This window comes from Pteronotus mesoamericanus, unplaced genomic scaffold (genome assembly GCF_021234165.1).
Source record: "Pteronotus mesoamericanus isolate MK-2021 breed Mesoamerican mustached bat unplaced genomic scaffold, CSHL_Meso_final contig_347, whole genome shotgun sequence".
Taxonomy (NCBI): domain Eukaryota; kingdom Metazoa; phylum Chordata; class Mammalia; order Chiroptera; family Mormoopidae; genus Pteronotus; species Pteronotus mesoamericanus.
In genome coordinates, this window is record NW_026555137.1 from 16,464,037 (window position 1) to 16,709,164 (window position 245,128).

General features: G+C 53.3%; 1 protein-coding gene across 1 annotated transcript; it reads left to right on the plus strand.

Annotated features, from left to right (window-relative positions):
* Positions 1 to 71,239: 71,239 nt before the first annotated feature.
* On the plus strand, positions 71,240 to 229,794 carry GALNT2 (polypeptide N-acetylgalactosaminyltransferase 2). Its single transcript, XM_054576727.1, has 16 exons — positions 71,240 to 71,449; positions 162,798 to 162,891; positions 182,787 to 182,940; positions 204,809 to 204,907; positions 205,158 to 205,225; positions 205,448 to 205,513; positions 208,519 to 208,640; positions 210,639 to 210,726; positions 214,015 to 214,102; positions 215,106 to 215,209; positions 216,017 to 216,143; positions 221,115 to 221,207; positions 221,519 to 221,602; positions 223,317 to 223,443; positions 225,192 to 225,311; positions 229,282 to 229,794. The coding sequence occupies exons 1-16, from the start codon at positions 71,324 to 71,326 to the stop codon at positions 229,435 to 229,437; spliced, it is 1,716 nt and encodes a 571-aa protein (XP_054432702.1). The 5' UTR covers positions 71,240 to 71,323; the 3' UTR covers positions 229,438 to 229,794.
* The last annotated feature ends 15,334 nt before the right edge of the window (positions 229,795 to 245,128 follow it).

The following is a 245,128-nucleotide window of genomic DNA, read 5'->3' on the forward strand; positions in this document are numbered from 1 at the left end:
TGACATATGTCTTCGAACCCATAAACGTGATTTATGTTTGTATGCATGTTTTCTTTAAATTCTTCTAATAATGTTTTATCATTATTTGAGAGGTCTTTCACAATTTTTGTTAGGTTTACCCTTAAGGATTTGATTTTTTTGATGATTTTATGGATGGTATTAATTTTAAATTTCTTTTCTTATTGTTAATAGCATAAAGAAATAGATTGACTTTTGATTAACATTTTATCCAGAGACCTTGCTAAATTCACTTGTTAATTCTAGTAGTTTATTTGTAGATTCTTTTCGATTTACTCTGAACACAGTCATTTCATCAGCAAATAATGACAGTTTCATTTCTTTCCATCTATCTTATTCCTTATATTTCTTTTTCTTTCTTTACTTCACTAGCTAGGAACTCTGATAAATGTTCAGTTAAAATGATAATAGTAAGCATCCTTGTCTCATTTTTTCATTTCTGCAGAGAAGGTTTTAACATTTCACCATCAAATATGATAACTTTTTAGGTTTTTTGTGGTGAGTTGTCTTTAGTAGATAAAACATTTCTTCCCCTACCACCAACTGACTGAGGTGTTTTTTTTTAAATTGTAAGCATGTGCTGAATATTATCACATGCTTTCTCTACTTCTAACAAAAATAATTGCATGACGCTTTTTCTCCTTTATAGTTATATATAGCTCTGTGTTACTGAGTAGAAAATGGCCCCAAATCTTTGCATTTTAAAACAAGAGACATTTATTATCTCACAGACAGAAATTTCTGAGGGCCTGGAATCTGAGAGTGGCTTAGCTGGGTCGTTTGGGCTCAGGGTTTCCCACAAGGTCGAAGTCAAGCTGTTGGCCAGGCTTCAGTCCTCACGAGACCCATCTGGGGCCGGAGTGTCTGCCTCCACGTTCACCCACATCATGCCTGCAGGTCTCAGTCATGATGTGACCTGGAGGCCACAGCGACCTTCCCCAAGGCTATTCAAACACGGTCACTTGTTTCCCTCAGACCGAGAGATGAGAGCAAGGGCGGGGGGTGGTGAGGGAAACCCAAGACGGAAGCCCCAGATTGTAATAACCCAATATTGGAAGTGACTTACCATTACTTCCGCCATATGCTGTTGTTCCTGCAGACTAGGAATTTGTCCAGTGTTACTTTTAAAATGTAAACCAAAGAACAGTGACAACAACTAGGAAATAAAGTAAAGGTACAGGCAGATGACCCTGGCCCCCTTCCCTATCTTGCTGCCTTTGGGAGAAGAGCTTTGGCTGACCCACACGAGCATTCTCATTTGCTTGGCAAACAGCTCTAGTCTCCTCGAGAGGAGAGAAGTGACTCATGTCACAACAGCCTGATGAAAATAACCTTTAAAGTGCTATTAAAACGTCTATGATGCTGTATGTATATACTTAATTCTGGTTTACCAGTCTTCTGGCAAACCAACTTACAATAAAATAAAATCTAAATCTAAAGTCTACATTTTAAATGACCAAGGACCTCCTTTTGGAACTTTTGGCAAGTTCATACCTATTCTTAGGAACATTTTGTACTATAACCCTGTTAGCTCAGCATCCTTCTCAATCTTTACTTCAATGCCAGTATGTATTAAGCAGTCTATCGATGTCATGAGCGCATAGTTCTGGCCAGCAAAATCTGTGTAGAATTATTCTGGGGGATATTTTAGGATAGTTAGTATGTTTCTGCCAATAGCAAACTTTTGCAGCTGATCTGGTCTCTTCTTCTTCCTTCCTGGGACACAGATGTGATGCCTAAGGCATCACCAGCCCTCTTGTCACCATGAGGAAAAGGGCTAAGATAGCTCAAGAGAATCCAGTCCTGGAATCCCTGATGACTGTGCATGCAGTACCTACCTACTGCTTGACGTTGTTTAGCAAAATCAACCTGTATTTGCTTAAGCCACTGGAAGTGAGGCTTTCTGTTGCTTACATCAAAAAACATTGCGAAATAATACAATGAAATATCTCTTTAACTTTGGCTTTGAATTTTGGAAGCTGCCAAGTTATCTGGATATCTGAAGTGCCTAATATAAGTGATGAATATACGTGATGCTAAGGTTTAGAATTGTGTAGATGATCAAAATTGCCTTTAAAAAAAGTTCTGCCCTGGCTGGTGTGGCTCAATGGATTGAGCGCCAGACTGCGAACCAAAGAGTTGCTGGTTTGGTTCCCAGTGCAGGGCACATGCCTGGGTTGCAGGCCTCGCTGCTGGTAGGTAGCATGCAAGATGCAACCACACAATGATGTTCCTCTCCCTCTCTTTCTCCCTCCCTTCCCCTCTCTAAAAATAAATAAATAAAATCTAAGGAAAAAAAAGAAAGAAAGTTCTAAAAGGGGCAACCTGCAAGCACTTCCAGCAATATCAATAATGTTAGAATTCATTTTAAGGTGACTACTTTGAAAAGTAACCGTCAATTTGATGACACATTTTGATATATATTCTTAAAAGATCAGTGGCATTTCTTTATTGTCATGTCTCATTTCTCTTTTGGGCTCCAACATGACCCTGAATTCTTCTGTCCACACTAAGTAAGTGCTTGCTGATTGACTACCCACATGCATGCATGCCTTATCCTAGGCTAGCTTTTTTTTTGTACTAAGCTCTTTCTGCCTCTGCATGCCCTAAGCATCCATGTGTACGCTGGATTATAAACTTTAAGGGGACATGGGTCATTTGATTGCATAGCAGCTCGTTCTTTAGTGCATCATGAAAGATTGTGTTATGATTTCTGTATCGACAATGATGTTAATGAGGATGATGACATGCTGATGGAATGTCCTAGGGCAAGATCTTGGGTTAAATGATCCCCCTTCTCTCTACTTCAAAGAGCTTCCTGGTATGTATGTAGAACAGGGGTCTGGCCAGACTAACCTCCACAGTCTACCATTCTATGAAATGCAGCAAGGACAGAGTAGACATCAGATTGGCTGGCTCCCACCCAACACAGAAATGGATCACAGGTGCTCCTCTGCCCAGGGTGCTGGGAACTCCCACCTGGCCAGAGTCTCCCATAGCTGTAGGCTCCAGGCTGGTTTTGGAGGACAAAGGCAATGGCACTGGAGCGCCCAGGTCTGAGGAGCTGGCAGCCCCATTGTCGGAGAACAAAGTGCTGCGGGGAGCTGACGAGCTCTTCTGAGCGTAGTGCTTGGGACCTGAACTGCATGTCAGTCCAGGAAGCTCATTCCCCTTCTCAGGAATTTCTTCCTTGTCATCACTGATGATCACTGTGGTGCCCCTGTATGCTAGGTGGCACTAGTGTTCCTGGCCCCCAGGAAGTAAGATGTCACATGAGGAAAGGTAACAAGCCAATAGGGCTACATGCTCTCAGAGGTGGGGAAGCTCTGTGTGAGCTTGGAAAGACTTCAAGAGCTGGTGGGTCTCATGCTGAATAGATGGAAGCTGGGAGCTACAGGAAGACGAGGTTGGAGAGGTGATGAAAGTCTGGTTGTGCTGGACTTTGAATCCAGGTCAAGTTTGGGCTTTTTTTTACGGGTTCTAGGAAGCCACTGCAGGTGTGTGTATGTGTGTGGGTGTGTGTATGTGTGTGTGCGTGCGTGCACACATGTGTGTGTGTGTGTGTGTGTGTGTGTGTGTTCGTTCTGGTGACATCCTTAGGGCACAGGGGCTGACTGCAATTTAAAAACTACCATTCCCATCTTTTGTTTTTTTCTTCATCTTTTAAAATTCAAAGCACTTCGCAAGGACATCCGGGACATAGTAAATGCACAATAACGTCAATTAATTGAATGGATGGACTTCATTTCTTTTGTTACTTAAGTTTGGTGGGAGATAAAACAGCATTTGTAACTTGAAATAATCGAGATGGCTGCATGAATTAGTGGGTGAGTTTTACATTTATATCTATTGACTTTGGAATTTATTGAAGCTGGCCAAAGGGTCATTTCTTCAGTTGGCTGTAAAGATGGAGTTCATGTTCTCACAACCAATAGGCCTGTTTGATCCAATCTAAGGAGCCAGAGCAGAGAGACGGTGGGGGTCGGGGAAAGGACAGCGGCAGACGTTGAGTTGGAATGCCCTGCTTCAGTGAGGGGGAGTCAGGCCTGGTCTCTGTCGTAGGGCGGGCTGGATGGCATCAGCCCAGGAGCTAGAAAACAGAGCAGAGGGGAAATCCAGGAAGGAGAAAGAGAGTCAAACTTGAGTCAAAGCTAATGAAGTGTTTGCCGTTTGAGACGGCTCTAGGCATGAGGTCACAGGATAGTCACTGGTACCCAGGGTACAAAGATGGAGGGCGGGCGGGTTGGGAGACAGAGCCAGGAGCTGCTGGGCAGATGGGAGGTGTTCTCCATGGGGCAGCACCTGGTAGCCAGGAGAGCCTGAGCAAGGGCCGACCAGAAGGGAGAGCTCAGGGTGGGCTTGGAAACCCAGGCAGGCTGCCAGAGACTAGAAGACAACCGAACGTCCACTGACAGGAGGAAGCATGGATAAAGTGTGGTTATACAACACAGCGACCAAAGGACCAACTGCAGCTGTCAAAACATGGTGGAGCCCCACAGACGTTATACTGAGCAAAAGAATGAGAACACATTGCCCTGAGGCTCGCGCACTAGGTTGGAGCATTGTCCTGTGCAACAGAAGCCGTAGGTTTGATACCCGGTTGGAGCACGTACAGGAAGCAGCCAATTGAGGTTTCTCTCTCTCTGTCTGTCTCTCCCCCCTCCCCCCCCCCGCTTCCCTCGCTTTCTTGAAAACCAATAAAAATATCCTCAGATGAGGAAGGAAGGAAGGAAGGAAGGAAGGAAGGAAGGAAGGAAGGAAGGAAGGAAGAAAAGAAAAAAGAAAAGAAAAGAAAGAAGACAGAGAATCTGTATATCGATGTAATTCCATTACTCAAGAACAGGCCAAACAGGACTATACCTTTTAGGTTTTAAATACACAGGTGGTAACACTATAAAGAAAGAATAGAACGGTAAACTACTCCTGGAGGAGGGGATGCTGTGGCGGTAACAGTCCGTTTCTTCACCTGGCTGGTGTTACCAGAGTGTGTGCTTTATATTTAGTATTTAAATTGTTCACATGTGTTTTGTGCACTTGTCTTTTTTCTATGTTCTATTTGGTAACTTTCTTTAAAGTGAACAAAAGAAATCGTACAAGTTAAAATTTTACAAGCTGTTCTCTTAAGAAAAAGGCTCCAGACATTGCTTTGTTTGCCAGCTGTAAAAGACAGTTTGGCAAGCTCCCCATAAACAAAACCTGCGGGCTTCTTGGCACATTTTTTCAATCCGCACACACACCAGGAGCTGCCAGGGATGGGCTGGGCGCTGGGCTAGCCACCGGAGGTCATGGGTGTCCCTCACTCCTAAAGCATCCTGTGAGACAAGGAAAGTTCCGTGATACGCGGTGCTTCCCTCTGCTAGAATTTCTGGAAGCTCAGAATGGGTTTGCCCTTTTGGTAGCTTTCCTTGTGGTCAATTTTTGGATGTAATTATAATTTTCTCCCCAACCCCGCCTTTTGCTTTGTTATACGAGCTAAGTCTTTCCTCCCTTAGTTTTGCAGGTTCTGCTACATTTTCCTGGAAGCCGCTTCAGGTCCTTTCGGGGGTAGTCAGAGAAAATGAGTCAACGACAGAAGCGGGGGCTCCTCTCCTGCTCATCCTGGCCCGCCCTCCCCACCCCTGCCCCCCTTGTCCTTTGTGCCCTTCTCCATAAATCCGCGCCAGGGAGGCACGGATTTATTTGAGTAATTTTGGGCATACTCGTCCCTTCATACTTGTCACATTTTCCAATTCCTCCGAGCCAGGAACTGGGCAGGTGAGCAGGGCTGTTTGTTCTTATCATCCCTGGCCAGCGGAGTCATCCGGTCCATAAACGTGAGCAGTGGGGCCAGGGCAAGAGGCGCGTTAATCCTGGCTTTGCCGACTGAACGCCTGCGTTTCCCCAGCGACAGCGGCTGGAGAGGGGCCTCCCGGCGGAAATGCACTGAACCGATCGGAAACGCCAGGTCAGCTCTCAGAACACACTTGGCTTTGCTAGAAGACACCATGGGGGGACGCGTGTGTCGGCGGAGGGGGCTGCCAGGCGACTCTCGCTGGGGAGCAGGTACTTGAAATGCTACCCCAGTTGCAGGGCCCAGGGCGCCCGCGCTGTGAGGCTCGGTCGAGGCTCGTCAGCTCCGCAGGGCAGTAGCACGGGGGCACTGGCGACGGGGCAGGGCTGCTGGTGGGCGGAGGCTCTCTAGTTCCCTGATGTGATAAGGCCGCAGAGACAGCCGTGGAATGTGGCCGTGCCAAGGAGCCCGCTCCCTTTGCGACTCCTCCACCGGCTGCTGGGCCACATCCACGGCGTTGTTGGGGGAGAGAAAAATGTGCAGGGAGCTGAAAATAAGGTGCCATAGTTGTGTTCAGGGCCATTTTCCGAGCAACCAAGATAAGACCGGGCTGCTCTGGGGAAGTGGGCCATGCGCTCCATGCCACGTGGCCGGACATGCCTAAGGGGGAAAAAATGCCCTTAGAACAGCGGAAGTCCTGAAAATGTGCGAGTTCAGCGACAATGTGTGCACCTTCAATGAAAACAAAACCCTCTTGGCACACACATTCGCATGTATACGAGCATGTATGCACACATGCATACACACATGCTCACACACACAACCCTTTGCTTAAATGGATATGAACACAAAAGTCAGAGAGAAAGAGAGGAGACAAAGCAAAGACCTTTTCAAGAAAACCTTGTCTTTAGCACAGACACCCGGACAGGGTTGCATCCAAAGCTGATGTGTCTTCTGTAAGGAACAGAATTGCGCTACAGAGGATGGTAAAATCATGACCGGTCTTGGAAGAGGCTGGGTCAAGTCTGGTCCCAGTGGTCCTTGAGATTTAGTGTCGCTAGGTTGGTATTAAAGGTACCTCCAATCAGAATGGGTCTGGAGCGTCACTACAAGAAGTCCCTACGCAGGTGTGATTTTCCCACCACTTCTCCTTGGGCAGCCTCAGGTCTCTGTCCTCCCCAGACATGACCTCATGTGCCAGCACCTTTGTTCAAGGGGTGCCACAGCTTGGCGACTCTTTGTCACAGCCCCTGTGTCTACCTGGGATGAGCACTTTGCCCTCAGCGCCTGTTTCCTCTCTCCAAATCTTATCTCTGTCTCTCTCAGTTCCTTCTCTCTCTTCCTGCTCCAGCATCTGAAAACTAAGGAGCTGAGATTTCATTTGTTACGCAGTCAAAAATATCGACTTGTATGAAAAGACCCCATAGTGAAAGTTGTGCTTTGTAAAGCTGACCAGCGCTTGGAGGGAGATTTTCAGATGCCACTGAGCGTGTACTGCGGCAAAAGTGTTCCCTTGTGTCACCCCCCCGACGTGCAACTGCCCTCTGTGCTGCCGGTGGTGAGGTGGCCGGGCTAGGTCACATCCAGAGGGAAAATCAAAGGGAGGGCTTGGGAGAGGCTTTCCAGGGTCACAGGAGAAGCATTTCCTAAGCACTGGCTGCACAGAGAGTGATGGCTGTCGCCTGAAAGAGGCGACGATCCTGTGACTTCTCAGAATCTCTAATTTGCAAATGCAGGCTGAGCATCTCTAAGAGCGGGGGCATAAGATGCAGCCATCCCAAACTTAATCGGACTCGGGGACTTTATCTGTTTCACGGAGCCCTGGTTGAGATGCAGCCCCATGGAATGCAAATTCAGACAGCACTTCCACAAATGTATTTGGAAAATGTATGAGGATTTAAATGTGCTGACTTTTACTTTGGGCGGGGGAGTGTGCAGTAGACAGAGAGGAAGGTGTGGGTTCTTCCAGTGATTGCTTCTCATAACCTCTGCTGCGATAAGCCACCAAGGAATGAATAGGGGACACTGGCTCTTCTTTTAGGCTGTCCAGCATCTGAACCCCCCTCCTGGATTTGGGGGACTCCCCACATAATGAGTCGTGGTGGGGCGCAGAGCCTGCCTGCCCACTAATGAAATTGAACATGTGAGCTCCTTGCTTCCTCAGTTTCCTTTGCAACCAGGGTTGGGCGGGGGGGTGGGCAGTCTTGTTAATCAGATGCAGGTGCTCCTGTCCTCCAAGACGCATATGACATCATTCACATCAAGGCAACAGCCACAACCTGGAAAAGTGTCCACCCGCGGTAGAATAGACAAAGGAATCATAGTGTATTTACAGAGTGGAAGGTGATAAAATAGGAAAAAGAGTTAGCAATGAGTGCACGCAAAGACATGGGTGGGTCTCACAGGTGTGAGGTTGAGTGGAAGAAGGTTGGCTTGGCGCATACTGCGATTCCACGTACTTGAAGCTCAGAAACAGGCAAAACTAATCTATGGGGACAGATGTCAGGATGTTGGTTGCATTGGGGGAGTATTAGCAAGGAGGGGAAATGAGGGAAATTTGGGGGGTTCTGGAAATGTGCAAAATATATGTAGCTATACACTTAATATCTATGCAATTTACTGTTATGTAGGTTACATCTCCTCCAAAATATAAGTAAATAAATAAAAGGATGGAGGGGGGAAAACCTCAACATTTACTGTCTACTGGCATAATAACTATCATTTACAAATATTTATACTCTAGGAATTTTATATCTATGAAATATATGTTGTATAATTTTAAGATATAGAAAATCTCATTTATTGCTCATAATAATCCTGTGGGTAAGGTTCTGAGACTTCATAAGTAGCTTCATGGATGTATAATTGACAAAACAAACGGCATATATTGAACTACTTAGTTAATGCTTCGATCTCTGTAAACACCTCTATAACCATCATGGCAATCAGGTAATGAACACATCTGCCACCCCCAGGTGTCCTTCTGCCACTTCCGCCCCGCCCCCAGGCACCCACTGGTCTACTTTCTTTCACTACGTATTAGTTTGCATTCTCTAAAATGTTACATGATTGGAATCATACTTCATTCCTTTTAATTGCTGAAGAGTAATCAATTGTTTACCATGCCTTTCAGCTGTTAATAGACGTTTGGGCTATTTCCAGTTTGGGGCTATTATAAACCAAGCTATGAAGGACTTTGGACACACATTGTGCATGAAAACCTAGGAGGACAATGGCTGGGTCACTTGATAAGTGTATGCTGAGCCTTTTAAGAAACTGAAACATTCTTTTCTAAACCGGACATTTTTACACTTCCTGGAGCAGGGATGAGACTTCCAGTTCCTGCACATCTTCGCCAACACTGGGTACGGTTCCCCCAGCCATTCCAGCGGGAGAGTCTCCAATCCCACTGTGGTTCTAAGGACTAACCATGTAGAGCGCCTTTGCACTTTACCACACGTATGGTGAAGTGTCTATCAAAATCTTTTGCCCATATTTATAAGGCTTAGGATGTTTGTTTTCTGATTACTGAGCTTTGAGAATTCTTACATTCTAGATACTAGTCCTTTATTATGCATATGTCTTGCAAGTACTTTCTTCCAGTCTATGGTTCATCTTTTTATTCTCTTAGCAGTGTCTATTCGAGAACAGAAGTTTTTAATTTTGAGAAAGTCTAATTTGTTCTTTTATGTATTGTGATGTTGGTATCACAGCTAAAATATCCTTGCCTAACCTGAGGCATCAAAGTTTTTCTCCTTTTATTGTCTTCTACAATTGGTTATTTTGTTAGAGGTTTTACATTTATGTTTATGAAGTGTTTTAGCATTTTGAATTAATTTTTATATATGAAATATGAGCTGAGATTCTTTTTTGCATATAGATATCCATTGTTCTGGCACTATCTGTTGAAAGGACTGAATTGCCATTATATTTTGATCAAGAATCAGTTTACCACATGTGTGATTCTATGTCTGGATTCTCTATTTTGTTTCATTGATTTATTTGTCTATCGATACACCAGCCCCAACTTTGTTCTTTTTGTCAGCATTATTTTGGCTGTATCAGATCCTTGGTATTCCCACATGAATTTTAGAGTTAGCTTGAAATTTAAAAAAAAAAAAGTCTACAAGGATTTTGTTAGGGATTAAACCTATATACCTATTTGGGGAAAATTGACATCTAATAATTCTTTCAACCCATGAACATAGATATATCTCCATTTATTTCTTCTTTAACTTCTCTGAGTGGTATTTTGTAGTTTTCAGGGTACATGTTTTGTACTTTAGTCAGATTTACTTCTAAGCTTTTTTCATTTTTATACTATTGTGTTATTTTTAAATGTCTATTTTCATTGTTGCTAGCATTTAGAAATACAATGGATTTTTGTAAGCTGACTTTCTGTCTTGTGTCCTTGCTAAACTCCCTTATTGGTGCTAGTAGTTCCCTGTCTTTGTTTGATAGATTGTATCAGATTTATGTAGATGATCATGTCATCATCTATGAATAAAAACAATTTTAAGTCTTTCTTTCTGACTGGCATGGCTTTCATTTCTTTTTCTTGATTGATTGCATTGGTTAGAACCCCCTATGCCATGATGGGAAGTGGTGAGATTCTCGTCTTGTCCCTCACCTTAGCGGGAAAGCATTCCATTTCCCACTGTTATGTGAGGTTAACTGCAGAGTTTTCCACTGATGTCTTTTATCAGGTTCAGAACATACCTTCTCTTCCTAGTTTGCTGAGCGTTTTCATTGGGAATGAACGTTGGATTTTGGAAAATGATTTCTACATGTCTTTTGAAATATATATATATATTTTTTTAGTTTGTTAGTATGGTGAATTGCATTCACTGGTTTTCAAATGTTAAACCAACTTTTCATTCCTGGTATAACTCTCACTTGATCATGATGAACATTTCTAGATATTTTGGATTTAATTAACCAAAATTTTCTTGAGAAATTTGCATCTATATTTATGAGATATTTTTCTGTGTTTTCTTTGTCTAGGTTTAGCGTCTGTGCTTAGCATTAGGACTGGCTTCATAAAATGAATGGAGAAAAAATTCCTTCCCTTTTAAATTATAGAGTTGGAATTGTGAAAGAGTAAAATTAGCATTATTTCTTCCTTAAGTGTTCGGTAGGATTCACCAGTGAAGCCATCTTGTCCTGGGGGGATTTTTGTTCTGTTTTGTTTTCTTTAGGGAAAGTTTTAAAATGCAACTTTAATTTCTTTAATAGATACAAGGCTGCTCATAGTATCTATTTCTTCTTCAGTGAACTTTGGTAGTTTGTGTCTTTTAACAAATTTTATCATCTCATCTAAGTTGAATTTACTGGCATACAATTGTTCATAGTTGTACTGGGTTGAATAATGTTCCCCCCAAATTCATGTCCGCTGGAATTTCAGGATGCTCTGTTATTTGGAAAGGGGGTCTTTGCAGAAATAATGAACAAAGATGAGGTCATACTGGCGCAAAATCTGACATAACAGGTGTTCGTAGAAGAAGAGAGGAACTTGGACACATAGACACAGATACACAGGGAAAACGTCATGTGATGACAGAGGCAGAAACTGAAGTGGTCAAACCACAAGCCAAGGACTTCTGGCCACCACGGGAGCTAGGAAAGGGCGAAGGGCAATCATGCCCAGTCTCAGAGGCAAGATGCCCCTGCTGATGCCTTGATTTTGGACTTCCGGCCTCCAGAACTGAGAGGCAATAAGTTTCTGCTGTGTCAGCCCTCCAGTTTTCCGTTCTTTGTTGCAGCGGCCCTAGAAAATGAATGTAATAATAGTCCCTTATTATCCTTTTAATATCTATACAATCTGCTATGCTGTCACCTGCCATATTTCTTGGTAATTTGTTTTCTCTTTCATTTTTACTGATCAATCTGACTTGAAATTTATCAACTTTATTGATTTTTCCCTCAGAGAATCAGCTTTTGATTTTATTGCTTTTTCTCTATTGCATTTTTGTTTCCTAGTTCACTGATTTCCACTGTAATGCATATTGTTTCCTTTATTCTGCCACTCTGTGTTTTGTTTACTCTTTTTTCTATTTTCTTGATGTAAAATCAGAGACCATTAATTTGAGACCTGTCTTCCCTGTTACTGTTTTAGATCAGTGCACTGCAATTCCTTCTCGGTGCTCTTTAGTAGCGTTGTCCACATTTTGATATGTTTTCATTTTTATTCAGTTCAAAATACTTGCTAATTTCCCTATGATTTCTACTTTGACCCCTGAGTTATTTAAAAGTATATCATTTAGTCTCCAAATATTTAGAGATTTCCCACTGACCTCTCAAATATTGACTTATATTTTAATTTCATTCTGGTCAGAGAATACCTTTTGTGTGAAAACCCTTTTACACTTATTGAGACTTGTTTAATGGCCCAGAATATGACCTATCTTAGTAAATGTTCCACATAAGTTTGAAAAAAATGTGGAAATATATATCAGTACTAGTTTTCTCTCTACTTGTTCTTTCAGCAATCAGGAATGAGTCATCAAAATCTTTATCATTGTGAATTTCTCTGTTTCTTCTTGTAGTTCTATCAATCTTTAATTCATACATTTTGAAGCTCTTTTATTAGGTACATATATATTTAGTATTATGTCATCTTGATGAATTGATTCCTCTATCATTATAGAAACAACCTTTTTCTCGCTGGTATTTCCTCTGAAATCTACTTTGTATGATATTAACATAGGTCATCAATTTCCAGCCTTTTTCACCGCATGGCACACAGAAACTAATTACTCAAATTCTGCGGCACATTAAAAAATACAATTTTTGCCCACCTGACAAAGAAATAGGTATACTTTTGACTCCTTCACACTGGCTGGCTATTGTCATTTTTTGTGCATTTGACAAGCTAAGGAAAAAGAGGTCGGAGCCCCTGATTTGGGTGTTGCACGTTTTAGAAACCCTTGCAGCCCAGCCCATGGGCCGCGACCCACCGCTGAAAATCCCTGATGCGGGTAATCTCGCTTTCCTCCAATCGGCGTCGGCACCAATGACTTTCTCCCTTCCTTTTCACTTCATTGCGTATGGAGGCTTGGAGAGAGTTTCTTGGAGGCAGCGTATGGCCGGGGCCGTCTAAGGACCTCTACCTTTTCACTGGGCCGGCAGGGCCATTTCATTCAATGTGTGCCTGCTCTGCATGGTCGGCTTCAAATCTATCATCTTGCTATTTGATTTCTATTTGGCCCATCTGCTGTTTGTTTCTCCTTTTTCTCTTTTCCTACCTTCTTTGGAGTGAATTAAATACGTTTGGTATTCCATTTCAGCTTCCTTATGGCTTATTAACAATTACTCGTAGTTTAGCGATGAGTTTAGAGGTCATTGTATGCACATGTAACGTAACTTCACCTGTGCTATGACTCTTACGGCATATCCTTCCATTCCCCGCGGCCCCGCCCCCCGCTTATACGCTATTGTTGTCTTACATTTTACTTTGTCATATGTTTTAAACTCCATGCTCCACTGCCAGTATTTTTTAAACAATCAGTTATCTTTTAGGGATATTTAAATAACGTTAAAAACTCTGACATAATTACCCAGATAATTACCATTTCCACTGCTGTTTATTCCTTTGCGGCGGTCCATGTTTCCATCTGGTACTATTTCTTTCTGCCAGAATGACTCCTTTCATATATATATATATATTTTGTAGTGCATGTCTTCTGGTGATAAATTTTTTTCAGCTTTTGTATTTCTGAAAAAGCCTTCATTTTGCTTTCATTTTTGAAAGATAGCTTTCCCTGGGTATAGAATTCTAGTTTGATGCTTTCTTTGGGCACTTTAAAGACATTGCTTGCACTTTTCTGATGAGAAATTTGCTATCATCCTTATTGTGCAACTCTGTATGTAACATTTTTTTTTCTGTGACTGTTTCAAGATTTCCTTTTCATTGCTGGTTTTTGGAAATTGATTAGGATGTGCCTTGATGTCATTTTTTCTTATTTTTCTGTAGTTAGGATTTGGCTTGTTTAAAATACACCAAAATTTGATTTGAATTTTTTGAATATATTTTTTATGTCTCTACTTAACTCTTTGAACATATGGAATAGAATGATAACAAGTATTTTAATGTCCTTGTCTGCCATTTACAATTTCTGTGTCACTTCTGAATTAGTTTTGATTGATCATTCTTTTCATTATGGATCATATTTTCCTGCTTCATTGTATATCTGCTAATCTTTTACTAGATGCTAGATATTGTGAATTTTACCTTGCTGGGTGCTGGATAATTTTGCATTTTTAGAAATATTTTTGATCTGCCATCTGGGATGTAGGTAACTAACTTCGAAAATAGCCTAATCCTTTCAGGTCTTGCTTTTAAGATTCAGGCAGGACTGAGCAGTGCTCAATCTATGCCTAGTGTTTCCCCGCTTCTTGGGGGAAGCTGGCACCCTATCCACCATGAGGTTTTCTGGTTTGACTGGTGGGAACAGGCCCTCTTCCCGATGCCAGGGGTGCATGGGCACTCTTACTTCTAATCTTTCAGGTGTTTTTTTCCGGTGCCTCAATTACTCACTTCACACGATCAGCGCTCTATTCTGACCAGAACTCACTGATCAATAAGTACCCTGTTGAATACTTGAGGGAAGCCCCCTGTAGGACTCCAGGGTTATCCTTCATGTGCTCCCTGTCCTCCTTGGCACTGTGTCCCGTAACACTGGCTGCCTTGGTTTCCCCTGCCCTCAACTCCCCTAGGCTCTGTGTGCGTTCTACCTCCATGTGCCACAGCCGGGAAACTTTTTCAAGGCTATGAGCTGGGGCAATTTTTAGGGCTCCCCTCATTTGCTTCCCACCTCTCAGAGATCACTGCCCTTTGTCGCCCGATGGCCAGTGTCTTAAACACCATTGTTTCATGTATTTTGTCTTCCTTTGGGAGGGTAACTATGGTCTCTGTCCCAGCTACAAACAGAAGTCTCTTGTTGACTTTTTACTTGCAATTTATAGAGGAGGAATCTGAAACTTGAGCGGATTAAAGAACTTGCCCATGATAACCCAGCCTGTAACCAGGAAGCCCATGTTCACGTCTGGGGAGCCCAATGCCAGCGCCATGCCTTTAAATCATGGCACGCCAGCGCTTCTGCATTCCACAGACCCTGTGATAGGTGACTTTATCCAGCCTCTGCAGTAACAGTGTTATTCACCTGTGCATTTGACAAGTATTTGTTGAGGGCCTCTTATGGGGCAGGCCCATTGTAGGGGCTAGGGAGGCAGCAGTGAGCAAAGCTGACTCCAGTCCCCTGCCCTCCTAGAGCTAGCCTGTGAGTAGGAAGGAAAAGACAGCACAGAAGGCAAAATGGAAACACGACAGCTTGTGAGACAGCACTGTTCTAAGGCCAAAGTCAAACAGGGAAGAGGTATAGTGTGTGGGCGGGGGTGTTGAGAGGGAGGGACAGTTCAGAAAGAGAGTTCATGGAAAGCCTCGCTACGAAGGTGACATTTACACAAAGAAGATGTCTATCTAGTGAGTGTAAGGTGAAGGAAAGAGGTGTCTGATATGTTATAGTAGAAACAGTAATGGGTACCATTAATGAAACCCTTTCTAAGGTCAAGGCCTGTGACGAGGCATTTGTATGAATTATATTCACACACAAAATGAGGACATCACTTTTTTCTAAGAGGTAAATGTTTATTGGAGTTTTTTAAATTATAAAAAAATGCACACTTGTTATAAAACAAAAAATAAAGCAATACAGAAACATGGGTAAATACAAGGTAAAAGACCTAGTAATTCATCTCTTCATATCTCTTCTCCATCTTCTACCAGAGAGAGCTCTCATTAACAAGTGGCTGAATTCTTCTATGCATGTGTCAACATGTATGTGTAAACACACATGTAAGATGGGCTCATGGTGTACATGTTGTCAAGTAACCTAGCTTTGTTCCCATTTCACAAATATATATATATTTATATTGGCTCTTTTCCCATGTCACAAGTATATATTGTGACATGGGATATATATAAAAATATATATATATTATATTAGCATATATATATGGACAGCTTTCCATGCCAAAGTATCACTACATCTTTTTAAATACTGTATCTCAATGTATTATATTTAATCCTTGTGATGCATATTTATGTTCTTAATGATATTTTGCTATAATTCACAATGCTGCAAGGGACATCCTTGTACACTTTTCTGATTGTACCGGGTATTTTCCATTTGCTCCTCAAGATCTAGGAGGAGAATGGGGCTGGGAAGAGAAACGTATTTGAAATTCTATCTACCACAGACAATAGAGTTCATTATAGGCTGTGTCAATACGTATAATTGGATTGTCTGTACCAATAATTAACTTCATCATAGAAGCAAAAGGTCAATTCAATTACACCAGCAGCGTGCTTTTGTGAGTGAAGTTAGGCATGGCTCCAGGTACACACAGGTGTTGCAACAGCGTCACCAGAATCCCAGAGTAGGAACCAGAGTTCACACCTGAATTTATGTAAAATCAAAAGCATTCTGAGGTAGAAGCACAGGATGTAGATGCCACAGGGGGGTTAGTGTTGATGCATCTCAGGGTGGGGCTGGGGGTTCGGGCTTGAGACGCCAGAGCATCTATCTAGTCACCGTTTGTTCCCAGTCAGTGTTGGTTCACGTGTTTCTTTTTTCACTCACCATCCCTCAGCCTGGGTTTGCCTTTGCCTCTCCCCACAGATGAGGTCCCCTTGCTCTGCTCTGCTCTGCTTTCCTGGAAGCCTGGGGGAGTCCTCATAAGCTCCTCACCTGGGCCAGCACAGGGTTCCTCTCAAACCTTGGTGGCCGAAAGAGTCAGGACTCAGCTGACCCCACAAAACTCAGAGACTCCGCTGAACTTAACTCAGGTCGCCGGCACATCTGGGAACTCTGTCTGAATAGGAAAAACTAGATCCAGAGGCAAACACTCTCTCTGCCCCCCCCCCCCCCCGCCCCGCGCGCACACACACACCCACCCTCCCTTGGGTTTTAGATGATAGGTGAGCTCGCTGCACAGGTGGGAACACCGTTTCCTGCAAGCCGCATCTTCATCCTTACTCTGTGGATCGGAAGGGAACGAGCCCTCGCTGCTCTGAAATCCCAGGGAGGTGCTTGCCTCTGCCCGGACCCCTCGGCCTCCCCCGAGTCGGGAAGGGAGGGGCAGACAAAGCGCATGCTGGTAACGTGCCCCACAGTGGCTGTGGGCTCATCCAGATCCCCCAGGCCTCCTCCAGCTGTGCCCGGCACACAGCAGGCACCCAGAAGATGTTTTCTTATTGAACCAAATGGAAGCACTAAAGAAACCCGCCACCCTGGCTTCCAGGAGCGCTCGGGCGTAACCCCGACCGCCGAGGCAAGCACGTCTTCCGGAGACCGGCGGCTCTCTTTTGTGGGCTCTTCCTTCTTTTGGGATCCTTGGTGGCAGTGATATCTGGGGATGAGGGGTTTGGGGATGGTGGTGGCAGTCACAGCACTTCTGTGACAATAAAGGTACCCGGTGAGGACCCCTGTGCTGCCCACTTGGTCATGCGTTCATTCCCCTGCTTTCCCATGTGACAAAGGTTTTGCCCCCACCCCCTGCACCGTCCGCCCATCTCGTGCGGCCTTTCACTGCTGAACTAACCCAGGGGACGCAGAGCGCCTGTCCGAGGAAGGCCGCGATGATCACGTGTCCGTTCCCCTCTTCTCCTCCTTTTCGCCTCTTCTCCCAGGGGTTCCGCAGAGGAGCGGCCGTGGCCTAACTGCAGCGGCTGATGGGACCCTGGACACACTTCCCCCAATCTGGATGCTAACTGTCATCACCCAGCCGGTGTCCATCACCCGCATCACCTCTCTTCTTTTTCAAAAAATCGTTCTTTTTAAATTTATTGATTTTAGAGGGAGAGACAGGAAAGAAGAAAAAGAGAAAAAAAACAGCCATTTGTTGTTCCGCTTATTTATGCATTCATTGGTTGCTTCTCATATGTACCCTGACAAAGGATTGAACCTGCAACCCTGGCATACCAGGGTGATGCTCTAACCACCCAAGCCACCCTGCCAGGGCTATTCTGTTGTTTTCAAGTACAGAGGCTTTTAGGACTCAGTGGATCAGAGCCATCTATTGTCTGCTCCAAGAGTCTGCTTTCTCTTCCCGCAAAAGGAAAAATAAATTGTTTCTGAGAACTACAAAGTTACTGGAGCCATTCGGATCAGCCTGCTTTTCTGTGAGCTCAGGAGAGTAACTTAATTAATCTGTCAAACAAGATCATTAATTTATCAAAAGCCATAAATTCCACTTGAGACAAGTTATTAGTCAAGAACACCATGGATGTTATTTATCCTTTATGGTCAAATATATGTAGCTTATCAAGCTCTAGTAATAAATCACATTTTTCTCTCTTGCCAAAAGAAAAAAAATCTATTTTAGATACTGTTTAGAGCAGAAAAACTACCTATTGACTTAAAAATACATATAAATAACCTAAGTCCCCAAACTCAGCTGTACTAGGACAAGAAATAAAAAGGAATAAATGGAACTAGGCAGAGACAAAGGAAGTAAAGCTTCAAGGAAAACCCACTAACCAGCTAACAACAAAACAGTGAGTCCCAGACCTGACTGGTATGGCTCAGTTGGTTGGGCATCATCCAGCAAAACCAGCTGGGACACAGGCCAGGGTTGCAGGTTCGGTCCCCGGCCGGAGCGCATGTGAGAGCAACCAATGTTTCTCTCTCACATCGATGTTTCTCTCCCTCTCTTTCTTTTTTCCCTTCCCCTCTCTCTAAAACTAACTAAATAAAATCTTAAAAAAAGGTGAGTTCTAAATGAACATGTAACCAAAGTGGTGCTGGGTCCTCATCAGCCCTGATACCACAGCACAACACTTCCTTTGGCAAGTGAAAGTAAAGAAACGACTATGACTTTCATTTCCTCCTGGAAATAAATGCGTGGTTCACATACACAGCGACTTGAGCCTTGGCAAGAAAGGGAGGATCATAATGACCACAAAGATGCTGGGTGGGGGCCAAGGCCAGACCATTTGTTCTCGTGAGTGTTGGGGGCGCCCTAGTCTATCTCGCGGTTGGTCGGGGGGTGGGGGCCAGGGGAGTTAGCACGCCCTGCTAGCCTGCTCCCTGGGAAGAGTTCATGAGGAGCGCAGCTCCGGCTTCAGCACTTCCCAGCAAGGACTGCTGAGACACAGAAGCATTTTCTCGGCAGCTGGGGGGACCGTGCAGCTGTGGACCCAGTCATTCCTACAGCAGCGACTCAGAGAGGGACTCCAAAGTGGCATGTGATCGCAAACAACTCCCAGATAAAAGGAAACGGTTTGAGATGCGGTTGCATCTATTTCTCATCAACAGTAGAGTAACACAGTGGTCATTTTTCTTTCTCATCTCTTCTTTCCATCGTGTGTCCCTCTCAGACCTGGCCACCCACGCAGCCACCGTCGTTCCAGGCCAACATCTCGACAGGGTCGTATTGTCCTTGTCCTTCTCCTGGGAACAGTAGCTCACGTGGCTACATTCTCTCCTCTTTTCCACCACAGTTGCCAACTAGCCCCAGGGATTTTCTCTGTCGACGCCCTAGAGCCAGTGGACGTGTCTTCTCCTGACCTCCGCACGAAGCCCGTGAGCGCCAAAAGGCCACCTCACCAGCATCCTGGGAGTGAGAACGTTCCCAGGCCATTTCCACTTCAGCTCTCATTTGCTCAGCTACTACAATCCCTTGAAAATCTAACACACCTTTTCTCCAGCGACATCCACGTAGAAGGCAGCATGGAGTCGGGATTAGAAGCCAGGACCCTGGAGCCAGACCACCTGATTCATGTCCTGGCTCTCCACTTGCTGCCTGTATGACCTTGGGCAAATCGCTTAATCTCTCGGTGCCCCATTTTCCTCACCTGTAAAATGGGGGTAATAAGTAATAGCTTATACATAATGCTGTTGTGAAGAATGGTGTGAAACGTGCTTGGAAGAGGGCTGGGAATGTCGTTAGGCATATGTAAGTGTATGATAAATGAAATCAAAGGAAGTTCCACCTTCAAAAATATCTTTAAACATTTTCGGGTGAGATATGGTTACTGTACAGAAGTCAGAAAATGTGTCCAAAGAAGACGAAAGGAATAAAAACAAGACACAATTCCTGAGGCCCTGAAGGCCCTTGGCCAAGGCTCACAATCCCTGAGCCTTGGGACTGACCTTGGGCTTGACCTTGGTGTTGCCAAGTCAGTGCGCTCTGCACAGCCCCCTGTGAACGGCACCAGTGATGGAACCAGCGTGCTAGGGCAGGGGGTCCCGCCCTGGGGCCGAGGTTACTTGGGCGTCCAGGGACGAACAGAAATGACACATGCCAAGCCTCTCCATAGCCTGGGAAATACGTGTCCCATACATGTTCTCATCCGCTGCTTTTTCTCTTAGGGGCAGAGGCCACTGCCGGCGCCTGGGAAAGGAGAGGTGAGCTCCCTCTGAGGGGTCTGCCTCCTGTCCCATTGATCACACACTTCGACTGTGGCTTCTCAGCACCCAGAGGCGACGCCGTGCTGCCACCTGGGAGAGTAAGTACAGAGTCCAGGCAATCTGGGCTGAGGGCCCTGCTGCTGCTACAGCTGGGGATGGGTGGGCAGGTGACAGCAGCAGCTGGTGGGAGAGAATGTGACAGAGGAGGAGGTGCCCACACCGAACCTGCAGGCACTGGGCCAGCGAGATTGTGCCCCTCGCCACCTCAGCCGCCTTTGGGATTAAAAGTGTTGGCGAGCGTCTTTTTATCCTGTCTCTTTTCTGTAGGTAAATAATCTGGGGAAGGCTGGCTGTACTCAAAGAGTGTCACTTGTCCCCAGTCTGCCAAGCAATGTACCCAGAGACTGAACAGCATATTTCAGGGCAATTTCCCCCAAACAAGACCAGGGAGTGAGTTTCTCGAAGGCAGGGGCCATAACTCATTTCTCTGAGTGCCAGCAGCACGTGGAACATGGGAAAGTGACTTGTTGAATGAATGAATGAATGAGCGAGTGATAAATCTATTGAATCCATGCACCTCAGAGACTAAGGAAAAAAAGGCATAAAGCTGTATGTTCTGTGGTGCAAGCCTGTGGGGATGCGTTTCCCTCCGAACTGTCTATGAGGTGTGTTGTTACTGCGGGGGGGGGGGGCGGTCTGAGGGGGAACGAGCGCTCGGACCACCAGAGCCAAGGAGAGAAGAGGCCGAAGGGAGTGTGAGAGACGCGTTGATAAGTAGTCACATAATTCATCTGTGAACTCAAGAGGAATTTAAGACTAAATTATGGTGATTAAAATTATTTACTGAAAACCAGTTCCTTGTATTGATGGATCTACAATATAGTTCTATTGAAAAACTCTTTTATGAGCAAATTTTTCCTAAAAATAAGCTTGGAAACAAAATCGTAAGAGAACTTTAAACTGATTTAAACATTAAAAATAGGACAAGCAGAATAATTATTCTTGGTCCATACTCACACAGTTTAATCAGCTTCCTAACCTTATCTATCTCTAATACGGTGTCCTTTTCACTTTTCTAAAGAGTGTGTTTTTCTTTTCCACGTGGTCTTATTATTTCAGTTTATTTTTTTTCCACAGCATTGTCTGCCATCTTCAAACAAGGCGAGCATTGTAACCGCCCCAGGCACAGGCTCTGCCCTGTGCTTGCGGCCCAGTGGAGGAGAGCTCTCCCTGTCCTCTTCAAAAGGGACTTGTCCTTGGCCCCGGACATCGGGGCGTGGGTGGGCAGGGTGAGAATGCACCCTGCTGGCGCTGAGGGGTCAGAGTTTGCTTCTCTTGGGGCCTGACCCTGGGCACATGACCAGGCTCTGCTGAGCCCCAGTTTTCCATATGTAAACTAAAGCGGTCGTATCAGGTAATTTTTCAGTTATGGTTTAATGAATTCAGAAATTATAGTGATCATTTACCACGTACCTACCATGTTCAAGGCACATGCGTGTTCTCTGTCTCTAATGCATGTACATGAACCTGTACATGTGTGTATACAAACGTGCTGTGCACATGTATGCATACATGCATTCACACATGCACTGTGTGTGCACACACAAGCATGTGTGCATCTACTTGTGTTCATAAGGATATGCACACACACACTGTGCTCCCGTTTCTGGGTCAGCCTGGCCCAGACTCCCTGCCCTGAGTGCCCTTGCACCAGCCACAGTCCCCCTTTCACACCTGGGTCACACCTGGGTGCCCTTCAGAAAGCCCCGTACTCTGCATGGCGCTGTCTCAGGGTTCCAGGCTCGGCCTCGCAGACAGGGCCCTGCACCCCATCCTCTGCAGCTGGCCTCGGACCGTCTTTTTCCTCCCCTTGCCCTTACGACACCTGCACCCCACTCTGCCCAGCTGCACCTAGGTCACTGGCTTTAGTCTCCCTTGGCTTGCTTGACACCTCATGGCCCCAAGCGCCCCTACCTGTGCTGGGGCCAATCCCAGGACCTTCCCTGCTTCCCTCTCATTGCCCAGAAGGGAGAGTGGGCTGTCTCTCTGAGCCTGTTTGGCAGTGGCTTCCCCCGAGAGAGCCTGGCCTTTCCCATCAGCAACTGCCCCCACCCAGAGGATTCCACGGAAACACAGAAATCTAAATTGAAGCCGCACTCTTGCCAGGTAAGTGCAGATTCAAGACAACTTCCTGTACCTGATTAGCAAAGATCAAAAAGCTTGATTACACACTGGGCGGGCAAGGATCTGGGGAACAGCCTCTCATATATAACTGGCAAGATTGTAAACTGGTTATACCTCCAAGGAGAGCGATTTGACAAGATCTGTCAAAATGTTAAAAGCATCTGTCCTTTGTCTCGGCTATCTACAGGTAGCTATTCAGCAGTGGATTCATTTTCTATTGTTTCTGTAACAGATTGCCATAAATGCAGTGTTTAAAATAACACAGATTTATTATGTCACAGTTCTGTAGCTCAGAAAGGCTGAGCTGGTTTCTCTGCTTCAGGGGCCTTGAGGCTGAGATCTAGGGGTTGGCTGCCTGGGCTCTTGCGTCAAGCCTCTGGGGGAGGATCTGTTTCCAGATTCACTCAGGTTGTTGGCACATTTCGGTTCCATGAGATGATAGCCCCGAGGCCCCTGTTTCTTTGCGGGCCATCTGGTTCTCGGCTTTTAGAGGCCATCCGCATTCCCTGGCCCCTTGTCCCCTCCATCGTCAAAGCCAGCAGCAGTGGCTCGTGTCCCTCTCATGAGACTGTTCTCTCTGGCTTCCCCTCATCTCTTCTGCCCCCAACTGGAAAAGCTCATGCGATCAGACTGTACACCCAGAGAATCCAGGATAACATCCCTCTTTGAAAGCCCATGACCTTAATTCTATCTACGAAGTCCCCTGTGCCGTGCAAGGCAACATATTCACAAATTCCAGGGACCAGAGCATGAACCTCTTGGGGGCAGGAAGTCTACCTGTCACAGCTTCATGTGTGCAAAATGGCGCATCTACAAGAACAGTCACTGCAATTGTAACAGGAAAATAATAGGGACCACCTACATGTGACTCAGTAGGCAGCAGTTTATAAATTAGAGTTTATACAATGGGAAAGAAAAAACAAACCTCTGCAGATGTTAACAAAGAATGAGACAGCTCTAAATGAACTGAGATGAGAAGATCACATTCTCATATTTGGTGCAGACGGGAAAAATATAAATGCTACTATCTGTCTAAAGAAAGAAATACTATGTATGTTATATGTGTGTATAATATGCTATATATGTGTATGTGTGTATGTAAATGTATAATGGCCATGGAACTTTTTGGGGGGGAAAACCCTCTTAACAGTGGCAGCGTGGAGAGAGAGGGGTGGGAAGCTGGCGGCCAGGACTGCAGGTTCCGGGGTGAAGGGCGCTGAGCTGGGCCGAGGGTCCCAACTCCACCCCTTGCTATCTGAGTGTGTCTGAGAAGCTAATCTCTCTGGGCCTTAATCTCTTAACTTTTAAACCTTAATCTCTCTGTGCCTCCCCTCCTTCTCTGTAACTAGGACCACATCTCCCTCTAGAGTTGTTGTAAGGATGAAATGAATTAATATACGTGCAGGTTTAGAGTAGAGCCCAGCGCAGAATACATGCCATAGAAGGGTTTGCTATCCTGACCTGTTCAAAACAAATGACCGACCGGCTAGGGTGGGGGGAGGGGCTCCACAGGACTTCTGGGCCCTCCCTGCCGCTGCGCCAGAGCAAGGCCAGAGACAGCAGCGACCCACCTCAGTCACTGTGGGACCGTGGGCCATGGTGGGCCAGCCCAGGCAAGGTGTCTTGGTGTTGGATCTGGTGGCCTGTCCCCACCGCATCAGTGGCAGGAGCGGGCCCAGAGAGTCAGAGACCTCTGCTCTGTTGTTCTTACTGATGAGGGCTTACTTGGGGTGGCAGGGGCTATAATAAGAGTTTTTAGGAGAGGATGTGTCCACTGGGGTCTCTTTTCTGCCTTTCCCCCCGGCACCGCCCTTGAATGAGTCCCCACCTCTGGAGTGTGGGCCAGACCCACTGGCGGTGGAACCTGACCTTGCCTTTGCCTCTTGTTTTGCAGCCGGGAAACGGGAGAACGAACACTCCGAGCAGCTTCGCTGAAAGCGTCTGAGTCATTGGGGTCATGTGCCGTTTTCTGAAGCTCTGAGAAACGGCCCCTGAGAAACACAAGAACCTTTTTAGCAGGAGTTTTAACAGACTGCCAAAAACAGGCTGGGCCATGATTCTTTTAAGGGGAAAATTCAGACATTCCCATGATTAATCAAAAGGGAAATCAGGGAAAAGGAAATAGGGAATTTGTCCTAAATCGTTCACTTGGAGCAGTTGCTTCAACCTTGGCAATCCCTTCTCAGCGCGATTCCTGCCAAAGGGAAAACAGGAAATAATGTGTTGAAAATGTCCTCTCTCTCTCTCTTTCTCCCAGTTTCTTATTTTTTCTTCTAAAGGTCAAACATAGGGGCCAAGCCGTCTTAAGAAATACCTGCCTTCCACTAAGGAACTGAAGTGAAATCACCAAAAATGAGGTCACCGAGTCCTGGGGACCAGCCCAGCCAGGACGCTCACCCCATGGAGAGGTGATCACGGTCTTCGCAGAAGCAAACATCGCCATCACGTTCACGTGATTTCTGCTCCCTTGCTCTCTCTGTCTGCTGACTCCATGTTCCATTTCAGCGCTGCGGTGGATTCTTTATCTGCAGTGGAAGTGGGAGAAAGTGAGGAGAATTCGGCCCTCTGGGGGTAGGGAATGCATGTGGGCCCGGGCTACGGCGCGCTTCTCCGGCTGAGACACGGAGAGTATGGGTCACTTAGTTAAATCCTACTCACACACAGGTAACGTCCCCAGGTATTTGCTGACATGGGGCTTTGTAATGCCGCCAGCGTGGAGCGGGAATCTGCCAGGAGGCGCCGTGACCCAGGTCCCGGGGAGCCACGTCGAGCAGAAGAGACTCTCTGTCCCCGTGTCTGGATCTTAGTTTGTCCGGGGTACACCTGCCTGAGAGAGCCAGGGAAAGGCCCGCGTTTGCCGATCCCTCCTTTCCCAGTTGCGCGCAAAATGGGGCACAAAATAAGACTCGCCCTGGCCTCAGAGAAGCCAGAAGTGAAACCCAGGACCTTGCGTCAAAACCGTCCACCTTCTGGTTTACAGTCACCAAGCTGGAACAACTATGGGCCATTACGCAACGCAATACTATTCAGCCTTAAAAAAGAAGAAAAAGGTTACCCTTTGCGACAGCATGGATGGACCTGGAGAACATTATGCTGAGTGAGGTAAGCTGGTCAGAGAAAGGCAAATACCGTATAATATCACTCGTATGTGGAATCCAAAGAACAGACTGAACCAACAAGCCAAATAGAGACAGACCCATAGATAAAGAGCAGGATGGCAGCTAGGAGGGCGGGTTGAGGTTAGGGGGTGCAGGGATCGAGCAAGAAAGGAAAAGGACTCAGGGACATGGACCACAGTGTGGTGATTGCGGGGGGAGGGGGTGGGTAGAGGTGGAAGGAGTATAGGGGGGTAAATGGTGGTGGAAAAAAATAGAACAAAAAGGAAAAAAGTGCCCAGATTAGCCCTGGCCGGTGTGGCTGAGTTGCTGGAGGATTGTCATGGTCAGGGCTCATGCCTAGGCTGTGGGTTCAGTCCTCAGTCGGGGTGCGTACAAGACGCAACCAATCAACGTTTATCTCTCACATCAATGTTTCTCTCCCTCTCTTCCCCTTTCTCTAAAATCAATAAGCAGTCCTCTGTGAGGATAAAAAAGTGCCCAGCTTGCCCTGGCACCAGCATCATGCAGTGCTCCAAAAGGTTGTGGGTTCGATTCCCGGTCAGGGCACATACCTAAGTTGCAGGTTCACTCCCCGGTCAGAGCATATACAGGAGGCAGCCGATCTCTCTCACATCTCTCTCTCCTCCCCCACTCCCCCCTCCTTTTGTCTGTCTAGAATCAATAGAAGATTAAAAAGAAAAAAGGCTCAGCTTACTCTCATTGAGTTGTCTTAATCTGTCCCAGCACTTGAACAGGTCAGGGGACTCGCCCAACATGCCCACCACTGTTAGGTCAGGTGCACCTGCCAAGCTCCACCAACACAAGAGTCAACAGGACTTTCAAACACACACATGACTTAGGAGCCGTGAGAGAAACTGCTTCCGTTTGCCTAACAAGCAACGGCCAATGCTATTCTTGGTTCCATTTCCAGTTTTCACCTATCACGAGGTAAATCACTGCTGTGTATGCTGGGGTTTTTCAGCTATTTTCCCTAGAAGCTCTGTGCTGTGTGTCAGATGGAAGGCGGCAGCCGACTGAGGCTGGGGGAGCCCCCGGTGGGAGGCAGACGGCTGAAGTCAGGGTGGGCGGACGGCCATGGAGACCCCTGCGCCTCGGCTCGCCGGCCAAAAAAAGGCAGTCCTGGCTGACAGTTATGTCCAGAGAGCAATTTTATCTTTGTTGCCACAGTTCACACATTTCATTTTGACTGTCTAGGGAGATACAGTTTATGAAAAAATATACATACAGGCTTTCCATAGAGTTATTCTGGTCACATTTGTTTTGGAATCAGACTGTGTTCCAATCACTGCTCACACATTGGCTGCCTTGGGGATCCTCAGCACTCCAAGTCCAGGACCTCTTCCGACTCCACAGCTGCCTGCAGGGCAGGTGCTATAAGGGTCACCCTCGAACAGACAGAACAACTAAGGCTTGGGCAGGCACGATGACTTGCTCAGTATCACAGCGTGAGTCAGTGCATGAGCGGGATTTGCTCCAGGTCTGATTCCAGAATGAAAGGAACCAGAATGGGTACTGAACAGTTTCAGTTAGAGACACCCCTGTCTTAGCCGGCTTGCGTGGCCATAACAAAGCACCACACACAGGCGGGGGGTGTGGGGGACGCTTCGACAATAGAAATTTATTTTCTCTCAGTTCTGGAGGCTGGAAGTCCAAGATCAAGGTGTCAGCAGGGTTGGCTTCTCCTGAGGCCTCTCCTTGACATGCAGACAGCTGCCCCCTTGACGTGTCCTCACATGACCTTCCTCTGTGCATGTGCATCTCTGGTGTCTCTCTGGGTGTCCAAATTTCCTCTTCTTAGAAGGACACCAATAGGACCCACTCTAAGGTCTCCTTTTAACTTACTCACTTCTTTAAAGGCCCTGACTCCAAATAGTCACAATCTAAGGCTTTGGAGGTTAGAGTTTCAAAGTATAAATTTTGGGTTCGGGAGAACACAGCTCAGCCCATGATGCCCATTTCTCAAATGAGGAAACTGAGGCACAGATGAGTTAAGTCACCTGGAAAGTCAAGGGTGGGCCCTGAACTTGCAGCTGCACAGACTGGTCCCAGGGTCCCATTGCCAATCTCTTTTCCGCCCTGTTTCCCGGCCTCTCGTGCCGCGTCCCATCTTTCCCTAATATCCTGAGGCCAGAACACCAGACATCAGGAAATGAGGACATGGGGACTTCGGAGACCTGGCAGAGGCTGGCATCAGTGCCCTAAATCCAAGGCGAGAAAAAAAAAAAGGAACATCAGGAAATGAAGTGTCTGATCTAAGGTCTTACAAGAAGGGCTGCAGGAAGAAAAGAGGTTTCCAGAAAGCAAGCCGTCTGGGTCAGATTCCTTCAAGAAGGCCTATGTGCCCAGACCCTGAAACCTAGTCCCGCAAGAGTCCAGGCCTGGACACAGGCAGCTTGGGGTTACATGTGCCTCGGGCAAGCGCCTTAGACACTTGAGCCTCCAGAGTTCCAGGAAGCGTGGCCGTGACGTGAGGTGATGCACGTTTCCGGTCCTTCCCACAACGCCTGCCCACGGGGCTGTCAGCACCTGTCAGCCATCCTGGCTGTGTGCCCACCTCCCAGACCCCTTCCGGTGCGGCGGGAGGAGCCGGGAGAGCAGAGATGCCAGTCTGTGAGCCAGGGTCCGCAGGCTGCGGCCGCGTCCCCGTCTGGATCACAACCTTTCAGGAACAGGAGACTCTACCCCTAACTGCAGCCTCCCCAGGGTCGCAGGAGGGGCCAAATAGGCCCAGAAGCTTAACATCCTGGTTTTCTGTCTCAGGATCTCAGGGGCTAGAGCAAGCCAATGTTCCGCAGGACAGAAGGAGGCAGCCTGAGTCCCAGGAAACCGGTCCCCAAGGACGGTGAGGTATGAGGGGCATCACTGTGCCCTGGACTAGACAGGAAGCGTCCTGGGCTCTGGGCATGGCCAGGTCTTCAGCTAAGTGCGTTGGTGGCCCAGGGTGGGTTTCTAAAATCCCATTCTCAGATGTTGGGGGACTGAATAAGGTCAATGCGGGCAAAGGTCATAAAAGTGACCAAAAGGAGCGCCACAGAATCCAAGATGCTCACAGTCAGGTGCTGGGCATTTTCCAAGACAGCAGCCCCACCCTCAGGGCACCCCACGTACCCCACGGCAGGCTCCAGGGCTCGAAATGACTCGCGCCACTGGAAATACTCAGAAAATTAAATCGCAGTAAACGCAGGGCAGGGCACTGTCTTGAATTCTCTCCTGCAGAAGGTGTGTAGAAATAATGAAACAAGGTAAGATTATTATCATCCCAAACTCTGTCAAATTAACAACTTAGCCAACACTTACTAAGAGGCTACAAGACCATGCTGGTCACTGCAGCGGAGCCTGGGGTAAAGGCGGCCTTCATTCTGTTCACCTGTTCATTCTTTCCTCTATTCACTCAATAAGTATCTATTTAACACCTGTTGTCAAGCACGCCAAGTTCTGAGCATTTGCACACTATGTTGCAAAAATACATGAACGTGATATATGGTTCAAAGATGAGCAAAGTACCAAGGGAGCACAGAGAAGGGAAAGTTCATCTTGACTTAGGAAATCAGAGAAAACTTCCTGGAGGAGGCAGTGTGTAAGCTGGTCTTATGTGACGGCTGGACTTGTGGCGCTGAGAGATGGAGACGAGCCTCATGGATGGAGGCACGTGGGACATAGCAGTGAGTCAGGAGGGCCCTTGCGGCCCCAGGGTTGCTGGGGGCCTGTCGCGGTGTGACAGTAGCTAAGAGCTGCTTCTGCTCAGCGTTGGCCTCACTTCCCCTCCTTGAGTCCCTCTCTCTTTCCCAAGATTCAGCTGTGCCCCAGTTCCCGCCACAAGCTAGAGGTGAAGGGGGGACAGTGAAGCCCTTGCCCTGCGCCCATCACCATTGCTGTCCGCGGGGGGGCCGGGACAGGGTGCCCCCGCCCTGGGCTCTCTGCCGGCCCCGACCGGACCGGCGGCCCCGACCGGACCGGCGGCCCCAGGCGGGCGACAGCACGGAGCCTCAGAGCCCCCGCCTCACAGTGTAAAATCGAAGGAGCTTCGCTTCCCGTTCTGTCCTGACCGTTTGCGGACAGGCGCCCCTTCAGGGCAGACTTCATGTCGGAGGCTGCAAACCCTGTCCTCTGCCCAGGGCAGCAGGTACTGACCTGCTGGGAACAGTTCGCGCCTGACCAGCCTCCAGACTGCTCGTTTCGTCGGTCGCCGCTCCCTGAGCGGCCAGCCCTACGTCCCCCGTTTCCTTGGGGTGGCCTTTGTCCTCCCGTGTGTCCCTGCCGTGATCCATGCCCCTTGTTCTAGTCAGTTATGGCTGCTGGGACGAAGTCCCACACAGTGGGTGACTTAACAGAAATCAATTGTCTCAAAGTTCCAGAGGCTAGAAGTTCAAGGCCAAGGCGTCGGCAGCGTTGGCTTCTCCTGAGGGCAGCGAGAAAGGATCTGCTCCACACCGCTCTCCTAGCTTCTGGGGTTTGCTGGAAAGCTTTGGGGTTCCTTGGCTTCTGGAAGCATCACCCTGACCTCTCCCTTCATGTTCACATGGCGTACCCCCTGTGTGCATGCCTGTGTCCAAATCCCCCCCTTTTAAAAAACATTTTATTGATTGATTTTTAAAGAGAGAGAAAGGAAAGGGGAGAGAAACATCACTCTGTTGTTCCAGTTACTCATGCACCCATCGGCTGATTCTTGTCTGCGCCCTGACCGGATCAAACCCACAACCCTGCCATACTGGGATGACGCGCCTACTGAATGAGCTACCTGGCCCGGGCCCGAATTCCCCTCTTAATAAAGACACCAATCATATTAGTTTAGGGCTGCATCCTCTTCTAGTGTCTCAAGGAATTACATCTGCAACACCCCTGTTTCCCGTTCTGAGGTCGTGGGGGCCAGAACTCCAACACATGAATTTAGGGGCGATGCGATTCAGCCTATCACATCCTCCCTCTCCCCCGTGGAAAACCTTTTCCCACAGCCCTGGCAGCCAGCAGCACAAACGGCCCTGGCGCCACCCGCGCCCCGCCCCCCGGGGCTCCTCCGTCCGCGCTCCGCACTGCAAACGGGGTCAGAACCTCCAGCCCCTGCAGGCAGTGCCTGCAGGATGCACGGCCGCTGTCGGCAGCTGTTGGGCTCATCGGAGCCTCGGGCTTCTGGGGCACAGAAGCCTCTAGGCACCAGGCCCTGCCTACTGTCCTTCCGTGGCCAGCTGCACCCAGACCCAGCGTTGGCCCTTTCTCTGGGGGCTGAGAAGGACCCCGGGACTGTACACAAGGGTCTTCATGCCCAGGATGCTTCTCCCTGAGAGGACTTTCGTCTGTCCTGGTTCAGATGTTCGTCTAACCACTTAAATACCCCCTTGGAATAAACATTAATTATTCTAAGAACACAGGGAGCCTCGGTCAGAGTAAAAGAACAAATATTCTGTTCCTCAAGCTCTCTGCTAATAAAATTGTGTCCCCGTGTGCTTCTAAAATGCCTGCCCTCGCCCTGACCAGTGTGGCTCAGTGGATTGGGTGTCTGTCCCTCAAAGCCAAGCGTCGCTGGTTCAATGCCTGGTCAGGACACCGGCCTGGGTTCAGTTCCTGGGCAAGGTGTGTGCAAGAAGCAACCGATCCATGTTTCTCTCCCTCTCTTCCCCCTGCTTCCCCTCCCTCTAAAAATAAATACATAAAATCGTAAAACATAATAAAAAGACTGCCCTCTTGGCACTCCGCTCTGAGCCCTGGTCCGTGAGGTTTTGGAAGGGCCCATATGGTTCTGGGCAATGAACTTGTCATGAACTTGTGCTGCCAGCAGCTGCCATCGTGGACTCCTGGAGGGCTGTCTGGGGAGACAGGGGGGTGTGATTCCTCCAGCCTCTAGGCCACGCCCACAGGGCCACGCTCAGGAGGCCACCCCAGCCCTGCCATCGATTCTTAAATCAGTTTGCGGAGCTGGCCCCTCCCCCGCCCAAAGGGCGCTCCAGAGGGAGGGGGCCTGGGGTGGCAAAGCCAACACAATGATTTTGCTTGGAGAATATTCTTACTTAGATGACAGGTGATTAAGGAAAGAGTTTAAGCCCCCAAGAACTTTGGTCTAGCTGCTGCAGAGCCCTCCTCAAGTTAGGGGCCGGGTCCCAGGATCCAGGACTTCCCTGAAAGCCCCAAGCCCCAGAGTCACCCCTGTGTCACCCCTGGGTCCTCCTACCTCCCCCAGAGAAGTGGCAGCACTACATGGAGGGGCAGTGTTGAGGGAGCAGGAGAGCAGAAAATGCCCCGTGGCAGCTGTGCATGTCTGTGCGTACGTTTTCACTGTACTTTCCTTTATTTGCGCTTTTTTTTTTTTGTCCCACAAAAGTAATCCATGCTCATGGTAAAAGTTAAATAATTTACAAGGTTGTCAAGTGAAAAGGAAATAAAAGACACCTCTCTCACCCAAATCTTTATGCCCACTCTCTAGAAGTAACTTCCTTTTACCGTTTCCCTTGTTTCTCAGTATTCTATGCACATATAAACACAAATATCTATTTCTAGCCATTTTTGTTTTACCCAACGTGAATGCCAACCCTACCTACTGCTTTTTTAAAAAAGAAAATAAGCTGGCATCTTGCCAAGATTCTTGCACCTCAGCGTGTATCGATCTAGCTCCTTCTCAGCAAGCGGATCATGACCCGTTGTGTGGTTTTGCCACTGAGGACGTGACTGTCCCATCAGTGGACATTCAGCTTGGGTCCAGATCTTGCTATTATAAATAGCAAGGCTGTAAGGACCATTCTGATACATGCGTGTTACTGACATCTTCAAACATATCTATAGAATAAACTCCTTGATATTGTTTCATGAAAACTGCGTTTATTGAAATGTTTGACATTTCAGAGTTTGACAGACACGTGCTCTCCAAACCTGTTCCGTCCATGCTCGTTCCCACGGACAGGGTGCAGGGTTGGGAGCTACTCGGGTTTTCATCGTTGCCAATTTGCTGTGCAAAAACAACAACATCTTGTCGCATCAACTCTGCAGTAGTGAGGATGCACATCCTACCTCGAGCTATTGACCATTTGCAAATTTAAACAAAACTGCCTTTGTCGCTATGTCCACATTTTTAAAAAATTGACTTAGAAGTCCTTTGTGCGCTGGGAGGGTGTTGAGGAGTCCATCCCCAGCGTGAGATTCCTTCGGGCAGGTTTCCCGGGACCCTGCCTATCCCCTGGACCCCGTGGGGAGTGTAGTGAGCACACCTTCTGGGACCCCACCCCACAAGGCCTAGTCCAGCGCATCTGGACGGGGCCCAAATAGCCAAAGGAACTTTTTTTAAAAGCTCCTCAGGGACGCTGATGATCAGATTCCTCAGGATCTGGCCTAAAGGCCACAGAATTTACTCCATTTATTTCCTTTCTTAGCGAGCAGCTTCCCTTCTCCTTAAGACAAGTGGTAGGGGCCTCGGGGTTCCTCGTTCCCCCTTCCATCACTGGGGGCCCTTCCCAGGTGACTTCTCACAAAGGTGAAGGGACTGAAGTCTGGGCTGGATTGAGCACAGCTGACCCTGACTCACACTCGACCTAAAACCCCTCAAAGAGACCGCTGCCCAAGGCCAGGAACGCTGCGGGCGCCCCAGCTCCCAGGGCCGGCACCTCCCGGGCACGCCGCTCCCGAGTGCACCGACCCCTGCCCGCACCCCCTCACTTCCAGAGGAAAAGTAACCCGCTGCTCGCTTGGGGTAGAATTGGGGTGTGGCTCGCCTGTCTTGTTTGATGAGCTGGTTTCCATAAGGCACGAGTCGCTTGCCCTGGCCCTGGGTAGGGAAGGGCTGACTGATTTTCCTTACCTCAGTTGGCACACGCTTCTTCCCATCCTCCCCCCAGAGCCGAGGTCAGCTCTCCGAGGTAAGATCATAGTGCCGTGAGCAAAGCGTGTTTCCCTCAATGAAGCAGGAAACTTTCTTCTTGATCGTGTGTCATCATCATCTGGTTTGACATCCCTCTCCTGAGGGTGTGAGTTGCAAGCATTGGTTTAATTCATCTGTTTGTAACTCCGGGTTGGTTTTCCGATGGAGGCCCTGTCTGGGTGGAAGTTAACTGCCAGCCTCGTCTTTTGTCAAGTCCGAGGGTGGGTGACGGTTCCCAGGCCTCACCTGAGTGGGACAGCGGTGCCCTGCCCCCTCCCGTGGCTCTCTGCGCCTGGCTCCACCCAGCAGGAACTGGACTCGGTGGGGGCTGGTCCCAGAGTACGCAGGAAGTCCGAGGAGAGCAGCTCCCACCCTTGAGGGAGGTTCATGGACATGGTTTATACATTAGACAGGTTCGACTTTGACAAGTTGGGGGTCTCTGTTATCGCGCAATCATTCTGCCTCACGGTCCGAGTAACACCAGGCAAGCGCAGCCTATTTTATGCCAAGCAACAGGAAGGAAATAGATCAAATTTAAGTTCATAAATAAAGCTGATTTATACATCGTAAAATCCACTTTTTGAACACCCTGGCATTAAAACAAATTTACGACTGGCCACAGCCCACAAAATCTGTTTCTTACTTTCCCTCAAAAGGGTTTGATTTAAACACACTTCTTCCCAAGCCTTTCCAAATGCGAAATTCTAATAGCACAACAACTTACCAAGACCCTCTCGGCCCCCTGGGTCCCGGACCAATTAGACTGTTACATTTTCACTAAACCAGGAAGTACTAGGTGAACTACAAACGATCCTGATCCTCGATCCTCAACTTGCCCTGTGGTGACTTTCTCATTTACACTAATCTTCACGAATTGTCCCTTTAGGAGGAGGTCATGGATGGTCGCCCATAGAGTCCTTCTTCTTCTTTTTTTTTTAAGTCACTTCGGATGAGGAAATTAAAAGTTCTGTCTGTACTATAGTGAAGGCAGAGATGGGAATAAAGGTTCTCGCACCCAACCTCCAGGCAGCTCCGGGCAGCTATGGTGCACGACAATCCATTCAGTCAGCTTACCGTAAGGGCCAAGCTTTATTTACCCCTGCCGCCCTTTCCAACGTGCCTTACCCTCTGCCCTGCCCTGCTAAATTTTTCTCCATTGCATCTATCATCCTGTTATACACCGAATGTTTTCCTTACTTATTTATAACCTTCACAAGGGCAGGCTTTTTGATCTATTTTATTCACCACTATCTTACCAGCACCTAAAAACGATTACCGGCACATCAGACATGCTCAATAAATATTTGTTGAGGGAATGAATGTTGAGAATATTGCTCAAGCCCTGCGTTTGGTTTACATTGGATGTCTCTGTCAATTTATTCCTTTGTCGACAAGTTCCCTTCTTCACCAGCCTTTCTTGCTTCCCACTCCTTCCTCTGGGTTCAGTCCCCTTATTCCTGAAATATATACTAATTAATTCTTTATTTTTTTAGATTTTATTAATTTATTTTTAGAGAGAGAGAAAGGGAGGGAGAAAGAGAGAGAGAAAGAAACATCAGTGTGTGGTTGTCCTCTCGAGTGCCCCCTACAGGGTACTTGGCCTGCAACCCAGGCATATACCCTGACTGGGAATTGAACTGGGGACCCTTTGGTTTGCAGGCCAGTGCTCAATCCACTGAGCCACACCAGCCAGGGCCTAATTAATTCTTCCAGTGAGATCTGAGAGTGGAAAATTATTTTAATCCTTGTTTATGTGAGAATACCTTTGTTTCCCCCTGAACCCAGAATAAAATGTATTATTGATGTAGATTCCTAGGATATCAGTCATTTTCTCTTAGTACTTTGAAATAAAATTTCAACTTATTCTGTCTTCTCTTGTTGCTTTTGAGAATTGTACTCCCAGTCTACTAGCATTTACTTTTTATGCCATCTGTCTTATGTTTCCTTAGGCTGTTTTCTAAGATCTTTCTGTTGGGTATTCTGTAGGTTCGCTACGAGTCAACACTTGGATTTACTTTTCTTGATCTTGCTTGGGACTCATTGCACTTCATGAATCTGAAGATGTGAGTCTTAAATCAGTTCTAGAAAATTCTCAGCCATTTTCTTTCCAAAATCAACCTTCCCCCATTCTCTCTTGGAACGCCTATCAGATACTGTTGATTCTCATTATTTGTAGTAGTTATGTTCTATAAAGGTACCGCAAACACTGACCAGCAAATGCTGAATCATTGCTTCTGGTGGAAGTATGAGGTTAGGTTCTTCAAACCTCTGGTCACAACATTTTCATCAACTGATTAATATGTAACTTTTTCTACATGTGTGTGTCTAAGAATACTTACTATAAAGTGTTGTTGACTTATTAGCATTGAAATCGCAACCAGCAGTTCCATATACTGTGTCTGAATGAAGCCGATCTAATACATGCACATTTTCTGTAAGGCACGTTACTGCTTTCTCAAGCTTAGGAACGCTAGACAGTGCTTCACTACATTTAAGGACCATTTTATTTTATTTTATTTTATTTTATTTTATTTATTTTTAATCTTCACCCAAGGACTTGCTCACTGATTCTAGAGGGTGGGGAAGGGGAGGGAAAGAGAGAGAGGGAGGGAAACATCATGTGAGAGAGACACACCCCAACCGGGACCGAACCCACAACCTGGGTGTGTGCCCCGACCTGGAAACAAACCCACTTAAGTTCATGGAATGATGCTCCAACCAGCCGAGCCACACTGGCCAGGGCTGGGGACCATTTTGAACAGTGAAACCAACAACACAAAGAACTTAAGTGTGGAAAACGTACCACTGAGCCGACTGTGAAAAGGACACAGTGGTGTCTGCCGTGTGGAGAGCAACCGGGAAGCAGACAGTCTCCGTGATCAGCCTCAGCGGGGACCCCGCACATAGGGCAACTGAAACTTTTTTCCACACCCTTACATCTCTTCAAATGACTGTGATTTGTGGTTGCAAATAAATTTTGCACGCAGGTATATTAGCAGATACGGAATCCACGAGTAATGAGGATCAAACGTAGGTATTTGGCTTTGCCTCTTGGGAGTCTCCTTACTATCTTGGAAGCTCAATTATGCATTTCAAAAACCAATTGTACTATTTTGATCATTATTTCCAGGTGTTCTATAAGCAGAAAAGTGAGCAGGCTCCCTAGTCCAGCATCTTGCCAAAAAAGAAAGTTCTTGTTGTTGAAGGGAAACAAACTTCGCCACCCAAGATGTGTCTGTCTCTTTGGCCTAAGGATTCTTTTAGGCTGATTATTCTCAGGAAACAAAATTTCCAGGAAGAACTTTTGACCTTCCTTCTAACTGCCTAAAAGAATTTAGATAGAGGACCTGCTCCAGGAAAAAAACTATCATCACAGATAACTACAGTACAATATGAACCAGGTGTGAGGAGCAGGGAGGCCCATTTGATCAAAGTCCTTGCTGCGACCCAGGGTTTCTGAATGGTCCGGCAAACATTTGTTTTCCAAACATTAACTCTCTTCATCTTCCGGTGAATGGCCTCACTTCCCCTTGAAGTTTCAGACCCCTATCTCCTTCTCCTTAGTCCAGAGTGGCATCATTTTGCCTGTCTTTGAAATCTCTCATCTTTGTGCAGATTCCCTGTACGTGGTATTCTTTTTTTTCTCCTGTTAACCTGTCTTACGTCATTTTAATTACTTGATGAGCCAAAAGAACCAAAGGAGGGAAGGGAAAATTTTTTTCTCCCCTGCACCATCACAGTTAAATAATGAACGAAATGAAACACTAGTTTCCAGGTTACAGCCGCTTGGTTTCATGGTACATATTAATGAGCAAGCGAGTGTCTTGCAGGTGGACCCACCAGTAAAGTAACTCCAGGAAGTCTAGTCATTTATCTAGGGACTGCATCCCTTCATTTAATCACGTAAGAATTTCACCAAATGCGGCATCACTGGCCTAATAACTAGGATAAAAAGGATGAGAGGAAATGCTCTGTGTCCTCAGGGTCCGTGCAGCCGAGCTGAGAAGACAAAAGTGAGCACAGTCATTGCAGAGCACAGCCCGTGACCAGCTCCCTCCTGAGGCTGCGGAAAGCTTCGCAGCATTTGAACTTGGTATCGCACGCCTGGCGTTCAGCACAACTTTGTGCCAGGCGCTACACTGGAGACGCGATGTTAATTAAACCAGGCCGGCAGGGGCTCTGCCCGGAAGGTACCCTGGCCTGGGAGGGGACCCGCAGGCATGATACGCTTATGACGTACTGGGGCAGACGTATCTTCAGCTGCCTCGGTTCCAACATCTCCCGGACCTTCGGGGGCCTGACCAGCCCCGTGCCCTGGGGATGCCAGCGCTCTCCTTTGGCTGCCCACCCGTCGTGTGCTGTGACTTATCACCTTCTCTCGTAACTTCCAGACTTGGGTTAGAATGCCACCACGCCGGTTTTAACACCTGGTTTCCAGGTGGTCAGACGGGGCAGCCCAGAGCGCGGAGGAGCTCTGACGGTGGGGGGGGGCGGCAGCAGGCAAGGCCCGGGCCCTCTCCTTCCCGTGGCTGCTCTAAGGCAGCTGCTCCGCGCCGTCCAGTCCGGAGGCTGCGCTGCCGGCCCGGCGGCGCCTCCTGCCGGGCCACCAACTGCCTCTCTTTGAACCACTCGTTGGTGCCCCGCGACCTCTCCCTCTCCCCCTGCCTCCCTCTGTCTCACTCCCGCTGCCTCCAGTCCGCACCCTCCAATGAAACATTCGCTCGAAACCTTTGTCTCCTCCTGCCTAAGGGCCCGCAGCTAGGACGGTAGTTCTAACCTGCACTGGATTCTTGGAAAGAAATAAAAGGAAAGGCCTTCCCCAGGAACCGCCTTCTCCAAGGAGGTGATATTTATAGGCTGAGCCTTGAAGGAGAAGAGGATGAAGCTAAGAGTCGCAAGGGCGTGTTGATCTTTTTTTTTTTTTTTTTTTTGAATTTTCTTTCTTATGTGATATTTTGACTTCCGGGGCCCTGCTGAACTTGGAAGGACTGTCCATCCCAGAGTCAGCCATTCCGAGAGAGAGTGAGCAACTCACGGTGAGAACACCTTCTACATGCCCACCAGCCAATCCAGAGCCCTCACCCCAGCCACCGCCTCGATGGGGTTCTCACACTCTGGGCTGCTGTCCCCGCTCCCTAACCACCCAGGGCAGGGACCAGATACCCAGGGACAGCCCCTACACCCCGGAGCCCTGACGTTACTCAAAGGGGGCTCTGGGAAGAAGGCAGGAGCAGAGGAGCGATGAAGCTGGGCATCCTGACAGGAAGGTTCTAGAGAACCTTAGAAGCTGGCGTGGTGCCAACTCCCTCCTATATCGAGAGCCAGGTGAGGGCCAAAGGGACAGGCTGGAGAGGGGCGGCCCGATGATGAACCACATGTCACCAGGCGTGTGACAGGGAGAAACTGGATCCAAAGCCGAAGAGGGAGCCAGAGCTGAGAGCTTCCCCTCCGACGCTCACGTGCACCAAATGCTTGTGCGATGTGACCGCCCAGGGCTTTCAGCTCAGCGTCAGGGCCGTCGACGTCCGCGCTTTAGTAAAACTTGGTGGTGCCGTTCTGAAACTTGGGGGTTATGAAGACTGAAGATTCGGCTGTGTCCTGTAAGATGTCACCGCTCTGTAGAGACAGGAAGCTCAGATGGGACATAGTCCTGGAGTTTAAAAGCCCGCGTGGGCTGTGGGGCATCAGGATGAGGTGACAGACTCCCTGGGGCCCCCCGTCCTCATCCTGACCCACCAACAAGCATTTCCAACACTGTCCATACCCAACCTGGGGGGCCGGGGTTAGAGACTGTGGGGTGGGGGTGGTTCCGGGGGAAGGACAGGCCAGTGCTTTCAAAATCCCAGAGTGGGGTGTCGCTTGGCACACGCCTGCCTGCCCCTCTAAGAGCGTGCTTCCATTCCCCCTTCTGTCGCTCACCTGCCAGGGGAGGACCACGGCTCCACTCCCAACACCTGCCGTTTACAGTGCGTCAGCTGAGACCCCAGAAGATGAGATGGCTTCCCGTAGTCATAGACCAGCCAATAGGAAAGCAGTGGTAGAGGTCAGGGCTCCTGGCTCCCTGCCAGCCTCTGGTCACCCCTACAACCAGACCAGCTCAACCAATAGGGGCAATCCTGCCCGCTTTTCCTCAGTAGCCTGCGTGGGGGATGAGGAAATCGCAAGGGCTTGGCCGTACCCTTCTTTTTTCCAACCAGAGAATGCGCTGGAAACGAGCGTGTTGAAGCCTCTCAGCCCACATCACCGACTCCCTGGCTGGTGTGTGTTCGCTCACCCAGCTGGGCTGACGGGAGCTGTCCGTCAGGGCCGTTAGTTTTGCCTTGACAATCAAGTGGACCGCTTGTGGTTCTCTCCGCAGACAGACGTATTTTGTTCCTTGGAATCCTCTCCCTCCTAAGGAGCTTCCTAAGTAGTCAGAGGCTTCAGGGAGCTGGGACCAGGACCTCCACCACGTGAAGGACCCCGGGGGTCACAGAGCAGGCCCCAGACTGGAGCCAGCCATGTGCTTCTGTAATTTGACTCCTGGGACTCTAAGCAGGGACTCTAAGCAGGGCCTCTGATCTGGGCCCTCTGCTGTGCAGATGCCTCCTAACCTGCTCTCTGAGCACAGGTGTGTCATGAGGGGAGCATCCACTGAAACAGAGGAAAGACTTATCCATTCTCCTTGCATCTGTCTTCAAGGGCACTGACTCCTCGCTGCAGAATCAAAGCCACATGTTCATTAACGCTCCCTGATCTGCTACAACCTCCCTGGTCTCTGTCTCTCTCCCCGCTTCCTCCTTCTTTCAAAGGCTTCAGGTGTGAACTGCACATTCCCGCCTCAAGGCATTTGATCTTCCGCCTGATACAGATCAAACGCACAATAGACATTTGTGGAGCAAATAATTTTTGTAATGAATGCATGAATCCTGTGATTCTGCCTGCCTTCAAGAGCTCCTTCCTGGCCCTCACAGATTAAATCCTGACGCGCCTCAGGCTTTACCTCCTCTCGGAACTCGCCTGACACCCACAGCCCGAACGTCCCCTTCGGCCCCTCTCCAGCGCAGCCCTGCACGCCACGGGCCTGCCCCTGAGTGTCCTCGTGTTCCTTGTGTTCTGCCAACACGAGGTTTCCAGTGCAAAGCTGTCTGAGGAATTAAACGGTGGTAGACGGGAGCAGAGCAAGGACGATGGGCCAGGTGGGTGACAGAAGGTCACCCGGGCACAAAGCCCCAGGTGCCTAATAACGGACACAACTGGGAAAACAAGGACCTCACCTCCCCTAGTGTATGCCTGGTGACCCCGTGACCTTTCCACATTGCTGGTCATGTGATTCAGAACTGCCCCCCACACACACACTCTTTTCTCCCCTGGCATATTGCTGGTCATGTGGTAGAAGAGGAACAAGGGGGTCTCATGTGACTCCCACACCAGCCCTTGCACGACCGACCGCTCCCTTACCCATTAAGGCCCAGGGATGACATCGAGGCCTCAGCTGTGTTTCAGCTCCAGGCCGAGAAAAGAAGCAAAATCAGACAAGCGAGCCATGGCTGACCTCAGGTCCGGCTACATTGACTAATGACCTGCTGCCCTGGCGCGGACTGGTCAGTGGAGACCACGGCCTTGAAGGGACACACCTGGAAAGCTGAAGAACATTCCTCCCCCTGGAACCGCCCCTAAAATCCCTGCCCTGAGGACAGAGGACACAGGCACTCCCTCCTGGGAGGGCGCCCACCACGGACCCCTGCTGGCCCCCCCTCTCCCCCCACCCAGGTGCGTCTCCCTCGCCTCTCTCTCTCTCTCCCCTTAGCAACGAGAGCCCTCCTTTTGCCTCTTAATTTGTTTCCTGAGCCCATTTCTTCTACCACTGACTTCTACCTCTGTGACCTTCTCAATAAACTTTCTCTTAGAGTTTGAGCCTTAGCTGTGAATGCTTTCCTAGCCGGAACTCAAGTGCTGAAGTTGCTGAGCCAACGTTCAATCGGACCCTGTCAGTCTAACCTCTGGCGCTGTTCTCACCACCAGCAACGATACCACTGCTTTCCATGACTGCTTACTATGTAATCAGTCTTATTTAATAAAAACAACCAACCCTTTGCAGTGCTTTGGAGCTTACCACCTGCTGGCGTGTATGTTACCCCAGATGGTGCCTATGACAACCATGATGGGTAGACACTGGGTGGGTCCCCGTTGGCCAGATAAGAAAATTGAGGCTCCCACAAGGCGTCACAGATGATGAAACAGACCTTCCAGATGCAAAATTTGCTGCCCCTTCCACTGGGCCAGGGCTGACTGTCACATTCAGCCTGTCAGGAACAGATGGTCACCCTGGCCCATTCTCAATGTCCTTGCCAGGGTTTCTCTGGCTTTCCTGGTCTGCCTGAGCCAAGGGTTCCAGGCAGCAAACGCCTTACGTCACCCCCAAACCAGGTCGTCTTCAGCACATTCTTTATCTGCCTCTCCAAGGCTTTGCTTCCAGCAAGGAGTAATTATTAAACACTTTGAAACTATTCATCATTCTGGTAAATGTATTTTTTTCCCTTATTTGTATATTATGCAGAGGGTGCAAATCCTGGATTTCCATATTGCGTTGATTGCTTCACCTGATTAAGTTTTAAATTAGATTAATTTTGCACTAGTCAGATGGAAGGCAGACATAAATTGACTGGTTGATGCATGAATGTGCTTAGAGGTTCAGACTCGATAACAGCTGGGTGAAGGGGAAATGAAATAAAAGCATGTGAAAATGGCATTCATTTATATTGGCTTTAGTGGAGCCGCTCACAAAACAGGGCTCCCAGTCACATTTATCTAGGATCGTCCCGGGCCACGGGGAAGTTGGATCAGCCGGCCTCGGAACCCCTGGGTCTGGGGGCCCAAGTGAGAGCTCTTTCTCTCAGACAAGTCCTCCCGTTTGTTGGTTTAGGACATTTAAATACTGTTGCCCACAGGACTAGTAACACCTTAGGGTATCATCCGTCGGCTCTGTCCTTCCCTGAAAGCACCATGTGTGTGTTCGGGGATAAAACAGAGGAGACACCTGAGCTTTGCACGCACACGCAGTGAGGCACACACCAGCTCTCGGGGGCCCAGCCTGCACCCTGGGAGGTTTAAGAACTAGGCCTCACTTCGGTTAAACGTTTTTTCAGGTCAAGCTTTTCCTTCAGCGTTTTCATTTTATGATGGGGGGAAGGGTGGGGTGTCATCTTGTGGCTACTATTCTTCCAAAAGTAATTTAAAGAACTTGGCTTCCTGGGTTGGAATTGACCTTGAGGAGTGTCTCCGTGGGCCTTGACTTGTGAGTCTCAGCGTGGAGAAAGCCTGCATTTCTAGACGGTTTCAGGGCTGTTCACTCCATTCTGCTTAACTGTCTGTAGTTTCAAAGGGCGTCCAGGCCGAGATGAGGAGAGGGGAGGAAGCCTGGTTCCTCCCCACCGGGCATGTCCTGGGGGGCTGACCACCCTGTTGGCAGGTGGACTGAAGGGAGGACCGTCTCCCAGGAAGTCCCAGGTGCTCCCTGACCTGGGTCTGTAATCCTGGGTCTCAGGGCTCAGGAACCTGTGCCCCAAAAGGGCTTATTTTTTATTTCGCTTCGCATTGCTACCTCTCAGCTGCCCTCACACCTCAGTAATTTAAGGATCTCTTGACTGCGACATTTCCACCAATAGAAGAAATAGGACCCCGTCCTCCGAGGCCACCGCAAGGCTGAGCCCCGTGCCACCCCAGTCACAGCCTACGCTGTGCTCCACATTTTACCCTGAGGAGCGAGCACCGCACGGGAACATTGCCTTCCTTCTCGCTCAGGTATTTTCAGCCCCCCTCCTGTCTGCTCGCTTCCTGCACTGCATCGAGGTGTCCCGTCATCATAGATCACCAGCTGTGCAGGTGTGCCCCGCTGACCCCGCCCCCGCCCCCGCCCCCGCCCCCAGGAGGCACGCGCTTTTTCGTATTGCGAGGAGTCACCAGTAATCGGGGAAACCCTGAAACAACCGCCAAAGGAGCCTTTGGGTTGCTAAGGTTTTCATAAGCCAGGTTCCACCCCACCCCCGTTATTGAGATAAAATTGACATACAACATTGTATTAGTCCAAGGGGTACATCACATGATTTGATATAAATATATAATGTGAAGCGATCACCATAGTACGTTGCGTTAACATCCATCACTTAGTTAAAATAGTTCTTGTGATCAAAACTATTAAGATCTACTCTCTTAGCAACTTTCAAATTACAGTGTTGTTCATGACAGTCATTAAGCCATCGTGCTGTGAAATCATATCCTCAAAACGTATTTCTCTTATAACTTGGAAGGTGTTACTTTTTAACCACCTTCATCTATACCCCTACCCCCTGCCACATACATACAAACATGCACAACCATCAAGCGGTTCTCTGCGTCTTTGTGTCCCGCTTTTTAAAGATTTCATGTATAAGTGAGATTGTATGGTATTTGTCTTTCTCTGCCTGACTTATTTCATTTGTAATGCCCTCAAGTTCCATACAAATTGTTGCCAATGACAAGCTTTCCTTCTTCTTACAGCTAAATAATTCTGTATATACACAACTTTTTTATTCATTCATCTATAGATGGGCATGTGGGTTGTTTCCATGCCTTGGCTAATATAAATAATTACACAATAAACATGGCAATGCAGACATCTTTTCAAGATAAGGATTTTGTTTTCTTCCCACGAGAGGATTTGCTGGATCCCGTGGTAGCTCTGTTTCTAATTTTCGAAGAACCTCCATACTATTATATTTCTCACAGTGGCTTGTACCAATTTAAATTCCCACCAACAGAGCACAAGGGTTCCTTTTTGCCTCCACATTTTCACCAACACTTCTTATTACTTGCCTTTTTGATAGTCGCTACTCGGACAGGTGTGAGGTGGTAGCTCAGTGTGGTTTTGATGTGCATTACCCTGGTGATTAGTGACGGTGAGCATCTTTTCGTGTACCTATCGGTCATTTGTATGTCTTCTTTGGAGGACATGATGCCTAAATGCTCATAGTGGTTTATTAACAGAAGCAGAGTATGGGACAGAATTGTAATACGATCTCATAAACACGTGAATCTGTGTCCATGTCCATTAAAAAAATGAAAAGCTGTAAAACAATGTTAACGGTAATTCTTCACCTATGGAATGACAGGTAATTTTAGTTTTCTTCTTTTTAGGGTCCCTATTTTCCACATTTTCAGAGGCAATATTTATTACTTTTTAAATTTAAAAGTGTGTATTTTTAATAGGTCTTAAAACCTGGGATATGTAGCTTTAATTGGGACATTTTTTGGCCACAGTAATAAACCCACGTGAGGGAAAGCGATTCTGAAGCGCGCATCAGATCAGTATGGCAAGTCATCAGGTGTCTTGTTTTGCTCTTATATTGTTGTTATGCCAGTTGCTTTGTTTTTAGAATAAGGATGCAGTCTTTGAAATAAGTTAGGTCAAATGCAAAGCTGAAATCTTTTTCTCTGCTAAAATTTTTGGGAATTGGGGCTTTCCTCCTGGTCAGCAGGAAGGAGATGAGCATTTCAAATCAGGGACGGGGTGAAGAGACTTCCCACACAGCAAGCCGTCATCAGAGATGGCGAAAGAGGCATTACTTTGCTGCCGTGAAAATGGGAAGAGTCGCTGGCTTCATCTTCCTGCCGGCTTCTCTGTGTCAAGAAATCCTAGCATCACAGCAGGAAAAGCATTAAATTATTAAAGTCTGTGCTTAAGAAGCTGAGGAGAGGTATTTTATGAACACCACTGTGACTATTAAATCCATTTTACTGTGGCCTGAGATTTTCTTTTCTTAAATTCATGGTGACATGCTCCTTTGCCTCACGTAGGGTAGCAGGCGCATTACTTTATGAGGTCGTTTCCGGGTTTCAAAATGCACCCTGGAACCGAAAGGAGAATGAACGGCAAGAAGAGGCTCGCCTGTCTGGAAAATGGTCTCAGTGGGTGGGTTGCCTCACAGTTAGCCTGGTGAACGTGCTCACGGCTAGGAAGGGATGGAGTTGTCATGGTGATTTACGGCGTTGCATGTGGGGAGGCAGGGAGTGTGGGGCGGGGTTCACGGGAAGTAAGTGCTGTCGTATAATGGACAGTGAAGATCTCATCTGTGTCTGCAAAATCCAGACTCAGAGATTAGATCGGAGGGCAGTGACCAAACACTTTGGTTGGAGATGAAATGCTCATCTTCATTTGATTTTTGCTATAATCACATGTTTCTCACGCATCTCTTCCAGTTGTGTGGTCATATGTTGGGTTTTAATTAAGTCGAATTTAAATGTATTTCTTTCAAGGGTTTCTTTATATCCCTTGACATAATTTAACACACCTTGGGGTGCCAAGACAGGATCAGGCCTGGGTGGAAAGGTTTGGAAGTCGCGAGTCAGATGCTGAGAACATGAGCTTGTTCGTGCCCAGCATTTAGTGAGAGAGCAGACAACTGAAGCATTTCGGTAAGACCCGCCTCTAAGGGGAAGGCAAAGAAGGAGAAAGTAGAAAGTAGCCTGGACCCTGAGGAAGAAGATACATATCAAGAACTCACTCCTCGTGGCTAACTGGGCTCAAATATAAAAGCAACTCCTGGCAGCCATTTCTAAACAGGGGCCTCCCATGTAAACTACACTTGATGGAGAAGACCCCACTGAACAGTCTTCCTACCATCCGAGCCAGCCCTTAGAAAGGAGGCTGTAAAATCCTATTTCAACCAATACGACCCAGACCGTTCCCATTCAATCAGAGCTGTGCATCAGCAGTCAGCATCCTCACCAAGCAGAGCAGCTCTATTCTGACCAATCTGGACAGTGCTTTTTGGACCAATCAAACTGTGAATATTTGCAGTCCTCATGTGCATGAGGATGAATCAATCAGAAACCTGGGGCGGGAATCTCTGTCTATATAAGTCAGTTCCCCTCTGGCTTAGGGAGTGTACTTTCTCTTTCCATCCAAGACCCCAGTGTGTGTTTCCTGGCTGGGGCTTTAGTACCGAAGACATTTTGCCAGAGAAGAGTAGACAGAGCAGATCGGGGAAGAGCAGAGGAGGAGAGCCGAGCAGTCTAGCCAGGGACGTGCCTCACCTCACGGCCGCTCACAGCTGTGCTGTTTCCACAGCTGTCTCCTCACTGAGCTGTAACAGCCCTGAGCTCTTCCCACAGCCATGCTGTATTGCACTGAATGAAGTTTCCTTTTTCACCGGGGGATCCCTACAGGCTTTGAACTGGCGTTGAACATCCACCAGGTGACAATAGGAAGGTGAGGACGTAACAAATGGCTGTGGGCACTGAACTGTGATTGGGAGGCAAAGGCGAAAAGGGTGTAAAGCTACCTGCTCTGTGCCTTTGTGTTTTTAGATTAGCTTTATTGAAGTATAATTTTATACCCAATGAGACTCACCAATTTGAAGAGCGCATTTTCACGAAACTAACCGTGTATAACTGCCACCGGAATCATGTTATGGAACAGTTTTATAATTCCAAAATGTTTCTTTGTGCTCTTTTTCTGCCAATCCTTAGTCTCTCTCCGCGCGCCCCCAACAACACTGGTATACTTTCTGTCACTATAGTTTTTGCCTTTTCTAGAATTTCATGTACATGAAATCATACATTATGTCATATTTTGTTTCTGGTTTTCTCCACTCAGCGTGATACATTCATGTTGTGCGTCTCAGCAAGCTGCTCCCGTTCCTCGCTGAGTGGTATTCTCTGGCACAAATATACCAAAAGGGTTGATCCCCTCACCAGCTGATAGACCCTTGATTGTTACCAGTTCGGGGTTATTATGAATAAAGCTGCTAGAAACATAGGAGAACACGTGGACACGTATTTCATTTATCTTAGGCAAACACTGAGTACAAAGATTGCTGGGTATAAGCTTGGTTTATATTTAACTTTTTATAAGAAATTGTCAAACTCTTCATCAAAGTGGCTGTACCATTTTGCATCCCCACCAGGAATGGGAGATAATTCATTCTACCACATCTTTGCCAAAACTTGATATTGACAAGTCAGTTTTTGTAGCCAGAAGTGTTGGGGGCTTGTCTTCCTGGCACTGGAACCCTGGGCTGGAGGGGCTGGTGGGGGCTGGGACCCCTTGCTCTCCAGATATCCCCCTGGATTTTTATGTACCACACATGGGTAAGGGACCAGCCCATTCCACATCTGCCCGCTCCTACCAGTCTGGATGGACGGATGTGCTTTCTTTAATTCTGTGGTTGTCAGACTTCCATTCAACTTGATTTATGATGGTTCTTAGTGATGGTTGTTGTATATTTTAGTTGTGATTTTGATGTGGTTGTGCAAAGAGGCGAGCCATGTCTGCCTACAGCACATTCAAGACTGGAGGTCCTAATGAGGCAACTTTGGAAGTCAGAATCTCCCCTTCTCAGGGGTTTATGCTTATTACTGTTTGTTGCTGTTGCTATTGATTTAGTGGCTTTGCTAAACTAATTCTCGAGTCTGTATTTTTTGTGTGATGCACGGCCTCTGAAGTCTCAGCTCGGTCAGTTTAGTGGTCAGCTCACCAGAAATTTCCTTAAGTGCCTGGGACCAATAAGTTTCCCACTATTTGCTGTTCAGAAGGAAGCCTAGTTCATTGATTTTTGGAGCTGTATACATATATTGTATAAGCGTAGAATACTATAATATTCCCTTTAATCATTGCTTTAGCTGAAATCAACAAATTTTGATTTGTAATATTTTTATTTTTTAATTCAAGTATTTTCTAATTTTTTATGACTTCTTTGACCTAAGGTTATTTGGAAGTATATTATTTATTTTCCAAATATTTCTGTGTTCTTCATTCCTTTGTATTGATCCAGATTTCTGCCTGGTATTATTTTCTTCTCCCTAAAGAACGAACTTTCTCTAATATTTCTTACGGTGCAGCTTTGCTGATAATAAGTAGCTCAGGTTTTGTTTACCTGAAACAAACTGAAAGGTTTTTATTTCTATTTTATTTTTGAAAGCTATTTTTTGCTGGGTATAAAATTCCAGATTTAGCCTTCTGTTTTGTAGGATTTTTCCCCACATTCAGGTAATTTCCTTTCACACATTGGCAGACTAGTATTCGTCTAAAGATATCCAGTGATTTTTCTCTGTGAAGCTCTTTTATTTTTCATTAATTTGTCCACCCCTTGCCTTTGCCCACCCCGATTCTGATCTCTTTCTCCTGAGCTCAGAAGATTGCCAGATTGTTTGGGAACCTCCTCCCTACAATACAGCCTGGAAATTATCTCCAGACACTAAGCCGAAGCAATTGTACGGCTTTTCTTGGTTTTTATTTTTTTTCTCTTCTCTTAGCAATATCACTCATGTACTGCCTGCTATCTGAAGAATATTGTTTCTTATCATTTTGTCCAACATTTTTTATGACATTTTGTTTAAGGTAGGAGAGTATATTTAGTCACTATACACCATCATGGGAAGAAACAGAAGTCTATGATATTCTTTGAAGAAGACTTTTTATTGGGGAGGGGGGATGGGAGAGACAGAGAGAGAGAGAATAAGAGAAACTTAAATGTTAGATCAAATATAGGGACTGTTTTTCTTTAGATTGTAAAAGGTATTTCCTTTTGCAGACATAATAGACTGAGCAAAGGATAAATACAATTATAGCTCAAGTTGGCAATTAAAAGAAAAACCAACTGTTTTTCTATATTCTTGTAATACTCTGACACCAAATGTGCAGAGTTTTTCCCCCTGACATTAGACAATTCTTACACTAACAATCTGGAGTTAGAACAGACCCCACACGTTAAAGGCTCAGTCCTACACATCCCTCCTTCGCTTCAATAATATGCTAACATGGATCACAGAACTCAGAGAAACGCTTATTTGTATTTCACATTTAGAAAAGACAAAACTCAGGCACATACAAATGACCGAGATGCATTGGGCGAGGACTAGAAGTAAAGGTGCACAGAATTTCCACATCACCACCAGGTGCCACGGCCTCCCGACACCTCAGTGAGGTCCGGGACCCTCAGTGAGGGCTTTTACGGAGGCTTCGTCACATAATGGGATTGATTAAAGCATTGGTACTAGCGGTTAACTCAACCTCCAAGCCCTGCCCCCTTCCTCTAACCACATGGTTGGTTGTTCTGGCAAATAGTCCCCTATCCTTTGAGGCATTCCAAAGTAACTTCACTAACAAGCTCCCGTGTGGTTAAAAGTGTTTGTTTGAACACCAAGGGATATACCTTTTCACTTCTATGATTCCACTGCTGAACTGTGATAACACGCAAAGATACTAACAAAAGATGCTCCTATTGCTCTTATCGCATAGGAAGTTACAAGGGTTTTAGATTTCTGGCCGGGAGCCAAAGGACAATGACCAAAATATGTATTTGTTATTATATCACAATGTCACAGCAATGCAGAGTAGAAAGTTTCAAGACGCTCATCCTTGGTGATATTTATTTCCTCTGTGATGTGGGAGGTCCTGTAATACAGTAAAATTGGTAAGATTTAAGACAATGATAAAGGTTTAAAGAGCAGCTGGTAGATGTAAAGGATGCACAGCAGGTGACCAGATGGGCGACCGGTATTGGAAGCCATAAATTTGTAATGATGACGATCAAGGAGAAAGGTAGCTTGGATATCAAGAGTAAACCCTCTCTGGAATGAAACCCTTGACCACGAGACCCCTACTCAATAAACGCAAGGTTCGTATGCAATAAGCACTATTGAAAGTCACTCCTCTGGGCTGCCTCGGTCACTAGACTTCCAGGCAAGATTGACACCCTAGGGCCTATGCACTGTTAGGGGAAGGTGCCACATCGCCTGTCCCATTCCTAGGTCTGGCTGTAAAGCCTTCCCAAGATCCTTGGCTCTTGTTACTCTATTAAAAATAGAGAAGAGTTCATACATGGTCAGACGCTGAGGTCAGAGCCACGCCTTTGACTCGTGAAAGCGCGGCCACTGGCGGGGGACCTGGAGCTATCAAAGAGGCACTGTTTGGGCAGGCCAGCTGGCTTCACCTGGACTGGCCACACACGAGGCCTTTGTCTGGGCCTGGTTTGCCTGGCACTCCTTGCCAGCTACAGATTTTGGATTGGCCTACAATTTGTTTATTACCCAAGTGTCGCCCAAATTTTCTATGACAAGTACGCTGAGGGACCCCAGCCAAATCCCCAATTTTCTTTCACAAGCTAAGGCTTAGCATCCTTCCCGGCTGTGCCTCTTTCAGATTTGCTCGAGTTAATAAAAGGTATCCCTTTCTTTAATACACAGAGTCCTGTGCAGGGGGCTCCTCGCTTTCCAAGTGGAACATAGGTTAGGCTTCTGCCCTCGCAGTGCCCTTGCCCAGTCGCCCTGGGACAGCGCATGACTCACACAACGGCCCGCGGCTGGCATGGTGCCCTTGATCTCCTTGCTTTGACTTCCTATATTTTCTCTTGACATTAACAATTAATAGCGGTTTTACCTGGCAGGCAGGGTCTTGGCCTCCCGATTTGCTCTTTTTTCTTTTTTCACAAGCCAGTACAGTTGTCCTTCCCAGCTGGCCCCAGTCCCACCCAGGTATCTAAAGACACCTGCTGACTCTCTGTTCGGTACTGCTAATCCCTGCTGGGCCATGGAGTCCCGTGCGAGTGTCTGCCGTGCAGGTCGTTTGAGGTGACCGGAGTTCCTTGCAGACACAGAGCCGTGGCTTCTCTACCCACAGCAGGTGACCATGGGCTGGGTCAGTGACCGTGTCCAGCCACATCTTCCACCTTCCTCTGTCCCTGCCGGTCACTCCCATTTCCAAAAGAGCCCGGGCCACATCCTTCAAACCCCACCCTGATCAGCAGGGGCCTGTTCTGACTCCTCCATGGGGATGTTGCCAGTTTCCCCCACTTCCAACCCTGACCCTGGGCCCGCCCTGGGCCTGCCCTGGGCCTGAAGGAGGGACTTCATTGTCAGCGGGGTCAGGGATTGTCCTGACCCCAGCATTTGAGGTCCTCTGTTACTCTCAGCGCGGCTCCTGCAGCGTGGGTAATGTTGGCACACGAAACACGAACGTCCGCGGTCAAACTTCAGAGGGGCTCTCTGAGAACGTTTTGGTAACAGAAAAGTCTAAATCTCCTGGGCAAAGTGAGGCCTGGACATGGGCCAAGCTCTCAAGTTGTGTTCGGTGAAACACTTCCAGGGGCATTTTATGGGTGAAAAAAGAGTTTGGCCAAGTCTATTAGAGAAATCCCGGGTTAGAGGTTAGAAATCCCGGGAACAGATGCCTTTGCTGCAGGACTTCTTGGGGCTTTTCAGATCCGGATGTCCGTCAAGTCCTGCAAGGGGAGTAGAGTAGAGGCACTCCCCAGCCTCGCTGGACTGCAGGGCACCTCGGGATACGAGCACTCCACAGGGCTCTCCTGGGGGAAGCTGGTGTGTGGATCTTCCTTCTTTCCTGTTGTTCCTATCCCAAGGGTTGTGGAGCTGCACTCAAGAGAATCCTGGGAAACGCCCACTGATTACGCCTCTGAATGGAGCCCCTTGGGTCCCAGGACGTGACTGATCTGATCGCTTCCTCAAGTGCAGTTCATTCCCCTCGCTGGCTTAACAACCACTGTTCTCGAAATATGCTAATCATCGCCTTTGAAGTAACTGGCCTGCTCATTTCAAAATGACAGGTTTTCTCTTCTGCCCTTGTACCGAGCTCCCTTTGATTAAAGGTGTCCTTAAAAACAAGTTCTCCCTCAATTCCCGCCCCACCGCACAGCGCAGGGATGCAAGGAAAATAGAAGTTGCTCATCACAGGCCCCCACTTCTACGCCAAACTGCTTACCCAGCTGATCCAAGCACACAGCCCCTTTACACGTCAAAACCAGGCCTCGGCCACTCCCCTGCCCAGCATCACCTAGTCCTTCCTCGGCAGGTTAGGGCACTGCCTCCTGGGATGAAGATGCGCCCTGGTGACTGATCTCTAATGATCAAAGAGGGGGCAAAGCCGTGGCACTGGGATGAGTAGTATTTGGAGAAAGCTGGAGACCTCCGTAACCGAGGCCTGACTGGGGAAAAAAAAGTTGAGGTGGTCCTGATTTCATAGTGCAGTCAGTTCTTGCAGGAGAGAGTGCTCAGACACCTGGAGAAGAAGGAATCGGGACCTTGGCGGGGCTAGCCATTCAGTAGCCACTGTTTGCAGAGCCCGCGTGGCTGGGACAAGGCAGTGGGCAGCCTGTCTACGGGGGAAGGACTTGGGGAGGTGTGAGATGGGGCCCTGACCGCGCATGAGCGTCCAGTGCAGTGGGGAGAATGGTGGCTGCGAGAATAATTTCCAAATGACTTGTGGTCCATGGGCGCATGCGGCACCGATGAGCAGCATAGAGCTCAGAGAGGAAAGAGTGCCCAGGGGGTGGGTCAGCAGAAGGCTTTCTGTATGAGGCCACGTTTGAGCTGAATTTCAGGTTTCATAGGCAGCAAAGGCAGGAGCCACGTATCATGACCCATGTCGTGGCCTCTGCAGCCCCCAGTTTCCCCAACTTTTGTTTATTTATCTTAATCCTCACCTGAGGATATGTTTATTGATTTTAGAAAGAGAGGAAGGAAGAGAGAGAGGGAAAGGAACATTGATGTGCAACAGAAACATCGATCAGCTGCCTTCCATACACGCCCCGACCAGGGATCGAACACGTGACCTAGGTATGTGCCCTGACCGGGAATGGAACCCACAGCCTTTTGGTGCGTGAGACAACGTTCCCACCAACTGAGCCACCCGGCTGGGCCAGCGACCTGATTTTAATGCTGGTATCTACCTCTTGCCCACACAGTCCACGTGCTTTGGGAACCATTTAATTCGCCTTAGGTCAATGGGTACCGTCTACCTCCCAGGCCTTAGCAATGGTCCAAGGGGAGTCCGCTCTAAGTAGGTCCGATCGGGGTGAATTTCTGGAGCCGGGCTTGAGATTCTGGAGCAGAAGTATTCTCTGTCCCTGGAGACCAATGAGAAAAAACATGCACCTTATTTCCGTAAAGGGCACCGACTCCCCGGATAAAGTGTCCTGAGGCCTTGAGCAACCAGCCCTGTGCCCAAGTGCTGTCAAAATAGGATTTAATGCACTAACGATACCTGCCCGCAGGGACTTGTCCCTGTCCCAAAAATCATGCTGCATTGGGACCTCCGCCAGCTCTGGATAGAAATAATGTCACCAACAGGTCCTAGGCCAGGCCTGGGCCTGAGGGAAATACTGCAATTGAGAGGGACTTTCCTCCTCCCACCCATGCGTCATTTGTCTAATTAAATAAACAATGAGAGCTTAACCTTTCAAAATAAATCACAGCCCTCATTGCAAATGACAGACGTCTAGCAGACACAAGGGAGCCACCTAAGCTGGCTGGCTGATTGGAGAGAGAGAAATGGAGTCTTTGATGCCATTGCTGATTCTCTGATGAACTAACCTGGAGCCCCTGCCTTGTCAGTCAACAGAGCCTCATCTCATTAGATTAAAGGAAGTGATAACCTGAGAGAACATTCACAAGCCCCCAGGATGGTTGGGAATTGGCTCTGGACTGGGCTCAAGGGTGCAGCGCTGGGCACTGCTCTGCACAGCTGGTGTGAACCCGGAACTGCTACAGCCATGAACCCCAATGTGGCACCTCCGCCCAGGCCAGCGAAGCGGCCACCCTGCGCCCAGCCTGTTCCTTTAATAGATGGCTTCAGGTAGGGTAAGCAGCTCAGCCGGGGTTGCCAGGGGGCTTTGCTGATTTTAGCTCTGAAAATTTCATATACCCTCTGCGCCAGGTAAACTGGGGCAGCCGGTCACCCTCCTTCCAGATCAAAGCTGATTGGTGGAACGCATGCCACCCAGCAGGAAAATTATGTCCCCCGCTCCCCACGATTTTTTTAAATTTTATTTTTCAATGACTGAGTTCAGTATTATTTTATATTAGTTTCAGGTGCACAGCATAGTGGTTAGGTAATCACATGCTTTACAAAGAGCTTCCCCGCTCCGCGTGGAAAAGGTGGAAGTCACAATGTGGACAACCATCCAAATGTAGGGAGGATGTTTAAACGGCTTTGAGCAACGAAGAATGACAAACGTACAACAAACCACCATCACCAGACTTTCCAGCCCATGCGTCATATTTCTGGCCACTTCTCATTGGGTTTGTAACCAGAGCTTCCTACCTGGTCCAAGGGCTTTTGGCAGCTTCAGTCGGAGAGCCCTCAGTTGGAGGGCTGAATGGGAAGACAGTGCCCTCACGTTATCCACACGGGGATAGGGCGATACGGCTAAGGTTTTTCACAGAATCCTTTTCATAGGATTGCAGATCTAACGCGTTTTAATTTGGGGCGCTGCGGACAAAGGAATGAAAGACAGTTGAAGAGACAGAAAGAGAGAATAATAAAATTCACTGTATTTGTTAAATTAAAAAGTGGATTTAACTGTGTCACCCTGGATAAGAATGAGCTGCACCACCCTTCTGTGGATTTGGTATTTTGACTCTGGTACCAAGGTCCAGGCTCCAAAGCAAGAAACCTAGAAGACCCTAAATATGGTATCTATGTATGAAGTAATGAACAACTGAATGCGTGCCATAGGAGGCGGCAGCTTCACTGATTGTTTAAAAAACTCTCTGTGGCGTTCGGCACCTGGAGCAGTTCTGTTGCTGTTACTTACAGTTGCTGCTGAGAAGCACGTGACAAGGCCCCAGCAGGCCTGGGCGGGCAGCCAGCCCACCACCCTGCAGCGATGCCCCCTGTGAAGCCCTCTTCGGGGGGACTTCTCTGATAGGGCTCCTGTACCCCTCACCACCGCCGACAGCCACAGCTGCAGAGCAAGCCACACGAGAAGGTCACACACCTACCCTCAGCGCAGATGGCCCAATGACATCTTTACAAAAGATTTTGCTCTTGGCAAAATCCTTCCGCACCATTTCAGGTGAGCCCCAGGTGAGTCATAGGAAGCCTGGAGAGGTAGGTAGGTCAAGTATTATGGTACCCAATTTAGAGATGAGTAAACTAAGATTCCAAGAGAATAACTCACTCGCCGTCACCAACAGAGGAGAAAAGATTTGTCGTCCCCGGCTCTTTGTCTTTGATGGGTGAGAGAGGCAAAGCAAGGCAGCAGGACTAGTCTTATTTGCTAAATTTTGATCATCAAAGTCAATGATTTTTAAATGTTTTAATATCCCCAAATAGTTCCCATGTTGGGCAGATCCACTTCATCCTATAGAACATTGGTGTCTGCATTTGGGCAGAACTACTTGATAAATACACACTCTGAGGTATCTTTTCTTTCATTCTGTATAGGAAAAAAAATTAGGTTGCCCAGGTTGCCTGATGCTTTTTTAGCACATGAAAGGAACACAACCAAAACAAGTTATTGTATCAGCCTGCTGAACGCTCTGAGGTCTCGCTCATTTTCCTATTTTCTGCTTCATTATATGCAGTCACAAGCCATGGAACATCACCTGGCCTAAACTGTCCCATCAGCAGAAATTTCACTTCCTTTCCTGTGTGTTTCCGATGCTCTCACTCCTGTAGCCCTTCAGACCCAGGCTCTGCCTCCCTCCTCCCTCGCGAGCTTTCGTCTGATGGGCACAGGGGCTGTGTCTAGCTCTTGGAGCTGCCCTCCCTGACCCCTGGCCCCCCACCTCTGCCTGTGTGTCCTCTCCACCAGCACCCTGAAATGGACCCCCAGCCGTTTCTGTATCCCAAGGTGCTCCCACCCCGTCCCCTCCCCAGGCCTTATAACTGTTTGGAGAGGGGGATGCATTTTGCTCAATCCAGCCGATCTAATGTTTTGCACTCGCGCTTCAGACGTGGACCCTGAGACTGGAGGGGTGGAAAGCTTTAGCGAGAAGAAGGAAGCAGGAGCAGAACTGGGAGGCTCCGAGGGTGGCAGGAAGCTGGCTCTCTGCAGGTCTCAGTTCTAGAGCCCGGTCAGCCGCATTTCCTGTCCTTGCCTCTTTCTGCTGAAGCTGGAGGTTTCTCTTTCTTGTACCCCTAACCGTTGCCACTTACCTTTATTTTTGCCTGACTTTTAATTTGGTGGGAAGGTTTAGCCCCATCTGAACTGCATCTTTCTTCCGATGTTAGATTTGTCATCTCGGAAGGAAATCTGATTTTATCTAATCTTGATTCTGAATTGTGTCCCCTACCCCCTGTGATTTTTTTTAAATTTTATTTTTCAATTTCAGTTTACATTCAATATTGTTTTGTATTAGTTTCAGGTGTGTGGCATAGTGGTTAGACAATCACATACTTCGCAAGACGTTTCCCCTGATACCTCCAGTGCCCACCTGGCACCGTACATGCATAGTCAGCACAATTTTATTGATTCTTCTCCCTGTGCTGCACTCTACATCCCCGTGGCTATTTTGTAACTACCAATTTGTACTAATTAATCCTTCGCCTTTTTCACCCAGTCCCCCATCAGCCTAGCCACCGTCGTAGACACATATTCTCTGTGTCTATGAGTCTGTTTCAATTCTGTTTGTTCATTTATTTTGTTTTTTAGAGTTTACATGGAAGTGAAATCATATGCTATTTGTCTTCCTCTACCTGACTTATTGCACTTAGTGTAATACACTCTAGATCCATCCATGTTGTCATGAATGGTAACAGATACCTCATTGTGGCTTTAATTTGCTTTTTTCTGATGATTCGTGACATTGAGCACTTTTTCATATGTCTATTGGCCATCTGTATGTCCTCTTTGGAGAAGTGTCTGTTGAGGGTCTCTGCCCATTTTTTAATTGGACTGTTTAGTTTTTGGGGTTTTCTTTTTCTTTTTTGGTGTTGAGTTGCAGGAACTCTTTACAAATTTTGGGTCGTAACCCCTTATCAGATTATCAGTGGCAAATACCTTCTTCTACTCAAGAGACTCCTTTCATTTTGTTGATGGTGTTCTTGCTGTGCAAAAGCTTTTTAGTTTGATATGGTTCCATTTGTTTATATTTTCTTTCCTTTCCTTTGCCTGAGGAGATATATCAGAATAAAAATATTATTATAAGCAATGTCAGAGATTTTACTGCCTATGTTTTCTTCTAGGAGTTTTATGGTTTCAAGTCTTATATTCGTCTTTAATCCACTTTGAGTTTATTCTTTGTATGGTGTAAGAAGGTGATCCAGCTTCATTTTTTTGTACATGTTTCTGTTCAATTTTCCCAACACCATTTATAGAAGACTGCTTTTACCTCATTGTTATGTTCTTGCCTCTTTTGTCAAGTATTAATTGATCATATGTGTGTGGCGTTTATTTCTGGACTCTATTCTGTAGATCTATGTGTCTGTTTTTATGCCAGTACCCTGCTGCTTTGATTACTGTGGTCTTGTGGTAAAGTTTGATATCGAGTAATAGGATATCTGTAATTTTTTCCTTTTTTCAAGATTGCTGTGGCTATTCAGGTGTTTTGTGGTTCTATATACATTTTTGGATTATTGTTTCTGGTTCTGTGAAATACACCATTGGTATTTTAATAGGAATTGTATTGAATCTATAGATTGCTTTGGGTAGCATGATATGCACCCCCCCCTCAAATGTATATATTAAAAACCCAATCCCCAGTTTCACAGAATGTGACTGTTTTTGAAGTTAGGACCTTTAAAGACTCAATGAAGTTACAACTGACTGGGTCATTAGCATGGACCCTAACACAATATGGCAGCTGTCCTTTTAAGAGATCAGAGCACAGACTCGCGCGGGGGGAGACCATGTGAGAACACAGGGAGAAGACAGCCCTCTACCAGCCAAGCGGGGAGGCTCAGAAGGAACCAACCCTGTTGATACCTTGATCTTGGACTTCCGGCCTCTAGAACTGGGAGATTAAACTTCTGTTTTTGAAGCCCCCCGCCTGCGGTGTTCTGTTACAGCAGCTCCAGCGGCCTGAATACTACGGACCGCCACACTCCCTGCCCAGGGCTTGCTCACACCGTTTCTCAAGAGGCCGGTGGCTACCCCTTTAAGGAGTCCCTCCCGTGCACTTAAACATACAGAGGAAACATCACTTGCTGAGGTTGCTCCGGCCCCCGCTCACCCCTCTACTTCCTTCCATAGGCAAGGAGCTGGGTGGCTACCACACGCCACTCCCATTCATTTTCTCTCCATTTCTCTTTATCCTCCTTCCTCCGCAGCCTGGAGGCCCAGCGGAGCGCGTACCAATGGCTTCGCCAGGACGATGCCCTTTGCCAGACAGACCTGACACTGCTGAACACAACGGACATTTTCTCAGGGATGGCCTTCCTCCTCTCAGACACCTGGTCACCTCGTCCTGCGGTCCAACTGCCTCGTACAAATTCCTTCACCTGGTACAATGTTAGCATCTTAATCCCCAACTCTCTGATCACCCCGTTTCCTGGTTCCTCTTTGCAGCAAAATTCCAAAGCGTTCATTAAATTCTCTCCCTCCAATCCCCTCCTTCCATTCACTCTCTTTTTATTTGCATGTTGGACTTTCAGCTGTATGTTACTGTATTTAACTTTTAAGTAACCTTAGAAAGCCCAGAGCTCAGTCCTTGCTCAAATCTGTTCTCCATCCTATTTGCTTCCTATTTGTTCTCAGCCATCTCTTGTCTTTATAAACCCTCTCTATGCCCAGGATTCAGTGTCTGTCTCCAGCGCTCACCTCCCTCCCCAGCTCCAAATACGCTACTTGAATTCTTCTCTTTGGTGTCTATGAGACCTCTCCACCTCAGCACATCCGACAACAAACCCCTGGTAATGTCTCAAGAGCCAGCCCTACCTGCTGTCTTCCCTTTTCAGCTGAGGGCAGCTCCGGTCTTTCAGTGGCTCAGGGCAAAATCCTTGGCACCAGCCCGAGTTCCTTCCTCGCTTCCATTCCCCCTGCCCACCGCTCAGGAAATCTCATTGGTTCTACCTTCAAAACACCCTGCGGCTGACCCTTCTCACCCCCTCCACTGCCTCCATCCTGTCTCAGTCCTTCCAGAAGGGCCTTCCAGCTTCCCCGCCTGCCCTGGCAATTAAATGTCAACACAGCAGCCAGTGGAAGTCACTCCTGTCACTCTTCTGCCTGCACACCCCGACCCGCACCGCAGATGTTCTTCGTTTCCCTCTGTGTAGACTGCAAAGTGGTTACGGTAGCCCACGGGACCCTACATCCCCGACTCACTGCCACCTTTGCCTTGTCTCCGACCTCTATCCCCTCACTCTCCTTTTGAACCAGCCACCCTCGCTGCCTTCAGCTCGCCCTGCAGCAGGGCGTGCTCCTGCCTCGAGGCCTGTGCCCGGGCGGCCCTGGCCACAGCCTGGAATGCCCCTCTCCCAGCTCAGTTAGCTCTCTCGCCTCCCTCCAGCCTGGCCTCCAACCTCGTCTTCTCCCCGTGGCTGCTGGACCACCCCTTCGTGCTGCGGCCTGGCCACCCGCCTGTGCACCTCCTTAGCCGCCCCTTCCCTGCTTGCTTGTCCTCTGTCTCGGGCACTCTCTACCTCCCGATGTCCCGCTAATTTTACTTATGTATTCTGCGTGATCTTACCACCAGCCCCCTCCCTGCCCCTTCCTCATCTCATTGTTGTGCTGGAATATAAACCCCAGAGGAGAGGAGCCTGAGTCTGCTTTGTTCCCGGATGTCCCCCAAGTTCCTAGAACAGTGCCTAACACAAAGCACTCACCGAACTCGTGTTAAACAGAGCTGCTCCTTTAAGTCTGCCCGCTGTCCTCCCGTCCCTGGACCCTGACTTTGGGGGTCTTTCCCCACGAGCCTGCTTCCCTTCCTATTGTCCTGGCGGGTGGAGTCCAGCTGCCGCTCTTCACAACGGGCTCTTGTGCACTTCTCTCCCGGGGACCCGCCCGCCCCACGTAGGCTGCTTGGCCACCGTGCAAATGGTCCTCTTTAACCCCAGCGCATCCTGAAATCATCTGTGAAATCCATCTTTTGAAAATGCTGCTTTTATTGTATCAACGCCCCCACGCCGGTTGCCGGTGGGGTCGAGTTTAGCGGCAGTAGTCTGAGAGGCGGGCTCCACTCACGGATACTCTGCATCCAGGGATGTCCTGGCCACCGCCGCCGCTGTTGCTGCCCCTGCCTGTCACCTACCCTCCCGTCCACTCCTCCACCAGAATGCTCACACTTGGGTTTAAACTCTACGCGTTCCACAAAGCCCAGCTCAAACCTTCCCGCACGACCCCTCCCAGGTACCCTGGCCGGCACGGTCTTTTCTCTGAATTCTCACAAACACAGCCGAGGGCAGCTTCTGATTTAAAGCTGGGTCCATACAGCAAGAGATTATGGAGAGTAATCCCTTTTTCATTCGGCAATCCCAAAAAAAGACGTTGGTAGGAACCTGGCTTGCTCTGCATCATATATCCCACATTTTGAATATTCGCTTGACCTCTTAATTGTCCATATCCAGCACTTTACTGCTTCAGTTACTGCCTTTCTGTCTATTCCACATGTGTGCTCTGCCTTTCAAACAAGGCGATAAGTTCCTTGAGGGTAAAGGCTGCTTCACACAGCGATACCTTGATTAGAAATTCTTCAGGAACATGGCTCATTTATTCCAAGTCAACTATGTTCAAAAATAAAAACAAAACATCTTCATAAATCACTCGAAGTAGAGCTGCTTGCTGACAGCTGAGTGTCAGAAATATTCCAATGCAGTCACTGGGCCCACCGTAGGGGGTACTGCAGCCTGGGAGGTCGGCCCTGGGGCCTCGCAGCGTCCTCATCTCCTTCAGCCTCAGCAGCGCCATCTTCAGGCCTCCCGGGCTCCCCTTCAGCACAGATCCCAACTCTGGGGTTTCCAGTCCCGGCTAGAGGAGCCACGTCCCAGAGGGTGCCCTTTGTGTTCACTGACAAAGTGAACCTCGTCCCCTCTGTATTGTGGACACCACACTAGAAAGGAGGAGATTTTTCTGAAAGCAGGGTTTTGCCTCTCTGATCTTCATCAGCATATTCCAGTAATCCTGGACAGAGCTTGGCACAGAGTTAAAATGTGTGTGTGTGTGTGTGTGTGTGTGTGTGTGTGTGACTTATCTCAGTAGGAGTTTTTGCTTTGAACTTTCTATCCTCAATTCTAACAATGAAATGTCCAGGAATTGTCAGTTATTTTCATGGGGAGAAATGTTGTCCTTCCCTAGACTTTTTTTTTTTTTTAAACCTCACCCGAGGACATGTTTATTGATGTTAGAGAGAAAGGAAGGGAGAGAGAGAGAAACAACAATTAGTTGTCTCCTGACTGTGTCCTGACAGGGAACGGAACCCACACCGAGGTGTGTGCCCTGACCAGGGATTGAACCCACAACCTTTCGGTGTATGGGGCAATGCTCCAACCAACTGAGCCACACGGCCATGGCCCTCCTCCCGACACCTTTTAAAGCAAAAGTACTGCTTAAATTACCAGTAGGCTTATTAAACTGACCTGTGGTCTCCCAGAGACTTTCTCATGGCCTGCCAGCCCGCTCCCTGCCCAGTCCTTGGAGGACAACGAGATGTGGCTGGGCCCCTTTCTCAGCGGGGGCTCCCCCGACCCCTCACCCCTGCAGAGGTCAAACTTTCTTACTTTGGCCTTCACATTGACCCAGCTCCTCTCTCACTGACGCTCCCCAGGCCTTCCACACACCATGTCGCATGTCCAGCGCCTTTGGCGCTACTCGAGATCTGATCCTGGAATTTTCTTCCCATAACCTCTCCTTTTGCCATCCTGGGATATCCTGGATTACTTCGCGTCCAGGTTAAGAAGTTTTTGATAAAGGCACGTCTCTTAGGAATGAAACATCTTTGCTAACAGAGGTATAATTTGGGTACTTTTTTTAGTGCCTCCCAAGGAATTAGATCCAGAGCAAAAAAGTTCCATGGAGCTGACTTTAATCATTAGCAGCTCGAGGACAAGAACCTCGAAATGTACACGTTTGTTTCCCTTTCGCTGTTTAGAGAAGTTCTAGGCGTAGCACAGGCCTGTAATAAACACCTGTTGAATATTGATTGACTGACAGCCAGCCAAGCCTGCCGGATGTTTCTGTCTGACTACAATGTCTGGGATTTTTGTTTCAGGAAAATTGGGATTATTTTTACAGCAATTATTCACTAGATTTCTCTCATTTGTTCTTTGTCCTTTCTTTTTCACCCAACTTTTCATTTGAAAAATGTAAACTCTAGACAAAGTTGAAAGAATAGTACAATAGCCCCATTATGCTCGCCACCTGTAGTCAACATTGTTCCACATTTGTTTCCCCATCTAGCAATGAAACTATACATATATGTCTATATATTTATAACTCTATAAATATACCTACTTTTTTGCTAAGTCATTGGAAAGTAAGTTGCAGATATCATGACACGCCACTCCCTAAGGAATTCCCCTTCCAGAATCTCCTAAGAATGAAGACATTTTTCTACATAACTACAACAGCATTTTCACAGCTAAAAATTAATCTAATATCCTTTCATTTATCCTTAAGTTGGACACATCTGCCTTCTGAGACACAGCGACTTTGCTTTCCAAAACTGAACGCCAGTCCGTGGTCCCTGCACATCCACCAGGTTTTACAGGTGTGCCAGAGACCCATGGCTCACAGAACACAGTTGCATTCTCTGGTTCTGGGATGGTAAAAGGTTCTTCAGGCTCTGCAGATGGGTTGTTTCCAGAACAGGCGGAGCAGAGGGAGTGTTATTCTGAGACACTGAGGCCTGCGGGTGGGCACGATAGCTGATAGAGTTCCTAAACCCCGACAGCTAGAGCACATATATGATGATCCCTCTCTCTCTACCTCCCCCCTCCCTCCCTCCCTACCCCTCATTTGTTTCTAATCTCCTCCATGTACTTGCATTTGCAGAATGAAAACACTATACATGAGTCAGCTCTGCTTTTGGCAGTTCTGACTCAGTAGGTCTGGGATGGAACTTGCAGGAAATTACAAAGCTCTCCAGGATTAGAAGTCTGGCAGGGGGCGGGGAATGGAAAATCCCCCATTACACGGTCTGCCTGCCCGACACTTCTCTGCGCATCGCATATACGCATGTGCCTGTGGGTTTTGTGAAATGATTCCAATTATCTTTGGATGTGAGTGGAGTATAAACTATAAATAAATGAGAGACTTCCTCGGAACATCCAGGCACACTTGAACCAATCTCGGGGCTCTGCTGCTGAAGTGGGGGTGAGGAGCGGGAGAGACTGGGCGCGTGGAGTCAGACGCCCTGGGTCTGCCCTTGGCGCTGTCCTTTACTACTTGCCTGGATGGTACTAGGTAACTTAGCCGAACTCTCTGAGCCCTATGCCGTCCTTCAGGATGAGCAGAGCGGTGCCCACCCCATGAGGACTCAGTGAGGCGGTGCCCGCGCAGCACAAGTCTGGTGCAGTTGCGGATATGGGCCCCCTGGCGCCCAGCTCTAGCCGGCGGGCAGCAGGGCAGGTGCATCAGGATGAACGGAGAGGCCTCCTGGGAAGAAGCTTATCTGAAATGAGAGCAGCAACCATGGGCTGGAGGGGAGGGGCGGGGAAGAGGCACTTCTGAGGTTAGGGAAGCACCCGCCAGTCACCAGGCAGGTTCTCTTCCCCGTCCCAAGATGCCGGAAGAGAAGGGGTACAATATGAGAGTAAACAGAAGCTAAACAAACTGGACTTCCCATCATGCACTGCTGGTGGGACTGCAAATTGGAGCAGCCACTATGGACAACAGGATGGAGGGTCCTCAAAAAATTAAAAATAGAACCACCGTATGACCCAGCCGTTCCACTTCTGGGAAAGATGTATGCAACCCCATGTTCACTGCAGCCTTCTTCGCAATAGCCAAGCTACGGAAGCAAGCCAAGAAAATACGGCACATACATGCAATGGGGATATTACTAAGCCATAAAAAAGAATGAAATTTACCATTTGCAGCAACATGGATGGACCTAGAGGAGACTACGCTAAGTAAAATGAATCAGGCAGAGAAAGACAAATACCATATGATTTCACTGATATGTGGAGTTTAAAAAACAAAATTAATGAGCAAAACACCAGAAACACACTCAAAGGTACAGGGAACAAACTGATGGTTGCCACATGGGAGGGGAGTTGGAGGGGACTGGGTGAAAAAGGGGAAGAGATTAAGAAGTACCAACTGGCAGTTCTAAAACTAGTCACAGGGCTATAAAGTACGGCACGGAGCATACGGTCAGTAATACTGCAATGACCGCGCATGGTGCCAGCTGGGTACGAGACCTCCCGGGGTGGGGGGGTCTCTTCATAAAGTACATAAACGTCCCATCACTATGTCGTGCACCTGAAACTCATATGATATTGTATGTCAACTATAATTAAAGATCGTTTTAATTAAAATTAAGATAAAATAAAAAGAACTGGTTCTTTATCATCTCTGAGGAACATGAACAGGTCAAGGGGCCAAGGGGCCCTCAGGACTCCTGACCTTGGACCGTCCTTCCTTGGCCATAAACAAAGGCGTCACTGCTGGGAGCCATGGTGGCCCAGCCTCCGGGGAGCCTTGGGTGACAGGATTTATACAGGTGGGGGGCGGGGACCGGAAGAGCACCTGTCAGCTGACATCGTGCCCCTGCCTGGGGAGAACAGGACTTGGAGGGGCTTGGAGCAATCAGCAAGGAGGCTGTCTTTTCAGGGCTGTTGTGGTGATAGGATTCTTATCCTCAGGCCCAGATGGCCTGTGCCCGTGGTTTCAGCGGGGAAAGAGCCCTACAGAGTGACAGGGACTGATGTGCTCGACAGGGAGAGGCTGGGGTGAGGTCCCGGGCGACTGATCTGAGAGAGAAAGGCAGGAATCGGGGTGGGAGCAGCCCCGGGGGCCTGTTCATCATCCGTAATGGCTCCACTTTCCCGCCACGTGGGGTGAGCCGCTCTGTGCCCACAAACCTCGGAGGCTGTGTGCACGTTTCTGCGCCAGATCTTACTCCCCGCGGGGTGGGTTTGGAGGGCAGGCGGGGAAGGGAGGTCGCTGTGCTGCCATGGTTTTGGACAGAGGCTGATAAGTGTGGGCAGGTTTCGCTGGGCCTGCAAGAGCCTGCAAGCGCCCAAAAGGAGCTCAGTCACTCTGCGTCAGCTCTGGCTTACTACACCGAAGTGTGTAACGTGTTCAAGGCATTGAACTTTTCCAAACACCACACGTCAAGTAATCGGCACCCAGAACAAGGGCCAGAGGTCCCCAGCCTCCCTCAAGTCCCTGGTGGGCTATGGAGTCAGTCCCTGCCCTATTCCTCCAAGTGACCATGTCTGGCCTGCCCTGTGGCCAAATGGATAGTTGTCACTCACCTTCCCGGGCTCTGGTGCTCCCTGAGCTGCCTGAGGCAAGGAATGCAACCGCGCAGTGCCCCATCATGAAACTGGAATAATAAGTAGTAGCATCAGTGAAGATTAGTAAGAATTGTGTAAAAAATATGTGACTAGCCTTCAGAACAGTGACTGGAATATAGTAAGCATGTTATTAACATTTATAGTTTTAGGGCAAATTGAGTACTTCTTTTCAATTCCTAGTTTTGATTTTAATGTTTTAGTTAAATTTATTGAGGCAGCATTGCTTAATACAATGATACAGTTTTGAGTTGAATTATTTGTCAGCGATCATTCAAGTCAGTAATACCTGGGCAGGTTGTGGCAGATGCTGAGCACCTGCATCCACTGGGGACACAAGTTTTGAAGCTGTATCTCTAGGAAGGGTGCTTTTGAAGTTCAGCAGGGGTGACTCACTGCGGATGGAACTGTTACATGTCCAAGTGTCCCCTCCCATTAAAGCCGGCCCACAGCAGGACCTGACAGTATGCTTTAATGTCTTCTTTTTGCCACAGCCTCTCTCTGACTGTACTTCAGTTATTTGGGGGGGATAAAAAGAGTTCTGATGATCCAATTTCAGTGTTTAATATTTTGGTTCTCTTTAAGCCATTATTTTGTTTTTCTTTTCTCTCCTAATTGGGTATTTTTACCCCCATCAATATGTTTTAGCAAAAGGAAAATCAGACACTTAGGTTATGAAAAAGGTTCTGTTGTGTGAAGATTCAGAGTATTATCCACAGTGTATCTGACAACGGTGACAGGGACAGTTACCTTGCAGCCAGCCGCAAAACCTAAGCCATATTCACGCGCTGCTACAAAAACTGTAGCTGTTCGCAAGTAGTCGAGAAAAAAGCCCTACGGGCTTCTGCCGTGAAAACACTGCATTGTAAACGACAGCCACCGTGCTGAACAGAGCCAGGGCCAAGTTTGCCACTCGGCCCATTACCTATAAAAATACAGACCCACGCACATGCGCAAGCAGCCACAAACTTCTGTGGAGGTGGCTTAGGAAAGCACACGAAGGCAGAAGAAACGGAAGGAGGAGTAGCATGCGTGCCAGCTGCCTAGGGAAACGGGGAGGTGGGGTTTGAGGTCGGGGCGGCGCAGCGTTGGCCGGGTGAGTTCGGGTTTCCGTGTCCTTCCTCATCTGCAAAATGAAATCAGTAATCAGGGTCTACCACGCTGCAAGGGAAAGCATGTATTTAAAAAAATTAGAAATATCAAATATACCAAAAAGTTGCAAAAAATAATTCCCATAGTCCTTACCCGGACTCATATTTTGCTACATTTATGTTATGATCCTCTGTCAGTATTTTTTCCGAACTTTTGAGTGTGGTTTGTGTGTCTCATGCCCCTTTAACCTTTGAATTTCATTTCCTGTTTCCTAAGGGCAAGAATCTCGAATGTAAGCATAGTACAGTGACCAAACTCAAAACACCTCACACTGTATTGTGCGTTGCAAAATCAGAAGAAATGACACGGTACCATCGGCTAATCCGCAGCCAGGGCCCAGCGTGTTCGCCGTTCCGCTCACGGGCTCACGGCATCTTTCGCCTCTAGCACAGGGTCACGTATTGCTTGTAGGTACCATGTCTCCTTAAGTCCACTCATCTGGAGCACCTCCTCAGCCTCTCCTTGTCTTTCACGACAGTGACACTCCTGAGGAATACAAAGCAATTGTTTCGCAGAATGGTCCTCATTTTATTTCCCAGTATGTATTCATGATTAGATTCCAGGTATGTGTCCTTGGCCAGAATATTAAAATGGTGATGTTGCATCCTTCCCAGATGGCAGACACGGGCTAGCCATCTGCTCCCCATGAGTGATATTAATTTTGATCACCTGACCAAGGTGCTGTCCGCTTTCTCTACCATACAGTTACTAAGTTCCCTTTGCAACTAAGAGGCATTGTTCTGAAGGATATTTGAAGACCTTATAAATACCTTCTTTCTCATGAAACTCCCCCTACCCTGCCCACACTTCAGTTTCCATGGATGAGTCTCCTGCAGCCGATCTTTACTGTGGCACAGGTTGCCAAGTGGTGATTTTCAACTTCACCCTTAATCTTATGTTCATTAGTTGGCATTCTACTAAAAGGAAGAGCCTACCTCTGCCATTTATTTATCTATGTGTTATCAGCATGGACTCATAGGCTCCTATCTTATTCTGTGTTTTGATACTTGTATGTCATAGATTTAACCAGTGGGGGCCTTTCAGACTAGTTTCTGTGATCTTTTAACATCCCCCCCATTTTATCTCTTCCTAACTTTCTATTACAACAAGATATTCTAGGTTCCACTAGTACCTTATATGCCTAATCATGGAATCTATTATTTCTCCAAGGAAAACTTCTGATAGCGGAGAACGTATTTAGAATCCAAGACCTGGTTGTAAGGTGTGCTCATTGATACCAGGATATCATTGCTCTAGTTTTTCTTTTCTGACCAAATTTGAAAATCTCTGAAGAAGCAAATTAAGCCTGTTTGTAAATTGATATACTGATTGCCTTGGTCTCAACTCTGTCATATTATTTTGTTACAATTAATGCATGTATTATGCTCTACTTATTATGTCTCTATCACTATTCTTTACCATTTAAAATAGTTTTTTTAAGGGTGTAGAATAGGGTTTCCAAACTTCAGAAATTTATATTTTGCTTTGGTGTAGTGTTTATATTTTTATATTATCCTTTATCCCTTCCTTGTTTCTTAACCTTTTAATTTCCGATCTGTCCATTTTCTATAGTTTCCTTTGACTCTCACATATGATCTGTTTAACAATTCTGGTTTCCTTTTTCTCTCCCCTTCTCTTTCAATTGTTTGTAGTTGTACCTGTTCTAAATTCTCAGGAAGTATAATGTGTATGAACTGCTCTTCCACCAATTAAATGTATGAATGCTCTCACTCATTTTGCTGGTTTCTTCACTTACCTCTTGGTTGGGGAAGCTCATTTGCTAGGAAAGAAATGTGACTTTCTCTAAATTTTTGCCCTCTGTTCACATGTTTGTCTATAACTTTGATCCTTGAAGTTTGGTCACAAAAATCCTTGGCTAGTATTTTCTTTTATTTGAGTTTCTTATAAATGCTGTTCTATGGTTGACTTGCTTTGTATGTTGTTACGAAGTCTGATGCCAGCCTGAATTACCACCACAAGCAATTTGATCTTTTTGTCTTTAAAATGTAATACTTTTACTAAAATACATTCTGGAGTTGATTATTCCAAACCGGCTTCCCAAGGTATGTGGAAGTAACTTTAGATATGTAATTTGAATTTTCTCTTATTTATGGATTATTTTATGGGATTATAGTTCCCTCCCCCAGTTTTGTTGAGATGTAATTGACATACAACACTGTGTAAGTTTCAGGTGTATAGCATAATGACTTGACTAACATATACTGTGAAAAGATTACCACGCTATCCATGATCTCATATAGATAATGTTTTTAAAAATGCTTTTTTCCCTTGTGATAATAATCAGGATCTACTCTCTTAACTTTCAAATAGTGTTACATACATCAGTGTTAACTACAGTCATCAAGTTATACATTATGTCTGGGATTATAATCCTGTTTGGTGTTTCTACTTTGGGAACCCCAGTTATATGTATTTTGGCACCTCTTTTCTTTCACTTCAACTACTTTTTAAAAGCGTTTTACTTCTTTTTTCAATTTCTTACTTTATTGTCATTCTTTAGGGTCCTTTACAAATTTATATTTGAATATATTTTCCCTTGGGCACCTTGTAATCATTCTTTGTTTCCAGGATAGTTTTATCTTTATTTTTAAATTTCTTTCTTGAATCTGATAAATTCTTGTTGCATTTCTTCTGAATTTTTGTCTAGTCTTAGTTTCTGAATTTTTGATTCTACTTGAATAGATGTATGTGTGTGTATGTGTTTCTGTGTCCAGACACATGACACTTCGTCCAGTTTGATGGTTTGATATGTGGTGTTACAGTTTTCTTCTGCTTCCTTGTTTTATTGCGGGCGGGGGCGGGGAGCGGTTCATCAGCTGAAATGTTATGGCTCATTTTTCTCTTCATAAGAAATGTGGTTAATTTTCTGTTTTCTTTTTACAATGGCCTTGTATGCACCTAATTGGAGGTCTTTGTTACGAAACATTTTGACACAGGGGTCCTGGTTCAAGAATGTTCTATCCGCATGCTCAGGTGCAGTTTCTCATAGGTAACAGCGGCTGGCGGAGGGAGTCCCTGCGCTCTATTTCTGCAGTATCTTTACGTTTTCCTTCTTCCCGCCTTCTTTCCCTTCTCCGCCTGGCCTCCAAAGCGCATTACCCTTTCTCTAGTTCTCGGACTTTTCCCAGAATCAAGGCTTTCAAGGCTACCACCTCCTGTCCTGTTCTCTTTCAAACCCCTTCTCTTTTCTGAATCAAATACCAGACCTGAGTTTTGAGTTCTTGGTGTTAGACTTTGTCTTTATAGAGGGATTTAAGCCTGGGCTTCACGTAAGTCCTTGGCAACAGTGGGAGGGAGCTCTGGTGGAATTTGATGTCTTCTCTTCAACTTAAGAAGTAACTTAAAGTTCAGTTTACGGCTTTCCCTTGCCTAGGAGCGCTGAAGGCTCCTTTGCTTGCACCTGTGTTTTGTGGAGGATATGAGGAGATTCAGATTCAAGCAGCCATCCTTATCCTCTGGGCCCCGGGAGCTCCTGGAATCACTTTTAAAATATCAAGTGCTAAGTAACATTTTCTTTTTTTTCGTTTCTAGGAACACTGGAAACTTTGCGGTTAGGAGGGCACCGTCAGGGTTAGTAGATTCTGTTACAAGACAGACCTGCCTTCTTGCATCTTTAAAGATGTTGAGTGTGCTAACTCTTCTTTCTTCTTTTAAGCAATTAAAAATATTTTAAAATACATGTTGTTTCCCTCATTTCATGTTTAGTTCAAAAAAGAAAGGAGAGAGAGAGAGAGAGAGAAAGAAAGAAAGAAAGAAAGAAAGAAAGAAAGAAAGAAAGAGAAAGAAAGAAAGAAAGAAACCCCTAAAATAACCCCTGCTATTAAGCGCTGTGTTCATCCCCAGAAAAATGTTCCCTTGAAGACGACCTCTGAGCTTTTACCTCTAGGCCCCCACCTCTGCCTAAATGAATAAATAAAACTGACCCCTGGGGATTAGGGACGTTTAGCTGCAAGATTGGTAAAAAAAAACAAAAAACAAAAAACCACCAACAAAAAAAAACCCTGCAACGAGCAGCAGCGAGGTGGGGTCCAGGAGGGAACTGCAGCAAGACTCAGGATGGTGGGCCAATAAAAGCGACCCTTTTAAGGGTCCGAGGTGGTTTGGAAGAAGAGTCGATAGTGCTTGCAGGGTAGCAAGCACGAAGAAGCAGTGATCAAGTGTCCCCCACGCATGTGCACGTGCGCACGAGCACGGGTGCGCGCGCTCCTCTGGGGTCCAGGCAGCCACCTGTCACTCATGGGGGGCGGAGGGCGCGCGGGAGGACGCAGAGGAGGCGGGGCGGCTGGTGTGCAGCAGCCTTGGAGACGCGCTAATCCCCTCTCCTCCGCCCGCGCCCGGCCGCCGCCGCCCGCTGATTGGTCGCCCTTTGCTCCTTGACCCCCTGGCCGCCTCCGGAGCCGCGGCTTCCTGCTCGGGGACAGCGCGGCGATCCCGGCCCGGGGCGGAGCTTTGCGCCCAGGGCGCGCCGCCCTCGCTGCCTCGCGGAGCGGGAGCGCGCGCCGGAGGAGGAGCCGCGCCGCGCCCTTCCCCTTCCTCCGCTCCGCCCCGGCGCGCCCCGCCCGCCCTCCCGCCCGCCTGCCCGCCTGCCCGCCTGCCCGCCGGCCCCAGGCAGCACTCGCTAGCAGCGGCGCCGCGGCCGGCGGCCGAGTGGGGAGAATGCGGCGGCGCTCACGGATGCTGCTCTGCTTCGCCTTCCTGTGGGTGCTGGGCATCGCCTACTACATGTACTCCGGGGGCGGCTCCGCGCTGGCCGCGGGCGCGAGCGGCGGTGCCGGCAGGAAGGTGAGTGGGCGCCCGCCCGCGGCCCGGCCCCCCGAACCCGGACTCCTTGCCACCCCCGCGCCCTGCCCTCCTGACGCCGACGCAGCCCCGAGCCCCCGCTCGGACGTGGCCGCTGGGCACCGAGAGGGGCTCTCCGCCCCTCCTGCTCTCCTCTGTGCGGACCTCGGCTCGGGCCCCCCGCCCCGGGCCTCCCGCGGAGTCCCCGAGGCAGTGGGCGCACCGGTCCCCTCCGCGCTCGCCGGGCTCGGAAGAGGGTCACTCGGCTCAGCCCCGCTGGGCTGGGGACCGCAGATGCCTTTCTTGTCGTCCCCCTTCCCCCTCCGTGGACGTCCCCTCTGCTCCACGTAATTTGATTTGAGTCTTGTCCGGCCGCCGAAGCCCCATCCCTTGCAGTGGGAAGTTTAGGGGTGCGGGTGTTGTGCGGGTGTTAGGAAACACAAAAGGGGGTGGGGAGGAGGGGAGGGCGAGGCGGCTGCCTTTCCAGCGTGTCGTGTACAGTAGGAGAGAGCAGTCCAAGTTTCTTTTCAGCCCTTTGATACATGCCGCTGCAAATCCTTCCCCCTTCCCCCGCGTCACCCCGCGCGAGGAGGGGGCGCAGTGCTGGACTCTGTCCTTTTCTCTGCCCGTTCCTCTGAGGGCGGGGGGCGCAGCCAGCCCGGTGTTGGATAAAACGGACTCCTCTGGGCGGGAGTAAGCGGAGGCCACCTTGCCCCTGCGCCCCGAGTGAGGCCGGCCACGCCGTGCCCCGACCTTCGCCTCCCGGGCCCCGCGTTCCACTCTGTCCCGCTCGGCCCCGGCCCTCCCGCGCCGCGTGCACCATCCCCACTCCCCCGTTACGGGGGGATCGTCCCTCTTCTAGGAGTGTGTTTTCGACAGGCCCCAAAGGCCGAGTTATTAGGCCGTGGGGACCGCGTAAGGCGCTCGGGACGGCCCGGCGTTTCGGGGGGAAACGGAGCGCCCAGAGGAGCCCGGACGGCGCGGTTCTGCGGCCGTGCGCCTACTGGGGCCGGGAGGGCTCTGGGCTGTGCACGCGCTGCCCGGCGGTGTTTGTGGTGCTGGGTGGTTAATAGGTCTTGAAAGCAGCGTTATCTTTTCCAGAATTCTGTAACCCCCATTACTGTGACGCTCGGTGTCATCGCCAAGCCAGGAAATTCTGAGTTAATGGAGGTGGACCTTGGGTTGGGCTGGAACCACGGAGTGGTAGCCTGAAACAAGCCGAGCTGCGTAACTGTAGATGCACAGACTTTAGCCTTAAAGTCCAACCTGTAAATGTCAGCGTTGAGTTTGGCTGCTTCAGAGGTTTTTTCGCCCTCTCTTTATCCATTCATTCATTCGTTCATTGATTCTTAGCTGAAGGTAATTAGATGGAGGTGGGTGCCTTGTTTGATTCTTGGTGAATTTCATGGGTTTGCTTTATCTCATGAGGCAGAAATGAAAATAGTTTTTCCATGTGCTGAATTGGGCTGGTTTGGTTCTGAGCTGACAGTGTACTCTTAGCCCTGTTTTCTCTATATTCTCTCTCTTTTATAGAGAGGGAAAGGGAGGGAGAAGAACATCAATGTGAGAGAATCATTGCCAGACCTGGACCAAGCCCACAACCCAGGAATGTGCCCGGACTGGGAATCAAACTGGCGACCTTTTGCTTTGTGGGACGACACCCAACCAACTGAGCCACACTGGTCAGGGCTCTCTCCCTCCCTCTTTTTTAATGCAGAGAACTCTTGTACATGTGCACGAAGTCTCCATTTATGCTCGAGAGGTGAAGAGCCAGTGCACCCTGTAGAAGCATGTGTAGCTGCTGCCATAGTGAAAACGAGGGTCATGTGAAACTGGAATTATTTCAAAACTGCTTCCCAGTAAACTGTGCCTTGGCAGGACCACAGAGCCTGGTGTGCTGGTGAGACCTGGCAAAGCTTTCTGCCTTTCCTGCGGAGCCAGGCTTGGTGTTTCTCTTCCCTTGGTTTGCTACGTCCATTAATTAGCACATGTGACCGGACGCAGCGACAGTGTGGCCTTAGCGTTGGCAGAGGCTGGATTCCCCTGGCGGGTGGGCTTCAGCTGGTGGATGGCATTTGAGAGAGTCTTCCAGGTTGACCTCTGCAGTATCCTCCTTAGTTTAAAAAGAATAGTCCAGGAACTTCTTGTGGACGGGCAATAGGAAGGTGCAGAGACCATGTAGAAAAATGTGTGGGAAACAAACGATTATACATGCATCGGTGATTTGGGATTCTATTCTGTATGTCAACCAACCCTAAAATTTAATTCGGGCCCTAGCATAGTTTAGTGATTTGTGGGCCGGGGAGGAGGTGCGTAAATGTGGTAGCTTTTGACATGGCAGGAAGAAGACTTACGAACTTCGTGTGGTGGACGTTGCTATGAAAGCGGACTTTGCTATGAAAGCGGAAGACTTGCCGGGGGTGCTAAATAGAACCTGCTGTCCAGGATTTAATAATGTAGCATGTAGAATCGTGCAGCCTGCCTTCTGAATTATTTCCATGGATTTAGAGACTAGAAAGTCTCTTCAAATTTAGTTCATCCTCACGATAAAAGGAAATATGTGGTATTTTTAGCTTGTAAAGTTTGGACATAAAAAGAGACCGTGGTATGCACGTACAGGCAGAATTTAAATACTAGCTGGAGTGTCGTAGATGTAAGTGGACTTACGTTTCTTTTCTTGTTTCCTGCTCTCAAAGTCAAGGCTCTGATTCCACATTTAGCTGATCTCTCTGCACCCTGACGTTTTTCACAGGGCGCCAGGCTTCAGCATTAGGCTTTTGGGGATTGTCTGTCTAGCATTTTTGCTGCTTCAGCACCCTCGTCCCGGCACATCCTCACTGTGTCCTGCCTGTTAAATAACTCATCTCCATGTGGCAGACCCCAGAAAGCCAGCTCACCTCAGATTGCAGATTCTATAAACCAAAGTTGCTGCAAACCAACCCGGGTTTTGCTGCCCTGCCTGGGACTCAAGGCTGCATAAACTGCTCAGCCACAGGCAGCACACTGTTTAAAATTCCACTGCATTCACGTAGGTATAGATCCCTCCGCTCCCCATATTTTGCTTTTTCCCTGTAAATTGATGATTTGCACTTCAAGGGTGCCTTTCCTTTGAGCATCTGAATGCTTTAAAATTTTAATCATGTTACTTCTCCTCCCCTGGGCCTTGGGAGGTTGGCCGTGGATGGAGCTGCGGAAGAGAGGGATTTCTCACGAAATGAACCTGCCTTTGGGTAAAGCGTGGCAGTTGAGGATGGGAAGGGAGGGCTTTCCAGCCTGGGAAGAGTGATCTCTACTGAAAGCGGCGTGGAGGGTCTCAGACCCCTTCCCGGTGCTGCTCCCCCCGCCTCTGGGAGAGGTCAGGGAGTGCGATAGCGGAGCGCATCCCGCAGGTCCAGGCAGCCCGTTCCCTTTCCAGCAGCCTTGCTCGGTGGGGGCGGGGGACCTGAAGCTATAGGAGGCATTGGGGGTGGGGGACCCTCTTCTGGGGCTGGAGGAGCCTCGCTCGGCTGGAGCATAGGGGAACATGAGGGTATAAAACTGGGGAAGGAGTTTGGGACTAAATTGCAGAGTGCTTCCAGCGCTCAGCTGACTTTTTGGTCTTTGAGTTGGTTGATCGTCGGGAACCAGCAATGTTTTTGGAACCGGGTAAGGGACACTCGAAGGAAGGGGAATGGTACCCACCTGTTTACTGGCGTCGAGTGAGAGTGGTTTTCTCCTCCTTTCTGCTCGGAGGCCTTTTCTGATTTGCTGGTCCCCTCTGATCCTCAGTTTCCTCTTCTTTACTGTGGGGGTAATTGTTTTCACTTTGTGGCAGAGAACTAAATGCCACCCGCAGGCCCTGCCAAATGATAGATACTCAATAAATGGTATGGGGGAAGCGGGAGAAGGAAAAGGAAAAGCATAAATATGCCCTTGAAAATACAGTGAGGCAGGAATCGTGTGTGTCTTCTTGATTTCAGGAAAATTGTTGATGTGCCTCTTTTCTTCAGCCCCTCAGCCATTGTTCCAGGATTTCATTAGTTCTCTCGGGCTTGCCTGGCAACCTTGAATGACATTAGGACTGCGTTTGTGGGATGTGGTCCAGCCACGATGCCAGCTCTTGTACCTGCCGTGGGGTCCAAGTGGGGTTCCCGCCAGTGGGCAGACTGCAGGGCTGTGGTCTGCAGACCCACCTTTCTGCGGTGGGTGTGTGCGCTCCGAGGGCCACTGTGGAGGTGTCCCTAAGTGGAGGCCTCCCGTGGTGATGGGGCTCCACCCACTCCCCACCCAGGCGCTGAGCTCCCCTGTCCTTGCGGCCTTGCAGGGGGGATGGCTGTCATCACTCAAGTGTGCATGGTGTAAGTTTGAACACGAGGCCGCTGCGTGCTTTAAATGGGCGTCAGCAGATCTGGGAGCCTGCCTGTGGGAGAATGGGGGAGGGGGGCGGGGATGGGACCTGTACCACACGCCACCAATAATCAGTTTGGAGTTTCAGGAAAATCCATTTGAGGTGAGAGCTGGAGGTTGAAGTGAGAAGGGCACCAGCAGGGGAAGACCATTGGATACCCAGAGAGTAGCAAACTGGCATTGCAACATAAGCTTTTCTCTAAAGGAAACAAAGTTTCTGCATCCTGGAGTTATGTTGTGGCTTCCTCCCCTGCTCAAACATGATGGAAACAGATTGTGACTGATAAACGTGCAAACACAAGCGTTCCCCTTAACCCTCTAGCAGAAATGAGAAAGAAGCAGCTGTGCCCAGCGTGGAGTGGGGTCGGCTTGCTGGGTCTCTGGTGGATCCTGGGGTGGGCGGGACGTGCCCCGGGAAGTTCAGGTAGCGCCAAGGCTCCAGATCCTCTGGAAGTCTCCCTGCTCCTGGAGGGGGAGGGTGTGTCCTGTTTGGACCAGAGGAAGTGGTCAGAAAAATGTTTGGGGCTGGGGAAGGCACGCACGCAGGCACGCACGCACACACAATTTCTTATGACTGCCATTCAGTTTCTTAGATCTTTTGGGAGAGGGAAGCCAGTCTGAGAAGACGTCGATTTCAAAGGAGACAGTGCAGTGCTGCCTCACTTGTAGCAGATCCAGGGCAGTTGGCTTAGTGGAAAGGGGGTGGCGCGCTGCTGGGGCAAAGACGCAGGAGCCAACCCTGAGGTCCTGGCTGAGGTCCCGGGAAGAGGGCAGGGTCCTCCTGGGAAAGATCCGTGCCGTCTCCTCGCTGGCCCAGCAGAATTCATGGGACAAGAAGCCAGCGGGACCTGGCCACACGCACCCCTCATTTTTCTCCTGTGAACCCTGTTCTTGACGGCATGTTTGCATGGATGGTGCCGAGACATACAGCCGTCGGATGTCCAGTGGAGACACACTCGTACAGCCACCCAGACTGACACTGGGAGGAACTTCCACGCTGGTTGTTAAATAAATGCCGCTCTCTCCTGACACCCCGGGGCCCTGCACCCTCAGCTGCCTGGTCTCCCTTGGGATTCCTTCTCTAGGAGACCTGTCCCCACCTGGGCCTCTCAGACCCTGCCTGGCACCCATGCTCACCGAGTATCGGCCCAGTCACTGCCGGGGGATGGAGGGAGGTATCTCCCAGGCCTCATTTCCACGACCTGAAAGGTCACCTGTCCCCCTGAGGCAGTCTGATGCGGGCGTTGCTCCTGGTGCGCCTTGGTCCACTGTTTAGGTCTTGGATTCTTGCCGCCAGGCTGCCTGACCGGTGAAGTTTCTTCGGGCGGAACTCCGGGCCCTTCCCCAAGGAACCCCCGACCCCGCCAGCAAGTATTGTATTGAATACGTTGGTCCTTGCCCTCCAGCCACCTCTCTTGCCTTCAGAGTAGGGACCTTGCTTTCCTTGTTGGTGTGAGGAGTCGGATCTTGGGCCACGTGTTTGGTGTTTGGCCTGACGGATTAACCCAGGGGCGGAGGTACCAGGAAATCCTGTCCAGCTCCCCTTTCTCCTTTCTGACCACGTGCCCTTTTCTGGGAAATAAAATCCTGCTCCAGGAGCTGACAAGTCCCTCCGCTCCTGCGGCCCCTGCCGCAGGCCGGTGGCTCTCTGCCCTGCCCCCTCCTCGCACAGTGCCTCCCAGGACAGGTATACACTTGGCATTTTTGAATTCAGTCCCAGCCGGTATCGTGGGCCCGGGATATGTGAAATCTTAGATTGGTGTCTTAGCATCGGGGAGTGTACATGGCGGTGATTCATCAGGGTTGGATTTGGAAGGAACCCCAGATGGTCACTAGTCTCGCTCCCGGGCTTGCCCTGCAAGTGCTTTCCTTAGCTTTGGGAGTGACGTGCCTCATGCCCCATGTCACAAGGCCGCTGTGCAGGTGTCAGGTGGTCTGGCCACCCACGGCCCAGCCTGCCATGCTGGGCTGCTTGCCCCGGCGACTGTCCCTTCACCTCTGCCCTCCTGTGGGTCCCTCAGTTCCCTCTTGCTGGCCACCTGTCTTGCCAGTGCTAGTGGCTTCTTGCTAGGGGACCGACTCTTTGGGAGATGGATGGGCCAGGGTGGCTGGGGACAGAGTTGGTGAATTTCCAAAGCCCAAATCAGGACACACATTTTGGCAGGGACAGGGGGCCTTGGCGGCAGTGATGGCTCTTGTTCAGCGTTCTCACCCTCGGCCCAGTAGACGTTCTGAGCTGGGTAACTGTCACGTGGAGCTGCCCCGTGTTGTAGGGTGTTAGCGGCTTCCCCGGCCTCCCCCACTGGGCGCTGCAGTACCCCCACCTCAGCTGGGACAGCGGCGGTGTCCTTGGCGATGCCAAGGACCCACGGGGAGGCAGACTCTCGCCTGATTAAGAACCGCTGCTGGGGCTGGCCAGTGTGGTAACTCAGGTGTCCTTTTTGCTCCCTGCCACTGTTACGGTTAGACCTCTGCGGAGCAGCCCGGCCTCTGTGGGACCTGGGGTGGACCCCCAGGAAGGCGTTTTAACTGAGCGAGCAGGCGATGAGCGCCCATCGCGTGTGCCGGGCCCGGACTAATGCTTCGCAGATATTAACACACGCCCCTTTCGCTGGTGAAGACTGAAGCACAGAGAGGTTCAGCAATTCCCGCAGGTCCCAGAGCCAGGCGTGGGGGGCAGACCCGGGTCTTCCGGGGGCAGACGCCTCCCTGGGCCTCCGGAGGCAGTGGGCCTTGCCTGCAGCTCGCAGGTTCCGCCGGCCAGTGGTATGGATGCGCCTCGCTCTCGAGGCCCGGCTGCCCGTGCCCTCGGGCCTGTGCACAAGTGCCCGTGGGGCCGTGCCCTCGTCCTGGGCGCCATGTGGGTACCTCCCAGGAAGGTACTGGGAGCAGATGGCGCGCACGATGCTCTGATGGGGGTGTCGGTCCGTGTTGCTCTTTCTTTTTCACCGGTTGCTCTGGGAGCTGTTTTCTGGGCTGTGACTCTTCAGGCCCCGCCTGTCCTGAAGACGGCTGTCCTCAGCTGCCCCCTGTCCAGAGCAAAAGGAAACGGGCTCTGGTCCCTCTCACGCCTTCTTCCAAGGAGGCTTTCTTGAGCTGCTCCTGTGTGTCGGGCACTATTGGGGTATGGCGTTTGGGAGACGGCAGTGACAGCAGCAGGCAAATACGCCCGCATTCGTGGAACTTTCCTTCTGGGGGGTGTGGGGAGCGAGACAAAAACGCGGCTGCAGAGTAAATTATAAAGTGTGAGAAAAAGGTGCTAAGTGCCATGGAGAAAAATAGAGCAGCGAAGAAGTTAGGAACTGGCTGGAGGGTTGGGGGGCAGGGTGATGTTGCTGGGCCTGTAGGCCCCCTGGGGAGGGGACACCGGTGTGGGTTGGAGCCAGGCTCCGGCAGGCGGGCTGGCTTTGCTCCAGCACAGCTCCTGGCGTCCGCGCTGTCCGGCCGTTTTGGCGATCTCTACCCTCCGCAGGTTCTTTTGTAAACACCTGAGCCGGTTTTCTTTCCTGACGGTTGTTGCCTTTGGTTTGTCTTCCCATCACATGGGAATCTTGGGTCTTGTCTCGCTGTGCACACCGTGTCCCGGGTGACTTGCGTATTCATCCTCGTGAGCATGGTACGCATCCTCCCAAACAGCCTTCTCCCACCGCGCCTGGGGCTGATTCAGGAGCCTGCAGGTTAATTTGCGCATTGATTTAGTAGAAGGTGCTTGTGGAACAATCTTCGTTAAGTGACTTCTGAGCCGATCTCTCTGATGTGCTAAGTTGGGCCAGAGAAGAATCCCTGTCGGTGGATAGCACGCTGTTAAATCACATCTCCTGTCTGTAGGGTGTTCCACGCCCATTACCACTTAATGAGAACTCCTCCCTGGTCCCCAGGCCCCTGCTCCGCATGGGATTTCCCCCGTGACGTCATCCCGACGAGCTGCTGTGGGTGGTGGGGGTGTTGGTTTCTGCAGGAAACCAGAGGTCAGAAGCCTGCCTGCTACCTCGGCCTCGGGCAGGTTGTTCTTGGCAGCGTGGATAACGCCAGGGCTCTGCGATCTGTACTATTTGTGGAAAATAAACCGGGCATGCGACGCCTCTGCCCACAGCCGCTTGAGGGAGGCGGAGCGGTGGGAAACTGCAGGTCCTCCTGGTTCCCAAGGGACCGCATCCAGCTGCTTTTTGCAGAAGCTGTTGGCATTTATGAGGGTCATTAGAAGCTTTATGGGGTTATGTGCTGTGCCTCCAGCATGTTTCTGGGCAAAACAGCTGGAACATTACATGGAGGCAAAGAAAAGGTGATTTTAAAGACCGTCAGACTCGAGCAGCTGCTGAAGTTTTTCATCTGCGCTCCAGAGGCCAGTCCGGACGGTGAGCTTTTTCCTCAGAAGGGTGCTGCCCAGGGAAGATGACACCCTTCAAACGAAGGGCCTGGCTTAGCCAAATCATCCTGCGAGAGCCTGAGGAGCCGATGCTGATTACAGGCCTGCGTGTTGCGGGTGCCCATGAATTAAGCACTCTGTCAGCAATCAGGTTGGGTGACTTGCGTTGGGGGACTTGTGTGGCTGTCCTGGATGTCGAGCAGGTTGGCCCAGCCTGGGGTGCCTTCTGGTCTCATGGTCTTGGTCCTTCCTTCCTCGGGGGCTCTCCCGGTGACCTAGACGGTGAGCGTCTGCTTTGTGGCCTTCAGAAGGCTGACCCCCTTCGCCTCTCCTTCCACTCCCCACGCTCGCCCTTCCCCATTTCCCTGAGCCACGGAGCTCACCCGCCTGTGTTACTTCCTGTCTCGCTCGGTGATCACTGATTTTTCTTGTGTCTGGAAAATGCCTTTTCTCATCAAATCTGAGATGCTATTATTTGTAAAACCATTATTTTATATGCCACTAGAAAAGAAGAAAACAGTGTTCATTGAACTGTGTCACAATGGTTTCTTTATCAGTTAATGTTTTTATTTTCTCCAAATTTAAAGAACTCTTTTAGACTTAATTAGACATTGATTTTTCCATATATCACGCTTATACAATGATTAAAAGGAAAATATACCTGAAATACACTGGGGTAGGTGTTCCTTTCCTGGATTTTCCCGGAGTCCACTTTTTGACTCAGATATTTGTGCCTGCTTTCCTCAGACGAAGTCTTCCTCTATGCCACCAAGATCTTTGGTGATGCAGCATTTCCTAAAATAAACTAAAATTTAAAAATCGTAAAAGGGCTGGGAGACCTTGGTTCCTGGCTCTTAACATAGCTTGGCAATTACGTAGCGTTAGCCAACTTTTGACTTTTCTGGGAATTTTGCCGAACTCCCTAGTTCACCATCCATTCCTATCCTGCCTGGTTTGGGTGTAGGGATCACAAGTACTTTATTGTTTCCAGGGTTTCTGTCCCGGCCACTGATAGGCATTCTGCAGACTCTGCTGCTCACGCGACACGTCTGTGGTGGGTGCTTCGTGGCCCCAGCCTGGCTCACAGCGTCGTACGGGGTCATCCGCTCTGGGGTGCATCCCAATTTCATGTTAAACTGTGGGAAAAGAAGGACGTGTTAGAACTGAGTGGTGGCGTCTCTTTTCCTCTTGTGTCAAGTTGCTCACCTTTCTGAGGACTCAGCCCTGGGCCTCCTGTCCTGCCTAAGGCCCTCGCTGAAGTGTGCGCATCTGCCTCTGTTCACGCCCAAGCCCCAGCATCCACGGAAGCAGAAGTCCTTCCTGCTTTTTCTCTTCGTGAGACAAGCAGCTAAGGGGCACGGACCCATCAGAAACGATTCTGAGCATTTTCGGTCACTAAGTTACTCTTTTGAGCTCTGAGCTCTGCAGGGGTGAACAAGATGCTCTGTCTTCCGTTAGGGAGCTCACAATTACTGAGCAAACGAACTAGAGGAAGCCTTAAAAAAATCACTAATGGTAAATTGAGTAGGGACTGGACAGTAGATAAAATTTAAGGCACTCTCATTAACTTTATTAGTGGCTATAATGGCACTGGGGTTATGTTTCTTGAAAACCCTTATCCTTTGTAGACACAAACTAAAGTATAAGTCACAGGGAACAAGACTGGCCAGACGTGTTACTGAAGTTGACTAGTGGGTACGTGGGGTTCATCATACTATGTTATTTTTGTGTACTTTTGAAGATTTATTAAAGGAATGAAAAAGGACTTTCTAGATCATGCAGCTTAAATTAGCAAACCAGCTGAAAACTAGTATTTCTCTTTTGAAAAGCAACTCTGCGGCTCTGTGATGGGGTCAGTAGGCCGTTTCTGCTGCCAGTTTCCATTGCGTACGGGGGATTCCCCCTGCGCCACCAAGCCGCGTGTCCTGCACTGCCACCCCGGGCCGACAGCAGCTACCCCGAGACAGCATCAGGGCCCGCAGGTGAAGGGCTCGGTCCCACGGGACTGCCCCTGTGTGAGGGGCCAGTCGCAAGTCCAGGTTGTCCCTGTGCTTCTGACCTTCTGGCCGTCAGCCAGCAGTTCCCAGGACCCCTCCATGACTTAGCTAGAGTGGCGCACAGGACTTAGGAAGAGACGCCGTGGGCAAGGCCCCAAATAAAGAAGCTGCTGTCCTCACAGGGCCGGGTGTGATGGTGTGTAGACGCCCTCTACCCTCCTCCTTTGGAGTTTTTATGGAGGCGTCATTCTGGAGACACGAGTGATTAAGTCATTGGCCATCGATTGGATCGCCAGCTCCTTCCCCTCCCCAGAAATCAGGGCGGGGACTGAAAGTTCCAGCCATCTCTTCATGGCAGGTTCCCCTGGCAACTGGTACACCAACCTTAGGTGCTTTCCAAAAGTCACTTCATCTCCATAAACCCAGCTGTGTTCGAAAGGGGCTTGTTATGAATAACAGGACACCCATTTCACCTTCTTGGCCTGAGGTGATTTCAGGAACTGAGGACAAGAGACCAAAGCCGACAATGGAAGCTCCCATTGCTCTTCTCGCTCAGGAAATTCCAAGTGTTTTGGGAGCTGTGAGCCAGGAGCCGTGGACGATGTCCAAATACACAATTCTTACAAATCACAATGCTGCAGTCAGTAAATATGCACACCAGCACCTACATCTCGTGTAATTTAGGAATACCCAGTGGCGATGGATTTCCAGGGACGCTTCAGAGTCGCCTAAGATCTTGAGTTGTCCCCCACATCACCAGGGAAACATTCTCACACTTGGCACCATTGCTTCCGGAAGAGTTACCTCAATTCTTCAGAGAGGGCTAATGCCGGTGCATGTTTTGGTGGTGGAGCATCAGTGTAGGTGGTGTGCAAGGTCGCTGACACGTATCCGGACTGCTCAGTGGCCAGAGACCCTGTCGCCCACCAGAGCTGCCTGTGGCTGTTCTGTGCTGAGCACCCCGTTCTCACTTGCCAGGCACCGGAGGGCACGAAGCCTGGGTCTGTTCAGTCTTCTGCCAGCGTTGCTTCCACTCCTCCGGGGCAGTTTTGCTAGCTCTGAGAAGCAGTCCATTAGGAGCTGTGGGTGATTTGGGAAGCCAGGTGGGAGACCGTCAAGAAGTATCTATTATTTCTTTTTGTTTCTCCAACAGGCTATGGCTGCTGAAGCCTCACATTTTGCATTGTGTCTGTCAATGAGAGACTTCTGACAGATGTATGGTACCGCATATTTTTTGTGAGATACATAATTCCTGGCACTTCACGTGCCTGTCAGCCTTGTCACTGGATGACTGAAACCCAGAAGAGCCACTGCTGTTGGTCCTTATTTCAGCGCACCTGGGAGATCGGCAGGAACTGGCCACAGTCCCCTGGTTTTCAGTGCACCCCAGGGCTATTCACATGCCCACGGATCGTGCGGGAGCACAGATGGGGCTGGAATTGTAACCTTTCCCCACTTCCTAAGGCCTGGCTTTGCAGCAGGCCCTGGTCTCTGAGCTGCAGACCCCAAGTCATCAGCAAGTTACAAATGGCAGGTTTCCCTGTGGTTGATGCTGGGTGGCAACCTCAGGCCTGGAAGGTGCCTATTACTGGGGCCCGTGATCTGCTCCTTAGCCTTTATTCTTGCAGACTGCTGATGGGAGCTGGGAGGGGCCTCGTCTGGGTTCCTGGGTGGTCTGCGCTCCAGGCCTGAGGCTGGCAGCGTTGGAGGGCACCGCTTGGCCGTAAAGGCCTCACCCGTGGGCACCTGGAGGAGGGTGGGCCTCGCGCAGGACATCCCTGTGCACAGGCTGCTGGGGCGCATGCTCCATCTCTCTGCACTTGGGCTGCCTACGGGCTACACACTGGTTGGCAGGAAGGAATAACGTAGGTCACTAAACATTTACCCCGGAAGATGTGAGTTGGGCCTCTTTTGTTTTCAAAAGGAAAGGAAGGGAGGTAAAGTTTGCCTATGCCTGGGGATAAATCTGACTTGGCAGACGTCATTTCTATAGCAGTGTTTGTACTTCATACATGGTTTTAGTTTAAAGAGCTTTCCTCCCTCCCCAGTGGAGAGCACGTGGTGCTGGTGTTGCCTGCACTGGCCCAGAGGGTATTTCTGAGGCTCTAATAAGTTGAGCTTTTCACTCCAGCTGTGGCGAGCCCTGGGCATCTGTACCAGCGGCCCTGCAGTTGTCTGAAAGGGAAGCGCCCCTCAGTCCTGCAGGGTTTTGGGGCAGGGGGGCAGTGAGGAAGGAGGAAGCCTCTGTGGAGGGCTAGCCTGTGCCCAGGGTCTGAGCTGCCTGTGGAGCTGAGTCTCCAGTCCAGGCCCCATGGAGGGTGCGAGCTGATTTCCAAGCAGAGCTCACTCTGCCCACTGAGCCGCCTAAGTGCTGCTGTTGGGTGGGCGGTGCTGGGGCAACTCCATGGACCCACCCTGGGGCATTTGGAAACGATCTCGCCTGTTCCGGGTTCCGGCCCCGTGGGCCTGCCGGGCAGAGCGTGGGCGCTGGTGCAGGACAGCCCTTGGCAGGGCGCCTGGCTCTGGGGCGGCGGGGTGGTCGGGTGCGTGGCACCGGGGCCTTGGGCCCGTGTTTGCATTCTGGCTTCCCTGGTTAGCTCTGTAAATCCAGGCAAGTGGCTTAACCCCTCTGCGCCCCAGCTTCCTTGTTTACCTACCATCGGTTGTTCAAGGACGAGTAAGTCAGAATGGGGCTTGTACGTAGGTTCGTGCCGACAGCTGGTGTGGACGTGAATGCTGGCGGTGTTGGAGCAGGAGTCCGCGCCCTGAGCTGCGTGGGGGCTCTCCTGCGTGGCCCTGGGCTCCTGTACCTGCTGGGCCCTTCTCGCTCTCTGCGCTTAAGCAGACAACTCAATTCTCCAGAGAGCGGCTCCCCTCGGCCGCCCTGGCCGGGTCCTTCGTCTGGGAAGGAGTGTGAGGACGCAGGGCTCCCGCAGCCCCGGCTCCTTCTGTGGAGAGGAAGGGGGGCCGCAGAGAGGGCGGAGAGCTGGCCAGGGCACAGGGCCGTGCGTGGTGCCAGGCGGACACCTGGTCCAGCCGGGAGAGGAGGCAGGGAGCTGGGGGCCAGAACCCCTCCCTTGCACGTGGTACCAAGGGACTACTTCCCAACTGTACACTCTTCTCTTTCGTAGTTGTCTTTGAAAACTACGCCGGGATGTGGTTTTTAACTATGTGACTATGTAATTAATTTTTAACTTCAATTGACAATTGGCTTTTTCAATATCTTGAGCTGTTATTATCTGAACACAGCATGTTATTTGACAACTTCTCCACAAGGTTTTAATTAGTAAGCATTCTTCCAGGTTCCTTAGTTCAGTTTTCGACTTGCTCTGGAAGCCGTAGGTGAGGGACACGGGGAGGCGGAACTCGTAAGTGTGGCCGCGCCCAGCGCGCCCTGCGAGGGCTGAGCCCCAGCTCTGTCGGCCAGCCTGGTGTTCCCAGCTCTAATTAAGACAGCTCAGCACCAGATTGCAGATGAAATGATAAACTGTGCGACGATTTCAGGAAGACTAAGCCACACGAAAGCCCGGGCGTTTGGTGGCGATCCCTCCGCGCGCCTGGCTGTGACGTCAGACCCGGGCTCGCGCCGGCTGCTTCGCCTCGTTTCTCGGCTGGGCGCCTGCGGGGTGAAGGAGGGGGCGCCGACGCGGGCCAGCCAGGGCCCACTTTGGTTTTCCTGCGCCTGTGCGCACCCTCCTCCCCCGCGGGCGCTGTCTCAGGACGAGGGAGCGCGCTGCGGGCCGGCGCCAGGCCCACCGGGACCAGGCCGTGTGGCTCGCCGCACGGGGTGTGAATCAGGTGCGGTGCCCCCGGTGGGGGAAGCCTTTCTTCCCGCGGGGTCAGCGTCCCTGCCTCTCTTGGGCCTTGCGGAGTCACGATAGTCCTGGGAGGGTCCCCGTTTCTGAGGCGAAGCTGTGGCACCGAGGCCAGAGGTGGCACATTTGGGTCACCTTTGTGAGGTTCAGTGGTTGGTTGGAGTGCAGTGCCAGTCCCAGGGCACCGAGAGAAAAGCGGAACCAGCCGGTGGGTTCCCAGGGCGGGGTTGTGAGCGATGGGGCGGCCGTGTCACAGCTGCCTGGCCTCCGGTCCCACATTGCCTGTCCAGGGCCTCGGCAGCCTCCCCCCGGCCCCCGGGAGACTCCCGGGTGCTCCCCTCGCCCCACAGGGAGCTCCCCTTGTCCCCCCACCCTCGGTGCAGAGCTGGGGGACAGTCTGGCTCTCGCACCTTCCCTATTTTCTGCGGTATCTGTTTATTCCAGGAAGGGAGGGTCGCGGCTGTGAGACGGGGCATTTTCTTCCAGAGGCCTGCACACGCGGAAATAGTGGAGAAAGCCTGGAAACCTAGCCATCCAAGCTGACAGCGGGGAAGCACAGAGCGTGCACATTTGAGTGCGAGATAGGCAGCCGGGGCGGGGGAGCGGGGTTCCCGGACCCTGGAGCGGGGAGCCAGGCTGAGAGACGACCTTAAAACGAGCAGCACATTGAAAGGCTTTAGGGTTTAGAATCCCCGTTTTGAGGCATTGGTCTTTCCGTTCGGGAGGCTGTCTGGCTGGTAAACGGTGCCCAGAGAGCATGGAAGGAGACAGCCAGCTTTTGGCATTTAGTTCCTTCAGGGTGATAACCATGGGGGCACAGTGAGTTTATTCAGTGGCTCTGACTGGCAGAGGACGGCCTGTCCTCTGACCTGCCTGCGGACTGAGGGAAGCAGCGCCTGGGACGAACCAGGAGGGGAACCGGGCTGTGGGCAGGCCTAGCCCCTTCTCCGCCCGCCCCTGGATGTTGGGCCGTGGGCCCCTGGGTGGGTCGGGGGCCGCCCCGCTGGGACCCTGCCAGGCCAGTCGAGGGCAGGGCTCGCGGTCTCCTGTCCCCGCTGTGGGCTGCTGGCAGCGCCTCAGGCGGCCCTAACCTGCTGAGCTCTGATGCAGCCCTTACTCGATTCCAGACGGGGAGCAGCTTCCTGACAGCTCGCCTTCCACCCGCAGACTCATTAGCATCCATGCCGTTCTGGGCCCGCGGGAGGCCAGGAGAGCGGGCACGGGGTGGGGGGGCCCTCAAGTCGGTATCTGAAGTGCTGATGGAGCCCCAGGGGGGCTCAGATAGGCATCAGAAGGGCTGAGGGAGGGCCATTCGGGGGAGAACTGGGGACGGGAAGGACCCAGCCATGCAGATGCAGTGGAGGGCTGCCCGCGCACCAAGGTCACGTGCAGAGGTCCTGGGGCCAGAGTGGACCGGGTGTGCTCGGGCAGCCAGAAGCAAAAAGTGGCCCACGAAGGGAGGTGTGGTCAGTGAGCAGGACACACGTTAGAAGGTCGTCGCGGTTGGTAAGTGTTTAAGGACATGTGTGTGTCGCCGTGTGGCTCAGCCCCAGCTCGTGGTTGGTGCTCTCAATACTGGTGAGTGAGGTGAGGCTCACGCTGGTGGGGTCTCTGTGGTGACAGTGGCCTCGAGCCTGGGCTCAGCGGAGGGTCTGCCCCCGGGGAAACTTGCCACACTGTTAAAACGCATCCCAGCTCCTGCCGTCCCTGTCCCCTGGGCTGTTCTGCTGGGTGACCGAGGCTTGGGCTGGCACGTCGTCTTGCCCTTTCATTGCATTGAGTCTGCAGTCTGTAACAGCTGCGCTCTGCCACAGGTGGGGAGCCACCATCATTTCCAGGTGCACATCTGGCTTTCCCCACGTGCCACGTGAGCGTGGACTTGGAGGAGACGAGAGCGTCCACCCCGTCCTCCGGAAATGCTGCACTGCCGTCGCAGCCGAGCAGGCCCAGCTGTCTGAGCAAGCTGCGCTGTTAAATCATTGCACCTTAATTGGTGGAGGTGCCGCTTCGCCTCGTCTGAGGAGTGGAGGGAGACGTCAGGGATGCCGAGGTACAGGGCAGAGGTAACGAGCAATAGAATTATAAACTGTTTTCAGGCAGCCTCGTCCCTTCTGGGGGCCTTTAGAAAAGAGGTTTTCATTGTTAGCCCTCCTTCCACCAATTCAGCACCCCCGAAGGGTCCTGCATGTGGAAGGTGATCTCCGACAGTCGCCTAGATGAGAGGGGCGTCCAGGCAGCCTGCCTGGTCAGGGGACTCCCTGCGAGACTGGGGGTTAGGCATCAGGGGTTCTTTGACTCATTACGTTCCGGAGTTGGGGGGAGTGACTGCTCTGTCTCGTTATTGTAATGCTCTGTGCCTTCCGCAACCACTTATAAAATAAAACTATGTCAACAGGCCACTGCGTTCCGGTGTAGGGGGTTGGAGGTGCAGGTGATGAGTCTGTGAGATGTTGGGGGCCCCGCTGGCAGTGCCCGGAGCCCCTCGGTGGGCACACAGTGTGTTCACACCTGAGTCCGTGCCCTGAGGTAGTTGCTACAAGGAGCGAGCTCTCCAGCAGCTTCTGTTGGGGCGCCTGAAGCGCCCCGTGCGTGCGGAGGTTGCAGCCCACCCACTGTGTGAAGGGAGGGGTGCAGGGGCCGCCTGCAGGGCGCGGAGCCGCGGGACAGATCTGCCCCCGTCATAGCACGTAGGGAAGTGACGATGCATCTTGTTCCAGGACTTGGTATTCTTAGGGTGCAAGGGAGGAACTGAGGCAGTTACGTCCTCCATTACTTGGCAAGTTTGAAGGTACAAAACCATCGGAGACCCCGGGGGATGGCATCTGGAGTCCTTTGAGCAAGAGCTTAGGAGAGCGGATGACGCTGGTGGTTAGAGAGTCGAGCGGAGCACCACTCTGTGGGCCGGGAGTGGTTAGCCCAGCCTTGAGGAACCAGCGGAGCCCTCTTCCCAGGGCCACCAGCCCATTAGTGGGTGGGGGTAGGTGGGGGTGGGGTGGGAAGTGCCTCAGGCAGGCCGGGGAGGCACGGGCGGGGCGGGGGGGCGGCACATGGGGGAGGCAGCCATGTGGGAGAATTTCCTGCAGCAAGACGTACCCTTTGGAGATCAGAGCTTTCCCTCTTTACATTTTTTTGGAGTGTTCTTATTGGCCAGGGAGGAAAACAGCCCCAAAAGGAGCAGTATTCTTTGTGAGCTAAAGGATTTATTTCCCTTTTCACTCCCGTTCCTCCTCCTCCATTTCACCCAACACAGGACATAAGTTTTGCAGAAATGAAGATTCAGTTGCAGGCTGAATTTCCTGGCTTGGGTCTCTTGCTTGGAACCATGAACAGCTCGATATTAAGAAATGTATTCGGGGTACAGCCCTTCCTACCCAGCTAGCCGTGCGTCTGCCGTGCTGTGGGGGATGCTTCGGGACGCGGGCAGCGCACTGTGCAGAGGGGGCGCGGGTGGTCCCAGTCTCAGCCCTGCTTACTACTGTGTGTCCCCGGACAAGTACCTCTCTAAGTCTCTGTCACGGCCTCAGTAGGTGGAGATCATAACAGGCCTACTCCCTGGAGCTCTGGTACAAGGACTAAAGGAGATATTGCCTGTCAAGCACTTACTGCCCTGTGCTCAGTAAAGTGTGTGTGTGTGTGTGTGTGTGAATGAGTGTGTCCCTAACTCAGCTGGGAAATCATTTCCTGCCTGCCACTACAGACACACACACTTGTGCACGTGTGTGCACACACCTTTCCCTTTCCCTGGCCAGAGAGGCATGTCTAAGTCATTTCATTAGAACTGCAGACTTACTTTGTGGCGGCCAGCCCCCATTTTATCCGTCCCAGACGGAAACGTGTTTCACCTGGGAAAGTGCCTGCAGAGGCGGCTTCCCTCCCGCGGCCGGTCCCGAGGACACGTCTGGCACAGCCCCTTCCCACCTGCGAGCGCTGTCCCGGCCGGAAGGCCCGGCCTGTTGGGGCACGCTTGGTCTCTGTAGTTGTTCCAGAGCTGCCCTCATCTGACAACACTACTAATGACTGAATTCGCAAGTGAAATGCATGCGGGGTGAAGGAATTTGCCTGTTGATGCACTCGAATTACTGCAGGAGGATGATACTTGGAGGCTGCAGCAGCCTCAGACTCGGCTGGCATCTGTCCCCTTTCCATCTCCCGTGTCCTAATTGGTTTTCCTCGCAGCTTTGCTTTTCTCTTCCCTTCACTCCTCATGCCCGCCCACCCCCACCCCCACCCCATCCAAACTGTAGTCCCGTGGTTTTCAGTCAGGCCACTCGTAAGGAGCACGTGGGGAAACTTTAAAATGCAGGTGCCCACGACGTACCCCAGCCCCACTCTAGCAGGCGTGTGCTTCAGAAAAGGCTCCAGGGGACCCTCATGCGGTTGGGTTTGGGAACAGAGGGTCAGGAAGGCATTGTCGAGAGTTGCCATCTTTTTGTAATAACTGCTAAAAATCGTGGCAGAGTTGTAGCATGTATGGCTGCTCTGCTCTGCGCTTTGAGCTTGGCCTGCCTTCTTTTTTGGAAGACTGGGCGCTTGTTTTTACATTCAGGGGTGAACATCGGTGGGCATGTAACAACTGCCACTGAATTACTAAATGATGCTCTCTGTCATGAGAAGTTATTCTGGAAGCTCCAAGAAGCATGCTATTTACTCTGAGAATAATGAACAACAGATTCAAAAATGACAGTTTAGAGCTTAAAGAACAAAGTATTTTTCTTACAGGCTCTGGACTGAATGAATAGAGGGTGTGGACTGGGGTATTCAGTAGTTGAGCAATCACGGGTTTTATTTCTCTATCATTTCAGTCCGGGGTTTGTTTGTTGTTGTTTTGACCGCGTAGGTGAGGATCAGCGACCATGAGAATGTAATTCTCAAAGAACAGTCATTCCTTGCGTGACCTGCTGTGGATCATGCACGAACTGATTGGACGTGTCGGGAGCTTTTTCACGATTAGAGGACGCTGACATTTGCTGTCCAGCTGCCTGTGAGCCACTTACGTTCTGGCGAGAAGTAAACAATGCTGTCTCCTTCCGTCTGACCCGGGACCGCGGGGACGCTGAGCGGCCCACACAGCGGGCGGTGCGTTGCAGGGAGGGGCGCCCTGTGCAGAGGCACAGTGGGGAGGGGAGAGGGGACGGCTCTTCTTAGGGTCCTGGACTGTGTGTGTGTGAGGCACATGTTGGTGGAAACAGTTAAGGGTAAAAAGATTATTTTCTTGAAAAGATGTGATACGTTTCCCGGTGTGTTAATCTCACAGTCACACTTGGAGTTGCAACAAGAGGCCTCTGAGCTGCTTCAGGCCAGGCTTTGAGAGAGGGCATGGCCATGGGTCTAGGGTTTCACGTGGGTTTTATGGGTTTGGAAGTTCAGTTTTATTAGTTCGCCGAGGAAGTGACGGCCAGAGGCGGGGGTCACGTGACACAGAATGGCACGCTGTTGGTGCGCAGGTGCGCAGGCGCGCGGGTGCCTTAAGCGGCGACGAGCACGTACTGTGCGTGCAGGCTCCTGGGCGCAGGCGCACGGGGAACGGAGCTCTGCTGGGAGGGCGGCGCTGGGTTCTGGGAGCTCGTGGCCTCGGTCTGCGGAAGCTGATGGCTCGGCCTCCACCATTCTGGGGCTATTTCTGTGCATAGAATCAATACCCTTTCCCTAGGGTACTGATGGAGATTCATTTTTCAAAAAACCCAACGTGCAATTTATTAAACTATCGTCTCAGACTATGCTCTGTGATCCGTGGGGCTGGGTCTCTGCTCAGCGCCCGTCTGCTGTTCCCCTAGCTCCCTGGCAGGGTGAGCGGGGGGCACGAAGGGCGGGGAAGGGACCAGCAAGCTGGGGGCAGAGGAGGGACTTTTTCCTCGTTCTTGTCCTCCTGTTCCACGAGTGGCCCCCACAAACACTTCTCCACCTCAGCTGCGGCGGAGAAATCCAGCTCGGAGCAGTGGCCGAAAGAGCCTCCTGCCCCCACCCTAGCCGAGCAGCTGCCCCCTCTGAGGCCTGGGCCCGGGTCTGGTCCTCGGGGCTTGTAAGGCTCAGAAACTCGAAGTGTCTCCCCGGGGTCCCGCCGTCGCGGGGAAGGTGGCTGCTTCCTGCCGCGGCTACCCCTGCTTCCTCAGAGTTTTCTTTGTGCCCCTTCAGTTACCTAGGTAACAACTTGATACCCAGCAAACAGTTCTAGTAAAGCGTCTGCGTTCAAAAGCTTGTGTGGTGTCTGAATTCTAACAGCTGGACCCTGACCGATACATCTGGCTTTCTTGTCAACATTCCTTAGGAATCATTCAGCAAAACGATTTCCTAAGACGTGTTGTACTTCATGAGAGCACAGTTTATTTACCTGCGTTCGTTGGATTTTTTTTGCTCGGGTCGTCCCCACGAGCCTTTGCGCAGACACCTCCAAGACTGGAGACGGACCGTCTTCTCGTCCACGCCATCACTAGATCCTCGTCAGCTAGAGCGAGCATTTCCTGGAAAGATTGCCACTGATGCCTAATGTCAGTCATTCTGCTGGGTCTTTTGGGCTTTATTTTTGGAGGGTGACATTTTCCACCCTTATTTTCAAAATCTGTGTTCATTATGCAACAACTCTGAAATTTCCTTCTCCTTCTAGACAGTGAATGCAGTATCTTTAAGCTACGTAAAGCTCTAAAAAGATTGGAAGCAGCTTATAAGAAAACACATGTATATTATGCATAAACATAAGTTCGTTAAAACAAGAGCTTAAAAATCTAGGGCCAAATATTATTTTTGGGGTGGGGGGAGAGTGTAGGGAGAAAAAGGAGAAGAATAAAGAAAACGAAGTGGATGGAGAGCTAAAGGCTGGAGGGAGCTAACGCTGAGCATCTTCCCTGGGCCAGATCCTGGCCAGGTGTTGCCCACCTGTGTGAGGTGAATCCTGCACGTAGCCCTGCACAGTGGGCGTCACTGTCCCTGCTCGTGGAGCGGGAGCCTGAGACCCGAAGAGTGGCCAGCCGGGCCCCGGTGTCCCCACGCTTCTCGCAGGCTCGCTGACGCCAAGGGGAGCACCTGCAGCTGGACGCAGAACTGCATCCTGGTAGCTGAAGCCACCAAGGCGACACGGTGGGTTATGTAGTTCTCATCTGTGAGTAAAGTGAAGCATTTCCTTAGGGAGGACAAAGCTTTTCTAACCTTGTTCTTGATAAGAATAGAAAGGGTCTTAATGCAAAGGTCATTGAACATCGTAAGGGATAATGTCAGTCGGGGGAAAAGAGTATTGAAAACCAAATGGAGAGACGCGCACGTGGTTATTGATTTAGATCCGTACCAGAGCTGCCGCAGGGGCACTGGGTCATCACGGTGGAAAGGCGGTTCTGTGAGAGACGACGGTGCCTCTGTCCTTGGCCAGACCGACAGGTCTGACCTGGTCGGGGTGACACCGAAGAGGCCGTGGCCACGCGCCTCATCCTCATGTCACTTCACTCCGCACAGGCGACGTCAGGTGGCTGCTAAGAGGTTAAGCTTTTGCTAAGTGGGTTGGACTTCACCTGTACTGCTATTGCCACGTGCGCCTGGGCCAGCGGCTTGATCCCTGAGCCTCGGCTGTGCCAGTTACAGCCGAGAAGCACAGCAAAGAAGAGCATTGCTGTTCTTCTGATTGCAGTTCACGCACTTTCCCCCAAACATCTGAAGAGCTCCCGTTACAAGGAGCGTATGTGTAGTAGAACTAAAAATCACCAGAAGAGAAGTAAACAGAGCCAGCCAGTTTGGGGAAGGGAGGTACAGAGCGAGGTGGCTGCGGACTCAGCCAGAGGACTGTTAGGCGCGTCCAGGCATCAAGTCCTTTCATCGTCCCCGCACGTCTGCAAGGGCGCTGGTGAGTTTCCCCTTACAGACCAGGAAACAGGCTGGGACGGGGGACCCTTCCCTGCCTGAGGTGTGCCCGCCACTCCTGTCGCGGTAACAAGGATTAAGTAAAGGGATGTAGGTAGAACTCTCAGCCCAGGGCTTGAGTTGCATGTAGTTCGTGGTCCCTGGGTTTTCATGGTGATGACAAGCCGGCCTTTCTCCTGGGTGTGTTTGGGTTCCCCGATTGTTGCTCCCCACCTTTCGTATAGGCCGAGGTGGAGGGCATGTGATCAGAGAGGCGGCCCCCCAGAGCCGGCCACTTCTCCTGCCTCCGCCAGCAGAGAGCTGGTGCAGGATGCGGCAGGGGCCGCAGGCCCGGGGGTCGGCAGCAGTCCGGTCGGCGGCTTGGGTGTGACCTTCCAGCAGGGGATACAAGCAGTAACCCCGAGGAATGGACCCGCACCGTGCGCTCTTTGCAGCGCTGCATGTATTACCCCGTTTAAGCCTTACAAAACCTATGATGCATTTTTATCCTCAGTTAGGGGTAGAGACTGTCAGGTGCAGAGACGAAGTGAGTGGCCTCGGTGGCAGGCGTGGAAGTGGCGGAGCTGGAGTTGACGCGGCTCCTCCTGGCTTTGCGGCCCGGCCTGCCCTTTGCCGTCCTGCCCTCTCCGTGGGACGAGTTTCAGTGGCTGCTCCTCAGGCCAGGGCTGAAGAGTTCTGGAGTGAAATGGCCCCAGGGGAGACGGGGACTCCAGTGTCCCGTCGTGGCAGAGGGTCTCCAGCGACGTCCCCAGCAGTATCTCCCCCCTGTGTGCTCTGCACGCCACTTCCCCGAACACCGCTGTGTCCGAACCAGGGCAGGTCTGGCGGCCGCGTTGACCAGTGGGCTGCTGTGGTGTGACGCTGGGCTAGCGCGGGGCCAGCGGCCGTGCGGTGGGACCTCCGCGCTGCTCTGCTGGAGAAGCAGGTGTGAGGAGTCGCCCTGGAGGATGAGACGGGGCCAGAGAGGCCGCATGGAGGGGCCGCGGTCAAGGCCTCAGACCGGTGGGGGCCCTGCCCCCTGCCAGGTGCTTGCATCCTCACCCCGCAGACACCGACAGTGTAAGAACCGCCCCCTGCACCCCCCACCCAAAGGTCCTGAGACACCAGTCACTGAAGCCGCTGCATCTGTGCAGGGGTGTGGCGGGCACACCGTGCCAAGGAGCCGCCTGCTCAGCTGTGTGTCGGGAGGTGTTTGCTTTAGTCACTCTCCTCCCCGAGCCAGCCAGCTGCCGCTGGGTCTGATTTCAGTTTTAGGAAGTACAAAGCAGCCTGCCTTTGTGGTGCCTTCTCATCGGGACCTGCCAATTTAGGTTGAGCCGTGCTAGAAAATTCTCTCCTTGAAAAACATTTTAATTACTGAACCAAATGTATTAAATAAGTACTTATCTGTCATAATTATGAGTAAAGAATTCTTTATCAATGCAGCGTCGTCATTTGCTTAAGTGGTTTTAAGTGATATTTGTTAAAATGCATATCTTATACCATATAGGGAATCAGGAGAGAATTAAGAGAAACGCTGCCTGTTTACTGCTGAGGGTGAGAGGGTCCCTGAGGGTCCCACGGCAGTCCCTTCCCACCCCCCTCCGCCCCCTTCCCTCCCCCTCCCTCCTTTCCTCCCTTCCCTCCCTTCCCTCGCTGCTGCTTCTTTCCTTCCCACTAGGACCTTCTCTAGTGTTTCTGCATTTCACCCTCATCTGAAGGGCAAAGTCTTTCTTAATCCGTAATTAATTGAGCTTTCCCCACCTCTGCCCTGTAACCCTTAGCGGCCTGGGGCAGGCTGTGACTGCTGGCCAGGCCGAATCTTAATATCCCTTTGGTTATTTCTCCTCAAGGATTGAATCATTTTGTCCGAATTATATACGATCATAGGATCAAAGAGACTTGAACCCTAGAAGGACATTTTCTTTTGCTTTAATTCGCTCAGAGGTCCTCCAAGTCAGTCTCTGATTTCATGAAGACTTCCCTCCCTTCAGCAACAGATGGTAAATCAGTTCTGCAGAATGAGTAATTTCTGCATTTCTGTCTGAATGGTTTGTTTAGAAGCAAACAAAATGACTCCCTCTTCCTATTAAATCTGTCTTGAGAACATTAGGATCATACTAAGTTCTGTCCAAAGCTACAGCTGGGAAGAGTGGATGGACAGCAAGAGAAAGGGCTTATGGGACACTTCAGCATTTAGACCGAGGATCGTGGGAGACCTCAGTTACATCACACAGCAAACTCATAACCTAATGCCCTAGTATCCAGACTGTTAAAACAGTAGGTACTTTGCTCAGGAGAAACAGTTTTTATCATATAGAGATTACCAGTTTTCAGTGAACTATTATGTATTTTTTTTACCCTGTTTTCTTTTTAAATTTTATTTATTGATTTTAGAGAGGAAGGGAGAAAGAGAAACGTCGATTTGCCATTCTCCTTATTTATATACTCACTGGTTGCTTCTTGTAGGTGCCCTGGCCAGAGATCAAACCCACAGCCCTGGCGAATTGGGGCGATGCTCTAACCAACCGAGTGACCCAGCCAGGACCCTTTTTACGTTACTTTTATTTTCTTGTCTAAAATTGTTTCTAAAGTTTTTAAAAATTGTGGTAAAATATGTATAACATAAAATGTACCATCTGAACTGGCTCAGAGGTATTAAGTACAGTCACATTGTCGTGTGACCGTCACTGCATCCACCCAGAGAACTTGTTCATCTTGTAAAACTGAAATTGTGTCCCCACGGAACACTAACTCCCCATTCCCCTCCCCCCCAGGCCCTGGAAACTACCATTCTACCCTCTGTCTTTAGGGTTTTGACTCATCTAGGGACCTCATATGCGTAGGTCAAAAGAATATTTGTCCTTTTGTGACTGGCTTGTTTCACGTAATAATGTCATCTAGGTCATCCATGTCGTAGCCTGTGCCAGTTTCCTTTTTAAGGCTGCATAATACTCTGTTGTATGTATATAGTACACTTTGTTCATGCATCCATGTGTCGATGGACACTGGGTTGCTTTAACCTTTTAGCTACTGTGAATAAGGCTGTTTCTTGTCTTTTAACATTAAAATGAAACAATTTAATCTATCTTTGACCTGTCAGGAAATTTTGAAAAATGTTCTAGTAGTGGAGAATGATGGTAACGTATGGTAACATTACATATACATTGTAGCATTAATACTTAACTGGTGGAGAATTTAGTGCAACATATGTTTCTGAGTCTTTAGGTTTGGCTATCTCTAAAATAGGCAATAATACTAATTCTCCTTTGGTTTCGTGATTAAAAATGAGTTAACATGTATGAGTGTCCCCTGTAAAGAAGGTGCATATGAATGTTAGTAGTTAATAACCAGAACAGATTTTGAATTCTCTCGTCTATACTCTGGGTGAGGGGACATTCATAGGGAGCTTCGGCACAACTTAGTTCTTCTGGACACTTCAGACTCTTTGCACTCACTCTCTGCAGCCCCGACTGGAACTGCACGGGGTTCTCGGTGGGATGATGAGAACGGCTCCGCGTTCGGTGGCTTCTCTTGCGTCCCTGCGGCAGGCGGTGCTGCGCGCCTGCAGAATCCACCTTCCTGCTGGGAGTGTTCTGCCTCCGCTCGCTCCTCTCCTCCTCGCTCCTCGCTGTCTGTTCTTACAGCTGCGAGGCCTGGATGGTGGGGTGGCGTTCTTTTTAGACTGCGCGCACATGATTTTTTTTTTTCCTTTAAGTTTCAGCGTAGACAGTCTTTATCAGCTGGTGTTACAAGTCCAAAATAGTAGCAGAGGCAGAGGCTGGAGAAGGAGCTGGTGGGGCGGGAGCACTCGGCTGGACGGTGGCCACTGTGGGCCCCCAGCACACCCCTCTGAAGGACGCACTTCCAGGCAGGAAGGTCCCTACATCATGGGGGAGGGGAGCAGTACCCCGCAAGGGGCAGGGCTGTGTCCCACCCAGACCACATGGCTTTTGCCCACCTTGGCAGCTGAAGGTGGGGGTATTAGGGAACTGGGCTAAACCTGTCTCTCTCCAAACCCAGATAGCTGCCTCCCGCCTCCGTTGCCCTTCCCCAGCGGTTGGACCACCAGGCCCTGTGAGTGACCCAGCCCGACGGAACGTGAGCCGTTTCCGTAGCATGCCACGGTTTGGCCGTGGTGTGGGCCGCAGGCCCTGGCGCTGCGGGATCACGTGGGCTGGCCCTCGCCGAAGCCCTCTTTTTAGGCCCCCGAAATCAGTGCGGCGTGATGCGTGTCAAGGCTGCCACTCCAGGCAGCGTGTGGCTTTGCCCTTGTCCATGCCCAGGATGTGTTTGTGGACCATATGCCAGGGACGCGCAAGGTGTGGCATGAGGCATGTGGTTTCGGTCCCAGGCGAACCTGGGAGACTGGCTAGAGGCACAGCCAGGGTGGCCTGTGCACACGCTCATTCGCTGAACCAGCGCGCCACACGCCCGCGTGCGGATGCTCCCCTCACACTGTCGCGCCTGTGGAGATGAGACTCTGGGCCCCAGCAGCGGCCTCTCACCACAGACCCTGAATTTCCTTCTAGAAGAGCGGGCCTTCCTTAGCCTCCGGTGTCACCCCGGATCTATGGGCGTGTCTGCAAAGTCCAAGGACCACCATGTGCCCTGGGCCTGCTGTGGACGCGAAGCATCTTACTGGCCCTGGACCGGATTCGTCTCCTTTCCGGCACGTTCTGTCTGTTTGGCTAATTGCCGCGATGCGCCCAGCCAGGCCGCTGTTCTGCAGTGGCGAGTCCAGGTTCCCGGGCCCCGGGGTGGGTGCGCGGCAGGAGCACTTCCTGTCGCGGGTCTCTGGGGCAGTAAGCGGTTGAATCCATCCTCAGCGGCAGGGGATCCATGAGTCCCCAGCAAGGCCGGGCAGCTCGGGAGCCCGGACTGGAGACGGGGCCCCCTGCGCAGGCTCTGGTGCTCCAGGGAGGCCGCGGGAAGCCGGGGCGGGGGGAGCACGCGCTGCCTTGCTGTGGCCACTCGGAACCCAGCAGCTGCCCTGCCCTCGGGGAGGGGTCACTGCGGGCACTTGAATGAGGTCGTGCCCTTTGTTCCTGGAAGGAGAGAAACCGCAGTCCTTCCTTTGGGCCCGATGCTCCCGTGGCTCTGACCTTGCCCCATCCTGGGCTGGGAGACGCCCGGCTCAAGGGAACTGCATGACCGGGGACGGTGTCGCAGGCGCTGCCCACGTGAATATTTAGTTAATAGCATCTGTTTCCTCCCCGCAGGGCCCGTGAGGCCGATGTGCCCCGGCCTGTGGCAGAGGGTAGGAGTTCTACATACACATGCAGTGTGTTCCGCGAATGATTGAAAGACGAAGGGCCGAGCCCCGGCAGCCGTTTTCACTGCCTGCAGCTCCGGGCAGCATCGCTTTGTGCCTCAGCTTTCGCTGCTGTGCTGGGAGGGGCTGCCCAGTGTTTCTGAAAATTGGTAACAGCCCCAGGAGGTCGGGACGTTACAGACGTGATTCTGAGAGTGGGAAGAGTGAGTGACCTGCTCAGGGTCACGAAGCTGGAAGCCAGAAGTTAGAGAAGTGTGCTTAAAATTCAGGGCTGCCTCGCTCCAGAATCAGAGAGAGGGAGAGGGGGGGAGAGAGAGAGAGAGAATGAATGAGAATGTGCACACACATGATGAGTATACATACACATTTAGAAAGTGGGCACAATATACCTATATATACACATGTTCATACATGCACACACAAAGTCCTGGGGTAAGACACGTTTAGGAAGTGCATGGGGGAAACATACACATGTATGCATGTGTGCATTATGTGTATTTCCCTCCCTCTATACTTCCTAAGTGTGTCCAACACCCGGTGCCTCGTGGCAGTTTTGGCTTTTGCAGTAAATGTTACACAAGCAATTACCCCCAGCCCTTTCCTTCTTTTGAGCGGCTGGGACCCTCTGGGCCTTGTGGTCAGCTCCTGTCAGGTGCTCCCTGGGTCCTGGTCACTTGTGGCCCATCTTCTCCCTCACGTCTCCCCACTCCACAGCGTGTCAGATGCCAGGGTGCGTTCGTTGAGCTGACATTTTGAAGCTTGCAGAGGATATTTCCATTTGACAAGACGTAAAACAGATGCCTTCTTCAGACTACTTAAAACATTCTTGACATGATCCTGATGGTGTTTCAACAAGTTCTCAGGGCCTGGCCAGCCACGCTCGGGGCCAGGAATAAACGCCGAATAAACAGCGGAAGGGCGTTGGGGGCGCTGTCTCGGGCGAGGGGCTGCGGCTTCTGTAATGCTGTCCCTGCTCTGTGTATAATGAGTCACGCTCCTCCTGAGAATTGTCCTCTCTTCTCCTGAAACTCCGCAACAGGGACTCCTCTCCTGGTTCTGCGGGGCGGGCTGGCCTGGGCTAGAGGATCAGGGTCAGAAGTCCCTGGAAGGGATTTAGGGGAGTTTCCTTACCTTCGGCTCTGTGCCCTTGCCAGACACAAACACACAAAGCGGTTGGAGTGAAAATGCTTCCTCCTAAAATGAGCTCTCTCCTCGGTTTCCTGAATACTCGGGCCGGTCGGCACAGACGTCCTCCCCGGTGGCGGCTGCGCTGTGCAAACCTGCAGGGACAGATTGTCCATCAGAGCTGCTAGTTTGAGGTGCTAGTAAGTTTTAAGGGCTTAGGAGGCTCAGACCTTTTTCTTTTGCCTTCGGAGAAGCACTTTTTCCCCCTGAAAAGCAAGCTTGACTCATCCTTTTGAAGTCAGCAAAGGGGACTAGACGGAGCCCTGAGGCAGGTATGTCGTGTCCAGGGTGAGTCTCCAGAACACACCTGGTGCCTGTCCTCACCTGGGCGCCGGGCGCCCGGGTGCGCTCGGATTTCCCTGCCGTCCACGTAGGCGTGGAGCCGCTGCTTGACCACAACTGCAGCTTCAGAGTAAATGCAGTAACTGTGGTCTTAGGAGGGAAGCTGGGACTCCCTGGAAGCATAAGTCAAGTGGGCAGCCTGGCGTAGAACTCTCGCGTCGCCCTCTGACGGAGCTCGCTGCAGCTGCTCCATCTGCGGGGTGCACTTCTAACTGGGGGTCCCCACGCCGGGGCCCATGGAGTGTCAGCGCCTGCCGATGCCGGGTGGGAACCGCGCACTGGTCGGCTGTGAGGCTGCGCAAAGGCTGTAGCACACGCCTCTGCGTCTGGTTGGGACAGCACACACTTAGTGTCACCGCTTGGGACAGCTTGTGCCTTTTTGTTTTCAAATGAGGGAGAACGAACTGAGTCACTCCCAGTTTTTCATGGGCATGGATGGAAATAGGGGTTCCCCGGGGAAATGAGAGTCTCGGGCAGTGAGATGTGGAACCCCTCCCTCGGCACGCCCCCCACGTGGGGCAGCGAGCCCTCACAGTAGCAGGAGGACAGGTGCTGGGGGGCCAGGAGAAGTGACCCTGCCTTCCGTGGGTCACGGGTGCCACGCACAGGCCCTGTGGCCTTCGCGGAGTGGTGGTTAGAACGTGCACTGGACAGAGTTTGCATTTGGGGAAGATTGCGCAGCGTCTGCTTCCGCCTAGACAAGGCTTTCCAGAAAAACCGAGGCGGGGAGCTGTGGTCTTTTACTTTTTAATAATTGTTCCTTAGATTTCCAGGAGTCCAGATCCCCTTAATAGACTTTAATGGCATTTGTGGGATCTCAGTTTGCTCATCGTTGAGACCTTTAGTGCGGCTTTTAGTCTCTTCCTCATGGTTTGTTTTGTGTCCGTGAGCCACTGCTCCGCTGCTGTGTGATGGCATTGGTCCTCTTTGCGCAGGAACTGGTGACAGGGCTGAGCATCGAGATGCTTCCCCCAGCTGCCGACTCTTCGGGACGAGGCCGGCGGCCGCAAGCAGGGCTGCGGGGCTGCAGGGGCCTCAGGGCCAGCAGTTGCCCTGCGCGGTCCGGGGCAGGGGGCGGGGGACGGGCGGCGGGCTCTCTGCACCAGTGAGGCTCTGGGAGGGTGCCCGCTGCTTCCAGGAAAGAGCGTCTCCCAGGAGCTTGTGTGGGGCTCCAAGGGGAGGAGCAGGTGCCGGGGACATCTGTCATCGGGTCAGTGGTAACGATTAAAAAATAAAAGATACCATCAAAAAAGAATCTCAGTTTTGAAATAGAAACCGTTTATAGGTTTGAATTCCAGCTCAGATGGTTACTGGCTTAGCTAAGAAATTCTCATGCTATGCTTTCTCATTTTTAGTGGCGGGGGGATAATGATTCCTACAGCCCACGTTGTGATGAATTAATAATGATCATTTCCATATAGTAAGCTCTCAATAAATCTTAGTAGTGATGATGGTTTAAAAAAAAAAACCAAAACAGAATCACATAACCGTCACGTGGGCACTGCTGCAGTTAACCCCGATTTTGGCCTTGATCGTGGAACAAGTTAGCTGGTTGAGACAAACCCCTTATTAGGTAATGGCTTGTGATTTAGTCCTCCCTTCCTCTAGTCATTTACTCAGTGAGAGTTCTCCTACCCGGCCTTCTGCTGACGTTGGCGCAGCGCCTCCCAGAGCACGCTTTCCTTCTCCAGCGTGCTCCTGTCTCCGGGTGTGGGAGCCCACCCCAAAGAGCCACGTGTGGAGTTTCATTGACTAACTGATTCAGCCGGTGCTTCGTGCGCACCCGCCTGGCTGGGCAGGCACTGTGCTCTGACTCCGAGCACCCCGCAGCTTCATCCCTGTGTGCGGCGGAGGCGTGGGGGTGAGGTCACAGCCCCCGCACCGCCCCCAGGCTCCGGGCTCCGGGCTCCGGCTCCACGGGGCAGCGCTGCAGGCAGAGCCAGGGGCTGGGCTCTGGCTGTATTTGCACAGCGTCTCCCCTGCTTCTTTCCCCAGAGCTTCTTGGAATCACTGTCTGAAGAAGCTGAAATCCTGTCTTCTGGGGGATGGGGGCATAGACGGCTGGGAGTCCCTTTTCTCTGGTGGCGGAATAGGTTATCAGGACTAGCTGGTGGGCCTCAGAGGGCAGCGGCTGTCATTTCAGCCTGGTGATCTGTTTTCTCAGCTTCAGAAATGGGAAGCCTCAAAGCCCCTGCCTTGGAGTCATGAAATAAAGGTGATGTGCTGGGTGGGGAGGGGGGCGGGGGTGGACAGGTGGCGGGAGCTGCTTCGGGCTCGCCGCCCACTGAGGCTCCCCTCTCGTAACAGGCTTCAGAAATTCGGGGATGCGTCATCCGCCAGCCCAGCCGCAGAGCTCCATCCGTGTCCCCTGTTGCCTCACAGTGTAATTGAAGTTTGCTGAGCCGGGAGGAAGGGCCGCGTTCCTGCCCTTTCCCGGGGTCCCAGGAGGTGCTGGCAAGTGCGCCCTGAGCAGCCATTGGCCTGTTGCTGCTGGCCCTCGCCGCTCGCTGAGCTAATAAGGGTCAGAAGGAAGCTGCTGCAGCACTTGGGGCTGTGCCAGGCTGAGTCACAGCTGACTGAGGGAAATGCCACCCAGGACGCTTTCAGTTCCCCCTGGTTCTACATGGAGGTTGGCGACTGCACACGCAGAACACGGGTCAGAGTCAGGGAGAGTGAGGGGGAGAAACTGGACAGAAACGGAAGTGCGGGGGGGCCTGATGGGCGCCCTGTGTTGGGATGCACACGTTTGGTTCTGCTGGGTCGGTTTTCTCCAAAGCTGAGTCCTGTCGCCAGAGGTTAGGGGGACCAGGGGGAGGAGGCAGCCTCTGTGCGGGCAGATCTGCCTGTTAGCTCATCCCGCTTTCCCCTGATCGATCTGGGCGTGTGAGGCATGGAAACATCCTTCACTTTCTTAGCCCAGGGCACGGCCGTGGGATGGGGCATGAGGGCCAGTGGGAGGCAGAACCCTCTGTGACCTGTCCCTTCACAGTGGAGGGTCCCCCGAGGAGCTTTGACAAATGGTTCCCGATCCACTGAATCAGATTCTCCTTGAGGGCGCAGACTGTGGAATTCACATAAGTCCCCGCGGTGCCGGAAGAACAGCCTGTACCGATAGCCGCTGCTCAGTGGGCTCAAAGTGGCCTTGGACGTTGTCCAGTTAGGAACAGACCCTGAGCTCCCGCCTCCGGTTCCTCCAGGGTCCTCATTGCACTGTAAAACGTAGGCTTTCCCCTCATGTTTTAAGGTCTCTGAAGGCGGGCGAGCATCTTGCAGCGGATGGCATTTTCGTGCTTTAAGGGGAACATCGTTCTCCCTGCGAGGAACGGGAGGGGCGCGGCATGCCCTGCCTCAGTGCTGTAGTGGGTTCACTGGCCCCTGTTGCTTTTGCTTAAGCTCCTGTGGGAACATTGTCTTTCTGGTCCACCTCCTGGCTGGGGATGGTAAGCATGGACGAAGTGTGGGACTTAGTAAATAGCAGCGTACAAAAGTGAGGCTGGCACCACAGCGTGGCTTTAGAGAAGACTGATCCTTTACTTGTATTCATACTGGGGCACTGGGACCCGGGAGAGGTGGGAGGACTTGCTCGAGATGGACAGGTAGTGAGTGACAGAGACCTGGCTCTGTCTCCCGCCTGCACAACCCGCTCTGCTCCCAGCCCTCCCTGCGCCCCAGGAGCCGTCCAAGCGAAAGCGGGGCAGATGAGGAGTCACCTCCGTAGTCCAGTGTCTGAACCTGACTTAGCAGAGGCCCATCTGGGCACTGGTTGTCCGGTAGCCACTTGGAGACTCGAGAATGAGGCTGTGCTGGGCTGTGTGCGGCAAGATTTCCAGGCATCGCCTGCTCTGTTTCCTGGGCTTCCGAGTGAGAGCAGAGGCCTGTGCTTCCTGTGTGGGTGAGCCACGGACCTCCGGGCAGCGAGCGAGTTCCGCTCTGCGAGGTCGGCCGTGGCTGTGCGTGTGGAGGCAGGCAGGCCACCGCCCGGAGAGTTCACTGTGAGGAGTGGCGCTGGCTGCAGGTCGCAGTGAAGGGCTTGCAGCCTGGAGGGAGGTGGCGCGTCCTTGCAGCCCCGGGGGTCCCTGAAGCCCCGTGTCCCTGCCGCTTGTTGCTGGAACCATGGTGATTTCGCCCAGTGCCTGAGATTATGACACTTTGTGTTTAGCTTTAGTCCTGGCTCCTTTTATTTTACAACAAAGGCTTTTGAGGTGGGGGAGGTGTTGAGATGGGAACAGGATGATGTCACAAGAAGGAATAATCGCCGAGCATTTGGGAGAGCGCCTTTGCTGGCTCCTCCCGCCCTCAGCCCTCATTTAAGCGACCGTCTGGCCGAGCAGTGTGCTGAGCCCTCGGTCAGGGGGTTGATGCGCACGCTGGTGTCCTGGGACAGCCCTGGGCTGTCTGCTGCCCCAGGGTGGTGACGGACACGCTCCCTTTCACTCCCACAGTGTTTCGGCCGGGTGGTTACGTGTGAGTCCATCCGTGCAGGTGCAGCCTCTCACTGACCTCGCACAACACACCGTGAGAGAAGCCTGTTCTCAGTGGTGAAGCGGAGGCCCAGCGCTCTTGAGACTCACGAGGGCATGCCGCAGCGGTGTGGGAGCCACCGAGGGCCCTGGCGGCCCTCCGCCCAGGGCTGGCTGGGGAAGGAAGCTGGTTCCGGAAACTGGACTGCAGTGTGGGGAAGGGAGTGTCCCATATGTGGAACGGGTGCCCCCAGGATATAAAGATCCTAACGTTTGCAGTGAGGTGACCGCCGAGCGGGGCGGGGGGGCAAGGGCTGGCGAGGCTCCCACAGTGCCTGAGAACTGCAGGGGGCTCCTTCCCCGCAGTGGGGAGTCGCCGCTCCCACAGACTGAGAGGGGGCCCCAGACCCTGTGTGTGTGTGGGGGGGGGGGTGGTTAAGCCGTTGATTAAAGAAAAGAGAATTATCGAGCTCTTTCAACTTCCAAATAGGTTTCCTATGATTAAAAGTGGTTTACGTATTGCTGCTGGAGCAGGACTTTTGGAAGGTTTATGTGAATAATTAAAACAAACAATCCTCCAGAAGATGTTTGTTAGACTCGAGATGTTAAAGATCAGAATCCGCGGCCGGGGAAGAGGGACGCGGAGCCTGCGCAGTCCCGCGGGGTGGGGTTGCTGTGCTGCGGGTTGCGGCCGCCTTTGGGGGCGTGTTACAGCAGGCGAGTCCCGCACTCGGCGCCCTGCCTGCCGCCTTGCGGCCCCGGGCCCTGTTCCTCGTGCAGCTGCAGGCGGGAGGACGCTACCGAGTGGACCGGAACGTGCCGCGGGACGTGTCGCCCAGCCGGGCCAAGCTCGTTCGCGGCCCGCCGCGGGCCTGGGGCGGGGCGCTGCATCCCGCGCAGTGAGCCGCGTGGAAGTGTGTGTGGGTGGGGCAGCGGCAGTCCTGGGCGAGCATTTCTAATCAAACACAGCGGAAGATGCTCGAGGGAGAGTTGCCCTAATTTTTTTGAAGGTGAAACCTGTCCACCCACCCACCCATCCTTCCTTACCCTTATCCTCGGGGTGGATTTTCTTTCCTGTTGTTTTTTAATCTCAGGAATAGATGGGCAGGTTCCCTGCCCTGCACCGATTTCACCCTCCGCTCGCGGGGCTTCCCCAGCAGTTGGAAGGGCTCCCCTAAGAGATGTGGCTCAGCCGTCCTGTAAACAGGCTCCAGTTGTTTAGGGGGGTTTCTTCAAAGGGGTGGGTTTGGGCCCGATGCTTAGAGAGCAGTGGGCGCACTGGCCAGGGCGGGGCACGCTGGGGCTGTAGCTGCTTTTCCCTGCGCAGCAGGCAGCCGGCAGAGCGAGTGGGCGGCTGGAGCAGCTCTGCTCAGGCCGCTGGGGCTCCCGGAGGGGGCCTGGCAGGGACAGCTGGTGGTCAGGTTTGCAGGGCTGCACCTCTGGGCCGTGTCTGTCGGGGACCGCTGATGCCTCAGGGCCCTGGGCTGCCCCTGGACTCCCTGGCCCTGCGGGGCTGGCGGTCACGGAGGCACTGTGATTGGATTACCGCTGGGGCCAAGACTCTGGCTGCTACGCAGCGAACATCCAACATCTGCACAGGCCTGCAGACACTGAGAGACAGCGTCGAAACGGGCAGGCGGAAGCCGCTCAGTTTTGCCTCTGAATGGTTAATGACAGAGATACAAACAGACCCTACTAACCAAAAGATAGCTCTTCCTGTTTCGGGATGTGCTTTTGATTGGCAGATCACTCATCGGGGTTGTCAGAAACCAACTGGTGTTTATTGAAAGATTGTGCCAGGCTCCGTGGGGGGTGCAAGAGAAGTGCAAGACGCACCAAGACCATCTTCATCTGCAGGGAACAGGGAGGACCCCTCCTCGCCCTCCGTAAGGCCTGACTCCCGGTCAGCCCTCGTGCGGGCCCAGGCTCCTGAGGGCAGGCGGGCAGGTGGCAGCGGCCGAGGTCAAGGACTGTTGTTCTCGGAGGAATCGCCCCTCCGCTGCCGCCAGAGCTTTTTTCTGGGTCTCTTTTAACGCCTGGGTGCTTTTCCCTGACATAGCTGTTTGCCTGTTTGTCCTCCACCCTGGGAATTTGCACGGCAAGGACCGCCTCGTCTCTCTAAACAAACTTAGACCCTGTGAGGCGAAGGCTGGCAGGTGGAACGGCGGCCGCCACGTGGGCAGCCAGGGCGGGACGCCCCTGGTGACCTTCGAGGTTCACGCCCCTCCTGGTCCCCCAGTCACTGCTGTTGCCACACCGGCCTCTGGGGGGAGGGTTGCCTGTGAGTTCTCCTGCCCAGATACAGCCACATCGCTTGCTTCAAATTTTTTAAAAACTGGTTTCACGAAGGAGAGAGAGAGAGAAAGAAGGAAACGTAGATTTGTTGTTCCACATGTGCACGTGTTCTTTGGTTGGTTCTTGTTTGTGCCCTGCCCGGATATCAAACCCGCAGACTTGGCGTTTGGGGACGCTGCCCTCACCCGCTCGGCTCGCCAGCCAGGACCGCGCGTCAGGTTCTTGGAGCCCAGCTGGGGCCCCTCTGAGAATTTTGACAGAGTGCTGTGCAGCCAGTTGGGCTGGGTCACCGGCCTAACAGGACCTGACCACCTCCTTGCTCGTGGGGGCCCGTGGGGCTCCGCCTTCTTGGAGCCTTCCTTGGGGTGGCTGCTGTCCTCCTTGTGCGTGGACTTGGAGCCTGACAGAGCTGCGCTCAAGGCCAGCGTGGCCGCCTTTCCTGTGGGCACCCCCTCTGTCCCAGCCTTGGCGTTCCTGCTTCTGAAGGGAGGGAAATACACACATCAGCGGCACGTGATGCGTGCAACGACTCTACTGTGTAGCTCAGTGCAGGCACCGATCAAGCGCAGAGAATGTTGGCTGATTATGCACACTGCCGAAGTCCGGACCTCAGAGGAAGCCCGGAGAGAGGCGGCAGGACCCTTGCTACACGCACGTCTGTCCGCTTCCTGTTCTCCTGTTGGAAGACCCACTTCTTCCCCAGTTGACCCCTACCCAGCTGGCCACAGGACGGGAGTTCTGCAGCGGTGCTGGGCATTGGGGGGTCCTTTGGGCCTCCGCACAGCGGGTCCTGCCCGCCTTCCTCTCCCGACTGAGCCCATATGCCCAGCACCGTGCACCTGGCCACCGCAGTTGCCCTGCCAGTGTTTTTTTTTTTTTTGACTGGGACCACGTGCTAGAGAATTTTAGTGCCTCACAGATGTGACGTTGGGGTCTATGGAATAGTGACCCACACCCATGATAGGCAGCCTGTGGGTGCCTCCCCACCAGATGTGGTGAGAGGTGGTGGCCGGAGGTGGGAGACCGCCCGGAAACCACAGGAGCACCGCTGGGCGTTGACCGAAGGCTGGGAGTTGGTTTCAGAGAGGTGGGGACAGAGATTCCATGGGTCACGAGTGGCCTGAGGGGATGAGAACTGGCCCATGTCTCCTAGGCCCCCTTACCCACTGTCTGCCCCTGGGTGACATTTGATGTGCAGGACATTGTCTGAGGGAACCCAGGGAGGGTTATACCTGGACCCTTTGCCGCTTGGCTCCCAGCCCCAGCCGGGCACTGGTGGGAAGGGTTGGGCCACATGGACCGTTTCCTCACATAATCGTGAGCTCGAAAGGTGATCGAGAAAACCTCCCTGGGCAGTGCGGCGGCAGCCTTCTGACGTGGCCGCCTTTGCTGGTCACAGCAGTCAGCAGCGGTCGGGAGGGGCCGCAGATGGGGGGCGCTGTTGAGATGGCAGCGAGAGAAGGGTGTGTCTTGGAGAGCGGCAGCAGGGAGGGTGTGTCTGAGGCCACAGGGGACCTGCAGTTGGTGGCACGGGACGTCTGGAGGGAGGTCGTGGAGAGGGGTGATTTTGTGGGGTGCAGCCTGAGAGGGGAGCACGGAGGGGGTGTGGGGTGCAGGGTCAGAGTGCCCTCTGGTCGGCAGGCCGCGAGCCCGGGGGCAGAAGGCACAGCGCATTGCATGAGTGTGCTCGCCTTTCCCCTTCTGGACACGGACGCCTGGCTCCAGGCTCGCTTCTGTTCCTGCCGCGGGTCAGAGATGGGCAGAGCCAGACGTGCAGCGCGTGCCCTCCAGGGTGACATGAGGTGCCAGGGATGGTGCCCTGGGCAGAGCCCTGTGCTCTCTGCGCTCAGGGCACAGGGCAGAGGGGCTCAGAGGAGCCTCTGAAGACCCCCGACTTGAAGTTCGAGTGTCGGCTCCTGAACGCCGTCCAAACGGAGTGGTCCCTGGTTCTCTCTGGTTTCTAGGTCGTCATTAGGAGGCTCTGGTGGTTTTTGCTAACTGCCTCCTTCTGCTTCCTCATTTGTGTTTCTTGTCTGCTCTAGGGACGTTTGCGGGGAAGAAAGTGAAGCATCTCTGTCTTTGCTCTGTGCACACTTGAGATTGCAGCAGAATATTCGGGGCTGTTCTTGTCTGAGTCACTGAGCCTTCAGGAACTCGGAGGGCCAGGGCGCCCCACTAGCGCCACCCAGGGGCAGGACGCGGGGTGCTTGTCCTCTGCCCTGTTTCTCACTGCGCAGTGGGGACAGCCAGAGGCCGGCGCGGGTCTGGCCGGGTAAGTCAGCGGAGGCACGCAGGGCGACGAGCTGCTCACTGCCGCTGCTGTATCGCTTATTCGGCTCCTAGACCTGCTCTCCCTGAGCCCTGGGGGTCCCTCTCAGCGGGGCTTCTCTGTGTTTTTTGTTTTTATTTTTTAAGCTTTGTGTCCCCGACAGCTTTTTCGAGGGACTCTGCTGGGTGAGGTGAGATGGGAAGGCAGGGGCAGTGAGAGCGCGTTGGCGGGGCCAGCGCCAGCCCCAGCTCAGGGAGCCGCGGGGCCACGGTTGGCCGGGCCCAGGGCCTCGGCGGGGGGTCCGCCGTCTCGGAACACAAGAGGCACCGCTGCCCGGCAGGAGCTCACGAAGGGTGAGCTGAAGGTGTTGGTCACTCTTGACTTGTGGAAATATGTGCGTCTGTATGGTGCGCCTCTGTGGACATCTGTGTGTTTATATGTACACATGTGTGCCTGTGTGCTATGCACACACGAGCGCCTGCACACACGTGTACTTATGTACAGATACGCACATGCCTGCATGGTGGTTGAATCCATGGTCACATGTCCACCCATGCACATGTTTGACTATGTGCATTCCCACGTATCTGCACGTGTGTGCACGGTCACATGCACCTGTGTGTGCGCCTATATATGCCCGTCCCCAGAGGGACCGTCCCCACCGAGCGCTGGCAGTGACGGTCCAGGCCCGGCTGGACGGCCCGTGGCGCAGGGGCCCAGGGGCCTTTCCCGTGCCCGCGGCGCCGTCAGGATTGTCTCGGAGATTAGCGAATGGCTTTCCCTCTCTTAAGTCCCAGAGCCAGCACTTGAGTGGAAATGAGTTTGCTGTTACGCCTCTCACTTTGATTAGCTTGTTGCATGAAATTAATTGTTAGGTTGCCTGGAACCTCAGCTTTTTCAAATGGCAGCAGTTGCACTCGGGAAATTCATTCACAATAAAAAACGGGAGACGGTTTCGTTAAGGAAAGGGAAGGGTATCCTGAGTGCAGAACCCGGAGCTCAGCACCTGGAACCCAGGGGCAGAACGTGTGTGGCTCTGGCCTGGGTTACCCAGGAGGAGCCGCTGGGTCCATGGACCAGCAGCCTCTTTTTGCTGTTCCTTGTTAATGTAGCTTTTAAGAGATCCTCTCAGTAACAAGTAAAAGCAGCCTACTGCCCGGTGGCTTACACAGAGGAGGGAATTTGTGGTGGGGATGTGGGGGCACCACGTGTTCCTGAGAGCAGGGAGGCTGCGTGGCCAGGTGAGAACCGGGGCCCGGAAACAGCCCGGGCGATGGGCCGGATCCCAGCCCGACCACGGCGGCCCCACCAGGCCCCAGCACGGCACCCCCAGGCCTGGCAGCCGCTCTCTCCTCTCTGCACAGGGCTTGTCCGCCTCAAGGCTCTGTGTCTGCTCCTTCTGGGTTCAGCTCCCAGCCTCAGCTGGGCCCGCACCTCCCTGGAGGAGCTGGCTGGCTTGGTCTAGGGCCGGTGCCCAGTGCTGGTGCCACCCGGAGGGGCGAGTGGCGTGCGGCCTGTGTGCCTGGGGCGGGCACCTCTTCAAGGAGACGCTGCCTCGGAAGGTGCCAGGAGCACCTGCGTTTCAAGCACGGGTCTGAAGCACATGCGTGTTTTTGCTGTCCTGGAGTCTGAGGATCAGAAAGCATTTTGTTTCCACCTGGGGCAGAGCCGTTCCCCTGGCCCCCGTTGGCAGGATGCAGGTGGCGATGGCAGAGGGCGCTGGCAGCTCAGGTGCCTGGGGAGCGCACAGTCTACTCGGCCCAGTGCTGGCCACCCTCCCCGCGCTGGCCGTGTGTGTCCTCCTCCCAGTGGCTTCAGTGTAAGCCTCTCCCCTGTTGGTGGGTGTGAGGGTGGGGGAGGGGAAGAGTGCAGCTGAACCGTGGGGGCTCCCGGGCTGCGCACAGTCTTCCGTGGGCTTTTCCCCGAGGGCAGGGGGTGCTCGGAGGTCCAGGTGTGGCTGCACCCTGCTCTCCGCTGTCAGTTCGCACCTCGCCACCATCGTCCCAATAAACAATGTCTTCCTGCCCCTAAGAAATGCTCGGGATAATTGCGTTCCACCTGGGCTGCCTGGGAGACACGGGGCAGGGAGGCTGCAGGCTGTCCCCGGGGCCTGCGCATCCGCCCTTCTGTGCGCGCGTTCACGAGCGTGTGCGGGGCTTACTTCCAGTGTTCTGGCCCAAGGAGTGCTTTGCACCCGCGTCGCTTGGGCGGCAGTGGACAGAAGGGCCACAGGGCGCTTGCCTCTGCAGCCTTTGACTCTCTTCTCCTGAAACCTGTGCACGAGGAGGTCACCGCGCACGTGGTGCGGGGGGGGAGCCCCGGAGCTGAGGTCTGGGAAGGACCTGCTCTCGTCCTGCCCTGTCGGGGCTGCGACAGTCCCGCTGGGGAGAAGGGTCATCGAGCTCTGCTCTGTGGACCTCAGTCGCCTTTGCGCCAGTCTGCCTCTCCCCTTCTCCTTCATTGGGCGTCCAGTTTGCCCGGCACTGGTGTCCAGCCCCCACGCGGGGCCGAGGGCGCCAGGAGGCCCTTGTCGCGCCAGCCTCGGGAGGGGGCCGTGGGGTGCGGACGCCCTGGAGGGGCGACCCTCCCTCCGGGACGAGCGGCACGGCCCAGTCAAGGACCAGCCGGGGGCAAGCACTGAGCTAAGGGGAATGACTGCACAGTGTCCCCGACAGAGTGCTGGGCAGGCGGCCGGGGCTGATCCCTGCCACGTGGGGGTTCGGAGTGCAACGTGCCTAATGGCCGAGGGAGCCCGGTAGGACCTTCCCCACGCAGATGGCCCGTGGGGTTTCAAATCCTCCTCCCAGTGCCTGCAGAGCCCGGTGAGTGGTAAGAGCTTACTTGCGTCTGAGAGCCTGAGTCCACGCCCTCTGAGGCTGTGGGGAGGGGGTGGGGGAGGGTTTCTCAGGAAAGAGGACCCCGGAGCCCCCGGATCTGTGGGTGGAGGGGGCACTGTTTGGACTGTTTGGGAGGTGGGAGGCCTCCCTTCCTGGCGCTGCTGTGACTCACTGCTGCGGCTCAGGGCAGGTCAGTTTCTTTTTTCCTTCCAGAATAATGGCCCCATGTGTTGCGTGTCTGACGCCCAGGGTGCGGCGGTGGCTGACGGACTTGCTCTCTGTGCAGCGCCTGACGTGACGGAATGAAAGGTCCGACCAGCCGTGGGTGCCGGGGTCTCAGCGCACAGGAAGCCAGTTATAATGTCCATTTCCTCTAAGTTCAGGGCTGGCTTCCGCTGGGTTTGGAGGTTCTCACTCACGTAATTGTGTCCCTGGTCCTCTGAGGTCTCGGGAGATGGGCCGCAGGGATTCCTCTTTGACCACATTGAATGTCAGGTTTTCAGTCCTCGTTCTAGCGAGAGGCTTAGCCAGGCCTGCCTTTTCTCTGCTTCAAACTGTTCCTTGAGAAGGAATTAATTCTCCCAAGTGAATCTTCCCTGTGAAGTTCAGGGAGGCATTCAGAGGGATACAGTGACAGACATTTTCCATGTTATTACCTCTTTATCTTTGAAAGAATTATTTTAAGTAGCAGTGAGGTAGGAGGGATCTCCTGGCAGGGGCGGGCGACGAGGCGTGACGGGGCTCCCTAATGACGGACGTGCCGCCAGACGCAGGGCTGGGAGCCCACGGACCTGGCCCGCCCCGGGCACGACGTGCTGAGCTGGCCTGTGGGGTGGGAAGGGTGCCCCCGAGCCCGGAGAGGTGCCGTCAGCCCACCTTGCGGTCTGGTCCAGAACACTGGGCAGAGCTCCTGGTCTTTGCAGCGGACGGGGGCTGTGACAGTACTAATAGCCGCGAGGGTGGATCCTTGTGTGTTGGTGCAGCATTTCCAACGTGCAGGCCTCCTGCTGACGAAGGTGCTTAGTCCCGTGTCCTGCCTGGGACTCCGCAGCGCCTTCCGGGGCGGCCCCCCTCCGTTACTGTCTCCTTCCGTGCCCCCGTCTGCGCCTGCGGTATTCGAATCACAAGTACGGCCCGTGTCCCCATCGCAGAGCCCCAGCTCGGTGGCTTGGGAGGACAGGCCCTGTGTGACCAGGCCCGTCCCCGCCGCTCTCCAGCCTCAGCTTTTCTCCCCTTCGGCCCCGTAAGGACCGTCACTTCGTTCTGGTGAGGGCTCGCCTCCGCGTTGCCCACCTCGCACAGCGTCCTCGTGTGCAGACGGAGTGAGGGATCTCTCTTACTATACAGGGGCGCTGGTCCCAGCACCCGGTGGCTCCACCCTCGTGGCCCAGTCACCTCCCCGAGGCCCCGCCTCCTCACCCCATCGCAGTGGGCGCTGGGATTCCGGCTCTTGGATTTGGGGAGGTGCACACACCAGACCCTCGCAGACCGGCCGGCGGTTCGCGCCTTGTGTGGCTCCTCCCCTCGGCCTGGGCTGGCCTCCTCCGTGGGAACGTCTTCCCGGCCTTGCGTTTCTTATCTTGTGAGGCTTGGGTCAGGTCTCACCTCCGGAAGGCCCAGAGTTTAAAAAGAAAAAAATTTTATGCAGAAGCTGAATTGCACATAAATGGACAGAGGGGTGTTGTGGACCCCACGTTCTCGCCACCCCGCTCTGGTGGCCATCGGCCCGTCGCCAGTCTGGCCCCTCGGCGCGCTGCTCAGATAGACCGCAGAAGGTGTGTTTTCATTTTAGTATGTCTGACGTGTAAGGATTCTTAAAAAAACTCATCGTGCCATAAATTAATACCTAAAGAGATGAATAAACTTCTTACTACCATCAAATACTCAATTATTGTTCAAATTTCTAATTGGTTTATAAATGTTACAAGTTTATAAAGTTTTTTTAAATTATCCTCACCCAAGGACATGAAAAATTGAAGTGACAGAGAAACGTCGATCGCCTGCCTGTCGTACACACCCCAGTCGGGGACCGAACCTGCAACCCAGGCACGTGCCCTGACCAGAAACTGAACCTGCGACCTTTCGGTTCACAGGACGACCCTCCACCCAACTGAGCCCCACCGGCCAGGGCTGTAGAGCTTTTCTTAATTTAAGATTCAGATAAACTAAAGTCGCCCTCTGTGATTAATTTATTTTTTAAGTTTTTTTAAACCCCCGTTTCCTCCCTCATCTCACTCGTGTGGCTGGGTTCGGCTTCGCTGGCTCGCCTGGGCAGCTCATTGCTTAGGGGCGTCCGCCCTCCCGTTTCCCACAGCCTGGGTTTTGCGGACGGAATCCCCACGGTGGAAGTTAGAAAGTCCCTCAGTGCCCTTTATTTTCGGCAAATTGGAAGGGGAGTCGAGAAGTGTGATCAGGTTTGGGGTGGGTTTTTTTTTATCTTTATTCTGTGTTTGGCGGGTGGGCGAGATGACTTCGTGCGTGGGGTCGTGCGCGTGGAGGTCAGGGGCCCACAGACACACTGCGTGTCTGCCTGGGATGTCGGCAGCTGTGGCTGTTCTGTGCCCGCCCCCCCCCCCCCCCAGGTCACAGGGGTTCCAGCACTGTGGCGGTTTCCTTCTGCCCCCCTTCCCATTGCTTGCTGGGACGCTTCCAGAAAGGGAGATGCTTCCGCAGCCACCGCCTGCTTTGCCTGGGGCCCTGCCGCATCGAGAGCAGCACCCATCTCGGTTCCTTCTCTTTCACTCATCAGTTTTTAGTTGGTGGTGACCAAATAGGGTGGTGGTGTGCTTGTTAGGTTTGGTTGTATATCACTATGAACTCATGGATTCAAACGTGAAACTGCATTTCCGTTTCTTACCGTTATTCTCATTAAAGCTCAGGTTACCCCGGCTTAGGTCTGTGTGGTGCTGGGAGCCTTTGGTCCCTGTCTTGCCATCTGGTGTGACAGGGTGGCCAGGTCACGTAGTATATGTCCTGCCCCAGACCTGGGGGTGGCCGGCTTCTCCCCTGCGCTCTGTCAGCACCTGGCTGGCACTTGATTGGCAGTCGTTTGTGACCCTCTGGTCCTGTCCCTTGCCTGGGACATACGTGTCCCTGGGTCAGTGTTGCTTAGTTGCCTTTGGATTCTTAGCCTCCAGCGGTGGTGCAAACACCGGTGACTGGAAGCCCCTCGGGGGTGCGGGGGGTTCCCAAAGGCAGCGCCCGAGTTTCTTCAGCCCCCCAGCCTGTGTTGCAGTGGTTACATACACAGTAGTGGTAACCCCATCTCTTCCCAAAGACCTGTCTTACTTTGTTAAATCTTTACCCAAAGATATGTTTATTGAGTTGAGAGAGAGGGAGGGAAAGAGAAACACCCATGTGAGAAACATTGATTGGTTTTCTCCTGTATGTGCCCCGACCGGGGATCGAACCCACAACCGAGATATGTGCCCTGACTGGGAATCGAACCTGCAGCCTTTTGATGTGCAGGACAGTGCTCCATCCAGCCGGGCCACCCAGCCAGGGCCCCGAGTCCTGTCTTCGTGCACGCTCGCCTCGCCCCCTCTTCCCCAGTCCCCACCTCAGCTGTTGAGGAGCAGTGCCAGACCCTGCTTTCCAACACTGTCACTAGTCAGAAACCCAGGGAACAAGGGAGCAGAGATGCGGGGAGTGGCACCAGAGTCGAGGCAGAAGCAGACGCGTAAGAGGTGGGGAAGCCAGGAAGAACAGGCTGGTGTGTTTGTGTGTGAAAGCCCTGCTGGCCTTCTCCCAGCCCTGGGAGCTGCTCCTCCGAGGCCAGGCCTGGTCCCGTGTGCGGGGTGGCCCCGGGGCTGCTGCTCTGGAACAGCCCCTGGGTGTCATTAGCTCTTGGTCTGCTTGGTGGACGTCACCTGAGCCAGGTCAGGCCTGACCAGCGCTTGTCCTGAGAAGGGTGAGGATCCTGCCAAGGGCATGTCTCCCGGGCCTCTGCTGGCATCTGCTCCGTGACGAGTTGTGTTCCGTGTCTAAATGCAGTACATGTACCTTTCCTTGTGGGTGTCCCCGTGCCAGCTGGACAACCCTGTTTAGGGCTTCAGGGCTCAGAGCCAGACATGGAAATGATCCTTCAGCCTCCTTTCTGCTCCTCCCTGTGCGCGGTCCTCTCTTCCCCGGGCTGCCTGGGAGAGAAAACTTCTCTCTCATACATACCCTCCCCGTTCCCCCCCCCGCAAGTAAATGTCTCCCCAGTGGCCCTGGCCCCAGGTCATCACACACGGTGACCGGCGTGGCTGAGTCGTAGGCCATGCTGGCACAGCTTCCGCCCTGTGGTTAAAATAAAATTTCCATTGATTTTCTTACCTTTTTCATAGGCTGAGTGGCTCATAAACAAACTTTGATGTGGACACCAGACTAGAAATTGGTCAGCCATGGTGTAGGACCTCTCGTGTTTCTCCGGGTTTATCAATAGGCTCCCCTGGGCTGGGTACACCCTGCGTCCTTCCCCACGGCTCTGCAATGTGGTGGCCGCAGGGCCTTCGCTTGTGCGCCCCACGCAGGGGTGATCGCCAGCCACGAGCTGAGTACCCTCTCCGATCAGGATGTCTGTTTCTGGCTCTTCCCCCTTTTCTGCTACAGCGTTGGACCTCCACGTGCCTGGGTGCGCTGGCAGAGGCTGGGAGGACGTGCGGGGTCCCTGGACCACCCTCGGACCAGAAGCACGAGCCTCCCGGAGAATCCCAGCCCTTCGTGAGGCCCCTGCTGGGAAACAAGAGTTCGGGGAAGTCTGCGTTAGTATTTATTTGTGCCTGTCCTTGTCTCACGTTTGGTGGTCGTACCTTTGTGATGCCGTTTTTTTTTTCCAGGGGTAGAAAAGCCAGAAAACCATCCTCAGTCACTCAGTGTGCAGCATTGTGAAAGACAGCACTATGTGTATGTTTTTCCTCCCAAGGCTTTTAAAGGTCTCGCCTATTATTAATGTTGAATTTATTATCTATATTTAGCATAAACCCCCTGAAGGGGATGAGCTGTAAATCTGGAGTGTGTGTATATATATCTGCACACATGGTATGTCTGCACACTTTGGGCGTTGGCACACCCCACGGATGCTGACGTCCCTGTAGGGTTGTGGCTCATGAGCTTCTTGATTAGCTGTTGAATTGCCCCATGTCCCCTCATTAATAATGACTCATTTGGGGTTACATTGAGTTGGGGGTTCAGAGTAGTGACGTCTCAAGGGATGGCTATAAAGTCATAAGACCGGATTTAATGGACTCGTCAGAATGTGTGCGGTCTTCAAAGATGCTGTTCGCAGAGGGGGCCGCCCACATCTGCGCTGATGCTGTCGCTGCTCAGAGCTTGGCGGAGCTGCGCTTCGGCGTTCCTGTTGCAGCCGGTTTATGAGCCGTAGGAGAAAACCACACCTGCTGCTGGGGACCCACGATGAGTTTGTGACTAAGAATGAAATTACCAAGCTTCGTCACCCACCCTTTTCATGACTCTTGGCTCTGAGTGATGATTAGCTGTTTCCAAAAAACAAATATGGCCTAAAGAATGGAAATTCTGCAAGTTGGCTCTGGGGGGAGCTGGTTCGTCAGAGGGGATCCACAGTATGTTGAGCGATGGCACCATGGTGGGCACGTCAGAGGTCTGCCACGGGGACTGGTTTGAAGGGCACCACTCACCGTAGGTGCCTGAGGTCCAGGACCTGCCAAGAGCTGCCCTGTACCGCGCAGGCCCAGCCATGTTGGTGTTGCCCACACAGCGAAGGGCGGCTCCTTTTGGGTCTCCGAGCGCTGCCGGTTTTGCCTTTCACTTTGTCCGTCCATATCGTCCTGCCTGAGTCCACGATGTCACAGAACTTGACTTCATGTCTTGGGTGTGTGTTTCGCTTCCCGGATTTCTGCTGATACAGGATGGGAAACACATACATTACTTACAAGGCCGCAGGTGTACCACACCCTTTTCCCGTACAGTGGGAAACGGAACGTTTTAATTGCCTACTTCAGCTCTGCGAGCGTAACTCTTGTTTGTTTGTTCGTTCTTGGCATCTGCAATTTTGCAAATGACTTGTACACCTAGCAGATGCGTTACAGAAACCAAACCCCAAAGCCGCACCATGTGAACCTCCGAAAGCGTGGGAGCACCACACTATCGGTTTCTTAGGTGTTCTGTTCACTCGGTGAACTTCGTGGGCCCCAAAATCCAGCTGTTGCTGTGTAACTAAAACATGCAAACGGTGACATGCAGATGAGCTACAGCCGTTCCCTGCCCTTGGGACGCCCAGGAGCACTTAAAATAATCACACGTCCAGCTCAAATTTAAAGAGAAAAGAGATGTCATCCATCTCTACAATGTGAAAAATACTGCCCAGCATAGATTGAGGAGGCGTTCAATTAAGTGCAGGTATTGATAGGTACTTTCATGGAGTTAATTTTATTATTGATGATTTCTCTCTCTCATTTCGCTGCAAATGTGGAGACAGAGAGATGGGGAGACGCCAGCCCTTTAGAGAGTAGTGTGTTGGGTTGTTGGCAAACACACTGTAACGCTCTCCCGCACCCCGAGAGGCCCTCTGAGCCAGGCGGTGGTTGAACTGGGCTTGTGACAAGCTGGAATGTCCCCTTGTCACCAGTGTTATTAAATGTTATTAAAAAGCGAAGAAAATATAATTAGGAGTTCTTGCCAAACATGCCAGTGGAATGGAAAATCTCGCTGGCTGCGCCGGGTCTGGAAGTAGCCGGGGTGTAGCGTATCGGGAGCTAATGTCAGGGCTCCGGACACGTCCAGGCGGCAGGTGGCAGTTCCCGTTAGAGAGATGCTTGGGCACTTGCCCCGTATTCCTGAATGCCCTGAGTCCCTTCAGGTCCTTGGAGAATAAAGGCCAGTGTCTTGGAACCTCTTGCTTTTGGCGTGAGTCCTTCCCATGAATTCAGCAGGCAAAATGGGAGTGATGGGGGGACAGGACCTACTCGAACAGCCCCACCGACGGCCCCCCCATGGCCGGTTAGGGTCTATTGCGTCGGGGAACATGCTCTTCCCCTCTGAGAACCCGGCTGTGCGGTTTATGAAGTCCAGGTTTCTGTGCTCTGATCAGCCGTCTGAACGTGGAGGAGCCCACCCGTCACGTGCACCCTCCTCTGTTCTCTTGGGTGTTACTCTCTCCCACCAAACAGACCACAGCCCTGCCTTCACTTTTCCCTTTGTTTGGTGATGAAGTTGAAGAGACTTGAGTCCTGCAACCAAGCGTTGTTCTCTATTCTCATTAAATGTAAAGGCTCCCCAGGCCTGGCTATGCATTGTTGGCTGTGAAGACGTTGGAAGTCAGTGCCAGATCGGAGCGTTTGTGAGTGAAGATGCGATAACCCATTACCATAGTTTTACATGGTAGGATCTCTTTGCCCGAATCTACGCGCTGAGATGGAGCTAAGGAAGTCATGGGGCTGCTTGGGAGGAGCCAATGGAAAAAGCCAGCCGCTGGTAGAAGGTGCCTCTGTTTTTCAAACTGAGCAGTTTGCTAGGCACCCCTCCCTGAGGCGGGTCATGCAGGGCTGGAGCTTGATAGCATCGTGTGTCTTACATGAAAGGCAGATCGAATCATGAAAGATCAAAGTTTACTTACCGTGTTTGGATTGCAAGATGTTCAGCCAAGAGCGGGTCTTAAATTTTGTATCGTGTAACGTTGCACCTTCGGAGGTGTCAGTCATGTTGAAAAATCCACCCTCATGGAGAGGGATGGTGGGAATTTTTCATCAGAGGCCAGTTAGGTTTGTCAGACAAGGGAGCCGTGCGTTTGGGGCGGGGAGGGGTAGCTGCTTCAGGCAAGGAGGAAATTACTTTGGGGTGTGAAGGATAGCAGGCACCTTTGTGTTAGAGGGGCCCATTCTGGGCGCCCCTCCGACGGCGGTACTTCAGTCTTCCTTCTAAGGGAAAAGTTAAGCTCTCTTTAAACCTCTTGTCATGTGTCATGTCCTCATTGCTGAAGAATTGAAACATGCGTGCCCATCCTTCTAAAAGAGATTTTCGGCCGAGGGCTTATTTCCGCTTCCTATTTGACTTTCCTCCCCTTAATTCCACGTTTCAGTGGCCAAAGTATGCCAGAGAGTGGAGGGCCCTGTGGCGTGGTCACTCGGGGCGGGGAGGATGGGTGTGCGGGGTGTGACTGGGAGAAGGGCCCTTGGTGGACTCATGGGGAGGGAGGGCGCGGGAAGGCCTCTTGGCGCGGGGGTCCCTGAGCGGTTCCTGAAGGGGGCGGGGCAGTACCCAAACAAGAGGGCATTCGCTAGTGGGGGCGGACAGGACAGTCCCGGCTTATGGACAGGACAGCCTGGGCGGAGACCCCGAGATGGGGACCTTCACGGAGTGGGGTGTGCGGGTGGGGTGGGCGCAGGGACGGTGCTGTGAGGGGATTGTGGGAGCGCACTGTCCAAAGCCTGGGGCGGGGCGGGGCCTGACTGGGGGGGGCGGGCACCCCTCTGCAGAGTGTGGAAGGGGGCTGGGGAAGAGTGTAGCCAGGAGGGTGGTCAGCCGTGGCCTGGGGTCTCCCCGGGCTGCTCTGAGCAAGTGGGTGTGCCAGGGGCGGGGAGCCTGCGGACCAGGGGACAGGGCCCCTCTCTGACTTTGGTTGTATGGGGGCTGCGGAATGGACACCGAAGCTTCGAGAAGATTGGGGTGAGGAGGAGAGGACCCCTCCCCTACCCTGTCCCTACAGTGGGTGGAAAATGTCACTGCCACTGGGGCAGAGAACAAGAAAGAGAACAGCACCTCAAAGTCCACAGCCCGGGGCGGGCTCAAGCCAGTCACATGTCTTGAGGTGTGTGAGCGCCTGGGGCTGTCAGCCTCGGGCCGTGTGCCACAGGGCCACCGAGGAGTGATGGTGTGGACCACATGCCGAGTAATGCGAAGGGCCACACTGTGACGTGACGCCCTCGGAGCTTGGCGTGAGGGGTAGAGACAGACGCGGCTGTTTCCAGCCTGAGCCTTTCCTGGGAGCTTCCGTCCTGACCCTGGGCCGCGGGCTTCCTGTTCCTGTCCCTGGTGATGGGCACACCGGGGAGTCCCCCCCCCCCCGCCCCGCACTCCCTGTGCCCGTGGAGGTGAACGTCTGGCTCACTCAGCCCTGGAGCCCGAGAAAGAGCATAAAACAAACACTCCCGCCCCGCGGAGGCACCTCTTTAGGAAAGGGGATCAAGGCCAGAGGTCCTCCTAAATCTCGCTGGGAGCCCGCCTTGTGGACCCCTCCCTGCTCGCCTCCAGGGCTTCCCTGCGTGCCTGCTCAGGAGGACTGTCTAGATAGTTTGATTTCAAGTTCACCATGCGAAGCTGCTTTTAGAAAGAACCGCACGTGTTGGAGCACCTGCTGCGTCCTGCAGCCGCCCCGGGACGTGCTCACGCTGTGCCCCCTCGGCGCACCCCGCCCGCCCTGTGCTCCCCCAGTGTGAATCGCTGTGCTGTGACTCACTCCTTGTTACCCAGCATTGTCTCCATGGTGTGTGGCAGAGTGTCCCTGCCGGCGAAGACAGGATGTCCCCGTGGGCAGCCTGCCCTGAAAGCGGGCACCGTGGACCTCAGCGTCCTCTGAGAGCCATCAGCCCCGGCAGCCTCTGGGGGCTGTGGTGGGGGCGCAGGAACAAGTAGACCGTGTGCCTCAGATGCAGTTTCTTTTCTAGTTTTTCATCGCAAGCGTGACCGGGCAGGGATGGGCTCTGAGTGCCCGTGGGCGGCGGGGAGCACGAAGGTCCCTGGGAAGGCCACCGCGCAGGCTCCGCTGTGACGCAGCGCCCGCCCTGCCCGCCCGAGGCCCTGCGTTCTGCTCCCTGGCATGGGCCCCGTGGCAGGTCCCCCCACCCCGCCGCCCACGTGCAGGCCGCTCTCTGGGCAGGTGCCCTTGACCTTGTGTGCACGTGGCTCCGGGGCACAGTGCTCTCTGCAGAACCTGCCGCTGCCCAGCGTCGCCGGGTGGGCCAGCGCTCTGAGGCAGCGGCTGCGGTGGCTGTCAGCGCTGGCCCCTCAGTCGCTGGGACTTGGCCGGCTCTGCCTCTGGCCCGGGGGGCCCCTTCTTCAGGTACAGACAGGGAGCCTGAGCGGCTGAGTCCCCCTTCTTTAAATAAAGATCCTGAGTGGCTCTGGTGGACCAGGGTTGGCATCGCTGGTTTCGGCACTTGTCTCTCAAGAGTGGGCCCGTTTTTGGGTGGGGAGATGAAGGAGAGAGAAAGCAGAAGCTACCAGGGAGGAAAGGACTTTGGTAAGGACCTCTCTGTCTCTGTCTCTCTGTCTCTCTGTCTCTCTCTGTACCTGGCCTGCATGGTTGGAGCACCTGAGCTGTGGTTGGGTAGCATCTTTCTTCCAGACCCTTCCGCGCTCCAGTCTCCCCTTCCCCCAGAATTCCCTCTTCCCTCTGCTGAGCACCCCTCGGTGTACCCAGAAGGGCCCAGGTCAGGACAGCCGCTCCGGTCTGCGTCTTCCCAGACCTGGATCAGCGCCCTGCGCTCCGTCCCAGAGCGCGTGCACCTTTCCCATCAGGACATCGCAGCTCCACACCTTCCAGAGCAGCTCAGCCTGGCCTGTACCGGGTACCTGGCGTCCATGGGGACCATTGTACTTCCTGAAGCCCCCATGACACTGGTCTTGCTCGGAAGTCACGTGCCGCTGTGCACCGTGCATAAGCAATGCAGCGTATAATGAGTCTGCTGTTGGTTTGTAGTCTGTTTCTAATCTGGCTCGTTAAGAATTAGCAAACTTGTCTCATGCTCAAAATAGATTATGTCGCCGCAATTCAAAGCCAACTTCTGACTGCAGATATGCTGTGAATTTTTCTATTTCTTAATACGATTATCTTCCCTCTCCTATAGCCTGTGTGCTATTTGGGGAGAAAATCCACAAATCTAAAGCTTTCAAGAGGAGACAGTGCACTGAAGTGTCCTTCAGGAGTGGCTGGGTGCCCCAGGGTTCAAGAGGTTCTTTTATTCTGTCACTTGGCATCAGAGCATCAGAGCTGAAAGGGACCACAGGTGGCCCCTGCCCCGTGTCTCCTCTGAGCAGGCAGGGCAGCAGCCTCAGGATGTCGCTGGGCGGTGCAGAAGGACCTGTGCGGCCTCAGTGTTCCTATTGGTAAAATGCAGAGTTCGGGGAGCCAGCCCCCAAGTCCTCTTTGTCTCTGAAGCCTCCAGTTAGCTGATACCCGCCCCCTTGGAACTTTCTGGTCCTGATGACTGTGGCTCATGAAAATCTCCCAGGTGTTTGAAAACTGCTCTCATACCACCTTCTACTACAGCCTCGCTCTTCCTCCTGAAAGCCAGACCCCTGTCATGCCTTCACAGTTTAGGGTTTTGAGAAATTCCCTCAGCCGCATGTGCTCAGCGCAGCTGCTTAACAAAGCTGAATCCCCTTTGTCGGTATCTGACCGTCTGTTGGGAGTCCGTGTCAGCGCGGAGCATGGGGCCGCTACTGCTTTCCTCGTTAAGGAAATTAAATGGCTTAGGGAAAGCACTTACCACAGGGCCTGGCAGTGGGAAAGCAGCCATTAAATGCTCCTTTCTGGATGCTGCTCTGCGTTAACTTATGCAAAAGATTTGCCCTGCGGAGAGCCCGGCGGCAAGGGCCTGGGAGCCGTGCGTCTGCCCCTACTCAGGGGTGGGGGGCCTCAGCTCTGGTGCAGAGGCACTTTGGGATTCGCCGGGGAGGCACCTGCCCAAGTCCCCCGCCTGCTCCCCAGTAGGGAGCGCCTGCCTTCCGTCTCCCACAGGGGGACCTCTGCAAATGGGCGTCTGCAGCGTCCGCTCAGACAGGTGCAGAAGGCTCAGCGACAGCCTCGGCTCCCGTGTTCGGAGTGGGGCTGGCTGACGACGGCTAAATCTCTTCAGTGAGCTGGTGGGCCACCAGCGCAGCAGCAGGCCAGGTCAGGCTGCGCCTGGGGTGGCGGGGGGAGCGGAGGTGGGAGGAGGATGAGCTCTGAGTGAACGGGGGCCCCACACCTCCGCCCGCACCCAGTGGCCCTTTGCTTCTCACGGGAGTGGAAACCGGAGAGAGGAAAAGGCGGGGACTTGGTTCGCCAGGGTGTGCGGTCTCCGCGGTAACCCTCTTCTTGAAGCGGTTTTCACAGCCCCAGGTGGGAGAGAGACAGGGATCGGCCAGGACCTCCAGCCCCAAACTGTAGCTCCACCCAGACTTCCAGGGAAGGAACACAGGCTGGCTCCTTTCGTTGGAGGGGCTTAGTGGTCGTCTGGCTGGTCCTGGGAGCTCCATGGTGGGGGCCCCTGGTTGTGCATCGAAGCTCCTCAAATCCCGGGAGATGGGGTCACACACCCCTCCCACTGGCGTCCCTGCCACCCCCAGCGTGGTCATGGCCCTGGAGAGTTGCCTGCCAGTTTCCCTTGCCCCATCTGCTGGTTTCGCTGCAGGGCTCGGTCTTGCTGGAAATTGGGGGTTGTAAGGAAGGGGCTGTAGTGAGCCCTGGTGACTTGCGAACCACCGGGGGCAAAAGCAGAGGATGGCGATACTTAAATGAAAAAGAATAATGCGCGTGCTTTTTCTTGAAGCAGATACAAGTCGGTGGGTGAAAGAATTAAACCAGCGATTAAACAAATGTTTTGAGTGGGCATGTTCTTGCAAAACAAAGAACTGCTATACTAGATGTTTCCCTTCTCTTTGAACACCTCTAAAATACTCTAGTGTCTGTGTACCAGTCTCCCTTTGCTTCAGAATTGCATTTCTGGAGCTTGGAGAGAGGGGGTAACAACCATCTGCTGCTCCTCCCTGCTTTGCGGAACGGATGCACATGAATTGTAAAACCACAGGCGAGCATAGGAAGCAGAAAGAAGGTGCACGTAATCCACGCCACGTAGGCAACGCCACCACGGGCCCTTCTATGTCTTTGTTTCTTAATACACTTGAGGTAATGATCTGTTACAGCGGCTTTTTCCTGCCTTCAAAATTTCAGTCCATTATAAGTATTTTTACAGGATCTGAAAAGCTTTTTTTTTTATTGTAACATTTCACGGATACACCCCAGTCTACTTAGCTAATTCGGCGTTGGTCATTTAACTTACAGCGAGCACCTTTTAACACAAACCTGCGTTTTGCACTGTTTCTTTAGAAAAAATTCCTAGGCGTTGAATTACAGGGTCGGAGCGTTTCTGAGGCTTTTGATAGATACTGTCAACTCCTTTCCAGAAGGGTTGTACCAGATTATTCATGGACCAGAGGACTCTTTTGTACCTTTGCCACGTTAAATGTGAACATCTGCAAATAAAATCTTTGTTCATGGCGTAGGTGGCAGTTGACATTGCTGTCCCCAGTCCCTCCGTTCTGGGGCACTGAACACCTTCCCGCATGCAGTCTGTCTATCACATCACGTTGTATATGCAGTTTGGTAAATGTTACAAATTACTTCCCTTTGTCTATTTCTGGGGGCTACCATTTCCCCCCGATTTTCTTTTTTTAACAGAGACCTAATTTTAGGTGAATTCTCATTTTTTTTCCCCTTGTGATTTCTTTCATTGCTTTTAAGCTTAGGAAGCCCTTCTCATCGAGAAACTGGATAAATAATCTTCACTTACATATTATTCTGGTGTTCGGTTTGTTTGCTTGATTTCCACATTGAACTCTTCATCCGTCTGACCTCGTTCGGTATTTTTGAGAGGGGAAGATCCAAGCTGATCCCCACTGCCGGCCCCTCTCCCAGCAACTAACTAGTTTTCCAGGTGTGATAGCCATTTGCTATTTCTTGGTTTTCAGGAGAGCATTTTCTAACCGTTCCGCCGCAAAACCTCCCCTCCTGGGCTGGGGCCAGGCGCGGTGGGGAGGACCAGCTTCCTCGACTGGGCCTCTTTTGAGGCCAGTGACCCGTCTGTATTTACAAAGCTCTTCCCTGTGTCAGCTCACAGTGAGTCTCCCCGTTACAGCCTTCACCCCGCTTAGGGGCGGGGCAGGCCCCGGGTGAGGAGTGGGACTCGGAGTAGACTGGGTGTCCTCAGGGAGCCTGCCTGCGCCTAAGTCGTCTACACTTCAGCTCCAGGCTCCGTCCAGCTTGGCGAAAATTCAAGTCCAGACTCAGCGTTCGTTGCCACTTGCTTAAACGAATAACTGAGCAGCCTGCCTCAGTTTCCCCCAAAAAACCAATTCAGCTTACCGCTTGTGAAGCTCCAATGAGACAAAATGTTTGAGAGTGTTGTGAATCATTTAAATGTTAAGTCCTGAAATGTTACATAATTGAAAGTATTGTAACATACTGGATTTAACCTTAGGTGCTAAAGATTGTAAGCAGCAGCATCATTTTCTTATCTCTGGGAAGAAACTATGACAGAATGTCCTACTATCAGGGTTGAGACTCGTTTCCATTTCCGAGCTGCAGAGGTGGGGAAAACCAGGCATTTTGCAACAGATGACATTTGGGGTCTGGACCTGACTCGCCTGCGGGGAGAGAGTGGTCGAGACAGCGTCCTTGCCGCGGGCATGGTTTTGAGCGCTCGCCTAGGGACTGCGGGGGCGGGGGGGGGGGGGCAGGCCTTGACGCACCCATGTTTTATCCTCTTATACAGCAATTCCTGAGACTCACCTTTTTCTCTTTGTAATGCCACTGTGTGGTGCTTGCCTTGGAGAAGACACTGCTCTCCAGGTTTCTTTATCTCGCTTCCCCGCTGCCGACAGATGCTGCCTGCAGCCCAGGTGCCTTCCACTTTACTCTTTGAGCAGCAGGTACGAGCCACGAAGCAGTTGGAACGTGCCTTCCGTGTGGAAGGCCACTGTGGGCACGTGGGCCTGCCGACTTCATGATGAGATGCGCCCCTTCTCCTCCGGGCCCCTTCCAGAGCTGGGGCGGGGGCGGGGGCGGGGGCGGGGGCGGGGGCGGGGGCCCGTGGCAGTCTGGCGGGCTTGGCTTTGAATTTCAGTTCTGACTCCGCCATTTACTGCTTGAGGGTCTGAGGCAAGTGCCATCTTTATGATCCTCAGTGTTCTTTTCTGTAAAAGAGGATAAAAGGATTTTTTTCTGGAACCTGGCCAGGACAGTCGGATGAGCCGATGTGTGTAGGCCCAGCCGCGCTCCCTCTTGTCACTCAGGGGAGCTGGAAGTTGTCACTCTTTGGAGTTACATCAGGTACCTAAAGTTGCAGCTGTACGTACTCTTTTAACATTGAAACGTTTGCTTTTGGTCTCACTGTCCAGGGTCCCCTTCAGCAGGCGTGCCTGGCTGCCACCTGTGCACAGGTGACCCTGCAGAGGCTCCAAGACTGGCTGCCTGAGTGGCCGAGTTGTACCCTTTCTATGTGTAATAGCCTAGCATTTTGGAATACGCCTGTGTTGCACACCCTCTTCCTCGTGTGATTCCTGGCGTGCCGTGTGGCCTCCTGACCCCTCCTGGCCCCGAGCCACAGTCTTCCGGTTGGAATCCGTTCTTCCCTACAAGGGCGAGGTGTTTTCTTCAGATCTCAGGCTCTAGGGCCTGGCTTCTGAGGCTCCACTCCCGGGCGCGGGGGTAACTTCAGAAATAACAGGGCAGCGTTCTGCCTTGATGCTGGTACTGGGATCTTCGGCACATGGCCCGTGTGGAACCGCACAAGATCCAGAGAGGCGCGGTGGGAGGAGGTGCCCGGCAGTACCGATTTATTGGAAACCAAAGGTCATTTATCTGGTCCAAGGTCATTCAGCAAGAACGTGCTCAAATAAACCTGCTGCCTGTGCAGCTCGCTTGTCGCGCAGCTCAGCCCAGCTCCTCCCTGCTTCCTTCCTCCTCAGGCTTCTTTCAGGGCGGGCCCAGGGCATTGCGGGTGTGGGGACCGGAGCGGCCTCCGGGGTCTGTGGGTCATTCCCGAGGCGTGTGGTTATTTCCTTGAGACAAAGGCTGATCCTGCCCCACCAGGAACTTCTGTTTTACACCCTGTCTCTCTGCGTGGGCTTCCCCTCGGGTTTCCTGGCTGCAGCCACGCCATCTTGGTCCTGGGTGGGAGCAGGAGCTGGGAAGCACACCGCTTTGTGGGGAGGACCCGCGGGGGCACAGTGGTGGGGGGAAGGCCCCCGTGCCCTGGGCTCTATTGTGGGACAGAGGCGGCGGCGGAGTCCTACTCAGACTCAGACTGTGCCTGGTCAGGTGCCGAGTCTGGGGAGTGTGCGCTCACTGGTGACCCTTAGCTGGGCAGCCCGCCGACGCTGTTCCAGCAGCCCAGGCGGAGTCGTGTTCTCTTCCAGGGCCGAGGGCTGGGTGTGAATGAGTTGTTTGCGGAAGGGCTGCTGCTCTTAAGCACCTGGAGCCCGTGCTGCGCACGCCAGGGTCCTGCGCAGCTGCGGGTGCTTGTGGGCTTCTGGATGTGTCCAGCCGTAGATTGCAACGCAGTTTACACACTGTGCGGGGAGGAAAGAGATAAAACAGGGCTTGGCCCAGGAACGATGTTGTACAGTTGACCCTTGAACGGTAGGGGTTTGAACTGCATGGGTGCACTCACGTGAGGACTTTCTCAATACTGTAAATGTAGGCCTCACTGGTGTGGCTCGGTTGGGTGTCGTTCCACAAAGCGGAAGGCCGCAGTTCGATTCCCAGTCAGGGCACCCATCTGGGTTGTGTGTTCGGTCGCTGGTCAGGGCGCGTTCGAGAGGTAGCCGATTGATGTTTCTCTCTCACATCGATGTTTGTCTCCTTCTTTTTTTCTTTTTCTTCTCCCTCGCTAAAAATAAAATCTCTTAAAAATACTGTAAATGTATTTTTTCCTTCTAATGATTTTTAATAACATTTTCTCACTTTATTGTAAGGTACAGTATAACATACAAATATATGTCAATCATCTGTTTATATTATTGGTGAGCCTTCCAGTCAACAGTAGGCGATTAGTAGTTAAGCTTTGGGGGAGTCAAAAATTACATGCAGATTTTTGGTTGTCGGCACCCCAACCCCCGCGTCGTCCAAGGGTCAACTGTATATGGTTCAGCTTTTGGTTTCTTTCGTTAATGAAAATTAAAACACATTCTCCTTTGATGTCTGTTGACTTTACATGGGAAATAAATGCTTCATAGTCTTCTAGTTCTGATTGGTTTTGATTTGTTTTACAAGCAGCTGTGCATCACTCTAACCTTCCCACATCCCTTTTTCTCCTCTGATTTTGTTCGGTGACAAGGGCTTGATGGAAAACGCCCTTGCTTGTCCCAGCGCGCACCTCTCCTGAGTTCTGTGATGGGAGCTCCTGTGCTGGGAGCCCTCCCCATTCTCATCAGTGGTGTCCTGGCAGCGGTGGCAGCGGTGTCCCGGCAGCGGTGGCAGCGGGCAGACGGGGCCCGCGCCCCACACCTGCTCCCTGGGGTTTCTAGCCTGATGAGACCGACTGGAAGCTTCCGGCTTTTTCTGGCTGACGTGGACGGTCGCCTCACTTCCCTGCGCGTCCCTTTCATCACTGCATAAAATGGGTGGATTCATCCTAGTCTCTGAGTTTTTTTTATTTAAACGAGATCAGGGTGAGAACACATTCAGGTCTTACTGCTAAATCTGAAGAGGCATGACCCGCGTTGGCGTCCACGGGCTTTTGTTCTCCGTGTTGGTCTCTCTGATGAGAGGTGGTTGGTCTGTGTCCGCTCTGCCCACCTGCCGACGGTCTGGCCACGCGGACACCGTGTCCTGGGCAGAGGACACGCGGTGCGGCCACGGTCCTGGGTCGCAGCCTCTGCCCCAGCATTGCCCGCCTCGCCTGCCCTGTAAGGCGAGGGGGATTTGCCGCACACGTAGAAGCGCTTCGTTGAGGAACCCTTGTGCTGGAGGCTGGGAGCAGGCGTGGGAAAGGCACTGGCGTGAAAGGAAACCGGGACAACCGCATCTGAAAGTTAAATGGAGGCGAAGAGCCCTGTGCAGCTGAGCTTCCCTTGTCCGCTGAGCGAGGATTTGTGGCGAGTTTTTGGGGGGCTGTGTGGAGGGTTTGGCCTCCTGGTCCTCCACCTCTCAATTGCTGATGGAGGCACCATGGGGTAACACAGAGGGACACCCCTCCTCTGCAGCGTCCCTTGGAAACACGGTGCACAGCCTGCTGCCGGGCAGGTTGGCCACGCTCTCCTGTGTTTCCTCGGCATAGAGTAATTGTCGGGGCTGTGGCAGGGGTGTGCCGAGCGCTCGGCCACTGTTGGGGCCAGGACGGAGGCGCCGAGCACCGTGTGACCTTTATCCTTGCTTCCAAAGGGGGCAGGGTTGCGCCGCCGCAGCGGGCTGCGTCCCTTTCTCCTGTTCAGGTGGGAAGTCTCTGAGCCTCCCCGTCAGCCAAGAGCTGGTTGAGTTCTGACAAAATGGCACCAAAGGGAAGGATTGGGCAACGGAAAGGAGTTTCGTCTTTGTTGATACAATTATAGGGAAGAAAAATCACAGCGCTGAGCCCGGATTCCACAGCGTCTTACAGGAAATTCCATCTTGTTACTTGATTGCTCAGGTTTCAGAGAATCATTTGGCTTTGGTTTAGAATGAAAATAGTCTGCATGGTTTTTCACTCCAGGTGGCGGTCATTGTCCTGTGGGCTGGCCACGCAGGTGCAGGTTCTCAGACAGGATGGAGTTGCCCCGCCCTGGGAGGGGCCATAGAGTGGAATTGGTTCCACCTTTCCCACTCTCGGGAGGCAGCCCAGGCCCTGAGAACCCGGGGGTGCCCGGGCTGCTGTCCTCCTGCAGCAACCAGGCTGGGGCCATCTGCCACCACCCCCTCCGCCACCCCACGCAGCTTCTCTCTCCCACGCCTCCCCTCTCCTCTCCCCTGGGAGATGTTAACCACCAGCTCATCCTTAGCCAGTAGGAAGAGGGGTGGGGGAGGGGGGAATGCATGAGGCTGTGGGGCTGGGCTCTAGTAGGTCAGCCCGTCCCTGAAGGTGCCGGCGGGGCAGGTCTGGGCATATGGGGATGGTTTATCCCTGCCACCCCTCTGCCTCATATTTGGGGACAGCCGAGAGTTAACTGAAAGACAGTCCCTGCCAGGTGGCGTGTGAATAAACAGTAGGGCGGCCAGGAGTTTTGGCCGAGAATGTGTGTTTGACTCCCCCGCCGGCTGCTGCCTGCTTCTGCCTCCGTGGGCCAAGGCCCCGCTCCTCTCTCTGCCCTGGTCTCTGTCCAGCAGCGCAGGGGGTGGAAACACAGTGGCCCGCGCCTGCCCTTGGGAGCCCGCTGCCTGTTGCTATGGAAATTCAGAGTCCCAGCTGGGCACGATGTGCACAGGAAACCCATCTTTCCTTCAGCTGGATTTCCTGCAGCCGCTCACGTCGAGGGCAGGAGGCTTGGTTCCCCGGGCCCGCCCCCCGCACCTACTTGTGTCTCTCTGCGTCTAGATGTCACCTTGTTTACGAAGCCACCACCCCTTCTTCTCTGGGAGAGGCTTGTGCCGCCTCAGGGGCGAACGAATTGTCTAAGTCATTAGCGTCACACAGAATAAGGGGACTGCCTCTAGTGCGTGCCTTCAGACAACCCACTCGCCCAGCTTTTAAATTCATTCAGAGGCTTTCCTTTCCGACCGTTCGATGGTGCCCTTCATGGGACGGAAAACGAAGCCTTCGGTTTCCCGGGCCCTTGGCGTTTCTGAAGGGGCCCTGTGTCCCTGTTTCTCCGGTCCTGTGTCACCGTGGAAAAATGTCAGCATTCCGTGCCCGTGTGTATGTTTTGGAACAAACCTCAGACTAAACAAGCACACAGCCACGTAGATAAGGGCGGGGGGGGGGGCGGGGTGTCCTAAAAGCCCAGCAGGTGCTCCGCGTTTTCAGGGGCGGGTGAGGCAGCGCGAACGAGGTCCCCCTGCGGGAGAGCAGGGGGAGCTGGGTGTTGTGGCAATGTCAGCCGTGTGCCCTGGGGTCTTAGTGGCCCAGCCGAAAGCGGAGGCCTTCCCCGTCGCCTGCGACAGCCGCCCACGCTGGGGTCAGACCCTGGGACACTGTGCCCTTCACGCTGCTTTAAAAATTATTTTAATTGCGGTGAAATGTATATAATAACATTTACCGCCTTCTCCTTCGGTGGTAAAGGCCAGGTGGTAAGTGGGACGGCGTTAAGAACAACACTCACTTGGTTGTACACCCGTCACCGCCGTCCCCCTCCAGAGCTTTATATGCGTCCCCGGACCATGACTTCGTCCGCGCCAGACGCCGTCTCCTCATTCCCGTCCCCAGCCCCTGGGGGCCACCGTTCTGCTCTCTGTCCCCATGGATTCGACCAGTCGAGGTACCTCGTGTAAGTGGAATCGCGTCCTTTTGTCCCTCTGTGACTGGACTGTTTCCCGGAGCATGACGCCCTCCAGGTTCACGCATGTTGTAGCTGTGTCAGAATTTCTTTCCCTGGGCACGTCCGCTCACCTCCCGGTGCAGGCGGTGGTTCCTGCCTCCTGGCCCGTTACAAGCCTGGTGCGCAGGACCACGTTCAGGCCACTGCTTTCAGGTCTGTCAGGTGCACCCTCAGAAGTGAACTTGCTGAGCCATAAGGTAGTTCTACTTTAACCTTTTGAGGAACCTCCAGCACTGTTTTCCGTAGTGGCCGCACCATTTTACAGCCTGACCGACGGTGCACGACGAGGTTCCAATTCCCCTGCGTCCTCCTCAGCACCTGTTATTTTCTAGTTTTGTTTTTTTGTTTGATAGGCTTACCTTCCTTTTGGACCTCGGGGCGTTGAGAGAATTAAATGCAGGAACGTGTAGAAAAAGGACTTGGAGCCTAGTAAACATCCCGCACACGTTGCCAAGTGATTGGGGTCAGGTTTCGGTCCGTGGACAAGGAAGCTGAGGCAGGACCCTGATGGCCGCCCACAGAAGGTCGGCGACGGCACCCTGAGTTACCCAGCGGCCTGGGGGGCGCTGGGTGTCCCTTAGGGCAGCACTTGCGCTTAGTCACCCAGCCGTCTGTGTGGGTGTGGGGCCCAGGCCTCCCATGGGGCGGGGGGCGGGGTGGTCAGTGGTTGGGGACCTGAGGCTGGAGCCAGAGACATGGGTTTACATGCCAGCTCTGTGGGTTGATCCCTCTCGGGCAGGTAACGGAACACCTTTGTGCCTTTGTTTCCTCCTGGGTGAAACAGGAACCAACTGCACCTGCCGCACAGGGCTGTTGGGGGTTACCCGAGTGAGTTCGGTGACGGCAGCTAGTGAGCACCGTCTGAGTGGGTGCGCCGTTGTGGGTAAAGGCAGGCCGGGCTTCTGGGAAGTCTGGAAGCCTGGCGTTTAACTTTTATAAAGAGGACCTTGCCTGTTCTAGTCAACTTCATTAATATACATTTTCTTACTGGTTAAATGTTCTCTGGATGCTATTGGTCATCTACTTATTCCCTACCTTACCTGGGGGCCTAGATAGGCAGGTTTCCGCTGTTTGTTTTCTTTTTTCCCTGAATACTCAGTTGCAAAGTATCCTTTTAATATTCCTTTCAAAACCAAAGTGGATCAGCCCATATAGCTGGGAGCAGGAGCTGAGGCCCCTCGGAGTCCGGGTGGCAGCTGCTCTTCAGAGCCCCAGCCTGCGGCCGGGGCCAGCTGGGGTCCCAGCTTTCTTAGTGCGGGAGCTGGACAGCGGCCTGGGTACAGGGACGGCGCTGGCTCAGCCCTGCCTCTGGAACCTGCGGGCCCCCTCTCCGCAGTGGGCACCAGGCTCTGCCCGGTCGCTGATGGGAGTCGCTGAGGGCCACTCCCTGGGCAGGGCCCCCGCTCCCTCTGGCTTTCGGTTTCCACATCTGAAAACTCAGGGGAAGAGGCCCCCCGACCGGCTCCGGGGCTCAGGTAGTTCTTTCTGGTTGGAGACACACAGGCGCTGCATCCGTCTGTGGCGGCAGCAGCTGCAGGAGTGAAACACAGAATCCGGGTCCTCGACCCAAGTGGAGGCGGCAGCAAAGTGCCGGTGTGTTGGGGGCACACGTGGCCCCCTCAGCACAGCTGTCTGGCTGCCACATGTCAGGTGACTGCTATGACCCGCCCCGGAGGCCAGCCGGCATTGCAGTGAATGCTGCTGTTGCTCTCTAAAGAGATGCAACAGCCAAGTAGAAAGATAGTCCGTCGGGCCCCACGTACACCTGGTTTTTTTCCTCGTTTTCTGCCAGTTGTTTTTCACAGGAGCGAGTCTCAGTCCCACATCCTTAGCGACGCTCCCGGTTTTCCCAGGTCTCCGTTGTCACCCTGGTAATTCAGAGGGTGTTGTGCCTGCTGTGACCTCGCCAAGGGGCCAGGCGTTCCAGCTGCGACAGCTGTGTCTCGACCCATTTCAGGCGGTGCTGGGCTGTCGCCATGCTCGGTGGGGAAAAGCTCATTTTGTTTCTCCCAGGTGCCGTCTTTTGGGTTTTTGTCAGATACCAAGAGTTTTGTTTTTAATGGCCGTCATTGCTAACCTTTACATCTTAAACAGTTTAAAAATAGCACACTCTCTTTTTTCTTTTGTGAAAGAAATTTCATTTTATTATTTTTTAAAATTTAGCCTTTGTTGTATTTTTTCCCCATTACCCTTTAGTCTCATTATTCCCCCCTCCCCCCAGCCGTCACCATACTGTAGTCCACGTCCGTGAGTCCTTTTTCCTTTTGGCTCCTTCCCTCCCCCCCCTTGCCCCTCCCCCCACTCTCCATCACAGTTTCAAACAGAGGTGGTGCTTTTTAAAACACTTAGAACCACGTTTCCAAAATCTGCCAGAACAGACTCAGCTTCCAGAAGCACCGCCTGTGCGCAAAGGCTCTGCCGCTGCCTCAGCGAGGGGCTGTGCGGAAGCTGCTCTGGGGCAGGGTTCTGACCCAGATCGCGGAGCAGAGGCCCCCGTGCCGCCTTTGGGCCCCATTTCAGAGCCAACCCTGTTATTATACGGCTCGCTCTTCCCTGTGTCCGGAGTGTCTGGCAGCCCCGGGCGCCTTGGAGGGCGAGCGTGGGGCGTTAATAATTAATTACACGGGGACAGTGGCTGTGGACCGGGGCGGCTGGGGTCACTTGTCTGTAACCCAGTGACCACAGAGCCAAGGGCCTCCCAGTGAAGGGCGGGCTCTGTTGTTTGATACTAGAATTATGACGATAGTTCAAATAAATACGAGGACTTCTAGAATTTTTTAAAAAATTTATGAAAAACCCACAGCAGTAGACCCTGAGCGCCTGTGTACCAGTCCCCCTTCAACAGCCATTTGTGCTGGGCCTGTCCTGCCGTTTCCTGTATGTTTATGGTTGGTTTGTTTTTTGGTCCGTGTCTTTTCAAGGAAATCCAGACGTTGGTTTTCCTCTGCGATGCTTGCCTCGCCGCAGCAGGCGCACTCGCCTGCGTCAGTGTTCTGTGGGACGAGCGAGGGGGCTCGTCAGGGCTGCAGGGCCCGGAGGGAAGGCGCGCGTGAAAGGTGTAAGGAAGCTTTGGCAGGAGCCGCTCGGCGCGGTGCACAGGTCGTGGCGGGCCTGTCTGAAATAGAGGCTTCCAAACTCACTGTGGGAGGATGGAAACTCTCAGGTCATCTTTGGCAACCTCCTGATGCCTGCCCTCAGGCCTTCTGGAAAGATCTCAGAGAGATGTCGGCTCCTCCTGTTTGGAAACCTACACACCCCCGAGAGAGGGGCCGGGCCCCAGCAGCTCCGCGGCAGCCTCTCCTGAGCCAGGGCGTCTGCTCCCTCTGGCGCCTGAAGACTCTCACGCACTGTCCTCCGTCTTGAACCAAGATTGCCCTCAGACCAGTGTTTCCAGTCCAGACCCTCGGAATCAGACCCTGGGGGGTGTGGCTTAGAAATCTGCATGTGAAGCTCGCCCTGAGTCCCCAAAGTCTGGGAGTCTGTGTGAGGCCCAGGCCTCCCCACGGGGTTTGTCCTGGAAATCAGGTCTCATCCTCTGCATCCCTTGGGTCCCTGTGTACGTGGCGTTTGAAGCTAGTCTCTAGTGTCCATTACATTTCGGTTTTTAAAACACTCGGGTGAGGAAGCGTAGCCCTGTCGGTAGTTCTCAGCTCGCCTCAGTCGCCTGGGATCCGTAGGCCAGCTCTTCTTCCACGGCTAAGGCGGGACCTCAGCACTGACAGGGATTTAAAAAAGCCTGACTCGTAGCTGCTGTTGACCGCCACCCCGCCTGGCCTGGTGCCAGGTGCGGCCTTGGAGCGGCGAGGTCAAGAGGAAGTGGGCTGCTGTCTCGACGAGGGCGGCCCGGGAAGAGCACGGGAAGCAGGTCCCTGTGAGGAGCTTGGGTACAGGGAAGACGGGGGTCAGCTCCGCGGCCGCCTCTCCCGCTGGCCCAGCCCCCCTGGGATGTGCGTGTCTCCCAGAAGCTGCGGCCTCCATCATCTTCATCCCGAGGTTAACAGAGAGGAGAGCACACGGCCCGTCCATCCCTGTCCGGGCTGCTCTGGGAGCTCAGCGGCCCCATTTCCGGGGCTCCTTGTGGGGTTTTCCTGTGGTTCCGAGCGCTCGTGAGGGTTCGTTCTTCTCCTTGCTTCCTGCTGATCTGTATATGCTTATGTTTATTGGCCAGGCTAAAAATGAGCACGTTTGTACTTCCTCCTCCTGGGTGGGAATTAAAAAGACAGTCAGTGTCCGTCTGTTGTTTGGAGTCGGGCACGAGACATTGACGAACGGCAGACTGGATGCCGCCCCGGTTCGTGCCGTTGGCCGGAGGCCCCGGAGGAGCGAGACCCCAGGCCCCAGGACTGGCTCACGCCGTGTCGTGGACGTGTGCGGCCACCGCCCCTACCCCCTTGTTTGTTGTTAATAATTAAATCACATTTCTGACTCTTGCCTCATTCTGAAAGCTCACAGAGAGAGTCCCACAGTGATGCGGCACTTTGCTCCCAGGCCCGAGGTCGGGCAACCTGACATGCAGCAGGGACCTGCCAGAGAGCGGGACCATTCCCACAGTCGCCGTGACTGGGGGATCCTCTGCTAAATCTCAGAGTCCAGGTCTGCCCGTCCCTGAGGTCCCACGGGACTGGTAAAGCCCGTGTTTGGCACAGGTTGCCCCCCGCCCTTGCTGCCCTGCCGCCTTGCCCACACACGTCTCTTGGGGAAGGTGCGCCTCATGCTCTCAAAGGCAGTTCCTGGGTGGCTCAGCTTTTAAAGAGTTTTCCTTGTCTGAGTCCTGGTTGCCTGGTGGTAGAAGCTGCTGCTGCAGCGCTTTGGCTCCTGGGTCATTACAGCCCAGATCCTGTCTCTCTGGGAGGGGACAGTGCAGCAGCATTGGGCCTGGGTGCCGCCTCCCCACAGACATGCGGGGTCGCTCGCTCTCCTGCAGGCTGCCCACAGCGTGCGCCCGAGTCAGCGGTGTGGGTCACAGCGGCGAGTCCTGGGCCTGCTCCCGTGAGGAGGGCGTTCCCTCACCACCCAAGCCGTGCTGGGTGACTGGGCGGGGCACTGGAGTACCACAGAAGGTTTGGGACCCTTGTATCTAGAGGATCGCTGTCCGGGCACACGTGTATATGCGTGTATCCGGCCACGACGTGCCACCTCGGTCAGCCAGCAAGATCGGCAGCAGGAGGCCTGTGTGGGCTTTGTTGTTGCGCGTCTCAGCTGTGTAAATGTAAACAGACACATTGAATAATTTGGTGTCCAGAGCAGGGAAGGGCTGCCGAGCGCTCTCCACTTTTAGAACAGCCCGGGCGACGGACACCCACGCCACCACCTGCCTGTCTTCCGCCTCGTTAGGGTTTATCTCTGGAGACGGGCAAGGCCACCTCTGGGCAGACGGCTGAACTCGCTCCGCAGGGCCGCCCGGTGGCCGTCAGAACAATGGATCCTGACGTGCAGGGTGCCTCTGCAGCCTCCCCGCTCCTGATTCAGTCCTTGGAGACACTGTGCATCGTGCTGGTGTCTTACCCAATTATGCTGTAATGTGGGGTGACAGCCACGCAGTATGACAGCCCTGGGATGAGGGTGGCTGCCCAGGCCCAGGAGCCACTGAGCCCAAGACCTGCAAGGTTGCTCTCCCTTCTGAGCTTTGCACCCAGGGTGACCGGGCAGCTGCCCACCTCTGCGCGCTTCCGTTCCTCTATGCGGAAGACGCGCTTCTCCGTCAGCTCGCCAAGGAAGCCTGAGCTCAGCACCAGAAGAGACTTCACAGGTTGGGGACAGAAGGCAGCACTCCACACATCTCCCGAGGTGGCACGTGTGCTCCCAGAGACTTTGGTTTGGGTGCTAGGTCTAACTTTGAAGCTCTCTCCAAAAGCAACTTTTAAGAAGATGTGCTAAACACCTGCAGGCTCTTCTTCCCTTGTGCTTTGTTTTTGTCAGCAGCCTTCCCAGCACGGGGACTCTTTCTGTTGGTGACGAAGCTGGGACTTGTGGGGAATGTCTGTCTTGTCGTATATTATCCAGAAAGTGCAGTCTCTTCGGCTTTATAACTCTTCCTTACAGAGGTCTCTTTCTGCCTTCACATGAGCTTTAGAGTTTGGGGGATTTTTGTTTGTTGCTTCTGTTTCTGTCTGTCCTGTTTTGTCTCGTGTTGAGACTTGAAGCTTTCCTTAGAACTTGGTCCCAGGCACCTCTGTGGCACGGTGGCCGTGTCTGGCCTTCTGTTGCGGGGCGTGTTGGGGCCGTCCCGGCCTCTCCTCGCCCAGCCGTGGTGGCGGGGGCAGGGGGCGCAGGAACAGCCCAGCTGCTTTTCTGGATGGAAGCTGCTGTCTTCTGAGCACAAGCGACTCCACGTCGCCCTTTCCTTCCCTGAGAAGCCTGTCTCAAAGCGACCCACAGAACCCCGGTTCAGGTCACTTGTCCCAACTCGCAGGCCTCGGCTGGCGGCGGCAGGCGTGCAGCTGTGTGTTGTGCCTTTGTGTGACTCCCATTCCGCTCCTTTCTATTTAAAGTGCGTTACCCGAGTTGCTTCCTGGAACATAATATTCTTTCTCTTGGGAAAAGATGTTCAGGGTTTTGTGTGGCCTTCCAGACTGGATTCTGTAGCTTTGCCAGCATAATGATTGCAGAGCAGTTGGTGATACTGCGGCTGCCTTTGTCTTCTCGCTCTGTCCCCCTGTCCCTGGGCCCTTGTGGGACCTCCGGACGTCTTCCTGGAGGGAAGAGCTTGGGAGGTGTCCCGGTGGAACCCCCCCGTTGCCCCTCTTGCTCTGATCACTGTTTCCATTCAAGCACCGCGTTGCACACGTAGGTCCAGACCAGGGTGATGATGAGGGTCTGATTGTCAGTATAGGTGTCCCCAGGAAGCCAAGGGTGATGGTCCAGCCAGAAACATAAGCTGCCTTCAGAGCAGAGCACGCCACAGAGGCGGCGCACGGCCCATGTGTCCCTAAGGAAGCACTAGGACCCGGATCGCCCAGCCCCCAAGCGTTGGCGCTGAGAGGAGGGTTCCAGAATTGCCCTCTCCCGGGGCACCTTCCCCACGGGGCCCTGCCACCACCGCACGGGCTCCTGGAGGACAGCCAGCCCCTGGAGTCCATCCAGGTCCTCAACGACAGGTGGCCAGAGGCAGGAGGACCAGACCAGTGGGTGTCCCTGGGCCTCTGTGACTCAGGCGTGACCCTGTGGTCCGACTGTTGGTGCATCTGGCACCCGGCGGGGACCTTGAACATGACTCTCCCGAAGACGAGGGCATGGTTTTTCGCGTTGTAAGTCACAACCTGCTAAGTGGATCACAAAGCTAATTTAGGAACATGGCATCTGTGTTTAAAAGAAAAATTAAATAGAAGGGAAGTGAGAAAATACTAGAGCAAAGCATACGTAGTACAAGTAGGTAGTGGTTTATAACACTTACTATTATGTGTGATGTGTGTGCATATGTGTGTGTGTCTGTATTTTATATGTGTACTGAAACACACGCAGTGTGTGCTGGGTCTCCTACATGCACTCCTGACCGGGGTTTAGTGCATAGCCGGCCAGGGGAGGCTTGGAAGGAGGGGCTCTCAGGGAACTAGCTTGTCTGTTTTACGACACAGGCGTGTTTTATGTCTGACAGGACGAGTGTCACAGTCATCGCCGGCCTCGTCCCCTCCACAGCTGGGTCGCCTGCAGTTCATTTGTCTTCGTGGGGCAGGGTCGTGTCTCCCTTTGTCACCTTGTTCCCAGACCCAGCTGCACTAATGGGAGGGTGATTTGCCCACCTGTCTCTGTTCTCAGGTGAGGGTGTGGTTATCCATATAGGTACCTCCAGGCTTGGGTTTCTGACCCTGTTACCTGTTTGGTCGTCTTCCCGTGGTGGCTCTGGTTTTGGGAAAATCACTCGCACCTTCCTGTGCCTTAGGGGTGTTTTGCCCACCATTGTGAGTAAAATTAATCCTTGGTGGCTTGGCTGAAACGGTCTCAGTCCTTCTAAGTACATTGTGAAAACGTAAGCCCAACGCCACACCTGGGACTCAGTGGGGACTCACTGACGCCCGGTTCTGCGTCTCTTAGTTGTGAGCGTTATTTCTGCGGTCACATTTGGCAAACACCCTGAAACAGTAACTTACAAGGGCTCATTCTTTAACATTTTAAAGGTTTTTCTTCTTTTTTGTTTAACATCACAGTAAGCACATTTGAGCACATTAGGGAACCAAAAAAATACCCATAATACTTCCTGCTTGGAAACAAGCATTACAATGACCTTGGTGTTAACTTACTCAATCTTTTCCAAAAAACAAAAAAAAAATTCATAGAGTTTCGTCTGAGGACGCCCTCAGAGTTCACCGGCTACCTGCCTCCCAACATGCCCTCCCGGCCCCGCCCTGCTCCCTTGTCCTGTTCCCACCCAGAGGTGCCCCTCGTCAGACAGTGAGCTCAGCATCTGGCCCTGGACCCGCTGCCCACTCCTGTGAGATGCCTGCAGCCATTGTTCCCGCCTGGTCTCCCCGCCCCCCACGGCGGGCGGGGAGACCACGGGCCCTGGGACCTCTAGCCGGTGGTCCTTATCTTTCGCTCTTTCCTGCATCAGAGTCGGGTGGAATTGATACGTTAATAAAAGCTCCTGGTGCCCAGGCCCCTTCCCCGCATTCACGCAGATTTATTGTGTGGGCCTGTCTGCCAGGCTGGCTGTCTTACAAAGACTCAGAAATGGTGTCCTTTTTCACCCATTCTTTGGAGAGAAGAATAAGTCTCTGTGAGATTAGCCTCTGGGAGGCCGGAGCGTCATTGAAAGGAGCTTGCATAATCGGAGTGTCTGCCGGGCTGCGATGCGAGGAACTCACCCCCTTGTGCAGCAGGGATGTGTATTTTGTACATTTAAATATTTCACTGTTCAGTCCTGTCTGACATCAAGTGCGGGACACTGGAATGGACAGGCCCCTTCCTCACGCGGCAGGTGCGACCTTCTTTAGAGAAGGACCTGGGCCCTTGCAGTCGCCGAGCTTCGCCATTGCCTTTTGAACGGCAGCCTCAGGCCTCAGGGACCCTGAACTTTGGCAAAGCCACAGATGGGTGGGGAAGCCAGAGGCCGAGCGGGAGGCGCCCGGCGCCCATTGGTGTATCCACCCCTTCTGGGAAATGTCTGGGAGAGAGCAACTGTTACAGGGGCCCCCCACATCCCCCTGAAAAAACATAGGGTGGAGTCCTAACTCCAGCACCTCAGAACGGAACCTTATTTGGAGACAGGGCCGGTACAGAGATACCAGGTTAAAAGGTATCATTTGGGTGGGCCCCACTGCAGTGCGGCTGGGTTCTTAGAAAAAGCGGACATTTGGACACAGAGACAGGCACTCGGGGAAGATGACGTGAAGAGACCTGAGGCGCAGACAGGTGCCCCCAAGGCCAGCAGAGGGGCCTGGTCAGAGCCTCGTGCGGTTACGCCTTCGAGGAGTGCGCGCGCGTTGCTGCCCGACACCGTGGCGAGGGCCGCCCGGCGCCAGGACCGCGAGGCCGGCCTCTGTTGTTTAGGCCGCCCTGTCTGGGGCCCTTGGTCGTGGAGGCCTAGGAAGCTCATTCAGGTGTCCTTTGTCAGTTTATTGTAAACTGACCGTACGAAAAGTCTCACCATCTGGCACATGGGCCCAGGGCCCTTGGCTGTTTCAGAATTTAAAGACTTTCTGTCACTTTGTAGGGTCTTTGCAGGTGGGGCCTTGGTTTGGGGCTTGAAACATCAGGGCCTCCCCGGCAGGGCTGGCCCTCTACGCAGTTTTACTTCTTAATACCAAAAAAAAGTTATTAAGTCTCCACAACTTCACAAACCCTGCTTCTGCCCCTTTCCTGTGAGCAGGGGCTCCTTAGTGTGTGGAGCCAAAAACGGGGGGTCCCAGGGGGGTGCGCCTGGCGGCGCCCCACGGGCCTTGCTGGCAGCCCCGGCCCTCCCCTGGTGCCCAGACCGTGACCCTGGCCTTGAACCTCATCTGCCCGACGACTTGCCTGCTGGAGTTCTGGCCCAAGGGCTTGGCCAGCTTCTGGCCCGGCCGCCCCGTGCCCAGCCAGCCTACCTGGGCCCCGGCATGGCCTCCGGGTCGCCTTTGGCTGCCCTGCACTCAGTGTCCCGCAGAGTCCTTCCCCAGACTCTGGGGTGCCCTCCGGTCTAATGGTGCCACTCTCCCCAACAAGGTTAGGGCAGAAATCAGGGCGGTCACCCGCTGCCTCTGCCTGAGTGTTCCCGGAGCCCTGCGTATGGAGCTCTAGCCTGCTCCGTCTCTCCGGCATCCTCAGGCTCTCTGTCTCGGTCCCCGGTCCCCGGCGCGGGGCCCTGCCCTCCCCTCAGCACCCCCAAGAGAGCGGTCTCTCTCTGCCTTCCTAACCCCAGCTCCCTCCTCCTTCCCATCCTTGCTTGGCTGGGCAGGAAGTGATACTGGGATACAACTCAACCAGGAGCTTTTTGAGGAAGGACTATTCATTTAGAAGTTTAAGATGAAAACATGTTAGCTTATTCAAGGGCCTTCAGAAACAGACCAGGCCCTGGCTGGGTGGTTCAGTTGGTTGGAGCATCATTTCGTACTCCGAAAGGTTGCAGGTTCGATCCCCAGTCATGGTGCCTGCGGGAGTCAACTGATCGATGTTCCTTTCTCACATCAGTGTTTCCCTCCCTCCCTCCCTCCCTCCCTCCTTCCCTCCTTCCTTCCCTTCCACTTCCTCTCCTTTTAAATCATTAAACATCCTTGGGAGAGGATTTAAAAAAAAAACAAAACGAGCTAGTCAGGAACTGAGATACATTGAGGATAGGACGCCAGAGCTGCCTCCCCAGTGAGATGGCGAGCCCAGGCCTAGGGGTTGTGGTTACACAAGGGCTCTCCCTGCGGCCGGTGGGACAGGCGGGGCCCGCCCAGCACAGGAGAGCCCCCCCAGAGCCAGACTTCATGGAGACTGAAGCTTTCGTAATGAAGACCGTTTGTAAGGGAACGTCGTTATAGGCCCCAGGCTGGATTCCCAAGGGAGCCGGCGGATAAGGTCAGGGATGGCCCAGCTGGACTGGACGGGAGAGAACCAGGAGTGAGAGAGATTAGATAAGAGGCCAGTATCAATGTCCAGACAGCTCCTTCAAGAGTTTGGGCAGAGGGTAAAAGCTTTGCTTTAAAAAGGCAGATTCCGGGGTGACTTGCCAGCTGGAGATGAAGGGAGCCCACGGGCCAGGTCAGGAAGAGCCACGAGTCCCTGCTACAGCCTCGGCCTGTTGGCCCTGGAAGGCCAGAAGGGTGTGGGAGAGACCGGGGTGGGACCCACGGGCAACAGGGACCGGGGGCTTTCTCGTGGGGGCGGGGGGGTTGGTAGAAACGGGGTATGGTTTTGTTTCTTTACAGAGTGGGGTTGTGTGGGGGGTGGGGCGTTGATTGGAAATGCTGACTGCAGCAGCATAGGATCAGGTCACCTGTCACCGCTGGGTGGTGACAGCGTGGCACTGGGGTTAGGAGAGGGTGAGGGAGCACAGATAGGTGATAAGAAGGAGGGAGGGAGGGGCACTGAACACACGCACAGGGGGCTGTGGATGCTACCGGGCTCCGAGGGGCCGCCCCCGCAGCTCCCGGCCCCGTGGGGCTGAGGTCTGCTGGGCTGTTGAGGACCTGTTCCTGGCTTTGCCACCGGGTTGCATTGTCACCCTAGGGGAGCCCCCTGTCCCTGGTCCCTGGGTTAGTTAACTCAGGACACTTCTTCCTGCGTTTCCTTGGCCATCCATGCTTGTTTCCTAAAACCGATTCTTCATGATGTCACCAGCTATTTTCACCTGCTTTCTAGACACTGGACATTTTATTCTCTCTTGTCATGGGTCAGTTTATGTGAATCGTCTCTCGGCGGGGTGGGAGGGGGGGGCTTTACCTTGACCCTTAACCTACCATAATTTCTGCAACTAAACTGCCTTTACTTTGTGGTATCCCAGGCGGAGCAGGATATGGCCTGCAGGCTGTGACTTTATAAAGTGGTGTGGAACTTGGGGCTGTGACACACAGGTCGGTGTGACCTGCCCCCCTGATTTCAGAGCACTTTCCACATATTCCAGTCCATTCAAATCCCTGCCTGGAATGTGGAGAATGAAAAGGAAGTGTTGCAGAGACGGAGACTCTGGCCCTCAGAAGCTAAACATCTTGTTTGGGGAAACAAGAAATACGAGTTATTTTGAGAATACTTTGGTTCTGTAATTGGAAATACATGAAATAGTCAGGGAATCGATCAAACAATGTAAGGCAAGGCCAGCCGGCTCATTATTACATTATGATTTAGAAGAAGTACCACAGAGCAGGTAAAGTGGGAGCCGGGGCCTGGGAAAATGTGGAGAATCCACGAAGGAATAAATGAGGTCATCCTAGGGGAGAGATTATGTAACCCCATGAATTTCGTATCATTTGACCCTGGTTTAAGTGCCACTTCAGCTTCCTCATTTAAAAGCAGAGAAAGCACTGGAACTTATGTGTGGGGAAGAATTGAGCATTAATTGCTATGTACGTGAGCCGTTGAGCACGTACTGGCATGTATGTAGCAAGCACAATTACAGCCACATCATGTCACTACTGTGCGCCTGTTAGAATGACTTTAAAAAAAATGGCAACACCAAGTACTGGTGAGGATGTAGAGCCCCAGAACCCTCACACGTCACTGGTGGGGATGCAAGGTGACACAGCCCGTTTGAAAACAGTTGACAGCCCCTTAGGAAGTTACACGTGTGCTCCCACACGCCGAGCGGTCCCGCCCTTTGGTGTTTATCCGAGGAAAGGGAAATGCGCGTGCTCACAGCATCCGTGACGACTTCATTCGTGTTTGCCCCCAAGTGGAAGCTACGTAACTGTCCCTCTCCCGGGCAGTGGGCAAGCAGGTTGTGGTGTGTGCCCGGGACGGAGCGTGGCTGTGGGCGTGGACGTCTGCCCACTGTGGATGCAGACACCGTGGGCAGCCCTCAGCGCACCGCGGGAGTGGAAGAAGCAGGACCAAAAAGGTCACAGATGATCGGAGCCCATACCTGTGACATCCGGGAAGAGGGTGGTCAGGGGCTGGGGAAGGGGGGAAGGCGCACGGGAGTTTGCGGGGTAGATCACGGAACTACTCTGTGTCTTGCTTGCGCTAATGGTTGTATGATTGTGAGCAGTTGTCAAAACCCACAGCTGTACATGGGGGCCAATTACCCTGTATCTCAGTTCTACTTAAGAAATGGAAACATAGTCATGAGCCAAGTCAAGGATGTGAGAGCGGTCGCGTTGCTTGTGGAGAACCTGCTGGAACAGGCCTGGATTGGGCAGCGCAGGGGATCGGTGAGGAGCAAGCCTGAGCGGGCGGGGAGGGCGACCGCGGGGGAACATAGTGGGTGCGTGTAGTGGACGGGATGGGAAACGGCGCGCCCCGGGCTCTCGGGGCCGTGGGTGGCAGGGTGGGGACAGCCTTCTCTGTTGTGCGCGGGACAGGCCAGGGCCCAGCCAGGCATTTCCCCTGCGCGTGGATGGGGCCTGAGCACGTGGGTCTGCCAAGGGTTTGTGGACAGACGCCTGAGGCTCTTTCCACCATCCGTCGCCGCCTTTCCTAGAGATGGGGAAACGAAACCTGGGAGTCACCAGCTCTTGCTTTGGGAAACACCAGAAGCAGGAGTGAAAGCCACCCTGCCAGACTTTACGTGCCGGACCCGTGAATGGTCAGCAAAATATTTTTAGCCAGGGCCCCCTCTGCCCTGGAGAGCGGAAGCAACCAGCCCGGCCGGGCGGACGGGTTCCCACGCTTCTCCCTCTTGTAAGTCCAGTCAGGCTGTCAGTCAGCAGCCTGCCGGGGCCGGCCTCCCCACAACCCCTCGTGCCATCCTAGTCACAGATTCTGCATCTGCCGTCCAAGAGCTTTGGTCTTGTGATGCGTGGCCACCAAGAAGACTGAGCGCAGGGGAGGTGTTCTGAGCATGCCCAGCCCCACGCCAGGTTTCCGTGACCTGTGAAGCAATTTCCTCCTCCTTCCACCAACTGTTCAATGTGGGGGAGGGGCAGATTCCCAGCGTCTGGCCAGGTTGCCAGCACTGCTTTTAGGTGAGACGGGGCAGTGGCTGAAATAGGGGTCTACAGAAAGCACTCTTTTTCCTGCAGCCTGTAAACCTGTCTTAGATGTAGCCCTGGGACAGGCACCGCCCACCTGCACTTGTGGCTGCTATTGATGTGATGTTTTATTTACCGAGGGAACGGGCTCCTTTCTTTTATCAGTTGCTCCTTCCTTCCGCCACCAAACGCATAATGCGCATTACTTCCTGTATTTGCACAGGACGCCAAATCCTGCTGTGCCTTTTCTTTCAAACTGTTCAGGGCCCCTTGAGTCTATGAGAAGGGTGCCAAGAAAGGTGATGTTCAGTGTGAGACTGGGGTCCATGAGAGAATTTCACCCAATTTCTTTCTTTCCGTGTTTGGATTCCTGGTTTGCCTTTTGGTCGCGTCTGAAGGACACGTTTAAAATAAGCCGGGCTTGGGGCCCCATGGGCCAGGCTTTTCTCAGGGGAAAAGGACGGGATGGTTGCTCGGTTGCTCTGCCCTGGGCTTGGCCGTGGGCCGCGGCGCCGCCCGGCCAGCCGGAGGACCACGCGCAGCCCGCGGGAGCGCTGGGGTGTGCTGCGGCCGCAGGGAGCCGCCGGGCCCCGGGCCGTCTCGGCTCTGGGCAGGCGGGCAGGCTGCCCCACTGAGCATAGGCAGGTGTGATTTGGATGTTCCCCGTGGAGCAGGGCCAGGTGACCTCGGTCAGAGCCAGAAAGTCATGGTGTTGCCCCAGCGCCTGCAGCCTGGCCGGCTCTGGCCACAGGGGCCCGTCTCGTCCTTTAACCTTTCTCCCCAGGGACCCATGAGGCCACCGTGACCCTGGGGAGCTGGACTCCTGGGGAGAGGCCAGCTTTCCCAGGCCCTTGGCCCTGCCCTGTTGGCCAGTTTGCCCTGGGCTCTGGGGGAGTTGGCCAGCGAGCCGTCCATCACTGCCCTTTGACCCCGAGGGACTGCCGAGAGCTTTGGACGGGTGGGTGAGAGGCCAGAGTCACAAGCTGCTGGGGTGTGTCCACAGTCCAGGAACTACCCCACCCGGGTGCTTCCTGCTGGCTCTGGGCCAGGACCCTAAGTGCCTGCTCACCAGTCAGACCTTCCTCTCTTTTCTCCAGGACGGTGACGGTCACCTCCTAATGGTCCCTTCTCACTTCCTCCCACTGACGACTTTTCCAGTCCATCTTCTATACCATAGCGAAATGATACTATTAGTATCAAGATTTTAGTGTTAATAACAACGCTAATGTTATTGACCATGCAGTATGCATCAGACTCTCTGCAGGGAGCCTGCCACACTCCTACGTGGTGACCATTAACTACTGTCCCCACCCTACAGATAAGGGCCTGAGCCTTGGGGAGCGTAGAGATGTGCCCAAGATCACACACCATGCCTTGTAGTCACATGTCTGAGACTCTTGAGGGCAGGTCCTGGCCGTAGACAATCCGCCCTGCACCTCTGCCTCCCAGCAAACGACCTGGCGTTAGTGAAGACCAAAAGCAATGTTAGTAGACGGTGGATTGTTGTATCAGAGATGGATTCGGAAGCTCAAAAGCTCTTTTAGCCCTGCTGATGCACAGGCCCTCCCAGGGACATCGTATTCAAAATGGGGCTGCTGGCCCAGACTGTGGAGATGGTACTGGTTTTGCCCCCCGCAGAGTCCTTGGACTGGATTGCCCTTTCATGTCACGCCCAAGGCGTTGATGGGCGACACCCTGTGCAGGCAGCTTCCTGCTCACTGTAAAGCTGCTATGGGGGACGCCGGGTGCCATTTCATTCCATGTCCGGGCCTCAGTGGTCTCCCTAAGCAAACCACCTGAAACAGGAGTGATTTATGACTCCCCCAACCCCGTGGGCTCTCCGCGGGGCTCACGTGGGTCCCTGCGGTCAGGTGGCAGCGAGTTGGTGGCTGGTTCGAGGTGGCCTCTCTCACAGGCCCCACAGCTTTACCGGCTGTCGTCTGGGGTGCCTCAGCTCTCTTGGGGGCCTTTTAAGGGCCAGGAGCCCAGGCCGACTTCCTTCGAGCACCGTGGCCTCCAGGCAGCATCCAAGGAGGGCAAGTCCAGTGTACAAGCCCCTCCTTGCCTGATGGCTGCTAACATCCGATTGGCCAAAGCCAATCATGTGGCCACGCCCAGAGCCTGGGATCAGGGGGCCTTCTGCTGCAGCTCCCTGTGGGAGGCATAGCCAAGAAGTGGGGCCGTTTTAACCCACCACAATCCATTACTTTACATCGGTTACTTTCATGACAAACTGTAGGATTTTCCACCAGAAATTCAGCCGCTTTTAAGGTACTTATGACTTCATTTGAGTGATGAGAGCGCAGTTGGTGAAGCACCGCCTTTGGAGTCTGGTCTGAGTTGAGACCCTGAGTTGATCTCGAACCACTTTGCCTTTGACAAGTTACTGCCTCTGTTTCTCCTGGCCCATGACGGAGCCTCATTACGACCTAAGTCTTATACCTGTTACTCCTTTTACTTCTGTCTCTGGGAAACTCAGAGTTAAAACTGAAGTCATCCAAAGCATTTTTGCTTCTTCATTTCCTCAATTATGATGTTCCATTTCTTTTGTATTTCTATTTTGCTTTAAGCTACCTAATCCCTTTAGGAAGACTATGGGGTTTAAACCTTTGGTATGAGTCATGAGCAGAATTTTTTTAAACAGAAAAAATCCTGGCAATCCCAGTTCATTGGCTTTGCTGGTAAGGCTTGGGATATAGCTCTATTGCATAAGCTTGTGTAGACCTGAATGAAAGTGAGTTTGTGTGTTCTGCTTGATTTGACTCAAGTGAACTTTGCTGTTTTTCACGACCGTGTAAGGCCGACCGACGTTCTGGCAAGTTCCTTCCGGCACTTTGTTAATCTGGTTTAATACATCCTCCAGGTGTTCACATTGAGGCTCCTATACCTGAACTGAACTGCGTTCCAAGCATTTCACATACACCTTCTCTAACCCTCTCAAAGTTTGACGTTCTGGATAATGCTACTGAGAATTAAATGGATGATATATAAAGTTTTGGAATCTAAATCTGAATCCAGTCCTTTCTAGTTTCAAAGCCAATGGTAACATAAATCTTTGGCTTACAGAGAGAAATGAACAGTTAAGCAGGCGCTTTGGAATTCAGCATTCATTTAAAAAAAAAAAAAAAACTGTCAAAAATCTCAGAGCCTAACGTGCAGTAGAGATGAGGTACAAGCACCAGTTGTGACAGGCTCCATGGAGCCTGCACATCTTGGTGATTTTTGAACTGCAGGCTCCCTGGGTCTGCAGTAGATAGAAGACTCATGACTGGTTCTGTGGGATCTTGGGAAACTCATGCGATTTCTCATGCCTTACCTTTCCCTGCTCTAAAATGGGTGCCTTAAAACTGCGCAGGACGGGGGCTCGCATTTGATAGAGCGCCTGCTGTGTGTCAGACGCTCCTCGCATCGCCGCCGTAGCGTGTTCTCTCACTTAATCCTTGTGATACCACCATGGGTGGGAAACGTGGTCCCCATTGCAGTGCGCTCCAGAGGGGGCATTTGAATTTGCCTGCAAAGGCTCAGTTCTCGCAGCCCGTCACCTCCCCCCGATGTTCCCATTATGGCCAGACGAGTGTGTGGGCAGGAAAAGCAACCTTTGAAAACAAATATTAGTGTAAGATTATAGTTTTCTGGGGTTGAATAAGGGAAGATAAGAGGAAGAATAAACTTTAACTGGCAGTCCCCAGTTACTGTTTAACCCACTGTGGGCCAGGCCCTTTACAAGAGGCCTGGGCTTTAGTTATTCTGGCTCCCCGGGCGGGCCCTAGGCCGTCGGTCCATCCCAGAGCTGGCCTGGCATGCAGACAGAGCATGGACGCAGGGCCCGTTGCATCGGGGTGACGCTGGACAGGTTTTCATGCACACGGAGGGGGCGAGGCTCCGTCCTTCCCAGCTGCTGCCTTCCTCGTGGCTGCAAGGACTGTGCCCAGCGCCTCTCTCCCTCTTGGCACAGGTGTGCATCCCCACTGTTTTCTTGATGAACCTCTGGGCCCTCTTAGCCTTGGAGACTTTGAGCAGCTCCATGCTCACCGCTCTCAGTGGGCAAAGCCACGCCTCCCGGATCCTGTCCTGCAGAACTCGCTGTGCTTGGGGGGTGCCCGCGGTGGTGGCAGTGGCTGTGCTGGGCCTGCTCACGGCCTCGGTCACCTCGGGGCCCTTGTTGAGGCCCACGGCCGTGGGGCAGCATGGAGCCGTGGCTCGTGCTCCTCCACGGCTGCCTGCCACGTGCTCTGGATGCTGTGTCTGGTCTCAGTTGTCTCATCTTTTCAGTGGGGGCGTTAATGCCGCAGCTCAAGGATGCTGAGAAGAATGGCAGAAATAGCTTGCACACAGCTGCTCTACAGTGGCAGGTGGCAGGTGGGGGTCACTGTCCTTGGTACTGCTGTGCCCTCCATGTTCCTTGTTGGAGGGCTGGGTCAGCCCGGCCAGAGGTGGTGGCCTGGGAAACACGTGCACTTGGAACCCCCCTCTTCGTGCATGTGGACTCAGCCTAAGTGCACCCCTTAGTGTAAAAGTTCAGCCCAGCAGCGGCCATAAGCACACAAGGTCCATCTGGTCTTTCGTTGACCAGCATGTTGACCATTCTCCATTCTCCGTGGGGAAAGGGACAGACGCAGAAGAGCCAAGCTCCTTGGCAGGCCTGTCGGAGCCGAACCCGGCAGGGCCGAACCCAGCCCAGGACCACAGGGACCTGTCTGGCCCTTCCTCCGCTTCCCGGGGAGAGGGCAGACCTGCCTAGGTTCTCAAGTAGCGCCTTGATCTCACCCCTGAAAAGCAGAGGCCAGGCTCACACCTGTTCCCAGAAGCGGCTCCCGTGCCGCCGCGGGCTCCCCAGGCACCTCGGACCGGCCTCAGGCCAGGTACGGGCCAGCTGCCTCGGTGCCCTGCGGACGTGAAATACTGCGTCGGTGTGAAGTTCCGACCTGAACGTGTCTCTGTTAAAATTTATTATTCATGAAGGTAATTTAAAAACATGACAGTCTGAGAAGTAGAGACAAGCCTCTTCGTTCTCCACTCTAACACGGCCGTTTTTATTTCAGTGCATCCCGTACCAGGCTAATCCATATGGATATGTATTTTTATATAGTCGTTGCATTGTATACGTGAAATTTTGTCTCCTGCTTTTTCATTTAACATAATATAAGCATTTTTCAAATGGCTGTGTGATCTATATAATCCCCCCTTTTTTGAGAGACAGAGATTTGTTTTTGCATTTATTTATGCATTTATTGGTTGCTTCTTGTATGTGCCCTGACCGTGGATCAAACCCACAACCGTGGCACTTTGGGACGATGCTCTAATCAATTGATCTACCTGGCCCGGGTTATAATTACAGTTCTTAATGGTGGCACAATATTCCTTTGAGGGTTTATAACATGATTTATCCAACCTCTTATTGGAAAATACTTTGTTTCTTTTTTTCACTTATAAACAGTGTTGCAACATTCATGCATAAAATTTGTTCCTTATTTTGGGCTTAGTTCATTAGGATAAATTGGAAATGAGATTTCTCAGCTTGAACGTTATGTGTCTTTCTGGCTCTTGACTTGTGGTGCCAAATTGCTTTCCAGTTGGGGCGAACTAATTTACACTCTATCCTTTTGCTTTTAAATAAGATAGTGGGTCATCTGCCACCCATATTGTCATTCCGCATGCTGGAGCAGTATGGAAACCGTCCCAGCTGTCAAAGGCAGAGAATGGACGTGCAAATAAGTGTGCCAGGGAGGAGGGGCGACATAGCTTGTCCCTGGCTGGGGCTCTGCAGCCTGTCCCGGGACACAGCACGGGGGGAGTGAGGCCCCCGTGGCAGCCAGCAGGCTGAAGTGGCACCTGGGCCCTGGTCATTCTGTGGCCACCACTTCTCCCCAGGTGTTTACTCATGTGAAAGGGGCCGATGACACCTGCCACATCCTCCTGAAAGGTGAATTTGTAGTTAATAAAATAAAGGCCTCATTGAAGAAGATGGAGTTAGGACACCCCTTCTAGGGCTTTGGGGCAGCGTTCACATGGCAGGTAGCCCATGAACTCTAAGAGGACATTAACAAGAACATGTAAAAATCTTAAATTAATAAAAGTAAATGCCGTACAGTTCGCATTCACTGTTGCTCATTTGTTAGAATCTTCAGGAAATGGCTCCCCACCACCTCACTGAAATGCTCATGACTTTATTGTCCCTGGTGGCAAATGACATGCGTCCTTCGAGGTGTGGCTCACCTGTCATGTGCCTGGTCTTCGAGCCACATCCGCTAGTTTTCTGGGAAAGAAAACAGAACAAAAACCCCTGTGGGTCGCCGTCGTCTTACCTGCTGTCATCTATTTTTCGAGCACCTCCTCCGTCCACCTTCGGGTTGGCCCGCCGTGGCCTTGGCCTTGGCCACGGGCTGGGCTCTGTGGGGAAGCCACTTCCTCTCCCCCCACCTCTCTGCTTCTTCCCTCTTCCCAACATCCGCGTCTCTGATTTTAATTGCCCCCAAAGAGAAGTGAGTTGAAGTCTCACTTGGACTTGAACGGAGAGTCTCCCCTGGAGAGAAGCAGGGGTGATTTACTTTAAGGGGGACTTGACGCTGGGGCGGCGGGGACTGCTGTGTCCGCCCGGTGGGCCACGATGGGGCGTGACAGAGGGAGAACACCCGCACCGGCCCAGGATGCCAGTCCCGACCCCGGTCGGTCTTACCTGGGCCGGACTGCTAGGATTCCTGATCTGTGCTGCTTTGTGAGTAGATAAGCGGGGAGGGGGACTTAATTACATATTTTTCCGTTTAGTTTCTAGCCTCAGGCCTCCCTGGGGCCCTTAGCATGTCACCCTAGCACCCACTTTTCTCCTGGAGGTGCTCTTCAAAACAAACTGAAGATCTGACATCCACGGGGCATCCCCACCCATGGTTTCCCGTCGCCGGTGTTGACTGTAGGCCCCATGGGGAGAGATTTAATCACAAAACATATTAAGTGTGTTTGTGAGATGGCGGCGCCTACTGGTGACAGCGTAGCATTGCAGCGCAGTTCTATGAGACCTGATAAACCTGTGAGCTGAAGGGAAGTGAGGGGCTTGCTCTGCTAGAGTCTTGGCAGTGCGGTCTGGGTGCTGCCAAGCGTGGAGGAGTCTGGTGGGGCCTGGGGTGGGGAGGATGGGGCGGCGCGGGCGTGGAATCTGGAGGTGGGGGGTGGGCAGCGGGAGCACCAGGCTGGCGCAGACGCACATGCCTCCCGCTGCTGCACCAGCTGTGCCTGCTCCGCCTCTTTCCTCTCAGCTTTATTTTCTTACCTCTTGGGAATTACTATTTTTAATTTTAAAGTACAATCGATTTTTGCGTAAGTCAGGGGGGAAGAATATTGTAAAAAACTTTTTTTTGGTCAAAAGGATGTTTTCTAGTCGAGTTTGTGGAAATTGATCATTTCTCTAAGGTTTGCTGCTGCAGCTAACATGGGAATCCCTCCTAACAAGAAGCAGGGCGGCCGCTAAGGAGGGGCTTTGTCAGAGAGCCGCTAGCAGAGCCAGCGGGCCTCCGCCTGCAGGAAGACGGGGGGATCAGCGGGCACCAGCAACGGAGGCCGCAGGTGGCGCGCAATCAGCGAACCTGCGGGCTCTCATTCCGTTGTCTCCCAGGCCTCTGCTGCGCCTGGCTTCAGGGGCGTTTTTGACCTGACCCAAGAGCTGTTGGGTTTCATAAACTCTTATTTAAAAGCAGGAATAAGGAAAAGCTGCATGTTAATATGCTGCCTGTGCCCTCCCTGCTCTAGGCCACCTACCGCTTTGGTTACCTACTGAGAGCGCAGGAGTTGAGGGTGGATTGATTGCTCTTGAAAAGGAGATCGTGGCATGAAATAGATTGCTCTGGGCCTGCGCCTCACTGAAAAATTGGGCTTTGAGCCAGCCTTTGTCAAGCGGTTCGCCTTAGTTCCCGGAGGGGGAGGGAGTGGAATCCGCCTGAAATTGCCATTGAAGATGGACAGACTCCCTAGAAATACGTAGTTGACAGAGGTTGGGCCCAGGAGATAACGTAGTTATCTTCCTTTTATGTAAATAAGATCTATGCGTACATTTTATTTCTTACTTTTTTAAAAACTTAATTTTTTTCTAATTTCAGTTTTAGATTTCCAGAAAACAAATAGACACATAATACAGAGTTCTGCTAGGCGTGGCGCACAGGTCCCCTTGTTGTTAACCTCTTGAGTTAGTATGACACCTGTGATATGTTTAAAGAACCAGTACTGACACGCTGTTAGTAACTCAGGTCCTGAGTTTCTCCCTTAATGTCATTTTCTTGTCTGACACCTTATTCCAAACACCACGTTACGTTCAGTCACCATGTCTCTAGGTTCCCGTGGCTGTGCTGTTTCTCGGCCTTCCCTGTTTTTGATGACCTGGACAATCTTGAGGATCCCTGGTCAGGGATTTTGTAGAATGTCCCTCATGTGGGGTTTGTCTGCTGTGTTTTTCACAGTGAGGCTGCGGTTGTGGGTTTCAGGAAAGAAGACCACAGGGGGGTAACATATGCACATGATTTAAAAAGCCAGCGAACGAGCTCATTATGGGCGAAAGGGAGGTGGTTTCATAGCCTGAGTAGAATAACTAAAAGAGGAGTGAAGGTCAGACTCTCGAAGTGGAGGAAGGCAAGTTCAATGTTCCCAACGATGGACATTATGTCTAACTTGGAAAAGCCTTACAGGTCAGCGCAGCCCTGCCAGCCGCATCTCTTCGGGGCCAGGGTAAGTGTGACTTGAAATTTCCATGTTACAGATTGAGGGCCGGACAGGCAGGCTGAGTTGCCCGAGGTGATGGAGGTCAACCAGCACCAACTTGCCACATGACAACCCATTTCCAAGCCGTTCGAGTTGTGTCGCGGGTGTCCAGAGTGTCTAGGTTGAGCAGGCTGGGTCCCTGACGGCCGTCTCATCCACATGGGGCCGCAGGGGTTGAACGGAGCGCTGTTGTCTGACCACTTACGGAGTGAGTGTGCAGGAGGGTACCCTATGCCCTCCGCTTGTTAAAAAAAAAAAAAAATCGGAGGATTAATAGCGATGTTGTTGGAGCTCTTGACTTCAGTACAAGTCAGTGACTGTTACAGCTTCCAAATACCAGGCAGCCCCATGATGCTCCCACCAGCCTGCTGTTCTCTGAGGGGACCCCGGAAAAGAAATGAAGCAGTGACCTTAATCATAATACAGTTTTTATTTGAGAGGAAGTGATTATGTACGAAGCAGATGTGACTTTGATCCCACGATGGAAATTTGCTCCCCTCCCGTTTTGGCAGCATCGAGCTTCACGAGCCAGATCGGAGGCACGAATGTGGAATGTGGGCTGTCGGTGAAGCCGGTGGTTCTCAACCCCAACTGCACTAGAGCTGCCGGGGGGAGGAGGTGGTGAGGTTGGGGGGTGGGAGCAGGGCCGGGGGGCCGGTTTGGATAGTGACGCAACATCCCAGCAGGTTTCCTCATCGTTTCTAAGGAAGGCCTAGGGGTTTCGCCCTGTGCCACCCTGCTGGGACCCTCCCCGAAGACCTAGAAACAATAAATAGTCCTTGTGGTTCCTCTGTCATCGCTTTCCGGGTGGCGGGGGGTCTTGGTCTTTCAGCAAGTCTACTCTTCAAATCTGGCTTTCGAGTAAGCATTTTAGTTTTGTGTCTTGGCTTGGCAGGAGCTCTCAAGAAATGGGCTGTGGAAATATAAATGACATCTTTGTGACAGACCCGGCAACCTGGCATTTTTTTCCCCCAGAACTTGACTGTGGCGGTACGGATTGGTTGCGGTGTGGCGATTCCTGAGCAGTCATTAAACAACAGCGGGAAGTAGACAGTTGCGGGGAAAGGCATCAAGCCGTCATTCAGATGGCATTTCTGGTAACTTAATCCGCCTCTGAGCATATGGCCGAGTCAGCTGAAAGAGTTTAACAGTGACAAAATGTATTTCAGTAAGAGACGATTAAAAACAACCTATTTATTTTCTTTTTTTTTTTCCTTCCACAGTGATAGCTTTGTCTTTGTTAACAAGTATAACGCGAGCTGTTCGAATATCTGAAAGCGATCTTTGATGATTTAGCAATATTCATGTATTCTCTATTACCTGGTTTTATGTGTGTAAGCATGTGTATTTTCGTTGGCGTTTGGTAACGTAAAACCCGAGCAGAGGTGGTAGCCGTCTGAGTAATTGGACTGCACAGACTTGCCCGTTTTGTGACTCAACCCTTGGGAACTCCCGTTGCCTCGCGGCCCCCGCACCAGGCACCTTTCTGGGTTCAGCAGTGCCCTGTCTACCTTTGGCATATTCTTGGCTCATCCCTGACGCTGCCAAGTCTTACTGCAGTGGTTAAGTGTTGCGGTTTTAGAACAGTCCTCACAAAATGTGGCTCCTCCCCTTGCATGTAGCTGGACGTAGTGACTTGAGTCCAATGACTACAGTGTGGTCGTTGGCAGTGTATGAGTTCCAAGACCAGGACGCAAAAGGGGTCCTGGCGTCCTCCTGTCTCCCTCTGTTCCTCTGTCTGTCTCTCTCCCTCTGTCCCTCCTGGTTCCCCTCTCTGGGCTCACTTTCTATGGGGGAGCCCACTGCCGTGTTGTGAGGACCCGAAAGAGCCCTGTCGGCGGGTGGTCCAGAGCCGGGGCCTCCCGCCCACAGCCACATGAGCGACAGCATTAGCCGCAGCCCCTGAGCCCTGGTCAGACCTTCCGATGGTGGCAGCATGGTGGACACCGTGGGCCGGGGCCACCCGGACTCCGGCCCCGCAGAAGCTGTGTGAGCTGATAGTGTTTGTTGTGTCGAAGTTACTACTACGTTTTGAGGGAATTTGTTTTGCGTCACCAGAGAACCCAGTATGTCGCCTGGCCTCAGGGTCCCTTTCCTCGTCGGGGCAGGGCTGGAGGAAATAGCGCCCCTAACAGAGCAGTGGCCATCTCTCAGTGCTGCTCTCCCAGCCAGCGGGTCCTCATCTGTCCCCCCACCCCCTCATGTCCTCTGACCAGGGCAGCCGCGTCCGTGACCCCTTGTCCTCCGAGGCACAGCCAGCCCTCCACAGCGACTGACACGCTGTCTCTGGCAAAGCCAAGCCCCATTTTTCTTTATTTCTTCTTGCGTGGAAGCAGACAGATTGTATTGTGAACTTAATGGGGAATATTCTTTTCATAATTAAACCTATATTTACACTTAATTAATTTTTGTAACTATCCAATAAGCCAATTGGAGTTACTGTTTCTGAAAATAATGTCACTTTATTAAAAGCCATTGCTCTTTTATCTGCTTTGAAATAGGCTGAATATGGCTGCTGTCCTGTCTAATTGCAGTTGAGAAGCAGGCATCACGCAGTCGTGTGTGTCTGTCTGCTCCCGCTCCAGGCCTGACTTAACTCCATCCGGGCGCCGAGTGACAGGCTGCCTCTGCGGTGAGGACAGGCGGGCAGGCGCGCATGTGAGCGCGTAGACCGGGGGAGCTGCCCGGGGTCAGGGGTCTGGCGATGCCCGCAGGCCTGGGCAAGGTGGTAAGCAGGGGGCAGGACCGAGGGCCGGCATTGCCTGAAATGCCAGTTGCAGGGGACTGACCATATGTTTTTATTGATATGAGACAGAGAAACATCAATGTGAGAGAGAAACATTGGTCCGTTGCCTCCCTCATACACCTCGACCGGGGATCGAACCCTCAAGCTTTTGGTGTGTGGGACGATGCTCCAACAACTGAGCCCGCCCCCGCCCCGGCCCGGGCTCCGCATGGCCTGAGTCGGTGGGCAGTCCAGACCCTGGGTGAACTGCCGCGACGACTCCGCTTGCCGTCAGAACGCCGGTCTGCCTTGTCTGTGTTAGTCTGGAGCCTTGTCTGTCTCGGGTTAGTCATTACTGATTCCGTGCTGGCACGCCCCCCGCCCCGCCCCAGGGCAGGGGAAGCCAAGCGGAGACGGGTCTGCATCCTGGGAAATACCAGCTCGTTCACTGGATCACCGGCTTTGAATTCTCCGCAACTTTTGACCCGCCATCAAACCACATCATTACTCCTCAATCTCAGCCGTTTGTACTTGTCACTGGGAAGAGGGCCTGTCCCACGCCATGTAACAGGCAGAAAACAGACAGAGCAGTTGGTAGTGCATCCTGGATACCACTAGGCAGGAGAGCCGCCTCCTTGCATTTGCGATCAGCACGTTTCCATTTTAAGTGGAGCCTCCACTGCTGTGAAGTCTCATGGTGTAAATGCGGGGCGGGGGCGAGGTGGGGAAGCAGGGAGCACTGTCCTAAGGACACGCTTCCCCTGCACAGTGGGCAAAGCCAGGAAAAGCGGTCTGGGAAGTACAGTGAACGTGTTTTTTTTTTCCAACTGCATTTATCATTGAGCAACTATAGTAAGCATTCGTAGTGCTCTTTGGGTACAAAAGAAATGGAACACCTCTCCTGCCCTCAAAGGACCTGAAATGTATTTGGATCTCTAACATGTGTGAAATAGGCAGAAACTATAGTGAAGTGTGGCGTAGACCTGCTACCCGGCTATGCTCGGGCAAGCAGGGAGCTTGAGGCACGTAGCCCAGCGTCCGATGTTGGGGAAGTTAGGTGATTTGCTCAGACCCAGCAGTCGCTGGCAAAGCCGTGGCTGGAACCCAGGGCTCTGGCTCTTAGGCCAGGGCTCTTCCCACCATGCCCTGTGTCCTACTTGTCCCTTAAATGTTGGCGTCCCCCACCCCGCCCCCACCCCTGGACCCTGTTCTCTCAGCTCGTACCCTCTCTGGTCTCCCTGGTGCTCTCCCGTACCTGTACTTAACCTCCCGCCTTCCCAGAGTTGCAGGCGCGTGTCTCCAGCTATTTCCTGGGTACCTCCTCCTGGCACCTCACAGCAGCCTCGACATTGCCCACACCAACTTGTCTTTACTCCCTCGCGCCGCTCCTGACCCCACGGAGAACGCTTCCTCACGTTTTTCTCCGCGAGTCGTACCCCCGTCTGTGAAGTGTTCACACCGTCGGCCTGCCATCTCTGCTTCCATCCGTCCGTGCGTCCCTCCTCTTCCACCCGCGCCCCGCTCTGCCTGTCCCCTGTCTGTGTCTCCAGGACTTTGAGCCACACGTTCCCTTGCTGCATTGCCATCGCGGCCTCCTGGCCTCTCTCCTGGTCCCCTCCAGTCTGCTCCCCATAGCCCAGCCAGAGCGATGTTTCTAGACCACACGTCTCAAGTCTCAGGCTATCTTGCACCTCCATGGCTTCCCATTGCCTGCCTGGCCTTTCCTTCCCTCCATCCCGAGCCATCCTCTCCCCACCCCTCCCCCACCGGCATCGTTTCTCCTTGCCAGCTCAGTTCTTGACTCCCTCCGGTCCCTGCTAAGGTGTCACTTCTCATGCACGCGCTTCCCAACGCGCTTGCTGGCGCCTCGTCCTCCCAGTGCGGGATGCGCGGCGCTGTGCTCTCGTTGCCCCGTGCTTGTCTGAGCCCGGCTGTGAACACTCCCCCACGGCGAAGCTGCCTGGCTCTGCTGTATCTCTAGGGACTTCCTTACTATCCAACAAAGGCTGTGGGTGACAAGGAGAGAGTGGAAAATGACGAGTGTCTGGAAGCTGTCAGTATGTGGGTGGGCGCTGCCTCAGCCTGTGAATCCAGCGAGACACCCTGAGACGGGCGGTTAATGCGCTGTGACCTTGGCTGGCTGTCGGTGGACGCGAAGCTGTGCGGTGGCGTCACTGGGACCGTGGGCTCCAGCACGGATTCCCTGCGGCTCCAGTCTAGGCTCACTATGTACTTTGTGTTGCCCCGGCTTCCTCATCCGTGAAGCGGGGCTGTGACGGCTCTGTAGGGAAGATTAACGTGCGCGACGTGACCGGAGTGGGGCTTGGCCCCTAGCAACGCTGTGTGAGTGTCAGACCGCGGCTGTGCGGCCCCTGCTTTCCTTGCTCTTCCTCGTCGTCCTGGGTGTCATTTTACCCCAGGGACAGGTAGTGAGCCTGGTCCTCTGCACCTTAACTGCTCTGGTTATCTGTGTCCGCGCTGTAAAGCAGGAATTTGATCAAAGGCCAGGTCTGCTGCAGGCGTGGCTGACCGTGCGTGTACGAGGCCTGGCGCCTGCAGCTCGCCTCAGGGGCACTTAGCATCCTTCCACCTGCGTGCAGCTGCGCGGTGCCCCAGGTCGACGCAGGTCCTGTCTCTGCCGGGAAGTACGGTGGGTGTGGTGATTGGGAGGGAAAGGGGCGTCAAGCAGTGTTACGCGTGGACGAGTCCGCCTTGTGTGTGGGAGGAAACAGTTCTGAGAAAGCACCGATGCAGCTGTTGACGCGGTGAACGCTGCAGAGAAGGCCTTGATTCTCACACGGAGAAAGTAAGACCCAAGCCAGGGGCCCCACCAGCGAGGGGCGCTTCTGAGTTTTCTCAAGTACAAGGTGAAATGGTTGATCCATTAGGCGATGTTTGTTGTAAGCCAAGTGCCTGCAAACAAAAATTATTAGCCACAGAGTGTTACAAAATGGGAGTTACTAATGCTTCACTAAAAGCCAGCGCGGTGCGACTGTGGGGCCTCCATTCCTTGCTGACCGTCGTATTCACACACGCTTCCCGCTGTCAAAGGCAGTTCGCAGGCGAGATGCTCTCACTCCACCACGCGTTTGCCAAGATGGCCGCACAATCACTGTGAAAGAGAATCGAAAGTTTATTTATGACCACGTACTCTCAGCAGCTGAATTGTAAATATTATTCAGATATTTTTTGCAGCAAAAAAAATATTAATCGGGATACAGATGAATTTAAATGCAACATTATGACATGGGCTAGACCTTCAGACATCTCAGTGCTTGGGGTCCTGGACGGCCTGAGAGGCCGTGTGCCGGGCTGGGGCTAGGACCACCAGCGTGCAGGGCGGCCCCTCCCACCGGCCCGGCCTGCAGTGGCGCCGCGGCGCAGCGGGCGCCCGCCCGACAGTCCCGTGTGGCCCCGAGGGTGGGCCCTGCGGGGTCCCTTCACTGCAGGAGCCACCACAGAGAAGGCCGGCCTCCAGGAGGCGCAAGTCTAGGCGCAGTTTTCTTTCCACTGCTCTACCTTTCAAGTAAAAATGCAGATTTTTGGCAGAGCCGGTTGCCTTTGGGAATAAAGTATGATCTGGCCTGACCCCAAGGGTTCCCCTTCTTGCAGCTTTCACTTTACATTTTCAAGGGCCCAAAGTCGCCGGGGGTCTGCATGTGCGCAGCCCACAGCCCCTGCAAGCGGGGGGAATGCTGGTTGAACAGCCCGTGCTCCCTGGGTCCGCCCTGAGGGATCTTCATGCTGCAGGGGGCCACCCTGAAAGCCTGTGCGCAGGAAAACGGCCAGGGGACAGTGCTTGACCCCCAGACGTGGGGGCGGGGAAATTACCACCCACGGGGTATTTCGGACTGGGGTTCTGTACGGAAACCTTTCTCATTTTAGTCACAGGAATCAGATTTCAAGTGATCGAAAAACACATTGAGCTCCGTGGTCGTGTAGTTGTTACTTAGTTTGATTTCATGTTGATAGATTAGAGTGAATTGTTTGCGCAGATGAGTTGAATACGTTCTGCCCGGGCTTCTGTCTCATTCTGGTTTCACATTCAGCCCTTAATTTGCAGCTCTGTTCCGTCGGCTACTCTTAATAGGTTACTCCTATTAGAGTAAGCCCTCACAGGTCTTTTCCCTCCCTCCTCTGTTACTGGGAAGGAACTGAAACCAATCATTTAACAACCTCTAAGGAGGGCCCTTCGGGACCATCTGGTCCTAGGGTGTCCTTAAACCACCTAAGGTGCCTAGAGAGCTACCCCAATTTTAAGAGCTTTAATTTAAGCACTATTAAATTCTTTTATTTAACCCACTTTCCCTATCTCCTTTCCCCAGTCCCACAAATCCTCAAAGCCCTGGGAGTTTCCAGAGTTTTTCTTTCCCATAGAGGTACGATGCAGTGTTAGAAGATGAAGAGAGAAATGCACATCCTCCCTTAGAAAAAGCCATTCCCACACTTTTCTCCTCCTGCATCTCTTCCGCTTGAGAAGTTCTGGGAGGCAGGTGCCGGAGGTGGGGATTCTCCACCACTCAGTCTCGCGCGTCCGCATCCGCGGGGTTCATGGGCCTCCTAAGACCCAGTGTTTATTAAACTGATGATGAATGAAGATGCACTCGAGGAACCAATCAACTCACTGGGTGTCTTTGTTCCCCCAGGAGGACTGGAATGAAATTGACCCAATTAAAAAGAAAGACCTTCACCACAGCCACGGGGAGGAGAAGGCGCAGAGCGTGGAGACGCTCCCTCCAGGTACGACCGCGGCCCGCAGGCGCCGGTTCCGTCTGGAGCCGGTGCCTGGCGGTGGGGAGGCATTTTGTCCGCTAACTGTGGACAAGCTGAATGTGGAGCCAGTGGGGTAGAGCGTGGATTCCGTACGGCAGATGGAGACGCTGTCCAAGAGCAGTGTTGTGCTCACGTCCTTTGGGTGGGTAATAAAATAAGTTTACAGGGGGGCAACCAGAATCTGTTGAAAGAAAAAGTAGAATGAAATAGAAAATACAGGATGGTATGTATCAGTTCACAGGGGTTTTTTGAGAGGTTTTCTTTTTTAGAGCAGGTTTACGTTCACAGCAAAATTGAGCAGAAGGCACAGAAATGTCCACATACTCCCTGCCCCCACACATACCCAGCCTCCCCCACCAGGGGGCACGTTTGCTCAAGTCCGTGAACCAACACCGATGTATCATGATCACCCGAAGTCCGTGGTTTCCATTAGGACTCACACTTGGTGTTGTGTATTCAGTGACATGGATCCACCATTCTAGTGTCACTCAGAATAGCTTTACTGCTCCAGAAACCCGCTGGGCTCTGCCTGTTCACCCCTCCCCACCCCCCACCCCCAGTCCCTGGCAACCACTAATCCTGCTGCTGTCTCCATGGTTCTTTCCTTTTCCAGAATGTCGTACGGTTGGAATCACACAATATGTAGCTTTTTCAGATTGCCCTCTTTCAGTTAGTAACCTACATGGAAGGTTCCTTTGTGTCTTTTCGTGGCTAGATAGCATGTTTGGGTTTATCACGGAATAGTATTGTACTGTCTGATGTTCCAAAGTTTATTTATCTGCTCACCAACCAAAGGACATCTTAGTTGTTTCCAGGTTTTGGCAATTGTGAATAAAGCTGCTCTAAACATCTGTGTGCAGGTTCTGTGTGGACACAAGTTTCAGTTCATTTGGGTAAATACCAGGGAGTAAGACAGCTGGATCATATGGCAGGAATACGTTTATTTTTGTAAGAAACCACCAAAGTATTTTTCAAAAGTGGCTATGCTATTTTGCATTCCCACAGCAATGAATGAGAGTTCCTTTTGCTCCACATCCAAAGCAGCATTCCGTGTTGCCATTGTTTTTGACATGGACCGTTTTAATAGTTTGGAAGTAGTGTGGTCTTGTTTTAATGTCTCTTTCCCTGATGACATCGGGTGGAGCATCTTTTCATGTGTTGATTTGGCATGTGTGTGTCTTCTTTGGAGAAGTGTCTTTTAAGGTCTTTGGCCCATTTTATAATTGGGTTGTTTACTTTCTCACTGTTGAGTTGTAAGAGTTCTTTGTGTATTTTAGATAACAGGTCTTTATCAGATATATTGTTTGCAAATATTTTCTTGCAGGCTGTGCCTTATCTTCTCATTATCTTGACAGGGTCTTCCCCAGAGCATAAAATTTTAAATTTTTTAAAGAAGATTTTATTTATTTACTTTTAGAGAGAAGAGAAGGGGGGAGAAAGAGAGGGAGAGAAACATTGATCAGCTGCCTCTCACACACCCTCAGCTGGGGACCTGACCCACAACCCAGGCATGTGCCCTGACCAGAATCAAACCAGTGACCCTCCTGTTTGCAGGCCAGCGCTGAATCCACTGAGCCACACATTCCAAGGCTAAAATTTTGTTTTTAATAAAGTTCAGCTCATCAGCTCTTTCATGGATCTTGCCTTTGATATTGTATTTGAAAAGTCACCCCTATAACTAAGGTCACCTAAATTTTTTCCTATTATCTTCTTTGATTTTACAATTTTGCATTCCATAATTTTAGGTCTGTGATCTTTTTGGGAAGAGTGTAAGGTCTTTATCTAGACTTTTTTTTTTTTTCCCCCCTCGCTTGTGGATGCCCAGTTGTTTCAGTAATGTCTGTTGAAAAGACTGACTTTGCTCCTTCGTGTTGACTTACTGCCTTTGGCCCTTTGGCAAAGATCAGTTGACTCTATCTCTAGGTCTGTGTCTGTGCCCCCTACCCTACTTCACAGATTTGTTTTTTTCTATTCTTTCCCCAGTATTGCACTGCTTTGATTACTTTAGCTTTATACTGAGTCTTAAATTTGGGTAGCATCAGTCCTCCCATTTTGTCCTTCCCCTTGGTATGGTGTTGGCTCTTCTAGGGTTTTGGCCTTTCTGTATAAACTGTAGAATCAGCTTGTTTGATACCCACAAAACCACTTTCTGGGATTTTTATTTGGATTGTTTGACTCTAAAGATCAAGTTGTTAGGAATTAACATCTTGACAATATTGAGTCTTTAATCTCTCTCCATTTATTTAGTACCTGTACAGTTTTTTAAATCACAGTTTTATAGTTTTGCTCATATAAATTCTATGGCTGTTTTGTTAGATTTGTACCAAAATATGTCATTTGGGGGTGGGGCATGCTAATGGAAGTGATATTGTATTTTTAATGTCAAAATCCCCTTGTTCATTGTTCATATATAGGAAAGAATTGACTTTTGTGTAGTAACCTTGTATCCTCAAATCTTGTTTAATTATTTACTGCTTCCAGGAATTTTTTTGTTGATTCTTTCAGATTTTCTACATAGACAGTGATGTTGTCTGTGAGCAAAGACAGTTTTACTTCTTTCTTCTCAATCAATATTACCCCTTGGCTGTTCTTGTCTTTCTGCATTAGCTAGGACTTCTATTATGAGGCTGAACAGGAGTGCTGAGAGAGGCCGTTCTTGCCTTGTTCTGATCAAAGCTCTAGTTTCTCACCATTAAGTATGATGGAATTGTAGGTTTCTTGTAGGTGTTCCTTGGCAAGTTGAAGAAGTTTCCCCTCTATTTCTGGTTTACTGAGAGTTTTTATAATGAATGGGTATTAGATTTTGTCAAATGCCCTACCTGTATCTATTAATATGATGGATAAATCCTTGCATACCTGGGATAAATCCTACTTGATCATGGTGTATAATTGTTTTTATACATTGCTGAATTTAATTTGCCAATATTTACCTGAGGATTTTTGCATTTATGTTCATAAGAGGTATCGGTTTGTAGTTTTCTTTTCTTGAAATGTCTTTGTCTTATTCTGTTACTGAGGTAGTGCTGGCCTCAGAGTGTGAGTTAGGAGGTATTCCCTCTGCTTCTATCTTCTGGAAGAGATTGTAGTGAATTAGTATCATTTCTTTCTTAAATGTTTGGTAGAATTCACCAATGAACCCATTTGAACCTGGTGCTTTCTGTTTGGAAGGTTAATAAATATTGATCCCATATCTTTAATAGATACAGGCCTGGTAAAATAATCTATGTGATCTTGTCTGAGTTTTGGTAGATTGTGTCCATTCAACTAGGTTATCAAATTTATGCAGAGACATCCATAGCATTCCTTTATTCTCCTTTTAATGCCCATGGGCTCCACCATGACTCCTTATTTCATTTCTTTCTTTTTTTTTTTTTTAACAAGTAGAGTTTTTTTTTTTAATTTTATTTTAATATATTTTTTCAAATACATTTGTCTCTGCCTCCCCCCCACCACTTTCCCTTGCCCCCTCCCTCCTTCCCTCCCTCAGCTCTTCCTCATTTCTGATATTTGTAATTTGTGTCCTCTCTCTTTTCTTAGTCTGCCTAGAGGCTTACTGATTTTATTGATCTTTTCCAAGACTCAGCTTTTTTCCCCCTATTTCCTTTTATTTACCTCTTAGGTATCTGCTCTAATAATTATTATTTCTTTTCTTCTGCTTCCTTGGAATTTAATCTGCTCTTCTGCTGCTTTCCTGAGATGGAAGCTTAGACGTTTGATTTTAGGTCTCTATTCTTTTGTCATTCTCAAGTCTGTAAGTTTTCCTCCAAACACTGCTTTCACTGAATTACAAACATTTAGATAAGTTGTATTTTTATCTTCATTTAATTCAAAATCTGTTCTTATTTCACCTGAGATTTGTTCTTTGACTCATGTGTTATTTAGGAGTCTGTTGTTTAACCTCCAGATATTTTGGGATTTTCCAGCTGTCTTTGTTATTTATTTATTTATAGTTTCATTGTAATCTGAGAGCAGATGTTATATGTTAGTGTTCTTTTAAATTTGTTAAGGTGTGTTTTTCAGTTTAGAATGTGGTCTCTTGTGGTGCATGTTCCATGTGAGCTTGAGAAGAATGTGTATTGTCCTGTCATTGAATGAGGTAGCCTATAAATGTCAGTTATATCCAGTTAATGGGTGGTGGTGTTGAGTTCAGCTATGCTTTACTGACTTTTTTGCCTTCTGGATCTGTCCATTTCTAACAGAGAAGTGTTGAAATCTCGACCTCTAATGGTGGCTTCATCTGTTTTTCCTTGAAGTTCTTTTAGTTTTTGTCTCATGTATTTTGATGCCCTGTTGTTAGGTGCTTACACGTTAAAGATCATTATGGCATCTTGGAGAATTGACCTTTTTATCACTATGCATTGCCCTTCTTTATCCCTGATAACTTTTCTTGTTCTGAAGTCTGCTCTGTCTGAAATTAAAATAGCTGTCCTGTTGTCTTTTGATTGGTATTGGAATGGTATCTCTTTCTCCGCCTCTTTACTTTTAGTCTATATTTGTCATAATATTTAAAGTAGATTTCTTATAAACAACATATAGTTACTCTGGTCTTTTTTTTCTTTTTCAGATCCTCTCTGACAACCCCTGTCTTTTAATTGGTATATTTAGACCATTGACATTTAAAGTGATTATTAATGTATTGCTGTAATAGCTAACATATTTGTTACTTTTCCATTCCTTCCTTTGTTCTCTGTTATTTTTGTCTACTTTTTTCCGCCTTTTGTAATTTTAATTGACTATTTTATATGATTTAATTTTTTTCTTTTCTTTTTTTACCTTTTCTAGTGGTTGTCCTAGAGTTTACAATACACATGTAGAAGTAGTCCAGCTCTAACTTCAAAGAACAAACTATCTTGCTTCACAGCACAAGTATCTTACTACCAAATAGAATGAATTTCTCCCTCCCATCTTCCGTACTATCACTGTGGTTCACTTGACAGATACGTAAGCGTAACAGCATAGATAAGCATACGTAACCAAATACGTTTTGTTATTATTTTGAACAAGCTGTTATCTGTTAAAACAGTTAAGAATAAGAAAAATCAAAGTTGTTATTCTACCTTCCCTTGCTCTCTGATAGTCTTTCTTTCTGTATGGAGATCTCTGTTTCTGACCTGTATCATTTTACCTCTCTCTGAAGAGCTTCTTTTAACATTTCTTGCAAGGCAGGCCTCCTGGCAATAGATTCCTTCAAATTTTGCTGTCTGAAGTCTTTATTTCTTCTTCACTTTGGGAGATTAATTTCATAGGCTACAGAATTCACGTTGGCACTTTTTTTTTCCTCTCAACCCTTTCAATTAATTTCGATTAATGGCGCTCTGTTCTTCGGAGAAGCTGGAGGTAATTCTTATCTTTGTTTTTCTAAAGCTGGTTTTTCTCTTTGCCTTCTTTCAAGGCTTTTTCTTCACCAACAGTTTTCTGCAGTTTTCGTATTCCATGCCTAGGTGTCGTGTTTGTTTTGGGGGCTTTCTTTTTGGTGCTTCTCCTGCTTGGTGTCCCCGAGCTGGTGGCACCTGTGGTTCGGTGCCTGGCATCCGTCTGAGGTCGTCTCGGTCATTATCACTGTGCATATTCCTCGTGGTCCGTTCTGTGTGTCTTCTCCTTCTGGCACCCGTTACACACACGTGATACCCGTAGTGCTTGTCCAGCAGCTCTTGGAGATCTGCCTGGGTGTTTCCTCCCCAGTCCTTTTTTGTCCTTGCTTTTCAGCGGGGACGTTTCTGTTTCTATATCCTTAAAAAGAGAGGTTCTTCTGGGCAGGCCCAGTCTACTAATGCATCCATCAAAGGCTTTCTCCACCTCTGCTCCAGTGTTTGACTCTCTGGCATTTCTCTATGAGTCTTTCTTAGAAGTTTCATCTCTCCACTTATATTAGCCTGTTGCTCTTCCATCTTATCTATTTTTCCCATTCGAGCCCTTAACCTGTGAGCCATAGTAGTTTTAAATTCCTAGTGTGGTAACTCCAATGTCTCAGACACGTGTGAGTCTGGCTTTGATGCCTGCTTTGTCTCTTTACACTGTGTTTTGCCTTTTAGTATGTCTTGTGGTTTTTCTCTGACAAGCCAGATACAATGTGCAGGGTGATAGGAATTCCAGTAAACAGGCCCTCAGTGATGTGGGGGGAGGGAAGCACCGATAGTTACAGGGTGGGCTCGCTCGCTTGCTCTCAGTGAGGCCCTGCCCTCAGGCTGCGAGCCTCGCAGAGGCAGCTCCGAGTTCCTCCTGCTTTAGGCGGCAGACGGAGGCTGGAGTCGGCTAGAATGGGGTATGCCCCTTCCCCCGTGTGGGAGGCTAGGTTAGGCGCTGGTGAAATCATTTCTCTTGAGGGCAGGCCTTGCTGCAGACAGAATGTCCAGTCTGTTTCAAAATGGCTCCTCCTCCCCACTCCCTGCGGAATCCAGGGGGGTCTGTGTTCACTGTGGGAGACCCCGCACACTCCGGAGCGAGGGGCCCCTGCAGTCTTCACCCCTCAGGCTGGTCCACAGCGAGGCCCCAGCGCCTTCTCCATGGCAGCGGAGGTCTCATCACCGAGGCGGCAGTCCCCGCAGAGGTGGCTGCTCGGGTACGTTGTGGGTGTCTCGTCACCGGCGGGTCTCTGCAGGTTCGGGAGCAGTAGTTTGCCCTCTGACCTCACTTCTCGGAGGGATCTCAGAAGAGCAGTGTATTTGTCAGCTTGTTCCACATTTTCCTTGTTGCTTGGATGGCGTGATGGCTTCCAGCCGCCTTCCGTGCTGGATGGGAGATGGGAAGTTGGTTCACGGCATTGTTGCTTCGATGGTGACAAAGAGTTTATATATTTGTGTTTCTTACTGCGTTCGACAAGCACCGCCCCAGGGGATCCAGGCCCCCCTCTGTCTGTGCTCCCCCATTGTCCCGGCTGCGCTGGACATGGGGCAGAGGGGCTGGGGAGGAGGAGGGCATCGGAGGTCTCTGTGAGGTCTGCCCCACGCTTCTGCCCTGCCTCCGGTGAGTGAGGAAGCCCTGAGCCACAGCTCCTTCCCGCTGAACAAGGGGTTGCCATGCAGTGGGGAGCCCCGACTAGAACAGTTAGCTGATACATACGCACTTCTTTATTATGATAATAGGATCTACTTCTGCTGTGTGGATTAATGAGAGGCTTCCTGCAGGTTGTCTTCTGTTAAAAAAAACCTAGTGTTCTGGTGGGTGTTCAGGCAGATACGGAGAGCGAGGGAAAGGCCATCTTCAAAGCTTGCACTAGGTGTGACTGTTAATAGTCACACAATAGTTAAAATCAATTTAGTATAGCATTGACCTTGGCTTTCATATTCTTCACTGTTGGACAGTTGGTTTTCATCTTCAAAGAGCTAGGAATGTACTGATTGTTCTCTTTTTTGAGTTATTAATAACTTTTTGTGCATGAATTGTATCCCTTTATTTTCTAAAGGACTTTCTCTTTTTCTGTGTGTGTGTTGAAACCTTTTTTTCCTCACCAAACCAGCATGCACATGATTATTTTCCCTTTAGAAATTATTTTGTTATTGTTAAGAAATATATTTTCCCCAAGAATGATGGACACAGCCAGAATTTTGTGGTTTGCAAGTCACCACTGGTCACAACACTTTCTACTGAGTTAGTGGGTTGTTGGGCAACCCGCTGGCTTCCTGTGCTCTGGGTGTCAGGTATCCAGCAGGTGTAGACAGATGGGTGGGAGGAGGCAGCACCAAGCCGAATGCAGGAGCGGGATAGCCTGCAGCAAGGCCTCAAAACCCGCTGGCAGGCGGAGGAGCTGGCTCTGAGGCAGCTCTGGGGCCCCGTGCCTCCCACTGCCGGTCACACACCCTGTGCACAAAAGCAGTTTGAGTACAGGTCGCCCTCCCCCGTATATGTTACAGTGCTCGTAAGTTATCCACATAGCACCATACTGATCTATTGATACATTCGAAAGCATATTTTAAACCAGATATTATAAAGGGTTAGGGGAGATCCTTGACGATGTCTGCTTTCCTCCTTCCTCCTTACCCAGAGGACAGTCTGTACGTGGCCCTGCCTTGGCGACCGCTGCTCTTGGGCCGGCCATAGCCACTGAAGCCCAGGTACTGTGTTAGCTGGGTTGCTTGTCCTAGCGCACCCTCCTTGGGGGTAGAATTCAGAGCGTCGATGAAGCGGGCCAGCAGAGTGCCTGCCGCAGACAGAGGCCGGAGGCCGGGTCCTGCCTGGGCCACGCGCCGCAAGCGCGGCCCCTGTGCTGGGCAGGGCACCGTGGGGCGCGAGGGGCCAGGCCACGCTCTGCTCGAGGGGCTTCGTGAGCAGCTCACGGGGCAGAACCGCAGTGTGGCCAGCAGTCACCAAATTGATGAGCAGCCCAGATCCAGGGTTTGCCTTTAGGAGACCCATGGTTTCTTCCCCACGTTCTTCAGCCGAAACCCGGTCCGTGGAGGAAGTTGCACAGCTCGGGGGAGAAGTCCAGTCAGCACCCTTTTTCACTTCTGTTTGGGTCCCCTTGTTGCTGGGAGAGACCAGGCGTGCGTCTGTTGCAATTCGTTCTTGTCCTCCTGCGGGTCATGTTGGCCAGGAGTCCTGTGGAAGCTCCCTAAATTCAGGGATCCTTAGTGAACCGGATGTCTCCCTTCATGGCGCTGGGTCACTTGGCAGATCTCAGCAAGTTGACTAAAGAAAGGAAGGAGCAGGTCGATGGCTGGCCTTCCAGGTGGGTGTCCAGAAGGCTGCGGTCATGCTCTTAGGGACAGTCCTCCAACCCCGCATCCTGTCCCCCTCCGCCAGCCTCAGGGACACAGCAGCTCAGCGCTCTTAAGTTGGACCTGTTCTAGGGCTGCTGCTTTCCAGACGTCAAGGAGGAGCTGCAAGATCCTCGAGCTCCCAAACATGTTAGAATCACACGCCCCACATCCTCCTCCCGGCTTCCTTCCCATTTCCCAAGTCCTGGAGCGGAGGAACTGGAATGTGAGCAAGCCCTTGGGAAGCACAGGGCTTGGGGACCAGGACAGCGGCCTGGGAGCGGGGACTGGGGACGGGACTCGGTGCTCAGCACTGCCACCAGTTTTCGGGCCTTAGCAAAGCCAGCTAACATTTGCAGTTTTTTCTTCCTTATCTGTCAAACACTGACCCTCTCTAGCTCTGAGATCCCTTGATTCTGTCATTCAACTCTCTGTATTCCGTTTTCTTTTACTCTCTCTCCCCAGAGCAGAATCGTCAATCTTACTGTCTTCTAGGTGGGGTAAGAATATGTCTGTGTGGTCTTCGCCCTCGTGGCAAATTTCAGGTCCAGAGTGGACAGGACAGACTTTTGCCCTGAGACTCCATAGTTTGGAACCGCTGACTTTTTTTCAGTGCTGATTTCCAAGGTGTTGTTTCAAATAGAGAATTAATTAATCAGTTTATTAATTATTATTATTTTAAATCTACTTGATGGAGATGGATTTTATCATTCTTTTTCCTGGTCATGGAAAACCTCGCTTCTCTCAGGAACCCTCCGCCCACCTCTGTCCTCTTGTGCGCTTGGCCTCTCTGATCTGACGGTGAGACCAGCAGGAGCACCCCGATGGTGCCGGAGCCCGTGGAGGAGCCCAGGCCCGCGGGGTTGGCAGGGCCGAGCCTGCCTTCCGTGGGGGCCCTGCCAGACGACGTGGCCTTGGAGCAGATCCAGTTTCTGCCTTTAAGAAGCCTGAGTACCATTGTTTGTCCATTAGTAACCTTGTGGTTGGGGCGAGGCCTTGGAGACACACGGCGTGGGCAGCAGGCGTCGTGGGCAGCGGGCATCTAGAAGGGCGAGTCCGAAGGCCCCTCCGGTCCTTTGCTGTGTCTGTTCCCCACCCCTCCCCCACCGCTGCTGCTTCATTGCCAGAGACATTTGGTTTCTCAAAACGGAACCTGCCTATGTTTACGTAAAGATGAATGAAATGGAATGAACTTAACTCCCAGGTGTGAATTGCCACGGAAGCGAAGGGCAGCGGTTTCACTTTTCTGCCCTTCCCTCCCCCGCAAAGGCAGTGGCTTGCGTGTCTGTTCAGCGCAGCTGAGGATCCGGAACCGGAACTGGAACCAGAGCAGTGCTCCCCTGACCTTGCCTCCTCCGGAGGAGCTAAATGGCCCGGCCCTCTGTGCTGCTGTTTCAATTATGGTAAAATACACATACCATGAAATTTACCGTTTTAACTCTTTTTTAAGTGTCCAGTTCCGTGGCATTATGTTCATTCACTTTGTTGCGCAACCATCCTTGCCATCCGTCTCCAGAACTTTCTCATCTTCCCAAAACTGAAACTCTGTCCCCATTAAATAGTAGCTCCCTGCCCCCCACCCCCTAGCTCCAGGCCCCCACCACTCTAGTTCCTGTGTCTGAATCAGGCTCCCAGGTGTATCAGCAGCGTCATCCAGCAATTGCCCTTCTGGGACTGGCTTACTTAGCGTACGGTCTTCAGGCTCCACCCATGTGGCAGCATGTGGCAGAGCTGCCTTCCTTCTTGGGGTGAGCCCTCTGCCACTGGGTCTGTGCCGTGTCCTCTCCAAGCCGCACTGTCTGGGTAGCGCTGTGTGGCAGCCTTGGGCCAGCTAATTCCATGTGGCTCGGTGTGACCCAGGCTGGGGCCTATCTGCACAAGTGCTGCTGTTACAAAAATAAGTGGCTTTGAGTCACCTCAGGGAAGCATCTTTTTAAAAGCAAGCAATGTGTTTACTATAGAAAATTTAAGAAATTTAGATAAGCCAAAATAGGAAAATCATGGTCACACAGAATTCTGCCGCCCACACGCAACCACGGTGCTCTCCACACGTGCTCCTCCGGACTCTTTCTGAGCGTGTGCGCAGTGCGCTCACCCCCACGGCCCCGAGAGAGGCGCGGGGAGAGACATCGAGGGGAGAAACGTTAATCGGTTGCCCCCATGCGCACCCCTACCAGAGATTGAACCCGCACCCGCTTGGTATTTGGGGCGATGCTCCAACCCACTGAGCCCCCCTGCTGGAGCTTTTTCTTTGTTTTAAAAAACAGACCCTCAGCCTTTTGGCCTCTCTATTCACATGTCCTGAGTTTTACCCTGCACTCACAGTTCATTGTTTTCATGCATTCTTACAAGAAGTCTCTAAGCAGTTCGCTAGTGAGGAGCATCGCCGAGGATTTGGGGGGTTAGCCGAGGAATGAGCTCACCCGTGCGCCTCTCCTGGCGGCCCCTCAGGGTTCTCCCCCCACCCCCCGTCTGTCTCCCAGCGGAGGCCCCCCTGCTCTGTCGTCCCCCGAGGCGCCTCAGGACAGGCTGCCCCACCAGCCACTTACGTCGGCCCCTTCACAGATGTGGTACCGCGCTGTGCTCACGTGTGTCCCCCTGGGGTCAGATGTCATAAACTCCGGTCGTTAAGGGCAGCAATTTACCCGTAACCGTGAGCTCGTTGTGCTTACCCTGGATTGTGGGACAGAGAGAGGGTTTCCAGCCAGGCTCCTTAGAAGCGAACCTTTGCAAGTCCTTCATTATTTCCTTGACATCACTTCCGAAGAGTGAAATTGCATAGTCGGCGGCAATGCCCATGTTACAGACTTTTTTTTTTTTAATAGTAATTGCCAGTTTTTCTTCCGGGTGGGGGTCTGCTTCCTTGCACCCTCGCCAACATTAAAAAACAAATTCTCCATTGTCTTTCCCCATTCCACCAGGCAAGAAAGCAAAACCCAGGGCCAGAGCAGGCCCCTAGCCAGCGGTGCGATGGGGCTGTTTGGTAGAACTGCCGTGTCCGAAACAGTTCAGCGCCAGTTCTGTGCCATCGCCCCTCACGCGACCTGGGCACAGGGCTCTCAGGGATGCTGTGCCTCGGAGCAGTGCCAGGCGATATGACTCAGATGGGGAGGGGACCGGCCACAGCGTCCGAGGACTTAGAAGGGGACCTGCCATCTCGAAGGCGCGTAGCTGTGTTCCTTTCATCCGCGCACACGGAGCGGCAGTCCCAGGGGAGGCGTTTGTTGTTTGTAAGGCAGCCTGTGCCGGCGGGCGTCCCTGCTGCCTGGGGAGACGGCTCCCCAGGAGAGCGTGAGCCCCGTCATTGGGAATGTGTCAGCTGAGATTTTCACACGTATGTAGCAGAGGTGATGTGTCTGGCTGCTTCTGACTCTACCAACATAGGATGTCCGCATGCGTGAGGGGACCCAGGGCCTCGCCTCAGAGACTGCCTTCTACCAGGGACGGGGGCGGGGACAGCCAGGCCGGCGCTGGCGCCTCTGGAAGGTGCTTGCAGGGGGAGCGGGACCTGCCCTGCCCAGATGTGTGGGTGCGGTTTGGAGCTTGAATTTCACCCACTGAAGAGTGAGCTGTCAGCGCAGCAGAAGGACGCGGATCTGGGGAGAGAGAGACCCGGGTGTGGCCTGTGGTCCCGTCGTTTTGCAGGTTGACTCCCAAGTCTCAGCTTCCCAGTCCGTAACATGAAGGAGCAACCCTAGTGCGTCCTCCAGGGCTAGTGCGTGGTGGGGCCTTGGCTCTGTCGGAGGTGACTGTCTCCTGGCCACTGGCGAATAGAGGGCCCGTCCCTCCCTGCCTCCCTGTGTCGGCGCCGTTTGTGGGGGGAGGTGCCCTGTGAAGTTTGACGGGTTTCTGTCATGAAACGGGAGATCGGCGGAGACCGTGCACAGCAGCAGGACTTAGACACCATCACACACGGAGGAAAGTGGGGAGTTTCTCTCTCAAATTTAGAAAAGAACTATGTGACGATCCCTTGATTTCGGGCCAGGTGTAGACCTCCTAATGCAAATCAGGCTGCTTTTTGGTGTTTTTTTAGTTACTTTTATGGCACAAATAATTTTACCTAAATTAAGAGTATTTACCCTTAGAACACGTGATTTGTTTTGTTTGTTTTTTTTTTTTACTTACACATTTTTTTAAAATAGCTTTTAACTGCTTTTTGGATTTCCTCTTTTTTCATCCTTAAAAATGAATTGTGCAGGAGTCCTTATTTCAGAGAGACAGTTCCTCACAGGCGAACAAAGTTTCCTGTCTCACCAGATAGCCAGTGACAAATACGAAAGGGTTATTTACATGTCTGTGTCATTTAAATGGATACATTTGTTGGAAATCCTAGTTTCTCTGTCATGCTGTAGCATTATGACCTTTTAGAGGAAGAATATGAGGAATTTTTTTCTTTTAAGCATAGTAAAATTGCATTCAATTGGCCATCAACCAAGAGGCTGAAATAAATCTGAGAGCTTTGTCCTTTGATTTAAAATATATTCTGTTTCCCTTCTTGGCTACTTTCCCAGAAGAGGCTGCTCTGTTTTACACTGGCCGGCTTTCAATTTGCTTAAGCCTTCTGCCCGTTGGGGGCGGGGGAGACCAGTGCAGAATCCCGCGTCTCCTGCTGCCCCAGCCCCTTGGGTCCCAGACCAGCAAAGGCACCTGCCCTCCCCCATCCACCTGCGGGTGGTGGCACTTGTATGACGAGGTCTCCAACCTCAGGGGCAGATGTCAGCGCCCAAGAGATCTCTAATCAGAGGAGCACGTGTGTGTCTCTGAACACTTAGGTTTCCATATGTTTTTGTGGTGTTGGTCCTTTGAAGGTTCATTTCCATAGATTTACATCATTGTTTCTTTAAACGAAGTTTAGTACAAACAACAATTTCAAGGAAGAGATGAGGTTTTTGGAAAATGTGGCATTATTTTCGATTACATTTACTTGAACAAGTCTTTCAAATGTAAGCAGTTCCCTGATTGTAAAAGCATCTTCTCCAAAAGAATGTTTGAGGACCAGTTGGTAGGAGACTAGAAGGCGCGTCCCCTTGGAATCCATCCCGAGGGGCACTGAGGACCCCTGTGGGGACCAGCAGGGTCCTGGCCCGCGGGCCCCACAGCGGCCTCCCCGGCCCTCACGCCTGAGCCGCCCACCGCAGCCCCCGTGCCGACCCTGTGGCTGACAGCTCACTTTTAGGTGGTGACATTTAAGCGAGGCACCAAACAGCGGCCCGCACATCTGTGCGCAGCCGAAGCAGAGCAGCCGTGCTGTGAAGTCAGAAGTTCCCCAAGGCTGACCGTTAGCAGGAACAGGACACCAGAAGGCCCCTGGACAGGGAGCCTCTCCGCCCGAAGGCCGTGCGAGGGTGGGCCCCGAACGCATGCGAGGGTGAGCAGGGAGGGCCCCCGCCCTGTGCGGCACACACCTGCCTTCACAGGCAGCCCCTCTCCCACGCCCGTCCCCTTCCGAGCAGAAGGACGGCCTCTGCGTTTGAAGCTTCTGGAGGCCGCGTGGCCCTGCGGCCCTCGGGGTGGGGGCCGGCAGGAGAGGAGGGCGAAGGAAGGCGCCCGGTGGCACGCAGGGCGTGGTCTTGCTGCCCGCGGACGCTCCTGGGGCGTCCTGGCCCCCAGACTGCTAAGGCGCTTCCCTTTTCTAAGAAATTCTAAAAGCAGCTCAAGTAGGGGGCCGGGGGGCCTCGGAGATTCTGAGATGGCCAACAGTAAAACCAGTTTTGTCTCAGAATCTGGCCACTGGAACGGCCGTTTTCCAAACCGGGCTACATGCTGCCTGAGCCTCCCAGCCTCTGACAGCCGCGCCCCCCCCCCCCCGCCGCCCCCCCCCGCGCTCTTTGAAATGTGCTGTGTGTCCCACGTTGTCCCCCTGCCTGAAGCAAGCAGAGGAGGATGTCGAGTACTTCTTATTTTTCCCACGTGTTCCCTGGAACAGCAGGTGGGACTGGGAGGACAGGTATAGACTAACTTATCTGCTGGCCCCTCTCTCTTCCTCAGGCACCTAGGGCCCAGCGGGTGAGGGTGCTTCTGGGCGACAGATGGGGCTCAATAACACCTGCATGTCCCTGCCTGTGCTCACCTGGGCAGATGCTCACAGGACCCTCCGGAAGGTGGTGAGGATCCCCTCCAATGTCTGCCACTCACTGCCCAGGGCCAGGTACAGAGGTGGGACCCCCAAGTGGAGGCCTTGGAGGGCCCTGGTGGGTGCAGCAGCGACCAATGACCCCTCAGAGTGAGGGCGTAGCGGCTCACATCAGCCAGGAGGGGGCACTTGTGTTTGTGGGTGGCCAGTTCTGCCCCTTAAGGTCCCTTAATTTCGTGTGGTAGTCGGCGGCTTAGGGCTGACTTTTCCTATCATTATTCCACTTCCTTTGCATAACGACTTAGGAGGTAGTATGTTACTCTGATTCCACACAGACTAGAAAGCCTTGGGCCCTGTGTCTTCCGGGGAGAGTTGTTTCGGCCGCCCCTTTTCCTGTGCCCCGTGACCCCGGCTGCCCGAGGGCCCGTCAGGTCCTCTGAGCCGCAGCTGTGACGGGGCATTGGCGCGGGCCCACCATTAGCACCCCGCGCCCGCAGGTGCCCTGCGCTTTGACCTGTGAGTTGACTGATTCCCTCGTCAACGTGGCAGGAGGACTGGAGAGATCCTGTCTGCAAGCAAACAGCAGGAGGGCCGGTGCCAGGGTCGAGCACAGGCCGCGGTGTTTCTCAGGCGCGGTGTCAGCAGCGCAGATGCCGTCTCCAAGAGCCATGCGGCGCTGTGCGCTCCAGGGCTGTGCGCGGGATTTGGGGTGCTTTTCTGTGATCAGCCGCAGGTGCCTTAGGCCCTGGGCCAGACCGCTGGTGTTTGTTTCTGTGCAGGGCACGCAGGGTGCTCGTTCCTCTGGGTGAGGCTTCATTGCGAAACAGGAAATTTGTTCTGTGCGTGGAAGAGCTCCCTCCCACTCTGGGGTGAGGGGGTGTGACCTTCAGGTGCAAGGGTATGACCTTGAGTCGCAGGGAGACTTGGGCCTGCTGCATGTGCTCATGGAATGGGGACAGGGAACGTCAGGAGGGCTGGCTGGGATGGGGCGGGCCCTCAGTCCAGCCCCAGCAGGTCGGTGCGAGGTCGCAGGCAGGTGGCTGGTCCTGCCAGCTCAGTAAGCATCTCATTTTTTACAGATTCGGGTTTCCACGGGGTTGCGCAATTCCTCCTTCCCAGAGAACTCTGTCTTCTGGAAATAAATTTCCTCCTAAATATTTTCATAACCTCATTTAAGAAGCGAGCTGTTTGCATAGCCCCTGTTAGGATAGTGACGTTCACTCTCTTCTCTCGTGTTACTTACGTCCGTGTCCCGATTTCCTGCCGTCTTTGATGTTGAAACTCGTTTCTGCCTCCTCATGTGAAGTCTTAGATCTTGGCAGGATTTTCCATCTGCTACCTCTGCCTGGCCAAGTCCATTTCCTCTGGATTTTCATGTATTTTTGTTTTCTAATGCTCTTAATCTCTCCTGTACTTGTTAAAATTTTAAAAGAGGTGATAGAAATAGAAGATGATTTATGAGGGTTATTTTTTTTTTAAGTCAGCATATTCAGACGTTGTATCTGATGTTTTGACTGTTTCTCTCCACCTGTTTACTGACGTCTGTCCAGCTTTCCAGTGTCTGTACGTCTGGCAGCCTCTCTTTCCGCCTGTGATCGGACCGGGGCAGCTGCTCCCTGCGAGGACCCTGCTTTCTCTGCTTTTTCCTGCCTCCACCTTTTAGGGGGCTCTAACCCCAGCAACTCCGTCTCAGAGAGACACGGCAGATTTCAGTAACGGCTCTTTGGCCCAGTGTTTTTCAAATGAGGGCTTGTGACCCATTATTAGTGTGTGAAGCCAGTGTCAGGAGTCAGGCACATGTGAAAAACATAGAATATATTTGCTCACACATAGTGACGGCGAAACCTTCCTGTTAGCTGTGCGTGTGTGTGCGCGTTGTGACATCTGGAATGTGACATAAAATGCATGTCATAGCCAAAGTGTGTGAAAGTCCCTGCTGTTCTGTAACGTACTCCTAAGCTTTTATGAAGAAAAACCATTTATAACCTGTTTCCAGTCATTGGTTTTGTGCCTTGGAAAATTGTCTCAAGGCAAAAGCGGAGCCCAGGAGAATCCTGCGAAGACATCCCTGCGTCCGAGGGAAGGATCGCTGGGTGGGGCGTACCTCTCTGTCGGTCCCTGCAGTCTTTAGAAGCTGAAGAAAGATGGCGTTTCTGCAAAGTCGCAAAGGCTTCTCCTACTCATTGTTCAGATCTCAGCTCGAATATGCCTTCCTCCAGGAAGCCCTCCTCGATTCCCCCACCCCCACTTAGATCAGCTTCACCTGTCAGATGCTTCCATGGACCCACACTTCTCACCAGCGGAGCATTCAGCTCGTTTTTAATGATACATTTATTACTACGGTCATTATGTTATTGTCTGTCTTCCCCCACCCCCCGCCGTCCCAGAACAGGACCTCCACAGGGCAGGCATCAGGTCTGCTTTGCTCGTTGGACCTGCAGGAGCCACCGTTGATGCCTAGCGTGTAGTCAGCGCCCATCTACACCAATGGCTTGGGGCCAAGTCAGGGACGCTCCACGCTCCACAGCTAGTTGACACGGGGCGTCCATGGAACGCTCTGTGGTTCTCACGTCTTATTCCAAGAGGACGTTGGGGTGAGGGAGCACCGGGGGTGCGCAGGCGGGTGGGGGCCTAAGGCCCCGAGAGCGCAGCGGAGGCCCTGTAGTTCCGGCTCCTCCCGCGTGCAGACTCAGCAGCCGAGACGGAACCCTCTTCCCCTGCCCAGGCCTCCGGGGAGAAGCAGGTTGGGCGTATGCAGGATCCAAGCGAAGCATCTCCGGGGGGACAGCCTTCTCTCCGGCTGTGGATGGGGCTCCATCGCTCCGGGTTTCTCCCGGTGGTAGCGACAGTGTTCAGGCCATCACACAAGTTAGCTGGAAGCAGCTGCCTTGGATTCTGGGGTAGGCACGGGTGGCGCAGATTTTAGCGGAAGCTCCCGACTTGTGTTCGTCTGTGAGGGGCCGAGGGGCCGAGCTCACCTGGTGAGGAGGCAGGGCCACATGCGCATGAGCACAGGCGGGTGCCTTTCCCCTCCCTGTCCCTGACCACGTATGAGGGTGAAGGCAGGAAGGTGAGGAGAGGGGAGGCTCGGCAAGTATTTCCACAGTTGCCTTAGCGGGAAAAACATGTTTCCAAAAGCTGTTCTTGGAAACATTGTATTTTAGGTGGGAGGAAATGCTAATGCTCCGCTGGCTCCCACAGCCAGACATCTGTGGGGGGCACGGGCTCGCCCCGCAGCCAGGGAGCTGTGGAGTTTGGAACCGCTGTCTCATCTGAGAGGCTGGACCTCTGTGGCCCGAGTGTCATTCCCACGGCAACCTGCTGTGATGAGGTGGCGGGGGTGACCGGGCAGGACAGTTGTGACAGGAAGCCCATGAGCTTTCGGACAGAACTCTGCTCTGCAGCCCCAAGCAGGTCACGAGTCGCGGAGTCTCGGATTCCTGGTCTCTGACCTGGAGACAGGAGCCTGGCGTTCTTTCACTTGGGCGCAGAGGGACCACGCTGGGGACGCACGTGTGTCGGTGCACGCGCTAGTTTCATGCACCCAACGCGTGACATGCTGCTCACGAGCTGCCACCCCCACATTTGCCTGTGCCGGTCGCTGTCGGGAGCCCCGCCTTCAGCTCTCTGACCGGCACTTCCACAGTCTTCTGAGTTCAAAGGCTTTCTGGCTGGTTGCTGCGCAGTGACCTCCCTGCCACCCCAGGGCCCTTGCACGCAGTGCCCTGCGTGACACCCGGTGCTCATCCCAGTGGGCTCTCTGGCCACGCCTTCCCTTTGTCAGGTGTCTGCTCAAAGTCCCCCTGCTAGACAGGCCCCACCTCTCACAGAACAGCAACCCCCGAACTGCGCACCCCGTAACGCCTTACATTTCCTCCCACTTATGGCCACTTGGGGACAAGGCTGTTGTTACTGTTTTCCTTCCCCCGCCCCCTTTTGTTTGAGTTTGCTGTAACTATAGAACTAGCACATAGTAGGCCATTTAATCCTCATGAAAAACCTTTTTTGCTCTATTTATTTACTTATTTTTAGGAAATGTAATTTTAAAGAATGAGTAACTTGCCCAATGTCACAGGTAGCGAGTGGTTAACAAGGATTTAAATCCTGGATGGACACCAAGCCTTGGCTTTTCTCTTTGGCCTGAGCCCGTCTTCCCTCCGAATGGACCCTTCTTCTGTTTGGGCATCAGCGCCTTTGCTCGCCTCTCTGGCTCTGTCTCGGTAACCCCAGGCTCATCCAGGCTCACCCCACCCAGCAGCACAGATCCCAGCCTCCTGCCGGCACGGCTCCTACCCCAGGTCCTAGTGGAGCCTTCCGGGCCCCGGGCTGGGTCCGTGGAGAGCCTTGTGTGTGGCGTGTGGGAGCCACGCAGCTGATCTGACCAGCGGGTCGCGGCCGCTGTAGGCATGCGTGGGCCAGGCGCCCTTGACTCCAGAAGGGAACACGAGGAGTGTGTTCGGATGCGTGTGCTCAGATGCATGTGTGGTGTGTATCTTCTGATGTGTGTGCCAGGATGTTTGCGTGCTTGCACGCGTGTGTGCCAGGAATGACTGCACTCACTCCCTCGTGGACACAGATGTGGGAACAGCTGCAAGAAGCACATCCCTGGGGCAGGTCTCACCGGAGGGTGTTTGGATAGCTTATTGTTTGGGGGTTGTAATCATTTGTTTAAACATTTATTTTGTGCTACCTGATGTTATGTGATAGGATACCTTCTGTTTAGCTTGTACGTTATCTTTTTCATCGTATCTGAGATGTTTTTGGCATTACCACATTTCCAGAAAAGGCGAGACGAGCAGATAATGATCTCCTTTTATGCAAAATATACTCACAGATACTTTGATAGGTAGAGAATTTCGTTTACCGGACAAACATTGCGGTCCACGTCTTTATCTTTCATGTGATAGTGAACTGTAAGCATTTTGTACACAGGACACAGCTTGCTCGGGCTGCTTTCGGCTAATTTGTCGGTTGAACCTGTCAGAGCCAGCAGCCCTGCGTGCTAGTTCTCGACCTGACACTGTCGCTGGAGGGTGTGCGCCCAGTACCCGGGTCTCTTTCCCCTTGTCCCACACCCTCTGCTCTGCTCCTTTCAGGGAAAGTGCGATGGCGGGACTTTAACCAGGAAGCCTACGTCGGAGGGACCATGGTGCGCTCCGGGCAGGACCCCTACGCCCGCAACAAATTCAACCAAGTGGAGAGCGATAAGCTGCGGATGGACAGAGCCATACCTGACACCAGGCATGACCAGTAAGTGCTAAGCTGGGTGTTGGCCTAGGGCTGTACCTGTTCTTCCGCCGCCCAGGAAGTAGCTTGCACTGGGACACTAACATTTGTCTGTTACTCTGAAACTGAACATGTATCTTTATGGGGTGGTGAAACCAGGAAAAACTCCGAGGCGTATGGCGATGGAACCTCACCCACAGGAGCCAAGAGCCATGTGGGGCCGGGGTCTCTTCCTCAGATGCACCCGGTCCGTACCTGGAGGCTGGGTTGCTGGCCAGAGCATGGGAACCAGCAAGAGCAAGTCCTGCGACCGGCCTCATGTGTATTGATCCATCGCGTGTTATCTTTGAAGTCCACTCACCAAAAAGCCATGATTTTTCCATTCCTCACAGCCTTATTGGAAGGAAGAAAATGTAAATCCTTGCTTGTCGGGAAGCTCAAGTTGGAAAAGTGTCTAGAGACCAGAAGGGGAAGGCAAGAGCCCAGCAGGTAGATGCTGCGCTGAGCAGACAGCCAGAGGGCGGGGGGTGGGAGTAGCTCCCCAGCCCATGTGCTCGGGGGGCGCTTGTGTCTGCGTCTGTCTTTTGAGTCTTCGGGGATCTGGGACCTGTGGGTGGTGGGCACCGGCGTTTACAGGCTCTGTCCTGTATTTTGTCACCGCTAGTCAGGAACATGAGGTCTCCTCTGTACCTTAAGTCCTGCTGCGAAGGGTCTTGGATGGGGGGAGCAGTTCACCTGGGACCGTTAGTGGGTTGGCCTCGCATGTGGAGGCGGCCGTGTTCATGGGTGCTTAGTGGGACTTCCTGCTCAAGTTACTGTTAGAGCCACTCGCCCATCACGTGACAGAGCATGAGCCACATCAGCTGTGATGCAGAGGCTGCCTGTGCTCGGGTGCCGTGATTTCAGTCACAAAAATCGCATCCGCTCCAGCTGGTAGGGGGATGGGAAGAGAGGGCAGGCGGCACCCTGGGTCCAGGGCGGTCTGCCCCAAACCAGGAGTGTGGGAGGGTCAGTCGGCGAGGCCCCGGGAGGGCGAGGCCTGAGCCGGAGTCGCCCAGGGAGGGGGTGGCAGCGCGGCCCTGACCGGCAGCCCGGACATCAGAGCGCCAGCGGGGGTCCAGCTTCTTGGGGTGCATGTTCCAGGGTGGAGAGGTGGATAAGCTGAGGAGGGACAAAAAGCCAACTAAATTACAGCTGACCCTTGAACCACACGCAGTCAAAAATCCCCGTATGACTTTTTGATTCCCCCAAAACTTAAAGTCGTCCCTCGGTATTCCCCAGAGATTGCTTCCAGGACCCCCGCAGATACCAAGATCCACCGATGCTCAAGTCCGCTGTGTGAAATGTCATAGGTCAGTGAATACGCTCAGCCCCCTGCATCCGTGGACTCCCAGCCATGGGTCAAGAACAGCACAGGCATTTATGGAACAAAAATCTGCATATAAGTGGACCCGCAGAGTTTAAACCAGTGTCCTTTAAGGGTCAGCTGCACACGTGCACACACCTTCAAGATCAGCTCTGGCTTACAGGTTAACAGCATCATGAAAAGAGGACTTTCCTCTCCCACTGTCACGGAGCTTTCCTGACAGCACGAGGCCAGCTAACTAGCCGCCGGGCCCCTTCCTCAGCGCTCGGTCTGGGCCCCGGCCAGCTGTTCACCCACAGCAGCTCCTAAGTTTGTGGATTCCCAGTTCTTCCAGAACAGGGAAGGAAGAGCGAGTGCATGCGTGTGATACTTTAAATACATGAAACATAAGATAGATATATGAACATATACATGACATGACATATGTAATCTTATTTTTTACATCCACTTCAAAAGATTGCCTTTGTTTAATGTTTCCTCTAACCCGTTCACTTTTTTTAAAGGCAACTCAGTCTTGCGCTTCTGGTTACAGTCGGCACGGTCGACTGTTCAACTAAAGTGGAGGCTGATGACCTGGAATCCAGGGACCCCAGCCCGTGAGGGGCCTTGGGACCCTTGAAAGCCCTTCAGCTGTGTGAGCGGTCGCAGGTTCGTCCATGCTGCACACCTGGGGACAGGGTCCCAGGTGCACGCGTCCCCGCGCCCTCCCGCCCTGGGGCACTTTGCACCCCTCCTGTGCCAAACGCTCCTCGCAGCAGCTCCCAGCGTCCTCACGTGCCGCTGGACACAAGGTTGTCCTTGTTGCAGAGAGAGGGAACCGAGCCTCCCGCAGTGCCCAGTGATTAGGAGCAGCTGTTCTAAGACCAGAAAGGGTCAGCGCGGCCTGAGAGAGGGGCTCGGCCTAAATTCCGGGGGAGTGGTGGACGTCCTAGCAGAGTCTAGCTCCGAAATCTCACCTGGTGAGTGGAGGCAGCTGCCTGGAGTGATGGTGTGAGTTTCGTTTCCCTGTTCGGTGTCAGGGCTGGGTTCACCTCTGTGACTTGTCCTCCACAGACTTTCCTCAGAGCTGAGAAAGACAGTGCCCTTTCTTGTGGCTCATCAGCGTGGGGGCCGAGGTCTGCCTCCATGGAAAGTCCCTTGAAAGTTCCCAAATCTCTCTCTCTATAGAGAGAGATTTCTTTTTTCCCAGTTTTTGAAATAGGAGTGTGTCCAAACAGATGTTTGACTATTCATCCCATGGTGGGCTGCCTCTTAGGTGGGTTTAATTTTAGCGCGGGCTGCTGTCACGTTCATTTGCATGTGTTGAAGGAGCAGCTGGGATGCCTGCCGCGTTGGTAGGATTCGGGCTAAATTAAAGCGCCCAGCGTCGGTTGGATGCCTGGAACTGAACCAGTGTGCTGTCCTCAGAGTGTAGGCTTTAGAAGAACCCTTCTTAGTGAGCGTCCCGTGAAGATCAAGAGATCAAGTTACCTCGTTTGAGCCTCCCCTGCCCCAATCCACCTGATGAAGAGCCTTATAAAGCAGCTGACCTTCCTACATAGAGGCCCCGTTTTTCGGTCTCTGCGGCGTCTCCCTTTGGGTGGGCCTGTGGAAATGCTCGCCCAGCAGGACCCAGTCTGCACTCGTGAAGAAATCCCAAACTCAACGACGCTCTTAATTCCGTGGCCTTTATCACTTGTGAGATGGTGTAACGTGACTCCCTCGGTCACTGGGGATTACGCACAATGTTCACAAGGGCTGGTCTCTCGTCTCCTGAGACCTTGTCCAGCAGCCACCTTGGCGAGGCCTCCCTTCACTCCACGGAGGGCGGCCCCCGGCCCCCATCCCCGCGTTCTCCACCCCTCTTCCCTGCTTGGGTTCTCTCCACAGTCCATCGCCACCTACACACCATGTGTTTTCCCTGTTTCTATGTCCATCCTCCTTTACGCGCTGGAACGGTGAGCTGCGACATCCAGGGCTGTTGTCGGGACAACAGCTGGCACCCGCTCAGTCACTGAACGCCGGCTGCACAGCGAGGCGCTTCCGCGCGGGGCCTGGCACCCGGTGAGTGCCCAGCAGCTCGGTCATAACGCTGAGAGAGACGACAGAATGAAGGAGACTGAGCAGTGATGCCCAAGCAGCGGAGGCCCTGGGACCTCCGCGGTGAACCACAAATACCCTCGCTGTGCGTGTCCTGCCAGGACTGGGAGGCAGTGCCGCGACCGTCCTCCCTTATTGTCTGTCCTTAGGCTACGTGCAAGGAATCGGGGTTCTGAGCCCTGAAAAAGCAAAACCAAACAAAGGAGTACATTTTGGGGCTATGTTTTATTTACCCTTTTACATGTATAAAAAAATTCTGCCAAGAGAAAATATTTGCAGGAAGCAGGAAGCTTGGAAGCACCCGCCATGTCCTAGTGGCTGTGACCTTCAGAAAACACTAGGCTCTCAGAAATTGTCGAGATGGTGGCCCCTCGCATTCCTGAAAGTACAGTTTCTCAATTAAAGAAAAGAAATGCTTCTCTGCCTCCTTTAATGTTACTTGAAGTTTCAAATAAATTATCAAGACTGAAAGCAGATCAAGTCTATCGGCATTTGAAGGTGCTTTTCACACTCCCTGTTTCGTCTCCCTCCGATGTTGGGAAGCCATTGACCTTGCCCTGGCAGGAGGTCAAGGACAGACTGCGACGCCCTCTGCAGGCAGGGCCGGCACGCTGTGCACGTGGGCCGGGCACAGACTGCGTGCGGCCCGAGGTTTGTGCCTGCCACGGGGGAGCCATGGAGTCACTACCTCCTGTGAGACAGGCAGGCTGTGAGCGGAGCAGGTGTCGGGGACACACAGGAATGAAGTTCGGACATGCTGAGCACCCAGTGCACGCGGACCTGTTCTGCATGTGATCGAGGGTTGTCTGGTGTTCAGGAGAAAGACCTTGGGAAGGGTGTGAATTTGGGGGTGTTGTGTGTACGGGTGGTGTTTAACCCCATGAGACTGGACACCACCCCCAAGGCCTGAGGACTGAGCTCTGGCCAAATCCAGCCCCGAGGCCCTCGTCCAGGCCTTTACGCCAAGGCCAGTACGTAGGGCCAGCCTCATGCTGACCGTCGCCCATGACTGCATGCAGGCCCCCGGCCCCAGAGGAGGAAGACTGTCTCACTATTCTCTCCGGGGTTGGGGGAGGGGTGGTGGAACGGCGGCATTTAAAGCTGAGATTGCTTTCCTGCGAAAACCTTCCCGGAACCCAACTCAGAAGGCTTCGTGGGTTATGTTTTGCTTCGTTTTTGTTTTTGCCCAAAAGTGCATTTGACAGGAAGGTGAAGTAAAAAGATTGAGTGGAACCTGGGAAGTTGATGGAATATTATTCTGTCTGCTGGGGAAAGCGTGAGGTGGTTTACCTTCAAATTGTTTATGTAAGTAAAATCAAATAAACCTTAGCGGGGAAAACGTTACCTTGTTTTCTTCTTTCTCCATCAGCCGAGCACCATTCCTTTTCATTTATTTATTTAGTCCCTTCACAATGAGAACCGCTTGGTAAGAGAACAGATCTTATTCAGGTTTCAGAAGTTAAATTATTAGAAAGTTTCTGCCTGCGTTGCCACCTTCCCTTTCATCACAAAATTAAACATGAAGTGTTCTGGAACATTTTTCTGTCTGAAGCTGAAATATTGCCCCTGAGAACAAGGCTGCTTCCACAGCGTCCCCACAAGACGGCCTCTCACAGAGAAGTTGGTTCAAATTACACACCTAGCGGATTTATCTGGCGGGCTTTAAATCAAGAACACACAGTTTTTACGCAGTTTATAAATTACAGTCGTAAGCTTTGGTTTTGTTTCGTTCAGGATAATCACTGAAGGACTCTGACCAGTTTTTAAAAAATGTCTAGCTCCAGTGCAGCCCAAAGCGATCAGAGCTCTTGAGGGGCCATTATTTATTTATTTCAGTTTTGTTTTTTTGTTTTTTTTTTTTTGTTGTTTTTTTTGCAACATTTCAGCAAAGAGGGCAGGCATTGAAGTAACGGGCTGGGCTGGGCTGGGCTGTGCTGTCTCGCCGGAATGTCCGCGTTGATGTCTGTGGTTTTAAAAGGCGGCTAATCAGGATTAAGGGTTGTGGGGAAAGACAGTCCAAGCTGCTCATTGTTCCTGGGGAAGAGTAAACATTCTTGAAGCCAAGAAAAAGTTTTCGGCATAAACTCAGCCACTTGGAGTGAACCCTGGGTGAATGTAGTTGTTATGGGACTCCCGAGCGGCCGAGTCTCACTTTTCCAGGAGCAGAATCCGGGGAAACAAGAGACTCTGCCCCCTCAGAAGGAAGTCTCTCTCCTCCGCATTAGTGGGTGCACAAGAGGGGTCTTTTCTTACAAAAGTGATGTCTTATATGAACACGCACATCACCTTCCCTTGTCTGTCTGCCACTAAGCAGGGCGCAGACACATGCAGGCCTAGCCTCTGCGTCTGGCAGACCTGACTCCAGCCTCGTATGTCTCCTCTGCCACATCCTGGGGGGTGAGGGGGGCAGCAGATGCCATACCAAGGCATCCGTGTGGGACCACGGCTTCTCAAAGCAGGGGACCGCTCGCTTGCTCCAGCTTTAAATGGCTTGCGGGCATGTGCGGCTGGCTGGTCGGGCAGAGGGCTTTCGCTCTGGCCTAACCGGAAGCCTTAACAGTTTGTTCCGTCATAACACCAACTAGACACCTCTTGGACATTTTATTGGTGCCACGCCCGGTGCTCAGCCCTTTATGGGTGTGCCTTTTATTTAATCTGCAGGGCCCTCCTGCGCAGCACACAGGGAGGTTATTCCTCTGATGGGGGTCTGCGCCAGCCCCCGGAGCCGCTGAGCTCCGCGTGAGCGGGAGCCTCCCCAGGCTTCGCAGTCTCAGGGACCTGGCCCCGGCGTGCAAGGCAGAGGCCGTCTGCCCTCTCTGTTGCATCGCAGGTGGGAGCGTGTTGAGCAGTGTCAGGCAGCAGCGGCTCTCTGCCCCCAGGGCGCGGAAGGTCCCACCTGGTTACTAGAGCCCTCTTGGGGGGGGACGCGGGGGGCAGTGTCAGAAGTTACAGGATTGAACCCGTGAGGTTGTACAGCGGCGAATCGAGGAGGTAGGTGGGGCAGCTGAGCCTCAGACGTTGGGCGACTGGCCCAAGGTCGGACAGGCGTTCATGGGGGATTTGGAGCGCTAAGTACCTAGATGGCTCAGGGTCATATCCTCGCTGTCCCATCTGCAGAAGTGCCTTCTGTTCACCCAGTTGTTGGGCACGAGTCTGGCACGTGGCTTGGGTGCAGCAGAAAAGCGGAAGTGCTGGACGTTGGTAACTGGGAGCCAGACTCCCAAGAGGAATCGCATGCCCGCTGACCCTGGGCTGGCAGGAGCCTGAGAAGCAGAAGCAGCCAGGTTGGGTTTCCCTTTTCCATCTCTTGAGCGCCGAGGAAATTCCCTCCTGGAAGAGGGCGCCCTGGTTCCCGTCCCTGGGGACATCGCTCGCGCAGCGGCTCGTGTGCCAGCCGGCGTGGTCTCTGCCCGCGCTGCCCGCGACGCTGGCGGGTGCAGGAGTGTGCGCAGCCCGGGCAGTCGACGGCGGCCCTTTGCCCCAGCAGGCGACTCTCACTTTCCCCGGTCCCTGCCCACTCACCCGCGGACTGACTTGCACCTTAGGGGTGAAGCTGAGACCAGAGCCATGGCGTGATTCATTAGTTTTTTCTTTTGATTTTGTTTCTTTTTTGTTTTTGCTTGTTTTTAGTGTTTATAAAACCAACTCTGGATTTTCAGCAGCAGACCATTCCCCCCCCCCTTTTATATGTTCCCCTTTTTGATCATTTCAGGCTTTAATTGCATCCAAAATAAAAGAAGGCGCTAGCCTGGAAGAGTATATAGCCTCACACAGCAGAGGTTCGATTTGTATTTTGATAGCATCTCTGAAGGGCCTGGTCTCCTCTGAAAAGTGGTAGCAAACGTATTTTGGAGTTTAACGCCGTGTGCCCATCTTTACGTGTGGCTCGGTTTCCCTGGCTGTGACTCCGGGCTACAGTTCTAAATGAGGAACGCGATTGCGTTTCTTTACTCTTTGGTCCTGTCTTCCCACCCTCCCCTGGGAATACGGTGATGAACGCGAACATCTGTCTTCCATCGTCTTGCCGTGCGGGGCCCTGCGTAGCCTAGGCAGGGTAGCCGACCAGCTCCAGGCGGTTCCACTCTGAACTCTGCCCTTCGTATTTTAGGCCTATGGGTGAATTGCCATTGTCTACTGGGTGGATCAACCCTTTTTTCCTTACGAAATACCCCTTCACTGGTGCGGCTCTTTGTCTGCCCAGGATCAGTACAGCCAGCGCCATCTTTCTTTTCCTATGTTTTCCCAATGCTTTTACCTCCTACCTCTCTGTGGTGTTGTATTTAAAGCGTCTCTCCCGTAAGTTCTTGTATTTAAAGCGTCTCTCCTGTATACTTGGATTTTAGGTCTGTAACCACTCCGACAATCTTGTTTTTCCATAGAAGAGTTTAGTCCTCTGCATTTTGTGCAAGCGCTGTGGTGTATTTGGGTTAAACAGGCATCTCACTCTCCCTCCTGCTTTGTGTTCTTTATCTTGTCTCTTTGTCCTTCTTTTAGATGAAGTATTGCCCCTCTGTTAGTTTGTTGCATTCTTGACTCAGATTTTAGGATCTGTATAAACGAGCACTTGTATTGTTTGCAGAACAGTGCTCAGACCTCGTGATTCACCCTCCGCGCGCGCTCCTCTCCCCTTTGCACGAGCCTGTGCTTACGTGTGAGCTCCACGGGACACCTGTAATGGTTTCGTGCAGTAAGGAGCTTTTAGATCTGTCCATATATTTGTGTTTCCATTTTCCCTCATGTCTTACATTTTCATTTTTCTACCTGGGATTGCTTTCCCAGTTCGCTGGCTGAGAACGTCTCAGTGCCAATTTGCTGGCAGTGAATTCTGTCTGATTTTTCTTTTTGTTTTTTTGGTTTGGTTTTGTTTTGGTCTGAAAACATCTTTGTTTCACCTTCATTTTTGAAGAGTATTTTCACGAAATACCGAGTTCCAAGATGACAGTGACTGCACCACTCTTCCCTTGTCACTCAGTCACAGTCTGGCCTCCTGTTGTTTCTGGTGAAATAGCAACTTGAGCCTCATTGTTGCTTTGTGAAGGCATTTTGACTTTTTCGTCCAGCTGCCTTAAAGGTATTTCTCTTTCTCTTTGGTTTTCAGCAACTTCAGTACAACATACCTAGATATTTTTTTTTTTTTTGGTATCGAACCCATGTGACGCTCATAGGATTTTCTGGATCTGTAGCTTCATGTCTTTTGTCAGTTTTGCTTAAACCCCATCTTCTCCCCTCGTTCCCTTTGGGTCCCTAATTACATCGTCGTGAGGTATTTCTGCACAGCCTCTGTCCCCTTGTGCTCTTTCCTGTATTCTTAACTTACGGTTCCATTCCCTGTGCCACCATCCAGACACAAGCCCATTGCCCTTCCCTCTGTTCCCTCACGCTCCTCTGCCTGCAATATCTGTTCTGCTTCTAAGTCCATCTGTTGGATTCGTAGTCTCAGCTATTGTATTTCCTTGTGTATGAACAAACACAGCGACTCTTATAGGCACTAGCTGATGCCCGGCCCCCGGGCAGGCAGTTAAACGAAGGTGGACCGCCTGGATCAAGCCCAGACGTGAGCTCGTGTAAACCTGGACTTTGGTCTTGTGCAGAGAGCTGGTGCATTTCCCATTCCCTTTTGCTACGAGGAAGTAGCCCTTTGGGATTCTGCCTGGAAGTCTTAGGCGTTTGTAGAGGCCCCTGTTCCTCGCCAGCCCTGGACCCCGGTGCAGGCCGCCCCAGCCCCGCGGCACCTGAGGAAGCCTCGCGTGGCTTCTACCCCACGTCACTGGCGCCCTCAGCCTTCCCGCCTCCCCCTGCTGGAGGGGAGGAGGGCCCAGGAGGCCTGGCCTGCAGGGCCTTCCCTCCTTGCTTGGAACCTGGCCCTGCAACACCCAGCTGCTTTCTGGACTCCATTTCCTTCAAATAGACTTTTCGCTGTGTTTTAGCCAGAACTTCTAGCTGCTCTCTGTGAGTCAGCTGGTCTGCAACAAGGACCTCGACTGTCACTGAAAGCAGGAAGGAACCTGAGTGTTTGATTGGAATCCAAATGCGGTGTGAGGTTCACAGATCATAAATTTTGCCCTGCACTGTGGTGTCTGTCCCAAATGAAAGCAAACAGATGTCAGTGCCCTTGACGGTGGGGGGCGGAGCCTGTGTGAATGGCTCCACCACTTACTCCCAGAGTGAGGTCCAGGTCGTTTCCCTGCACCCTGGGTTTCTGATCTGCAAGGCTGTGGAAACGCCTGCCCTGCCCAGCTTACACTTGTTATTGGGCTCAGGTCACCTACGAAAGGGCTTCGTAAACTGCAACCAACAGCACAAATACAGGATCTCCCGGCAGACTTCTGGCTCGAGGGTTACCCTAGAGATTAGTTAGCCCTGATGTAGCTCCTGGTACATTTGCAACCCCCTGCCTGGGTGCTTGTTCACCGCGTGGCCGATGGGCAGGGCGGGAGCTCTCCGGCCGGCTGCTTCCCCAGCAGCGGGAGTCCTGTCTGCCAAGAGGCGGCCGGGAGGCCAGTGCGTGGCCCCGGCACCCTCCGAAGGCGCCTTTGTCAGGGCCTCCTGACAGGAAGGGGTCCATCCTTAGGGTCGGCAGGGTCTTGGGTGAAGCAGCACCAGCCCTCAGGGACTCAGGGGTAGGAAAGTGACGGCGCTGGTGACAGATGAGGATCTGAAAACTGTGCCGTGATCCCCCGTCCGCTGTTGGGAAACCTTAGGGTAGGCAGACAGTGGCTACGATGTCTGGCATCTGTCCCTGAACGTTCATGACCCGGTCCACCTTGTATCAGGCCCTCCGCCAGGACACTCCGTTTCTTAAACTGTTTCTTTTTCTTGGGGCAGTAGCTTATAAAACATTATACACATTTGCTTTATACCAAGGAAGAAAAGGAAATCATTCCAGAGTAGTTAAAAGGCACTTAGCCTTATCGAAAAATCTGGTTTTGGATAAGGGTTGATGTGAGCATTAGCTTCTTAGGAATGAATGTCCTCCTCGATCTGTCTCTTATCTCCTCGGATGCTTAGGTTCGTGTAATTGCGTGTAATTGCGTACAAACAGTATGAACTGTATTTGCATTTGGCGGTCTACTTTTTTCCCTAGATAATATGTAGGAAACACTTGGCATATAGCTTTCATCTTTAATGGCTTCATAGATTCCACCTTATGTTTATTTAGTTCATTCTCCAGTAATGGAAATGGAGGTTGTTTCTTATTTAATGTTGACAATGTGGAAGTATTTTTGAGTAACCTCTTTGCCCACTCATTTCAAAGGAAGTACTGTTTTAAATGTGAGTATATTATTTGATTCTGAGGATCTACAGAACTTATTCAATATATTGCAGAATTTAACTACTGTTTTATTTTGGATTTTGAATTAAGATTTCCTTTGTCCTCATCTGGCTTTAGCTTCATATTTATACTAACTTTGTAAAGTGAGTTCATTGTAAAATGAATTTGGAACAAAGGCCTTTAAAAAGATCCTTGAGACAAATTTATTTACAAAGGAATTGTTTCTTGAAATTCACCTATAAAAGTCATCTAAAACTGGAGCTGTTTTTTGTTCTAATCAAGTAATCTTTTGATGAGTTTTTAAAAATTCTCCCATGGATATTGACATATAACTTTTTCTGTGTTTTACGTGAATTAAGTTTGATACTTTATATCTCCTCAGAAAATCATAAATTTCACTTAATTTTCAAAATTATTGGCAGTGTTTTATGTATACACACTTAAGTCTTCTCTTTTCTTATCTAGAAATGCCCACCAGTGGTTTGCTCTCTCATTGTCTTTTTTCCTTATTCTCTTTTTTCCTCTTCTTTCTTTCTTTCATATTTAAGAACCAAGTACTGGGATTATATATGAATTGGAATGTTTATCGCTTTTCTAGCATATTCAAGTCGACAAATGTTTTCGTATTTTCTTCCCTCTGTTTTCCTCTTCTCTCCTTCTCCCCCTCCCCCGCCTCAGAGTTTAATGTTTAGTTCATGTTGATTAAATGTTTCTGAGTATAATGTCATGAGTTTTATTTTTAAACCTGCTTTTAAGTTACCAAAATGTTGTTACTTCTCATTCATCTGGAATCCTGCTCTTGGTTTCCTTTTAAATACCATGCTTATTTCGGAGAAAGTTTCTAAGTTGTAGGAAATTGATTTATTTTCTTTTTTTCAGTTTAAACTTGTTTTTTTTCCTTTCGCTTTAGTGTGATGTAGGCCGACATAACAGTTTGATGGTTTTCCTCGGAACGTATGTCGGGTTTTATTCGTAGCACGCTACTTACAATAAAGTTTATGTTCCAGGATCTGTACTTCAAGTGTATCGCTTCTGTAATCCGCACAACAGCCCTACAAAGGAGCTTCCCCTGCTGTAGCCCCTGTGGTTTAAAGGGGAAGAAACTGAGGCTCCATGAGGTTGCACAACCAGGCAGTGGCGGAGTCCAAAGAGCTGCCACCCAAAGCTCGGGCCACCGTGTTGACGCCTTGTTTCTGTAAATACGTCAGGGGGCCTCCTGAAAGGCTGGCAGTGTCTGTAATTGTTTCAAAGTTCAAAATTTACATGTTAAAGCAGCCCGATTAACGGCACTCAGAACCTTCTGATGCTGACTGGGGTCTGCGTGAGAGGAGAATGGGAAGCTTCGGCTCCAGTTTTATGAGTTTTTCTCTTTTCTAAGAGTTCCTGCTTGGTATGTTTGCATACTGCCATTTGGGAAGTAGGAATTATATATTCCTTGCAGATTACACCTTTATTAACAGAAAATTACCATCGGGAAGTGCATCTCATATTTTTCCTTTTTGCCATGCATTTACTTTGTACAGTGTTAATCTTCTCCCTTATTTTGTTGATTCTTGATATACTTTTGTGTTCCATTAGTTTTATTTTTCTGCCTTTTTTTCTCTGTGTCATTTGGATTCAGGTTTGTCTTTTTGAAGCAACTTAGTATTGTATTTTTGGTTTGAGGCCAGTCCAACAGTCTGAGCTGTAACAGGACACTTAGCTATTTTAACATGTGGCCTGTTACCTAATTTTTTATGCAATTCTATTTTTTTATGCTTCCTTGCTTTTCTACTATTTTCTTTTGTCTCTTACCCAAAAAAACATGTTGTGTTTTATTGTGCTGGTCTCTTTTACCAGTTATGTTTTTCTTCAGTAGGTAAGAAAGTTGTTTCCTACATCTGATTTAGGTTGTAATTTCTTATGTTTATGAAAATTCCGTAGAAAACATTGATAATGAAAGGAGTATTGGTTTATTTCCAGAAAAGACAGGATGAAGAATTACTGTATTTTTACTTTATCCTGCCCACTTTCTGGTTTTGTTGATTTATCTGGAATTAGGCACAGATTATTGTTAAAATTATATTTTATATAATTATAATTATTTTTAAAGAAACTTTTTATATCACCATATTTACACAAGCCTATACTGCTGAAATAGTTTTAATGCATTCTACCATTTCATGCCATAAATTGAGGGGTATTTTTGGTGGGGGTTTTTTGGAGGGGGGCAAGCACATCTTCACATGGTTTCCTGGAAGTCCTTTCTGGGCTTGCTCACCTGAGAATTGCTTTCATGTCAGAATAGCGAATTTACAATGCATAGAGTGTCTGTGGTATGTCTCTTCCCCCCACCCCTTTGAAACTCTGTATATGTTATTTCACTGTTTTCTATTTAGTATTGTAACCGAGAAGCTTGAAGCCATTTCGATTTTCCTTTATTATGCTGTATCAGTTAGGATACTTTAAGCAAAAAGAGACATTTTATTCAGTCATTTCCGCAGGAAGCCTGAAGGTGACTAAGGCTGCTTCAGCCGAATGGGAGCTCTCTGATTTTCTCACCATTGTCTTCAGCATTTTGTTTTTTCAGCTTCATTCGTTTTTGCCTTATAGGGTTGCAAAAAGGCTGCCATCACTCCATGCATCACTCTCACTTTCAAGACAGGAAGCAAAGGGACTAGAAGTGGCCTTTTCTTTACCGAGTCTGTGCTTTTATCAGCAAAGCAACTCGGAGTTTTCCCAGCCGACTTTCTGTTAGAATCCTGGGCCAGAACTAAGTCGTGGCTGTTGGTGCTTGTGAGGGAGGCTGGCCAAATGGCTTTGTCTTAGGCCAATCAGGACTCACCTCTGGGGCTCCACAGTTCACCTACAATAAAATCTGTAAGACAAGAGCAAGAGGGGGGTGACTTTTGTGTTTCCAAGAAGGGTATATGACCTTCTGCAGGTGTATAAAGAAGGCACGCCCCAGAATTATAGTCAAGAGGACTGAACATAAATGTTCAGTATCCAGGAAGCCTGCATCAACCTTAGCATTCTCTACCATAACATACCCTTCAGTTATTTTGGAAAGTTGACTTCGCTCCCTAAGATTCCTAAAGGATGTTGCATTTGACATGAGCAGGTTGAAAGGGAACCCGACATATGCTGCTTCGAGGGGACGTGACCGAGCCAGACCCAGACAAAGGGTGCGAGCCCGGGCTCCGTGTGGAATGCCACACGCTGCACCGAGGGACCGCGACACAGTGACGCTCCTCCCTCAAGGTTACCTTCTTACACTTGTCCAGTGACAAGACCAGCTGTTTGCCTTTTAGCCTTGTGAGGAAATGGATACAATGCAACCTTTGACGACTAGTAACAGTATCATTTGGTGAAAAGTTGAGCTTTGTGCAACAGGCAGGAACATAGAAAAAGCAACTGGATCTCTGAAGACGGTGGTCCACCAGCACCGTCCTTCGCAAACAGTGCATCAGCTCTCTTCTGCAGCTTTTAAAGTCAGAACCGCTGCCACGTGGCCACAAAACTCAGCATTTGGCCTGAGTTTGTGGGGCGGGCTGAATGAAGGATGTAGGCAGACATGAAAGGCAGCTGCCCGAATAAACCGAAGAGTGGTGCTCTTCAGGGTTAACTCTTCAAGACGGTAGGGAGCGGGGAGAAGAGGAACGCACCTCTCACAGAGCCGTTATGATAAACACTGAAGGCGCCGCCACTTGGAAAGCGGGGTTCATGATCAGGGAGGCAGACGGCGGCCCAAGGAGGCAGAGACGGGCAGTGCGGTTGAGCCAGGGCTGCTGGGGGTTCCTGTTCTGGTGGAGAAGCAGGGGGCAGGTGTGGAGCACGTGGTTGGTACTGTCTGGTAAGGGTGGGCTTCCCTCCAGAGAGGGCACCTTTTTCCGGCATCAGATGCCGGACTGACGGTTTAAAGCGCTGTTTGTTTCCTTCAGCACGGACCCCCGCCCCCACCTGCAGAGGCAGCAGGAGGTCTCACGAAGCTCAGATGGCTTCATCCAACGCTGTTGCTGTCTCGACTTCCAATAGCTCTTGAGTCCTGAGAAAGTTTTCAGCTGAAATGCAGTGTCTGTAAAACTGGAAGCAGTCAAGGGCGGAGGATGCCGTCTGAATGCGAGAAGAGCTTGGTTCTATCAGGCGGTGCTGCTGAGAGCGGCGGCGGGAACCTGGCATTTCCACTTGGGTGCTCCCAGATGACGGGCAGCTTTTCCACGGCCGCGGCCGACGCCCAGCGTGTTGGGTGGACGCAGAGCGGGCTCCTGGATTGTGCTCTTGCCCTGGGTCTCTGTGCTTCACCCTCTGGAACTCTTGGCTTTTGCAGGGATTAGGGACTTCAAAGGGAGTGCAGTGGGGAGGAGAGGCCCCCCGTGTCTCATGTCTCCGGAGGGTAAATGTTTTGTTTCAGCACAGGCTTCTGTTTCACATGCAGTACAGATGCTGGAGCCTGCAGGATGCGGGGCTGCTTCAGGCTAATCCCCTCTCGGAGGGAGACAAACCTGTGCTGATTAATGGGGCTTATTCAAATCTCCTGCCAACGAGATTCTTAAGAAGCTTAATTTCAGATGGGTCCTGCAGAGGTTTTTAAATAGCTTAGGATTTGGGTCTCTTCAATTTTAAAAGACCTCTGTAGAATTAGCTCTCTAGCTATTAGGACTGATCAGAAATTAGTTGATTAGGTGGAATATTATGCCATTATCACTGTTTGGAGGATTATTAACTGGGTTTTAATTAAATGAAAATTATACAACAGCTATTTAGCTTTCTTCTTCTTTCTTTCTTTTTTTTTTTTTTTCTCCGTTTTGTTCCATTTGAATGCCTATCCCGTCCCGTGGCCTTTCTCGCCTCCCCAGATACCTACAGCAAAAGGCACTGTGCAAGGGTCCTGTGAAGCTGCCCGCCTTGTTTCGGGCGGGTCAGGGCGAAAGTGCCTGGGATGGAGGGGCTCTGAAGTGCTCGGCATGCTCCGGAGGTACAGGCTCAGCTGCTTCAAGGGCCCCCCACCCCCGGCTTATTGTGAATCCAGATTCCAGGCGTGAGCTAGGTCTTGCTCCGAAGCCTGGACATTCCCGGGGGGGTGGGGGGAGGGTTGCATTTTGTAGCCATGGTAGAGCCTGAGGCACAGCAAGCCGGGTCCTTCGTGCGTGACGAATGCCAGGGCTCGGGCTGGGGTGGGCAGGGGACGGGAAACCGAGTCCCCGGGGGCGGCAGAGCTTTCAACCTCTGTGCTGTGTGGCTCGCATTTGAGATCCGTGTACAATCCCGAGCTCCTCGGGGGACTCTGCTGCTGGCCCTATCACAGAGGACGATTGTTGCTGATGACACCTCTCAGGCTTCTGTGCCGCTTCAAGTGGAGCGGCAGACCCGTCTGCGCCCGCCTCGCCGGAGGGGAGGGAGCTCCTCAGATTCAGACTCCCGGGCATCGCCCGACCGCCTCCGGCGGGATTTGCGCGTGCGCCCGGGCGAGCCCACTCGGCGAGTGCTCGCTGGCTGCCCCGGTGTCACGGCGGTCAGGAGTCCATGCCGGGGCCGTGTTGCTCTCCCTGGAGCTCTCCGGAGTCCCGATGCGCGGTTGAGCCTCACGGGTGCCCGGCCCACGCCGCCTCCAGCCTGGCAGGTGCCTCCCGGGGGCACCGCCCTGTCGGGCTGCCAGGGCACAGCCCCTCCCACAGCCGCCCCGCCCTTTTCTGCCGTGTACTCGGTCTCGGGGGGAGGCAACGGGACGGCACGGGTGTTTGCGTGTTTGGGGCTTTGTGTGGGTCAGCTGCTGCTCGGAGCCTTCACCACCCTGCGTCCCTGCCTGTGGACAACCCCTACACACGCACCTCTGTCCACAGCAGCGCGCAAAGGGGCTGGGAGTCAACAGAGTCTATTTTAATTGATTCTTAGGATTTTTGAAACTTCCTGGCCCTGCCACCTGAGCGTGACCCCCCACAGGGTCTCTTGGTTTGTCTCACCTGGCCCACAGGTGCGCGTAGAGACTGGTATGCACTCAGATGCTGGGTCTGGAGGAGAGACCGAGGTCAGAGTGGCCCCAGGGCTCCCTCGCCACTCGGTCCCCTGGCCCTGCCCTGGGTGTGTGCTTGGCACTGGACGGGGGAGATGCCACGTCAGTCTCAGAGTCAGGAGCTAATCCTTACACCTCCGGGCACTTACCCGCGATTTACCCCACCCTCCCCACGCTGAGTACAGGCCCGCCTTTGTTTCTGTACGTGGCTCAGACTTAGAGCCACTGGCTCCTTCCGCAGGCCCAGCCCAGGCCCGCGCAGCGACTCCAGAAGGTGGGAGCGGCAGGGTGAACGTCAAAAGCAGAAGGCAAGAAAAAAGGTGATGAACTAGGAAGACAAGAAACAATACAGAGGGTTGTATAAAGCTTCGTGTTCAAGAAGTGGAAAACCTAGACTGCTGAATCTCAAAAACAGAGAAAAGGCATGATTACGTGAGGAACTGGAAAAAGCAGACATACTATAGACGGAGTTTGTAAAGATCAGGAGAAAATTAAGTATTCATGCAAATAAGTTTGAAAACTTACATGGAATGGATACTTTTCTAAGAACATGGAAATTTTCAGAATCACTGAAGAGACAGAAAACGTGAATAACTGTAACACATGAAAGAACCTGTCAACGGCCCAAAGTTTGCCGTGCAGTTCCCGGCGCCACGTCCCCTTGAGTTGTTGCCTGGGAGGCCGGGGTGCGGCAGGGGCTGCTGCGGAGACCAGCGTTCCGGGTCCCCAGTGCCATCGGATTTCCTCCGGTGTCAGGCCCCATGCCGGAGTGAGAACGCGGGGAGGCTTGAACGCTGGGGCGGCGGGGTCCTCAGCCCCGCTCCGGGCTCTGCGGGGCCTGCCCTGCCGGCGTCAGAGGGGCCCGGGCCCCCCCTCCATGTGCCGGGCCCCCAGGCTCAACGTTGGTTTTAACTTTTTGCTTCATTTTTTAAAATGTGGGTATTTCCCTTCTCTTCCACAGTAGAAACTTGTTTTTTGTTAATGTAAAATAATGCTTAGGTACTAATCAAGTTCCTGAGTATTTTCCGTACAAACTCCTAGCAAACTGGGCGTTTCCGGGAGATTGGGCAACGTTCACCCGTGTTTCTTCATTCCCGCGACCCTCTGTGTGGCCGGGACGGCTGTCGAACAGTAAGCGTGGTCTGGCTCTTGGCGAGGAGCTCCTCCGTGACCTTGTAGAGGTTCTGGAAGTCTCTGTTGTTCAAGTACGCTGCTCCAGCTCCCTGGCTTGTCCATCACTGGAGCTCCTCTGGCAAGGCCAGGAGCCCTTCACGGGCTACGTGCCCAGAGTTCTCACTCTGAGCAACCCCCGCACCCCCGCCCCCCTCCCCCCGCCGCACTTGGATTTGGAAGCGCGTCCCAGGCCCGTCTCATTGGCCCCATCTTCAGGTCGCCGGAGGTATTTCCCCTCTAACCTCCACGATGACAGCCACCGGTGGCACAGCGGCCACACGCCTGTTTATATCCTGCGTTAGAACTACAGGGACCTTCCCAGCGCTCAGAGTCCCTGACCCTGCGTTTCTGTTTGACGGTCCTGGTAACCATGTGGTGCCCTGAGGGCCGTTCTCCCACAGGAGGGAGCCACGCGAGGCGCCCTGGGTCGCAGGGAGCAGCCGCGGCTTCCAGGGTCCCTCCGTCAAAGCACTGGACCGGCTGGGGCGACGGGGGGCGCAGAAGGCGTCTGTGCCGCCCTGCGCACCGCGCAGCAGCCCCCGCGCTGTCCCACGGGGCTGGCCCCTCGCTCCCCGGCCCGCCGGCGTTCGTGGGATATTTTCCCCAGGGTCTTGATCAGCCTCCAGGGCGACATCCGCACAAAGACGAGGCTGCGACAGCGTCATCCCGCCCCCAGGGGCGGAGGGGCCCTTGCCTTGGAGATCGGCCCGTTTGTCCACCCCGTCGGGCGTTCCGCAACTGGCAGCCGTGGGTTCGCAAAGAAATGTAAAACTACATTGAGGATTTATTTTTTTTTTTTAAATCTCCATGTTGCCCTGTTTTTAAAGTCTCCGTTTTACTGGACCAAAAGCGACTGGAGGGACCGCTGCCGTACAGAGCCTTGGAAAGTGGAGTGGGCTGGACCCCGCGCCCCGTCCTCTGTCCTCGGCATTGCACCCCCGGCACTTGGTCTCGTCTGGGAGGGAGAACAGACGAACCGCAAGCCCTTCCTGGTCCTGACTTAAGTCCCCCTTCTACTCAGCTCCGCAAACGAGCGTAAGGAGGAAGGTCCCCGGCAGCCGACCCCCGGAGGGTTTCTGCACGTCTGTCACGAGCTCTGAGCAGTCAGGACCGCTTGGCAGGAACGCGGCTCTTTACACGCAAGATTTATTGTTTCTCTTCAAAGAAACTCTTCACTCCCTTGCCTCCCCCTTTTCTTGGCTCACTGGGAGGACTTGGGGCCTGAGTTCATATACACACACGCGCGTACTCTTACCTCATGGGATATAACATATTCCTCGGTTTTTACCTAAACAGGGGGTACAAAATTGGGGTACCTCTTTTCTGATTGCCGATTCCTAGCAAAACTTGGTGCCTTGTGAATATGTAGAAGAATTTTAACGATGCGAGTGTGGACGTGCTAGGCGCTGTGAGAAATGCCGCCCGAGCGCCTGGTGGCTTCCCACGGAGAAAAGGAAAAGGAGAGAATGGGGCCTGATTGGATCGGCTGTGTTGACCAAGACTTGACTTGACCGTGAGAAAGGCTTCCTCCTCCCCGTTTGGATTCTCCCAGGGTCTCTCCCAGGGCCGCAGAGGAAGCCGGTGGGCAGTAAGCCTCTCCTGGGGCCTGCGCCCCCACCGCCCCCACCGTGAGGAGAGGGGGACTGGGCTTTCTGTCATTAGCATTACAGAGCTAGTTCTAGGGGGTGGCATTCTTTGGTAATCTGTTTACAGTGAAGCTGGCAGATTCTTCCTTCCTCTAACAATCAGCTAATTCTTGGAAAGGTGGGGGAGGCCTATCAGTCAGCTTGTCCTTGAAGACTTAGCCATCAAGAGCTCTAATGAAGTACAATATTAATTCCAGAATGCGTGTTCCTCCAACAACAACGACTGGTATATTATGCAGTTTTCTCTTGATTAATTAAAATCAAGCTGTCCCTATAACTGTAATAAAGAAAAGAAGCCCATATTGTGATTCTGACCTAATTGCTTTTTAATGGCACTGATTTTCTTGCTCGTTTTCACAATCTGCTTCTCAGAAGTCGTGTTCCCAGTCAGGAGGGAAAATTGGTGTCTGCTGACCGTTTCCCTGCAGGTGTGGGGGACTCGCCGGTCATGGTGTGGCTGCCTGAGCCTCTGCCCCCGCCCTGACCGTCGCAGTGCGTGTGGTGTGGCCGAGCTGCAGGGGGTTCCGCACATCCGCGTCCTCCTGCCGCTGATTTCCCTTTGCAGAGGGGGCTCCTCCGACCCTGCGAGCAGGTCCTTCACAGCCGTGGTAAACGGCGGGAGCTGAGGAGCAAAGTGCGTGTCCGCCGACGCGTGGGCCCAGGGGAGGGCTCAGTGGCTCCGGCGCCAGGGACAGTGCATTAAGTAGCGCCGTGCTCGCAGGTCACAAAGGCTGGCCTGGAGGGACCGTCCTGGGGCTGAGTGACAGGTCCCTATCCTTCCGCCCACAGCCAGACTTGTTTACTCTCTCCACCTTGGTATTAAAATGGCTGGTTGAGCCTCGGCCACGTGGCTCAGCTGGTCGGAGTGTTGTCCTGTGCACCAGAAGGCTGCATGTTCTACTCCTGCTCAGGGCACATGCCTAAGGGGTGGGTTCGGTCCCCAGTCAGGGTGCCTGCGTGAGGCAACTGATTGGTCTTTCTCTCTCTTTCTCTCTTCCCCTCTCCCCCCTTCCTCTCTCTCTAAAATCAAAAGATCTTCAGGTGAGGATTTTTCTTTTAAAGGGGGCGGGGGACTGGTGAAGAACTGTTTCCCAGGGCCAAAGACCTGTCAGCAGCCTGCCCCAGCCGCTCTCCAGGCCTCGCTGACTCTGCAGACCCTCACACCGCACCGGCCCGCCGCTCCCGGCGTCCTGCCAGGCTGGAAGCCCGCGGCGCTCTGCGCCCGCCTCGATGTCATGCTCTCTTGGGGTCCTTTGGGACACCGCCTCTGGGCACGTGTTCTTCAGGTCTGTGGAGCCTGCCTCGAAGGATCCCTCATGGGTTCTGCCGGGCCTGGTCCCACTTCACTGGCCGTTTCTGTCTCTAGGGGATGATAGCAAGTGCAAATCTTGAGAACGAGCGAGAAAATCAGTGCATTTAAAAAGGAGTTAGGTCAGAATCACAAAACGGGCCTCCTTGTCGGTAGCGGCTGCGTGCAGAGCTTGCCTTTAATCAGCCAGCATCTCCGGCCTGGAGTACCAGAGTCCTATCGTCCTAAGGAGCCATTCGCTGCCCTCATGTGTTTGTGTCTTAGAGACCAGCTTGAGAAGTGCCTCGTTGGGACCGGCCCGTCCTGTGTGGGCCTGGTCCCTGAACAGCCGTGGTCCGAGGCCATTCAAGGCTCTCCCCAGAGGCAACGGGCCCCTGGGCCCGCGCCGGCGTCCCCCACATCGTTTGGAGCCGGCCTGGCGGGGTGAGGGACATGCCTCCCTGCTGTCCAGGCTAAGGGTCAGTGTCGCGGTCACAGTGAGGGGTGAGGCGGCCGTGGCAGGTTCCAGAGACGGCTCCGCGAAGCCGCGCGGCCGCCCCTCATGCCTGCTGTGGGCAAAGGAGAGAGCGAGGGAAGGGCAGCGCCACTGCCCTTGATTCCAGCCCTGAGGAGCCCCCGAATTGCCGAAGAACGTCACCCCCCAGAACTAGCTCTGTAATGCTGACAGAAAGCCCAGCCCCCCTTCTCCTCGGGGTGGCCGTGCGGGGCCCAGCAGAGGCCTCAGGGGCTCGTAACCACCCCGACACGTGAGGAGCACGTGTCAGCACATGACAGAAAATGGGATCTCCCCGTTTCAAAACACCTTTTTCTTCAACATGTTAGAAGGATGTTCTCAATATGTTACTTTGTGCCGAAATCTTTGATCTTTTAAAACGTTAACTCCGGGTGGGTTTTTTCTGTTGTCCTCATGTCTCGCTGTCACTCTATCTCAGAAGGGGCCAGAGTCTCCCGCAGACCGCAGGCTCATCTTGGAGTGTCCGCCCTGGCCGGTCCACCTGCCCGTGCTCGGTGGCTGGTCTGGGCGCCCCGCTCAGAGGACGAACTCTCTCTTTCTCAGGTGTCAGCGGAAGCAGTGGCGGGTGGACCTGCCGGCCACCAGCGTGGTGATCACGTTCCACAACGAAGCCAGGTCGGCCTTGCTGAGGACAGTGGTCAGGTGAGGCCGGGAAGTGCCGCCCCTTGTCCACCTGTTGCAGCCCCCAGGGGGGCATTTCCTCGCAGGGACAGGGCACGCGGGCTGTGTCCCCAGCACAGTCAGGTCGAGGCTGGCTAGGGGGGCAGGCAGGTCCCCTGAGTGTGCAGAGCGAGGCTCCCGAAGCCAAACACTGGGGCCAAGACGGGAGAGTCCCCACCGGAAGTGATACCCCTAACGGGCCTGCAGCCTCGGTCTCTCTGTCTCTTCTCAGTGTGCTTAAGAAAAGCCCGCCCCACCTCATAAAAGAAATCATCCTGGTGGACGACTACAGCAACGACCGTAAGTACCAAGCCCCGTCCCCCCGCGCTGGCCCTCCCCCGGGCGCCGGCCTTCCCGGAGTGTGCGGCTGCTGACGACGGGCCTCTGAAAGGCCCGAATCGGGGCTGCAGAAAGAAGAGGTGCCTCTGGGGGACCCCCACAGAGATGTCAAGGATCCGTGCTTGAGCGCAAAGCCCTTTATGAACTTGAGGTTCAGGGGCTCTGTTTCTTTTCTTTTCCCAGCTGAGGACGGGGCCCTCTTGGGAAAAATTGAAAAGGTGCGGGTTCTCAGAAACGACCGGCGAGAAGGTAAGGCTCTTCTTCATTCAGCACCAGAGCGTCGGACTCCGGCTTTTCCGGAGCCCAGTAATAACTTAAAGAAAGGCTTCAGTTGGGGGAACAATGACCCGGGCAGCCTCTTTGTCAGTCTCCCGCCACCAGAGCCGCTTTGGATCCTCTCCCAGCAAACACGGCAAAGACATTCAGAGCTTAACTAATTGAAATGGTTTGTGTACTAGGGCAAGGGTTCAAATGACATTTCTATTTATGTGTTTAGAAAATTGGCTTCTCTCCTCCTCTTACAGCCTAGGATGTTTTGTCAGTCCCTTGAGTACTACTAGAGTTTAAAAGAAACAACAAAGATTTAGCAATGGGAAATTTAGTGACTCCATGCTCCAGGCATCTGATAAAGGAACCGAGAGTCAAGTTTTGAGAGCCCGCCGAAGGGGCGCCGTCCAAGAAAGGTGCGCAGTTACGTGCTGATTGGGTTTCGCAATTGCCAGCCTCAAAATCCGCCGTCAGCCTCATCTTTGCTGCAGCTGGGCTCACCGAGTGTGCTTCACTGGCACTTGCAAGACCGTCTCCAGCGGGGAAAGGGTTACTTTGAAGTGTCTGGAAAGGAAGCTGAAATCGCAGTGTGTGTGTCAGCAGCCATTGCATCGCTGACATTGGAGAGCCCGTGGCTCCCCCAGAGCCTGAGACGTCGCTCTGCACGGGGCTGTTGCCGAGCCTTAAGTGCGGGCCGTGTTTGCTGTTCGCGGCCGACAGCCGGGCCCGGAGAGGCGGCTGCGCTCTTTGATCAGGGCGTGCTCGCTCTTCTGGCTCCCTGTGCCGTCCAGCTGGACCGAAAGCAGGCGGCTTCTCTTAGCAAGAACCTAATCCGCCAATAACGTGCGTTGGCCCACGAGGCCTGCGTCATCAGCACCGCGTTTGAACCGCCTGTCAGATCATCCGTCCAGATGTTCCAGCTGTAGAACCAAGGGACCGGCCTTGCCCCCGAGACGGCTCTGTCTGCTGGACTCCCACCTGCCTCCCAGGCTCACAGTCCTCCCAGGTCTCGAGATCAAACCAAAATCTTGCATTTTGTATTTGCATTTGTCCCTAAACAAGCTAAGTAATAACTTTTGGATTTAAACCCAAAGTATCTGCTGGCGCAGGGAGAAAACAAAAGAGGTGGAGGACAGAAAGATATTTTTCATGTTGGCATTTTACTACCGACAGATCACTTGCTAGGCTTACTAATGCCTTTAAACCACTTACAAATCAAGAAAAAAAAAGTGTTTCTAAATGTGAACTCTCTACATGCTGTGCGTTAGGGTAAACATCTGGGCGCCCCCACCCCGTGCGTCGTGTGGGGCGGGGGCGGGGATGGCTGCGGTGCGGAGCCAGGTGCCCGTGCGCCTGTGTGGCGCAGGCGAGGGGCGCGCTGGCCAGGCGGGGTGATGCGCACACAGCATCTGCGCGTCTGTGGGCACACGTGTGTGTGCGTGTCCATATGCATGTGTGTGTGTAGATCCCATCTGTTTCAACACCCACACAAGGGCCGACAGCAGAGCTCCGAGACGACAGGGACAGTCGGTTGCATGAACTGTCACAGTGGCCAAGAGCAGCCTTCAGGGCCGGGGGCTTCTTGCGCCTGTGGTTCCCGCTGGCAGCTCGTTAGAAACCCTGGAGAGCGTCACAGGTGGCCACGCCTGGCCCTGCCCACAGTTAGACAAAAAGGTCTGGGTTTGTACGGGCGGGGCCTGGGCGTCTGCGTTTTAAGAGCTACCCGGACGATTCTGATGGGGTCTGAAAGCGGAGGGCCTCACCCTTCCCTCCCATTTCCCAGCTGGAAATAGTGAAGCCGCAAGAGGTCAGGCAGCTTCCTGAAGGCCGCATAGCTGCCCAGTGACAGCAGCCAGGCGACAACCTTACTCCCAGCCCAAGTCTCTGTTGGTCTCACGGGCTTTCTTTCTCTGTTCCTACTGTCCTGCCCACTTTTGCATTAATTTACTTTTTCCAGTTTTATGGAGACATAATTGACCTGTAACATTGTATCCGCTCAAGGTATATAGTATAATGATTCGATACACGTGCATACTGTGATACCCATGCATATGGTACACCGATCACCGCAGCAAGTTTCGTTCACATCCAGCACCTCATAGTTACAGCTGTTTTTTCTTCTGAGAACTTTTGAGGTCTCCTCTAGCAACTTCCAAGCACAGTGTGGTTAACTATAGTCACCACGCTGTCCGTTACATCCCAGAACTCGCGAGTGGAAGTCTGTACCTTTTGACGCCCTTCCCCCATTTCCCCCACCCCCCACCCCAGAAAGAGGAATCTTCTGTCATTTTTCCCTGCTCTGGCACAGCTCTGCAAACAGCGTGGAAAACCCACTGTGACCACTGTGTGTAAAGGACCCTAAAACATGGGTCCTCACCAGCTGTGAATACTCACGTCACTTTCCTATGGGGAGCCCAGCACACATAGTAAAGCCATTTATGACCACATCATGTGTGGATAAATGTGCTGTTTATAAGGCACTGTGTGACCTAAAAATGTTTATTACTAATGGATCACAAATATATACATTGTGTAATTTGATAGTGTAACTAGTTTTGTGTAGCAGCTGAAACACAGGGCTCTGTGATTTCTTTGCAACGTGGCTAAGTTACCCCCATTGAAACTGGCCCCATCAACCCAGGAAGAGGTGACACCACCTCCAGCCCAGCTCCTTAGGATCTCTGTCGCTCTGACAGAGGAGCGTGGCTGTGAAAGGTCCACGTTGCAGCCGCCTGATAAAGGGGACTTCAGTGATGAAAAGGCGTTTCTCAGAAGGCAGCTTTCCTGAGTGGGTTGTCTTCTCGGTATCTACAGGGTGGCGTTGATCCTCTGCCCACAGTTTGCAGGTAACTCTCTGCCCAGGAAGAGACCTCAGAGCCGTGAGCGCGGGGGAGGGTGCGACGCACGCGCTGGGTGTGCAGCTCTTGCCTTGTTCTCAGACGCCCTCTCTGCTCTCCCCTGACGTGCTTTCGAACTCCCTCCCGCAGGCCTGATGCGCTCGCGGGTCCGGGGCGCTGACGCGGCCCAGGCCCGGGTCCTGACGTTCCTGGACAGCCACTGTGAGTGCAACGAGCGCTGGCTGGAGCCGCTGCTGGAGAGGGTGGCCGAGGTGAGGTCAGGCTCGGGCTGCGGTCTTCCTCGGTGCCAGAGAGGGGGAGAGTGCCTCTGGGACATCGGGCCTCCGTGGGGCCTCTCAGGGGGGGCACCTCACTTGGCAAGGAGGCGGCAGGGACCGGCAGAGGGCGGTGAATCCGACGGGTGAGAGACCCTTTTCTTCGGAGGATCTTCCTTCCTTGCAGCTTTGCAGCCAGGTCTCGGAGTCAAGGGGGCAGAGCGGTTGGGACCCCCACCTGGCTTCCAGCCAGTGCCATGCGAGGGCTGCTGTTGCTGGTGGCCGAGGGAGGCGGGCTGGGGGCGCCCCGGAGGGCAGGTGCTGGCCCCTTGAGGGAGCTGCCGGGGGTCACCCTGTGCACCCGCAGACGTCGTCACCAGTGTTAATGCTGGGCCCTCCGTCCGGCATTTCCCTTGCCTCCTGCGTGTCTATTGACTTCCTCTCCTCCCTGCTGAGAAAGCTCTCTTTTGGAGTGAAAAAGCAAACTTAATGATAAAATGGACAGCTCATTCTTTTTTACGGCAGCGAGGAGAGTTGACGGGCAGCAAGTCACCAAATAATGAATAAGCACAAGCTGGTGGCATTACGATCATCATAGTCACTACCTCTAATTGAGTACTGACTATGTGCTGGATGCTCTATACATTACATTTAATCTAGGTATCGCTCCCATTTGACAGATAAGGAGCCTGGGGTTCAGGGCACTTGAATAACTTAGCCAAAGTCATCCTGGAGGCGAAGCCAGGATTGCACATGGGTTTCACCAAGTACTTGATTGACCGAGGCACCTCGCAACACGCACACACCTCGCTGAGAGCAGAGCCTGCCCTGGCTCCCACTGCTGACTTCTCACTGCGCCAGGCTGTGCCGGGAAAGCCGAGGCCACACCCACAACACTGGAGTGTGCCAAGGCCACTGTCAGAGTTGTTTCAGGGACCTGTCCCTAAAGGAAGGATAGGAAGGGTTGGGATACTCGTTCTCAGTAGTTCCAACCCTATTAGGAAACAAAAAGAAGTGAGGTGGACTTAGTGGTAGAGCAAACGATGCTCTTTCACTCCCGCACCCTGGTCCAGGCTGAGCCAGGCATCGGGGGTTTCATTCCTCTCTGCTCTCTGTGCACCAGGCGGATTATTGGATTTTCCCAGTAAATTTGCACCTGAGCGATGTGGGAGCTTTGTAATATTCTCTTAGTGTGTTTCTCTGATGTATTATGTTCCGAGTGCTGCTGATTCTGTTACTAATGTTTCCTGAAGTCTCTCTGGCTAACACGGGGTCCCGTGACTGGCTCAGGGAAGCACCAACTCTTTCGTTACCTATTGGCACAGGGCACCAGACAGCTAGATTTAGGGAAGTGACAAGACCTCGTGTTCACAGAGCCTTTTACCAGAACAATGGCAGGGTGGCACAAAGACGCACCTCAGGGTTGGGGGTGGGGGGGTTGTTTTGTTTGGCAGAATCACAGATAAGCCAGACTGAGAACGTAGACTCCTGGTCACTTCAGTCTACCTGGTGCCGTAGTGATGTTGGTACTCTGCCCTCCACACACCACTTACGTGCTCCTAGAAATATATGCCCCGAGAAATAGAACTTTGCTGTGGGGCACCTCAGCCCTGAGTCCATTCCTGAGGTTTACTGCAGCTCATAAATGGCCCATGGTCAAGTGCAGCTGAGCTTAAATGAAGGCAACCCTGGGGTTGAAGTTTTGATGTTTGGAAAACAGAAAAGGGCCCCGGGGACACACTGTTGCCATGCAGGCCATCAGCCGAGTACACAGAGGCCTGGCTGCCTCGTGCCCCCCGCAGCTCGTCTCAGGGGGCTGGTCCCTCCACGTACCAGCCCCCTCTGCCCTGCAGTACAGAAGGGGCCACCCACGGGATGGCCGTGGGCGCGGGGGCAGCCGGGTGTCGCGGCATCTGCCTCTCCGGCACCTCCCTTAGGGACTGGGCGCTCCCAGCGACTGATGCCCACTCTGGCCTTCCCTCCTTCCTGCTGCAGGACCGGACGCGGGTCGTGTCGCCCATCATTGACGTCATCAACATGGACAACTTCCAGTACGTGGGGGCGTCCGCCGACTTAAAAGGCGGTAGGTGCCGCTCGAGGTCCCCGCGCCTTGCCCCGCAGCATCACGGGTGGCGGGGACGGCCGCTTTCACGCCACGGCGCCTGTCCTCTTGGGTGCCTGTGCTCAGCAAGCACAGCCCCGTCCTGCGCAAGAAGCTGCCTTGCTTCCTTCCAGGGCGTCTCGGGTTTCCTGTTCTCGTAGCTCTTGGAATTTCTGTCACCGTAGTGACACATCTGGCTCAGTGCAGTCTGGGGTCATTTTTCATCAGAGAGGATTCAGTCGTCACCCCCCGCCCCCCACCCCGCTGGGGAGACCTCAGAGCCGGCGGGCAGCGTGGGATGGGCCCATGGGCTCAGGTTTGAGCAGCTGGCGCGGGGGTGCTGGAGCCTCCTCCCTCCTGCCAGCCCCTCCAGCAGCCTGTGTGTCCTGGCGGCAAACCCACCTTCCTGGTCACTCAGGGGACACCTGGTCGCCCCGGCCCCAGCTCACCAGTCACCGAGTCCTGCTGGTTTTCTGCCCCTTCTCCCCACCCGCACCGCCAGGTCCTGCCGCCCTTCCGGGGACCTGCGTCCTCCCGGCCCCGCACCCTCCCTCCACGGGGCCCCAGAACGGCCGTCGCATGTGCCGCTTATCTTCCTTAAAACTGTCAAAGGCCCCAGAGAACTTCTGGTGGCCTGAGCTCTGCTGTCGGCATTTGCTGTATTACAAAGCAAAGTCGACACACTGGCAAAACACAGGCTGATGTGAGTCCAAGGCCTGTTGTCCTCCGAGTGCTGGCAGCACATGTCCTGCAGCTTCTAGAAAGTTCCATCACGCCCATTTGAAAGAAGGAGCTGGAAAGAGGCACCTAAGGCCTCAGTGTAAATGTAAACGTAGTAGTGACGTCACAGGCCCCCTGAGAGGGTCCGTGGGTCCTCCACACTCTGCCGCAGCCCAGTAACACGGGGTCCGTGCGCTGAACCCCGGCTGGTCGGTGGCCTCGCCTCTCTGACCTCGGCCGGGAGCCAGGGGTCAGCACAGGCTGCTCTGAGCGGCTGGAAGAGCCGCTGCAGCCTTGCCTCTGTGTGTGGCTTATTCGCGGTGGAGCTTTTCCGCCCGCGGTGGGGGCATTCTTGTCCAGCCACCCCGCCGGACAAGAATTCCTTTACATAATGTGAGGGGGCTTCTTTTCCTACCGCCTCACGCTGAGCACATTAGAAGATGGGTTATTCTAGACAGACACACAGACAGCCTAGCATCAGAAAAGAAAGCAGTGGAACTAGGAAACTGGGCGCACCCTCAGAAAACAGTGCTGGGACCACTTAGTGGGAGCTGGGCCTTTGGGGCCCTCGCCCCCTTGGGTCATGTCACCTGCGCCCTCTGTACCCCATCTGAGAAGTAGGGTGACGACCATGCTGCCACTGGGGGAGTGAAGGGCCGAGCGTGTCCAGCATGAGGTCAGGAATGTGGCCCCTTCTCCATCAGCGCACTAGCAAGTGGCCATTTCTTCTGGGAGGACTGTATTTATGTTGAGAAACAAAAGTTCAGTTGAGAAGGGGTGGGGCTGTAGAAAGGACAGATTCCTAGCCATCGAGACACCTTAACGCTCGGAGTGTCTTGCTCCCCAAGCCTTTGCCAGAGCTGGATTGATGGGCTCCCTGCCTCCCAAGCGCCGCCTGTGTCGCCGCAAGTGTGAGGGCGGCAGGGTGCCCTGGTGTGGGGCGCAGGTCTCCTGCTGGATCCAAAGAACAGGGCCGGCTTCGCTCTAAGAGCATTGTAGGAAACGCCTTTGGGGGGGTTGGGGGAATCAAGGATGACACTTCGAGGAGAGTCTTGAAATCTAACATAGCCCATCTCTTTGGACCAAATTAATAAAATTATAATGAACATTCAAAAAAAGCAGGTGATGTTCTGTGGACCAGTCAGCGGAGGCCGCGGCGCCCTCTGTGAGTAACACAGCCAGGGCGCTGGTTGTTTCTGGCTGACACTGGGGTGTCTGAGGCAGGCTGTCGGTCTCAGGGCAGCAGCATTTTCAGGAAGTCCCCCTGGGGCCTGCGTCAGCGGCCCTGCTGCTGACCCCGCCCCCACCCCCGCTTGCTCTGCTCTGCAGTGACAGCTGGGGCCCTTTTGGGTTCCGTTCCTCTGATTGAGCCATAAAGTAGGCTGGGCTGGCCCAGGAGACCCCGAGGCCCCGCCTCCCGCCCTGCGCTGCTCAGTCTGCAGCCGCCAGGGCCCCCGGGGCAGACAAACCCGGCAATCGGGTGCACAGACGAGAAATTGGAACTGCGGCATTGCCCAAGTCCTGCCCCGTGAGCCCAGCGGCAGAGGGGCTAGGCACGGAGCTGAAGGATGGGGTATCCTGGGGTACCTGGCGGGGGGGCGGGCCGCCAGACCCTCGTACATGCAGTTGATGAGCCGGATCCAGCACTGCCCATGTGGGCAGTGGCCGCAGGGGGGGCCCTGACCCGCTCTCCTGCCCCCGGAGAGCGGCCGCAGGTGGGGGCGCTGGCGCTGGGCGGCTCAGTGAGAGGTCCCTTCTGGGTGAGGGTGAGAGCTGGCAGCAGGCAGCCCGGGGCCTGCAAATTCCAGAAACCACGTCCAGGCACAGCCTGTGGGCGCTGAAAGTGAGCCAGGACAGGCGCCAGACAGACCAGGAATTGGAGCTCACCTGCCCACTTCGCTGCATCTCTTGGCCCCTTTTCATCTTGAAGTTCTCCCCCTGCCATCTCAGCCCAGATCGCTGTTGCCTTGAATGGGGTTCACGTGCCATCGAGAGACACTGGAGACGCCACACACCGTTAAGCACTGTTGTGCACCCGAAACTAATACAGTGATGTATGTTCACACTGTGGGAACATACGTGGTTTTTTTTCTTTAAAGAGAAACACATTGAAGAAGTCAGTCTGCAGGCCCAGGGAACTGTCATCGCCCCCGGCCCCGGGGGCTGCGTTGGGGGCCGCAGCACTGTTTACCCCCCTCTTCTCTGGTCCCCACAGCCCTGGGGCACGCCATGGTGTCCCGCGCAGCCTGCTCCTCTGCGCACTTCACGTTTATTCTTAGGCGTTTTGCTTGGAGACACGCCTGGCTCACGTGGTCTGTTCCGTGTGAGCTTCTTGAGGACGGAAAATTTAAATGCACCCTTCTCGCTGCTTTCCTCCCGGGCCACTCTCCCCGCTGTATCGTTGTGTGTTTTGTTGTGTCTTTTGCGTGGTTTTAGTTTTCAGTGGGTCTTACCCCAATACCCAGTGTTTTGAGCTGCGAGGGAGCCGGCAGGCGCTGGAGCCAACGGCCGGTGCTGTCAGCACCCGTGTTTCTCTTCTGTGGTTGGCAGGTTTCGACTGGAACCTGGTGTTCAAGTGGGATTACATGACGCCTGAGCAGAGGAGAGCCCGGCAGGGGAACCCAGTCGCCCCCATAAAGTAAGTGCCAGGATCGCAAGTGAGCCCCCAGGCTCTGGCCCCGCCCTGGGGACCTAACATGGTTTTTCCCTCTCTGTCCCCACCCCACCTCCATATCCCCCGTCTCAACTCAAGGGGGTATCTGCGGATTTCTGCCTTCAGGTGAAGCTTATCCATAAGGCAGACCTGCTAGTGCTGAGTGTCTCCGTGTTTCTGACGCAGAGCGCTTCCCGCGCAGGGTGGCTCTCCCAGGCGACCCCAGGGGCCCGGGAGGAGGCTCCGCTGTGTTGCCCTTCCTGGTCCGCTCTCCTGTTTGCCCACAGAGGAGGTGACTCTCCAAGCCACGCCTGGGGTCCACGCTGGGAGTCGGGATGCACCTCCTCCTCAGGGCAGACCCTAAGACCCACCAGCCAGGCCAGCGTTGCTGTGCCGAGTGTGTCTGCAGCACGCTGCTCACCAGTGTGCTGCTGTGCCCCAGCGTGCTGTGGACCATTTCCAGCACTTTGACACCAAATCGGTTCCCATGGTGTCTCTGCTGGGATGAAGTGGGGGCTCTGTTAAATTCTGTTAACCCTTCCCAAGCCGACGGGGAAGTGAGGTCAATGCAGGTCCATCAGACAGAGGAGGGGCCCGCACCTTGACAGCGACCGCGCTCAGACAGCTGATGTTACTGAGTGTGTCCTGAGTGTGCTGGCTGCTTCATGGGTGGTTTTTTTGGAGTCCTCTAAGGAAAAAGGGCACAGAAAGGCCGAGAACCTGCCCAGAGCCACTAGTCAGTGAGTGCCGGCAGCCCTGGCGGTCACTCTGTAGGACTCAGTCCAGCCCCTCGCGCTGTGGGGGTCTTGCAGGGCCGATGGGGGAGGCATGCGAGGACGGTAGTGGGTGGTAAAGCAGGGAGGGGCACCCAGGGCTCAGCAAGGGACGACGCCGTGCGGTTATTTTTAATGTCGGAGTGTAGGCCTGACCTGGCGTGGCAGTGCTGGTGAGCTGACCCTGGCCTCTGACCTCCCCCCCGCCTCTCTAGAACCCCCATGATTGCTGGAGGGCTGTTCGTGATGGATAAGTCCTACTTCGAAGAGCTGGGGAAATACGACATGATGATGGACGTGTGGGGCGGCGAGAACCTGGGTGCGTACGAGCCTCGTGTCCTCACCCACCAGGCAGTTTCCGATTCCGGGGGAGCCGCTCGTTTCCTGCCCGCCAGAAGGGGCAGAAACGACAAACGGAAGCTTGGAAGAGAGACAGACGAGAGTTTGTGGTACGCCTGACTGTCCAGGGTGCCAGCTGGACAGTGTCTTTAAAGCCATCGGAGTGTCCGTCCGTCGGACATAATTCGTGCCCCGCATCAGGATAAATAGCATCCCCTTGGTTCTCAAGAGAGGCTTAGGTTGGGCGGTAAAACATGCGGTCCTGGGAGGGCAGGGAGCCAGAATACAGAAAAGCTCTGGAGGCGAAACGCAAGCTCTTTAACGTTGTGGCGTAAGTTCCTTCTGTCTACGCCCCTCACTGGTGCCCGGGCACCACCGCTGAGGAGGGGATGCCCCCTGTGCATGAGGTGTGTGCTCTGCCCACCTTTTTTCTCTCTCCAGCTTTATTGAGATACAACTGACCCTTTAACGTTGGGGACAGTTAAGGTGTCTGGACGGTTTGATGCACAGATGCACTGGGACATCCACGGCAGTCCAGCCAGTGAGCATGTCCGCCGCACAGGCTTCCCTGACTGGGCCCGGGGCCCTGGGGCGCCAGGGCCGGCGAGCTGCCTCCACTGCGGAGCACTCCCGACCGTGTTCCGGGAAGAGGCGTGTCCCCAGCTGGCGGCCCCTTCAGCAGCGAGGGCTCCCCCGGCCGGGGGCAGGGCACCTGTGCCCGGTCTGGGTCGGCTGCCGCGCAGCGCACCCAGACTCTGCCGCTCACCCCACCCCGTTCTCGCCTCAGAGATCTCCTTCCGCGTGTGGCAGTGCGGCGGCAGCCTGGAGATCATCCCCTGCAGCCGCGTGGGGCACGTGTTCCGGAAGCAGCACCCCTACACCTTCCCCGGGGGCAGCGGCACCGTCTTTGCCCGGTAAGTGGTTGGGAGGCTGAGCAGGGAAGAGCGCACTGCCGACCGACCGCCTCCCAGACAGCATTCGACCTGGAACCACATGGAAACGGGTCCTTCAGCAGCACATTGCTCGGCAGTGACAGGGACTACCCACCTGCGCACGTGCCGCAGGTGCTGCTTGCGGACGTCACGCCAAGTGGCAGAGGCGCTGGTCTCCGAAGGCTGTGTCCTGTGCAGTTTCACTCGCGGACAGTCTCTGCAGGACCCGACGATCATGTGGAGCCAGGCCGGGGTGCCGGGGCCGGGCTGCCGAGCGTGTGACGACAGAGAGGCGCACAAGGTGGCTGGGGGGTGGCGGATTGTTCTGTGCCTGATGCCCCTGGGCCTGGTTAGAGAGACCCACCTACATGTGGAAGCTCACAGAGCGGGACACCCAGAAACACTGAGAAAAAACGATTTCAAGGATGAGAACGTACGCTATTTTATTACAGGTTACTATTCAAGGTACAGCATATGAACAGTACTCAAGTCAAGCCATAGTAAATTCAAGCCAGAAAGACCCCATGATACATGATGATTCATGATAGATAATGGAGCTATTTTAGCCAATGTAAGAGCTTGCTGAAGAAGGAACAGCAATTATGAGTCCACGGGGACCACCTCTTTCCCCAGGGACTTCCATGGCTGCTAAAGATAAAACTGAGAAGCCCGTTGGCCGGGCCTTGAGGAGGCGGGAGTGGCCGGCGCGGCACCTGCACGGCCAGGCAAGGTTGTCTCAGACACGCGGTGCCGTGCAGAGATGAGCTGTGGCCCGCGGGCGGGCGCGAAGGCGCAGGAGGAGGGGAGGTGTGCGGGGCAGGGCCCGCAGGACCCAGCCTGCGGCACAGGAGGGCGCCTGCGTGACCGGAGCCTGGAGCGCCGGGGGCAGGAGGCGGGCGGGAGACGTGGCCCAGCGCGGGCCCGCCCGCCGGTGGCGGAACGTCCAGTGTTGTTCTGATGCGGGGGAGGGGTGGGGCCACCCGTGGGGGGTTCAGGCAGTGCCCGCCTTCCATTTTTAGCTTTAGAGAGGACCCCCTGGCTCAGTGGAGGGTGGCAAGGAGGTGACAGGATGACAAGGTGGTGGGCGTGTCCCTCCCCCTCGGCGGGGTCAGAGAGGCATCGCTTCGGAGCACTGTTCCAGTGTCCAGGCAAGAGATGAGGGCGCCTGGGCCCGGGCTGTGACCGCGGGGGCCAGGCTCCCGCTGCCCTGGGGCCGCCGGGGGCACTGACAGGTTGGCAGAGGCAGGAGACGGGGGGGTGGACATTGATCGCCCCGCAGCTGACCTGGTGCCACCCCCCACCCCCCGCCCAAGAAGGAAAGCTCGAGCTGGGCAGGAGTGCGCTGGGGTGCGGGCTGGGGGGACTGGCTCATTTCTTACATGGTGTTTTGAAACCTCCATTAAGTACAGATGGCACAGTGTGCATGCATGGTACAGAAGTTGAGATTTTAACACAAAGAATCTGAGTTCTAGAAAACCTTAATAGAAACCATACATCAAATAATGTTTCTGGCCAAATGACCTTTCCAAAGTGCACCCTTTTTCAAATGCCGTCTGAACTTCCGTTCTGTTCTTCATTAGAAACAAATACATGGTCCCGTAAAATGAACCCCACAAAAGCAGACAAGCCTCCTCCCCGGGGCACGCAGCCTCCTCTCCCGACTCCCGTACAGATGCCGCCAGCTCTCCTCTGAGCCTTCCGGGCTCCCCGCAAACGGGGACGCCTCCGGACACCGCCTGTTGAAAGTCACGGGTGTTGCTTTGCACACTTCTCTACAAACACGCTCTTCTTTAGAAAGGAGACCTGCAGTGCTCTTTCCAGCCCCGGAGTGTGCGCGCCAGACGTTTGGAGAGGAAGCTGGCCCCTGCTGTCCCTGCTCGGGGGGGCGCAGGCCCCTCAGACCCCGAGCAGGGGCGCCGCTCACTCTCCCCACAGTGACTTGTCCGAAGAGGAAGAGGTAGAACGGTATCGGTTCTGAGGTCCGTTTCCAGTCCCAAGTTCTCTGTAATTTCCTCTACTATGGGGCGTCAAACGAACAAGTATGTTACCACCTAAAAGTGGGGACTTCAATAGCTAATATTTATAGAGCATTTTACGTGTGGCAGGCTATACCTTACCAGCGGGAACCTGTGTAATTCTCATAAAAGCTTATGAATGAAGTATTTCTAATCCTCACTTAGAGATAAGAGAAACTGAGGTACAAGAAGGTGTGGCCCCTTGGTCCAAGGTCACACGCGAGCCGGCAGCTTGGCTCCAGAGTCCCGGTTCCTGCCCCACGTGGAGGGCCGCCCCGCCCCTCCGGACAGCGGGCGCCTGCGGCCGCCGCGCTCAGGAGTCAGGCGCAGACTCTGCGAGGGGCCGTGGCGTGACCTCAGCCAGCTTGGTGGCGAGCGAGCGGTGGGTGAAGCAGCGGAGTTGGCAGCCCACATCCTGCCTCGTGTTGCCACCCCGGTGGCCGTAGGAAGACTTGAGGCAATGACAGGCTGGCAGGTGCCTGGTTGTGGCCGCCACACCCCCGGGACCTGCGGGGGGTGAGCGGGTGGGTGGTTCCCTTTTCGCGCCACCACCTGTCACGTCGGCCTCTCACGGGCCCCTCAGGAGGCCGTGGAGGGTGCGCTTGGGCGTGTGGGTCGATGAGAGCCAACCCGGAGGCCAGGGCACGTCCCAGGCGGAATAGCCGCGTGGCCGTGGGGTAGGTCTCTCGGATGGGCGTTCACGGTTAGGTCGGAGCAGTTAACGGCGAGACGTCAGTTACTCATGGCGAGGGACAATAGGAACAAATTAAATACAGAAACCAGCGGTTCAGACTTAACTTTGTTACAAAACGTTTCTCAGTGTTACCACCAAGCAGGCTGACTGGCCACTTGGAAGGGCTGCTTCTCTCTCCCGCCTCCTTCCGTTGAGCTACCGCATCTGCCCTGCGTGTTGAGGGCGGGGGCAGAAGCCAGGGGAACCCCGATAAATGCAAGTGGCCTCCCTAGGTGCCACGGTATCTATAACAGCGAGAACTGTTTGGCTTACTGTAGGTGCCTAATAAATACCGGAATGAACGATTGGAAACTAGCACTGAATGGCACATGGAGTGTATTCTTTGAGACCAGCTACATGTCTTTTCCTGAGAAGTAGAGAGAGGAAGGTTGCTTTGCCCTGCATTTAGGAATTAAGAGGTGACTCGGTGTCTCCACGTGACTTAAAACCACCATATGATTAGAATTCATAAAACCAGAGCCATTAGGGCTGAGGGGACCTGGGACCCTTGAACCCTTCATTCTACTTCGGGGGGCCCGAGCCCCAGAGGACTGAAGTCTCGGGGCCGGGCAGAGACTAAGGCATGGGCCGCTCAGCAGGACCCCAAATCCCAGCGAGAATATTGAACAACTTGTTGCATCTTTTTTTTTTTTAAACAGAAAAAGCTCTAGGTACTTTTTTTTTTTTTTTTTTTTACAGAAAGTAAAAGATCTTCGATCTCATTACCAAAGATGACACTCTCATAATGTGACGGGTTTACCCCTCCCCTCCACCCCCTCCGTCCACACACACACCTGCCTGCTGCAGCTCTGTCACCTGTTGTGTTCTCACCCAGCACGGCACGGACGTTCATTTCTTGCCCGCATGTAAGGTGTGCGCCGGTGTTGTGAATGGCGACGGTTCGCCCATTTAGTTGATCGCTTTCCTGTCGTCGGTCACACAGCGTCCGATTGCTTTGCCGTGAGAAACGGTGCTGAGGTGGCCCCGCTGCACACGGCCGGGGTCTGCGCTCACTCCTGTTACTCCTTCCCTGAGGTCGTGCTCCAGGGACCCGAGGACGGTGCGTTCACGCTGCCTCGTCTGCCTTCCACGCGGCACCCCCACGCCGGTCCCTCTTCCACTTCGCAGGCAGGGAAAAGGTCCCCGCGTCACTGTGTGTCAAAGACATATGTCAGGTGGAAAGGATTTCAGTCACTGTAACTAGCTCACTCTTTAAAGGAGACCTTTCTGGGGAGCAAATGGGTTATTTTAAAAGGTGCACATGGCCTCCCCACACAGTTATTCTGGAAGAACAGAATGCCTTCTCTACAGGGCCTCGGGGGGCTGGCTCTCAGCCCAAGGAGCGCGTCCGCTTTGGATCCGAGTCCAGTGTGTGAGAGCAAAGAGGTTCGCTGCACCCGCGCCCCGGCATGGGCGCTCCGAGAGGCACGTTGGCAGGATGCGCCACGGCCGCCTGCGCACGCGGTGGCCTGCGGTGCTCGTCAGACCTTCGCAAGTAGCTTGTTCAGGGCTTGGCGATCTCAAGTGATGGCTTTCTCCACGGTCGTGGGGCTGAAGCCCGGGCTTTCCTTGCCTTCTAGAAAAACCTGCTCTGCCTGTGCCCCCCGCTTCCCGCACTGAGCAGGAGGAGCCCCAAATGGGGGCATAAAGGACTGTTCCCTTCTTGTCACTATTCCCTGTGGAAACAGGCCCCTCACCTCAGTCTGCATAAAAGAAAGGCATTTTAATAAAAACTCTTATCTGTTCTTAACTGTCCCCAGAGCTTCCTAGTGGTGGTAAAGCCACGGTGACAAAGGACGCAGAGGCCCAGGGTTTCGGGCTGCGCTCCCTGGTGCCGGCCGTCTGTGGGTACCTAACACGCGTCCTTGCAGGATAACTCCCCCTTTCCTTTATGCCGCACCCCCAGTTCCTTCTCTAAAGCACCTGCCTGTGGTGGATTCTAGCTTTCGCCCTCCGATAACCTGTGTTCTGTGAAAGACAAGAAAGTGAGCTCCCCTTGTTCAGTAAGCGCCTGCTGAACACCAGCTCCCCGCCATCAGAACCGGGGCGCTGAGCGGGGCAGCCTGCTCCCCGCACCACCGCCAGAGCTGCCGGCCCCCGGGAAGGGCCGTCCTGCGTGGCTCTCCAAGCGGACAAGAGCAGAGCGATGCGGGCGGCCAGGAAGCAGGCCAGACCGCAGCTCAGGGAGGCTTGCTTTGTCCCTAGGAACACGCGCCGGGCGGCAGAGGTCTGGATGGACGAGTACAAAAATTTCTACTACGCAGCAGTGCCTTCGGCCAGGAACGTCCCTTACGGCAAGTAAGTGTCACTGTGTCCTCTCTTCGCTTCGCTCGGGGTCCTGGGGGAGGGACATGGAATGGGGCAATGTCCAGCCTGAACCCCAAGAACCTTTCTGTGGCCAGAGTTGAGAGGAGCCACGCAGGTGTCCAAGGGGGACCTCTGCTCAAGGGCGGGTGCGGGCCCTAAGGTGAGAGACAGGGACACGGGTGGACAGTCGGGGCCGCACCTCCTGCCCCCGCCCTGTGCTCGTGGGTAGATTTCCGGGGTCGGTGGGAAGAGTCCATAAGGTCTGAAACTGTGTACGAGGGTCTCGATTCTCTCTTCCCCAGCATTCAGAGCCGCGTGGAGCTTAGGAAGAAACTCAGCTGCAAGCCGTTCCGGTGGTACCTTGAGAACGTCTACCCTGAGCTGAGGTGAGTCCCGAGGGGCTGGGCTCGGAGGCAGCAGGTGTCGGAGAGGCGGCGAGGCCTTGCGCAGTGTGGCAAGGTGTGTGTCAGCCGGGGGCCGCCGCTGGGGCCCCCATGAGAGCCCGCGTCCCAGCCCCGCAGCTGTCCCCAGCACCGCTGAGAGTGCGCCCCTGAACCGTGGCCGCCTGCTCGCTCCCCTGCTGCGTGACCCTCCCGTTCTTCTTAGACCTGGGAGCAGTTCAGGTTGTCACCCCATTGAGCTTGTTTCCCACTGGTAATAGACGGGCCCAGTGACCCAGAGGACTGTTGTCTCACCGGCTCTGTGAGTGGCCCGAAGAGCGGCCCCCAGGTCCGCCCTGCGTCCCTCCCTGCGTCCCTCCCTGCCGGGTGCCTCCGCGGCCTCCCTGTTCCGGCTCATGCGGCCCCGCCCTCCTCGCTCCTCTCCTCCACCTTCCTGCTGCTCCCGGGGGCCAGCAGAGCTCACCTGTGGGCCAGCAGAGCTCCGTGTCCCCGGGCAGCAGCGACGCCTTCCTCTGGGGACCCGTAGGGTCTGCAGGCTTCAAGCTCCATCTGACTGTCATCTTCTGAAAGGGACTGCCAGACAGGCGTGGCCTCAAGGGGGCACACTCCTCCCTCTGCTCCCAGCGCGCCCCACAGCGAGGCCACATTACCGTCCTTCCGAGCGTGTCGCAGAGGCCTGCCCAGGCGCTGGGTGACACAGCCCGCCTCGTGGACGCCACTCTGTGGCGCTGCTTCTCTGCCCCTAAGGACAGACGGCCTTGCTGGGGACTAAGGGGGGTGCTGGTCACCTGCGGAAGCTCCAGTCGCCACTGTCTGTCCCCTGGCCCGTGAGGGGCGCTGCAGCAGTGGGATGGAGCCCCTAAGGGGCCCGCCTTGCTGTCCCAGTCACCTGTGGCTTAGTGGTCAGCGACACCAGACAGAGCGACCTCAAATGCAGCTTCAGGCTCAGTTCACTGGTGATTTGGGGTGACACTGGGCCCTGCACCCCTTAAGACCACCTCTGGAGCGCTCAGGCCCGCGAGCGGGCGGGCCCGCTCCCCCCACCCCCGTTCGCGCCCAGCAGCACCCACGGCACATTGGCGTCACACCTGAAATAACGGCTGCCCCTCACAGAGTGCTTCCCAACGGCAGGCTCCGGGCTGCCGGCTTGAACACGAGATGTTCTATGGAAAACTCGTAACAAGCCTGTTTGGTCGGTAACGTGCAGGAGAGGGAACTGAGGTTCAGGGGCAGAGAATGAAAGCTTCCCCAGCGAGCAGCCGAAGGCAGTCCAGTCCTGCGGCTCGGGGATCCCACCCGCGGCACTGGAGCTGTGTCTGTATCGGGTCACCTGACAAACGCACACCTGCTGTACTCGGTGAAGGTCAAATCGTACGCCCGCTGCAGAGAGGCAGCAGCACCCGAGCACCCGCCATTGCTTTTCTAAACGACCCCCACCAGATCCATCGAGAGTGTAGGAGCTTTTCCTTTCCAAAAAAATTTCCCAGATACGGAATGGAAAGGATCTTTCTCCAACATAAAGTCTTCGGTGAGGGCTAGCAACGCACACGCCGTGTGCCCGTGGTGGGTAGGCTGCGGCTCCAGTCCCTCCTGCCTCTCCGTGTTCCTGCCGCCCGAGACGAAGCCACCGGCACGGGCCTGGGCATCCGGAGCTGGCGACCTGAGGAGGTAAGCAGACGCCTCTCACGTTGCTTTCCAGGGTCCCCGACCATCAGGACATCGCTTTCGGGGCCTTGCAGCAGGGAACCAACTGCCTCGACACGCTGGGGCATTTTGCCGACGGCGTCGTTGGCGTTTACGAGTGTCACAATGCTGGCGGGAACCAGGTATGTGCGTGCGGTGAACTTGAGCGCCGGGAGGCCCAGAGAGAACAGGGAGGGGTCCCGAGGTGACCAGCCCTGGCCGCCCCCCTATCCTGTCACCGGAGATGTCTGTGAGGAAGCTCCTGGCTCCTGCTGGTCACATCCGCCTGCAGCCGGCCTCGGGGGCGGGTCGACGTCCCAGATCCTGACTGATGCCCAGAGCCTGACCCTCGCCCCAGGCCAGGGGAGCGCTGACATCCGCACCCACTGTCATCCGCTGTCAGGGGCCGGCCACCGGGCCGGTGGCCTTTTCCACCCCCAGGTCTCTGTGCCCATAAACACCTGCCGCTGTCCCTGCTCAGTAGGCGCTTCACCCCGGGCACTGCGGCTCCTGCTAAAGCCATTCTGGTTTTCTGCCTGTTAGATAATAATAGCTGAGAGATGGACTATTAATAATTATGTGCTTCAGTTTGACACGCACGCACCTTTTCCTAGAGGCACAAAAACCTGTCGTCAGGGACGGGGGAGAGGCCAGGGCTGCTCGGCGTCCCCAAGGCCCGTGTGGCCCGAGGGCGGCGTTCCCGCGAGACGGCGATGGGCTTTGTGCACAGCCAGGTTTCGGCAGAGCTGTGTGCTCTTCCCTCCTCAAAAACATGCCCTGCTCTCAAAGACCTTGCAATCAAGAAAAAAAAAATGCAACTTAGCTCAGTGTATCCAGGTTTATTGGTCCCAGAACCTTCTTTAAACACCGGAACCATTTTCACACTAGGGCGCCGGCTTTTGCGTGATAGGGGCTGGTCCACGCCCTCCCGAGGAGTATCTAGGCGGCTGCAGTCCCCAAATACTTTGCCTCCTTTCTTCACCTGGTGATGTTTTAGGGGTCACTTGGACATCCTCAGTTAGACAGGGAGGCACGAGACGGGGAGGGCGGTCCCCATCCAGCCTCGGGCCGGCGTCCAGGGTCCGCCCAGCACACGTGTGCCGGTCCCGGGCTCCCAGGCTCTCCACTCTGTCCGCAGAGGATGTCCCCTGGCTCCCGAGGATGCTCGCTGGGGGGGGAGGGGGGGCAGGCTGTGAGTTTTGGGTGAGCACACAGCCAGCCTCGGGTTGCTGCTCCGTTTGCGGGTCCCCGCGTGCGTTCTTGCCCAGGCCCGGCAAATGCTAGATTGGGCCCAGAAGAGGAACCTGGGGGGCGGGGGAGGCAGAGTAGGGGAGGGAGGAACAGCAGGAGGCACAAGCCGGGCAGTGTCTGGGGGACGGGAAGGGGCCGTCCCGCTGTGAACATGACGGTGCCGTCAGCCCTTCGGTCTGAGGCCCTCGGGTGGAATGGGGTTCACTGTCCGCTGGGAAACCAGGTGGCCCGCAGGACCGCGTGCTGTGCCCGTCGTTCTCGCTCTGCTCCAGGCGCGGTCCTCCCGCACGGAGCGTGTTTCTGTCCTCGGTCTGGGCCTCGGCATGAAGACAGGGACAGGCTGATACTACCCGTTTTGGTCCGTGGCCATGATGAAGACACTGAAATCATTTCACCCCCAGAAACACAAAGCGCTGGGAAAACGGGGGACAAAGGGATCTAGTTCTCCAGGCGCCGAGGTCTCCTGTGTCAGGAAGGTGGCGCCTCGGGCTTGGCCGCTTGGCGGCAACTCAGAAGTTCTGCGAGGGTCCAGGGGGCCTGAACGCTAGCTCCCTGTTGCCCTTCCGGGACCTCACTCGCATCTCTCGCCTCTCGGCCCTGCCCGGCCCGGGCCCTGACCGCGTCCCGTTCTATGTTCCAGGAATGGGCCCTGACCAAGGAGAAGTCGGTGAAGCACATGGACTTGTGTCTGACGGTGGTGGACCGGGCGCCCGGCTCGCTCATTAAGCTGCAGGGCTGCCGAGAAAACGACAGCAGACAGGTACGGTTCTCGGCACCCGAGGGCACCGGGCCCTCCGGCCGGCCCGCTTGGGCTGCACATCGCCCGCTAACATGACTGATGTCCAGCGGCCTTATTCAGCTTCAGCTCCTCGCTCCCCCTGCAGCCCCAACGCGGTGCAGAGCTCCGGGCATGTAGGGGCCCTTGGCACACCCCAGGCCCGGGGAACGAGGGCCGCGGTGCTGGGAGAGGCGGGTGCGGCTCCCGCCAGCCCCTGCCCTGGACAGTTTGCCTCCCCTCTGCTGCCCATTGTCTGCGTCCGCCGCGAGGTCATCCATCCCGGCTCACGTCTTCCCGTCGCCTCTTGGTCTGTTGATATGTGGGCCTCACCTTGTAGCCAGACTGGAAAGGCAGGGGCCGTATTTTGTGACCGTGCCGTCCCCACGAAGGGCCGTAAGGACCGGCCCTGGGCTGGGCAGTGGGGTAGGGCTGCAAGGCCAGCGGGGCTGGTGGTCTCTTTTTAAGAAGCCTTTTTCCGGCGGCCACCAGGCCCAGTCACTTACACGTGAGCACCTCAAAAGTTTTTACCCGGTGATGCCAGGGGACACGGAGAGGCAGGGACACTGACGGCTGGAGCGTGTGTCTGTGTGTGGAGCATCGTGGCTGGGTCCCCACAGCGTGCTGCTCCCTCAGGTCTCCACATGTGGCGACCTCGGGCTCAGGAGCGGGAGGGACAGGCGCAGAGCTGCGACCTGGGGCCCCGCCTCCCTGCAGAGCTGAAAACGGGGCCGGGCAGGAGCACGGATGGACGCGCCAGCCGCCGCTGCCATGGCTGGAACGGCGTCCGCTGGACAGAATGCCAGGTGTGGCACAGAGCTTCATTCAGGAAGCAGGAGTTTGTGGCTTTATTCACGAGGCGTTGGGGAGCACTGCCCTTCAAATAAGTGCTAGCAAAGGAGGAGAGGTCGCCGATAATGTCACCAAGATGGGAAGCCTCCCTGCGGTGCCGTTTGGGTGAGGCTGGACCCAGGCGCCGAGAGCCAGGCCTGCGAGGGGCCGCCGTGTCCGAAACCAGCGGCCGGGGGGGCGCCTCGTCTGCTGCACTCCCGGTCTCCCCACCCTGCCACTGGGTTTAAAGAGAAAGTACGTGGTTTTGTTCATTCATTAAGTACTTTTTCCTTTTAAGTTTACAAAAATTCCAAGTGATTAAAGTGGAAATGGGTGAGACTTTATCCAAATACACACTCAAGTGTGTGTGTGTGTGTGTGCGCGTGCACACATGCATATATTCCTTTTTCCAAGCAGTTCAGATTATATTTTTATCTCTTACACTGGTTTCTGTGACATCCCCCTGGAGCAGGAGCTGGAGGCAGACCATTCCTTGAGCCGTGGAGTAGTGGCCAGGGTCAGGGACAGTGAGGCACCGCAGAGGACCTTCCCACGTGCCACGGGTAGGGTGCGGGCCCATCTTACGATCCCTCCCAATGGGACAGCGGGTGTAGGGAAACTGAGGCGTGGAGCCTGCTGGAGTGAGGACCCTGTGTGGGTGTCTAGTCCCACCCTGGTTTCACAAAAGGGATCACTTGGGAAGACTGAGGCCCACACCAGGGGTCTTGCTGAGATGCCAGGTGTCTGTGAAGAGCATGCAAAGGGCCATCTTTCTCAGTCCAGCCCCAGACCCACCCCTGGTGCCCCACTCCCCGACTCTGCGGATCCCCAGCCTGGCACGCCGGGGGGCCCACCCTGCAGGCTCCACCCACTGTCGGTGGTCCCTGTAAAACCCCCTTGTACTACAGATGGCGTTTCTGACTGTAATACCCTGGGGAGTAAGAAGGACTGTTAAACAGGCCACTGTCCCTTGGACCTGGCCACGTAGAATCCTGCAGGTGGGAAGGCCCTGCTCAGGTCAGGCAGCCGCGCCCGGGCGCATGGGGCGTATCGGCCGTACATCGGTGGGGATGTGGAGGAAGGACCGTGATGGCATCCTGTGGTCTCCAGACTGTTCTAAAAGACAGAGGGTGCCTCTCCTGTAGAGCAGTTGCCCTTAGCAAGGCCTGGCTTATTTCAGGGGCTGACAGGTGTTACCTCTGCGGCCCCGGTTCTCGGGACCCTCACCGACACCCCCGAAAGGCCCGCGCACAGCTGGCTTGGCACACCTGGGCGTGGCGTGCGTGAGGACCATTCACCCTGAGACTTAGCCCCTGAGAGAGGAGTATTCCCAGTCAGAAAGCGAGGCTCCTGTAGCGCGCAGTGGAGCCTCGATATCTCAGCAGCGTGCCCGCCCCCACGGCGGCCCCGGACCGCGGGTCCAAGCTGGCGTGGCTGCTGCCCGCAGACGGCTGGGACCAGCTGTTTTTGAAGGCCCTCCGTGCAGCAGATGCTTCGGCCTATGACAGACAGGACGCCCCTAGAGAGGGAATGAGACTTCATTCATCCTGCGTTTTGTCCAGTTGATTGCAGGCCACTCGGAGTGATACACGGAGGTTGGCAGCCGCGTACGCCCTTCTGTGACAGCGGAGAGAAACCGCGCGGGCAGGGACAGGCGGCAGGAGGGAGCCGGGCGAAGGAGGGGTGGCGGGCGGGCAGCGGTAGCCGCCCCTGTGCCCATCTGGTCGCCTCGAACCGCACTGTCGTCAGAAACTCCCGGTGAGCGGGGCGCACGGGGTCCTTCGGAGAGCGCCTGCGACCCCTGTGTGGAGGGCTGGGCCCGGGGCACTCGGCCGGTGCCCTGCCTCCCCCGCCGCCTCCACCTGCCCTTTGAGAAGAGGCTTCTCGGCTATTTTTATCTTAAAGTGGCCGTGTCTGGCCAGTCGGAATATTTGGTTTCCAGGCACGTCTGTGTGCGCGTGTTGTGTGTGCATTTGCGGAGTCAGAGGGGAAAGGGAGGCAGGAGGAAGAAAATTGACTCCCACGGTACTGAAAGGATTTGCAAAAATACGGAAAGGAGCCTTAGTGCATACAGCGTAAAAAACTAATTAGAATCACAGACCACATTAATGAAGGAAGAGCTTTGGGGAGGAAAAAAGTGTGTTACTTTTTTTCTTTTTTTTTTTTAAGAACAAGCATTAGAGATTTTTATGTGGGAATAAACAACAGGGTAAAATGTCCCCAGGTTCCCTGTAGGCGGGGCCAGGGGCTTTGCTTTCTGACCTGCTGGGCTGATGGGCGGGCTGATTGGGCATTGAGTTTGGTTGGTTGGCTAAGGCTGGTTGGTTGGTTGGTTGGTTGGTTGGGGTTGGTTTGGTTTGGTTGTGTTAATTGGGGGTGTGGGTGTGTACACACATGAGTAGGAGACACGCCCTGTGTTTTTACAAGTGGGACATTCAGACCTCAACAGGTATTGTTTGGTCCCTGCCATGCACAGCGCTGCCGTAGGGGACTCTGGGGTGGCTGAGACTGGTGTCTCACAGCCACCACGGAGCACATGTACTAGTACAGAAGACACACAGACAGTATAGAAGTAGGTTCCTCAACTTGACGTTCTGTGCACAACAGCATCACCCCGTTATTCGAACTGACAGTGCGTCTGGTTCACTGGAATGTAGTCCCTGAGTGGAAGCCTGGAGGGGCCCAGGCCAAGCCCCCGGACAGGGCTGCTTCCCGCAGCCAGGGGCTGGCCAGGGCCCCCTGTGAGCTGGCCCCCCTCCTGTGGCTCCTTTCTTGGGGGGCAGTATCAGCTCACAGCTTCCAGTGAGTAGATACAAATTCCCTCCAGGAGAGCGTGAGGCTTGGACGAGGGGACACCCAGAGCAGGGACAGGTCAGGGCGAGAGAAGAGGCCCCAGCAGAGAAGCGGCCTCGAGTTGCAAACCAAGAGGGACAGGGATTTCTGTCCTGGGCCCCCAGCAGCCCCCGTGGCTGCGTCGTCGCAGAACCCCGCTCCTTTATGATCAGAAACCAGAGGAGGATGTTTGCCGGTTGGTTTTTAATCCAGCCACACGACCAGGAAAACGGACCTACCTGTGCTCGTTCGTCCATGCTTGCGTGGTAAGACGTCCTCCTGTCTTTTGCAGAAATGGGAGCAGATCGAAGGCAATTCCAAGCTGCGGCACGTGGGCAGCAACCTGTGCCTGGACAGCCGCACAGCCAAGACGGGCGGCCTGAGCGTGGAGGTGTGCGGCCCCGCGCTGTCCCAGCAGTGGAAGTTCTCGCTCAACCTGCAGCAGTAGGCGCGCCGGGCCGGCGGCCGTCCCTGCGCCGGCCGCTGAGTCGCATGGATGGTCACATTGTCAATTATGTTTCTTAAACTTTCCGCGAAACTATATACCTCAGTATTCCATCAAGGTCTGAAGGCCGGAGCACCTCCGCAAGGCACGGGGGCTGGGCGGACACGGAAGAGGCGCGGAAAGAGGGTTCATCCCCTCCGGTCACAGGACACAGCCAGGTGCCCTCCCCGGAGGCCGCAGCCGCCCCCTCCTTGCCGGCGGCCTCCCGGCCCTCGCTCAGACTCTGAGGAGCGTCTCCAGCAACAGGGAGGGCGAAGGCGTGCGGTGGGGACCGGCAGGGGAGGGGGCGTGGGTGCCCCCCCCCCCCCCCCGCACCGCAGCAAGGAGAGCTCTGCACCTCTCCACTCCGACCCCAGGCAGTCACGTGCGGCGCCCGCCACACCAAATCATCGCCCTGTGGTTCTGTCTTCCTCCTCGTCCCCGCTCCTCGTTTCCCAGCCGCAGGCCCCCTCCACACCACGTCCTTGCTGTATTTGAGTATGAACTTTTCTATGGTGGGACACTAAATATAAATATATATAAAGAAAGCGCGTTCGGTCAGTCCCCTATGGTTTCCGTAGGTCGTCCTCATCCTGTACATTCTCCACGAAGCAGTGCACGGCGGTGCAGGGCGGAAGTGGCCTCTGCCCCCGGGGAGGGGCCCTGGCTGTGAGCGGGAGCCCCCGGCCGGCTGCGGGGCTTGCCCGGACCGCCGGCCCCAGGCCGCACGCCTCCGTTTGGCTTTAGCCTGGCAGTCAGTCACTGCTGCGTGTTGGAATCCACTTTTTGTGCCCTTGGTAGCTATAAACCTGAACAGGTTACTTATTTTGACACACATTGCTTTAGGTCTTTTTAAATTAAATTTCTTTTCTCTAAGGAAAACAAAAGAAACAATCCCATAGCTCCCAATGACTGTCAGAAGCTGTCACAGGCTGGCATCGGGCTGGTGTGCGTGCCCGGGTGCGCCGGGGGCCCCGTTGAGGCCCCGGGCCCTGCCGTCGGCCCTGCCTGCTCCGCCCCTCCCAGGCCGGGGCGCCGCGGGGGCTCTGGGTCTGGCCCTGGGGAGGGCGGGAGCCAGCACTGCCCACCTGCCGCTGCCGGGCCTCAGGGCCTAAAGCGGCAGCCTTGTGGTTTAGGAAGCAGAAGTCGGTATGGACCACAGACAGTTACGAACTAAAAGTAACAGCAGGAAGAGGTGCCCAGGCGTCCGTCCGCCGGCGCACCCAGGAATGTTCCTGCAGAGCCCTCCTCGCCTTTGAAGTGTCCCCACATGCAGTAGCAGACCAGCCCCAGCCCCTACAACAGGCTGCTGGGTCATTCTGGCCCTCCCACGCCTGCCTGGTCTCCAAGGGGCCCGCCACGCTGGGCAGCCCACCAGCTACCACGTGGTGGGACCGGCGTACTGAACGCATCTTTGGGCCCCTTCGGAGGCCCTGGGAGGCCGCAGGGCGAGAAGTGGACCCGAGAGATCCTGCGGGGTTGGCACTGCCAAGTGCCACCTTTCCTGCTTATTTCTTTGAGGAAAGGGAACACTGTTGGTCTCTCTTCCTGTGTTTGCTTGTGACGGTGGGATCAGGGACAGAAGTGTGGGTGACTTTGTCCTCTGTCCGCTCCCGTTTTGGCCCCTGCCAAGCAGCCAGATGCCTGAGCGGCCGGGGCGGCCAGAGCTGGGTGAACCTGCACCTTGGCATCCTCAGGCCGAGCGTGACCACAAGCTGGCCCCGGGGAGAGCCTTGGGTGCCTGTGTGAGGCTGTTGGATGCAGGTGGAGCAGGAACCAGTCACCGCCAGGGCCCTCAGCCCTGGTCCCTGGCTTCCTCCGTCGGGCCTGCCACCTGTGAGCTCTTACTACTGTTAGAGAAAACCCACTAATGGAAAACAAATCGTAATCAGGTTCTCGACGATCCTTCGCCCACACGCCCACCCAACCTACACGTGTAGCCGACCCTGTTCCATCGTGACTGGTCCGTCCCATCCCTCGCGGAGGTGGGGGGCGGGGGGGGGCTCCCTGTCCCTGAGCTGGTGGGCGCAGCGGCCTTGGACGCGTGGGTGCTGCGAGCAGAGGTGGGCTGGGAGGGCTCCTTCGAGGTGAGCTATGTTTACATGACACAGTGTGCCAAAGGGACTGACTGTGGCTGCATTATTTTGTAGTCATCGGGCCTGCCCCCCCCCACTCCATTTTTACAAATGAAGCCCCTCCCCTAAGAGCCCTCGAGCGAGCGGCGCGTGGCGAAGTTCGTCACCCCCCCTGTGACGGTCTGTCTTATGTCTTCATACACGCTGAGATGGTGGTGTCTGTGAGTATGTTTTGCAAATTCAAAATATAGTTTGGTAATTTTTTTTCCAGTTGATTTTTTAAAAGAACTGCTGTACAGAGCTTGTACTTTGTCCATTTTATAGATGGAAACCATCCTTGAAAATTGTTTAACTTAAATAAAGAGAAGATACTTTATAGATAACGCCCCCCTGGCGGCCGCTGCAGTCATTCGCTGGGGCGGTGGGGGGAGGGATGCGCCTGGTGTTTGAGAAGCTCGCGACGGTCCCCTGCAGAGGCCCTGTGCCATCACCATTTCCTGTCACACTGTTTAAAATGCACACACCTCTCACCGCTGTGCCCTTTTGTTGCTTATTCTTACCTGTAATAATAACCATTCCCATTATCTTCTCAGTCACCTGTGAGGCAGTATCGGGGGCTGCGTTTTACAGCCTGCGCAGGAAGCTGGTGCTTGAAGCTGCTAACTTGCTCAAGGTCAGGGACTCACCCGCTCAAGGTCACACCTCTCCTAGGTACCCAGGCCGAGAGCCTACAGTCCAAGCCGGGGTGGAGAAAGGGAGGCAATATTTGCACAGCTTTTAAGAGTATTTAAAACGCATGGACTTGTTCACCAGCTGCCTGAGCGCCCCAGTTCCATCCAGCCGGCTGAGATCCTCCCCTGCTCCTGCTTGGCCTTTTAAAATACCCACCTTTCAGCGCCCCCACAGGTGTGTCCAGGAATCGCAGCATTGACCGGTTCTTAGTCATTTGGACTGAGATTGAGCGAGAGGGGTAGGGCACTAGAAAGGCCGCCCAGATAGCGTTTTTGACATTCTGGAGGCCACGTTTAGGCGGCCTCTTTCTCCCGTTTTATTTAAGACAACCACAAACGTGGCTGTCCTGCTGTCCAAGAAACAAAACAAGCTCAGCAGCGTAGCTGCGCTGTGTTTGTCAGAACCCTCAAGGAATCTGCGTGTGTGTTTCTTGCTTTGGCAACAGGGAAAAGTTGATTCGTTCAATAAATATTTGCTGAGAAACTGTGTTGCCCTGAAAGTTCTAAAGATCAAGGAGGACAGGAAACATTAAATGCAAAAAAAAAAAAGGCAGCAAGCTAAGTGCCCTGCAGGCTCAGAGTTGCGGGGGGGCGGGTGTGGGGGGTGGATTTCCAGTGCACGGGGGAGCCAGATGGGGCACCCCCTAATGCCCAGCAGTGCGCTGGGCTCGTCCTGGGGCACGGGGGAGCTCTGGACTGGAGCAGAGGAAGGATTTGCAAAATATTTATGGAATAAAACAACCCAACTCAGCTCTTTGATTCCACAGTATATTCCATATTTTAAAAAATATACATTCAGCCAGAAAAGTAAAATAGCTCTTCTTGCTATCTCCGTCCATAGACTGACCCAAGAGAAAATTGCCTTCCTAGACATGCTACGTAGTTGAGCAATTCAGTAATAACACAATGTATATGTATTTGATTTTGTGTATCACATGTGCCTGCAAATGGTTTGGAAGCCTATGTTTCCAAAAGATTTTGTACCCATAGGGTCCAAAGAAGTGATGAGAAAGATTCTTGGCAGCTTCTGCCTGGGTGCCTGTGGCTGGTTTGGGGGGGCGGGGGGCGGGGAGGGAGCTGCAGAAAAGACTGTTGTGGGTTCCATCCCATGGGGGAGTGAAGCGTGGATCCAGACCTTGAATACAGGTCCGAGAATAAAGGCTGAGTCTCGGAAAGGCCCTGCCCTTCTGATAGTGATGGGGGTTGGGGGGCCGCCACCGAGGGCTGAGGCGTGAGAGCTTGCATTGGTGATACAAGCTCACCCAAGAGCTTCCAGAAATGAGCTGTCCACGTTGCTCCTGGATTGCAGGGAATTGTTGATCGGGGCCCTTTCTGTTTTATGTGGCAGAAATCCCAACGAAATGCAGTTTCATAAAAGGACATTTATTAGGCAACAAGCAATCCCAAGCTGGCCAGGGTCCAGACCCGTCCTGGGGTGCCGCGTTGTGAGCAGGCTGCTCTCTGCCTGGCACCTGTCCCCCACCGCCAGGGCACGAGACGCCGCCCGGTGAAACAAAGCCTCCTTCCCGCTGTGTGTCTGTCTCGTCCTGTCTTCTCTCTCTTCCCCACCCTCCCTCTCTTTCCATCCATCCATCCTTCTCGCTTGTCCTCTTTTCGTCTCTAAGTATGACACAGCTGTCCCCGTGACCACCACCCCGGCCCTGCAGGCTTCTCAGGCCCCATCGCCCAGACCCGGGCACCCAGGGCTGATGCAGCCACAACCGTCTTCTCCCATTGCCGTCGTCCCTGTCCCGAGAGTGGGCGCTGCTGGCAAGGAGGACAGGAAGGGCCAGCTACGCACTGCGCAGCCACCGCAGCACCGCAGTTGCCAGCACTGAAAGTTCTGGAAGCGGCTGGGTGGGCAGGGGCAGCCAGTGGTCCCAGGACTCCTGTGTCCACGGCAAGCAGTAGCTGCGGTGTTTCCTGGGCCACCACGCTGGTCCTCCGGTGTTTGCTGACAGCCTGGGGCCTCTCTTGAGAAGGTTTTCAAATGAGTCAAACACATTAATGGGACTACAGAGACGACTAATTATACTGGGACACAGTGATCAAAATATTTTTATAATGTGTGCTTCTTAATGTGTTAAGTAACAAGGCCTCATCTCTAACAGCCATTTAATTTCAGAGTAGCTATGAGCGCAAACAGTATGAAAAGCGGACACTGATTAATATAGGAAAATGTCAGGTTTTTTATTGGTGACAAAGTTCCCAGTGTATGGACCACATTCAGCTGGAAGTTGGTGAAAATAAAGATGTCCTTTCCCCCAGGTCTCTGGACCCTCCAAATTCGAAGGGCCTTGTGGGCGACACCAGTGATCTGGGACGTCTCTGAGCGTCAGTGCGGGGGTCTTCTCACTGTAGGACATGGAAAAGCTGTGAGAGGCAGAGCGCAGCAGACGAGAATCTGCAGGGCCACAGGTTCGGACAGGGAGGCTGCTCGCCATCAGACATGGCGCTGGAGGCCCTGTCCCGTGCTGACGGCACGCTGGGGACATGCTCACACGCGTGCCGTCTCCAGGACACCCGCCTTCATCTGCTGGGGCGGCCCTAACAAAGGGCCACCGACCAGGCAGTTCAAACAACAGGAACGTCGCCTGTCACCGACCTGCAGAGCTCCCCGGGGGATGAGGCCCGCCAGGCTGCCACCTGCCAGGGCCCCCCAGCCTCGGACTTTGCCTCCCAAACGCAGTCCTTCCGCGCTGCATCGCTTCTGTGCGCCAAGTTCACCCGAGAGGCAGAAGATCCAGATCGTGAGGACTTCTTCACAGGCACCGGCCCGCCCCGGGGTGGGGCAGCGCGGGGTCTGGCAGGTCCGTGGGTCAAGCCGCTGGAGCCACAGCCAGGAAGGCACAGCCTGCATTGTTGCAACCAGGGTCCAAAGCCAGCTGTCGCGGAAACAGGTTGCCTGCGTGATGGCAGCGATCAATTTCCAAAGCCTCCCCCTGCAGCTATCCCCACCTGTCAGTCCGTCGCGCCACCTGCAGTGTTGCCATGAAACACAGCTGTCCCTCAATGGGCCTGAGCGTCTTCCAGAGGGAGCACCACGCAGCGCCTCTTACCTGGGCTCATTCAGCACTAAGGAGCCCTGAGGGGCCCCTCCAACCAGGTGGCCGCCTCACAGACAGTGAGAGGGACCAGACCCCCCCCCATCTAATGATGGGCAGCGGGGGCCCGAGAGAAGGGGCTGGCGCTCCTGACACCTGGTGCCTGGCCCGGGGCACTTTGTGTGTGTCACGCTGTCATTGTGGAAATGAGCCCCCACTTCCGGCGAGCTCATAAATGCTTCAGCCCCCCAGCCCCTGGAAATCACCATGCCCCTCACTGACTCTGAATTTGATTATTTTATGTCCCTTATATAAGTGGAACCCTGAAATACGTCTTTTCACGCTTATCTCACATAGCATAATCTCCTCAAGGTTCATCCATATTGTCACATGTTGCAGAATTTCCATCTTTTTTAAAGGCTGAATATCATATTCCGGTCCATGCATACTCCATGTTTTCTTTATCCTTTTTCTTTAACCTCCCAATGAGCGCTTAGGTTGTTGCCACGCCTTGGCTACGTGAGTAGCGCTGCCTGGCGTGCTAATCTCTTCGTGACCCTGATTTTAATTCTTTCGGATAAATACTCAGAAGTGGGATTGCTGGATCATAGGAGTTTTAGTTTTAATTTTTCCAAAGAAGACATAAACCTAGCCAACGGGTATATGAAAAAAAACGCTAACATTTTTTTCAGGGGAAATGCAAGTCAAAACCACAGTGAGATACCACCGCCCACCTGTCAGGGCGGGGGTTATCCAAACAACAGCAGCAAAGAAAGGAAGGGCAGGTGTTCGCAAGGATCTGAGGAAACGGGGACCCTCGTGCACAGCTGGCGGGGACACACAGGTGCGGCCGCTGCGGGGAGTCTGGAGGCGCCACCGTGTTCTGCGCTCGACGCCCCCTGCTGGTGGTGGGTTGGCACAGCCCGGATACCCACCGCCTTCTGTTTTGCGCTGGGGCCTCCGGCTTCGGCCAGCCCTCGGGCTCCCACAGCCAGCCGCGGCCCCTCCCCCTCTGGGGGCCTCTCCCCATCGCCACGCCATCCACCCTGTGTTGAGCATCTACTCTTGTGCTGTGCGATTTGCATACACCTGCGAATCTTTCTGTAGCGAGGGTCCCTTGTTAGGGAAAGGAAGGGTGGGCACTCCTCTAGCAGGGCGGCTGGGAAAACTGTCTTGGGGTCAAGGGGTGTTTTTCAAACCCAGCCGAGCTGGGGTGGAGCTGCCTCCCTCCCCGTCCCTGGGGACTGCAATCCCTTCGCTGCCCCCACAGCCGCCCCACTTTGGGCTGGACCATTTGTCCTCAGCTCCATTGGGCTCTGCCGCTGCTGGGGGAGGGGCAGGTTGCTTGGGGAACGGGGAACAGGGAGGAGCCCCCCCACCCCAGCGTCTCATCTCTCCAGGGGTCTAACCCCGCACGCTGGGCAGAGGGGCCTCTTCCAAGGACACGTCCTGCATTCCCCTCCTGAAGAATGCTTCCCCCTCTACTTGGCCTGGGGGTTGCTGCCCCCCGGACCCCAGGAGAGGGCGGGGCCAGGGGCCCTGTCTCCCCACCCTGGCAGCTCAGCAAATGTACATCGTTATCTCTGTTTTGCCAGGAGAAGAGCGAGGCCCACACAGGCTGACCGCCTGCTGGGTTAACAGCAGTCAGCTTGGACCCACAGCGCAGCCCGTTAGGGGTGCCCACCCGCCAGGCCACGCGACACGCCTCCCTTTGGGTGTCTCCGTGGAAATACACATCCAGTCACGGGGGTCTCCTGCCACTACACAAACCATGTCTAGGATATTCTCTGACAGAGCCAGGGTTACTTTCGGGGACACAGCAAGAGGGCAGGGCAGCCTCCTGGTGGGGGGGGTGGCCTCGCCTTGAGGTGGACACCACCAGCTCAGCCCTCCTCCTGTGGGATATGTGGAGCAGGGACCAGCGGGAACAGAGGCTTGGAGAACCCCTGAGGTTCTCCCCGCACAGGTGGCCCCCCAGACCGGGCCCCTGATGCTTCCAACGCAGAAGATGCCGCCGAGCGGAGGGTGATGGCTGGCGAGACTGAGATGGAAAATGGGGCGTCAGGGCTGACTTTTGGTGCAAGTCACCTTGGCAAAAAGGTAGCTGCCTGCCTGCCTCCCTGTCTATCATCTGTCTATATCTATCATCTATCAATCAATCTGTGCCTATCATCTGTCATTTATCCATTATTTCAGCAGGTACGGCAAGCTTAGTTGGGAAATTGATGTCCCATTTTCCAGCCTAGCCTCAGCTCACGCGACCACATTTGCAGGACACGGGGACCCCTGCCGGCCGGGAGATGAGGCTGAGGCTGGGGGCTGGCTCCGCACCCGTCTCATTCCGGGCCCTCGTCAAAGCCCACAGGGCAGCGGTGGGTCTGTCTAGTTCCCTGCTTGGGGGGAGGGTGTTGCAGGGGCCCCCTTGTCCCCCCCCCGCCCCCACCACGGGGCTGGCCCCACCCCTCCTGCCTCTTGGATGCGGGCCTTCCGGGCTCTGAGCACTGAGCACAGGCGTCTGGCCTCCGCACGGGGCGAGATGTTCCAGGCCGCCCGGCCGGTCCCAACGAGGCACGTGGCACCTCCTGGCTGCAGGAACATGCCGGGGACGCCCAGCCAACCCTGCACAACTGTCGGGGACCTGCTCCGCCTGCTCTGGGGACCCCGCCCCAGCCGGCACAGCACCCCGACCGCTGGGGTAGAGAAGGCTCCAGCCTCATCACCGCTGGCCTGTCAGGGCCCCGAGCTGACCCCCCAGCTCTGCGGAGGGGGGGCGGGGAGGCGCACTCTCCTTCTCCTTGGCTTTTTGGGACAACAGCCAACATGGAAGCAGAAAGAGTCCCATTGTCCCAGTCGCATAAGTCCCAAGGTCTTCCTGGCCCTTCCAGGCAGTGCCCTGGGGAGGGCCTAGGGAGTGGAGGACAGTCCTGGAGGCCGTGTCCCTTCCCTGCACCGCCCCAGCCCCGTGGTGTGGAGCCCGCGGCACTGGCCCCTCGGCTGCAGAGCCTGCCCCTCTCCTCCCGGGGCTGAGGGGGGGTCTGTAAGGAGCGTCCCTGTCCTCCACGTGTTTGGCTGCTGGGGCAATGCAGGGGGTGTCGGGGGAGAACATTAGGGCTCTTCACTCAGCTCATTCCCTGGGGGCGGAGGGAGGGCGCCGCAGGGTGTGCTCCAGGCTGCTCCCACCCGCACCCCTCCCTCCCCCTGCCCCTCCCTCCCCCTGCCCCCTCCCTCCCCTTCCCCAGCAGCCACTTCCTCTCTGGGCTCCTCAGGCCTGGTCACCCTCCCGCCCTCTGCTCTGGGCTGGCCCATATCCCCTCTCATTCTCAGGCTCCGCACAGGGAGCCACCTTGTCCTGCTGGGCTGGCCTCCCATTCTCTTGGACCCCCATCCCGTCCCCACCACAGCTCTGTCCAGCCCCGTGGCCCCCGCGCTTCCTCAAGGGCTCCAGGTGCTGCTGCTCCCGGCCAGGGGTCCCCAGCCTTGACCTGGGGGTGGGACCGGCTTCCCCATGCGATCCGGTCAGCAAGCCTGAAGTCGCCGCCGGCTTAGACCGACTCTGTCCTCGGAACTTGCTCCCGTCTGACCCTCGCAGCCTGGCCTGACCGTCTGCGGCCCCGTGGCCCCGCACCCCAGCACCCCCAAGTCAGCTTTCCCCCCTTTCCTTGTAATATGTGATGTCTTTTAAAGTATCGCACAGGCACCCTTCAGCTTGCTGTGTCCTCTGGCCCCTGCCGGAATGTAAACTCCAATGTCAACAGTCCCTGGAAGTGCCTGCTGCCTGGTGAGCACCCAGTAAGCATTCTCTGGATATCAAACAACAAATTCAGCAAGTTCTTTTCCATCCCTGCCCCCGCCCCCAATATAGTTTTGTGGTCACTATGTCTTGCTTATTGTCCTCTCTCTCTCTCCTCTTGTCCATAGAGACCTTGTCTGCCGATTTACTGCTGCTGTATCCACAGTGCCTATGGGTGCTGCACAACCCCCAACTCAGAACACATCGGTTGCCTGGACGCTGTTTTGTGCCCTGAGGCTCATAAGGCGTAGTCTGCTGCCCTCTGCTGGGAAGATTGGGAAAGGCTTCATCTTGAAGCGGGTGGACCGATTCAGGGAAGGCAGACAGAGAATGAACCAAAATTCGCTTTGGAAGATAATTGAACCGAGGTTGTTAAATATTCCTCTCCCCGCCCCCAACACTGTTGAAATCAGGCAAAACTCCCTGCACCTGCCCACTCCTCCCAGGCCCTTCTGCTGTCGATTGGCAGGCAACAGTCTTTCTGGGGTTTTAAATACTCCCTCCTGCTAGCTCCATGATTACGCTTATTCTTGCAGGCTGTGGGTCTCCGTTTGGGGGCTCAATTGTCCCCTCTTGCTGGTCTCTAGACTTTTCATCTTGCTGGGTGGTGAATGCGAGTGAAAAGCCACCAGGTTTCTCGCAGGCTGTCCAAGTCTGATTGTCGCTAAGGGCTGGGCAACCAGGTGACGAGGCCACTGAGGGCAAATCCCACTCCGGCTTCTGGCTCCTGGGCCTGAGGAGAGGGGCCAGGAGGCAGGGGCAGCCAGCCACTGACCCCGGTCAGGACGCGCCTCGACGCCCTCAGGAGCAGGGCTCCGCCGTCCCGGCTGCGCATCCCTTCTTGTAGCAGACGTTGTAACCGGCTGGCTAGGCGTCACAGCACCTCGCCCTGCGGCATCATGGCGCTTAAACTGGGACAGGACCTTTGGGCTTGTGCCTGGTGGCCCACGACTCTCCAAGGGGCAGATGTCAGCTTCTTGGCCCAGAATGAGCCAGTGTCACCTTCCAGGTCACAGGATGATGCTCCAACCAGGGCCACGCCTGTTAGTTAACGTCAGCACCTGACCTCCCCTGCCCCCTACAGGTCTCCCGTAACAACCTCCTCTGAAAGTATTCTGCCCGGTGAGGGAACATGGTTCAGCTGTGTGTCCCCACTGGTGGGTGGGAAGATACGGTCACTGTTCTTTATTTTTTACACACTATTCCTACTCTGGTTCCATGAGGCATTTGTGCCTCTTCCATTACTTGACAGTCCTGACGACAAAGCCTGTCCTTGCTCACATCCCCAGGGTCTTCGTGGTTTAGAAGAGCCCAATAAAAGTATCCTTAATGAGTGGCTTTGAGTCCCCTTTCCCTCTGCTGTCGCCTCTCTCAAACCAGGAAGTAGCTGGTTACTTGTCCGAGGATTCTTGTGAGCTCCAAGGAGGTCCACGCCTCTGGAAGAAATGCCGAGAGTTTAGTGAACATGGCGTGATAGGCTAGGCCCTGTGAGGCAGTAAAGGAAACCCCGTCACCACCCATTCCCAGCTATAAAGGGTCTCCCGTCCCCTCCTTGTGAAGTCTGACCTCTTCTTTGGGTGCCTGTCCCCTCATGATGTCTTGTGTACAAGGAATCACACCCCTACTCCTAATACTGTTGAGAGGGAAGGGTCCCGGTAGCCCACGGGCATTGAGGCTTGAGAACCCGGCCCAGGTGACAGGAAGGAAGGACCCAGACCTGCCCCTCTGCACTCGGAGGAGGAAAGTCCCGGAATGAGTCGGTGGCTCACCAAAGCCATGTTGGGGCGGGGCGGGGCGGGGGGCAGAGGTAAGAGAGGGGGCGAAGGCAAGAAAGAGAAGGGGAGGCGTTTGCAGGGCGAGGAGTCAGAGGCAGAGAGCTGTAAACGGAAGAACAGGGGGAAGAGAGACCAAGAGGATGGTGGGCGGACAAGCAGGACCCGACCCCATGTTGTGCTTCTGGTTCTAGAACCTTCTGAGGAGGCAGGCAGGGCAGTGGCGAGGGCAGCAGTGGAGGGGGCCTCAAGGGAGGGGGATGGAGGAGGCCCCCCCAGATGAAGGCTCAGGTGTTGGACACGCCTACAGCCTCAGGGGCCCCGTTACCCGCTCGGGAGGCCTCACCTGCCGTAGAATCCCTGGGGCAGATCCCCGAGCGCCCTCTGCTGGTCCCACGTCCGGCAGCAGATCCCAGGATGCTTTCCACGAATGTCCGTTGTCATACCCTCCCGCCCTCCTCAGCCCCCCGCCCCGAAACCTCCAGAGAGAAGCAAATGCAATATACTGGACTGTATTTCAAAGCAACTCTAACCCCGAATGTAAACAAACTGTTGAAGAAATAAAAATCCCATGATGAGACATATGTACTAAATCATATCTTTTGGGGCCATACCGCAGACTTTAGAACCCAGAACTCACGGTGTACACCTTAATGCCCTGCAAGCGGGGCTCAGTGGGGGCAGAGCTGTGTGATGTCGCCCTCGGGCTATATACGGACAGCCCCTGATAAGTTAACAATTTTCTCCTGAAGATTCTTAACTGAACTTTCCAAATGAAATAACAATCGTTCCAGATTCTTTGACACAGATTTCCTGGCCAGCCGTGGCTGCTACACCTGAGCGACATTCGAGGTCGAGGGAGGCGAGCTGCTGGGAGGGTGAAGGCCTCGCCTGGAGGGAGGAGACTGTCGTCACAACTTGGTTCCTCCTTCACCCGCCCAGGAGCCCAGGGGCGCAGGAGTCAGGGCTTGGCTTGTGGCTCTCTCCTGCCCCTCCTCGGTTAGGATCGGAGCCGCAGGCTGGGACGTCCTGGCCACGCCCACAGCGCCCCCGCCCCCCGCGCAGGGCGGTCCTGGCCACGCCCACGCCGGCAGTTGGGGCGGTGCCCTGCCGCCCTGCCTGCCCAGGGGAACGCCCTCTGGGACCCTCCTCTGGTGGGAGCCGCTCTGTAATAGGGACAATGTTCCCTGCTTTCTGGAAATGCCGGGAAACGCTTTCCCCAGGGAGCTGGAGGCTGCCTCCCAGCGACGCGCACCACATGCGCGAGGGGACTGGGACGACCAGGACGAGCCCCACGTTCCCTCAGGAGCCAGCGCTCCACCTGCGTTTCCTCCTGCGTCTATGTGGATCCAATGGCCTGGCTTCCTGGATTCCCAACACAGCCACTTGTAGGGGGAGGGCCGGGGATGGACACGTGGCTTAAGTGGTACAGGACCTAGCAGGGCACTTGCCCACTTGGGACGCTGAACCTCTACCCGTAGGTATGGATAAATGTTGCTACAGCCAGTATCAGTATGGCCATTGTCAATATCGAGGCCGTGGCATGGTGTCGAAATAGATAAAAGTGACTCAAAATGCCTCGATCAAAATCCCACAACCCACCATCTCAGATCTTAACTTTACACCTAACAAATGCCTACAACTGTCCCGGTGGGTCTTCCTATTGAAACTGAAACCCCTCCCTGCCCCTCCCCTCCGTTCATTCCCGGGAGACGCGCTGGGAGGTGCTCTCAGGAGGGAAGCGCAGGGCGTTTTTGAAGAGACAGCCAGGGCCAGGGGCAGAGCCTATTTCTCTCTGTGCCCAGATTGATTTTTTTCTGTCACTGTTTTTGCCAAAGCCGTGGCTCTGTCCTAGTGGAGGAAGGTGGGTCACTAGAAGGCACCTGGGGACAAGCAATCCCTCAGGCCGAGTATCAGGCTGGAGGGAGAGGCTGGTTCTGTATTTCCTCGGAGGAAGCAGAATCACTGGGGGCAGGCAAGGAACACGGACTTCCTAGCTGCACATTGTATTTATGACACACTGGGCTGAAACCTCTGAACAGCTAGGACCACTTTTGGCCTAGTTGCTCACACATGGCGCCAAACCTTCCAAAGACACGCATGTCGCTGGCCTCAGGGCACACTGGCAAGTCCCCGCCGGCGCAGGCTACTTCCGGCCTTCTGAGGGTGCATGATCGTCTTTTGGGGATATGCTAAGCCGGGCACGTCTGGTGTCTGATGGGTCAGGCACCCCAAATTTCAGAGGGGGTGTGTGTTGGATCCGGTAGCAAGATTGACTGCTCCCCCTGCCACGCGGTGGGTCCCCTCCTGGCGGGTCCCCTCCTGGCTGAAACCTCTCCCCCAGGCGGGTGGGTTCTCAGCCCCGAGCCACCTGAGTGGACTGCCCCCACAGCCCCCTCCAGGGGACCAACCGGGTTTCGTGTGCTGGTTTCGTGGGTCAGCCTGTGGCTGGTTCGCAGCGTAACACCAGATAGCAGCCCCCAGCGGGGTGGTTGCGACTGACCAGTGAAGGCACTGAGCTTCATGCCAGCTCCACCTCGCCCAAGTTCCCTGCTCTCTCTCAAAGCATCACTTTCCCCGTTCCCCAACAGCGGGGGTCTTAGCTCACAGGGCAGTCAAGAAACAAGCAGAGAGCGCACCTGCAGCCAAGCTTGCACTGTGAGCACACTGTACCCATTCATCGTCCTTTTTGTTACGGTGAGGCTTTGGTAAGGGCTGGTCAAGGGAATGAGTAAGAGGATCAATGAGAAAGATCCAACAGACATATTGGCCATAGGGCCCTTTGGCAGGGGAGAGGAGAAGCCATTTCTTGCTGTGTCCGAGGCCACAGATACCGCCTCACCTGAAGGAAGCGTGGGCCCTCGCACCTGACTGTAAGCTGCTAATTGTGTTCCGCTTTCCTGTGGGTCTGTTACAGAAGACAGGGTCGCAAATGTGGACGCAAAAGACCAAGTTCCCAAGCAATAGTGTATCGTAGCTCGTGAGGATGAGAACGTACAGAAACACCTTACAGGTGCCTCTTCTGGAAGATGTGCATGTGGCTGTGAACGGAAACACGGACACCCCTCCCCGCCACGGGCACGGGAAGGCGCACAGGATTCAAACAGAGCCGTCACCAACCCCAGCAGCCCGTGCCCTAAAAGGAAGCTGCCAGGTGGCTGCCAAAGAGGTCAGAGCCAAGGACGCCCCTGGATGGTGGAGAAACGGGGCACGGGCCAGCACCTAGAGGGACACGTGTGCCGGGCACATACCAGCGGCTGAAGGGTGGGCGCCGCGAGCGCTGACGCGCCCTCGCCTCCTGCTGACGGTTTACAGCAACAGCTCTGGGCACCACACTGGTCCCTGACATGCTTTTTGGTTTCCCATTGGGAGAGGATGACATCCTTAGAAAGGAGGTTTAGACACACTTTCAAAGACAGGCCACAGAATGAAAAACGATGAAACCAAAAGTGGAACGTCCCAGTATTCCCAACAAAGAGAGGAGGCACCTGGGGACACAAAGAGGCCACAGACACAGGGACCACAGCGGCAGGGACATGAGAGACAGAGCTTTTCCGCAGAGCAGGCTGTGGCTACCGGGGCAGGGGCTGGGTCACTTCCCCGGGTGAGTGCGCTGTGGCCTTCTGGGGATTCCCTTCCCTTTGGTACCCCGACAGGGAGGATGATGCCTTCTACCCCAGACAGATGACCAGGGCTGTGGGAACAGGACCAGCAACGAGCTGGTGAGCGGGCAAAGACTTGAGGAGAGTCTGAGGCATTTTGGAGACTGGTCACTCTGGCCCCTCCCCGAGCCCGGCTGGCCCGTGCCCCTCGCCCCGCCCCCTCCCTGGTGCTCTCAGGCTGCTCGGGCACAGGGCCGGCCGAGGCCCCTACCTGGTCTCTCTCCCAAAGCCCTCTGGGTCTGCAGTCACCAGCAGGTTAAGCCAGGAAGCGCCCACCTTGGTCTAGCACAAGGACACCCAAGGGTGGGCGTGACGCTGGCAGGCAGCACAGAGATCCTCGCAGCATTTGGGATCGGAAGAGAGGTTTGCTTTCCTTTCCACAGAGGCTGTAGAGGAGAGGAAGTGCCCCCTCAGGACATTTAACAAGTCGAAGATGAAGCAGCCAGCTCTCCCGGGGGGCCCGGGAGGCCCAGGGAGCCAGCGTGGGCAGCGGTGAGAGCGCGGTCTTCGGCGTCCGGCCGGCCTGCGTGGGAGTCAGCGGCTCACCTGGCCCGCTGTCCAACCTCTCCCCGTCAGCCGGG

Coding starts and splice junctions, on each gene's coding strand:
- GALNT2 (XM_054576727.1), top strand. CDS start 71,324: ATGCGGCGGCGCTCACGGATGCTGCTCTGCTTCGCCTTCCTGTGGGTG. Junction 182,941..204,808: donor CCTGACACCAGGCATGACCA/GTAAGTGCTAAG, acceptor TCTCTTTCTCAG/GTGTCAGCGGAAGCAGTGGC. Junction 208,641..210,638: donor TGCTGGAGAGGGTGGCCGAG/GTGAGGTCAGGC, acceptor TTCCTGCTGCAG/GACCGGACGCGGGTCGTGTC.